This window comes from Hirundo rustica, chromosome 11, assembly GCF_015227805.2.
Source record: "Hirundo rustica isolate bHirRus1 chromosome 11, bHirRus1.pri.v3, whole genome shotgun sequence".
Classification (NCBI taxonomy): domain Eukaryota; kingdom Metazoa; phylum Chordata; class Aves; order Passeriformes; family Hirundinidae; genus Hirundo; species Hirundo rustica.
In genome coordinates this window covers 9105745-9314367 of record NC_053460.1, presented here as the reverse complement: position 1 = coordinate 9314367, position 208623 = coordinate 9105745, and the positions used below count along the sequence as shown (strand labels likewise).

At 40.0% G+C, this 208623-nt stretch overlaps 5 protein-coding genes across 9 annotated transcripts; 3 read left to right on the top strand and 2 right to left on the bottom strand.

Annotated features, from left to right (window-relative positions):
- The first annotated feature begins 11146 nt into the window (after positions 1 to 11146).
- Positions 11147 to 24013, top strand: LOC120757791 (galanin receptor type 1-like). The gene is made up of 3 exons (XM_040075409.2): positions 11147 to 11858; positions 12696 to 12761; positions 22721 to 24013. Exons 1-3 carry the CDS (start codon positions 11151 to 11153, stop codon positions 23036 to 23038), a joined length of 1092 nt encoding a protein of 363 aa, XP_039931343.1. The 5' UTR covers positions 11147 to 11150; the 3' UTR covers positions 23039 to 24013.
- An 878-nt stretch (positions 24014 to 24891) lies between these two features.
- DDX28 (DEAD-box helicase 28) lies at positions 24892 to 27572 on the bottom strand. Its single transcript, XM_040075551.2, is given in 3 exon segments — positions 24892 to 27255; positions 27258 to 27540; positions 27543 to 27572. Coding segments are annotated over 3 exon segments (2028 nt in total). The 3' UTR covers positions 24892 to 25540.
- Positions 27154 to 41939, top strand: DUS2 (dihydrouridine synthase 2). Its single transcript, XM_040075552.1, has 16 exons — positions 27154 to 27276; positions 27602 to 27741; positions 28590 to 28635; positions 29326 to 29417; positions 30318 to 30361; positions 31046 to 31106; positions 31744 to 31791; positions 32371 to 32436; positions 34073 to 34143; positions 34545 to 34631; positions 34737 to 34905; positions 35654 to 35775; positions 38437 to 38580; positions 39743 to 39830; positions 40182 to 40255; positions 41445 to 41939. Exons 2-16 carry the CDS (start codon positions 27619 to 27621, stop codon positions 41680 to 41682), a joined length of 1473 nt encoding a protein of 490 aa, XP_039931486.1. The 5' UTR covers positions 27154 to 27276; positions 27602 to 27618; the 3' UTR covers positions 41683 to 41939.
- A 27897-nt stretch (positions 41940 to 69836) lies between these two features.
- Positions 69837 to 135301, top strand: NFATC3 (nuclear factor of activated T cells 3). Of its 2 annotated transcripts, XM_040075074.2 has the most exons (11): positions 69837 to 69999; positions 85353 to 86472; positions 95463 to 95625; positions 107664 to 107863; positions 108533 to 108705; positions 109446 to 109586; positions 110839 to 110894; positions 111530 to 111656; positions 113420 to 114466; positions 123159 to 123260; positions 131840 to 135301. In XM_040075074.2, exons 1-11 carry the CDS (start codon positions 69900 to 69902, stop codon positions 131962 to 131964), a joined length of 3354 nt encoding a protein of 1117 aa, XP_039931008.1. In that variant the 5' UTR covers positions 69837 to 69899; the 3' UTR covers positions 131965 to 135301. The 2 variants fall into 2 exon arrangements, with proteins under 2 accessions (XP_039931008.1, XP_039931009.1); XM_040075075.2 differs by lacking the exon at positions 123159 to 123260.
- A 17717-nt stretch (positions 135302 to 153018) lies between these two features.
- Positions 153019 to 195248, bottom strand: ESRP2 (epithelial splicing regulatory protein 2). 4 transcript variants are annotated; one of them, XM_040075148.2, is made up of 17 exons: positions 195026 to 195140; positions 194592 to 194744; positions 193609 to 193737; positions 175667 to 175780; positions 174480 to 174594; positions 173961 to 174059; positions 173785 to 173839; positions 172882 to 172992; positions 171941 to 172073; positions 171715 to 171757; positions 170899 to 171200; positions 168691 to 168912; positions 167222 to 167420; positions 165801 to 165996; positions 164609 to 164786; positions 157297 to 157408; positions 154275 to 154412 (listed from the first exon to the last, which is right to left on the bottom strand). In XM_040075148.2, exons 2-16 carry the CDS (start codon positions 194724 to 194726, stop codon positions 157319 to 157321), a joined length of 2121 nt encoding a protein of 706 aa, XP_039931082.1. In that variant the 5' UTR covers positions 194727 to 194744; positions 195026 to 195140; the 3' UTR covers positions 154275 to 154412; positions 157297 to 157318. The 4 variants fall into 4 exon arrangements, with proteins under 4 accessions (XP_039931081.1, XP_039931079.1, XP_039931080.1 ...); XM_040075147.2 differs by lacking the exon at positions 157297 to 157408 and having other exon boundaries at positions 153019 to 154412; positions 173967 to 174059; positions 195026 to 195248; XM_040075145.2 differs by lacking the exon at positions 157297 to 157408 and having other exon boundaries at positions 153019 to 154412; positions 195026 to 195145.
- Between the last annotated feature and the right edge of the window lie 13375 nt (positions 195249 to 208623).

Below are 208623 nucleotides of genomic sequence, written 5' to 3'. Positions count from 1 at the left end.
AACACAGACTTACCCTTTTACCACAAATGCAGACTTCGTTACCACAGGGGAAAAAAATCTTTGTGTCTCTTATCTAGAAAATGTTAAATTTGTTTGTGGCAGCTCAGCATGCAAAATGTTATAAAAGAAAAGGTCAAAAAACTGCCCAAGCAGAAGAATTCTGACAAGTTAGTACCACAAAGGCAAATTAGTTTCTGTAGGCATCTTTTGATTGTAAATTCCTCAAACGAAATACAGGACAGATCTGCAGCCTGAATCTCTAGAACTCTGGCAGATCCTGACAAAAGGACTTTAAAGGAAAAACTTAGATTTTATAGCTTATTATCTGCTCTGGCATCATATACATATAGAAGTTCATATAATGTGTCAGTTCAAAATGCTTAATGAGAAAGTAGAAACCTTGTTCACACAATAAAACTGTTCTGGGGCTATAAAAACTCATACACACAGTAGAAACCTTGTTCACACAATAAAACTGTTCTGGGGCTATAAAAACTCATACACACTGTAGATTTTGGTCTAAATATTTACAATTTTTTCCTGAATTCAACAGCAATTTTCAGGAAGATTTTTCAGCAGGAACTGTGTGTTCTTCCAGGGGGTTAACTGCTAAAATAAATTATCTTTATCTATAATTACCAAATCTCTTTTCTGAGTATGAGTACAAAAATGCAGTTCTTTGTAGCTACAAGAATTTTCTATAGATTTGCTATATCAAAGTATCTTCTCAGTTTCATGCAAAATATTCTTTATACTTCCACAGTAAGGCTCATTTGCCTTAAGTATAAAAAGAAGACTCATAATTAAATCATCGTTCAGATGATTTAGCGATCAGTACTTGAAAATTGAAGGAGCATTGTAAGCACTACACAAAATTAAGAACATGGCTTATTAGCATCCCTGTTAAAACAACATTTAAAGTACAAAACCCACACTGCTTTTTCCCATGCTGACTGAGCAGAGTTGAGAAGTGGAAGCAGAAATAAGATTTATAGCTTTTCTTTTGCTTATCTAGAGGCTCCTTAGAGCAGTTACCTTCTTCAGCTAATACAGCCGGGTTGAAATCCACATTCCACTGTGTTGGATACAACAGCTAAAGCCTGGCACTGGATCTGCTTGGCATCACAGCAGCAACCAAGAAACCTCCTCTGTTTCCTTAGCTCGTGTCACAGGCTGCACACACAGCAGGCATTTGGAAATTGCCACTTTCCCAGATGTGAGAGCGGAGCTTTCAGCTCAGCTACACCCACGTGGGAGCGCCACAAGGTTTTGCTGTGCCTTGTTAAAAACCCAGCATTTCCCCCCTCTCGTGGCAGCCTGGCTGTGCTGTCCACAGTGCCTCTGCTCCCTAGCAGATGATGTGTTAAAATCACCGCTGTATTGTTCAGAAATAGGTGCCTCTCACCACAGAATAACCTGGTCCCTGGTAACTCCAAAGTTAGATCAGGTTGCTCAGGACCTCACTCAGTGGGAGTTCTGATATCTTCAATGTAAAAGATCATACAACCTTTCCAGGCCCCTGTTCCAGTGCTTGCTTATTCACATTGACTACACTTAAGCCAGTAAATACCTACCTCTTGTCATTGTACCTCCTGTGTTTTATTCAGGACTTACAGTGCCATTGTATTATATTTGTAGAGGTCAAAATAGTCACAAGATACTATTCAAAAATATTTTTCTCTGAACCTACTGTGGCTTTTCACTCCCTTTCAACCATGAAAATTTGGAAACAAAAAAATATATGCAGAACCCTGATGCTAGAGTTTCATGGGAAGTAAGGTTTTCTTATCAGAATTTTTATTTCACATCATATTTTTCACTGGAAATGAAAAAAATCATGCTTTTGTTTATGATTCCATTGTGGAGAAACGACCAAATCTCATGATCAAATCAGCCACAGACCTGTTGTGCAAGTCATGTCTTAAGTGGAACACACTCATCATCGATCCTCTAATTCCAGCTAACTGGGAAACTTAAACAGAAACCCCCACATCCCTGGGAATTCTGAATCACGCTGCTGATTTGGTGAACTTCACTTATAAACATTTACAATCCGCTTCTCTGGACTAGAGAACCCTAAACAATGCAAATTAAATAACAAGAAAAAATACAAATTATATTCTCTTTCTAACCTGAAGTGTGATCTAGGCCAGAGCAATTATTATGCTTATGACAGGAAACTATCTTTCATATTGAAAGTAAAGCAGCAATTATCAGGTTCAGAGTCCTTTTCCATTTGTGGTCTAGTTCTAGCCCATATTTCACTGTTAATTTAAAACTTTTCAGATTCTCATCTCTATCTTCCAGAGTAATTAAGTATCACATACCTTGCAATTTATTTTTTCCATTTTCTGAATTTTCTCTCCTTGTAAAGTCAAGTTACATGTCTGATCTGATTCCTACCTAAAACCGTTTCCGCACGCTTGCAGAAAAGCTAAGCTCACCAGCTTCTTGTTCAACAACAGTTTTTGCTGAGCCATTAAGCACCTTCTTGAGCTTTTACCAGCTCACCTCTTTGAGGATTCAGAACATAACTGATTTTAAAAGCTGCTAAATGCCAAATGCTTCCTTTGGCTCATAGTGAGGCTTCTTCTATAATTCTATTCCAATAGCCCTGGATTAGTGTTAGCAGCTGTCCGTGTATTATAATTTTTACAATGTGGCATTTGTGATGTACATCCTTCCTGCAGAGTTCATCTGGCAGGACTGGTCTCTTAATAAATATCCCAAGAGCTATCTTTATTGTCCAGGATGTTGTTACACAGCTGTCTCTCCCTGATAATAGCTATCCCTGTGTTTATACCATGTTATATTCACCTCACACATATTTTGGAGCAAGCTGAGAAGCTATAAAATAACTGCAGCACTCACACTCAAATCAGCTGCTGTCAGGAGGCAGAGGGATAACATTATGTGTGGGAACTACTTTTCCCCCTAGGAAAGCTTGTTCCAGCCCAGAGCATCTTCATTCACTTCAGTACTTACCCATGCAAACCACTGATAGCTTCTCCTATCAGCACAGATTGGACTGTAGATGACTACAGCTGGGAAAGTCGGACTTTGTACATGCAGGTGCCTATTGCAGCAGTCATTTTTAACTGCAATTTGATTTTCTACCAAATTCTTCTCTCCTGCCAGCTCCTGGCATCAACTACACTACATAACAGCACTTCAGCATTTGGGATGGATGTGGTTTTGTGTGTGAATCAGTTTTAAACCCCGTTGCAATTGCTTAGGGACAAGCCACATTAACATAGTATTGTAAGTCCTGCTTATCAACTATTCAAGCTTGCTGCTTTACTGCTGTGTGAAGATTGAAATCTCCAGGGCAGTCAGTTTGGCATTTCTTGAGCACAGGTATCAAGTATTTTAATTAGAAACTGTTACAACATGTTAGGAAGAGGAAATCCTGTGTACCAGGATTTCAATTTGCATAAAAATAGCAATACAAGCAGACTTAACTACTGCAAACTGAGTTCCATCTGTTTCTTCTACTCATCTCAGCATTAGTTTCAGGTCCTAAAATGAAGTGAGTTCACACTCAGAGGGGGTGGTGATGGGAGGTCCTTTGGTAAATTAATCTGTTTAAATCATGAATTAAAGCATGGTTGCAACATATTTCTTAGATGACACCTTATGAGGAATATTAATCTTGGGAGATCAAACCAAGTCAGTAAAAAACTCCTTTTTGCCATGTTGCTCTGCTTTGGGGGTGCCTGAAGCTGCCCCAGTTTTATGACTGATTTGAGCAGCATCCTGAAGGCAGTTCAGAGGATGCCATGAACATACAGAACCACATCAACTGGCACCAGTTACCAAACACAAAAGAAACAGGAAGTACCAAGATAAGTTTTTCTCTTCACAGAGAAAAGTTTTCATGAAGCACATCAAGATATCACCAAAGCTCCTTAGAATCTATAGCTGAGCGTTGCCTATAGATGGAAACAAATAGTCCATAATGAATGCAGATACCTTTCAGGATGAACACAAATTAGTACTGCTCTGACACCCATCAGTGTGCCTTGTCAACAAGTTTTCCTAAAAATACCAAAGCTGCTGTGGATTCTCCTGGCTCAATACTCTGACAGAATTAATTTCTGTACTGTCTTGGAAAGAAAGATGGAGAAAAGAGCAGTGGGGAAAAAAATAGTTGCAATAAGCTTATCTAGTAATTTATATTATGTTTCTTTTTAAGTAGCATTAATATTTACAATTGATAATGCCCAAATAACAAAGCAAACCGAGCAAGGCCTCTGTTTGTTTAGCTATACATTTGTTCTACAAAGGTATCAGGTATCCAGTTTAACTCTTTTGATTCAAGCAAAGTGAACGTTCTTGCCACGAGGTGGCAGGAGCTTCGCCGTTAAAATAATACGTAATCTATGATCTGGTGACAGAGATGGAGATGACTCCTGAGAACCAGGGTGCAAAGTAGCTTGCTTCAGAAGGGTGGGCTCTTTTATTTGGAGGTTGTTCCCCCACCCAAGGAAATGAAAAGTCTTTTCTGAAAGGCAGTTGAAGCAGTCACAAAAGCCTCAAGGACAACAGAAGTTATTGCCTACTCAGTTTGAGAATTTCATCTGAAAAGACTTCCAGAAACATTTAAAAACAGGGGGGAAAAAAAAAAAAAAAAAAAAAAAAAAAATTTAAAAAAAAAAAACACCTTTCCTGTTTAAAAGCAGAATTTTCAAAGCTCTATTTCTGCCAATTCCCACTCCAATTTTTCAGGAAGAGCAAAGCCATTCATATGTATTTAAAGGAGCTGCTGCCCCTGTGGCATTAGGCACCCAGAGCCAGGCAGGGCAGCAAGCTCCACTGAATGCCACGTCTCCTGTTTAGCACAGGCTTCTGAGAAGAGCCAATCATTTTGGTATCAATGGGAAAATCCAATTTAGAGCAAGTCGACTTAGCTTTGTTTTTGCCACCTAATGGTCTATTTTTTTTCTTCCTGTTTCAAAGACTTTGCTTTGAGTTTTAGAGGGATGCCTAGAAATTGTCATCCTTGCTGCTCTGTGGATGGTATCCAGGAAATCTTTAAGCAAGCCTGGTTTCTTATTCATTCCTATGCTTGTGAGTAGAAGCTCTCAACCACCTTTGACTTTAAGTTTGTCAGCACACACTAGGATATTAGGAGAGTGTAGGTTCTTATACCAGCTTTCTAAATAATCAGTTGTATGACAGTCTCTTCATTCTGAAAAGCTTAAACAATGACTTCTCTTTTTGTGTACCTGCAAACAGCTGTGCTGGGCACATATACAGATAGTGTTTATTTTCCTACCTCAGAAGCATTATGAAGCTAAACAGAGCATGGAACTAGATTGACTGGTTATGTCTCTTGTTCAGACCACATTGAACAAACTGGAAATTAAGTAAAGTTGCTCATTCAGTCCGTCAGAGGTTTTCAGAAAAATCTAGAATTTGCTGCAATTATTATAAGTTAGCTGCCTCAGAATCTGACATGAAGCACAATCAGATGCTCTTAAACATTCAGAGCTGTGTGCAAATAAGAGATCCTATATATTTTTTTTTCTTTTCTTTTTTTTAACATCAGTGTTTTTTAACGTAAGTGTTAAGAAACTTCCAAGTACTTTTGTCTTGGGATGTTTTTGTTAGACCAGAAAATTTATCAACCTAGGATCCATTATTTCTAAGGTGTTTTTCACAACCTATTGTGATGCTTTAGAAGAGGTTTCTTTAATTGAGGAATCTGGCAGTAATTTCAATGAGGCAGTAGATAGAAATTTGCCATGGTTCTATTGGAAAGCGAGCTCCCTTGCAGCAATGAGAGCAGATCACCATGGAAACGTTTTGCTAAGATGGTATTAAAGGCAGCATGAACTCTTACATCTCTCCTTTTGTAATAGGCAGCATTTTGTGGTACAATCTGGAGTGAGTGAGTAAAAGGGTTATTTGCACAGCAAGACACCAGAACTTTCCCAGAACTGTTGCAGGATTTTGTTATGCTGCAGAGCTGGCCAGTTGACAGCACATCTTGTTACACATAGAAAAGTGTTAAGAGATGAGTGGACAAGTGATCTTACCCAAACAGTTTGGTAAAGTCAAGTCAATACGCACACAGGAAAAACAGATCTGTGAACTGGCCTTAAATCAGTTTTTCACCATGAGAAGCTAACTAAATGTTCTCATGTTATCATAAAATGATCTGGTTTTCAAATCAGAGTGGGCCAAGCTCACACACTCCACTGAAGTTGTAGTATCTCCTTACCTTGCTCACACAAACACCAGGTCTGGTACTGAACAGGGGAGCAGCACCTCTCCAGGGTGACATTGTGCTTTTGGCTTTCACAGCACAAGTATGTCTCAGACTCTGCCCTGGGATCTGATTGTCCTTTGTACAGAGGCACATCTGTATTTACAAATATATCACGTTAGGACCCAGATAAAGACATTCGGTTCTTCTGTGTTAAGGCCAAACTGTGAGAGATCACTCATATCACTTTGTCTCCTCTGACTTCACAGAAGAGCTGTGCACGAAACCACAGGAGCACACAGGAAGAGATACATTGTCTTGAATCTGTTGACATAAACCAGAATACGTTCCTTATTCCCGACAGAATACTAAACAAGCATTCTCTTTTGAGGTTTATTACAGTTTTGACATATTCCTGTCCTAGTTTTACATGTATCTGCCAACACTGTATGCCAAAAAATCTTCTCCTTTTGTAACTTTATTCCAATATAATTTCCGTTAGAACTAAAATCGTAATTTTTTTACTCAGTTGGTTGGTAATAAATGAATAACAAACTTCATTAAAAAATTTTACCTGCCTTATCAAAAATTATAGTGCAGAAGAAAGTTTGGAAACAGTGTGGATATAATGCTTTTGGCTATTTAAATGAAGTTGTTCTATTTTTATTATAAATTCTAGGTAAGGCAAAAGGAATTTGTAGGGTACTTGTACCCAGCTACCTGTCCAGTAAGGATGACCCAGGAAAGTTTTGTGAGGATTTAATGGCCAGAGTGAGATACATAAGTCCTGTTCTGATCCTTCACTGAAGAGAAGGTTACCTAACTCAAAGGTTACATCTCGCAGAAGGTGCAAGGATTTATTTACTCTGCCCTGGGAGTTTTGTACTTGCTGCAGCACTTCATCTTAGCTCCTCCATGAGCACTGCTACCCCATACAGCTTGCCTTGGGGCCTGGTGGACAAGTAACTCCTAGGGGGATGAAGGTTTCAGTTCCTTCAGGAGCTGTCTAGATGCAGCTCACAAAAAGGGATTATGTGGAGTTGGAAAGGAATTGAATCTGGGCTCTCATTTTGGGGGACAAATATGCAGAGCAGTCAAAAGGACCTCCTGGCTCTCACAGATCAAGAGGAATGGCCACTGCACCTTCTCTTTCCACTCAGGATCATAAGGGGTTGGTGTGAGCCAAGTGCAAAGATTTCTGACCTACCACTGCTTGTTGCATCCAGGTAACTCATTAGTCAGCCTAAAGGGCTCTTCAGCCTGAATCAGCCTTTCAAAAAGCACCAAGAGCTGCTGAACCTAAAGCCACAAACAGGCTTTTGATCTGGATGCTTGTTTTCTTTAAATGGATCAGAATCTGAGATGTAACCCACATTCTCCAGAGAGACAGAAAAGTGTGACAGGAAGGTTCTGGCTTGCTGTTATGCTTCAGTGCCCTCCTTCCACTCCAAGTCAAGAGGCTTAGGGAGCTAATGCACAGGTATCAAAAAGCTGAACCAAAACAGTAGGAGTGGTTTACAACATGCATGGTATTCAGTGCAATTAGGAGCTGAAGCACCCATTAGCAATCAGAAAATGGACAAATTAGTTTGTACCTACACAAGCTAAAAATGTTACCTTTTAAATACTAGTATTTAATGTTTTGGGTTTGGTTTTTTTTTTTTCCCCACCCTTCTTCTTAGGGTTGACATTCTCCCACTCTTCCCCTTACTCTGGGATTGCAAATTTGTTCATAGAGGTCCAGCACTGTTCTCTCTCAACAAGACACATCTGATACCTGTTTAGTCGGGGATAAAAATACAATGCTTTCAGCCCAAATCATCTGACAAAAACAACAGCATCTGGCTTCCAGTTCATTCTTGATCTTGATCTTAATCATCAGTGATGATGGTCAGATGTCTACTTTTTTTTTTCCTCTCACAGAGATTATTCAGTGTCCTTTTCCTTTGTCCTCCCACTCATGTTTAAATATTTGTTGTCCTCATCTAAGAGGCAACAGAATTTCTAAATAACAGCAGAATTTTTACAGCTGAGATATTTCATGCAGCTTCATCCAGAGGGCATTAATTGTTTCTGGTTTCCAGATGAAACACTGTGAATTTTAAAATACCACACGTAATGTGAGTGTTCCCAGAAAATCAGACATTACAGGTTCACTTGTTATTTATGCTTCTGTACTTTTTCAAGTGACTTGACCTTCTCCTGCTAGTCAGGCTAATGAACAGGTCTCATGGCAAGTCCTTTGTCTTGGCATGGTCAGTTCCCTTCTGACTGTATTTGGATTGGGAATTCTCAGGTCCAGGGGATTTCTCACCGACAAAGCCACATAATTTAAAGCGGTTAAGAAGTGGCACAGTGAAAGAAACTGAAGGAATCTTTACATTTGTGAAACTTTTGACTGCCATGGTAAACATACTTTCAGGATGAGTTTTCAGCAAGACACATAAATTAACACTGGAAATTACTTTCTCACAAGTAAGGCCAGCCAGGAATACTTCCACACCAGCCAAGCTCCATTTGAAATCAGATTTGCAGCATCTCAGTTCCCTGATGAAAACAAGCTGAGCTCCTGCTCATAGTTTTTTTTTTATTTTTACAAATCTAAACAATCCTATGATCAGTCCCTCCTCACTGCCAAACCTGTGCTATTCCCTGCCCATGTTCTGCTTAGTGTGCCATGAGATCTTTCCGATCTGCAAAGCCGTGTTTGTTCTGCAGGTGACACATACATGCAATTCTTAAATTACTGTGTGCATTCTGTCAAATCCCCTGCAGTAGAAACCACAGATGTTGCAGGTTTTATCACTTTGCCCAAACCCACTAAAAGGCTGAAATGCATGTTCTCATTTGCTGTGATTGTTACAGGTTCTTTTATAATCCTTTCTGGTATGACTGTCCACTAAAGAAATGAGGAAAAAAACAAAACCGCAAAAACCCCAAACATCAAAAATACAAAGATAGCCATTGAAATCATTTTCAATAGCTTTCTCTAAAATGTTGCATGTAGTTACATGAATAATATTACAAGAAGTAAACTTTCAGTGGTCACATTTTATCACAAAAAAAGAAAACATGTTTAAGTTTCATGATTTAAGGGGGGAGGTGTGGGGTATAAAGACGAGAGAGAAGCCCAGCAGACAGAGGTAAGTATGAACCGAGTGTGTGAGGGAAGGAGAGGCTGGGGGCGGCTCAGGAGCTGCCTGCAGGCGGAGAAGGAGGAGAAATGTCGGTAGATGGCACTCGGGCTGCAGCAGGGCCCCGCGGCTTGCACCGGCCCCGCAGAGATCCCCGCAAACACAAAACGTTCGGGAACGGGAGCTTCGAGGTGTCGGGGGCCTGCGCCCCTTGAGGCGGCCGGGCCTGGAGCTGCAGGAGGCCGCAGGTCCAGCCACGGTGACCTGCTCATGGCGGGGAGATCGTTTTCTCCATTTCTCCATCTTTCCCTCCCTGGCCTCACCCTGTAACCCTCCCGAGGCTGTGAGGGAAACAAGGGTTCAGATGCAGATCCGTTTTAAGCGAGGGTGTAAATCAGAGCAGGCTACAGGGCAGCACGGGCACCTCTCAACAAGAGCTTGGGGGGAAATCACAAGGCAGGGCGAGGCTCAGCTCCTGAACTTTGTTTCTCAAATTAAGGGGCTCTCCCCAGTCGAACCCTTCCACTCACAGCAGCCAGTGGTGCCCCACTCTGAGCCAGCACCTGGAGCTATAATCGCTGAAAACAGAGGTGTGTAGCCTCCTTTGCAGGCAGCGGTGCTGCATCCATAAATCACTGTCTGCAGGTACTGTTAATTTTGCCTAAACTTTGTTCCCTCCTCACTGCCTGCAGAATCCCTTAAGAAATGTGAGGAAACAAATCATTAGATCTAACCTACTTAATACTTTCTAAACCATATGTACTGTTTCTATAAGCAAGCATTAAAACCACAGTAACTGAGCCATTAATCTTTAATAGAACTTCTGTTAAAAACAAACAAACCACATACATCTCTGTTCCCTGGCAAAGAATATCACAGCTGCTCACAGCTACTAAGACTGAACCTTTCCTTTTCCAGTGCAGAAGCTGTTGGCACTACTGGGCTGAACCCCAAATGTCTTCAAGTTGGATCAAGATCCATGAATATTCAGGCACTAAGGAATTTGGGCAGATGTCCCAGAAGTGGCAGGACCCAGTGCTGAATCTAAAGCTCTCCCAGCTTTTTGTGTTGGAAACACAACTATTCAGGTGACTTTATGCTCTAATGAGAGCATTGAAGACTATGAAACAAATTAACAACTAAAATCATTCTCTGTTGATTAAAATAAAGTATTTTAGCTTTTTTCCTTCTTATCCAGCCAGCAACTGTGCTGCCCCTCACAGAACTGCACACACTATCGCTCAGCAGCTGCTGCTTATCCATCCCTTTGGATGAGAAGTGTTGTTTAGTTTTCCCCCTCGTGAGCAGTAATGCATGGGGACAAAGCTGGCCGGGGGTTGTTTCCTGAAGGGCTCAGGTCACAGACACATTTGTTCTCTCTGCCACAGCTCAGCGTGGAGCTGGGAAAGCAGGTATGACAGATCCATGGAGTGTGGGAGGGAAGCAGAAGAGGAGGGGCATGTGGAAGGCGAGCTGCTGCTGCTCTGCTGCTGCTCCAAGCTCCCAGGGCAGCCTCATCCTCTGCTCCTCTGGCACGGACTTTTTCTCTGCCACACCAGCACCGACTGCCAAACCCGGCTGTCACCTCTTGGGTGACACAGCTCCCTCAACTCCTTTTTTTGCCAGTCCCTGGAATAATCTGCACCAGAGACAGAGAGAACTCGGAAGGTTCATCTGAAGAAAATTACTCCTCAAAGGGAAATCAAGGCATTGGAAAAGGCAAAAGCTCACCTCTGGCCACCCCTAACAAACACAGACGAACCTGTCAGCAGTCAGGCTGCAGTGACTGTTCCTTGCCTGGCTCCATGGAGGAGCAGGAAAACAACTTTGTGCTTTCTCTTGGAGCCAACACCAGCAAGTGCAGCCTTGAGACCGGCCAAACAGAGGCCCCAACACACTGGGCAGGAGCAACCAGGGGTGGCCCAGAGGTGGTGATTGTACCGGTGCTTTTTGGGTTGATTTTTCTCCTGGGAATGGTGGGAAACACGTTAGTGTTGGTTGTTTTGGGGCGTCTCCGGCCTGGGGGCCGCCCATCGCGCAGTGCCACCAACATCTTCATCCTGAACTTAAGCATCGCAGACTTCTCCTTTCTGCTCTTCTGCGTTCCCTTCCAGGCCACCATCTACTCCCTTCCAGAGTGGATCTTCGGTGCCTTCTTTTGCAAGTGGGTGCACTACCTGGCCATGGCAACCATGCTGGTCAGCATCTTCACCCTGGTGGCCATGTCTGTGGACAGGTACATTGCCGTGGTCCACGCCAAACGCTCGCCCTGCATCCGCAGCAAGCGCAACGCTGCCCTCGGCGTGGCTGGCATCTGGCTGCTGTCTCTCCTCATTGCCATCCCCGTGGCCCAGCACCAGGCCCTCATGAGTGGCCACCAGCAGGCACCCAACAGCTCTTTCTGCTGGGAGCACTGGGCAAGCGGCTCCACAGCCAAGCAGATGTACAAGATCACCATCCTGCTGGTGGGATACCTCCTGCCCCTGCTGCTCATCACCTGCTGCTACGCCAAGGTGGGTGTCAGGGATGGGAATAACGTTTAAACGGAGGGAAAGACCCCAGACTCCTGGGGGCTTGTGTGTGTACGCAGCCAAATAATTGATCCAACCCTTTCTATATCTTCTCCTGGTACAGAGTACTTTTTTGAGGTTGGGGGAGGGAAGGAAAACAGAGAATGAAATTATACCAGCTCACAACTACCAAGATGACACCCAGCCTGATACCCTTAAAGACTCTTGCTGTTCTTCATAGTTTTCATTTTGTCCTTTCTAAATAACTAATGTTTGCTACTGGCAAGAAGGATAAACATTTCCAGGTTATTGCTGTGCTGTAATCAGGTTTCAAAAGATAGATCTAGGTGTTATTAATTGAGAATTGCCTAGAGTTCTCCAACATTCCTTATGACCCTCCCATGAGAGGGTGACCCACTCCTACCACTGCATTTCTTTGTGCTGCCTTCAGGAGTGGCAGGACAGTCCCATCAGGGTACAGGACTGGCAGCCTGCTCTCTGCCCATGTGTGTCATCAGCCTAGGGAATTAATGGAGACAGTCTGAGGCTCAATATGAAATCCAAAGTCCATCTGAAAACTCCTGTGGACTTCAACATAATGCCAGCTGAGCTCTTAATATATGCTGAACTACTGAAAGCTTAGTAGGTTTAATGTTCTTTCCAAACCTTGCTTCTTGAAAGTGGAAAGCTTAGAATTAAAAATCTGAAAGCATCGAATTCATCTTTGAAGTCATGTTAAAACAATTATTTTAAACTTTTGGTGTTTGTATGAAGAGTTCAAGTATCAATATACAAATTTCAATTTCCCATTCAATATATTGCTCCTTTTCCCCCCCCAAGGTTTTGTACCATCTCCATACGAAAGTAAAGAATATTTCCAAGAAGTCAGAGAGATCAAAGAAGAAGGTAAATATCTTTGATTTAATCTGTACATTGACTATAATACAATAGATATACCAGGTTTATAAAGTAGTCAGCCTGGTCTGTGCTGATTACAGTTAATTTAGGGCTGTTACAGTTTCTGCTAGTCCTTTTAGCCTATGAATCCTAGCCAGATTTAGCTGTAGATTATATGTAGTTTCTACTGGTTCATTACATTTTTAGCATACACTCAGTTTTGTTTGCAATATACTTATGAGGACCTATTCATAATTGGTCTTGCACCTACACTGTCTGTAAGGATAGAACTCAACTGGTATTTGCAATATTATCTCATAATACAATAACTGTAGAAGTTATAATACACCACAAACAATATTTACTTACATGGGGTTTACTTTCCCTTTCCCCTAGGAGTGTTTTTGAACAGGTTTTCTGTGTTTTCATCTAACTTCAAGTAGGTTCTGATAAACATTCTTTTAACCCCCTTTTCTAAGGCAACACATTATGCAGCAGTGAGCTGCTGTGTATTGCCTGCTGCAGGAACGCCACCAGACCTAGATGGAACAGACTGTGTTGAAGAACACCGTGTCTTTATTTTGCCTACTGACTTTCTGATAAATGCTGCTGCTGCTGCAGATAAACTGTGAATTAAAATGTCAAAACTAAGAGTCTAATTTCTGGATCAATAGTGCAGACTCCAAACAGAAAGCAGGGTCAGAGTTTCGTGTGTTTAACAGCTACCATGAGAAAAGGCAACCAAGGTGTGTTGACAATTTTGATAATGTAAAATGCAGCAAAGAAGGTGCTCAGAAGCAATGTCATTCCACATAGAATCATTTCACAATTTCACAAGTTTGAAAAATTGCTTTAGGTCTCAAAATCACCAACAAATCCCTAAGCTGGAGGTTTAAGTTTCTCTCCAGAATTTCCTTACCTAAGTCTGAATGGCACACTACCTATTTTGTTGCTAATTTTTAAGAGAATGCTACCAACAGTTGAAAATTACTGCTGTTACTTTTCTGGAAAGAAGTTAAGAATTTAATTTATTACCCTTTTTCAAATGTATCCACTGGTGTTGTTTTCAGATTTGCTCTGTGGAGCTGGATAAAAAAATAACTCTACAGCTTCTTCAGCCTTGAGTTTTGTTATTAGATATTGCCAAGAGGAACAACTTTAAAAAACACCTTTGATTTTACCTGTTCAAACAAGTTATTGGGACAACACTTCTTCCTCCATCCCTCCCCTTAAATTTTTTCCTGGCCATAACTATGAAATACCCAATAGCAATTCTTGTTCCATGTGGCACAGTTAGGCCTGGTTAAATAGGTGATCCCTTCAGAAAAAATAAAAATACATTCCTCTACACACACACATCATCTTCCACAATATGTCTTCTTCCAGCACTGTCTGTGTAGAAATTGTCCATCTAGCCTTCCTGCATGCCAAACATCTTCATTACTGTACTTGCTTCAAGAGTTTTTTGTTGCAAACACTACTCAGGATTTCTTAGGGAGACTTCCTTGGGTTGTTTGCAGACACTCAATTCCTGCATATGCTTTCAAAGCATGCTTGAAACACAAGAGTGAGAGTCAGTATTTTAAAGTATATCTTCTTAAGAACACTTCACATTAGAGCTTGATGGGAAACTCATAGATGCCTGTCAGTTCTGTTAATCTAGCTTCTTTCATATGTACATTGTCGGTCCATTTGTGAAAGTAGTTGTGTTTGGGTTTAATTCATAAACTTCATCAGGGATTAAGTGAACAGCTTTTGCTTATTTAACTGAAAGATGTTTGACAAATGAATCTTGATCCACGTTTGGAAGATTAATTTAGTATATAAAGAACAGCGAGTTTGTTCTGAAATATGTGTGACTTCAGTGGCTAAACCCTGATTGCCTTGAGATATGAGAGAAAGTGTAGCACAACAGCCAAGTCTTCCCACATGAGGTGATAAAATTGTCTGAGTCACATCTGTTAATTAACAGAGTGTGTCTTCACCAAACTGATACAGAAAACAAGGTGTCATATTCATTAAAAAGAGGATAGTCGGAAACTATGACCATGCAGTTCCTGCTTCATTCCTATAATTTCAAGAAAACAGGGCATTTGAGCTACTATCATCCTTCTACCCCCAAGAGAATGGGATTTAGGTTTGCTCTTTTTGGTTTTTTCCCTTTGGGTTTGGTTTGGGTTTTTTTCTATTTGTGGGTTTGTTGTTGCTTTGTTTTTAAACAGTTAAATAGCAAATTTTGCGAACAGCTTTATGTTCAAATCTCCCAATGCTTCTCTGGGCTCCATACATGAGTAAAGGTTTCAAAAGAATCAAATTGCAGACTCAGAGTCCTTGCTGAACAAGATTTTCCAGTGAAACAGTTGCCAACATTACCACTGCAAACATTTTGCTCTGTCACTCAGCATTTCAGAAGCTATAAGAACTTTCCTCAAGATTGAACACTTCAAGATAAAACATAGTTCAGAAAGAAAGTAAATGCCATAGAACTCAGGGAATGGTCTTGCCATAAGCAGTATTCCACATGCTGACTGGAATTGCTATTATTCTCCATTACAGGCTGCTTCTGAAAAAAATAGTGTTACCAGGTAAGAGTTTTTTTAAATGTCAAGGCTTATTTCTGGATCTTTAGCTTTCATTGACCTTGCTGGAGTCTTGGTGTAATACCAGTCCCTCCATCCCCAGATCCTGTAACACAGATAACAGCCAGAAAAGACATCATTCTTATTCACATAGTTTGAGCCATAGAACACAGAAATGCAGTAAGAAGCATTACTGGGACAAATCCAAATTAAAGCCACCTGAAAGGTCATAGAGGAACTGGTATTTTATCTGCTATTAGTACATCCTGGAAATCTGGAAACAGCATGTGAACCTCAATAAAACAAATATTTACAGAACAAGTAGGACACTGCTGAATCCAGACCTAAAGTGATTTCTAAAGCGATGATGATGGCACAGTCATATGAACAGTCACAGTGATGTGCAAGTACATGCACAACTTTCCTAGCTGCATTGCTGTAGCAAAAAAAAAGTGAAATAATCCTGGATTTAACTGATTCTAAGTATGTGAAGCATATTGCTGGAGCCCAGGTACTTGATACTGTAGGCCAACCTCCCCCTTCAAAGATCGTGCTGTATCAGTAATGTGTATCTATGCCTTTAAAATTAAAATAAATAAAACCTTTTTTTTTTTTTTTTTCTAAATAAATCAAAGCCATGGAAACAGGAAACAAAGTGTAATGAACTACGGTATTAGGAATTCATTTTTCCAAGAAGTCTCTTACTTGATTCTCTACCCCTTTCTGCCTTTTTGTGACACAGCGTGGTTCCCAGTGCCTGCTCCCTCCAGCTGTGCTCCCTTCCCTCCCTGGCGTGTGCTGCCTGCTCCCTGCTGCCCAGGGCCCCACAGAGCTGCACCAGCAGACAAGTGTGTGATAACTTTGTTGTCACAGAATGGAAACAAAACCCAGTTAAAAGTTAAATCAGTGCTAGGGGTTTGGTTTTCCACACAGTTAAGAAGAACTCTGACACATAGACCTACAGAGTGACACTGCCACCCCATTTCCTCTGAAGGGGGTCTTCTCAAAAAGTTCCCACTGCTATATGAAGTATTGTCTCTAAATAAACGTCTCCAACACCAGGATCACTTCAGCAGGATCTGAGGACCCAGGTGTTTTCTCCCAGACCACAGTGCCACAATATATATCTGGGGTTTCAGTGTGGATTTTATTCCCTGCACGATGTTTGCAAGGCCCTTTCCCCTTCTCTTCCATTACTGGTGATCTTTCTGCTGTCTGCCATTGTCCCATTTGCCACAACATTGTACTCAAAGTCTGTTATTTGAAGATATGTAGGGGCTAAAAGAGCAGCTTAAGAGGGCCCTGATTTTTAGGATAAACTGCTCATGGGCGATGTTTACACCCACTATTGTAAGGTCAGTTACAACCAGATTTTGTTTGAATGGGTCCAGTTTATGAATAATCCAGAGAACTCTAACAGCTGTCACCCTCTCCAAGTCAATGTTCATACACCTGCTGAAAAGAACAAGTTTTCCTTTAGCACAATCCTACAAATGACATACAGTCACATATCACAAATAAGGAAATTTAAAAAAATATATATATGTTTTGTGCTTGGGTTGTGATCTGTAAGCTCTTAAGTTACAGCATGGTTATGTTTGAACTACAGTAACCTTTCCAGTTTATGCACACATGAAACTTTGAAAAAATTTCCCTTGCACAAAGTTTGCATTCTGTTACCAAAAGAATTTGACCCTCAATTCAGATTCCCATTTTGAAATTTTTGGAGAACTTTGCCATGGACATGTCAAAGGTTGCACATGCTCAATTCAAAGTGCTTTTCCATTTATATATATCATCTGTGCATTAGAGCAAGGAAGATGTTTAGAACTTTTTGCATGCCTAGGCTGAAATTCTGCACGATGAACTAAAACTGTGCCTGCAGAAGAGATACGTGACTGGCTGTTTCCCCATTTAATGCCATACTAACTGTACAAGTTTGCCACCCTTGAAAATCAGATGGCGTGATGCTGCAGGGTTATACTTTGAAGTTTTGGAAAATCTTTTTTTGAGGCCAGCCAGCAAGACCACATGCTAAGAAATTCTGTGCACCCCTCTATGACAATTTAGTATGTTTCAGCTCTGTTACCTCTTTTCTGAACTCTGTAAAGTACAGCAAGTCTGTTATTTGGCTCCAAAGAAACTTAACGATTCCCTGCCTGACAGTGTTGCAAAATGTTTCCTAAGAGCCCCAGGAACTCTGATGGTACATCTGCCTTAAATAAGATGATTTAATGATGGAAATTAATGCAAACTAAGGTCTAGCATTGCCCTGTGGTGTTTTACTGGCCTCTGGAGCACACCAGGGTTCCTCAGTGTTTACTCAGTTCCATCTTGTGCATCTTTAAAGAACAAATAACAAGTCTTGCAAACTGAACAATCCGAAATGCTTTTTCAAGTTTAAGAATGTGTCTGGGGATGTGAATTTCCCAGCTATTTTGCAAGCTCTCTTGAAAGGATAGTAGGAGTTGTAGGACCTTGAGGCCAAATGCTTCAATTAACAGACCAAATGAGCCACTTAAAGATAACAAGTTAGTACCATGCTTTTCTATTGGTTAGCGACAACAGAAAGGTGAGCCGTGCTTACCTGGTGGGTAAGCAAATCAGCTGGTCATTGCTTCCAGAGCCAAGGAAGCACAAAGAATTTATTTGGGACACTCCCTGGAGTGCTGCGCTTTGAAGGTCATACAAGAGCCTCAGGTAAAAGATACAGAATTTCTTTAAGGCCCATGGGTATTCCTGAACATCTTGGCCAAGAGAGGCAGATAAGAGTTGCACCGTAACTGCTTTCCTGTACCTAAAATAATTATTTGGCTATCGTTTATGCAAACTGAATGAAAAATTTTCAGGTAAACATGTAAGTGATGTTCAAGGCCTTGGCATTGGAATAACAGTAATTACAGCAAAGGAACATGGAAGATCCTGGGATCCATTGAGCAAGAGAATAGAATTCAGAAGTGAAATCCTGCACATTGTTTGGTTAACAGGAGCCCAGGGCAGCAGGAATTAAGAGCTTTATTACCAATTAGGAGATAATAGAAATATCACAATGTTCCTAACGCATTTATGAATAGAAAGTGAATTAGTTTCAAGGACATCAACAGAGGAAATTAATGGCATAATCCCAGAATGAGAGATGTGCAGATGGGCAGTTGGAACAGTGCAAGCAAGCTGCTGGGAAATGAAGAGTCCCTCTTAGCACATAAAGCAAGTAATCAGAATGAACTGATAACATCTGAAAATATATTTACTTCAGTCCCTCCTCTTCTTCATGACATCCAACTGCCATTTCTGTCTCCAAGAAAGAACACGGAACAATGAAAAAGAATACTTTCAGTGTGGTTTTCAGATCACTGAAGAGTAGAATTAGACTCAAGCGTAATAAAAGGGAAAAAAAAAAAAAAAAAAAAAAAGAGCAATGAGAAGTGCTTCGATAGTAATTAAAAGCTGTGTGTGATCTGAAGGAAAGACAGCTGCTCTCCAACATTTAAATTCCTTAAAAATAAGTATGTCATTTTCTGGACATTTTGCATTTATCACTAAGTTATGGGCACGTTTCTGGAGATCAGATTGTGTTTGTGACCTTTATGTGCAAAAAGGAAAAGAATGTTTGTAAATCCATCAGGGGGAGTCAGATTTGCCAACAAAGCAAACAGGAATATGGCACCAGGAATGAAGAAACTGGCAGTTTTCTCTTTGCACGTTGGCTCACAGATGACTCTGAGCAAAGGGATCTTCTCGATTGGGTATCCCTGAATCTAAAGCCACAAAAATCGTCCTCCCCCAAGGCTGGTAAGTTCCCCCAGCAGTACAGTGGTACACTGCACTAAGTCTTTCCCAGGCACTGGCACAGGGCACCTGCAGTTTTTTCATTTAGAATTATGGGAGAAAAAAAGAGGAAAAATAATCTCACCATATTCAGGAAACAGCAGTTGTCTCACTAATGAAGCCCAGTTTATCTGCAAGCCAGTACTGTTTAATAAAAACCTAATTAAATGTTCTTTCCCATTTCTGTGTGGCTGAGGTACACAGTATGGATGGCCTGATCAGCTCTGAAAAAGGATGTGCAGCTGGGCTGTCTCCAACTGGGGCTAAATTAGGGAAGTGGCAAGTCATCTACCCCTCTAGACTGTTCTGTCCACTCTATATTTTAATCTTGGCAACGTTTATTAACCTAACATTCAGGTATTTCTTCCTAAATTATGTAAATCCATGGAATACTTGAAGCATTTGACTCGTTACAGGGCAATCTTAATTTTGCCCTCGACAAGATGCTGGACAAGTTGAAGCAACTTCATTAAAAGTCTGTCAAGGACAACAGCTCTAACACAATGAAATATTAAAAACTTAATCATCCTCCTGAATGAGGTATCTCCCCCAAAATGTTATTTAAACACATTTTCCAATGCTTGTTGAAGGATGGGGGAAGGCTAAAAGCATGAAATAGCTTGTCCAGGGCCAGGGGAAATAATAATCAAGGGACAAAACAGACAAAGAAAGGCTTGAAAGCATAAATGAGAGCCATATGATCTACAAAGATTACAAAAGAATAAGCAAGTAAATTCAACACAATCTGCACATGGCAGAAATATGGGGGGGGGGGGGGGCAGGGAATAACAGAAGTTTGCCTAGTACTCTGACAAACAAAAATATCTCGTTGTTGTTTGTCACCATGCTATTGATTCACTGTACAGCCTAAACACTCTTACTTTGCCTGTACAACAAATACACTGTAAGTTATTTCCTGGAGCTGCTTGAAAGACTTCTAGGAGTAGTAAGAGAGACTTAAGTGGCCAGTAGTGGCCATTGTACATGTCTATTATGGACCCACCAAAAATTTCAAAGTCAAACCAGACGGTTTGCATTACGTAGGGACAGCTTGATCAACAGTGATGCAGTAACTGTGTAAACTATCACAGCTCATGGAAGAAGCTCAAACAGTACACAAACTATTTGGATCAGTCCTCCACAGCTGGTCACAGTCTATAGTAACAGTAGTTTAAGCTATAGCAAAGTTATCACATTAAAAGCCAAACAGTGCTTTGTTTCAGTTTCCTCTGTCATAACTACGTGGTCCCTAACTTGAAAAAACAGACACAAGTCCCATTTCCAAAACCTGTTTCAGGAAGTCATGTCATGAATTATGTACATTAGTGCTCTAGTATTGTCTGTATTTTCCATCTGCAAAATCCCAAAAAGCTGCACCCCAGAAACAGCTCTGTGCTATTACACAGCAACTCGTTGTTGCTATTATATTGCAAACCCATTGTGTAATACTCCGCCCTACATTAAATGCAGTTTGTTATTTCACAACAAAAGGGGGGAAAAGCCAGGTATGAGCCTTATTCAAAAGAATATTTCAGTGCTTGTAGCCCCCTAATTTAAGCAGATGGATGCTATGAAAGGTTGCCTGGGTAACAAGCCTGAGCTACTTAACATTGCTAGAAGGTAAAGAAGTAGCACCATTATTGCTGGTGAAAGCTAATGATGAGACCAGTTTATTAATCATTTCTTTGGTACCCATCATACCACATTGGGTGAACTAGACCCCACAAGACCACTAGGTCTGTGTCTTTCAGTCTTGTCAACTTCGAATCCTTCCAGTCTATTTTTTAGGACATCATCTGGCTCCTAGCACGGTTGGTTTGAGGATGCTTGGCAGTGTAGTTTGTTCATTCTCAGGGGAATATCTTTGTTAGCTCAGCTGTCAGACAGCATTCTGGTAGGTGAAACAAGGAAGAACCTGGAGCATGCCAGGTACACAATGAACCTACAGGTTATTGCCTTTCAAAGTTAATAGAATCTTTTTAAGAGACCTATTTGACAGAAATCCCTTTTTTTTACTCGTATTGTAGTCTTGATCTAATGCAATAAAGTCTTCCTTAGAGAGGTTAACGGGTTTAACTAAATGTAGCCATGATAATCACTGACTAAATGAATTTCTGTTCACTAGAAAATTTATCCCTTTTCTAGAAAAGTAACTTTACACTATTCACTTGAAATCATGCAAGGGAATTATTGACAGAAACATTGACCTAGACTAGTAAAGCTGTAAATCTTGGGCTGAAATGAAAACAAAATTTTAATTTTTCTCCACTGCTTCTCTGCTACTTGTAAACAATTCTGCTTAGGAGAAGGATATCATCTGCATGTTTGCAAGTCGTTACATTTATTAAAATGACAAAATACAAATGAAAAAACAAGCAAACAAAAACCAAAAACCAAACCAAACCAAAACAAAAACAAACAAACAAACAAACAAACAAACAACGAAACACTAAATACCAAAGTTAAAAAGCAGAAATTATGCAGAGAACCAAGTGGAGCAAGAGGAGAGAAGCCACCAGCTGTGCATCTGCTACAGAACCCCAAAACTGAGGGATTAAATACAGAAAAAATGCTCATCTTGCACTGCCACTTGTAATTTTGAAAATTCATGAAGTCAGGTGGAATTAGCCCTACAAAAACATCAGGAAAGGATCTTAGGGCCCCCAAGTCAGTAATTTCAGAGCCTTGCTAGGCATTCACTGAGTGTTCTCCAAGCAGAAAGTGAGAGAAAAGCAACACTTCCAGCTTTCCTAAACTTGAAAAATGTGGTTCTGCTCCCACAGGCCTCAAAGCCTTACAGAAAGAAAGCTGAAGTGAGTTACAGCTTATTTTTATTTACTGTCACTGTTAACCTTCATTTTGTATGGAGATTTCAAAGAACACTGTTTTCAGGAAAATTTTGCCTCGGGTCAAGCTTTGGGACTTAGAAATGACAGACTGTGCCAGAGGCTGGCCAGCTGACTGGGGCGCAAGCACTGCTGGGGCACACCTCAGGCAGCACAGGCTGGGATCCCACCGGCACAGGTCCTGATCCCTCAGGTCAGCATCCAGCTAGGAATGTGTCTAACCAATGAGCACTGTGTATTTAAAAATAAAAAATCCTCTATGCATTGGTTTTCTGGGTTTCTCCCATAATAGGGAAGATACTGGAAAAACCTTTCTCCTCTTTGTTACTCCTCTCAGTGGCGTGCTTCCTTGCGAGTTGTTTCCTCCTGCAATTGTTTTCAAAAGTCTTGATGTTCCTCACCCTCCACACGTTAGGGAATATTATTTCCACTCTTCCTCGTAACACAGTTAGCATTATTGCAGCCTTTGAACTCTGAAGTTTTACAGGCATTACCTAAATTGTCTATAATTATTTGCTCGAGTCAAAACCAGTCAATCCAAGTTTTACCAGGGTTTTTAGCATCCTTTTTCATATTGTCATAATTTGCCCACCTGGCAGTTTTAAGTGTTGCCTGCATTATGCTGCCTTCACTACTCACAGGGGAAAGCAAACTCACTCAATCCAGACTCGCTTGGTCACTGTGACCATTTAATACACGATCTTTTCTTTTCCAGACAGCACAGACAGTGCTTCTCGTGGTTGCTGTGTTCCTGCTCTCCTGGCTGCCACACCACATCATCACCATGTGGGCAGAGTTTGGGCACTTTCCCCTGAACAACATCTCCTTCACCTTTCGCATCATCTCCCACTGCTTGGCCTACGGGAACTCTTGCATCAACCCCATCCTTTACGCTTTCCTCTCGGAGAATTTCCGCAAGGCCTGCCGGCAAGCCTTCACCTGCAAGCTCTTCCTGCGGCCGCTTTCCGCTGAGAAACTGGCCAGAGTGCGCATGGAGAACTTCTCTACCACACACTCCACCACAAACTTGTAAGCTGGGCTCACAAATATGTTTCAGGAGGAAGAGGAGGGAAGAAGGTTCTGTCTGGGGAGAACATGCGTGCAAGTGCATTCCAGGGAGAGGCAGAGTCTGCAGAAGTGTGGATTTTGCCAGGTTACTGGAGTGGTAGGAGACATATTTCCCTCACTGTGCTGATATGTGACAGAGCCTGTCCTAGGGTACGTTGCTAGACACTGGGCTATGTGCAACAGAATTACCTGAATGCCCATAAGAGAGAGCCCAAACGAAGTTGTGGTTATGACCATAGGATCTAAAATAGGATTTACACAGAAGGTAGAATATGTACAGGCAAGAAGACAGCAGCTAACTATGTCTGTAGTCAGAGATGTGAATGAGTAATGCAACATTCAGAGAGCAGTTTGGGAGAAGTCAAACTAAAGTCTTTGGTTGTTCTTTGTCTCTTCAACGGATTTGACCATGTGTGAGCTGCATACACATTTAGCTCACTGCTGGTGGTAGGGTCTCTAAATCTCCTTGAAGGCTTTGCTGTAGCATTTACTTATTGGGCAATTACACCTTTCACATGATGTGTCAGTGGTGTGGCTGTCTGCATTTGGTGGCTCTGTATCAGCTTACACATCCCAGAGTTTGACTGTCCGTGTGCTCCTGTGTGTAATTACTGCTGTTAATCACCGGCTCCAGCAACTGTCCCTTGGTGAGCAACAATAGGAAAATGGTATTTCTCAATATATGCTTAAAAAACTGTGATTTTGTTTGAAAGTACCGTCTACAAAAGGTTTTGTTGGTAAATACAATGTTCTCTTGAGTCTCTCTACCCAAGGCTTTTTATTAGCCACTTTAGTATATAAATGCCTGAAATTTGTAGTGACAGGCTTTTTGTTTGAGGTTTTTTTGACAGACTGCTTTGATCAACAGTGCTCTAGCAACAAACAGGTAAGGGCATTTGTAACAAGTTCAAGATTACTTCTTGTAACTATATAAACTGCATATTAGTTCAAAAGTAGGAAGTAAATGGCTGCAAGAATTTCATTATTTCACTGTGTTGTCTAATTCAGTATTTCTGTGTGCTGCAATCCAGACTGACCTGTTCATAGACTGTAAAAATGTGAGTTACAGAAGTTAAACTGCAAATCACTTGCTGTTCATGCAATGAAAGGGTTTCCAGTCTCCAAATGGATCACTCTTTCACTATATTTCTAAAACTTGGGAGCTATTGTATCAAATAGTTTTACTGCAGTTTGTAACTTCCTTTAAGAGCTCCTTAAGTGTGCAATATGAACAGAGCACATGTACAACAGGATAAGGTCATTGCCTTTGGGTGACTATCTGTGCAAGCTTCCTCTTTGTTTAACTTTTACTCTCAGTATACTAGGAGTAGATCCACTGAATTACTTCCTTTGGAACTAGATTTAGATCCAATGCTGTGATCTTCTCATTCAACATAATGTAGAAATCTATATTCTATATATTTCTCTATTATATTTCTATGTGAGTGATTGCACAGCCTAAAGTAGATAGCATGGGAAAAACAGCCACTAAAGGAAAGGGTTGTGGCAAATCACTGCAACAGAAATCAGAGCTAAAATGCTTATTTGTGTGATTATTTACCATGGATACACACTAGCAGCTAGATAAGAACTAACCTCAGCCTCATTTCAACTCTCTTGGTTTGAAGAAAAATAGAACAAAGGCACAACATTCAAAAGAAATCCTACACTCACTCTGTTACATGAGAGTCACTAGAACCTGTGAGTCAACACACTTCTTTCATTTAACAGAAGACATCTTTCAGTGTCTTGGGGTTTTTTGGTTTTTTTTCAGTCAGTTCAGAAACTGGATATATCACTACAGTATGCAGAAGAAAATGTGCAGGAAACACTTTAGGACTTTTTAATTTTATTTACTATAACATGAAGGAGCAAGATCCCATTTCTCAGTGAAAGGTAACCATAAAATAACAAAAAAAGGCCTTGAAAGAGCCTCAAGCTTTATTGTGCCTTCTCATTCCCACTGTACTTTACAGGTACCCAGTCTAGAATTCTCTGAATGAACTGCTACATCACAAGAACATCAAGTCTCCTTTGTCCTTTAGTCCTTTGTGTCTGTAACTGGTCAGGTTTTTTCTCCTGCCACTGTAGCATTTTTTAAGCTTTAACAACAAACGTTAGCTGACGGTGGTGGGCAGTAATAAAATGCAACAGAGCTATAAATCATACATACTCTCATTTGGATTTGAATTGAAATTATGTATCAAAGTAAATAAACCAAGTAATTCTTCAATATTCTCCAAAACCATTCTGTTATCACTTACTAGTTTCCTTTGGGAAAGCCACATGTTATGATGGCTGTGCAAATGAACATTGCAGCTTCCAGAACCGTGCACAAAGCTAACCTGATCACCTGGTTCTGAAACTCAACTCCATTCTTTCAATCTGCCCTAAACACAGCAGCTCATCCACTCTGCCTGAATGACCTCAAGGTAAGCCCCTACCAGGGAATGCCTGGCAACCCGAGTCAACCTCCTTTAGGTGCAGGTTTACTAATAGCGTCCATGCCTGGGAGACCTGTCCTCTTCCGGGCTGCAGTCTCTATCTTCCGTACCAGGTCCACATCCCACCGATGGGTGACAAAACTAACCACGGTTCCAGGTGCCTTGCTCCCAACCCGGCCAACTCTCCCGGCACGGTGCAGGTAGTCCTGCAGGGTGTCTGGGAAGTCATAGTTGACCACTAGCTGCACACTGCTGGTGTCCAGCCCCCGCGAAGCAAGGTCAGTGCAGATGAGGACAGACACGTCACCCTTCTGGAAAGAGGCAAAGATGCTAGCTCTAGCAGCTGCCGACATCTGCCCCTGCAGCCTCAGGTGCTTGATTTTGTGGTCGTCCAGGATATAGCCCAGCCAGTTGACAGTGCTGGCAGTGTTGCAGAAGATGAGAACGGCCCCGCCAGATGACGGGCGCTCCTTGAGCAGCTGCAGCAGTTCGGGCAGCTTGTCCCGGCCTTTGAGGCGGACAAACTTCTGCTGGACGTGAGGCGGCAGGCGGTGCAGGCTCTGGGTGCTGAGGTTGACAAACCGGCCCACGTCAGTGAACTTCGCCAGCGTCTCGCTGAGCCCCGCGGGGAAGGTGGCTCCGACCACCACCACCTGCGTCCTCTCCTCGTCGGGACCGGCCGGCCCGGGAGCGCCGGCGGCCAGGGGCGCGTGTGCCAGGATCTCCTCCAGCAGCTCCGCGAAGGACTCGTCCATCAGCGAGTCCGCCTCGTCCAGCACCATCCAGCGCAGCCTCTCCAGGGCCAGGAAGCGCCGGCGCAGCGCCTCCCGCAGCGCGCCGGGGGTGCCCAGCAGCACGGCGGGGCCCGGCGGCGGCGCCCGCAGCTGCCTCCGCAGCCCGCCCGCGGCCCCGCCGCCCGTGAGGCCGCGCACCGCCAGCCCCGCGGGCGCGCACAGCGCCGCCGCCACCGCGCCCACCTGCGCCGTCAGCTCCCGCGACGGCAGCACCACCAGCCCGCGGGGCGCCGCCGGCCCCGCCGCCTCCGCCGGCGCCTCGGGGCTGCCGAGCAGGCGCTCCAGCAGCGGCAGCAGGTACGCCAGCGTCTTCCCGCTGCCCGTCTCGGCGGCGCACAGCGCGCTGCGGCCGCGGCGCAGCGCGGGGATGGCGAGGCGCTGCACGGCCGTGGGCCGGCCGATGGAGAGCCGCTCCAGGCCGGCTAGCAGCGCCGGCCGCAGCCCCAGCTCGGCGAAGGTCGGGCCCCGTCCCGCCTCAGCCGGCGGCGCCTGCAGGGCGGGAGCCGCCTCCTGCGAGGGCTCCAGCTGGAAGTAATCCCCGTACGCCTTCCGGTGCTTCCAGCCCGCCGACACCAGCGGCGGCTGCTCCCAGCGCCCCACGGTCTGCCAGCGGGGCTGGTTCAGCTCCGGCCGCCGGCTCCGCAGCAGCAGCTTCCCGGGACGCTGCGCCGCCGCCTCCCCCTGCTCGCGCCGCCGGCGCTGCGCTCCCCGCTGCAGGCGCTGCCGCAGGGCCCAGGGGACGCGCACCACGGCCCCGGGGGGCTGCGGGCTCCCCGCCGCCGCCGCTGTCCCGCTGCCCGCCGGCCGCCGCGGCAGCAGCAGCGGGAGAGCCAGGGCCGGCCCGGCCCGGCCCAGCGCCATCGCGGCCCCCACGTGGGGCGGCGGCGCTGCCCGATGACGCCTGCAAGAGGCGCCGGCCCCGGGTCTCCCCGCCCCGCGGAGAGCGGCAGAGCCACGCGAGGAGGGTGAGTGCGGCGGGCGGTGCCGCTCCCTTCTTTCGGCTTTTTCCGCTGCCGGCTGGGAGCCTTCCCTGCGCCGGCACCGCGGGAGCAGACGCGGCCCTGGGGGGCTCTGGCAGGGGCGGCGCGGGGCCCCTCGCCCGGGGAGGAGCCCGTGTGGCGGGGAGCATCCCCCGGCTCCCTCACGCTTCGTGAGCCCGGTCCCCGCTGCCCGGCGAGCCCTGTCACACCTGGCGGGGCACCCACCGCCCATACCCGGCAGGGGACACATCTGCGTTTGCGGGTAGGAAATGACACTCCATGGCAGTCCCCCTGGGCTCTCTCTTTTCAGGTGGTACAGCGACGGGAATGACGGTGAACACACCGCTGTGCTTTAGAGGAAAGAAGATCCTGGCTCCAATGGTGCGAGTGGGCACCCTGCCAATGCGTCTGCTTGCTCTGGACTATGGTGCCGATATCGTGTACTGCGAGGTATGGAGAAAGGAGCAGATGAGGCGGTTTTATCTGATAGCATTGTTATTAAGGAAGGTACAAATGGACTTTTTTCATTGTATGACTTGTTCTTTTTACACAAAGTTTTCCATTAAAAATGAGGAAAAATGGATCTCTATGTCTTGAGGCATTTCTCATGTTATTGCAAATCCATATTTTAAAGTTGTTCAGTAATTTCAAGTAATTTAGAAACAATTCCCTCAAGTTGTACTTTTAGTTGTGTGCAGAGGTAGTTTTGGGGTTTTTTTGGTGGAGTCAGATCTTTGAAGATTGACTTCATGTCTTATCTGGTTAGTTTTGCTGTGCACCTCTGTATTTCAGTCATAGCATTGCTCTCCTTGTTTCTTAAACACTTTTTTTAAAGCTGGCTGAAATTGAGGTCTGGAGTCCTCAGCACAAGAACTGTGTGGACCTGTTAGAGTGGATCCAGAGGAGGCCGCAGTGATGATCAGACTGCTGGAGCACCTCTCCTACAAACGTGGGCTGAGAGAGTTGGGATTGCTCTCTCTGGAGAAGAAAAGGCTCTGAGGAGGGTCCTCACTGAGTGCTTCCAGTAGTTAAAGAGGTTTTTTAAAAAAGAGGCAAAGGAACATTTTACAAGGACAGATAGTGATAGGACAACGGGGAACAATTTTAAGCTAAAGAGAGGAGAGCTTTCCATTAGAATTTGTAAGAAGTTCTTTAACCAGAGGGTGCTGTGGTACTGGGACAGGTTGCTCAGAGAAGTTGGTCTCTCTAGATCATTATTTAATAAAATGGGCAACTGTTTAGAGCTGACTGGTTGAAACAATTCAACTCACTGAGATTTTTTTATCCTTTCTACTCAGGAGCTGATTGACATAAAGATGCTGCAGTGTAAGAGGGTTATAAATGGTAAGTTTGGCATTTCTTTTGATAATACATGTGAGAAGTCACTTTTCTAATTAAGAGAAAGGGTAATTTTTTTTCTCTGAAGCATTTTTTAGTGATTATAGTGATGTATCAGTACATATAATCCCACTGAATTGTGTCTAGGGGCTTAGAGTAAGCTTTTGAGGTGCTACCTTAGACTTGTCTGCTGCTCTATAGTTTCAGACTTCCAGTTTCTTTGGACTGGAGTAGAGACAGTTTCCAATCATTCGTCTTTTTAAATGTTAGCTGTTTGTGACATGATAATATACGCACCTTTTAGTCTACTACAATAAGGAAGCAACACATACAAGATCTCACTGTTTATCATTCATTTATTAACTTTAAATCCATAGGCTGAACTTGGAATAACATGATTGTCACTGCAAGTTTTTAAAAATGGATCTTTGAAACCTGGCCCTGTTTGAGTGGCATAGAAACAGTTGTTTGCAGTGTCCCTGCTGGAAAACAGAAGTTCACTACAATCTCCTCTCTCCTCCTGCCCCTTCCCAAAAATAGTACTGTTCATTCTGGCTGACTCATCATCTTTCCAAAGAACATCAAATGACTTTGATGGCATTTCATTTATATACAAATGACAGGGTCATATGACTTTTTAATATTTTTAAATCTATATAGAATTTTTCTTTTTTATCTGTTTCTCATTTCATACAGAAGTACTTGAAACAGTGGATTTTGTGGCACCTAATGAGAGAATTGTTTTCAGAACTTGTGAAAGGGAGAGAGAACATGTTGTCTTCCAAATGGTAAGAAACCAGATACTCTTTTAACAACTTAGGTAAACGAGGTAGTGCTGGTGACATGTTGGTATCTGTCTAAACCAGCTCTCCCTGATGCAGACGGTCAATTTCTTGGTGTTTCAGGGGCAGGTAAAGTTTCACAAGAATGTGTTGCAGAATTTCTGAGCTGTTGGTACATATCAAGATTCTACATTGTAAGCTTTCCTTGCAGCAGTTTTCAGAAGAGGTGATTAAGATAACCTTTTAAGATAACCTCTGTGCTCTCCAGCAGCTAGTTTTTGTAACAGGTATCTTAGATATGTTTCCAAACTTGTCTTGTAAACAGTCTCACTGGAAAGACTGAAAGAAATGGCGTTGTTTAGTATAGGTAAGAGAGGATTAATTTGTGCATTAGCATTGCACAAATGATTGCACAAAGATTCTCTCTGCTGAAGAGGAACAGTAATTTGCTCTTAGAGACCACTCTGTGTAGGACAAGAGATGGTGGACTTGGAGGGAGGGAGAAGCATGAGTGGACTGCATTAGATACTGAAAAGACCTTTTAATGTAATGTAGCCTTGAAATAGGTTGCTTGTAGAGTCTGTAGAATTGTTATGAGTGGAGCTTCTTAAGAACATTAAAACAGGTATCTATTGCTGAGGGGCTGAGAACATTTGATATTGCTGTAGGTGGAGTGGGCAGACAGATCTCTTGATCCTTTTTTGTCTCACCTTTTATCACCCAGTGGCTGACTCCAGTACATGCTGTAGGTAAATGTTTTAACTATCCAGTGTGCCTCTGGATGGGTCTCTGTCTGTACTAAATGCTCAGAACAAATATAGTTGTACACATGTGTCAGTAAACACCTTGGTTTTTTATTAATTTGATAATATTTTGTAATTATAAATCCTCTTCTTTTACCAACAGGGTTCAGCAGATGCTGAAAGAGCCTTGGCAGTAGCTAAGCTTGTGTAAGTCATCTTCTCTCACCTCCTTCCCACCATGGGTTTGTCTGGGATTTTTTTTACAGAGGAATTATTGTAGAAGACAATTTTTTATGATTTAGAGAATCAAGTTAGCTCTTGATAGAACAAAGAAAAGTGCAGCTGAATGAATTCTGTCCCGGGATGGCTTTTTGCTAGTGCAAGTGTGTCCTTGATCTGTCCAGTTTGAATTTCCCTGGGTATTGCACAGCTGCAAGACCAATATACCTGAAAATGTCCCTTACTGTTTGTGGTTTAAAGCCTCCAGTAATGTATTGTGCAGAAATGAAAGTGGTTCTCAAAAAGGTGGTTTTAAGCCTCCATTTAAATAGATGGAAGTTTCAATAGGAGTTGCTGTAGTGACAGTGGTGAATTTAGTGGTCGATGTCTTTTATATAGGATTAAGTGTATAGAAGGTATTTAAGATGAGTATTTACAGCTTCTGCACAGCACTGGTTATTGAAACCTGTGGACAATCTGATCTTCAGACTATCATTAAAATTTATATATTTAACTAAGTGAGAAGCTAAAACTTCAGAATTTCAAATAAACTTTACCTTAAGTTCTCATTTAAGCCTTAATGATGATGGAACAAATTACCTGGAAAGATATCTGTTTCTTGATTCTTGTTCTGATATGCTAAAAATGTTTTATTTTTTCCTTCTCTTTCAGAGAGAGTGATGTGGCTGGTATTGATATCAACATGGGATGCCCAAAAGAGTATTCTACTAAGGCAAGTGGATTTTGATTACCCTTAAATTATCATTTTCTGTCTTGTACTAGGGTAAAAGACCAGAAGTTCAACTGCTAATGAATGGTTATTCTCCAACAATAGTTGTTTGGGTCCAGAAAAGTTGTTGGTCTCTGCATCTATGTATGCAGACGAAACAGGGTGGGAAGAACAGCTAAAATATTAAATTGTTCATAATTATGTTAATTTTTCATTATTTCTGTTCAATAAAGGCACTTAATTTGTCTTAGTCTCTTTTTTAAAATGTTGTGTGTAGACAAAAAGTACTGACTTAAAGACCTCTCAACTGTACTATGTAATGTTAAAACAGTAAATCTGTTCAGCTGTCACTTAATGAGGGGAAAATGGATGATTATATTTGCTAAAAATAGCTTTTGAAATCCTGTCTGCTCCCTAAAGTGATGAGAGCAAGCTGATGCCCTGAATTACTGCTTAATTATTCTCATGTGGGTCTAAGAAATGTTGCCCCAAGGTGTTCACTGACGCTCCTGTATTTTAAATTTTGCCATTTTTTCCTTAATATAACATTGTGCCTTTGTTGTGGCCTGCTGTTAGGCAAAACAATTGAGTTGAAAAATGTGTTTGCCTAGTGGGTAACAGCTTCTGCCTATTTTCCCAGGGAGGTATGGGAGCAGCGCTGCTGTCTGATCCTGACAAAATAGAGTCTGTAAGTATCACCTGGTGGGGTTGGAAAGAATTGTGCTCTACTGGCAGCAGGAATGAGTTGCATAGACAACAAATTTGTGATCTAAACTAAGTGGAATACTCAGTTTAGGACACTGGAGTTAAGGTTATAGATAAATATTCCTGATTTAGTTCTCCTTATCATTGTCTGGATTATAAAATTGCTACTTTTTTTTTTTTTTCAGTTTAAAAACTTTCAATGGGGTGCAGTGTTTGTAAGTTTCATGTGTCTATGCATGTAATCTGAAATTTTCAGGGTTCACTGGTCACATCATATTAAAAGCAGTGTTGAAACTCCAGCAACAGTTAATTGCTCTCTAAAAATCCACTTGTAATCAACAAAGTGGAAGTAAAAATGTGTTAGACTAGAAGTAGGCTTGTGTATCTACTGAATGAAATTGTGTGTTCAGTTATGGATTGTGAATGTCTGTCAAGCACGTAAGATTCTTTATAGAGGAATAGCAAACAGTGTTAGATTATTCTAACTTATTTTCAAGAGAGAAAGGAGGAGAGTTTAAGTAATGCCACTCTTGTGATCAAGTTTTTGTCTTCTTTTTTTTAGATATTGACCACCCTTGTTAAAGGAATTTGTAAACCAGTAACCTGCAAAATCCGCATTTTGCCCTCAGTAAGAACGTAAATCATTGTGTTGAAGTGTCAGCTGTTATTTCTCTGATTTACTATCAGTTGTTCTATTTCTAGCTCTATAGTTCTAGTTCTATAGTTTGTGTAGTTGTTCTATATGTTGTTCTAGTATGTTTCACTGTACTCCTGTTGCTGTGAAATAGCACTTGGAATTACAATTTCTGCTTGGGCTGCTGTCCCAGCCTAAATGGTGATCTGACCTGCAGGTGCACAGAGACTGTGAAGCTGGGCTTGTCAGATTCCATGGTATGCAAGGGCACAGAGGCTTTCGTCCTCTAAATTTCTCAACTAAGTCATTTTTATGTCATAGAGGTACAGAAGGGTGTACCCTCGAGCAGCCAGTAGATGCTGTTAATTCCTGGTTTTCATATGGGGTAGCCAATAGATGATTGTTTTCTGTTCTTTCAGACTAATTTTTCTTCCATACCCTTCCCCTGTTCTTGCAATTAGAACAGCCAGTGAAGTTACCAGTCTGTCTTTTTCAGGATCTTTTTCCAGACTTTTTTACAGCTGATGTAGCTTCTTTACTGTATTTTTTATTTTTGCATATGAATTCTCTACATACTTTTAAATCTCAAAAGATGATGGGTCTTCTCTTTTAAAGACTGATTATTTTGCAATTGAGTATTTAATTACCTGCCTAGATACTATGATTGCATATGACCTAAATAGATATTTCAGTAGGTGGATGAACTGTACCTAAGCCAGCTTTGTTCAGAAGGCAATTATGTGTTTGGATAAACAAACAAAGCTTGTGTGAAAAGAATCAGTAACTGAGTCTAAGATCATTTTGGTTCTGATGTATTAAATCAGAGAACTGGCACCTTTATCCTAGAGTTTCTTTTTGTTTCAAGCTGGTTTTGCATAATGCCATCCGTCAGAACAGCAGGTGAGCTTCTGGCTCTGCATCCCTGCCAGCTGGGACGTGTTGCAGTTTCCAAAGACTCAATCTGATGCATTTGAGATGAGGCTCCAGCTTTTGAAAGGAAAATTCACCTTACCTTTTTTTCTTTCTCCCTTTCCCTAAAGATGCATAAGACAGGCTAATGCAGCACAGTGTCAATTTTATTTCTGCTTATTAAGAGGATTTTACCTCTTTGAAGATATACTGGGCCTTTTGATTTACTGGGCATGTATGAATATCCTTAGAATTTTGGAGATGCTGGTTAACATTTTTAAGAGACATCTGAGAGGACTATTTGTAGTTGAGTGATTGCATGTTGGGTTGATTTCAGAAGACATCCTCTTTCTGAAAAGCATTTTAATCACAATTTACAGAGTAGTCATTAGAGAGGACTTGCTAATCAAGTGTTCTAATCATTTTCAATGGACAATCTGAAAACCTGTTGGAAAATATTCTCCTGTTACAGAGGATTACGTTAACTGGTTTGAGAAAGTTTGTAATCTATAGGTTCGAGGAAGCATTGAAAATAGGTTCTTATTTTTTCCATGTAGTTCTTTAATTGAAGCATGTATTAAATGGTTGTACATGTGTTTTTGATGAAAGACAGGACTCACATCCCTCTTGATAAAAGACTTGCAGCATTTGTTTGTACAAGGGTCACGTGATAGCTATTCCTTTTGCTTTGAATTAAAATCATGTCTCTCTTATCCCTCAGGTTGAGGATACTGTGAATCTGGTGAAGAGAATAGAGAAAACTGGCATTGCTGCCATTGCAGTCCATGGAAGGTAAATTGATCTTAGGCAAGAAAGACTTAGATTTTTTTAGTCTGTTGATGACTGTAGCACAGTATGTATGATATGGCTGATGTGAGTATACTCTATACTCTAAATGCAATATGTGGTTCTGATTTCAACTGTTAACTGAATTGGTGTTCTAGGAAATCAAGTCAGTAATTAAGGAATTGAACTGCTTGCTGCTCTTTTCCTAAAAACTTTTTCTCAAAGACCAAATAAAACTAAAATTATCTTGCATACTTTGTATCTAAAAAAATCAAATATATAAAATAAATAAGCTGAAACAAGTATATCCCAATAATCCTTGTGTCATGTCTGCTGTAGTTTAGAGATCTCTAAATTCCACAGGAAATCTTTGGTCTTGTCTTTTTTTTTTTTTGTTTGTTGGAAAGGAAGAAGGAGGAGAGGCCGCAGCACCCTGTCCACTGTGATGTGATCAAGGCCATATCTGAAGCTGTCTCCATTCCAGTAATAGCAAAGTAAGTTGAACTAATTAGCTCATTAATAGCAGAAGCCTGTACTTAAGATTTCCAAGTGCAGGAAAAAGAGCCATGATTAATTATATTAGTGTTGTTAATTTTTAGTGGAGGATCTCATGACTTCATCAAAGAATATGCAGACATTGAGACCTTCCAGAAAGCAACAGCTGCCTCATCAGTCATGATTGCTCGTGCTGCCATGTGGAACCCCTCTATCTTCAGAAAAGAGGGGTTTTGCCCTTTGAAGGATGTCATGCAAGATTACATCAAATATGTATGTTTTTTTAAAGAACTTACTTGTAATTAACATTGTCTAGAATTTTTAATCCAAATCTTACTGCCGTGTCTTAACTCCTCTTCATTTCAAAGACTTGATTCTGGGGGTATATTAACGTAGTGCATGTGACATGAGCCCTGCAATCAACCCCTGCTTCCTCTGTTGGATTTTGTTCAGAAAAAAAAATTAAATCAGAAAACATGTCTTTTACCCCTAGTTTCTTTGAGACTTTATGAGACTTACCAGGCTATCAAAAATGTCAAGAAATTTAAAAATATGTAGTCCAACTCTTTCAAAGTTGCCAATAAAGTAATGCTGTATTGTAGTACTGTAGCTCTATTAGCCAAGTCATCTAATAAATAGTTTTATCCATTATTCAGAAGACAAAATTTTAATGATGTAATAGGAAATTATTCAGAAATCTGTTACTTTGATCATGTCATCAATTCAAATTATTTTTTATATTAGAGCTTGCTACTAACCAGTTACTTGCTAAAATATCAGTGCATTGCTAGTCAATGATGTTAACAGGTCAACTCTTTCTTCAGAAGTATGTGAGTCAGTTGAACTTTAGTTGGTGAAGTCATGCCAAAATAATCAGATTATAGTCACATTCATGAATACGTTATTGAGGAGACTGCCCTGTGGTTTGCCTTTCAAAAATTATTGTCATCAAGAAACCATGTGCAGTATAGAGGATAAATTTGTTTGGTGTGTTTTTAAATTCTTTGTCTCTTTCCATCAGGCAGTGAGATATGAGAATCACTACACCAACACTAAATACTGCTTGTGTCAGATGTTAAGAGAGCAGCTGGAAACTACTCAGGGTAAGAAGCTGCACGCTGCACAGACAACACAGGAGATCTGGTAAGCACGGACTTCAGAAAAGGGGTTGTGCTCTGTCAGACTTGCACACCACTTCTCTGTCTAGCACTGCCTGGCATTTCACACTGTCAGGAGACGTTGCAAAAACCCTAAAAATCCACATGGGAGACGTGAAATAACAGAGTAAACTTTTCCAGGTTTCCTCCATGCTCAGATGTTAAATCTTTAACCCTAAAACTCTCTCTATTCAGCACACTAATTTGAGGGACATTCCACTGATAACAAGCATTTATCCAGTATTTTCCTTAAGTGATTAAGACAAATTTCAGCTTGTCTGAAATTCTGTGAAACTTGTCATCTTCCAAGGATATTTATTTGATGTAGCTCTCCCTCTTGCAGGTGGGATTTTTAATGTTACTGGAATATTTATAACATTTGTTTTAAGATGAACATTTAGAAACTCAAAACCATGTATCAAGGTTGTCTGGTACTTAAATGTGATTTTCTGTGCTGCTTTTCATGCCTGGAATATCCTAATGGATGATGCCAGTCTTTTTGAGGAAATATAGTAGCTTTAAAAAATCTTGTCATCCTGCATATCTGAAACGGACTGGATGAAAATTCTCAGTGGGGGAGACAGAAGTGAAAGAACAAAAATTTTGAGAGAAACCATAAAAGAAGCAGGTGAATAGAGATTTTGCACAGAATTAGGGGAATTCAGGTTTGGACACATCCCAAATTGAACGAAATAAAGCTCTGAGCTTGCACATGTCGTATCCATGTTGTGTCTTATAATTACCCTTCTGATGGAAGGGAGGGGAAGAGTCTCCTTGTTGTTTATAAAGTGAGCAGTCTGAAACTGTTTGATCTCTAATGTGCATGAAAATGGATGGAAATGTTGAAATCTGGAAATATTTTGAAAAATAATTATTGGTTTCTAGTAAGCCGTAATCAGCATTCTGTTCATGTTCAAAATGCATGGAAATGCCTGCAATCCTTTTGCCATTTTATTGCCTTTTACCAATTTTGTCTTTCTATAAATAATTCTGCCCATAATTATTACATTACAGTACAATGAAGGGAATTTGTATTGTATATATAAAGGGAAATAGACTTCATTGTTCTTAAAGGAGCAGTGGAATCCATGAACAACATTTAAACTTTGAAAACTACTTTTCACTTTGGCAACTTAAAGAATTTAAGACATTTTAGTATGCCATCAGACTATCTGTTTTGATTATAGATTTTGAGATTAGGAAAAAAAAATGTAGTATAGATTGGAACTCAAATCTTAAGTTTGTAAAATTCAGTAAAGTCTTAGCCCCAAGGGTGGTGGTGTTTTCTGCTGCATGGATAGCAATGCATGGTATGTAAAATAAATACTGTATGTTTATGTAAAGTAACAGTTTTACACAGGTAATTCAAGGTGTCACAGTTCATGGACACTGGGTAGAGATCTAGTGTAAAACTATGGGGTTTATGTGCTATGCCTAACAATTCTTTTAGGGGCTTCCAAAATCAAACTCTCAGTTGTTGTACATGTGATGCACCAACTTCAAAATGGGCTAAAGCAATGTGTGTGCAGGAGAGGGGGTCAGAGAGAACCATTTGAAAATTTATGGAACTGCTTTCTGCCAGCAAACTTGGTCCTTTAACCCCTGTTCTGAACAACCTGTTTCATGTCCAGATAACTGAGGAACATTAAGGTTTTTTAAAATCTTCTGACGAAAGTAGTGCATAATTCTGCTGTCTCCTGGTGGTGAGGATAGGTTACAGCCATTTGAGCTTTAACCTCGGTGCTGAATGCAAGAGAACAGCCTGCTGCTCTGCCCACAAAACATTTACATAGCAGTATGTAATAAACTGCCTTCCCTTAGAAGCATAAGTCAGTATTGTTCAGCTTCATTGCTTTTTTGCTTGGAGCATTGGAGATGGCTTTGTGGGCAGAATTCATTTTGTCATTGAACAGCCCCATATCAACCAGCATCATCTTAAAGGAAAGTAAAAGTTTCTTTTATGCTGCAGCTTTTATTGCCATTATCATCTGCAGAAAATCAATATTCTCATGTTTTCAAAGTAGATCCAGCCTGCCATGAATTTGAAATTTAAAAGGGTTTGAGGCTTTTGCCTTTGACTAAAATCCTGATTGCTCCTTCTCTTTATTTGGGCTTATGAATAGTACTCTGAAGTCAGAATATCTGAGATTTTGAGGGGTTTGGATGCTGTAGGGTTTATTGTTTATAGTATTTTCATTCACTATAATTAGAAGAAGAATATTTTTCCTACTTTTTGCTCATATTGCCCTTGTGGAGCTGATGCACCAGGAGTCACTCTTGAGATGTTTCTTTGCTGATTTATCCAACTGCAAGTTATTAAATGAGCTAATAACTTGAACATTGCAGGATCTGTATTTCTGACTGATTTCTGCCTACACTTTCAGGCTACAAATTACATATGTAGTGCTGGAAATCAGAACATTCTTTTTCTACTTGTAGGTCAACAATGTCTGGTAAGAATTGAAAGAGAAACAGTGTAATGTCACTGTGCAGAATATAGCCACAATTCCACTTCATTCTCTGTACTCTTAATATATGCTATAAACACAATTGATTTCTACATTTTCTTTTTCTGTCATAAATGTGATATAACTGTGATACAAAAATATAAACTGATCTCTAATATAAAGGAATTCTGTTTGAATAGTGAAGTCTTTGAAATGGGTGACTTCTATGAAGAAACCACAGCTATTTTTGAAGCAAAGAAAACATCTTTAGAAACCAAGATGCAGGATGAAGATGACCAAATGGAAGATCCAGATGTAATAAAAATGGCTGTTAGATTTGACAAGTAAGTATGCAAATCAAGTTTTTTCACTCTCTTGCATCTCTGAATAATAACTGTGAGGTTGGCAGTCTCTTAACATTTTTTTGAAAATGATGATTTGCAAAACAGCACTTATTGAGTGAATTCCTATGAAGCAGTAAGTGAACATCATTGTGTAATCACCACTCTTTGAGTGCCATTTGGATGTTGTAGGATGTTCTTTAGTTCCAGGCTTCCTGAGACTGCTTAATTCTCTCAGTTAACTTATTGAAAGTGCTGAGTGCTCTAAAAGAAAAAAAAATAACGTGGCTATGTAGAAAAGTGCATTACAAAAATGTAGAGTTCAGTTATTTTTAGTGAAACTAAAGCATAATAATTTTTCTGTAAGAAGTCCTGAACAAATTTCTTAATACTCTTCTAAGCAGCTAACATGCTCATCTGAAGTCTTCTAAATGTGTTCCACTCATAAGCTATTCCTCAAAAAATGAATTCATGGAGTTGAATTCTATTTTATGTAATTTTTTAATTGTAATCTGTGAAGCCTATAGAATTGCTGTTACTTTCAATGTTAAACTCCTGTTTGCTGGTTTTGCTAATAGGCCTATCAACCAGCTCAAGAAGAGTGTGATATGTAAAATGCTCCACAAATCCAGTCATAATGCTTTAATATTAGAAGTTATATTATCTGACTCCTTGAGAACTGAATAGAGATTTTATGGTTTTTTTGTTCTGCCATGTGCAAGGGGCTGTAGTTCTGTGTCAGTAACTGAATAAATTCCTACATTTCCTACCCTTTTTTCATTTGATTACTACTTCTTAACAGAAGGATCTTCTCCTTTCTTCTACTGATATTTAATTGGTGCTTATAATAATAATAACTACCGAACTGTATCTCTCTTCTGTGTCACATATTTAGTTAGAATCTCCTTTCTGGTATCTCATCTCTATCTGTATTACTACAGGAGTTAAATGTCCGGGAAGAATTAATAGTAAACTTTAGATTTTATTTTAGATGTTTGGCCACACCTATTACTTGAGTTATCTAATGAGGAAGAAGCATCTTTTTCATAATCTGAGCTGTAAAATTAAACCTCAAATAACTGGTAGAAGTAATACAATAAGCAGTACTGTCTGCTGTAAAATAGAACTTTGTGTACAGTTGTTGACGACAAATTTTTCTGTCTAGGCGAGAATATCCACCACAGATCACTCCCAAAATGTATCTTCTGGAATGGTGTAGGAAAGAAAAGCATCCTCAGCCTGTTTATGAAACTGTGAGTCAATGAAAAACTCTTTCAAACCTCTTCTGCTGCCTTGTATATGAAATTAAATAGTTTAGGACTCAAGGTAGTGAGAAATTCTGCTTGCCAGTCTTTCAGAATTATTTGATTACTTTTTACTTTTGTAAACAAAAATATTTGCAGTTTGGACAATTTCCTATTTTTTTTTAATGTTGAATATATATGGTGAAATTTGTGGTGTGAATTAGAGTAATTTTAAAGTTATATCACTTGTTATTCTTGTCTTTATATGACTGTTAAGGAATGTTGATGATGTTATGTCTTCTGTAACTTACATGACTGGCTTTTGACAGCCCCTTCCCTTTTAATTCTCTTTTTGTACAGGTTCAAAGACCACTGGATAGATTATTCTGTTCAGTAGTGACAGTAGCTGAGCAAAAATACAGATCAACTCTGTGGTAAGCCATCCTTAATGGATTTTTCAGCTGGATTTTTGTTTCTGAATTGTTACTTAAGAGCTTGCATTAATAGGGTATTCCAGCTTATTTTGATAAAGATCAATGATAAGCTGACTCCAGGAGGGAGAAAGGATTAAAAACTTCTGAGAATTGAATGTGACAAGAGGAAATAAGCACCGGCATAATCAAGTAAATGGTTACAGATTTTAATTCACTTTGTGTTAGTGCACAGGTTGTGTTGGAAGGGGAACGAATAGGTGACCCAGTTCCATTGTGTATTGATGAGTTCAGAAAGAAGCCAAGGGAGGCAGAGGGGAGTGTTGCAGGAGGTTATGTCTTCAGCCACTACAGCAGATCCATTCCCAATAAGAAGTCAGGACTAAGTGTCTATATCCAGTGAAGTCCAGGACAGTACACTGAGTTCTTGGAGATCACAGTTAATTAGCAGCTACATCCAGAGCTCCTCTAAAGTTTCATGATGGTATTTTATACAATCATCTATTAATACCGGAGTTGACTTGAGGCATTTGCACCAAAGGTGATCTTGATTTAACTGCAAAGCTAGAGCTCAGCATTGAACATTTTAAACAAGACAAGTGCACACAACTGCTTGGCAGCCTTCCTGTTCAGACACTTTTGGAAGTAATGCTCAGCTGATACAAAATTTTGAGAAGAAAATGTTTTCAAAGACTGACGTCCACAAATGTGTGATGTGCAATCTTTCTCAGAAATCACAGATTTTTTTATTATTATCGAATAGTTCCTGCTTTTGTCAGCATCAATGAACTTGTACATCTGCCAGAGAGTATACTTATGCCTGAGCCATTTTCAAGAAAAGCGATCCTTCATAAGTCAGTTTTGTTTAGTGATCAGATTTGTGAAAGTTTCCTGTCTGAGGATTGTGTGGGCCAACACACATTGACTGTGTACCTTTGAAATGGAGCTTGAGAGACAAGACCTGATAGAGAGAGATTTTCTAGGAATATTGCATCAGGAGTGATGCATCAACACTTGACACCTAGCGGGATTGAAATAATTTCTGGAACTGGCCAGTTTTGTTCCTCTGCTGTGAGATGGCTACAAATGCTGTTTGTTTCATGATGTTGCATCAGAGACAGGAAATTGTCTCTTGGCAGTGTAGAGACCTCAGTTTCTACTTTTACGTGTGCTCTGTGTGCTTGCTCTTCAGGGACAAGTCCAAGAAACTGGCAGAACAGGCTGCAGCTATTGTCTGTCTGAGAACACTGGGTGTCCCAGAGGGAAAACTCTCAGAGGGAGAAAATCACCTGATTAACAAACGCAAGAGGGGAGACCAGGAGCGCTTGATTAGCAGAGACCATGGAGAGGATCTTGCTGAGCCTTCCCATAAAAAAGCTAATTTTATTGAAGAAACTTCTGATATGAATGTGCCGAAGATGCCACGATAGCATGGAAAGTCGAGGTTCCATACCCATGCAGCTACCAATGAGCTCCTGTTTGTATATCTTGCTGTTCACATTTCATTTGGATTCTCTCAGAGACAGATAAATTTCCCAGTTGTGAAAAATGCCACTGAGATGTTTACTGTTCACCACTCACCGTCCCTATGGTGCCTTTCAGATGATAATTAGGAACTTGATTTTAAAGAACATGGAGAAGTTAATCCCAATAATAAACTTTTTTAAAATATCAGGTATTTTCAAAGAAAATTTGTCATTGGTTTCATTACTTGTTTTTTATTTTTAATAAGTCTACAGTGTGCTGGTAAAAGATGTATTAATGCATCATCCACAAGCAGAGGAATGGAACTGTGTATTGGAACTGTGTAGTTAATCAGAAAAATCAACATAGGAAAATAATAGGAAAGTAGACAGTTGTGTCAACTGAGTTTTATGCATGTTTTTTGCAAGCTTTGTTTACACCCCTCATGTATCAAGAGTTTTTTTGCAGAGAGAAGGACTTAAAGATTGTAAGAGAAGCATTAAAATAATGTTCATCTGTGATAATTCCTACTACATTTTACCCTTCAGAAATAGGACAGTAGAATTAACCATCCTTTCGTGGTCTTGGGTGCTAACAATTGGGTCTTTCCAGTAAGGAACTGGAGACAAGCCTTGTAGCAATGCCTTTTTTTGAATGAAGGCCCTTTGAGTTTTTTGTCTTTTGAACTTGAAAGTCCTTGCAAATGTCTCCAAGTAGATTACTTGCAGTAATGGCCATCCAAATATGGCCTTTGTGTTCTTGAAATGTGACCTCATAATCAGCTGTTGGAGATACAGGGATCTTGATCAAAGGCCCATGTTCATTTTCCATCATCACAACTTCCTATTAAAGTAAACTGTAAATAAATGCTGGATGTCAAGAGAGGATACAGACCCTGTCTGCTTCATGGCAATTCAGCTGAACTTGTCTGATTTAAATTAGAGTTCTGATTCCTCACAAGAATGCCAGAAGAATTCAGAGATTTGTTACTAACAGTTTATTGGAGTGGTGGTTTAGTTTCCCTCAACAGTGCTAGGGATCTTGAGATTATCAGCTCTGGTGTAAAAACAAAATGATGGCGATATATCATGCCATGATCTCTAAAGTACTTTGTATAAAGAATGTTTAAGATATAATTAATTTGGTTGTAATTCATAAAGTATCTTTCTATTTAAAAAACTTGATTCTTTTCCTCAAGTGATAGTGCCAAATTAAACCCTTATTTTTAAAAGGAAGAACAATATCTCATCAGATAATATTTGGGGTTGTGAAGTTAAAATGTCTGCTGTTTGGATTAGAGTAATTTAAAGTAAATTTATACAGTTTAGGAAGAAGGAAGTTTTTCTTGTTTAATTTGTACATTGCAGTAAACGCACTTAAATATGTTTGCATTTGATATCATTTTAGTGCTACAGTTTTACTCCGAAGCACTAAAAAAATTTGCAGTATTAATCAGAAATTTCAGAAGCAGTCCTTTTCCTGTTACAAGTTCTATCTGGATATCTTACTTTTGTCAGAAGTATTGGGGCCATAATAATAAAGAAAAAGTCAATTTTCGGATCCTGCTACCAGTGTGGTTTGCAAGGTCTAATGTAATAGAATCATGGAATGTTTGAGTATCTCTGGAGATTGTGTGGTCCAAACCCCATGCTCAAAGCAGGATGAACTAGGGCAGGTTTCCCAGGACCGTGTCTAGCTTGGTTTTGCACATCTTCAAGGACTGAGACTCTACAACCAACCTTTCTTGGCAACCCGTTCCAGTGTTTGAGCACCTTTAAGGTAAGTAAAAGTTGTTTGTTTTTCCTTCTTCTACATGGAATATCCTGTATTTCAATTTGTGCCCATTGCCTCTTGTCCTGTCACACAGAAGGATCTGGCTTAGTCTCGTAATCATTGTCTATCTAAGAGGAAAATTGAATCTTTGGGTAATACAAGTAGTGCTGCCTAAATACAGTGTGGACTTGTATGGCAGCAATTACTGTGGATCAGTGGAAGTTACAGTGGATTGGGATGAGTTTATGGTTAAGTCAGTCATAAGAAGCATTATGTTTCTCTTTGGACTCAGGAAAAAAACCAAAAAAATTACTCAGGAGAAAGTGTGCCACTGCTAACTTGAACTTTTTACAGAAGTGACATAGGATTATTCAGTTTAGGAGCCAAGGCCTTCATAACAATATTTGTACCTTGGGAGTTTTTATTTCTGGTATTTTGTCATGTGATGTGAATATGCATCCTCCTGCCTCCTTAGTGAGGTACAGCCTGTGCAAGCTTTTCACATTGCTTCCTTCCAGCCAGTGACTCCATGCAATTCAGAACACGTGGTGAGAGGTGGGTGTTCTAGTGCTGCTTGAGAAAGTGTAAATCTTGGGTTCATTTGAACAGCTGAGCAGATTTCTGCAGGATGCCATCAAAAATTCACATGTAGTTGTAGTTGAAGATAAGATACCTTAAGACAGGTTGTATGAGTACCAGCCTGGAGGTGCTTTACTACTCATATTACAGGGTGTGTGCCTTGGCTTGGTTGATGGAGACAGCTGGATAAAACTGGCTGCATGGTTTGGGAAGAGGGAAACAAATTCTATGTTAACACTAGTCTGCAAAATGTGTGTATTAAATCAGATAGGTGCTAAACGTTGGGGGAGGGGGGGAATGTTTCTGTTTTCTAATAATTGCATGTTTTCAAATCCCTCCTGAAGTTATTACATGGTTGCCAGTGTCACACTTACTCCTCTTAGCTCTCTGCGCTGGTTGTATGCATTATCGGGGGTTTCTGTGCTGTAGTTATGGATAGGCCAAACAGAGCCTATAAAAATGAGAGTGAGGAGTCACTTTGTTGGAATGACCTTTTAATGCTGATTATAGAAGGGCTGTGATTCTGGCAAATGGCTAGAAAGTGTAACATTTGACACCTTTGATCAGTTTCAGGAAGAACCAAAGAAAAGTTGCACATATATATATGTATGTATGTGCTTGTCAGAATGTTGTGATTTAATGTATTTCTGTTACATACTTTGATTCCTTGTAGCTGCTACAACTAATGTATGATGACTTACCCTACTTTGATCATTCAGTTCATCCTAACCAGTTCAACAGATAGGATAATTGTATTTATCGTGTGTGTTTCCTTCTCCGCACTGGTGCCAAAGTAATTACTTCAGTCACCAGCGCTTTCCTCCTAGATATCGTTACATTCGCATTGCTTTTAAAGAGCATGTGGTTACGCCGAGTTTCTGCCGTGTTTCTCTCTCTGCTGTACCTTCCAGAAACAGAAGGTGGCAGGGTTTTTTATTGTTTTCAGAAAAATATGCTGACTTCTGCAGTATTTACCAATCCAGCCTTTACACTTCAGCATTCTTGCATAGTGTGTCAAGTGAGACCACAGCAGGGTTGGAGGATATTTAATTTTACTTTTCAGAAACCCTTTTTTTTTTTTTTTTTTTTTTTTTTTTTTTTTTTTTTTTTTTTTTTTTAATGTTAATGTGGTATGAATATGATACTTGGTCAATACTGATGAAAACTGTGCTCTATTTTAAGTATTTGCTTAGTGAAAATGTTTCACTATTAATCCTGTGGAACTCTGTGAAGCAACTGGAGGGCTTTTTTGTCCCAAGGGTACCAATAGCCAACAAAAAAAGCAGTTGTATTTATTTTTTGGTAGTGATGCTGCAGAGAGTATTTGTAATGATCCCTGCCAAAGTGTGGTCCATGGGAATGAGGAGAACTGTAACTTGTACTCCCTGTATTTTGCTTACTAGAAATGTGAATGGGAATGCAGAGATATTTTTACCAGCCTTTAGTGTGGATGCACTCACTGTGGGTTTACCTCCAGGGCCTTGCTGGCTGGAATGCTTTTTGGAATGTCCCGGGCTCTGAGCCCAACCCCGCCCTGGAATGTGAGGTTAAATGTTGGCGGTACAAATACAGAGTTTGAATATCAAATCCTAGAGTTCCCCAGCACAGTTTCAGAAACTGGCGAGTGAGCCACATGTCAGCCCAGCTGCTCTCCAATTCAAAGAATAAGCATACTTCGGGTTGCTGGGGAAGGAGAGGGAGGTGGGGTGGTTTTTGTTTTCGTTTGGTTTTCATTTACCCGTTATGACACGCAGAAGAATGTGCTTTTTCAAACACGTCAACTGGCAAGATTGTCAGGTCCCAGACAGGTGTTAGCTGGAAAGAGTCTTCATTCACACAATCATTTTATTGCCATTCTTTAATCAAACCTAGGAGCTCAACATAATGAGAACTACTGCCTTTTTAACCAGGAGCCTGCTTTTATTTGGACTCCTAGTCAAGGAGTGATGAGATGGTCTGTAAGGCTTAAGTTCCATCTGTGCCCCAGTGCAGGAGGCTGACGCTTGAGGCTTTGAGTCAGAGGTGCTGATGACAAAGCTGATGAAAAACATTAAAAGCTAAACATGGAAAACAAGCCTTTGCTGAGGAGGGAGTGCATCATGTATTGTTAAAAAACAGTTGCCTAGGTCAGTTAAGGAGAAGAACTGCTGAGCTCCAGGGGGAGTCTGGTTCAGTCACCCGTATTCCAAGGAGCTCTAACCTCAGTGGGCTTTGTGAGAAGAGGCTTAAAATATGCCTCACTTGTGGTGTTCACTTAGCTCCCAAATGAAACTGTGTTGCAGGAGCTAATGCAAATCAGCTGTTATACATCTATCAGTTAAACAAATAAATACTTCTTCCTTGCCCTGGTATGGTGGGAGAGTCTCTGTTTTCTGTTTTCAGAAAATTATTGTCTGTGAGATATCCTCTTGTGAGAGCTTACAGAGCACTGTACTACAAATCTGATACTTTACTCATTTTAAGCTAATTTTCCTTGATAAACTCTGTACATTTGTTAATGCTTCAGTATGTCATTGTGTTCGTGTTCAACTACCTTCAAAAACTATTGCTAGGTGATTGGAACCAATGGATATAATCTATGTATAGTTGTGAACATGCATTTTTTGATTAGTATTCTGTTGCATAGAGCTGGCAGAACTGGATTTGAATACAGATCTTCAACTTACTTTTTAGCTGGTTTAAAACTGTATAAACACACTCCCTTTTCTAATACTTTTTTGTTGCTTTGCAAACTTCTCTAAGCAGTGTTAGGTTGTCCATGCCTGTGCACAGGTGTTAGCATGGATTGTCAGCAGCTGGTCATGGGCCTTCATGTTAAACTTCTTAAACAGAAACTGCTAAAGTGGTTTCCCTCGTTGTGGTCAAAGAAAAGTGAGTATTATGAAGATATTTAACTAAAGCTAGTACATTTTTACCTTTTCTAGTTCAAGTGTTGGAAAAGATTATCTTTTTGAGTAAAAAAAAAAAAATCAGGCTGTAATTGAACTTCATTGGGAAGCTTCTCAGTGACTTATGTGTTTTGGTTCAGTGTATGCTTATTTACTTAAGGAATGAACTATTGCAGTTTTCTTTTAAGTGTTTCAGGCAGAAAAACTTTTTTTTTTTTTTTTTAATGGCAGTTTACTGTTTCATTAGCTCTCTGAATTGCTATAAAATTGAAAGCAAACTTTCTGGCCATCTGTGTATCCATTCTAGTTACATACTCATACTAAATCCCGGGCAACTAGAAGTTTAAAAGCTGAAACCATTGTTTTCTCTTGCGCTGAAATAGAGCCAAATCCAGGACAGCAGACAGAACACAAGTAAACATGTGTGGGTAGAGGCACCTATATGAGCCACAAAACCCGTGAGGTCTGAAGGGTGTTAAAAACAATATGGGGCAGTTTCACTTGAGCAGAACTGTGCATTAATTTCCACTCTATGGCATACAAAAGGGATGTTTGTAAGGTGTGGTTTTTTAAGAAGCTAATTTAACATTGTGTATTCATATCTGTAGGCAGAAGGGAGTGAAAGGTGGAGTGTTCACAAGGGCTTCAGAATGATATGATTTCAGAGAGGTGCAATATTGGGACTGCAGGATTCAGGCAGTAAATCACTGCACAGTTAGACCATGATGCCTACCTGTCACATCAGTGGCGTGGTAATTATGTTGTGCTGCCCTGTGACATTCTCTTATTACAGCTAATAGCAGCTTTCATATTTTGCTATGCTTGAGCATGGAAAACAGTTGTAGTTCTTAGAAAGTTTATAGCCGGTAGGCTATAGAAATACTGCATTATGAATGCTGAATTAATAGGGATTTAATAAGTTACCTTCTCTCCCATTAACTTTTATCAGCTAGCCAAGTGTTGCAGTGTGGACTGTAAAATCAGTGGTAGTTTGCTCACTGGTGTGGGTAACTGTGGGCACTGCAGGACTGTGCAGCATGACCTGAGAGTGCACATCCCATAATGGCAGTAATGCTGGGTGAAGGGATAGAGAGAGAAAAAATAAATAAGATTAGTCACTGCTGTCTTTCTATACAGTAGTACTGGTACAGCACTTACCCACAGATTAAACATTTACCCCTTTTTCTTGTGTTCATTTTTAGTATTTAAATTCACACCTGTAGTAAGATTCTCCATTCTTTGTTAGAGGCAAAATGTGTAACGCAGCATTTATTGAAAGTGATGCCTTATGCCACACAAGTAAACACAGCTCATAGAAGGATGGAGGAAAGAGTTTCCATTTAACTTTGTAGAGAAACACACTGAAGACAAACAGATTTGATCCACCCACACTTTATTTTCTTCATACTTCTTCATTTAAAAAAAAAAATCTATTTAGATGAAGAGAAGATTTTACAGAAAAGTTTGATATATTTTCATGAGAGGAAGAGCTAACCTCATCCTGTTAGAAAACAGCTTGCATCTTCAACTATCACTGCCTGACTATTGTGTACTGTTTTCCTCTCAGCCCAGCCTGTGAATTCACCGGATCACCTGGTCGGAGAGAACATTTCACCCACACAGCTCACTCCTCTCAATTCCCCTGTGCTTTAGAACCCCCCATGTCACTGTACTGACAGTGCAGGCTCACATTGTATTCCTTCTTGCATTCGGAATTTTTGTTGGCTGTTCTAGGACTGTGACTTCAATTGATTTTCACTAAATACAACCCTGCCCTTAGAGAAGAAGCTGTCTACAACTTTTTAGCAGGTTTTGGGATATTGACAAAAGCTAATCTTAGCATATTGATGATACTCTTCACTCAGGTCTGCGTGGGTCAGAAAGAGGGTTTTCAAATGGCAATTCAAGATAGCTTCTGCTCAGTTGTTTTCTTAGCCTCACTAAGCTAAAGTTAGCTTTTGTAAACACCTTTCTTTTCTTCCACTTGAGTATTTAGAGTAGGCATGTCAAGCTGACCAGTCTTTTTAGCTGAACGTAAATAGTCACTTCGTTAATCCTGGAATTTCTACTGCAAGCCTTTCTTGCATCCCTGGGTGAACTAAAATTAATTTGGGACACAGCTGTTACACCTGACCATTATTGTTGCAGGTATTGACTTGCATTCAAGAAGGTTTTTAGCTGGGGTGACAAAACAAGTACATCGGTAGTTTTCCAGTCCGATATGCAAAGATTGTTTCTGTAGTAGTCATTACACAGCTTCTTCCTTGACATTTGTAGGGCACACTTGGCAGCATCCAACTGCTGCCAGTGTTGGTTTTCCTTACATTGCTTACTCACACTGCACCTGGGATCCTCAAGACCATGTCTGTACGAAACATCCTGTTGACAACGTCAGCACAAACATCAGTGGCAGAAAAAGAAAAGGGCAATTAAAATACTTCTTTTCAAGTATCTCTATCTTTACAGTATCTCCAGATCAGAACTCAGGTCAGTGATAAGGGCATCTGTGGAGTTTGTACAGTTACTGTCTGTAATGTAGCTGATATCCTAAAAGAATGTAATAATTTTCACTCTTTGGCACTTCTATGCAAATTAGCAGAGAAATGAATGCCATCAGAAGATACAGACCAACAGATGCACTTTTCTGTTTTGTTTCCTTGTGATTAAACAAACTGAACTGGGAAAGGTCTGGAAAAATTCTACCCAGTATACTTCACATTTACTGACTGATCAATATTGTGCAGACAAGTTCATAAGCTTCGCGTAGGTATTAAATTGATTCTGTCCATCTCTATGAATTAATCAATTAATGAACTGTGTACAATATTGAGTTCTGTCAATAACTTGTGTCTCTATAACAGTGCACCCCCAGTGCATGGTGAACTACTGTAATTTAACACAAAACTTGCATCAAGAGGATCTTCCTTGATAAGTGAGGAAGTGGCATGATCTGTCATTAGCTTCCTTCTAACGAGAAACAGGTATCTGCAACCACATCTTTAGACTCCCACGCCACTGTGGATATCAAGATGTTAAACTTGGTTTATTTTAAAGGTCATCATGTGAGATCTCATGCGCAATTTCTAAGCTATAAACAAAACATAGCTCCATAAAAGGAAAATGCAGATTATCAAAAGTGAGTAAAACTTAACACAGTATCTAAAAATAGACTCCAACATTACTTTCCTGACTCAAAAACATTAGCAATTGTGCACAGGGTATTTTGGTTGATATGAGAAAAAGTTCAAGTCTGTGTGGAATATAGTTTTATCCTCTAAATAATCACAAACAGGCCAAGTGTTAAGACTATATGGAGCGTCTGCTGTGAAGTATTTACCATCTAGGAGTACAAAGCTGAACAATAGAGCAGACAGGATAGAACTACAAAAGGTGAGAGGTAGGGAGGAGCACAAAGCTGACTGACCCATTTTTCACAAGGGTAAAGGAGAAGCTGCAGTACATATTTCTGCACTTTTTGTGCTCTCTGTGACAAGGATGGATGTGGTGAAGGAGGAGGAAGCTGAGGGACCCAGACTCATGGTATCATCAAGACAAAGCAGAAATAAAACCATTATACAAAGCAGCTTAAAGAATATGTTGTGTATGAACTGGTGAGCAGAAAGTTAAAATAGTCAGGGATCTGGAACTGGCGTTACATGAAGCATATTGATGTCAGGGGAAAATTATTTGCCATCTCCATGAGTGCTTTTTTCTGTAATTTAGGTATGACTCCAAGATCCTGGGTGATGTCCTGAATTCAGATCTACCCACTATGTACATGAGAAGTATTGATCTACTTTCTTATGTATGATTGTTGACAGTAGATTGTTTAAAATGGAAATCAGCATTTTTTCAAGTTTCCACTAGTTGAGTAGAAAGCTTTAGACTGAATTACTTATAAAGGATGAAATGCTGGTTGAATTAGATGGATTACAGTAACATACTTTGGATCTAAGTTCTCACAAACTTAAAAGCTATTTAGCCAAGGAATTTTGCTCCAAGCTCTTTTCTGTTTGAAATTTTTTAGTTGTGCACTCAAGAAGAAGGAACTGATATGCAATAATTCATGGGGACTGCATGAGATTTTTTGTGAAATGTATTATATTTAACTGAGGAGGTGAACTGAAGAATGCCAAAAAGGGGCCTTGAATGACCATCAGTTAGGGAAGCTGCTACCTGTCCTTGAGTCTGGTAAGTGTATTGGAAGGACACTGTATTTGAGCTATGTTGCCATTATATTCTTTGACTAGTTATTCTTGAAACAACACACATTTCTCAGAAACACTCAAAGCTACTAAATAAACTATTGTAGCATTGAATTCAAACCCATTAAACTCTTTCTTTCTTGAAAGGAAAAGTGGAGCTATAACTAAGGCAAGGGACTCTGAGGGCTGACTTGACATCTGTTCTGAGCTCTTTAATTGACCTTTTCACACTTGGCAGTAATTTCATCCCTTTAGAGTTCCAGATCCTCTGTTAGAACAGACACATTATGTTATCAAGGCTCACATGATAGGCTGTGATTCAAACCAAGGTATTAAGTCCTTGCCTTCTGCTTCTTATTTCAGCCTCTTTTGCTTCTTACCTCCTCCCTTTTGCCAACACAGACACTTGCTTGTGGTTGCTTTTATTTTTCAGCTGCATCAGTTCCTTGATTTGATTCACTCTGGCACCATACAAGTCTTAGTAGTGGCACAACAGCAAGGATGGCACCTCAGTGAGGAAGGGTACTTAGGAATGGAGAGTGCCTAAAGAGGGAAAATGGGGACTGTTGGCCAGTATTAGTCACCTAGGAAAGGCCAGTACAGCCAAAGCCTCAATAGCTTCAGGCCCAGAGAAATAACCTCCCAGCAGGGAGGTATTTATGGGCAGCATTCATATTAGTCAAATGAGACCTGTAACTTTTTTGCATGAAATTATCCCTACAGATGATGAGAGTCATAGCAAAAGAGCCCTCCTGAACAAGGATGTGGTACATTGGGAGACAGTTTGCTTTGTAAGTTCAGTGATTTCTGGGAGCAGTTATGACAAATGTTATTTCCATGTAATTGAAGTTGTATTGTTAAAATACCAGTTAAAATGACTGGCTACTGGCAGAAGAGCTAGACTGAAACAGATCTCTGAGCTGGCTAAAGTTATGAAGTATTTATTCAGTTTTGTAGAACAGCATGCACCTCTGCAATGAAATCTGTGCTTCAAGAGTTCTCCTAACAACAACTGCTCTAGACCCAGGCTGGCTGTGCTTTCATGAGCTGTAGCTCTAAAAATGCCTACAGTGTCCATACACCCTCAGACACAATGGGGAGTTGTTGGGCCAGTATCTGCATTATTGAATGGTTAAATAGTTGTAGTTCAGGTGGACTAGCCATTGATTTTGATGCATATGACAGCAGTGCAAGTTTGTGATGGAAATCTGCATTTCTGAGCCTAGATAGCAATTTTAGGGAAGACTGTATCTTTTAAGCCCTAGACATTTTATTACTTCTTGGTAGCTCTCAATAGGGATCATGGCAGCTGACAAACAATTCACTTAAGTGTAGAATCTAAAATTAAATATCTTGTTCTACCTCCTTTATCCTCCCACTCTTGTTTCCTGAAAACAAACAATTTGAAACCATTACTGAATCCACAGCCTACTTGTGTTTGTCTGGGGAATTAGTGCTATGGAAAGAGGTTTTGGTTAGTGTCTGTGTAGGCTGAAGTCCTCTGTCTATGATTTGGATGCACTGTGGTCAAGTCAGTTTTACAAATGTTACTTGTGAAATTCTAGAAAAGTACAGTGGAAATCTCCTCCTGCCCCTGCATCACACTCTCAGTTCTGCAAGTGAAACGGTGTACAACTCTCTGGCCAACTTGACTGGGGAACTCATGCAGGGTAAAAGCAAGCCTGCAAAAGAAAGAGGGTTTGCTAGGTGGAATTTTTGATAACAAAGGGCCACTGCTGCCAGAAGAACCACTCAGGAACCTCCTTCATTCCCCTCTAGGATGCCTTTGAACCAGGTTATAAAGTTCCTGGGTTACCCAGGGCCCCACAGTTCACATTACCAGATGCTTTGGACAATATCTCAGTCCTAAATGAAAGATGAAAACAGATACATTTTCAACACAGAAGTGGCAGCTGGAAGTATTTAAAGGGTAGATATTGGCAACTACAAATGAGCTGAAATGGAAGCTAAGTGGATTCTTGTATGTCTAACAGACAAATAGCATTCTTGTACAGAGTTGTCTTTCCTGGCAGTAAGGCACTCACACTTGTTTCTTGACTGGGTAACAGATGCTGTGCCTCTTCTCTATGTATGTAAGGTAGCAGCATTTAATATTAAGAGGGGAGTTAGTCTGCAGCAAAGAAAAGTTGTGCCAATTCAAAGTGTGGACAAGAGAACAAATATATTTTGTCTTGCAGCAGTTTTTGAGTTAATTTGTTTTAATTGTAAGAGATTATTTTTAAAATAGAACAGCCAGAGGCTAAACTTTGCAGATCATTAAATATAAATAATTTTTTCCAAATGGCCATCAGTTCCTCCCTTTAAAGGAACTGCTATACAGTTGCTTATGCCTATGATATTACCAGGGTTTCCTAGTGAGATTTCACTCTTCTCTTCTAAATCATGCAATTCATTCACTTTCTATCAAGGTATTAATAGCCATGGTAACCAACTGTCAGTGAGAACCTTGTCCAGTCCCTGGAGTAACAGGAGCCAACAAAAAGGAGCATTTTTCTTTCATTCCTTTCCTATGGTTCTCTGATATTTTGCAACAAAAAGCAGATTATTTTGACAGAACCAGATTAGGGAGTGGGTCCATGTGTAGTCAGACTGGCAGATCTGAGAGAACTGGCAGCTATTGGTGGTGTGAAGGAGTTCATCTCTTAATACAGACCATCTGCACAACTCTGACCATGTCCTTAAATTCAGTAATGCTCCTTCTCAGATCAAGGCAAGGAAGACAGAAACTCCATTCTTGAAGTCCTTGTGATACAGAGGCCAAATAAATGTTCAGCTTATGGTCTGTATGGTTTCTGAATGATAAACTTGAAGTTCTGATTGCTCTAGACAGGCAGATGAGTCTGATCCTTTGCTTTACTTGGCTGTGAATGCAGCCAAGATTTGCAGAGCAATCCTCCGTACTGGACTGGTCCCAAAGAGCATAAGGGATGGAAAAAGGCAAAGGAAAGGGATGAGTCCAGGGGAAAGAACTGTGAAAGAAAAGTTGTTCCAGGATCCACACTAACCTTTTTTCACTACTCTTTGATGCTGCTCCTGAGAATTTATTATTTTCTGAATTAACAAGGTGGTGACATCTTGAACAATATGTCTTCCTGAGGAGTCCAGGTATTTCTTACAGCTGCTAGGATAGGTGACAGACAAACTACACGTTGTTATCTGTGAGCCATGTAACATATATCTAGGAAAACATGTAAACTTTTGGGACATTATTCACACTTGAAGGCAGATTGGCAAAAATAATACAGTTGGCTCCAGTCTCCACGTTCCTACCACATCTATTTAAGCCTAGATAAGATAGAAGCTCTTTTAAAAGGATTTATGCATTTGAGTTTTCTTCTGACTTCTGGCTCCATATTTTTGTCTATAGATTAAAAAAACACAAGCATGAAGGATTACCAAGGGTTGTTTCTGAAGGAAAAGGTTTGGGAGGGGAGGAGCAAAACAAAAATGTGCCTCTGTTCCCTAAAACAAAAGCATATTCTTTGGAATCTCTTCATAGAGGTTCTTAAGAGGGAGCATATACCCTGGTCAGTATGTTAAAGGTACTTAGTCTAGTCCTACTGCCCTTCAGAAAATATTCCAGGCCCTGGAAGTGTCACTGGGGAGGCAGATATGACCTGTAAACAGACTAAGTGTTAGGGATTACCTCCTACCTCATGGAAAAACAAGTACTCTATTATATGGAGTAATAACTCAGCCCTCTATTCATAAAAGTGGGTAATGAGCAGCTGCTTAACAGCTCTTTTTCTTGTGTTATAGAGCCTTTAAAATTCTGTCTATGAATTTTTACATACAAATAGTTATATTGTGTGTCTGGTTTGGGGGCAGCAAACATACTGAATCTTGGAAGTTTGTACATTCATGTGGGGTTATAAAATAGTCTGCATATTTCAGTTTTTAATTTTGCAATAAACTGCAAGAGTCAGTAACAACAAACTTGTTTCATACAAAAGTGGTGTGAAATTGCAACCTTATCCGGGGTGGGAGATAGAAGGAGAGACCATGGAGGGTTGTGTGTGACCCTTTTTAAGTAGGTGTCTCCTTGGTCCTAATAGTGCAAGTCTGATTTTTAGGTGGATCAGGGAGCTTTTGCAGGTTAAAACCTGTATTCTCCTCATCACTGCCACCCCCCTCCAAACAGTTGAGGGCAGCAAGGCAGAAAGAAAAGGAAGCGACAAGGATGGTTTGAGACAGAACTGCTGGCAAAAGCGGCATTTATCAGACTGTGTCCTGTAGGTATTGGCTACCTTTGTTGTTGTGGATGTCTGTGACGTTAGAAATATTAAAGGCTTCCCAGCAGAGCTAGTCCAAGGAAATAGAAACCAAACCCACTTGTTTCAGGATTAAAAAAACCCCATAATCTATTGAAAGGGAGAATTGCCATTATGAAAGAGATGTGATTTCTTCAGCTGCCCCTGGTGAGGCAGAGCACTCAAAATTTACACGTACACCATGGCCCTTCCCTGCACATATGTGTATTTATCACATAAAACTGTTGGTAGAAAAATTTCAACAAGTCAAAGTAATTTAAAATTTCAAGTTTAATTTTCATGACTAATATTAGAGGCTACATCCAAATGACTTAATATAAAAAAATCATAAATTTCTAAGGCAATTTGGAAATGTAGTTTTTGGAGGTAATTTATTGATGGTAGACTACTTACTCCATTTGTTCCTAAGACCCAGTCCTCCTGCTGCGTATGGTCAAGCTTCATCTCTAGGCACTGTCGTAAGAACTTGGTGGGTGTCAGAGTTACAATTCAAGTCAACTGAGAGGCATTTTTGATTTTGTGCCATGTAACTGAAAATCAGAACACAAGTTGTCTTTCAAGTTGAATTTATGGGGACTTTTTTATCTTGTAAAATGAGAACAATTCTCTCTTCTTTAATTGCGTGCAGCTTTTCAGTTTTCAGCAAAATTTTACATTACTATCCCATTGTCTCTTTTAGTAACAAGAGGCGAAGTGAGTTTACGTAGGATAAAAGTCTCACCATAATCTTCTATTTTTAGAACTGAACTTTTTCCCCACAACTCCTGAAGACAAAACACCATGTGCGAGGTTGACTACTCTCATCGTCATCCAGCTGAGAACAGAAATAAAAGTGCCAACATCACAAATAAGCCTTTTTCTCACAAGACTTACAGCACATTCTTTTCTGACAGAAAGCATTCAGATGAATTTCCAAATTCTTAGATGTTTATCTAAACTATACCCACATTTTTTGACCTTTTGTAGCTTTCCTTATATCTGAGACTGAAAAATGCATTCATCAGGGCCATGGCTTAGAACAACAGTAGTCCCTAGCGGATAAATTGTTTGTTTTCAGAGTTACTGCTATGAATTGTGGGGAGGGGAAAAATTGATGAATTGTTGTCTTGATGTTTTAGATTGTCCCTTGTTTGAAGTAAGCTTTAGCCTGTTTTTCCTGATTTACTATTTCATATACATCTTTCTGACAATGATCCTTTGAAGTGATTATCCTTCTCTTCACTGAATGCAAAATGTCTTTAAAACAAAGGTTAACACGAGGAAATTCTATAGCGAACAATTCAATAGCCCTGTATTTATCGCTTGCTATAAGCCTCAATATTTACTGTTCAGATTCCCTTTCTCCAAGTTTCCCTACTGATCAGCCTCATTGCAGCTTTTCCTCTAAAGTCACTGTGCAGCACTGCATTCACGGCATTTATCCTGGAGATGGATCTGTTCATCGTCCGTATGCTGTTCACAGGGGTTTTAGCGCTCGTGGGGAGCGTGGATGCGGCTCGGTGCTGGCGCGTTTCTCTGGGGCTGCTGCCCGCCGTGGGCATGGCCGGTGACCGGGGCTGCTGCTGTGGTTTTGTCTCATGACACGCAGGCTTGGCAGCAGGGCTAACTTTAGCCATCCTTGGTCTGTGCTCGTACTGCGGCCTCTGCACCGTCCCTGCGTGGCCGTGCTGACCCAGCTCTTGGGGGCCACGCTGCGGGTCACATCGGGGGGCGCTTGCCCCACCTGAGCAATCCTCCCCTCTCCCCCCACATAAAGCCCGGAGCTGGGTCGCTTCCCCCGGTCTGGCTCACGGGGTGGTCTCACATATGGTTCTGCTGAGGCAGCTGAGCAGATGGGATGCTTGCAGGGCGCAGAGGGAAGGAGCAAACCATTACACTGGCATTGCCTAACTGTATTCTTACAAGCTTCAGAGTACAGATGCAAATATTATTTTTTTTTCCTAATACTTGTAGTTATAACTGCAGTTTACTTTAATGGCTAGGTTGCTGATTTTAAGGGAGGAGGTTTTGAGACTTAGGTGTTATAACTTATCACGTAGCCTAAATTAATTTATTTATTCAAATTGATTAATACGTTGTTAGAGAAAAATTTGTACTTAATACACCCCAGCTGGCATTAATGGCAGTCTAAGTAACTGGTACAGATCAAAGCATTGCTTCTTTTGCTAATTATTCTTTAATTGCTAGGTTAATACCATCTTTGGTTTGTTATCTGGCACAGTAAAGATACATGTTTAAAACAGCAACAAAGGTCCTGCAAATGGGGTCAGGTCTGGCTTTGTTCCCTGGATTAGAGTGTGCTCTGGCATTTAGTCAAATTGAACCAATTCCAGTGGTTTCTGTACTGTACCTGACTTAGGCTGGCTTTTCCTGCAAGTCTTGTAGGTCAGAAACCTGTGATTATGCCTTTGCTGCCTTGCATTCATTCTCCATATATTGTTCTTTGATCAAACCTTCAGATATCCCATGGTCTAAAAGCTTTTTTTTTTTTTTTTTCCTCCCCCCGCTCTGCAGTTTGGCACGAGGCAAGAAATTGACAATTTCTGTTCATCTTTATTAGAACCTTATTTTTGAAACTGGATGTGTTCAGTTGATACGAATTGCTCTTTTTATTTTAATTTTATTGAGAAGGTGTGGAGGTACAATAGAGAAACAGGAAAAGGTTACATGCAAAGCCTTGTCTTTTGCATGTTTGTTGTGGCCTCATTGCAAAATTGGTGCACAAGGAGAGAGCTCTGGTACACACCCATCAAATACCTCAGAGAATTGGCTTTGAGGCATAGGCAGGTGGGCTCTTGGTGAAGAAAACTAAGGTGATAAAGTTATGACTGAGATACAGGTTCCATCCTGATTTTCACAGGGAAGGAGCTGCAGTTTAAGCTGTGTGGGTAATGTGGATTATTTTAATTGTGACTGCAAGGGAGTGTCACTGAGTGAGTTGTGGGTGCCTGGGAGAGGTCACCCCTTCCCTGAGCCATCCCACCAGGACAGGCACCCCCAGCCCCAGGCTGAGCTGAGGTGAGCTGAAAAACCTGCATCCCACAGAAAATGACTCCGTTCTCACCTTGTTCTGCCGCAGGCAGAAAATTAACACAGCAAGAGTGAGTGAGACATTTCCATCCGGTTTAGTGAGTTTCGGCAGTTCTCATACAAGGGGGTCACAGGGAAGAAAGTGTGTGGAACCCCCTCTTTCCCCACAGGGAAATGTCCAACGGGAGCAGCGATCCCACTGCGCCTTTACTGTGCTGGTTCTAGCAAACCACTTAGGGCAAGTCATGCTGGGCCACTTGTGACTTTCCTGCTGAAAGATGTTACTGTTCCCATCTTGGAAGTATCAGGTTTGGTGAAGTTTCATCTGTTTAATTTACTACCTGCCTCCAGCTAATTATAGTTCCCGTCACTCTTCAGGCTGTGGACGCTGGGGCTCCCAGGGGGGCGGCTAACCACGGAACGCTGAGGGTCCCAGGGCTTCTCTAGGCCCTGCTATCAAACAAGGCCCAAGCTGAGCTGGCTGAGGTCCCTCCCTTGTGCCACTCACGCTACCGTGTAATGAGCAGTTCAGGGAACTGAGACAAAAAGTTGCTTTCTTTGGAGCACGAGCCTTTAACTGGCTGAGGTCCCTGAGCTGCCTTAGCGCAGTGCTCGCATCAGCACAAATCACCGGCGGCCCAGGGGAGGGTGAAGGGCCGGGCCGTGGCAACTGTAAATTAGCTTGGCTTAAGGTGTTGGAGAAATACGCCCCGAGTGGAAGCAGAAAAAATATAAGAACTTCCCTTCCAGAATACTGTTTTTCTTGAGCAATTGAGCCACTACCGAGAAATGTGAGGATATTAAGTACAAAGGAATTTAAATCCTACATGATTCTAATTTAATTTTTAATTTTGAGTCATATTTGGGCCAGTCAAGTTATAAATATTGAAGCAGATTTTCCAAAAAAGGAATTATTTCCACCCTTTCCCTTTTGTTTAAATACCTGTCATTCTGGTGATATTATGGGTTAATTAGTTTATTTTCTGAAATGTATTTCTGGGATATTTTCCCTTTAACTACTTCAACCCATAACCTCGTGTTCTGAGAGTTACTTAACCTTTGGTCTTGTACAGTTTACTGGCAACCATTCCTTTCCTTTTAGGATTTCTTATTTGTGATTCCCTTAGCAATATAAACCACATATAGCTACCATTTCCTAACATGAAGCCTCACACAGTCAATTGACGTTGCAGTTAATTAACAGCAGAGTTTTAGATATTTCATGAGGTTATTGACATGAGAAATGCTGTACATTAATACCAAATGCTTGACATCATTTACTTTAAGAAGAGATTGTAATCTCAGATTAAAAACATATTAAAAGGTAGCTCAAATTTATTTTCCAACTAAAGGACTACTATAGGAAAGAGTTAACACTGCTTGGGTATCCTACATGTAGTTCTATGCCTTAAAAAGTTTGGATTTCTTTCAAGTTCTGCTCTAACGTTTCTTGGCTTACAAATGTTTTCTAAACATTTAAAATTAATTTTAAAGCTTAATCTTAAACTCTTACAATCAATTTTATTATAGCCTCAATACTATTTGCCAGGGAATCCCCAATGAGAAAGAGTCCAAGAAATCCAGTAAGACTATTCTTAATACTCTGAAGATATATAAATACCAGTGTTGAAACTATTTTTAGTTTGATCTTTTGTCTGATTCACTGGTCCATACCAATTGTTTTGTACCAAGCACAGTCAGAGCCTGGTAGCCAGTTGAACTGGGTTTGCAACTTTGGAAGCTGCTTAGACAAATAACTTTCATGTACTGTCTTGACTGGAAAAGATTCATTTTCAGTTTATGGTCATACTGTAGCAGACACACCCCTCCCTTTGTGATAATAAACACAAAACTGCATTCTGTGATATGGATCTCTAATACATTTTTGGACTGTTTTTGGAAGGTGCTACTGTGAAAATTTTAAAGCATAAAATGCACTTTTTCCTATCACAGATAAAACTTGGAGCAAGCACTGTCCCATTTGGTGCCTCTGGTGCTTTAGAAGGCTTTTCCTTTTAATGTTTCTTGAACAACTGTATAAACCCAGAGGATTAGAGTCTGCTGCAGGAGAGAGCACCAAGAAGGACAGCTGTTGTTCTGTCCAGCATTTTTTTGCTGATCCATCAGGACAGCTTAAAGCTACTACATGCTAAAAAAGTCATGCATTATAGTGATTGCGGGTATATACAGTCCTGCTGAGTCCCTGCCCAGCTGAAACCACTCCATGGCTGAGTGATTGTTTCTTCTTTTTCAGTTGTGCAAAACTGGAGAAGATGTGTGTGTTTTAATTCAAATGGAAAACTAAGTAGCGGATTTCAGAGACCTTCTCTTATCTGAGTATATTTAGTTCAGCAAAATGGTTTATTAAGTTAAAGCAAAAATCGCCATGAAACTACTTACTAGCACCTACTCCCTGTCTGTATTTTACCCATCATGGTGGAGGTGACCAGTTTCCATTAGCTTATATTCTTTGCCTCCCAAATGTTACTACCTGGATGTAACTACTGTTATGATATTTTAGCCTAACAATTATAGAAACCAGAAGTAAGTGACAAAATTAGAGAGTAGTCTGAACACTGAGAAATTTTCTAATGATACATTTTGCAATTGTTGTCTGCCTTCTGATTAATCAATCACAATCTAATTAAGAATGTGAACCTCTGTGTCAAAAATGCTTTATAAAAAAAGTCAGACTGAGTAAAAATGCTGAGTAAAAAAACTGTATCATTAATTGTTTCTCCCAGGAGCCAGTTTAGCCTTGAACACTTTAAATGTTAACTAGCCAACATTTTAAATGATAAAGGTGCATGACATTTTGTACAGATAATCATATTTTCAGTCTGTCAAAGTCAAGCAATTATAATGCCTCAAAAAAAATTATGCCATGAAATACACGAGAAAAAAAAAACCAAACAATTGAGCACTCTAAAGTATGTATCGTGTTTTAGAATGGATGTATTCTATATTTTAACATGAATCACTCTTAATGTCATGGATTATAGAATTGTTTTAGACAAATTCCATTTTTTAACGGGAAGGTAATCTGTTTAAGTTTGGTACAGACCTCATAGAATTATTTACGGATCGAATAATATCATAATGTTGAATTTAACAAGTTTAACCTTTTCTCTTGCTGGTTTTCTTAATGGGAAAATATTTGTAGCTTCTTGGTGTTATTTCTTCTTAACATATGGAAGCTCCAGACCTTGGTCCCCAAAGGAGTAAGCAGCAGGTCAAACATTTTATTTTGTATTTGTAGACAGGTGATTTGTGCATATTCAGGCATCTGTGGCCTTTTTGATAATGAAAGCAAAAAGACTGATCGTGTGATTTGGTTTTGCTCGATGATTAAGTGACATGAGCCCTTTCAATAAGATTTCTAGTTTGAATACATGTTAAAAATCCATTTTATGTGAGCACTCATTTAAACTCTGTTGTTTTGTTTAATATAAATTACCAGCCAAACCATATGTATATCTGATGAATAAATATATAGGATCTGCAAATACAGCAAAACTAAATTAATTTTAAATGGGTGAACCTTTACTGAGCAATATTCTTCCAGAGCTGACTGGCATCACTTTATTAATTGAATAGCTCATTCTCCAGCTAGGAAAAATACTGAGATAGTATTTAATCAGTTATTCCTTTCCGTGTTTTGTCTTTTCTACTTTCCATAAATTTTTAATATACAGCAGTACCTTTATCCCAATCTACACTGCCAATATACAAGGAGCTAGAGGATGCAGCTAAGCCTATTCTTGGGAAGGGGTTAGGGTAGAGAGATAAGGATCAGGACCAGCAGCATATCAGATGACTGACTGTAATGAGGATTGATTCTGTGACCAAATTGAATAGTTAAAGCTCCCAGCCCTTGCTCTGTCAAAGAAGAATCAACCCCCTTACATGCTGCAATCTGGACATCAAGCCAGGCGGAAACTCAATCAACGAAAAAATGGAGATGCAAGAGCAGCTAATGAAAACCACCACCTCTACTCCAATGCAAAGGCAAAATAAACGTAAGCCACCTGGCTGGCCTGTTTGACTTTGTTCTGGGATGGATTACAGCAAAAAGGACACATAAGCACCTCCAACAGCTGGGGTATGGCAGTCATGTTCCACATGTTACATCTCAGCTGAAACCTGTTGTGGCCGAATTAGGATGTTGAGTCAGAAAGCTCATTAGGCACAGACTAAGCAAGGGGTGTGAGCATATGTGTTCTAAGGACTGCACAATGGATCCACAGAGGAAAGGTGGAAGTCCAAGATCCAAACTGCCAGGGAGCCTTTAAAGTTCTCCGCACCACTGGAACCTATTGTTTCGTGTTGGCTTAGCCTGTGCTGAGTCAAGGACACGAGCGTGGTTTGCACAAGGCTGACAGTCCTGCTAGCTCAAGAGTGAGCCCATTAGGCTTTCTGTGGAAACCTGGGAATAGGCACATCAAGAAAAGTTTAGTAATACATTTATTCTAGTTGCTTATTCTGAATTATGGTGAAAAGCTGTAATGAGGGGAAATACTCTTTTTCTACCCCTGAAGATAACTGAAGTACGGATGAAGAAACATTAATTAATGGATAAGCAAAGTCTACATATTGTTTATTAATTTACAGTATATAAGGAGGGACGACTTGTACAACAAGATTGTGGTTATACCTAAGCTAATCAAAGGATATCAAATGTAAATATGAAATACTGAAAAATCATTGCACCTTCAACTGCACATGCATTACACTTCAACAAAACAGAACCACTTCATAGGAGGACCATAGTATTTATAGATCATAGAATAGCTCAAGAAAGGCTCAGGGATTCGGGTTCCATTTTGCTACAAGTTGTGTGATGCTTCTCCTTGTCCAGTACAAAGAGACATACCAGCCCAAATCATCTGGCCAAGCTGCTTAAATGTTCAAATGGGAGTGAATAAGAAGTATTCCAGAATTTAGAGTCCTTACTCAGATGCATTTGCAATCTATGTGAAAAGAGGAACAGGAGCTGTATTACCCTCACCTTAGATGGAAACTAAGGCAATGTTTTGTGTTTATATAAATAGCAAGTTACTTGTGCCCCTCTGAAGTCTGAAAATTAGACTGCACGAAAGGGGAAGCTTGGAACACAGCCCATATTTTCTATACTCCAGTACTGTTCAAGAGGACTGTCTGCTGGCTAGTGAACAGTCAGAAGTGAAAGTTAAAATATGGAAAAGTAAGTAAAATGCCATCTTAGTTTCTTTTTCAAGCCTAAGAGTTTTTATGAAACCTCATTTGAGTTTCCACAAATATTTATCTTATGCAAACATCACTGTGCATTAAAGGAGTTTGTTCTTGTTCTGGTAGCAATCTCGGTTGTCATCTGATTTCACTCACAAACCACTTTAGGCTTTGTAATAAGACTCTAAGGTATCTGTAAAAGCAATCATTTCAGAAGCAAGTACTTGTGCCTGGAGTGTCCTTATATACTTGTATCAGTAATAATGCAGCTGATAATTTTACTTTGCTTTCACCTGATGATCTGAAGGCAAAATACTATGAATGTAAAGTCTGTGAGGAGAGCCATGCAATTCAGTGCCACATTTCTAGACCCTCTAGTCTTTTCAACATGTGTGATGGTAACCTCCAAATGGGAGGATTGCAACCTGCTCTGTAAAACTCAGAAATATAAAGCAGCAGCAAACTTTATGAAGTAATGTCTGCTTTACATGGCATGTTAAACAAACAATAAAGCAAAGCAATCATTGTTTAATGTAAAAGTATATTGAAGAGAAATATATTAAAGTACCTTTAATATGACTGCAGTAGGTTTAGGAGAGCGATGAAATTTCTTGGGGAAAACTGTAAAATGGTTAAATGAGACTGTGACCTCATGAAGTTTTTTTATGTGGGAATGTTTTTGTCAACACACACCTTGTAGGCAATCTTTTTTTTTTTTTTTTTTTTTTTTTTTTTTTTTTTTAACTTTGTAATCTTGCTATTAAAAATGCCCCATTGATCAAACAGCAAGCTCAAGATCTAGATAGGAGTGTTGTAACTAATCATGACATAGGGAATCTTAAAAGGATGATTATAGATTTTCACTGAAAATTTATCAGGGTTCAGTCAAATTACTGTCTTGTACTCTATTTTTTTGCTACTGTGTATCCTAATGCCTGAATTAGCACAACTCCTAATTTTACTAGAAAACTTTCCAGTGCTATGCAATCTACTTTTGTTTTTGTTTTGCTTTTAATTCCCCAATGGCAGAAGGTTCATATTTCACCCAGGCACTGGTAATTAGCCAAGGAAATTATTTAAAATGCCAGATGTCACATATTAAATATAAATAACCTATGACCTTGTGTGCAGAATGCAATTCTCTTTCCTATATGACTGCTGAATTTAACCTTCTTCAACGTAAGCTCTGTACTGAAATATTATCTTTCTCCTACAGAACACCATTCTGCTTGCTTAAACAATGGATGTGCCTTTTTAGCTGGAAGAGACATGAAGGCTGTGATAATTTTGTTTGTATGCCATTTGCAAATGAGTTTTAAGTATACACATTGATCAAAAAATGTCCCTTGTTGTACCCGTGCTTTCTTCAATAGCAGCTGTAAAAGGCATAACCACTGCTGCAGCCAAGAACACTATCTGCTCAATCCAGGACTCTTTCTCTCTGCTTTCTCATCTGCCCTTTCTGTGCCACGCTGGTGTGTGTGGCTTTTAAACAGGTCCAGACTCAACCACACACGGGAATGAGATCAAGCACATGAAATGCAACCTTCTGTGTTATATTCCTAATTCGAGGCTGTTTGGTTGATTGAATCATGCAGAACAAATGCCTGACCGTGCATCTTCCAAAGCCTATTCTGGCTACAATTGCACAGCTGGCTTTGATTTGCTGCCCAGAGGAAGGGGGGAGGACTCCCTATTACTCCAACACAAATACAGCTCTGGGATGTGGCTGCAAATCCAGAATTCCTAGCTATCCAGCATCGGATGATGTGTGGAAAATAAAACACAGCACAATGTAGCCCTCAGGTTTTTGGAGCCGAAAGTCACAACACGCCTAAAAAATAGCCACAGTTTGGAAAGGATTCAAATACCACAGGAAGCACGTTCCTTCCTTCTCAAATCACATGCAATAACTCCAACTCCTGACCAGATCAAGGTGTATCCCCATCTGGATTCAATAACACAGCCTAGAAGCAACAAGGACAGAAACCACCTATGCATATTAAATAAATGAATAAATAAAGGAAACTTCTCCTCACAAAACCACAAGTGAAATAAAGTTGCCCTTGTTACTGCCACCGTTTCACTTCTCAGTGGCCAGCAAAAGCCAACTCAGCCATCCATGCCCTGGACCTCAAGCACAGAGGCTGACATAATTCCCTGGAAATTGATGTGAGCTCACTCACGTCAGTTGTTTTACCAACTCACACCCAGTCACACCTCAATTACTCTTTAGCTGTGTACAAGAGGTTTGAAGGTGTATTTCTCTTTACAGTTTCAAATGCAGAAAGGATGTGCTTCTTGGTGCAGTACAACAGAGTCAGCAAAATGGAAGCTCTGGTGAAGACAAGATAAAAGGAAGAGGTGATGTTGGCAATAGAAGTACTGAACTCAAAGACGTACATCTGCTTTTGAAGTAAAAAGCTTTATAAAGTTCACTGTAAATAACTTACAATACCACCTTACCTTTTACATAGTCTCTAAATTCTTACTAGCTCTGTGGTGATGTCATAACCAATTACTCTGTTTATTTTAGGGCATATAGTCCATTTTCTTTTTCAATTGACAGCAGTAGGTAGGACTAAAAGCAACACCTAATATCCTGCTTATATCATAGCTTTCTGAATGAATAGTGGAGACAAGAAAAAGGGGAGACAAGATTTATTTTACAGTTAAGGGAACTGAACAAGTCATTAATATTAAAAAGTTTAATTTAGCGCATTCATTAGAAATATATTCTGAGCATCTTATCAAAGAACATGGATCAAATACTAGTGTTCAAAATCCCCCTTATGAAGAGAACAAGTGTGATTGTATTTTTTACCAGGGACATGCATAATGAATAATCTACTGGTATAACAGAACAGGAAACTGCTGTGGTTGCTCCATTTGCTGTAATCTGACACAACAATTATTTAACAATAAGACAAAGTCTAATCCAGCTTCTTTGAAAAGCAAAAGATTACCCAAAAGTTTTCAGGCAAAAAATAGCTGTTAAAAGTAATTTTATGTATAGTGTGTTTTACTGACTCGTTCATCGTAGATCTGTTTTCATTCAAGAATGTATGAGGGTTTTTCTTAACCACAGTTAATCCAATTACACATACTTCTCCAGCTTGTCTTGCTATGTGACCTTGGATTTAGAGATAAAAAGAGGCTGCAGGCCAACAAGATGTGAGCTCCTTATAAACCTTAGGGCTTTCTTCAGGAGAGGGAATTGTCTTCCCTAAGAAGAGCATGAATCTTTGGTTTAAGTGTTGTAAGAACAGTAGCTGTAACTGCTCATGTATTTTCAGTAAAGAAATAGCTTGTGGTGTGTGGGAAGTGATAATGGCAAGGACAGTGCTTTACAAGATAAGTAAAAAACATATGGCTGCTTTTGCACTAGAAGCAACTTCCCATTTTGGGCAAACTTGGGCAAACTCCTGCTGCCCCAAGTTCTGCAAAGTTGTTTTTTTGGTTTTTTTTTGTTTTTTTTTTTTAATATTATGCCTTCTGTTTCCAATAGAATTGCAATGTCACAAAGTAGCTTTTCATTTAGGCTTGCTTTCTTCAGCACAGATTCCTGACCTTCCTTAGAAGTGCACAGAGAGAGAGAATTCACAGAGAATTCACTGCACTCTCTTAAGAGCCTCTGGATTGAGGATTATTCACTGTACCTAATTCCTCTCCACGTGAGCCTTCTTTTCTCACTTTCATTCACAGGCTCTAACGAGAACATCCAAGTACAAATGCATGCCCAGGATTATGACATGCCTGTTTAGATCTGTCTAAACAGCAACAAACATGGAAAGGCACTCTACATAGAAACAATGAGAATTATTTTGGAATCAAAGAATATTGATGTCCAGATGGCCATAGAGTCACAATACACTAACTAGTTCAGCTGATTTTTCAACTGAGTAATGGAAGCTTAGAGATAGGAATGATATTTCTGGTTAATTTGTGTTTCACATTCCATAACAAATTAAACTGTGAATATTACATAATTGTCTATGAGCAAATTCGACTATTTGTGAGTAGTAGTTTAAATCCAATCAATGCCCAAGTTTCAGCACAAACTTAAAATCTTCCTAGATCATATGTATTAAGGATTAATATTTTATTAATTCCACAGCAGACAGTGACTGTTTCATTAAGTTAGAACTGGACAATAGAATCATAGAATCATTTAGGTTTGAAAAGACCTCCAAGATGACTGAGTCCAACCTTTGACTGACCACCACTTTGTCAGCCAGACCAGAGCACTGAGCACCATGTCCAGTCATTCTCTGGACACCTCCAGGAATGGTGATTCCGCTGTTTCCCTGGGCAGCATCTTCCAATGCCTGACAACCCTTTCCATGAAGAAATTCTTCCTGATGTCCAGCCTGAACCTCTCCTGGCACTGATGAAGACCATGTCCTCCCATGCTGATTGCCTGCAGGAAGAGGCTGACCCCCACCTTGCTACACCTTCCTTTCTGGGAGTTATGGAAAAGGGATAAAGTCCCCCTGAGCCTCCTCCTCTCCAGGCTAAACACCCCCAGCTCCCTCAGCCACTCCTCACAGGACCTGTGCTCCAGACCTTTCACCAGTTCTGTTGCCGTTCTCTGGACATGCTCCACCAGTTCAATGTCTTTCTTGAAGTGAGGAACCCAGAACTGGACACAGGACTCAAGTATTAAGCCCCCCTCAAGTTGCTGTATGATTTCTTACAGTGCAAATTCCAGACACATCAGGACAGTTACAGTTTCTATACTGCCATCTCCTGCAGGGAACAGATGCTCATGCTGCAAGAACAACTTAAATTCTGTAAATAAATAAAATCGTTTTATTTTGCCCTTCTTTCTGTCTTTCCACCTTAGTGGAAGGCAAAACTACAGATTATGGTGTGTTATCGTGCAGGCAGAGCATCCTGAAGCTTCTGTGATCTTCCTGCTGACTGCTGGCCTCCCTCCATTGATGACATACATTGTTAATTAGTTTCCTTATAGTTAAAAACTTTTAGATACAGATCTCACAAAATTCAAGACTGGGAAGACGCTATTCCATGTTTTAAAATTCTTTTTGGGGTTGGTTTTGGAGGAGAATTCTTCACAGTTCTACAGCCTTGGTGCAGCAGCTGTGGTGACCAGAAAGTGAAGTGCATGAGGAAGTGTCACGGCGCAAGTCAGGGTGGCTGGGCACTGAACAGGCTCCCGAAGGAAGTGGTCACAGCACCAAACCTGCCAGAGTTCGAGGAGCGTTTGGACAAGGTTCTCAGGCACATGGTGGGATTCTTGGAGTGTCCTCTGCAGGTGCAGGAGCTGGGGGATCCTTGTGGGTCCCTTCCAGCTCAATATTCTGTGCTTCCATGTTTGCTTGATTGCCACTGTTCCCACTGAGACGGAAGGCAAGTAGCTAACAGCTTTAGAGTCCTGGAGCCCAGCATTTGTTAGCCAAGCGACATTCCTCAGCTTACGCCATCCTACCTAATTATTCGAGTCATTAGTTGGTGCCAAGAGCACCACCTATTTCCATGAGGTGTTTTAGAAAGTAACGCTGCGCACGCCGCAAGGGAATTTGCTCCTCTGCTCTGCCGTGGGGCCGTCCCCGCTTTGCAGGAGGGGTCACACGGCGGGCCCGGGAGCGGGAGCGGGCCCGGGAGCGGGAGCGGGCCCGGGAGCGGGCCCGGCGCGGATCGGGGCGGGGCGGGGCGGGCGCTGCTCGGCGGCGGCGGGGCCGACACGTGGCACCGCGCCCCGCGCGCGGCCCCGCCCCCCGCGCGCCGCTGGCCGGGCTCCATTGGGCGCCGACCGCCGACTACAACTCCCGGCAGGCCCCGCGGCGCGGGGGGCGGGGCGAGGCGGCCTTTCTCTCAGTCTCTCGGTGGGACGGGCGGCGGTCACGGGGGTACCGTCGATGCCGTGACGTCGCACGGGAGGGACGGGCGGACGGGGGGAGGGCTCGGCGGGGCGGGCCGGGGCGGGGGGCGCTGCCCGGGGCGCGGCGCGGGGGCGGGTCCAGCCGCAGCCCGGAGTAGGCGCCCGCCCCCCCCCGAGTGACAGAAGCGCTCAGGCACCGGAGCTCGCGCCGGGGCCGCAGCCGCCGCTCGCGCCGCCGCCCCGCCTCCGGCCCCTCCGCCGCCCGGTGTTATGCGGCGGCCCTGAGGGGCGAGCGCAGCCCGGCAGGACCCGGCGCGGCCCTGAGGGGCGACGGGGTCTCGGTGCGCCTCGCCGGCCAAACCCATGACTACGGCAAACTGCGGCGCCACCGACGAGTTCGACTTCAGGCTGATCTTCGGCGAGGACGGGCAGCCCGGCCCCGGGCCGCCGCTGGGGCCCGCAGGTGCGCCCCGAGGCCGGGGGGGTGTCGGTCGGGTTCCTGTTTTCCTTCGAACGAGGCGGGGAGGGCAGCGGGGGCTGCGCCGGCCCCGCCGCTGCGGGAGGCGGCAGCCCGGGGGGAGCGGCGCCGTCCGTCCGTCCCTCAGGCCGCGGCCGCTTCCCGGCGCCGCTCCCGTTCCTCCCGCGGGACGCGGGGGCTCGGGGAGCGATGAGCCGGCCCGACCGGGCCTCTCCTCGCTGTAACAACTTTCTTTGGGACAAGAAACCCGAGACCTCTCATCGTGCGGGAGGAGCCGCCCCGGGCGCCGTGGCTCCGGCGGGGAAAAGGCCCCGGTTGGATCTGGTTGCCCCACGCCCCCCGAGCCCAGAGAGCGCCGTGGGGCCGGTGAGGGACAGGGCAGAGAGCAGCAAAGTGTTAACGGGGCCGGACCAGAGCAGTGTGCGGGCACTGGCGATGAAAAGTTTCAGCCGAAGTGTTCCCCGTATATAGAACATCCCAGTTACTCCGGCGTGTTCTGCAGACTTTGTGTACGTGTGGGTGGGCGAGTACCGCGTGTCGAGATGTGATGGCTCTTTGGGTCCGTGTGTACAGATGCATGCATACCTATGAGTGCTACCGTTTTACTTTCCTTCGTAATATTAGAGCCTGAAAATCCTGGTTTAAAATGCTCCTATTTCTTGAAACTGCAGAAAACAAAGTATTCGCTGTGAATTGTGGTGTGAAGAATCAATAAGGAACAGCTGTGCCTTGTTTAGCTGTACCAGAGTTTGATGGCTGCGTGGTTTATTTTCTAACCTACTTGAAATAAGTTTTAATTGGTAATGGGCTGTCTTATGTCTAAGTGTTAGATGATAAGATAGCTCTGAAACACGACTGTATCCAGGCTAAATGATGCAGCCATGTTGTTTAGTTCTCTGACTCGGTTGTCTGCCTAAGTTAATTAGAAAAAAAATTGTTTGATACAGTCTGTGTGCAAGCACTCAGAATTAACTTCTTAGAAAAACCCTGACTTTCTTGATGCTCTGATTTAATTTTCAGATTCGTTCAGATAAGGGAAGACTTTCTTTCCCTATTTTTCCATCTCAGTGCAATAGCAGATGGTGTGTTTTGTGAAGGGGGCCTGAGTTTTGCAAGCTAGATAAATGCATTACAGTACCGTATGAAAACAATGGAAAATGTGAACAAATGACAACAAAAAGAATTTTGACACCCCCATTTCTATTATTTTGACATAAAACTGGTTGTCTAAACGATGTTCCTTTGTCGATGATAGATGAGAATGAGAGAACAAGTTTCTGAGAAAAATGGAAATAGTAGTGTGGTATCAACTTGCTGTTACGATATTTGTATTTGGGTAGCATTCCTTAACAAGCACTTCAGATGTTACTCTGAATACAGAGAATTTTCTGTGCTTGATAAGTCAAAACTATTCTTATGTCAAATTTAAAAATGTGGTATTTGGACCATGGAGCAGTTTGTTTGCCATAGCTCTCAGTAAGAAATCCTGCATCTGAAACTCAATTACTTAAGTAGTTTTACTGTTTTGTAGAATTCTGGAGATGATCTCGCCTGCTGTGCACAGATGTGGCCTTCAGGGAAAAGGGTTAGAGTAGGACTCTGCCTTCATGTATTCCCTTAAAAGTATTGCCAGAGCTCATAAGTTAATTCTGCTCATGTATTTTACACATGAAAAATTAGAATTTATATGAGAGGTCTCATACTGGAAATCTATTTTTTCCCTTACCCTTCTTCCAAGTATATTAGATGAACAAATAAAAAAGTTCTTAGGCCTCCTGAAGCATCTATTTCATAATCCCATATCACTTCCTTCAATGGTGGTGTCCGTTGTGCTGCAAAGTAAGCATAAGGGGTTTTATTTCAAATGTATGCTAATAATAAAACATGTAGGTCACAGGGAAAGTTGCTTAATTTGAAATAAATAATACTAAAATCACTTAAGTTTTCCATGATCATGGAGAACACCTAAAAACACATTCTCTTCCTTCATGCTTTGTCTCTAGAAGTTTGAGACTTCTGATGAAAGAAGTGTCTGGTAGTAGGTTCTTGTGCAAATAACATGGAAATCTATGTTAATGTTGTCTTTTATACTGAGACTACTCTAGTGTTGTGAGGATTTTATTCTTTTATATATGTACACACATAAGTATATACAGTTACATGTTTATATTTAACTGTGATCAAAAAGCAAGGAAAAATGAGCTTTTCTTTCATTTCCTTGAAATACTTTTGGTATCTGAACTACTAAGAAAGTACTAGTGCCAGGCAGTAGATTACACTTTTTATGGTATTAAAAGAACAGTAAGAGAAATCAAATCAGCTGGGATCCTAGCTATTACACTGAACAATTTCAGTGGGTTGCAGGATAGCAGGACTAACATTTGTAGTTCTGTGCTAAGTGACAGTACTTGAGACCTCTGTTCTGCTTTAGTGCTTATTTGCTTGATCTGAAAGTTGCAGTTCCTGCAGCAGGGGAGAATGCATGAAAGATGATGTGAAGATGCTTGAAGTCCCTAGTGTGATACTGCAATCTTTGCAGCATACTTGGATTGAAATTAAAGGGGTAGCCCATTTCCAGTAGTTTTTGAGTGGAGGTAAAAATTTGCTCAGGTGATTGCAAAATTAAAGATTCTTAAAAGCTCTTCAGCTGCTTTCAAGTGGATATTAGGTACTGAGCACCTTCTGAAAACTCCTGCCTTCTGTTTCTCTGATTGTTCGGTGTCCTTGTCCCAAAGAACAAAGAAATCGTCATTTTGGTTTTGTAGTGTTAAACACTTAAATTGTTTGGTACAGTTCTGGGTACTGATGAGCTTCATTTTTTTATGACCAAGAAATTCAAGCCTCCAGTGCCCAAAGGTGATTCTATAGATCACTCTGAAGTGAACCAAATCTCTTTGGTGTGCTCTTTGTTGTAAAATTTTGGGTAGCTGCAGTAGCATCCGATTGCATCGTGCCAGCTTATATCAGTTGCATTTGAAGTGTCTAAGTCAGCATGTGCATTACAGTACGTTCAGATCCTCCAGAGTCTGCTAAAAGAAACTGGCATGCAACTGTCAGTGGCAGTGTTTGATGTGCCACCTGGTTTGGTCTTTTTGGTGAAGAGACCTGTGGAATGTAATATGTGACACTTGAGTAATTGAATTAGCTTGGATGCTTTTGTGATGATGCCCTGATTCCCTTCACCACCACCAGTTTTGCAATACTATTCAGTATCATTTTGGGGAATTTGTCTAGAATTTATTAAGCAATTAAACTGCATTGAGTTTTTCACACTTCTGTGAACGTTATAAAATGCCAAATTTCTCAGAATGGGAGCAAATACGTAGAGTTGCTATGATATTTTCTGAAATTTTATTTTAGGGATTCATCTTCCCTTTTAAGTAATGAGTTTTTACAAGGTAAAAGCTGTGCTTGGAGTATATAGTACTAAGCTGGGAATTTGGGATCTTGTAAGGTTCTGTGTCATGCAAAACTATTTCTTATTGGTATGTGAGATCCGGACTGACTTAAAATTAGAGGCTGCAAACTGTTCAGTATTCAGAAGATGAATTACAGATGAGTTATTGACGCTGCTGTTCAGCATCCTGTCTAAAATGTTCCTATTATTTCTGATGAAGTATTCCAAGAGCTAAAGAGGGGCTAATGTTTTGTTACCCAGTGAACAGAGTAATATGTGAGTTTCACCCTAACTTCCACCTTTTGTTCTTTGGTTATAAAGCAGAGAAGAAGAAATTATTATTTCCATGTAAGTAATCTTCCCTGGTTGATTTTATTTGCTTTCCCACAATATGAGTGCCTTAAAAGAACTGATCAAACTACCCTGCTTGAACTTCAGGTTCACAGTATTTATTTTATTTTCTTGGAAACCGTGAAACAAGCTGAAAGGGGTTCTTCATATTTCCTGTGACTGAACATTTGGTTAAGTAATACTATTTAATAATCTTGTTACAAATTAATCTTACAGTATCTCTTACTTTTCTTTTGAAAAGTACAAAAAACATCCCAGTTCTATGATGAATTTAGTGACAGTTCAAAACATCTTTGTGAGCTGCAGCCTCGTTCTGCATAAGGACAGTATGTCTGGATTTGGCTCTTTCATTGATTTGCAAATTTCGACTCCTGTTCTCTGAGATTTTTTTTTTTTCCTTTAGCTTAGAGCTGGTAGGTTATTGGTTTGTTACTGGATATCATGACTGAAATACATGTTTTGCCATAGTAGCTGTCAGAGTAATACCTGATCTTTTCTTTTGAAGGTTTTTGTGTCAGACCTTTGTCTGTGAGCATCCATGAGCTGCTTGGGCTGCTCAGCAGCTGCTCTGCCCACATACCAAGTGCTCTGAAGGGATGATGGGTGCTGGATTTTCCCTCAGCTAGGCAGAGTTTTGTAGCAAAAACCGGCACTAAGTATGTGTTCTTTCATTTGGGTATGTCGTAGAAGTCTTAAAACCACTGATTTGTACTGAAATACACCACCACAGTACTAGACTTTATAGCTTTGCCTTCATTAATAAAATGTACAGTATCCTTTTTCCCTTCCTAAATGTGTATTCATGATTGGTATTGCTGTCAGGGATTGTTGGTAGAGAGTAGAAAACAACCAAAGCTGTTGACTTTGAATTTGCAGCATGGTTGCACACTTTTTGTTCTTTTCCCCAAGGTCGTGGTTAAGGTAAATAACCTTAGGAAGGTCAAGTCATGGTGGAAAAGAGAGAGCAGTCTTATAATCAGATTGAGCGGGAAATTAACAGCTGGATGCTGGCAGTAGGTCTGAACTTGAGGTGTGAGTTGACTGAGGATTGCTCTTGGTGGAATTTGGCTTTGTGTTCAAAAGAGCTGGTCCAGAACTGTTGCAAAGTTTGCTTTCCTTAGCTGAGTAAGAGGAGGTTGTGAGACGCCTTTTGAAGTCTTTTTACCAGGCTACCTTGCACACCTGTATAGTTCACTTGAAGTTTTATTAATTCTTTCAAATATTTTGATTCTGTTTAGATATGGTTTTCTATATAAATGTGTAGGAAAGAAAGTCTTTGCACAAAATGGTTACTGTGGTTAATATGTATAATTTGAGCCATCCATATAAATACAGCTGTCTGTGCTGATCTGTTAACATTTGCTGTACAAAAGAGTGCTCATGTGGGTTAAGAATAGGATCAGCTGGTGCAACTTTAACAAAGGAACGAATGGATAAGTTACTTGAATTCTTTTTTTTTTTCCTCTCTTAGACCTAAATGACACTTTCTAAGAGAAATATTTGTTTATTTATTAGATAACTGAGTATTAAATACAATTTGATAAACCACCACTTGCAGGAAATTGAGCTACTATCACTTTATTTTACAAGCCGTTATCTGCATGTAAAAGATTGACACACAGGGACACAATGCAAATCAGTCATATAGGCTGTGGTTATATAATCTGCTGATAGGGGGGAGGAGGGAAAACCAAACAGCTGCATCTGACCAAAAACAGAGGGTCTTGTGACTTCAAGATAGCTTAGAGAAACACTGAGGAAGAACCAAAGGAGAATGTGTACTAAAGTGGTATCAATGGAGTCAAGAAATGCCTGGCAATTAGGAGTAAGAGATTAAGATGGCAGTCCTAGCAAGCTGACATGTTTGAGTATGTTGTGATTTTTTGCAGTGTTCTGGATAAATGAAATCTTGTCTATTTGAATGAAGCTTGACCAAGATGAGACTATACAGGGAAAATACCAAAATCTTTTTTGTGGTGTTCCAAAGTAGTTGTAGTTGCAGCTAATCTAATTTAATAACTTTTCTGTTTTGGCAGTATGGTTCTTTGATCACTACGTAGTGCATTGAGAGTCACTAGGTAGTGAGTCACTATGTATTGCAGGGATTTGAAAAAGGTCCCTGGTTTGACAAAATGTCACTTATTTTGTTTGCACATTCATAGTTTCACATCACTCTCTGTCCCCTTTCCTCCCAACTGAATTGTGGGCAGAGTGTAAATGAAAACAAATCCTGAGATTTGGGATGTGGGCGATGGTCAGGGTCCAAAAGCATTTGGTATAGTGCTTTTATCTTACATATCTCTGAAAATCAGAAGTAAGCTCACTCTCTCTCAAAGTAAAAAGTAGCCCTTTGCTTAAAACATGATGGTCCCATTCCTTTGGTCTGTGTTGTTCAGCTGGAAGCAGTTTGTCAGATGCCACCTGAAGTTTAGCCAGCTCAGTAATGTTGCTGTGAATGAGAGAGAATAAATTCGAGTAGATGGGGCCTGGGTCAATAGTAAGCAGCAGTTTGGCTGTTCACAGCAATAGCGTAAATATGGGAGTTGTTGCCTCAAGCTGCCCTGGTGGGCCAGGGAAGTACGTGGAGCAGACTTGGCAGTGAGCCCAGCCAGTAAAACAACATCCAAGTCCTTGCATTTGTCCAGGCATGCCATGTGGGTTCGAATGACAGTGGAATTTAAGATGAGTGAAATGATCAGTAAGGCTAAGTAAAACTGCAAGGCAGCAGCAAGCTTATTAAGAAGCCAGCATTCTCTTCTACCCTTTAGAATACCCATCTGCGAGTGTTCTTGTGAAATACTGGCAAAAGAGAATGTTAAAAAATTGTAGAACTGTTCAAAGTCATTCAGGAAAGATGAATTTGAATCTGAAACACTGCAGGTCTGGTGGAAGGAGAAAAGAATTAACTTTTTGGGGATCTGACTACAAGCCCATGATCTTTCAGTAGCACAGTCATGAAAATAGAATTCTGTGTGGTTCAATTTGGTGTTGTGTGGTGATTTTGGTGGGATTTTTTCTAAAGCAGAAACAAAATCTTCATTTGAGGTTGTGTGAAAGATGTTTGTAGGTAAAAACATGAGCAAGTACTTACAGCTAATTTATTAATACCAGAAATGTAGTATCATATTATTTAGATTAATAGGAATTGCATGCTTAAAAATGGCTTCTCAGGCTGCACTCTGAAGATTAGTCATCACTTCTAAAAATGAGAAATATTTTTAATATAAAAAAATTCTTGAATGGAGTTGAATATTTGTGGTGTCTTGGAGTTTTTTAGCGGGTTGGTGGAGAGGGTTAACAAGAGCCTTCATGTTTTGGTGGCTGCTAATATTGCTTTTTTGAGAGCAAATGCTTTGAGAAATGTTTTTTTTTAAATCCCCTATTTTATTTTTTTAATGGTTTTGGGAAAAAATGGAAGGACAACTTACACATCCTTTCAGAGAAGCAGTGTTTGCTCTGTACTAGAGAAGGAATGAAATTGTGACCAGTTGTAGTTGGGCCAGGGCAGAAACTGTCACCTTTTAACTAAGGTTGTTTTACAGAGTAGCCCTTTGTATCTTCATAGCCGAAATGAAAGTGTGACAGAATGACAAACTGCTAACCCAGTCATGTTGCATTTATTAACTGTTAGTGACAATGATTCATTGCTTTGATGGCTGCATAATGGGCTATAATAATATCTGCAGTGATGTATAGCTACTCATGTGTACCTTTAGGTGCTTTCTAGAAGTTGTTCCTTAAGTCAAGGACACAAAGGAGATGAGGAGATTCAGTAACTGATTACAAAAGGCTTTAACAGTGTCATTTGGGATAACTGTGCTCAAACTACAAGGCCATAAGGAAATACATGGGTTAATCCAAAGATCTACTAAGAAAATCTGTCAACATTTTGTATTTTACATAGCTACTTTAAATTACTTAAGTCTCTGTATTTCATCAGTGTAATTTGTTGAGTTTAGTCTTTTGAGAGCAAATGCTGCTGTCCTTCAAATTTCCAAGCTTTTTGTGTTGGGGGCAGGAGGTTGGGCTGATGTACAGTATGTGGTGATACCCCCACTCCTGCTGGAATAAACACGAGACATTTAGGACTCTGGGAAGAGCTGCAGAGTTACACGTGGCACAGTCATAAGGCATGCTAATATCACCATCTCTGTATTTTGGGGTGTCATTCTGAACCTTGCGGAAAAAATGGTATTTGTGCTCAGCTTCAACCTCCTCTTTCTCATTTGGCTGATTTGTGTTTCTGCCTTTTACTGTATCGATCTAGCAAAGATAATTCAAGGTGTTTCTGATTCTACATTCATGTGAGCAGATGGGAAAACAAAGTGATTTCAGATTGTCATTCTGGCTTATTACAGTTCTTTGACGTACACAGCCTTTGAGTTTAATGTACTTGAAGTCCACATTTAAGCTGCATTATAAAATGTTGGTGAAAAAGCTGCAATAATTGATGGTTTGGAATATCGAGTTAACTATGTGGTAGGACTGCCTGCTGTGGAATGGTTTGCTCTCTGTCATGCAGGCCAGCTGCAGAAGTACCGTGTAATTTGGCTAAGGTGTGAAGAGTTCCCAGATGAGTTTGTTCAGATATTATCGATACCAGTTCTCAATCTCTGTGTTGTGCTCTGATAATCAGGAAGGGGGTGCCCCCATTTCGGTCTCTCCTCCACTGTGTAACTGCTCCCCACTCAGAGATCTTGCTGTGGCTTACTGCTCTCCTTTTCTACCAGTGTTCACAAAGACCCTGGTCTGTGTCACCATACTCTCATGTAAATAAAATAGACATTTTCTCGCACACTAGTGTCTGCTTTCTTTGATATGGCCTTACTTACACCTTCTGATCTTGGAAGCTTGGCTTCTACTCAGTGCTTGCTTCGGGACTGGAGCAGTGAACTGGCAGTGTCTCTGTATAGAGCAACAGGTTGCTGTGAGCAAGGTCGTGTTAGAAGTCAATTGTGGTAAAGGCATCTGGGTAGGAGTGAGGTAAATTAGGTGAGGATTTCAGTTCATTCTGTTTGAATAACTGGAGAGACTTTTCATGGAGTTTGTTGGTTTTGCCCCCACAAAGGAAGAGCTGTGCATGGTAAACTGGCCCACAATAGCAAGAATCTAGGAAAACCTGGCCTGCTGGCAATTACAGCATGTGATTAATTCCCTTGTTCCTTTCACTCAGTATTTGCCTTATCTTCTCACTTAACTTTATGTTCAGTCTGCTTCCAGTGGGTCAGGCACAGCACACCAGTTTGGGAGTGATCAGGCTTCTCTGAGTTCCCATGTCTACACGTCTGAGATGCTCTGGGGTTGCAGGGCTGCAGTCCCTTTTCAGACTCTAGCACCGGATCATATAGAATAGTTCATCTTCAGAACAGCAGTGTCAAAAGGCTGCTCATACTGTGTGATAGTACCTGCTGTGCCCATGTACTGTGCTGTTTCCAAAAGGCTGTACACTAATAACTCTGAACTACTGGGTCATGTTAAGATGACTTTAGATCTGACAGTGGATGACAAATGAGGCTTCATGAAACTGGAGGGCAGCAGCTTCTGTTTTGTCTACAAGGTTATTATGCAGTGAAATACTGTGTCTTCGTGAACCATTTGGCCACAATTAAGAAAAAAGGAACCAAAGAGGAGCCCATAGAACTTGTAGGCTTTTAAAGCAAGGAGCAGATTTTTTTAACCTGTTATGAGTATTAATTAATAATCCTTAAATACTGAACCAAAGGCTTTATAAAGTTATCATTTAAAGACATGCTTCATATCAACCAGAAATAGCAGGAGAGCTGGAGAAGGCACAGATATAAACACTGCTTCCGGTTGTTATTTTCTGTTTTGTAACTGAACTTAGAATGACTAATTCTTGTTGAATCTTACAGTTACAAGTTGAATTCTTAACCTGCCTTGTACATAACTTTTTATCAATGTATCTCCAAGCTATTCTTTCCATATCTGAGATTTAATTTCATAACTTCAGTGTGAAGCTGGATGTACACTAAGACAAGGGTTGTTGTTCAAATGTGTACCAGGCTGTGGCCTAAGGGTTTATTTAATTTCATGTTATGTTTTTATTTGATAGTGAACACCTGCAGTTCCTGTCCTGGTTGCTTGTTTCTTCCCATGTCCTAAAGCTTGCCATTCTGTCAGTTATGTATATACAGGTGTTAGTGCACTGTAAATATGATTGCCAAAATCATCTGTGTTAACCTCTCTTCTTGTTTCCCCTCCCCCTTTGTGTGGGAAGGTGTGTGGGAAGGTGGTTGCTGCTCGAAAAACCTTAGTGTAGTTACACCCCAAGAGCCAGTATGTTTTTATTTTAGTCAGTGTCAGTTGTAAATATTTGATATGCTGGATTATTCTCTTGTTTAAACTGTTTAACTAGTGCAGCTTTTTTATTCTTCTGTATTTCTACGAAGGATAATGAATTCTAATCCAGACTAGAATTTGGAAAAGACTCATTGATGAGCTCCCACTGTTGAGGAGATTATTTTTCTTCTACATTTCCAGTATTCTTGCTTAACAAAAGAAAATGAGTAAAATTGTGACTGGCACGACAGAACAGCCTCTGGCATACATGGTTGACAAAACTAAAATTTATTTTTATCCTTTTTTGCATAATCTAATATGACCATGAAACAGAGCACAAAACCATCGAAGAGAGTGAACTGCTTCATAAAATGAGAGTTGTAAATCACCCCTTTCTGAAAACTTAAACCTGCAGTACTGCTTCACGTGTTGCTAACTTTTGTCTAGAAGGATGTTTTCCCCTACTCCATCCTGCTACCTTAATTTTTTCACAATTAATTCTTTTTCAGTACCATATTTGGCTTGCTAGTCAGTTGTACTCCATATAGACTAATACATTGCTGTGTTTAGGTTTGAGGTTGTGGGGTTTTTTAAGTTTAAGCTTCTAGGAAGTGTTTTTGGAGAACCGATTGCTTGTAATGGAAAACTAGAGTTAAATATCCAGTTATAGAGCTTTAGTGCAATAGTGTACCAAGAAGAACTCTGATCAGTCATGTTTTTAAGTGCACAAAAGAAAAACTATTGATTATTGGCTATTTTAGGTTCCCTGTGAAGATTAAGGCTCCTCTTTCATCCCAAGAAATAAAGTGCTGCAAACCTGCAAAATAATGAAATTTTAAAAAACAGCTACCTAAGCTTTTTGTCCCTTTCTACAAATATTTTAGTAACCATCGTGTTCAGAAAGAAATAGTAGTAACTGTCACGACAATAGTGGAAAACAGAAGAGTTGGTCATTCTTTTTAAAGCTTGTGAGACAGGCTTGCCTGAGAACACACATGATGTCTGTATCAATGTTCAGGTCTTTCCTCATGCTATTTAAAGGACTTGATTACTGATCCTGTTTTCACAGTAGTAGTTTTATAAGACCTAGGTCATGTTGCACTTTCTTCATACCTTACAGCAACTCCTATTGTTTGAAAATGTTTGTTTATGGGCTCGTAAACTTAGAATCATAAAACAGTTTGGGTAATTCTGGCACAGGACTGGTGTTCAGACATTTGATAGTAATTGACCTTCCTTCGCTGGAGAAATGTGGCTGAGTGCACAGCTGCACATGTGCATGTGCCAGTACATCATTGGGGAGTGAACAACTGGTGGGCAAGCATTACTAGTCCTAAATGTGCAGTCTGCTACAGCAAGGAGCAAGCAAAATGTACTTTAGAAGCAGTTGTTCTGGATATTATTTAATTATATTCCCCGGTTAGACAGCTTATGTTGAAGTGTAGTTAGCAGCTTACTAAGGGATGAGCCAGCATTGTTTTAATACTGAACAGGAGCTTCTGTACACGAGGCTGTTTCCAGACAGTAGCAAATGTACATTCAAATGAGCAACCTTCTGGTTCTCATTGACAGTGGATGACACAGACGCCTGATGTAAGATTGCAGTGAAAGTCTGCAGCTTTATTTGGCTTATACACTGTGAATTTAGAGCATCTGCTCATTTTTTATGATCCCTCAGTAGTGAACCTGGTCTTAGCAGGATGGGGAAGAAGGCTTCAGTAAATTTCTAAAGACTCATGGCTTCTCTGTGCATGGCAGTGTTAAAAGTCAGTAAAAACAAAACTGAGTTTCTTTCTATGCCATTTGTCCAGAAGATCTCCTTTGATTGTAAAAGAAAATTTGTTTGACGTGGTTTGTTCTTAGGAAACAGTGACTTTTTTTTTGTTTCTTTGTCTCCTTTAAAATGCTTACTGGAACAAATAAACTATTAATACTACTTCTAAAACTGAAGTTGAACTTATTGGCCCATAATTCTTCAGTATTTTTTAACCTTTTATTTAGTCCAGTTTTCTTTACTTTGTATTGCTGTTATCTTTATTAGCAGTTTATTCTGTTGTCCTTACTAAAGCAAAAGCATTTAGCACACCTGCCTTTTCAGTGGCATGAAGGGCTTTTGATGTGAATGGCACTACTTCTCTTGGTCTGTGTGTTTTGCTGTGTCTGTCTTGTCTAGCATCTTGCCCCCATGTGCTTGTGGTAGTTTTTGCGTTCTACCTTTGTAGTCTGTCCTAGTTTCTGTGTCTTGAGTGCTTTCTTATATTTTATGGTCAGTGAAGGCCTCATGACTTGGCCAACTTCTTTATTCTTTCCTCCCCCAATAGGATTGTTTGGATGTAATAGCTGTGCTATTAAGTAAGCAGATTTCCATAACTCCATTTTTTTCCCTTGGGCTTCTCCATAACTCTTCTTTTCCTTACACTTGCCTATTGTGAGACTTCCCTTTGTTTGTTTACCCTCTGCTTCTTGCAGCCCCGTGTTGGATTTGTTTTGTACTATTCTCATTGCTTTCTCTTTTAAGGGTTATCACCTAAGTTTTTTTCATTCTTTCTTTTTTCCCCCCCAAGTTGTATCTGTTTGTATGTTCCTTAAGATAGGTTAGAGGGCTCCTCCGGATTGGATTCTCTGCAGTCTTTATTAGGACATAAATAATTAGTAGAATTAGTGATAGAATTTGTAAAGGTCTAGTTTTTTGTGAGCAGCTTACAGGTTATTTTAACACATGAACTATAAGGGGGAGGATTTGTGTGTGCAGACTGAAATAAATCTACGTGTTTATCGTGTCTGAAAATGATTTGGGTGATTTAGACTTCAAACCGTGTTGTGTTCAGTGTTAAGCATGCTTTTGGGACTGGATAGATTAGAAATCATTAGATTTCTAACTTCCTGTTTTGTGTGTGTGCAGCTGGGGAGGGGTAAGGGGACAGCACAGTGCCAAACTCAGGAGAGGCTGTTTGGCAGGAGAGGGACCACAGAAGCCTGAGTCGGAAAAGTTCTGTCTCCTCTCTGCTCCATCTCTTCTTCCAAGCTGGTGTTGGTAATTCTGTGCTGGTCTGATCTCTCCATCTCAGCCTTGTGAAAATTAATTCCTGAATGTACATCTGCTTTTTGTAAATCCCTGTAACACCGAAAGAGAAATTGTCTTAAATATTTTAAGATTTCTTGATTATTGGTGCAGGAGTAATGAGGCTCTTTGCAGTGGTGAGGGATTTAGTGCAATGTGCTGCTACTGCTCATAAAACCATTAATGACAGTAAATGGTTACACACAGGGCTTGAAGACTTCCAACTGCTGTTTTCCTAAAACATTCTTACTATTATTTAAAAAGTTCTGTAGCTGTAACTGTTTTATTTCTAAGTTTTGATAAGCTGGATAATAGCCTTTATTAGGATTGCCTTTTTCTTCCCTTGATCTATGCTTTTATTAATACTGAGATAGGAAACAGACATCTATGGTCTTGCACATTAATGCACCAATAGATGTGGAAAACCTATAACCTATTTCTGTCTGCATTTCATGTTTTGTTATGGAAAACAACGAAAAGAGTGACCCACAACTAATGTTTTTAAAAATGTTTGTTACTCTAGTGAAAGGACAGGGAAATGCAGTTCTGGTAGTGCTCAACATAGTGAGCTTGTGTTAACTGTGTGTGTGATACGTGCAATAGTCCTTCCTGAGAACCCTGATCCTTTCAGCATATGCATATTTAGAAATCAACCTATGCTGATTTTTCTGTGCTCTTAATGCATATAATAGTAGTTAATTGTATATAATTTGAATAATTGTCATACATAACCATAATATATATAAAATCATACAGTGTTTATGATATTCCTCGGTACTCCTTAAATGCAATGTATGCCTCCTCTAATAGATTTCTTATAGAATTTTTCCCTGCACATGAAGCTTCAGCCTTTTCCTTGTTGTTTGTTTTATGAGGTCTGAGGAATGTAGTCCATTCCTTGATAACAATGTGCTTTCTCTTAATTTGAAAATGCTGTCTCTGAGAAGCTGATGTTTTGTTTCTGTTTTAGTTAATTTTAAGCTGATTGCTCTTAGTTAAACTGGTAATAGACTGATTTCATTAACAAACTAATTTTTTCACCATGGGAAGGTCTAAAATACATAGCTTCCTGTCTGGATATTCTAACTGATTGTGAGAGAGACTACATTTATTTTAAAACAAATATTAATAGTCTGCTGGTACTTGGGATAAAAATAATTTTTAAAAAAGAGCTAATACCTGGAGATGCAATTAATGTCATCCATTTCATTTTTATGGAAAATAGACAGTGAAGACCCTATTTACAAGTGTAAAGGAACAAGAGTGGAACCACAGTGGCTATAAAATATGAAAAAAAGTTGTGTTTTCTACTTTTGTTTCAGACAAATGTCGCATATTGGAAGTTAATTCAATATTGAGAAGTGGAGCAAGAAAATCTACTTCAGTTCTGTGAGACAAAGTTGCTGATTTTGTTAACAGGACTTGTATTCCCTCTCAATTGCTTGTTTTTCTTTGGAATATTTCCTGTGTTTTGGATAAGTTAGTGAGATCTGAGAATATTTTGTTTTGCCTTATTTTGCTGAACAACTTGTGCTCAAACTTCATGCGACTGCACTGAAAAATGCTGTTTAGCATAGGTACTTGAGTTTTCTACGCTACAAAAAATATATCTTAGGAATACAATTCTTAATAGTATCTCTAATGCAATTCCTTGTTGGGCCTCCTTTGGTTGAATGTTTTCAGTAGTTCATAATCTTCATTCAAGTTTCAGTCACTGTAAGATGCTTTCTATTGTTAAAATAGATCAGTATTATGTATGTGATGTTCTGGTGTTTGTAAGTATTGACTGGGCTTGTAGAAAGTACCTTAGTCCTCTTTGTCGAAAAGACGAACCTTTAATGATTTTTTGATTAAAAATGTTTAATTATAAGTGGAATACAGTTATGACAGATGAAATTTGAGTTGAGTGTTTCAGCTTAAATCCTTTCAGGATTTCAATCCATTTTTCTGTTTGTATTATCTTTTCAATGATTGAAGATGTGTATAAACTGTGAAATCTGATTGAAAACAGGATTTATGATAGGAAACCATACTGTGGTCATATTTAGTTATAAAATAGACCTGGGAAAGTGTAAGAATTGGCTTTATTTTGTGTAACTAGTGTAACGGGAAATGTCTAAGATGTTGATAATAGTCCATATCTGGTAAGCAAAGGATTTTGTTTATGGCGTTTATCCAAGTATTGCATTCTGACTCTTACTACTTTATCTTTTTAAATTTTGTTTTCAGATCTTGAGTCAGATGACTGTGCGTCCATATACATCTTTAATGTAGACCAGCCATCATCCTCTGTCAATCAGCCAATTTGTATTCCTCGCCATGGACTGCAGTCTCACTCCTCTCCTACAAGATTTCAGAGTCACAAGAACTATGAGGGCACTTGCGAGGTACCAGAATCCAAGTACAGTCCACTAGGTGGACCCAAACCCTTCGAGTGCCCCAGCATTCAAATCACATCGATTTCACCCAACTGTCACCAGGGGATTGAGGCCAGTGAAGATGAATTACACACAAATGGCACAGAAAATGAGTATATGGAAAGGCCTTCCCGGGACCATCTCTATCTTCCTCTTGAGCCATCCTATAGGGAATCATCCCTTAGTCCGAGCCCTGCCAGCAGCATTTCGTCCAGGAGTTGGTTTTCAGATGCTTCCTCTTGTGAATCCATTTCCCATGTTTATGATGACGTAGACTCAGAGCTAAATGAAGCAGCTGCTCGATTTACTCTTGGCTCTCCTTTGGCATCACCTGGCGGTTCTCCGAGAGGTCCCGGTGATGAATCGTGGCAGCAGCCTTATGGATTTGGGCACGCCTTGTCGCCTAGACAGTCTCCCTGTCATTCTCCTAGAACTAGTATTACCGATGAAAACTGGCTGAGCCCTCGACCAACGTCAAGGCCCTCGTCAAGACCTACATCCCCCTGTGGGAAACGCCGACACTCCAGTGCTGAGATTTGCTATGCTGGTTCTCTCTCTCCTCACCATTCTCCAACTCCATCACCCGGCCATTCTCCCAGAGGAAGCATAACAGAAGACACGTGGCTGAACACTTCCATTCATAACGTACAAGGTCTCAACTCTGGCCTTTCACCATTTCAGTGTTGTACAGAGACTGATATTCCTCTAAAAACCAGAAAGACCTCAGAGGATCAGACTGCCACTTTATCTGGAAAAATAGATGTCTGTCCTGAAGAGCAGGGTAACTTGTCATCATCCCTTGAAACTGCAGTAGATGATTGCTCTGGATCTCAGCATACCTTGAAAAAAGACTTGCCTGGAGACCAATTTCTTTCTGTTCCTTCGCACTTTACTTGGAACAAACCGAAGCCTGGTCACACTCCCATATTCCGGTAAGTGATTAGAAAGTAACTCCTTCCTGTTTTATCCCTCCTGTGCATCTTAAAGAGACATATGAATGTCCTTGTATTTCAGTGATGCATTAAGACTTCTTAAAGAAAACTTATTGAAGGCAGATAGATGTTATAATTAGGAAAAAAAAAGTTGAGATACCAAATACCCTTCATCTTTTAAAAATACAGTAGATGCATTGTAAATAGGATTTGTTTTATTTAAGTAAAGTTTGTGTATATGCACAGAGCCCAGCTGAATTAAATGTCTCTGGATTTTGTACATGCTTTGCATTTCCATCTAATCTGAACACTTAACATTTTAATATAGCTAAGGAATCCTGACTTACATGATTTTACAAAACTGGGAGACCACAAAAGACGCGGGGAGTTTATTTACCTTTGTGTCTATTTGCTTCCTTGGGCTCATATAATTCTAGAAATAAAGAAAAGAATTTGTATGCCATGCTGAAAATCATCCGGAAAGAATATATGTCTGGGCTGAAGTTCCAAGGTATTTCCACCATCCATGACAGAATTAAATAGGTCTTTTCCTTTTGCAGTCCTGTCGTGTGCTAGCAGGATGATTTCTGGAGACTCAGAAGAGGGAACTGGTTCAACTGAGGGAAGAAGTCCCCCTCCTTTCCAGTCTGTTACTTTTTAGATGGATCAGTTCTGTGGTCTTTCAAGTTTGTCTAAATTCTTCAGAAGTTATCACCTAGCTTGACTTATTAAATATATTTAAACAATATTTACTCAGCCATTTGGTTATTTTTTTTGCCTAATTTTATAACCACAGATTTTAATTTCTCTCCACAGAATTTTACTGATTTTAGTAAACAGGAAGTGATTTTTTTTCTTCTCCTTTAGTGTTCTTCCACATAACTGTTTATGGATGTAGAATTTAACAGTAAAGATGCAAAGCTGCTGGCTGGAACAATCTGTTTTTACCAGGTCTGAAACTACTGTGTTAACAGATCAGTTAAGTGTCCTCAAGTCTGGGGGTTTTTAAAATTCCATTGCCATCTGTTAGTAATAGGTGTTCAGTCTGTTACTAGAATCTTTTCATTCAAACCAAAACAGTGGTGACTGTTTTAACTTAATTGAGTATTTTGGAATTATAATATATTTATATAGGATACTATGCGGTCCTAACTTGGCATTTTTGTTAGCTTGCAGGCTAACATTGTTCATAAAAGGTGATCACTACTGTAGGATTAGAGGTCATGAACATACAGGCATGGGATGTGCATCTGTGGTTCTTCTGTGGGATGAACAAAGTGGTTTAAAACACAGATGGCTCATACCTGCTTCTTCTTGTACTGCAGAGAACTGAGCACAACTGAATAAAAAGGAATTTTAATGTTTTCATTAAAAAGTAGGGTTTTTTTAAATGTCAGACTTTATTTACAAGCTGGCACTTAAGAATTTCTGTAAATATAAGGTGGGCAAACAGCAGAAGACAATGAAGACTACACCTGTACACAAGGAAACTACATAAATCTATTAAGCTGTGTACATTTGCTGCCAAAAATGTCAGCTGACTATTGAATTAGTGGAAATGGCTGCACTGGCAGCTGTATCCTCGGTGAAATGTTGAATTACTGGGAAGTTGTAGCCTGTTCCACAGGGGCTATAGCAGTGTGCATCTTCAGTATGTAAGCCATTCTATTCTGTCATAAAATACTTTGTAATTTTGATTCTTACAAATCAGGGTAACTAAGTGACCCTTACATTTTATGGATAAAAATTAAATTCAAGAAGACCCACTGTTTCTAAGTAGTTGATGATGGTGAGTGTATTAGTTGTCATAAAAGTGAGCATACTAGTTGTCATATAATTGCTATTTATGTATTTATTCCATACTGTATGTTTAACTGTAGTATAAATTACAATATATAGTAAAACTAGTACACTTTTTGATGTCTGGATTGTATTGTCAAGGACAAAGTAGTATTGATTCCAAGCAGATGAGGTGCACACCCAGCTGCAATAACTGGCCCCTGGTAGAAGTGGGGGTAATTTGCCTCACGTGTTCTGTGGTGTGAAATGTGTAGGTAGCACCTTCTGCTCTGAATGCTCTCTGAAGTTTTGTAAATCTGTTATCTACTTTATCTGCCAAGCCCTGACCGTGTTTTCCTTCATTCATCTGTTTTCAGTAAGTGTGCAATGCATAACAACATCATAAAATGTATAAGATGCTTTTGAGCATCTTAGTCATATTTCACATGCCATCCAAACTGTTTTGTTAGGTGACAGCTTGTTATTTGGTCACAGAAACCCATCATCTGCCAGTCAGTGGCATATGAGAAATGTCTGTGTATTACGTGCCCTGAGTCCCATTTCTGCTCCCTTGTCAAAGGTAAGTGTAGGCGAAGGCCTGGGCAGGAGCACTGCAGCAATTCCTTCCTACGAGCGAAAGAACTGGGCAGCAGCTTCTGTCCAGGGAGTAGTGCAGGTGTCTGCCAGTGGTGTCACTCACCAGGTGTGATGGCAGATTCAGCTGGTCATTTTACAGAATACTCAGCAGTGAACTTGGTAATTTTATTTATTACATCGTTAATCTTGTTCCTGTTTAAGGCACCTGTTTCTTTCACCCCCGGTCTCCCCACAGGGTGATGGATAAGACATGGTTTTATCTGTGTCACATGTTTTCCTTCCCCTCCACTTGAAAAAACCCTTTCTTTGGGGGATCTTAATGCAGTGATAGTAGATCCAACCTCCCTGCTTGCATTTTATCCCAACATTCCACAAAAGTGCTGATTTTTATGACTTTCTTGCACACTTGCTGTTAGAGTTTGAGTTGTAAGAGTTCCAGAAAGTGCAAAAAAAAATCAGAAAGTCTGTTTTACAATACTTTTTTTACTTGAACAAGGGCAATAAAACGAATCTAGATGTGACCTAGGAATCTCTACTGTGTGGGTGATACAATACCTTTGATGAGGACTTCACTCTACAAGTACAGTTCATAAGAGATGAGCAGCGTTGCTGCTGCTAACCTTGGGTATGATATTATGGAGTTAAGGACCATCACAGACATGGTCAGCACTGGTGTAGGTAACGTGGGGCTATATTTTAGAAAAGTGGTCGCTGATGATGCAATTGAAAATCATGGGAGTTCTGTTATTTTTGCTTTTAGGCTTGATTATCTTTTGCTTTAAACTGAAAATTTTAACATGAATGACTAGTGAAACAGTAGACTTTAGGTTTGGTAAAGTGGATCTTGAGAACCTAATTTGTGTCTCAAGCAAACATGCACTTTGCTGGGTAGTAACCTTAATGAGTCATTGGTTTTTTCTTTCTTTCTTTGGCTCCGCAGTATTTGATGGCAACAAATGGTGCTTTTGTGCCTGGAAGATAACCAGGCAATATTCATTAATGATCAAAAATCTCAAAACAAAACCTAGTTTCCTTTACTTCCCACATGGAATTCATAGAGACTTACACATTGATTTTAAAAATGACTGCATAAATTGGTGTTTGTCTCCAGACTGTTGTGTCATGAATTTAATCTGACACTGAGAAGTAATGGGACATCAAATAGCTTCTTTGTTCCAGTTGTGATGAATAAACAGTCTTTGAAAGATGTATTTACAGCTCAGAAATAATTTTAATGGTGGATATGTAATGGAACTTGAGAGTATTTTGCTGCTGAAAACTAGGGTGGCTGACAATGTAATTAATTTGTTCAAGAAAAAAAATAGTTTAAATAAAGTAGTAGATAGTGGCATACTTGGGAAAATTGTTTCTTTTGTCTGAATCCTTCTCTTGGAAGTCCAAAGAACAGAGAGGAACAGAATTATGTCCTATTTTTACCATAACTGTATTGGACCTTTGGTTTTAATTTTAAGAACTCTACTCACATTGAAAGATTTCTATAGACAAAGTTAGTCTGCCAAGTATTTATCACCTTATTCTGATAAATAGAAATAACCCCAGCTATTCTACTAGCAAAACTGTAGAATGAAAATGTTTGCAAATTACTGACTTTGAAGATAAGAACCCATTTAAGTGAGACAAGCAAAGGAACTTTGAACCTCTTAGGTTTTTAATAAGCAAGGCTATCGCTGTAGTGTTTGCACACCATTAATGAATCCAGGGAAATTCAGGTAGTGTTTAATACCGGACCTTTGTGCTCTACCTGTTATTCATCTCTCCGCTTTGCTCTGGGATGATGGAACAGAGATTTCCATGTGGTGGTTCACTGTACTCTGACAGCATTGTGATCTGTGGCTCTGCCAGGAGCAGAATGGTGGTATTTTGAATGTAAACAGTATTAATAAAGTCTATTGATAGGCCATTGTGACAGCTGGAATGGCCCCAAACTTCTTAACTTCAGAATTCTCCATCAGGGAGAATATGGCTTTGTTCTAGGCAGTGGAGAGCAGCCACAGCAGTATTTTGGCTCTACAAGAGTTTGTGAAAACCATGGTATTGGATCATAGTTATGATTTGAGATTCTCAGGGGGTTGTTGTGTTGCAACATTGACTTATCACTGAATACACCATGGGTTCATCTCTGCAAAAACTTAAGATGAGGAAAAAAATGTGGAATTGTATGGTCAGTGAGCCTTTTTTCTTTTGAAATGTTGGGAGGAGCTGTAAGTGGAAAATTATTTTTGCTGCAACTAAAAATTGATAAAAGCATCTCTCTAGAAGATCTGGGAATCTCAACCAGTGAAGGAAACAGGAACTTTCACAACTATCTGGAGATACTATGAGGTATCTCTGAAAGGTTGCTACTAGAATTAGTGGCTACAAAGAGATAGGAACATTGTCAAACAGAGTGGCTGAAATGAATCTTTTTATCAGTTGCACCTGCATTCAAAAACAATGCTACAACTGGAAGGTAATTGTTTTTTAGCTGGATTGTGTTAAAGTCCCACAAGCTTTGTGCTTCCTTCTGTCCCATGCACGCTGCTCTGGGGCCACAGTCAAACAAGCAGTCCTGTTTCTGCCCTGAGCTTCTTCCTATGGGAGAGGGGCAGAGTCAGCCCATGAGCTGTGCCCTGACTCTTACAGATCTGAGTGCTGAAGTCCTTCAAATGTGGATGTGTTTGGCTGTTCTTACACTGAGCATCAGTTGTTTCCTCATCAATCAGTTCTGTTTTGGAGATAATGGTTGCAGAGAAGGAGGTATCTGTTAAATTACTATTGCTAAAATTAATTAAGTGATTAGCATTAAATGCAGTTGCTTCTGCTGAGAATGCTGCTGAGGGGTTCTTTCTTAACCTCTGAGTTCCCTTTAATAGCTGCTGTTCTCTAAAGTCTTTAGTCTTGATGTGATATGAGTTTTGGGAGGCTTGCATTAATCTGTTTTACAAAGTCCCTTGGTATTTCCAGAAGAACATTTGTAGGTTTACAGATTGGTGCTGTTTCAACAATGTGGAAAGATTTGATTTAATGAAAGCTTTAGAATGACTGTCACTCATTACTTCCTAGTTTCATATCCTGACATGATTTGGTCCTTTACTAGTAGGTTACTGCATTGCTAATCAGGTTCTTACTTGAAAAAATAAAAAAAAAAGAAAGGAAACTTCCATGAAAGGCTAAGTTCCAAGCTATTCTAACAGTAATTTGGCACTGAACTGGGTGGAACTTACTAATGAACATGTGAAAATATCTACAAACGTGTTCCTTCCCCATCAAAACTGAAAAGTGAAGGGTTTTAAAACATAAGTTCTTATTTTTCTTAATCTTTTATTCTAAAATAACTTGATAAACCACTCATGGTCAGCAGCTCATCTGGGTTCTGAATGCAAAGTTAGATGTCTTTATCAATAACACGAAGTTGTTATGCTGTGTATGCTGGGGAGAGACAGAAAAAATACTTGTTCATTTCTGAAGCAGCTGAGCTGCTTATTCTTAAACATGTTCCAGAAATTTTAAGAGTAATGCACCACTAAATTTTGGATCTTAGTTCTGCACTATCAGAGATTGTGCAAAACTTCAGTGAAGTTCAGTGCACAGATTACAGCTGATAGCTGTGGTGAGTTGAATCTAGCAGTTTTACTGCTGATCCTCACCTAACAGTGTAGACTGAATAATATTTTCTTAAAAGCAGATCCTTAAATGTAGTGAAGGTGGCAGTTTCACACCTACTTTCCAATATTCAGCGTCTGCTAGAAAATAGCATCGCTTCATTTCAAAAAGTCTTCTAAACATCTGCAAATTTGTTACTTCTTGCACTCCAAAGCCTGACATGATTTTTCTCATTTGATACTGAATTGTACATAGAATTAAAAAAACCCAAAACAACAAACCAAAATACCAAGCATTTGTAGACTGTATTCTGTTGGGTTTTTAATTAATTAATGTGCAGTCTTGTAGGTTCATGTGACTTTAAGAAGATGACAGTGCTGTCTAGGAAGTTCCCACTCTGCTTCCCACCCCTTAGTTCTGCTTGAAGGTGTACAGGCAACTAGGACACTGTTAAATTAATAGGATTAAAGAATTTACATTTCAAAATGAACCGAAGTTAGATCACTGATTTGGTTCAATGTGTACCTCCATAGTATTTGTCTGAAAAATATGTAAGGATGATGTGGAAGCAAAAATACATAAAACTGATACCCCTACAAGGCAGAAAGGTGCATGAGAGAGTACCCTAAAATCTGTAAAGAATCTACTGCTGCTGAGAAGTTCAGGGTAATAGAGACACCAAGAAAAATATTCAGAGAGAAACAACAGTTTGGATATCCAGCATCAAAAGGGAAGCAGCTGTAACTGTCAGACCAGCTACATCTAGAAAACATGTTTGATGCAGTACAGCCTCAAAAGCTGTGTCATTTACTATGTTTTGGAAGCTTTGCAATTTTTTTAACGTTTTAGGCATCTGCACGTGCACAGTGCACTTCCTTGCTCTCATGCTGTTATTTTCTACTTGTTTTCAAAGAATGACAAAATCTTGAGACTCGGTTATTTTTTTGTCTCCATGTTTGTTCTAGTATGCCAAATATTTTTTCAAAAGATAATGTGAGTCTGATACAACTTGTGCCACATTATTGTTAGTTAATTGCGGGAGGAGTTAATCTCTCTGAGATGCTGTATGGAGAGTGGTCATGAGCAACAAATACTTTTCTCTTGACTGAACTGATCATTCAACTTTCAGTAATACTTCCCAATAACTGGTGTATAGCCTGTGGTGGATTAACAGAATTCTCCCTGGTACCATATCTGTTCAATGTATACCAATTATTTTGGCACAGAAATTTGGGTATATAGGGGATAAAATTTTTTTCAGCAACAGTTAAAGAATTCTCACTTGAGAATTTTTTAAGCCCTTTCCAGTATCTTCTAATCTTGATCTTTTCTTTTCCGACTGAAGGCTTGAATCCTTCTCCCTCGGTAGCTGTAATAGTGAATGGCAAGGTGGAGTTGATAGCCAGTGGTAGCATTTAGGCAGTACATCTTGGCCTGTGGTGAGTACCTGGAAGGATTGGGCTTATACTACATTCCTGACAGTTCTCTTTTATTGTTGGCATCACCATCCTCTCCTACCCAGTTAAATGCTGTTGCTGTGGAAGGAGCACTCATGAGACCTCCTCTTTGCTGTGCATTGAATGCTTGTGGAGATGATTTATTTCTCACATTTCTGCCTTTCAGTAAGAAGAAAGGGAAATATTCACATTCTTCCTCTCATTGCTCCTAAAAAGGTGCTTCAGGAGAGAATGTTTTTGTTGGAATGCCAGCTCTCTCCTGAAGTGTACATTGCAGGTATCCATGAAACAGCAGACCAACAGCTTGGAGGTTGTTCTCCTGAAGAGGAGGCCAGCAAGCAGTGTGGTGCCATTTCTTCTCCCTCTTTCCCATTCTTAATAACAGACATTTCTGTGGTAAAAGGTAGATCTGTGGTGCTGCAGGCTGAGCCCAAGTCCCTCCAGATACTCCCTAAAGACAGAGATTTCTTTCTTTTTTTACTTCATTCCAAACATTCATCTTGTTTCTCAACTATGGATATGTTTTTATACGTATTAACTAAACTCCCTGGACCTGTGACTATTCATGTTTGTACATATTTGCATTGGTTGGTGGTGGGGTTTTACCTAACTTCCTGTAAAGTGGAAAGAAATGAAACTGAGCTTTCCCAGGTCATACAAACCAGTATTTGTTCATCACTTTAAAACCTAATCTGCTTTCCCTGGTGGTCAGAGCAAGGTAGTACAAAATTATTTTAAAGGAAGGTTATTTTTATTACAAATGTTTTTGTTTGATCAACAATGCTATAAATGTTCACTTTTAAATGTTCGTAATTTAATTTACTCTACCATGTAATTACTGGCTTGAATCTGACTGTTCATCTTACTAGAATCTTGAGTCTATAAAATCTCTGCAGGTAGAAGGGTAGGTATGCAAACATTGATTTTAAAGTCCTCCTCTGTTATTTTTGTTACTGTATTTTGTTCTTCCCTGGAGTGACTTTGCTTCTGTGTGTAAGGATGTGTCTGTGGACAAGATGAACACACCTTTAGGTGTCTTTGTTGCCTGTTGCAGTCTTTATGCTTAGATAGAACAAGTAGCTTTTTAAACTTCGGGTGATCACAGTGTTCATTTTAACCATAGTTAACAGAATGCAGTGCTTGCCAAAGGAAAAGAAAAACAGCAAGCTGGAAGATAATGCAGAGTTAAAACTTAATGACAGGCAGATTGAGTTTAGACTGTTCCCTCTAAAGCACATTTGAATTTGATTGCTGATATACTTAAGGTTAAAAAGTGAATATAAAGGCGTTATAGAGTAGCACTGGTAGTGTGGGGCTGAGGGTCACAGAGAACCTTCCTTTTGCTTGGGTGTCAGAAAGAAGAAATTCAATTCTATTTGAAGATTTTAATGTACTGGCAAAACTGGAATTTTCAAATAACGATTTTAGCCTGATAAAATTTGATTATCATTTGTTAGGGAAGTGGCATCATTGTCTATATTTTACAGTGAAGGCTTTGTGCCGTAGACCGATGGCACAGTTCATGTAACCACCGTGTGCTTATCTTGATTGCAGCACATCTTCGTTGCCACCTCTTGACTGGCCTTTACCAAGCCATTATGGGCAGTGTGAACTGAAAATAGAAGTCCAGCCTAAAACTCATCACAGAGCTCACTATGAAACAGAAGGAAGCAGAGGAGCAGTGAAAGCATCTACTGGAGGACACCCTGTAGTAAAGGTAGGAAGTCTGACTTTCTTGAATAGAAGGTAATTTTTTAACTAGTTATTGGTATTTACAATGCTGTAAATTGTTACGTTTTGTTAAGCTTACAGCCTTTCCTGGGCAAGATTTCTCCCTTAAATGTTACGATAACTCTTTTGAAAACACTGACCAATAAAACCAATTATTGTTGAACTCAGAATCAGATGTAAGGTCCTGGTAAATTTGTCTTGGGTTTGGCATCATAGTCTTTGAAGAGAAGGATATGTGGGTTTGGTCTTGCTGGAATAACTGTGCAGGAGATGGGATGTGCTCCTCTCTGACTTGGAGAGTTCAGGTGTGTACACATACATCTTGCTCTATGCTGGGCAGACCTCTGGATTGGTCAGGGATAGTCACTGGTGTCTCCTTTAATATCCATGGCGTCAGCTGGCTCACACAGTTTGGAAGGGAGCTCACCCTCGTTCACTGAACATGGGGCAAATAATGCTGAGAAACTGTGGGGCTCAAGATGCCTTGGTTTATGTTTGCACATCCTTAGGTGTGAAAGCAGTGTCTCTTTACTTACCTCTGCATTGCTTAATGGTCTTTATCTTACTTCCAAGTCAGGATAAGACAAAATTTAATGGCTTGTTTATAAGTCAAATCAGACAACAGTTGCAAAATCTTTATAAAACAAAGAGGGGAGAAGAATCTGATTATTTGAAAGTTACAGCAGGCTTTGTCTTTTCTTCCAAATCCAGGATAGTTCACGTTCTTTTCCAATAAAATTACAGTCCGTGTTTCAGTCCTAAATCTTTTGCTACAGTCTATACATTAAAAATGTATTTTACTTATTTATCCACTTCCAGTAGTCGAAAGGAACTCATTGCTGTTGGAGACCAGATGCAAAGTGCTGATAGGATTGGTATAATCAGTCTCCATTCTTTCTCCTTCTCTTACTGTAGTACAAATATGTTACTACTTTTCCTCCTTACAGTTTATTCCTCCTCTTTGGCAAGTGAATTGTGTCACACTCTGTATTTACATCATTACATTTCAACTATGTAGATGAAGATATACTAGCAAAATTCAAGTGTTTTGGACAATCTGCTGTTCTTAATTTGTCAAAGCAACCTCTGCTTTCCAGGCTTTTCATCTGATGAATTTCTTCCATCAACCTGACTCCTAATCAATATTCTAATTCATTCCTAACATTCTTTGGGGTGTTTATCAAACTGTTTCTTCTCTGATAGCTTACCTTGAACTTTTTCATTGTGCCTTTTTTTCTCTTAAAGACTTTGTGTCTTTCCTTTCTCCCTCTCTAAAAAGGGTTCCTTATCTGCATCCCATCTTCTTTCTTCAATGTCTTTCCTTGTTTTTCCATTTCAATTCATAAGCTGATCTCTTCATCCAGCTTTCAGTTCCCTGCAAAGCTGCTCAGTGTTTTTCTTCTCACAATACTGTGGCCTAACCAGCTGCAACTCTCTCCTTTTGTCAGATCTTAGCACAGTGGAGGCAAGGGTCTGGTGCTTCTTAGGGAAGTGTATGCTGCAAACTGGAGAAAATTGAGGATGCCTGGACTAGGCTGGGATTGGAAAGCTGGCAAGACGCATTCCTTCATGTGGAGTATTGTGTTGCTTTAGTCAGTGGAGTACGAGTAGACACAACTTCCACATGCCAAGGTGCTTGCAGTGGAATTTAACACATCATTAATGAGGACAGAAATCTGAGGGATTTTAGCAGACAAAATAAATCTTTCCTGAACTGCTGTGAACTGCATTCAATATTGTTTAATTTTTTTTCCTCTGGGTGCTTATGGTCTGCACTGATATATGCATTAGGGGAATTTATGCTGATATTTGTAAGATTTCACTAATATGTAAGCTTTCTTTTGCTTACAGAACTAGCTGTAGTACTTGATGCTTCTAACTGCACTAATGCAAGTTAGTAGAAACAGATCTATAGTGGGTTAGTTACACCAATGATTTTAAAAGCCATTTATTTGCATTGAAATTGTGAAGTACTTTGCTGTACGAGAATGCTGTTTTAAAAATGAGGATGGCATTTATGTGTCTGACAGTCTCGTGCTTCAACTCATGCATTGTACTATGCCCCCCTAAATTAAAATGAATGCAAATGTAAATCAATATTCAACTTTGCAATTTGGTCTCTTGCAGCTGGATTGGAAATTAATTGTGTTTGATAGGAGATAAGAAGTTGTTACGAAACAAAGCATTGATTTGTATTTACTTTTTACTTACTGCTGGGGAAAAATTGTGTGGGAAAGGCCAAGTTTGGAAAAAGTAATATTAAATATCTGTAAGTAGGAGAATATTACTTTACTTTCATACAAACTGAAATTATTCCAGAAATCCACATCACAATATGGATTACTACTTCTTTCTGACTTTTCTTTTTGGTGCTCCTAGCGTTAGGGCAGTCACTTCATGTGTGTGATCATTGCAGTACTCAGTATTTTCCTGTGTAAAACAACCAGTGTCAGAGATGAGAAAGGAGGTGGCTAAATAGAATAGAATGTTTTAATTGGAACAGACCAACAGCAGTTGTCAAGTCCAACTGCCTCATCCTTGGGTGCCTGAAGGCCTCTGTGCTTTTGTTTCTTATACAACTTGTTTTGCTTTTGAACATTATTTTATAGAAAGCTGGAATATTTAATTTCCAAACTGTTAAGCAGTAGTTTTGCATGTGCACTTGATGTATTATTTAAAATAAAGATTTTTAAGATCGTACATGGCTTCAAGCCTTTAATGTATTAGTGCATGACATTAATCTATTACTAATACTGTACCACACCTGTTGCTAGGACACTAAGCTTCTGACAAATTTGGCATCATCTGTTGTTGAGTACATTTAATCAGCTTATTTCCAAATGGGAGGAAATTAAATAAGTGGAGCATCATGATTTGCTTTGTATATCTCTTAACTTTAAGAAAGCTAATTCTATAATGATGTTCCCTTGTTTTTAGTTTTTTTAAATGTTCTATAATTTTAAACTCTGCTTTCTTGGGAGTATGTTGCAGCTAATCCTTGTCATCTGGAACAGTTTCTTTTACCTTGATAGAGAATCTGCATGATAATGCTTTTCGCAGGGAAGGAATAAATAATACAGCAGAATGGTTTGCCAGGAGAAAGGTGGCATGTTGAGCTTTTGTCATCCAAATGATGTGGAAATTTTGTAGTGCATTGCCAGGAGACAGCCTCTGAGCACTCCCCACTTTTACCATTCTAATTCATAGGTTGGAGTCTACAATTCACCCATCTATGAAGCCTTTTAAACAAGTAGCTGTCACATTTTATCCAACTCTAAATGAACAGTCATCATTGCTTGAATTTCCACCCTTCCCATGGGTCCAATTGTACATAAAATAACGTTTGCACTTGAAATTTGCTAGAATGAGCTTTTACTTCTGTCTGAACTGGTAGGGTTCTTCATGAGACCTCACTTGGATAATGCTTATGATCAAAAACAGAAAAGCCTTTTAGAGCAGGTGGGCACCTGATAAGAATCTCTCTGGGATAGTTTTTTTTTTTTACTTTTGTATATTAGTTTTCTGATCTAAAATGAACTTTTCTTTTTAATATAAGCAAAGTTGTCTTATATATTGTGTTCCTGCTATTCATGTAATTTTCTGAGCTCCAGTATTTTAAATTTAATGACATCTTTTGGTAGTAAATTATAAAGGCTGTGTTGTGCACAAGAAGTAGTATTTCCTTTTCTCTTTTGTCCTGTTGCTAAGAAAGAAGGTGATGTCCATGCTGCTCATCTTGTAACCATGCAGAGTGGTGTACTCAGGGGCTGTGGGCTCACAGCTACTCCTCAGCACCATTCTGTGTGCAGGGAGGGTCTGTCCTGGGGCCACTGGACACTGTGGGAGGCAGGTGTAGGAATGAACTGTGATGGGGTAATTGGTTCTACAGCTGATGGTGTATCTGCAACAGACACTGTACAGAACCCACTTGCACCCTGTGTATGCAAGATCTGGAGTGGTGGTAGCTGGTAGGAATTTGCCTGGACCAGAAGTGTCTTTTTTCTGTACTTCAAAGGGTTTAAGGATAGAATCATTCCATTCCTCTGCCTTAAGCAAAATTATTCCTGTAGCAGATTCACAGTAACAGAGGAGGGGAAGCGTTGTGTAATCCATATGGACAACTCAGCAGTTCTGCAGCTGAAGAAAAGATGTAAGATGAAGAATCAAAGCACTATTAAATAAAAGCCAGTTTATACAGATGGCTACGCACTGCTACTCACTGACAAGCGGTGTTGTCTTCTGTGTGAGGCTTCATGGAGACTTGTAAAAGAGAGATTCAGTGTCAGCTCTGTTTAAAGTGATTGCAGAGCTTGAAGTCGTGACAAGTGCTGCAGTGGAAGAAAAAAGTAAACTAATTGAGCAAAAGTAAACTCACTTTGAACTGCTTTGAAAGTTCTGAGACAGGGATGTGGTCTCAAAAAGTCAAACTCTGCCTGAGTCCTGATGGAGGAAACTGCAACCAACAAGAGAGGATCTATCCAAGCAATGTCAGATGATCTGGTAAAAATAAAGTAACAACGGATTGTCTAAATGAGTGTATGTTTCCTGGCCTGTAATTCTGTGGCTGTCACATTTTCCCAGCTGTTCTCTGTGGCCAATGCATGTAACTACTTGAATATCAGGTATAATATTAGAATTTTCCCTCTTCTCCATGTCCAATAAACAGCGCACTTTTTCTTTGTTTTGCAATGCTGCCCAATCTTCCTGCCTTTCACTCTCTAATTTTAATTTTTGTCTTGAATTTTTTCCTGTTTTGTCCATCACCAGAAGGCAGGCTCTATCCCAGCTCTAGTTGCCTGCTGTTGATTTGTGACAGCAACCCGCCAGTAAATCTAAAAGGCAGAAGGTAAATCTCAGTCTGTGTGAACTGTGTAATGGGCTGTCCTGGCAAAAACATTGACCTTTGGATGAGATTCTAAAACTATGTATCTTTCAAGAACAGTTTGATCATTTAGGCATCTTCTGGTTCAGAATCCCACAAAGAGATAGCAAAAGTGATGCCTCTACTCCCTCTAGAAAATGCAGTAATTGATGTGAAAGCCAATAAAAACAGTCATCTGCTTTTTCTATCATAGGTTTACTTTTTTTTTTCTACGGGTTATGTGAGAATAACCTCTTCCTATCCCAGGAAGGCTTGTCCAAAAACTCTCCATAGCATAATTAGCATTTGGAGTTGGTATTTCAGGAATAGCACCTTTTTTTTCGAGAGTGTGGTAGGGCTAAGTGCAGGTGGTAGGTTTGATGGCTGGTTACATGGGACTGGCAATTCTGCACTATGTTAGCCTAATCCTATTTTAGCTATTAAATTATATCCTTTTTTGCGTAGTGTAAAATGGAACAGGACTAAAACACCTCAGAAAAGCCCCAAGTCAATATTTAAAGCACTTTCAATCCTGTCTGCAAGCAGTGAGTGTGTAAAAGTGTGAGATTTCAGAAGTAAAAATCCAAGTTCTTTAACCTTGAAGAATGTTCTGTACGTGTGTAAACACACGGTACCATGACCAATAATAAACTGATATTTGCCATTACTCTTTTGCTTTAGTCCTTTGCTGGATCTGTTTGGTTTTGTGACGACCTTTAAAATGTTTTTAATTGGACTTGTGCCCCTATCTAATGTTTTATTAATGTTTATTCCTTTTATCTGTCACTATTTTTTTTCACAATTACAAAGGTCTGTACTATTTTAAAGTCTTCAAGTCAGTCTACTCAGTAAGTTTATTTAAGAAAAGAAAAAGGAAGATACTTTACTGATGTGTATGCTTTTCCTTCTCTGTTGATGGAAAGGTGCATCAAATAATCAAGTGATAGAAAATAGTACAGTACTTCAGGAAGGGAATGAAATAGATGTTTTGGTTCAACATGCTGAACTTTAAAATCAGACATTTAGCTTTTTGTAACATTATGACCTCTGCAGAATCAGAATGAAATCATAAAAAAAACCCAAAACAATGTGTTGAGACTTTCTGAGCAAGTGGTTGGGATATTGCGTGATAGATCTGAATGGAGTTTCCTTCCATCAGTTTCTTCAGTCTCTTTTAAGCAGTCCACTGAAGATAACATGTCAGCACTCACTGCACCCTCTGCAAGGGGTGACTGGTCACTTTGACTTTTATAGCTTCCCTGAACTCTGCTTTCTTCATTTCATGCCCATGGTTTGCTTCAAGTTTTTCGAAACACAGCTGTTGATAAATTCACAATGAATTGTATCACTGGCATTAGTCTTGGTGTCTTTTGTTTTAAATTATGTTCATCTTCATGCCCTTGGATCCTTGTTATGCCTGACTTGTCATCCGAAGTCATGTTTGATAGATGTGCTGTTCTGCTTGGCAGATAGCCCTTCAGCTTTTAAACCCAGCAATCCTCACAGTTCTTGAGGAAAGTCACTGCACGCCACTCAGAAGGGAAATTCTTGTGGAGAAGTGTCTGTAGAAAAAAAGTTCAGTTGATCAAAGCCATGCACTGGTGCCTCTCTGATGCCACTGTCCAAAAGATTCCCGGCTTGTGGGTCATATCTCCCTTTTCTCAGTGGATAAAACACTTAGATGGTTCGGGTTTTTTTCTTTAAATCAAGTTTTTAAAAGAAATTGTGTTTTACTTTTGAAGTGGGCTGAAATTTAAGCAGTGAAGGTTCTTTGCCTTTAGGATTGTTTAGGTTTCGTAGTGAACTGTACCATATTTTGCTCAGTCTTCCAAAGCAAAAGGAAAAAGTACCTGATTCAAGAGAACAGTTTTCTTTTCACCCTCTACAACAGAGCCTGCATTCTTCACTTTTGCCCTCCTTACCTTGTCACTCTGGAGGATGTTCTAAGGAGTACAGAAGTCAGTGAAATACATCCAGCTGCTGTCAAGTCTATCAAGGAGGAAATAACTATTTACAACCTGCTTTTCATATCGAGGTGTTGAAAAGCCTTGGAAGTCTCTGTCTGAAATAAATGCTTAGTAAGTGCTTGTGGCTTTTTACATGGATCAGTTTCCTTCCCTGAGGATTGTATCCTCCTGAACTGAGGATTTTTGTATAGCTACTGGTGCATTTGGTGAAGATGGGTTGTTAAGTTTAGGGACTTGATTATGCCAAACTTGCCTTGTATTTCAAGACTATGCCCTATTTTTAGGGAGGCCTATTTGTATGTAAAAGCCTTCTTTCTAATCAGCCTACTTCACCAATCCAGTAATGCCATAAGCAGTGACTTAATTGCACAAAGGCAAAGGAGCACTGAAATCTTCATCTTCAATTAGCGAGCAAAAAAAAAAAAGGCAAATAAAAGATAAAACATGAACATAAAGCCCCAATGAAAGTTTGATTAAGCATGGCAGTTTCCTAATAAATGCTGGGAAATTTTGCATGAAAAATGCTTTAAAAATACAATCTAATAGGTTTTGACACCATCTGAATGTTGTTGGTCTCATTATATTACTTGATAGCTGAGCATAAAACCTAACTGATGAAATTATCTTTCCCCTATCACCACCACCCCACACACACATCCCCAGTTCCAGGTTCTCTCTTAAATTTTAAGACTGAAAGTGGAGGTGCATGGAATGCTGACATTATTTCTGGATTCAGTGACACTATTAGGTATTTGGGGTTTTGGATACTTTGTTTCAAAAACCCAGACTATTTCCAAGTATACTACTGTTGTCTCTAAGTACCTGGTTACTGTGAAGTGTGTATTTCCTCTTGGATATTTTTTCCAAGCTTTGTTGTATGTCGTAAGAAATGACACTTTTATACTTGAATAGAGATTGGTAACACTTGGCCTGCAACAATAAATGGTAAACGTGGACAGAACCTTCTTCATTTAAAAAAAAAGGTGGGATGAGGAGATAAAAATTTTAAGCATTAGAGACTAAAAGGAGTTTTCTCACAAGCTTGTCAAGTTACAAGGTTTTCTTTAGATTGGAGAATGGAACCAATGATATGTGAGCCAGCTATGCTCCAAATATAATCTGCATGAAATCTGGAAAAATGTTCATTTATTTTTTTCAGGTTGATGCCTCTTGATTAATGCGACCTCTTTGTTTTCCTCAGCAATGAAAGGTTCTCACCACTACCACAAAATTCTAAGTTTAAATAGTGCCTTCTTCAGTGATCAAACTAATCCATATACTCTAGCATGGCATGTTTTTAAAGGATTTTCCATGTGTGCATTAAGAACATAGGAGTGTTTTTGTTGCATAAAATACAACTTCTTGATGACCCAAAACTCTCTCACTAAGTTCCTGCCTTTGTAGTTGCTTGGTAAAAGCTGTGAACGCACAGTGCCATGCAGGGGTTTCCTGTGTGCAGCCGTAATAATACGGCTGGAACTGCTCTGGCACGAAGCCCTTGTGGCTTATCCTGTAGTGACCTTCAGTCTTTAGCCTTCCAGCTTTAGTTTAACTTACGCAGGCACTGACCTCTGCTATGGAAACGATATAGAAACACAAAAACAACTTGGCTGAGTTTCCTCGGCAGAGCAGTGGGTGGTGTATCAGGATTCTGTTACAGAGGAGGGTTTCTAGAGGTCAGTAGTGACACAGTGCAGTAACTTACTGCTTGTCTGCAGCATGCTGTTTGCTGCTCCTGGGAAAGTGCTGTATCTTATTTTAAAGTAAAGTTAGCAATTTTTTTGTTTTAGTGAGCAGCTCTAATACTGCACATTAGTGGAACAAGTGCTGGAAGGTGTACCTGAAAGCCTTCCTAGGGCTCAAGCAGTAGTTCAGGTTACTGTTCCTCTTTAAGTGACCCCTGACTGACAGCACACTGATATTGTGGTGCCTTACTGTAATGCTCCTTCATGGTGCTGATTCTGCAGCACTTGCCAGTAGGTTGTAAAATGCTATTTATTTAAATACCTATGGCCTGTAAAAAGACACTGTGTTCTTATATATTCTTTACTAGGGTGAACTAAAAATTCACTATGGCTTCATTATGTATTTGAACAAAATACAGTATTTTTTCTTTTGAGTTAATTAGGTACTTATTTTTGTTGAAAAACATATAGCAGGTTGGGAGGTTTTACTGATTTAAATGTTTGGGTTGTTCAACATACAGAATTGTGCATAAAGCAGACAAGGTGGTAAGAAAGTGTCACCTGTTGTCAATGAAATTAAGAACAATCAATATTTTTTTGAATGAGAACAAAACTGTATTTAAAGGGAATGCATTTTAAATGCCTAAATAAGTAATTTTTCCTGATTTGAAGTTGATTTGGGGTAGTAAGTCTTTGTTATTCACAAGGTAGGTATTGCATCAATAGTGGCAAGTCAGCCTGGAGTTGCCAGCTTGCTCATTGCACAAGATTTAAGGGGGAAATGTTCATTCTAAAGCACAGATTTGTGTAATAAAAGTTGGGTATTTTCTGTCCACAGTCTCTGCAGCTGCCTGAGTTTCACTAGCACGTCAGGCTCGTTACCATGCTCAGCCTGTTGAGCTTACTGGCTTTGGGCTGTGGCTGTAGGGAGCACAGGGACACTGCAGCCTCTCCACTGCTTGCTTAAGTCTGGGATGTTCCTTTAATGAGCCCCTGTTGGTGCAGTCAGGCCCAGAATTACACTCTGTGCTGTGGGACATGGGGGTTATTTTTCTTTCCCACTCCCTGGCTTACTTTATTGCCACAGGTGTTGCAACGTTGGTTATATTTATACCTTTACATTGGAGGGGGTGGGAAGGGGTTTGTATCTTTTTACTTTACCTTGAATAAAAGCAATAAACCATATTCAATACCAAATACGTATTTTTAAGTCACTACTACCTTGCCAATGTATATGGGCAGTCTCCTGGGCAATACCAGTGTGTGACTGCTGGCATGGGGGATGTTTTACTTCCCAAAACTGAGCTCCTGCTCTGTGTAGGCTCCTGTAGAAGGTGGTCTTCATGCACTGTAGACAGACCAGCTTGGTTTTACAAGTATCCCCTACCCTTCCTTATCTCTGGTATCACCACTATCTCCAGAACTGCTCTGTACATGTCCATTGTTCAGCATGGGGAAGATTAGCCTTAATTGGAAATTAGCTTTGTCACAGTGACCGCATTTGGAAGTCAGTCAAATTTTTGAATAGGTCTGGCTTGTAATTTTTATAATTCCCAGTATTAGAGTGAACACATTTAACTAACGTCACATTTAGGCTGGATTCCATTGTGTTAATATTTAATTTTAACTCTGAGGAAAATGGATGGTGGAGTCACAGTGTTGAGAACTTGTGACAAGATGGCTGCTGTAATGGCAAACTAACACATGTCCTAATTTTCTTTAAACTCCTAAAATAATTCAGACTAATAAAATTCAAATATTAATTTGATATTTAATGAAAAAGAAACTTATGGAAAGACACTGGAGTTTGCATCAGGCATAAAAAGGAATTTATGCATGTGTATATATTTAATAGGTGTAAGAGTCCATATGCTCCACTGTGATCACAGCACTGAGAGGAAAGTTCCTTGTGGTCATGATGTTCCTGTAGTTTGTAGTTGACTCCTGACACTGAAGGGAGAGAAACCTGTCAGTACACTGATCGTCATGGGAGGTTCTTTAATGTAACCTTTCTAAATGCTTGTTTATCATATTTATTTACATGGGAAGCAATTCTGACAATCTAGTTTCCAATCAGTGGCTGGAGGGATATTTTGGTTTGGTTTGGGTGTTTTTTTAGCTGGATTTAGCTCTTTCTGTACTGAGAACTCCAGGGAGAACATACTTGACAAAACAAAGACTTCCAGACTTCTGTTGGAACCTAAATTTCTATTCTTGACTGAGAAAGCTCTAATAAAAGTGACAGGCCTGGTAGATGCTGCCACTTGAATATAGAAACCAAGCTGTAACTTGAATACAGAAACCAGGCGTTCATTTGGTCCATAAAACTCCCTGCCAGGAGTGATGCACCAGCAGTGGGGCTTCTGACTGCTGGGTGTGGGTGTGCTTTGGGCTTTTGTGCCACTGACTACTGGCTTAAATTACTCCTCTAAGTAGGTTGAATTGACATGTTTTGTTTGGTTTTTAAGTGTTAGTTCTGTAAAGAGCTTGGATAATATTGTTGTGTGACCAAATAACTCTCCCTAGAGACAGAAATATTGACATGACAAAACCACGTTTAAAGAATGACTGTCTGGCCCTCCCTCCTGTTTGAACATAAGTTGATGTCAAAGTCAATGAAACGTAAATTTGCTCCAGTGCAGTTTAGCAATTATATAACTTGCAGCCTGCATCAATCTGCCAATTGCAGGAAGGTGAAGGAAAATGGATTTGTAAGAAATATTCTGTAGGCTTCAGATTTATAATAGCAGAGGTTGAAGGAAACTGGTGTTACTGTTGTTTACATTTCTTTCCTTAACAAATTACTCATGTACTATCATAAAATGGGCTTTTTCTTCTAGATTCAGTTTATTAATTTTTTCTGCTGTTTCAGTATTGTGCCAGAATTGCTTGAGTTAGCTCAAGCAACAGGTGGTTTTATGGCAACTGAGTGCATTGGTGGTTAGATGTGTATTTGAGAAATGGAAAGATGCAAATTAACATTTGCAACATTTGGGGGGTTAAAGTATTTTCTTTGGCAAAAATAAACCACACTTGATTTTCTAGATATGAATTGAATCTTCTTGTCCTATCTTGATACATTTGCATTCACAAAACTTCTTAAGTTTAATTGCTATCCCATTTCATAGTAGAAAAGCTAAAATATTTTCGTGTTTCTGGAATCTAGGTGCATCTTAGTAAAACTGATAATTGGCAAATAAAAACAGTACCAGAAACAGACCCATAGCATAGCTTTGATGTAGAAATTCTGTAGATAGAAAAGTTCTCTTTGAGAGATTCCAAAAAAATAATGATATTTTGATATCCATTTGTTCCAGTAATTGTTGCCAGTCCTGGTGTTTGGCGACAGATACCTCTACTCAGTTTTCCACTTGCTGAAGAGTTTGAAGAAGTTTGTGATGAAATACTCCCCACTCTTAACTCTTTGGGCTCGCTGTGTGTTTGTAGCGTGCACACACAGAGGCAGTGGGAGTCACCTAACCTGTTGCTGTTCCATGTGCCCTTCCCTCAGCTGCTGGGCTACAGCGAGAAGCCGGTGAACCTGCAGATGTTCATCGGCACGGCCGACGATCGCTACCTGCGGCCCCACGCCTTCTACCAGGTGCACCGCATCACCGGCAAGACCGTGGCCACCGCCAGCCAGGAGATCATCATTGCCAGCACCAAAGTGCTGGAAATTCCACTGCTTCCCGAAAATAATATGTCAGCCAGGTACATCACGGCATGAGTTAGCCATTTGGTTGCTATGTGGGGTTTTTATTTTCTTCGTTTCTGCAAAGGTGAAAGAAGAATCTTGTAAAATTAACGTATTTTCCACAAATCTGGGTCACAATGAGGAGACGCATCTCTTAAAGCAAGCCAATGTGAGAACAGTCAGAAGTAGAGGAGCAGAGAAGCAGGGAAGCTCTCATACAAGTGTGTTATATGATTGAGGTTGTGTGTCTCATACGAATAGTTGATCACTGTGTGGAATTAGCAGCTGGGATTTGATGGGTACACTTTGTCATTCTCCACTCCTTCCTAAGCTAGAACTAAATACTGGTCTCTTGCTCCTTGTAAATGACGTTTACTATGTTAAATAACTCACTTTGGAGGTTAAACAATGTGCAATAACAAATAATCTTTTAAAGGTTCAAAAAAGCAGCAGCTGGACATTTACAAGACAAAATGTTTCACCAGTCCTTGCTGCTGTTTCCACACTAAGCGTTCTTTCAATTGCAGACATTTAAAATAACCCTTAAAATACCATAAAGTGGGGGGAAATGGAACAGCTTCATTCTTTAACAAGAGAAAGGCTTACAGAGTGAACTTTGGCAGTAGTTTGATTGATTTTCTTCCATTTCTCTTGTGATCCATCTGTCCATCCTCTCCTATCTCCAGTATCGATTGTGCTGGTATTTTGAAACTGCGCAATTCAGACATAGAGCTCCGCAAAGGAGAGACAGATATTGGAAGAAAGAACACCAGAGTGCGCCTTGTGTTCCGTGTTCACATCCCACAGCCCAGTGGAAAAGTCTTATCTCTACAGACTGCTTCCATACCTGTTGAATGCTGTAAGATTACTCTAACTATGCATCTTTTATACTCATGGTCTCTGCATTTGTCAGTAACACTGTCATCCTGACAATATTTATTGCCTGAATTATATGTAACAGTTGTGTAAAGAGCTCAATTACCAAAAGTTAATGTGTCTTTAAATAAAGATGGTACTTGCCAAGTGGCAGCTTGGAGGTTTAGAGGAAAAAGAAGGGTTTGGGCTTTAACCTCAGTGCAGTCACACAGCAACTTCAGTAGTGCCTGTGTATGATCAGAGGCAGCTGATACATTTCAGTGAAAGTATTCATTCTAAAGCTGATACCATTTCATTGCCGAGAGTCTGTACCATGGCCTTCCCTATACAGTATTATCTAGTGAACAGCTGAACTTCTAGAGAGTTGATTTGTTGAATACTGGCACTAAGGAATCAAGGCATGACCTTTATCTAAATTTCCCCTAGAATTTATTTTGTCTAGAAACTACTGAAGTAATTTTTAATCCAGCACTTCTTAACTAAAATTGAATTTGCTGTAACTGTAGAGACTGTTGGCATTCATGTCTTCTTGGTGTTTCTTTTCTGTAATTACATAATTCCAAAATAATTTTAAAAGCTAAGATAAATCATACAAATATGATTTGTGTATGTAAACAGATGGTCATTTTAGTTTCATCCTCGATTCTTCAAGTTAGAATCATAAAATAAATGTCATTATGATTAAAATTGTGAATAATAATTATTCCCTTAATGTTTTTAAAGCTCAGCGATCTGCGCAAGAACTTCCTCAGATTGAGAAGTACAGCATCAACAGCTGCTCAGTAAATGGAGGCCATGAAATGGTGGTGACAGGATCCAACTTTCTTCCAGAATCCAAAATTATATTTTTTGAAAAAGGACAAGGTAAATATTGTCTTGCTGGGTTTTTTTTTTCAAACTAAGCTCAGTACCTGAGGTTCATTTTAAGAAATAAGAGTGTTTTAAAAGGAAAAAAAAAGTCCTGAGTAGTAATTGGGAAGTTCATTTGGGCACTGATCTATGTGCTGGTTGGCAATTATTAATGAAGCAGTACTTCTGATTCAGGAAGACAGAAGGTAACTAACTTGGAATTTGTGTATTTGAAAGATGCTGCCGACAGATTATACCGTCTATTTGCTCATTCTTATTATAAAAAAATTAAAAAGTAAAAATAATATCTAATTGAAATGTACTATATGGCATTGATGCCACGTTGCATCTGATTTAGTCAATGCATAGGAAGTGACTCCTTAGCTAATGAAATAAATGCTAGTTAGGAAACAATGAAGCACAAAATCTGAACAGCTTAAATTATCATTTTGGTGACTTAAGTGTCTGATTTGAACTTCCAGGAAAACGGTAGCAAAAGAAATTATTAAAAATAAAAAATTGCAAACCGAGTCCGAATCTTCTACATCTTTTTATTTCCTTACATATGTAAATAAGAGCGGTGTTACTTTTATTAGCAAGTGCAGTATGTTACGTAATCGTGGCGTTTGCCACACAAGCCAAACACCTTTGGAAGCAGCAGAGCTGCTGCTGTGGTTGCCTGGTTACCTGTAACAGCAGCCTGGGCAGAGAGAGCCCAGAGCTGGGTTCAGGTGTGGCTTATGGCGGGTCAGAGCACAGGAACCTGCCCAGGAGATCGCCCCTCTCAGCACAGGCACCTTGCCCAGCTCTGGGCCCGCGGGGTCGGTGGGTTCAGGGCAGGGAGGCCGCGGGCACCGTGACCTGGGGCGCGCAGGGAGGGGTGGCTGGGTTATCTCTGCTGCTGACTCAGCCTCCAAATCATCAGCAGTTTGTTGGAATAAGCACAAGTGGCAGCAGCAGTTCAGCCACCCTTCAGAAACACGAGGGGAGAACGCTTCTGTCCACTGCCAGCACTCAGAGCCTCCTCTGGGCTGGGATGAGCATGCGGGGTCCAGTGCAGAGCCCTGTACAAACAGTGGCTGGAGTGCTGAAACTCCTAAAGCATCTCTGGACTTGGTTTACAGTGTGTGTCTGTCAGTTTAACAGCCTCTGTATGACTGAAAATAAATCCAGTTTTATATTAAGTATGTAAATATTTTTAAGATGAATTATTAAAGTGTTAAGAAAATGCTTTTTGCTTGAATTATTTGTAAATTTCTCTCAACAGATGGACGACCTCAGTGGGAGGTAGAAGGGAAAATAATTAGGGAAAAGTGTCAAGGGGTGAGAAACAATTTTTCTTACTTCAGAAAGCTTATTTTCTTTAAAATGTGAAAATAGACATTGTCATTGTTGTTCTGAAATTTAGACATCATTTATTAAAGTAAATGGATCACTCGCTAACTCAGACAGACAATTGGAGAATTCTAAATTGACTTAACACTATAAAGTAGCCATTAAGAGGATGCTTTGAAGGAACTGGAAATAGCATGCTTGTTGTGAAAGCAATGAAAAAAGAACTTGAAAATTAAAAAGTGGAAATTTAGGATAATTTTGCTAACATGACAAGTTACTTCCAGTGCATTAAAATTCTTTTTAAATGCATAATGATCCAAAATACAATTCTTTAACTGCTAGGTTTTTTGTGCTCTGGCAGATAGGCAAAGCATCCTTTAGATGATATTTAATTAAAGCACTATCTTCAGAGCACTTGTGTTTAAAAGAAGATAAAATTCTCCAAATAAAAGTTTGCTTATAGTGCTGTTTTACTATGTATGCAATGTGCATAAACTTGAAGTCTGCCAGTTTCAAAATACTAGGGTGCTTTAGTTTTACCATAAGTGTTTCAGTTTTTCTGCAGTGAGTAGTTTCATTTGCATTAAACATGTAAAATTTTTTTTATTTCGACTTTGCTATAGGCAAACATCGTACTTGAAGTTCCTCCATACCATAACAAAACCATCACAGCTGCAGTCCAGGTGCAGTTTTATCTCTGCAATGGCAAGAGGAAAAAAAGCCAATCTCAACGTTTTACTTACACACCAGGTATCAAATGAAAAATGCAAAAGTGGCATTTTATTTTGTTTTTTAAAGTGGACATACAAAAATACTCCACACAGTCCTGTCCATTTGACACATGTACATAGATTAGCTTTGACCTGTTGGCAAAACAGTTACTAAAGTTGTGTAATTAAAAAGCTGAAATACAGAGTAATAAGCTCCTCTGCTGTGACTACAGCCAGTTATGTCTTCATTACACTTTCTACACAATAGTTTTTGCATTCTGCTTTTGTTTCATGATGAATCTCAGAAGCTGCTCTTTAAATAACCCTGGTGATGACACAGCGGATAGTGAGATCATACAAGAACAGATTAATGCTTTTTTCCCCACTCTCAAATGTCAAAAAAGGAAAAAAAGAAAAAAGGGTTTAGATACAAGGGAGGTCAAATTATTTTTTTCCCCACTCTGGACACGTTGCAGCTTACTGAGACAAATCAGCTTGTAACTTAGCCAGAAGTAAAACCAGGACATATTAATTGCAGGTGTAGTATAACAGCCTCGTCCCTCCCACTTGGTGTGAGGAAGAGCTTACACCAGACATGCAGTGCCTGCTCCTTTCCTGCCCCTTGCTTTGTGGGCCATCAGAATTCCCAAGGTACCCAAGGAGGTGGTGGGGACCCTTTGGTGCTGCTTGGAGCACTTGGTCAGATATCTGGAGTCTTTGAAGTCGGATATGGATATTAATATAAACTTCTTAAAACTTCTGTATATGCTGACAAAGCCAACTTCCATTAGTTAACACAATTTAAAATAAGCTGTGCTCACTTGTTGTGCTCTAAAATTACCTTCTTTTTAAATTCAGGCAATGTTATTGAGGTGTCTGGTAGGCCAAGTACACATTAACTGTGTTACCCGATTTCTGCAGTATTTGTCAACTGTTTTTCAAGAATATCAACTCCTTAGATAGTTATACATCTATATTTTTGTTTGAAATATCTCTATTTAAATTATTTAAATAGTGGAATGAAATTGTGACAGTTACTACTTAAACAAGAAGCAAGCTGAATTGTAACTGCAGCTGTTATTATACAAGCACTTAAAACACTCTATATGTATTACAGTTCATCCAACTGTAATACTTAGTTAACTATATTTTATAAAGTAGTAAATGAGCATTTAAGTGTTAGCATTTTTCTACTAGTACTTAAGACAAGTATCTTGTAGAGACCCGACCAGTAGTTTAAAAAAAATAGACCTGTAGTGAACCTATAACGGAAAGTGTATCAGTTTGTAACTCTTATAAGAACAGTTGTTGCCATCATTGAAATTGGGGGAGGTGCTTAAAGAGCTGCTGTAATTAAAACACAGTGCACTTCTCAAACTAGCGTGTGTTGCCAAAGTTAGCTGTCCTTGTGATCAGAAAGGAAAGCCTGAAGCCTGCTAAAAAATTCCTTCACCATTTCCTAGTGTGTGATACTGAACTCACATATGCCTATCTTCAGCTCCCCCCCTCTGGTGATGAGGACATCCTTTAGATGAACTGGACTTTCTCTGGCTGGGTTGCAAATGTCTTTATAAACATACATTGCATAGGAAGGTGTGCTGGGAGGGGAGATGCTTGCCCTTGAGTACCTGCTGGGAAAGTTGTTCTGGCTCTGCAGAGCTGATGTAGCAGGCACAGAAACAAAGCAAAAGAAGGGAAGCAATGACACGAGCAGTGCCGTTGTGGTAGTTAAACAGCAGTCGGTGTGTATTTGTTACAGGGTTCAGATGGGCTCGAATTGTAAAACTGTTTTACTTTTTCTAGTTATAATGAAGCAAGAGCACAGAGACGAGGTGGATTTGTCTGCTGTCCCATCCTTGGCCCTGCCCCACGCTGGCAGCGTCCAGGGCCTGCACTCGATGCGAACGCAGCTGCCTTCACCAGAGCAAGGGCACCCCCATGACAATCTGCTGTCCACGTCACCTAGGAGCCTCGTGTGTCCCGTTCAGCCGCCCTACACGGCCATGGTGACCTCGGCAGTGCCACACCTGCCACATATGCAGGGTAGAAACCTCAGTCCGAGTGAAGAGTGTCATGTTTTGCCTCCTGCTGTGGTTCAGTCTTTTCAGGTAACATCAGCACCTCCCGTGAGGCCTTCTTACCAGCCTATGCAGTCTAACGACGTGTACGACGGGCAGCCCGGTCTTCCTATGAACTCCGCCTCCGGCCAAGGATTCGACGCGATTTCATTTCCGCAAGACACGGCCGTACCTCATTTGATAAATCTCAGCTGCCAAGCTCTACCACCGATGCAGTTCCATTCTTCGGCTCCGGGTTCCATGTCGGCGTCGAGTCCAGCAGGGCACCCGCTGGCGCACGCAGCTCACTCGGGACAGTCGCCTGCTCACCTGCCGTCGATGGGATACCACTGCCCGGCCTCCGGGCAGGGCTCCATCCCCCCTGCGATGAGCCGCTCCCTCGGCCAGGCTTCTCCCCAGCTGCAGCAGGTCCCGTACCACTCTCCGAACCCGGCGTCCGCTTCCTCCCCGTCCCCGACGGCTTCCCACCCGCTGGGCCACTCGCCGCTGTCCGGCCCCTCTTCCCCCCAGCTGCAGCCGCTGCCTTACCAGTCTCCGAGCTCAGGACCCGCCCCGTCGCCGCCGCCCGCCAGCCGCTCGGGGCAGCACTCGCCGCAGGCCGCCAGCCCCGCGCTGGGAGCCCTGGGCGCGGTGTCGCCCCTGGGGCCCCACCCCGCGTGTGACTCGTCCCCCTTCGCACCCGAGGGGGCAGCTGTTCACATCAAACCAGAGCCTGAAGACCGGGAATTGAATTTTCAAACTATAGGACTGCAAGACATCACGCTAGATGATGGTAAGTGGATATAATATTGCGATACTGGGGTTATCATGGGCGTTAAACTACGAAGTGGGTGTGGGAAGGTTGTTTCGTTTAGAACACGCTGCTCTACACAGAAGGAAATTTACATCATCAGAATGGAATTATAATTTGTGTCCAAAAGCAACAACTTGTTTAAAACCAATTATATAGGCTGTTAATTTGTAGTTATACAATTCAAGCATTTTAGTCTGAGTTGCCCACAGATTTTGGTTTTGTCGTAAAACAAGGCTTGAGGATCGACTCCTACACATTGTGTTCAAGAAAGTCATTTGAAGTATTTTCTGATTGATACGTTTCAGTGAAAATCATAATACGATACCTAAGTTGCATAGATGTAGTTTGGAGTCTTGTTTCTTGGAGTTGTCCCAGTTTTGAAGGGCAGGCTGGTGTTTTGATAATCTATCACATGCATTTTGGCACTGTCTTGGTCTCCTCACGGACATTCTGTCATCATTCAGCAGGATACCTGTCATCATTCAGCACCTCTGCTCACAGTGGCTGTTTGCTTTCTCCACTCTGGCTACCTTTTTGAAAAGTTCACTTGTTTAACATAAACAGAACAAGGACATTATAATGCTATATATATATATACAGACTATAAAGGACTGTATTGTAAATATTTAGGCATTTTTAAAATTTAGTTATTAATTAAATAGTTCTTTATAATATTTCCCAACCAAGTGAAAAAAGAAAAATATCAGATCCTAAACATCATACTATTTGAGGTGTAGATGCAAAGCAATTTAAAGAATATGTCATGCTAATAAAAACTGGAGGAAAAGAAGGCCTGGCCTTAAAAGTTGTGTAAAATGTGTTTGGTTTTGATGAAGGGAGTCATGCCAGTGTCTCTTTTCTAAAGTAGCCTTAAATGTTGTGGTTTGGGGTTTTTTTAATCATCCCTGGTAATTACTTAATTGCATCAGCAGTAGAATAAAGAATTAAGTATAGGCCATCTGTTAAGTGTCTGTGTCAATCCCAGCTCCTTGCATAAATGGAGCCTTGCTATTGTTACCTCCAGACAGTAGTAATAAAATTTAGTAAGAAATGCCTTTAGGGAGGTGGCATAGGAGGAAGAAACGGAGAGAAAGCAATCTACTTGAGCTTTCTGTTCAATGGCCACCTTGATTAAACAAAGCTCTCTTTTTAGAAACACTGTTTATCAATCAACTTAAGTTTATTTAGAAAGGAAGGAAGAGACTGATTCTGTCAAGGACTTGCTAAGGGGAGAAAACAAGGCTTTATGAAACAGCATGCAGCAAAAAAAAGGCATTTTATACTTCTATATAGAGGAGTGAGAAAGAAATCTAATGTTTCGAGAAGTGTCAGGCTAGAACCTACCTTTTTCTCATCCCTCTTCTCTCCACACCCACAAAAAAAAGATCTAGAAATCAATCAAATATAACTAAATACTGTAGTTCGACTCTTCACAAAGTAAGCAGAAGTGTTTAGCACTTATGAGCATCTTGGCAGTTTGTTTATAATTGTTCAGAAATTAAAATGGACGCGCTGTAAAAAGAAAGGAGTTTTCTCTATGTCACAAATATTCGTTGCTTTTTGATACCGTTTCCTTTGCTTAGCACTGAAGTGCTGACAAAGCCATGGAATCACAGGAGAAGCTGTCAGAGCCCCACTGAAAGCGTGGCCACTTCCTGATGGTTTAGACTACAGTGAACATGGGACTCAAATGGCCACAGCTTAATTAACTTCTTTTATTAAATGATGGTTGTAGAAAATTAAAGAAGTTCTGATAACTGCTGATTAAACATACTTCATATATGGAAAATTGAACATGGATTTAAATGCTGAACTTGCCCTTGGCAGCAGCACTGGGTTTGTGAGCAGATTCCTGCCTTTCCCTTCCATGTTGCCACCATGCAATGATTTTCTGGAGGTTGGCTTTGGGGCTTGTTTGCATTTCCAATTTGCAAATACAAATCAGATGTCGAGCAAGAAACCTGCTGTTCCAAAAGTCTGGAAGGGCTCAGTGACAAGAAGCAAAGCTGCTCAGTTCTCTCAGTCTGAGTGAATACTTCCTCTGCTTAATCAGCTTTAAGGAAGAAAAAGACAAAACATGTTTAGACAAGAACACTTTTTTCCAATAATTTATCTAACATACTACTCTAGTTTAAAAAGTAATTCTAAAATTTCTTTTTCATGTATAATTGAATTTTAGTTTCTGTACAAATAGAGCCAGGCATAAATAGCAAATAGACTATTCTACAATAATGTTATAACAATTAAAGAAAAAAATCCAAACATAATTACATACATAAAATGAGTGTTGATACAATATGTTCCCCCAACTAATACATCAGACCTGAAAGCTCTACTTAATTGGAAAATTGGTTTTTGAGGGTTACCAATTAAGATAAATAAACCTCTCAAAATAAAACACTAAGGTAAAGCTGGTTGAAAATTCTTTAAATCATGTCTGAATTACCAGCCTTAAATATTTTAATTAGTAGTCTTAAAATAAAGAAAAAACTCTGAGAGCATAAATTATCTTCTTTCTTTTAAGTAATGTACACTGTTTCAGAATTAAAATAGTATCTATTTCTTTGTCAAGAAAATAAAATATTTCAAAAAATATTTTGTAAAATTTTAGTGTAGTATGAAAGTGCAACCCCATGATAAAGTTAATCCCAGAATTACTGTGTAGCTTGACAGAATCTGATTTAAGATTCTTAAAACCAAAATCCCAACAAAAAAACCCACAAAACTGGGAAACCCGCACCTCATCTCCAGATCTGGCAGGATGGATAATAGTTAAATACGTTCATTTAAGTAAGACCCCCTAAAAGTGACTCTTATTCCCTCTTTGGCCAACATTCAGGTGTTTTCTTAAAAACACACCAAAACCCCTTTGAAATCACTCCACAATACAGCACTACAAAGCTGCTTCATCCATCAGTGCTCAAGCCGAGAGCATCTGGATTAGCCTGGATCCAGCGTCTCCTGGAAAGTGTAACACATTTGCAGCTTCCCTGCAAAGTCCAAGGTGTTAGCCAGTGACCAGATGGGGAAGCTTTTTAAATGTTGTTGTATTCCTTTGCCCTTTGCCTGGGCTCTGTTCAGACTGTGATTGAACACAGGTTACACCATGGAAAGGCAGATCCTGCCCATGTCTCTGCAGAAAGGATGCTTCTTCCCTTTTTACTCCCCCATACTGAACTTCGTGTGACTCTTCATTGTCTTGGTTTTCAGGAGGACCTTGTTGATATCCTTAGAGTTTTCTAATCTCCACCTTGAATTTGCATTTATGTTTTGTTTCCACTCTTTCCATCCTCACATCCTACAGGGAACACCTTCTAATTCACTTGAAACAAGGGAATGAAATGCATGAGATCACGTACATATGAAATTCAAATTACGTTATAAAAAATACTTGAAACAGCGCAATTTCAAAGTAGTATTGTATTCACTACTTCAAAGGTATTCCGAAAAAGTTCTCTTTTCTGCTTAGGTTTTGGTAGTAGTCAGGCTGCACAAGCTTAGAAACTTTTGGGCTGGAATTAAGTAAAAGCAGCTTCGTCCCCTCTACTTTTTATATTGCCTGGTGTGTTGGAGTGTGTTGGAGCTTTTTTCCTGTAGCATCTTCCACCAAGTCAGCACTCTGGCCAACACCTCAGGTTAACATTTCCCTGGATAGACCGTGGAATGTTTAGGGCTGCAAATAGATGTAAACAAGGCAGCTGAAGTGACAGGAAACAGGCAGCTGCTCATTTCTGGCCTTTCCCATATCTGTCATCCATACTGGGCTCTGCTGCACACCCATCTGTTGGGGAGGAAGAACCCATCTAATAAAGTTTCTTCCCCACTTGAAAGAAAAGCTACTCAAAATTAGACTCAGTTTGGTTTTATGATGAGGCCTAATTAATTTCCACCCTGTTTTTAAAAAGTGCTCCTAATGTAGTGGTTTACCTATTCCCACTGTCAAGGTTTAGGTTTAAAACTGTTCCAATATTGTTGATCTCAAATTTAATCTTTTGTGGTTTGCAGTTTAGGAGGGAGTTTACCTTGGATTTCATGGCTTTCTACAGTGATGAGATTTCTAACATGTACACCTGCATTTAACCATTTTAAGGTATTGTTTGGCTGTATTTAGCAAATCAGGATGACGTTCTACTAATCCTCTTATATTTTGTTACTCATTGCATCTCCATTACATAAAGCACTGGAGATTAGAAAACCCGGTATATGCATTTACTATAAATCATAACTAAAAACCCCCTAAGCTCTTTGTGTATATAAAGCAATAGGGCTGCTTTGTCAGACACATTCCATATAGAACTCTAAGCCATTAGCATTCATTCATTTCAGTAGTTCTGTGATAACTCTCTAGCTGATGAATTCTCCTGCTGAGAAGCTCAGAATATTCTGATTTTGGCTAGAAGACTCGTACATCTTTGCAGGCAGCTTTTTTTACTGTAGCTTCAGCTTAATTTCTGGAGAATCAAAGTGGTGAGTAATAAGAAAATATTGGAGAAGGACTATACTTTATATATCTGACTATATTTAAAACTTACTCATTAACAGATCAGTGTTAATTAAGGCAGATCCTGCCATTGGAGGTCTGCAGAAGCACAGAAGGTACTGAATGCTGGAGTCTGGTGTAGTGTGGAGGAGAGCAGCTCAAACTTGAGATGTACATCTTAAATCCAAGGTGTGTTTATTGTCTCCTGAGACAGAGTGAAATGTTGCACCTTGCAGTGTGCCCAGCAAGGCCAAGGACTCTAACCTACACTGTGCCTGGAACTCTCAGAACAGTCCTGCACTAAAAGGCATTCTGAAAACTACACCAGTATAAACTGCTTAGTAAGGATGTGTTCAAACTCCTCCTTTCTTAATAATCCTTCTTATTATTAAATCTATGTTGTCAAGCAGTATGAGACAGCAGTAAAAAGTCCTGCAGTGGGATGTTGAGGTGATAAGGCAGCATTTGAAATGTATTGAAAGAGAATGGAAATCTGCTTTGAGAAATGTGTGTTTTGAGCAAAATAAAGATCCGGACTGAGCAGTAGTTTAAAAGCTGAAGGGTGGAGCAGTGAGCAAAGGTTAAATGTTTTGCATCAGGGGTTGTCAGCAGTTAAAGGATGTTTTGACTATATCTTCTAGGGGATTCACTCACTATGTCCATAAAATCTGTGTCAGCGAGGCATCCATGGAGAAGACCAGTTAGAGATTTCTAATGTGTAAAAATGTCAGCTAAAACCTCAGGTGTCTATGGCCAGCTCTCCCTGTGAGAGCTACAGAACATCTTGTAACTAATGCAAAGTAAACTCAACGGGCTCACCACTTCAAAAAGATTCCCATTGAAGACTGTAGTAGTTAGAAGAGGTTAGAGATCTCCATCAGTGCAGGTGGCACTTCTGCACCAAGGTGTGGTTGGTGGCAATTGCAGCAGAACTGGAAGGAGCTCAATGTACCTTGTGAGCCTGGAAAACATCCACACAGATCCTTCAGAACCGCTTTCCACTGCACAACCCACTTGTCCTCTAGAGCCAAGGCTTGTGCTGAATTCTGTGTCAGACAGCTCTCTTCTTGTGTGAGAGAAAAGGTAAACATGACTGCAATGAATTGGTTTCACCAGGATACAGAAATGCTGAGTGTGACAGCGTAGCCAAGCTATGAGCAGGGTATTTGTTACTGTAGCAGGTAATTGCAGAGCTGGTGCTGTGATTCTGCAGGCACATTAGTTTCTCTGTGCAGCTATAAACATCATGTGCACAGGAAAACTATACTCCAACATTCCATACAGTTAGTTGAAAAAAGAAATAGTACTGCTTAGTGGAGTTGGCATTAAACCTGAACTTACTAAAAGCAAGCCTGGCCTATGGCTTGGAGTGGTGGCTTGCAAGGCAACCCACCATGTCTGTGGTAGCTTGCCACAGCAGCCATGGCCCAGTGTGTGACTGCTTTGGTCTCAGAGCAGCACAATCAGCTGGCTGCTCCAGCACAGATGGCTGAGGGTTAATTAGAGCCTGGCAGCTTCTTCATTTTTGTTAGGGAAAGTTGACACTTGCTGGTCACGTGGAGTCAAAACCAGGCTAAATATACTGCAGTAAGCAGTGTGACGTATTTGCAGGGATTCTTCACATAAATTCAGCTGCTAGAGTTCTGTCTGGAGCTGACAGAAGAAGGTCTGTGCCCCAGGAAATATGTGCTGCAGTCTGTCCGTAGTTTTCCTTGAGGTTTGCTGATCCTTATTACCTGTCAGGAGAACAATTCCTTCATTCACTTGTCCTCTAAAACACACAACTTGTATCAAACTCCTTTTTGCGAAGCATATTAAAAAAAGTCCACTCTGTGCTACTCACTGAAGCAGCACTGCAGACAATCATGAATTCTAGAATATTTTGGGAGATTTACTTTTCTGAAACAAGTACAGCTTGCAGGTTATGTCCCACAGCCCACACATCCTGCTTCAGTTCAGCAGCAGTAAAGGATACACAGGCTAAACTTTTAATCAGATAGGGCTACAAAAACAGGCAGTTAATTGACTCCTGTAGGAAGATACCCTGAAAACCAAATGGGATGACTCCAGAAGCTCTTTGGTCTACCTGTATCCATAACAGAACTCTAATTTCAAGTTGACTTCCTGCTTTGACTCAAACCAGGTTCTGATAATTGACAGTTTAAAGCTTTCCTTAAACTTTCTTCACCTAAAGACTGAGTCAGGACAATGAGGTTGTTCAAAAAAGTATGAACTTTTGATCAGTTAGACAGATCTACCAGGTGTCATTTTTCTTGATTTTTGTTTCAACTTTCTAGTTTTCATTTTGGCTTTATATTCTTTGGTTACAGAATGTATTTTTAGTAGTGCTTAAGGTAGTAAAAGGCTTTCTCAAATGTTTAGGCTATTCCAAACTATAAAGGTATTTTTTACATCTATTTTTCTGGTATCTCAAGTTCTGTCTAATGTGTGTGTGTAGAACAAAATCTTCGTGCTGTATCACACAGTTGAAAAGGCTGTTGCTTTACGTCCCATGTTTCCCAACCAAGCAGCAGTGTGTGCTTGAGGACAGTGCATGCTCTGTTCCAGAAGGTGCTGGCTGGAGATGTGTGTGCTGTGCATGGCACAATTTGTCAGGGATTGATAAAAGCAAACACTCACCACTGTCAGCAGCTTTGGTGGTGCACGCAAGAGCCTCAGGATCTTGCTAAGTATGAAACCAATTAGAAAAATTGCTCAGAACTTATTTCCCTGCCAGAGTGACATATAATCCTTACTGTATGAGCTGTGTTGTCTTTATGGTGCAGAGGCTGTTGCTTTATGAGCTAATGAACTCCACTGTTCTCTCTGGAGGTTTTTTGTCAGTGTTTGTTGTCTGCTCTTTTGAAAGCTTCACCTTTCTGAAGAGGATTGTTGGTACAGTTAATTTATTTCATTGCAAGGCAGTTTCCTGCCCATCTCCCTGGTTTCATTAGATCTTTATTTATAAATAAATAACACTTTCTTGCTGTTTCTACCATAATTAATGGGGGAAATGATCTTTTCTTATCTCCTATTATTTGACAAGAATTTGTCCTTAATTTACTCCTTTCCTTCACAATGGCAGCGGGTATTTTCATTGAAACCCAGATAGTGCTTTCCACTTCCCATTTAAACACACGTAACTTTACACTTTGAACAATTAAGCGTAAGAAGTCACCCAAAGAGGTAATTTGAGCTGCTTGAATTTCAGAAGGAAGTAAGAGTAGATTCCATTGTTCTCTCAGGAGTCATCCCTAAGCAGGACTTAGAAACTGTGCTGGCAAAACAGGTGTGTGCCTCTATCCAGCAGGCGTAAATTAGCCAGGGTCCAGAGTAATTTTGTTAATTGTGTTAAAGCCTAGTTGACCAAAATTGCAGCCCTGTCTTGGGCAGGGAAAAAAAAACCAAATCCAACCCTGTTGTAAGCTCTGCATAGCCACTAATCACAATTGAATAAACACAGACTTGTTGGCTAAAATAATGAATACAGTATTTGACATTGATTTTTCCTCTAGGAACAGCAGTTCCATAAATGCAGCTCTGCACTACCTGCAGGGTTTCTCACGTGGCCCAGGTCTGAGGGGGCCACCTGTGCCAGGATAATTCTTGGTGTTCTGGCACTCAGGCTGTGGTGGGTGATGGCAGAGCCATGCCTTGGGCAGTGGGACAGCAAAGGGGAGCCGGCAGCTGTGAGCAGCAACAGCTCCCTGTGCCTGGGGGAGAGGGAAAATGGCACCAAAGCTTTTGTTTACTAGGACTCTGCCTGCCCTGGAGTTGCAGTCAAGGGCCACAAGTACTTCTAACTTGACCACAGTAAGTAAAGCAAGTTGAAAAAACTGAAGGAATAATGTTCTAAACACAAATACTAAAATCAAATTTAAATAGTATAAATTCATGATGATACAACTAGGCAGACATCCAGAAAATTAACCATTACCTTTATGGCTCTGGCTGCTAAATGAAAAGTAACTATACAAGTAAATATACAAGATAAGTGATGCTGTTTTTAATAGGCACTCTGATAACTTAAAAATAGTTACTTATGTCACATCCGCAGTGTTTGTGAATGAAACGGGTTATTTAAATTTAGTGCTATTAAAAGAAAAATGAAAATCACTTCCTGGTTGAGTGAACTGTAACTTCTTGGTTTAGTCCAGTCAGTAGTTATGTCTGTCTTCTTCTCTGACACAGACAGTTTTATCTCTGACCTGGAATACCAGCCATCAGGTTCAACAGAGAAATGGACTCAACATTCAGCACTCATGTCCAACTCCTATGTGGAAAATCTAGAGGGTGAGTCTGCTTACTGAAACGCTTCAATGTTTGAAATTGGAGCACAAAGGAAAGGGGAAAGCGTTTTAAGAGTTTTAAGAGCTGCAAGTGAAAAGCACTGTGTACTACTGAAGTATTGCTGTAACTGGACACCTGTGTATTCTGAAATAGGTGGAAATGTAGCATTTGTGAACCAGGTGTACACTCACTCAGTAAAAACCTCCACTCCACAGAGCTGCCACAGAACTTCCTGAGTGCTGTAGGATCTAGTAAAACAGCAGAAGAGGATATGCAAATCTTAAGCCAAATATGGGCAAGGTAGAAGAGTGGCCAGATCAGAGAAATTTGGAATGTTTCTCTTTTTCAAGAAGATGAAGCAATGTCAATTTAAATAAATGGAATACAGTGGCATGCACCACCAGTCAGAGTATTAGGAATACAAGTTCATAACTAGATTTAGAGTTGAAATGTGCACTATAATTGGGTAAGAATATCTGGATTTATTATTTCAGCTTCTTTATTTCACATTTAAGCAAGATAACTATGCACTGTGACTCTTCTAAAGGCTAACAATATTAGAAATTGTTGCATGGTATATTGGTCTTGTTTGTGTTTAGGCTTTAGTGGTTTTCACTTTATTACAAACGTGTCCCTTTTTTGCTATACATATAAATGCATTATAAACACTTACAACACATTGTGTTTTCTCCGTAGATTTTTAAAGGTTAATAACTGTAAATGTACAGTAGATGGGGTAACAGTAAAATAACCAAGTTTTCATATAACTTTCACACAATCACCCTGTAGACTGATCCTAAGTTTGCTTGTGAAACTGAAATAAACCACACTGGTCTTTTGCCAGCTTTCAAGAAACTAATTCTGCTTTCCTTACCTGTCAAAATGTTATTATTAGTAAGGTAAGTAGCTCCTATTTGGAATGGCAAAGCCAGGGAAAGGACTGTACACCAAGCTGACATTCCTATGTCTTGAAACAGCAAATCAATTAGTAAAATACAAGTTATAACATAGATTATTTCAGTGTTCTACACCATATCCTGTGTGCAGGTCAGAATCTGGTAGGTTCAGAATAATTGCTGAAGAGCAGGAGTTCTTGAAAAATGGAACTTCGGGCTAATAATAAAATAACCCTCAAATACCAGTATCCCAAGCTTAAAAATAACATATTGGGTGGCAAACCCCAAATTTAGGCCTGAGATATATACACTGACAGGTCCCTTTTTAAAAGGGAAACAAAGAGAAACCCGGAGAGAAACATGTTTACACACAAGTGTTGCATTTCACAAATGCAATCGAGAAACATGGCATTTTTTAAAATTAAAATAATGGGTATTTTATGTATTTGGCATAATGTAGTGTGATATTAATACAAGAGACAGGATTACAGAGGAAAGTAGGATAGTTTTGTACCTTGAAGAATGCTCAGTGTCAAATCAGACAAGTTAATTGTACCCACTGCCAGTAGGGAATTCTTACAGAGCCAACTTTCAGGCTTAAATTAGGAAGAGCACAGCTTCTAAATTACACTGCTGGAGAGGAGAGCAACTGTGACTGTAGTGTGCTGCAGGAGATCAGAGCATCTACAAAGGCAGGAAATAACTAATGGAATTCTTGAGTCATCCTTTATAGAAGGGGTAGGTGAGATGTCTGCTTCAGGGAGTACCAAAGCATGAGGAGAACCCACATGAGGAAATATCTCTTTATTTGGTAGAAAGGAGTGTACAAAAACTCTTGAAAAAATTAAATCTTGTTTTGGAGCAGTTTTAGCATCACAGGCTCTGACAAACTTGAAAAGACAAACTGTAGAAAACAATCAAGCTTATGAAGATATAATAGATGGTCAAAAGGGTCGAATAGTTGCAGGCTGTCTGCAGATTATTATGAAGGTTCATATTACGTGTGCAATTACTCTGCTGTGAGAGAGACTACAAGCTGCTTCCACATGCAGAAATCAGAAAAGAACATAAAAGTTATGAAGTTAAATGGGAAATGTGACTAACAGGCGTCTAAGATAAATGATCTTAGAAAGTTTTGTGTATTGATGCTGACAGTGGAGGAACTAGAGGTCCTCATGCCCAGAGTCCTTTGAAAAAGAGACATGTTGCAGGACCTGTCTCAAGGTAAGGTGTCAGTGAAAAGGTTTCAGAGCAGTGACAGTGACAATTGTCCTCAAGTAGATGACATGCCAGACAGCAGCTCTGGAAGAGTAAGCAACAGTTAACTATCAACTGTAATGTAGAACCTGATGTAGAGCCTGGGTAAATGTGACACTGTGGCTGCTCAGCTGTTCAGAAGGGTGAAAACCAAAAACTGTCTACAGGAAGATTTTGTGATTAAAGAAAACCAGGTAGTTAAGAGAAAAAGTGAAAATTAGAGTAAGGGAAAGAACAAAACCTGCACTCATCAGTACAGTGTTAACTAAGCTATTCTCATTTAAAGCTGTCTTGAGTTTAAAATGGACAGTTCTATGAAAACTTGCTCAGTAGTGTTAAAAGTAGTCTTGAAAGGGTGAATAAATGCTAGGATTGTCTAAGGAACAGCAGAGAATAAGAAAATGCTATTCCTTAGATCTATTTTGTGGCCACATTTTGTCTCTGATGCCACAAAGGAATTAGATGAATGCCTTTTGTTGGATCTTTTTCTGCAGCCAGAAAAAGAAATGCGGAGAAAATGCCAAATATAATAAAATGAGTGGGGGCACAGAAGAGGTAATGGAAGATAATTCCTGGGAAAGAAACCAGTAATTGACCACCAGGTAATCCTGGGGCAAGTTCAGCACATCTGAAAGACATTGCTACTGCTATAGGGAGTTAAGTTTTGGAATCTGCTGACACAGAATGTTGCAGTTGACAGAATTTTGCAGAGACCTTAAAAGAGAGAAAAATCCAAATGGGACCATTTGGCATGAAAGATACTGTCTATAACTCAGGAGTTCCCTGGGAAAAACTCATTTTGGAGGCTGGTGGAACACTCTGGGGAAGCATTGTTGTACTCTGCTCTTGCCCAGTGCAGCCCTAGTGGTCTGTAATCTGAACTGGTTTGCCTGAAGTTCTCCATGGAGGTTTTTAGGCAGTAGTTTTGACTTAAAAAACCCTAAATGCTGGGTAACTGCCAATAAAGAGATTTGCTTGTCCTATAGAAAGTAGATTAGTGGCTTCCTGCAAGGAAAGAAAGGTTACTTGCATTATTCCCTGAAAGGCCTGTAGGTTCAGGAATTTCCTTCTTATATAATATATATATACTTAGACTTCTGTTTTCCTTTGTGCTCCAGTACAAAATATTTGTCTTCTAGCACAATGAGAGGGGAAATTAGATACAGAGCAATTCAGAAGCATATTGGTTTTGCTTAGCATTTGATTAAAAAATATAGTGCCTTTACTTTTGATATTAGAACTTCAAATACCATAAAAACACCTTAAGATAACTAGTCTAAATTCATAGTTGGGGAGGGGGGTGGGTTAATTTACCCAAAACATTCAGGAATTTACTATTAGAAGCACCAGCTTTCATGATGATGTCATTCTTCATAACACAAGAGCCTTGTTCTGTTCGAATCAGTGGACATGGATCACTCTCTGTAGGTGGGAATTTCTCCAGAGAGGTTGGTCAGTGCTGGAACAGCTGATAAGATCAGCACCCATAGCTGTGGGTGTCACTCACTGCACAAATGGCTGAGCTCTTCAGCCTAACTTTAGGTCTTAAAACTCTGGATTGCAAATGGCCAAGTTTGAAGCGCTCGTGCTGAGCAGCCTGGCAGTCAGGCCGTGCCTTTGTCAGCTGTGCAGTGTGAGCCTTCAGTGAGCCGAGGCAAAGCCCTCGGTGCTCCAGCTGCTTCCACTTGTGCATTGAGCAGGGACTGGAAACAGGCAAACACAGCACAATGGGAAATGAAAACCATGGGAAGAACCCAGTAAAACAGAGTAAGTGGTTGCTCTTATTTTACAGCTTATTTTACAGCAGATCAAAAAGTCAGTGCTACTTCTACTCTGTTCTACCCATATTGATGTTAGGATGCTGCTTCATATTTTGTAATTTCTAATTTTGCAGGCTGGAGCCTCTATCTGACATTTAGTGCTTTCTCAATGCAGTGTGTTGCTCCTTTTTCAATGCAGCACAGAGAGGGAGAAGTTTTGCAATGCAATATTGCAGTATCACCGGTATTGACCAGGCCAATCTAATCTGCCTGTAGCAGATTTTCTCCTCACCAACCTAACTTCTCTTTTGCACAATCTATTTTTAACTGTTAGTATAAATTTGCCAGCCAGCTCACATTCTAGATAAATACTAAGGGAGGACAAGGTGAAACTATTGCAAATAAAGTAACAGCTGAAATTCTGAAATCTGGGAAAACTGCCAAAGAGGTCAATTACATAGACAGAGAAAAGTTGTTGAAATCATTTCCATTTCACAGCCCAATATTTAAAAAAAAAAAAAAGAAGAAGAAAAAATATTTTAAAAAACCCCACTGTATCACAGTTTGACCTGTGCCATATGTGACAAGTTTTCAAAGTGCAGTTATCACTGTTGTGTGGAGGAATATGCCACGTGTACACAGTGTAGTGTATGCACCCCTCTCTCTTTTCACCCACTCCAGTCATTATTTCAGGATTAGTGCCTGGACTGTTTGCACAGAAAAGAGATCGTAACATTTTTGATGTCATCCACTCAGAATAATTTTAGGTATCCGTAGATACCAAATGATTACTAAATATTAGCAAGGGCTCTGTAATGATTTAGTGTGTAAGACATTTCTGGTTCCTCTTGACTTGAGGCGTGAGCAGAGGTCCAGGCTGTGGGATCAGAAGTCAACACCTGGCACCAGAGGTACCAAACAGGCAGGGATGTAACTGCAGGGGGCAGTGGACTGAAAAGTCAAGGTCCTACTTGCACAACTGTTCATCTAAAGTCTGATGAAATTGGCTCTCTCCAAAGAGGCAGCAAAAGTATGAACTACAAAACACACATGAACCTGGCAGACAAAGCAGTGTTACTGAATCCCAAACAAGCTCTGCAGCCTTCCCCTGCAAACTTGTGCTGAAGAAACGAAATGGTATCAACACAAGAAGGCTCAACAAAATGCTGCTTTCCCAGTGTCTAGTTGCTAATGGTATGGCTCTTAAGGTTAAGCAAAAAGGGAGTATGAAATCTTTCTAGCTATATTTTTAGGGCAGAGTAGCCCCTACAGCCCATAGTCAAAACTAGGAAAGGTGGGATAAAGTGGTTTTTTAAAAGTAAAGAAATTTTCTTTTGTTTTTAACGCATCAGCAGTAGAGCCTGAGTTTGTCCTTTGTCAGAATTGTTGAAATTTTTTCTTCTCCTAATTTGTCACCTGAAGAACTTGAGTTTTGCTAGACAATGTTGTAGAAAACCTGTATTTATGCACATGAATTAAGTTTTCAGTTTTAATCACTGGTTAAAGCAGGTGCTGCGTGCTTGCCCCTCACTGGAAGAAGGTGACATGTCATCCATTCAAATACTGACCTTTGGTTTTTTCTTTTGGTCTTTAATACAAAAGGAAAATGCTGTATGATTTTGCCTTCAACCTTGTACATTTTTGTGCAGGATTTTCTCTCTTCTTGCTGACATATGATTTACATTTTAAACTGCTTTAATTTATACTGTTCCCCATCAGAAAGACAAGTTCCAATTATGCTGGTATTTTATGAATATTATATATGCCATGAAATATTAGAGACTGATCTGAGCTGCTGTCTTCTGTAAGTTCTGCTTTCCTTGAAGCCTTTATTTTTACCCTCATCTGTACCTCATCTAATCAATGGAGAGTCTTCTGCAGTCTGCAGGCTTCCCTCAGTCCATTTGTTGGGTACAGAGTTCCAGACAGCTGAAATGGACATTCCTGGGAAGTGTAAAATAGGAAGGTGTGTTAGGTGGAAGGCCAAGGTCTCTGAAAAAACACCATGGCCAGACACAGCAGGAAAAGCATTTTGGCCTTTTCTTGAGGCCTGCAAGGTGCTCTGGCAGAACGCTGATTTACATACTTACTTTGAAAAAAGCACACTTAAATACTGGTTGGTTTTATAAATTAGCAATTCTTACAAAGTCACTGGGATAAGTAAGATTTCTCCACTAGAATTCTCTGTTGGAATGAAGACATTGTCCTGCATTTGCCTAAGAAATGGGAGATGTTTCTAATGGCAATCCATGTAAACTAGATAAATCTGTATTCACCACGTGCTAAAAGTGTTGCAAAAAACCCCACTGAGCTACAAAACAGCTTCTTATAAACAAATCAGTGATTAGTTAGAACAAAGCAACACAAACTAACCTGTAGCTTTAATATTCTACATAATGACTTCTGCAGGAGTTTGGCAAATAAAACCCCATGTGACCAGCTATTGTCTTCAGTGTAATGTGTTTTAAGGAGAACGCAGTGCCAATGGCTACGTGCTGTTCACTTAAACACCTCTACCTGTGGGAACTACAAAACATTGCAGGACAGATCCGTTTGTGCTGATGGTGCTAGTACAGATACAGATCAGCCATCAAAACTTAAGGGAAGTAACTCATAATTTCAAAATACTGAACTTCAAAATGTTATTTTAACGGTTTTAGTAGTAGCACTCATGAAAGTTTTAGCAGTACTGAACAGCTGGGACACTTGATTTGTACAAAGCTACTGTTCTGTAGATAGGAGCTGTTGGAGGTCCTTAGAGCAAGGTAATTTATGCCCTGACAGAAGCTGGTGGAGCACAGTTCTTATGAATGAACATCAATAATTTGTTTAAAAAATAAAAAGTCACGGGTTTGTTTTTTTCTTAACAGATGTTTACTTATGCATTGCTTTGGCCTAATGAAAATACTTGGGAAAGTGCCCTACCTGCAGTCACACAATTTCCAGTGTCATAGTGCAGTGAAGTTCAGGTTGCTTTGAAGCCAGATAAATTACAAATCTTGGAATGTTTGAGGGAATTGGCTTTTCCATAGCGTGTGTGACCTGTTAGAACCTTCGGGTTCAGCACCATGTGTGTAACAAGTTGTCCTTGCACTTCTGAGGAGAAAACCGTTGCAGTGATGGAGTTGTAGATCACAAACACCTCCTCCCTTACACACAGGGCTGTGACAGGAGGTGGTTTTAATGCTTTCTGAGCAGCTTTAAAGAATATAGACACAACCTCTTTCCAAAGCTGGATTTTCTATGTTACATGGACTCCAGTGCGTTCACAATACTAATACATTTTCTTTCAGAACCACTTACGATCCTGCTGCCACAAAGGACAATGCTCAGGCTGTTCAGTGCTATAAACACAATGAGCAATTTACACCATCAGTAGATTGATTTTGTTATGCTTCTACCAGACAGGAATGGTTAGTAGGAAACTAAATCCTGATATGAAAAATTAAGGAAGCATTAGGAAAGGTGGTGAAGTGCATCAACACTGTTCTGTAAAGTTACCCAATGGAGAACGAAGTAGCAAAAAGCCTGGCTTCCAGCTCTGTTAAGATGTTCAATAGAAGCAGCTTATTAACAGAACAAAACGTTTCAAACATAAGAATGGTCCTTAGTCAACAAAAGGATCCATTAAATACCTGTCTATAGAAGGTCCAAGCAAACTCATGTCAATGATTAAGGAAAAGCCTCTATTCAAAGTCTTGCTGAGAAAGAGATACTATAACCTGCTGCCCTCTCAGTAATGGGAATCAACAGGACTCATTGCCTCTAACAGTGAAACAGTAATTTAGATTGTGGTTATAGTCTAATATTTTTCTAAAAATTGTCATTATTATTTAATGTGATATTTGTCATGTCCATGTAGAATGTTACTCAATTTTCTTTGATAACATTACCAAGGTCCATTTTTGTAAAATAGAGATTTCTATCACTACTTTTACACTTAGCCTTTAAAATGATAATTTTTATCATCTTCCAACCTCAATTGTCCTTCAATCAGTTGTATAAGATTTAGAGTAATATTCCAAGATCGTAATTTCTTAATAACCTCGGTTAACTTTGTCACATTCATGGAGGTGCCCCTCACTTTTAAATAGTACAAGTTGCTCAAACCTTGCCAAAGTTGATACACATGGATATGCAAACTGGCCTGCATATTAGTCTGTCCTAAATCTTTCAGGAGAGAAATTTACTGATAAAATTTAGTTACTGTGGTTTCAGAAATGCAAGTATTCAGAAAACTGGCCCAATTTAAAAAGAGTATTCTATTAACCTGAATCCAAGTTCTGAGGAAGTTCTGTTAGTAGCCTGAAAGAGTTTAACGTCAGAGTTATTTGTTATGCTTGCCACACTCTTGAACTGAAGGAGTTCTGTGGGGAAATCTCAATAAACCTGACCTGTGCTTTGCCTTTCAGTTACCTGTGTGTCATGAATACTCATGCTTATTTTCTTCAAGGGGCTTAGGGAGTCTCCAGCATGGATTATGGCAGGACTTTCTTTCCCCCCTTACTTAACTGTTGCTGAAGCCAGGCTCCTCATTCATCTCCTGTTATGTAACAGCATCAAGGCTTAGCACTGAAAGTATTTCTTTTTAAAAGGGTTGTACTGATGAGTTCTGCCTTTTAGAAAGCATAAAAACTGTCACTTTTTAATATTTCTTCTTTTTTTGTAGTGAATGAGATCATAGGAAGAGATATGTCACAGATCTCAGTGTCACATGGAACAACAGCAGCCAGCCAGCCTGCACGTACGTGTTCTGGATCTCTGGAGACAAGAATATCTGATGGAATCCAGTAATGGATAAGCTAACGACTCAACATCCATGAAAACTTCACGGTTTCTCTGAATATTTCTTCATCCTCTTCCTCTTTAGACTTGCTGTGCTTCCAACTCTGTGGCCTTTATGAACTGGAACAGTGGATCCTTGCAAAGCCCTTTTAGTGGGTTACATTTTTAATGTAGAGACAGAGCATTTTTAGTTCCTCAGATGCTGTAAAGAGACTTAAAATGGACACACAGAATCTACACCAGATATTTTAACTGTTTTAAAGTTACAAACAAGCTTTGCTTTTTGCATTTAAATAGAATACTTTTATATTTTAAGTGCTTCAGATGTGTGGAGATGTTAGTTTGCTCTTATAATATTCACAGTCCTGAACGTGGAAGATTTAATGCACATCTTCAGTGTGCTGCTTGCCCTTAGTGGTAGTATAGTTTGTAACGGATGATTTGTAACACCTTTTGGTCATTTTGGAAAGCCTTTAAAGCTTCTGTTGTTTAATTTTTTTCTTAATAAGATCTTCCAGTGGCAAATCATACCTGTCATCTGAAGCCAATGCCACGGAAGCCATTGTGTATATGAATACTGTAGTGTTTTCTTTTCTTAGATTCATAGGAAGCAAAGCCAAATGTAGATCTGCACTTGTTTATAAACTGAAGATGTTACTTGATAGGCTGCAAAAGGACCATTCCATCATGAAAGTGTTGGGATAGAAATTACATTCCAAAATTTAACTTTTATAACTTTGTGGATAATCTTCCTGATCTTTATTAGCACAGGCTCCTTCTTGAAATAGCTTTTTCTTAGAAAGTTACATTTGTAATCAAATTTGAGCAGTAGGATTTTAGATTAAAGAACAACATCAAAGCCATGTTAGACACAGGAGAAAATTTAATGTTTGCTGAGGATCTAAATGTTCCCATTATCCCTGCCGAATATGGTTTTGAAATCACCAATTCAGTGGCATTTAAGTTTTCAATGCAATAAATCATTTGATCACATCTGTATCTTTTATATGCTGTATGCCCGACCATGCCACTTGGAAGTCCTAAGGAGATGACAGTTACAGCTCCTTAAATTCAGGCTGTTTGTAAATGTCACTTTGCTAAAAAGTAATTTACTGCGAATTAGTGGTTAGGCAGTAGGATGTGTCCATGTTTAATTTTAAAGGTGTGAAGCAGGAGCTACCAAAGAAATACACAAGATTCATCACAGCAGCAGTAAACTCCGTGCTGTGCTCTGAGGATGCGTCTCCCTTATCCCCATAAGCTGATGAATTTGAAACAATCTGTTTACATCATTATTTAAAAATCTCTGGCCTTTCCCATTAGACCCTGCGGAGAGGATCTGCCACTGCCTGTGGAGGCCGCACACATTTCCCTCCCCCAGGAGTCGCTCCTTTACAGAGCTTCCCTCCATGGAACACACAGGGAGCACCCGCCATGGCAAAGCAAGGTCAGCACTACATGGAACCTCAGAACAACTGAGGTGTTCCTTCTGGTTGCTCACTTGGGTGAGCCATGACAATCTAACAAAAATTGAGAGTGCATTGACACAAAGAGTTAGAAAATTGGCAAGTATATTTGCATTGGATCGAGTTCAGACAAGTGTGACCATTTTAGCAGTTGGCACATGGGGAGTACACGCTCTTTGTAGCCTTCCCATGAATGAAAGGGTCTGACAGGAGAGCAGTGCTGAGTTAGAACACCTGGGAGAGTAAACACAGCTTCCACTGCTGTTGCGTTCTGGCAAACAGTGGTGGGGAAACCTTCCACTGAGCTGTTTGCACACAGAACCTTACATCTAGGGTGAGGTCAGTGCCCAAGCAATACCCTTACAGTAGCTGTAATCGCATCTCTGTAATAGCTGAATCATGAACATTTAAAGACCATATATCAAGTGGGTAAAATTGTAATTTTATCATGTACTTATTTTAAGAGTGCAGCCTGAGGCTACTAACTTGATGTTTCATAATTATTTCAAACAACTTTATGCAAGGCCACTATGTACCTGCTGGGAATCTTAAGCATCCTTTTTGTGAATGTACTGTTCAGTGGTGCAAATCTTGACATTTGCAGGAAATAATTGGCAGGGCTGGAATCTGAAAAGTGTGATATTGTAATTGTCCCTCAGCAATGGTGCTTTACTCTGTCCTCTACTCATGTACGTTAAAGATCCTAGAAAGAACTCACATGCTCAGAAATACATCTTATATTTTAACACCTTCAAAACAAACCAAACCACACAATGCAGTAAGTATGTAATTGTCTCAGAGCGTGTGCTGGTGGCAAGGCATGTTCCAGTTTTCATTCATGTATTGGGTCTTTTGCATTAACCATTGTTTGTAGGAGAATTCTGACTGAAAGCTTTTCATACTGTATGGGATTTATGCTCCTTTATCCTGCTGGTACAGACTCTCCTTGCAAGTTCTCCAAGTAGCTGGAATTCACACTGTACCTAAAATATAGGAGCCCAAACAATCCGGAGTTGCTATGCACTAAATTTTCTGATGCCTTTAAATACCTTGATGCCTGTAGACATAGAAATGCTTTCCTATTTAAAAATGAAATTTAAAAAAATATAGCTTTGGATACTAAAGCAGTTTTGTATTTGCCTTGTAAAAGCTTCAATACAAGGGTCTTAATTTTATTTTAGCTTGTGTGATAACGTAGATAAAGACTGTTAATCTTGTATAATTTTAGTGGTATAAAAAGCACACGATCTCTATTGGACTATGCAAATTTAATTAAACAACAGAACCTGGCAACTGTTAATATTTTGTTGGCATCCACTTCCTTGCCCTTAAGTCCTGTCTTCTCCCTGAGTACTTTTCCAAAAATTTTTAATAACTTAGATTATCCTGAAGGAAAGCCTTAATGATGAGGTAGCTTTTCTATAAGGAGGGTCAAAGATCAATGTTCAGGAAAAGAAAATAAAGGGGTAGCATATTAATCCAGGGGGACAGGGGTGAGTTCTGAAATTACCATAAACTAGCAATCTGAATTTCTGTAGTAAAACTTACCTGTTATCAGGGGAACTGCCACCCTTTTTAAACCAAAGAATAAAAAACCCCAGTTTTGTTCTGATACAAAGCTTTGAAACTCTATTTTTGATACTCATAATGGATGTCATTCCTTGAGGTTCGGAAATCATTCAAATTGAAGTTTTATATTTAAAAATGTGGGACAATAAAGATTAAGTTCTAGATGTTTACAGAGCCTTGTATTGTAATTTCATGTACATTTTGTATTTTAAACATTTTTGTAAGTTATGATTGCAGTGCTACTTGCAGAAATAAAGGGAAAAACTTGCATTTAGGCTCTTAAATCATAGTGTTCAAATAAATAAAAATAATGCAAATGCATTGTCATTTATTTAAAATGCGGAGCCAAACACAGTGGGAAGAAACTCTTTTTGGGATGCAGTGGTTACCAGCTGTGCCAGGCTGGGACAGAGGAAGTGAGGGACACTGGATATTCCCCCGGAAGAGTGGTGATTTTGAACAATCTGACAGAGAGTTTGGGGCTCACATTAGAGGCAGCAACAGTGAACCTCCGCCTGTGTAAGAACTGATCAGAGTGCTGGCAGAGTATCAGTCTGCTCACTACTGCTGCTTCCTTCTCTGCAAGTGTTATTGTTTCAATTAGACAATCACAAAATTCTTTTGAAAGATTTTTCCAGAAATAATTATTCAGGGGAGTTCATCATAAACAGTATTTTCCATTCCTGAAAGGACACTGTCATAGCCAAGATGTAGTTAAACTGTTTCTGAAATGAGTGTGAAATTCCAACAAAGTTTAATTTGCCAAATCCTGGCCAATCAGGCAGTACCGAGGGAAGTCCCTGTGGGCAAAGTCAGGCCTTACAACGTGTATCTCATTTCAGTGATCTTGGTGCTACTGAAAAGGGGTTTATCTCCCCTGCAGTCTCTTGCCGGGCCCTTTCCTTCCCCGTGGAATCCCAGTGACGTGTGGGACTGTTCCAGAGCGAGCACGGACCAAAGCTCCGGCCTTTGGCTGCCCATGCTCACCTGGCCGGGGCAGGAGCAGGATCTCGGCTCGCCTTCCCAGGGAGGCACGGCCAGGCTGGGATGGATTAGCGTCCCTCGAAGCGCCTGTCCCGGCCCGTTACCTTCAGTGCTGCTTTGAGCTATAAATACACCAGAAAGGGGATGCTCAAGTGCCACCAACCAAATGCAGGGTAAATATAGCCGAGGTTTAGTAAAAATAGCCCCGGCAGTTTGAAAGCTGTTCACGTGTTCTGTAGGGTGATTACCCAGGGTATAATTAGCACACACCGACACCAGCAATAAGCCATTGACTGCGTCTCCTTTGCCGTCAATTCACGTCGCCTTTCGGATGCAAGTGGGCTGGACGGGGTGGGACAGGAGAGGCTCTGCAGTCCCCAGGGCGGATAGAGCTCTGCGCTGACACGCTGTTGTTGAACAGACGAGACTTTATTCCAGGCAGGGAGGAAATGTCCTGCTAAAGTCAGTTCCTTTAGAAGAGTAGCCAGAAGTTTACCAGGACCAAAACCCAAAGGAAATGCTGGCAGAAATCAAGGCCTTTTAATTCTCATATTGTAGCCAGTATTTTGTCACAATATTCCACAGCATTACTTGTGCTGTCTTCTTCCTGCTGTTGGTTTCTGGACCTCTCTCTTTCCCTGCCTAACTCAAAATACCACTGCATGCCCTGAGTCTACCATGTGCTCCACTGGACTGAATAAGGTGAGGACTGAGCTGTTTTCTCCCCACATTCTTTCTTTGCCCCTTGGCTTCAGTTAATTTACAATAATAGTATTCAGGAACTAGCCCCTGCTGTAGTGAGTGAAGTATGTAAAAGGCCACGGAAAAGAAAAAAGGATTTTCAATATACTCAAATTCATGCATAGTTTTGCATACAGACTTCTCTGGTAAAGAAGTTAATACTGAACTTTATTCTGCCTGCTAAAAGTATAATTTTTATCAGTCATACTTAATGCACATAAAGCATTGTCATTTGCAGAGATCCTCTGAAGAAATTATTTACAATAACCTACTGTTACCTTTGTTAACATCTGCTACCTGCAAAAGAAAACAGAAGGAAAAAAAACAGAGTAAGATACAGAAGCAATAGAAAAAGAATATTTATGTTGCAAAGACATGGATGCTCCATGGATCTTGTTTTTGAAAAGATTGATCCACTAGAAAAGTCAGGCTATAGAATTTCTCAAGCTGTTTCTACAAGTATGAAGTTTTCAATTCATTGGTGGTTTCTATTACTAGGAACTGAAAAAAACAAAAACAAACAAACAAACACTTATCTCTTCCTTCCTGTCATTGCTGTGACACCTGCTGGTAAGAGCTGGAAGAATGCTTTTTCTTTTCTGTAAATTTTGATCAAAGAAAAGTAATGTACCTAAAGAGGGCTCAATATGAAAATATTGTTTGGGAATGCAGTGCCGGATAATCAGTGGTATCATATGAAGTTGGAGGAAAAAGGAAAAAACTACTCTTCCAGGTTCTTGTGACAGTGGAATGATAAATGACTGATGACTTAGAAAGGTCCTTCTTATAATAAAAGCGGGAAAGACCAAGGAAGCAGCATGCTGAAAATCCTGATGGTTGGGAAGGCAAACATTTTCTAGCAAACAGGCAATTATAAAAAACAGTAACCACCCTACACATTAACAAGTGCAGCACCTCTCAGTAAACACCTCCACGCATTAATGACTGCAGATTCTGGAATCAAAGACAAAAGTTCCTAAGCCCAACTTCACATACTCAAGGTTCTGGCTGTAACACTAACATCAAGGATTTAGGCTGGCACAGAGCATTTTTTAGGACACGGCATGAAAGGTCAGGGTTACATTCCTAAATTTACTACAGCTTGGTACAAAAGGTGTGATGGATTACTCTCTGCCAAGGTGGCACAACTACTGCAACAAACACGCAGCATAGAATAGCTGAGTGTTGTCCTACATTCATCATAATTTTTTTCTCACAGCAATAGAAGGATCTGTTTGTAAATATCCCAAGAACTCCCTGGTGTATCCACCAGCCAAGTCCTTCTTGCAATGTATTGGAAAAGGACAAGAGGAACTTTTAGCAGTCAGTATGTCACTGTTTTCAAATAGGAAGTTCTCTAATTATGATGCAAGAACAGATTTTTCCAGTCTTCCGTCATTTGAACAAATGCCTCCAGAGCTACTGCACAGCCTGCCCAAAGCACTGGTTTTCTATGATTTAATGAATTAAGATTTACTTTCAAGGTTTGCCATTTTAAGAATTGCATCATAACAAAGGTGCAACAACCATTTAGAGGTCAGGAATAGCTGCAGTTGACAGCAGAAGTGCAGATTTCCAGTTTAACTGCCATTGGTTCAACTTTACCCTGTGTGTTTTCTAGGCAGGGTGTCCAGGTGGAAAGGTTGCTCATAGGACATTAATCCTCACACCTGCCTGTCACAGCAGCTCCTGCTCAGGTCCCAGCTGTGTGAGCAGTTCTGCTGCAAATGTTTCTGTCTCCAGCTGCACTGATCAGCACACGCTCTTTTGCCAGTACATGCATTTCTGCATTTCCATGTTCCCACCATTTCTTCCCTTACCAGGAATAAAAATTTGCTAATAAAATCTTCAACAGAAAGCAAATATGAGAGGTCAAGGATAACTTTATTCAAATAACAGCAAATAGCACCCTGTGACATTTGCCTGGCTGTAGTCACAGTAGCTGGAGGAGGGGTATAAGCCATCAAGCCAATAGGACAAATAAGGCAATACTGAAACTGAACTAAGTGCTACTATGGGATTATTTTTTTCTAAGGATATGAAAAAAGAAGCTATGCCAAGAATGTCATCATTGCCATCTGACCTCACCACTGACAGAAGTTATAATGGAAAAGTTGCACAAACAATGGAGGAGAAGAAGCGATCCAACACTGGCCAGATCCCAAGCTGAATGACATCGTGGCTTGGAGAGGCACAGCCATACATTTTGTGGCTGTCAGCAGAGTTTGCTGAGAGACTCAAATGCTGCTTGCCCAAGCCTAAACGCTTTGGGAACTAATCCAGCTGCTAAAATGACACTGGAGACCCATATGGTTTCCTTAGCTAGAAAGAGGAATACAAAACACACAAAAGACAGAAAAAAAGGAAAAAAAATAAAAAGAGAAAATATTTTGGTTACAGAGCAGGTCTGTCTTCAATTACAGGCTTCCACTCCCAAAAAAAGGCTGACCTCATCTACTTCATAGCAAAGAGCAGGAAAATCTCTCACAAAATTCTTCTTAGATATACTTTTTAGACAGCAGTAATGCAACAAAAATCATCTTTTAGATAAGCAACAGTTAAACATACCACTGGCTAAGCAGGGTATGTTCTAATGTAAATTGTTCAGTTTTTCTGGGCTATTTGTGCCTTCCTGCCCGGACACCTACCCCACAGAGACTCTGCCTTCATGACTTTGTATCATTTTCACATATAGTACGCTAAGCTCAATATTTTTTCCAACAGCACATGAACTCTTTGCAGGTCAAACACCATCTGGACCAGATGAGTGAAATGGAATTCTATCACCTAACGACAAAAAATATATTCCTGTTTGGTTGGAAGGATGTGACTTAAAACAACAATTCTGAGTGACATTAAATATTATATTTAGACAGTGACTCGGTCTTTCACAATCAAAGTAGAAAAAATTTAGAAAGCAGTTCAATGTTGTCTTCACACTCAGCTTGTAAGACAGCTTTCAAGCTACCTAGTGTTTCTTTCATTCGAATACACTCGGGTGGCTTCACTGAAGGCCATTTTGCAGACAGTAGAGATTAGAGATGTGCTGCAGATGGGCTCAGCAGCAGAATCAGCACTGGCTCCATGCAACATAAAATATCCACAGGGGTGGAGTTAACAAAAAAGAAATCACATTATTGAGATTCAAGGAGCTCAGTTGTTCAGCTGTTCTGGAAATGTCTCCCAAGCTCTCAAATTTGTTAAAACAAGCGTCAAACCTTCTTTCGGTGTCACTGCCACTCACTCTCAGTCACATAGGTACCATCAGGATCCTGCTCTCAACAGCAAAAGGACTTTCTTTTAAGATTTTTTTTTTTTTTTTTTTTTTTTTTAAAGACAAATTGCAGCTTGGGGTGTGAGGCCAGGGGTGTTATAAAGTTTAATTCACATAGAGATCCAATGCAGTTCTAATTCCCCCCAAGAAAAGTCAGGGTGAGAAAAAAGCTGACAAAGGACAGTTCTCTGGGGTCTTTTTCTGGCAAACGATGTGTGAGTGCTCCTGAAACACACACCTGAATCCAGGTTAGACTTTGTGAGCTCCCCAAAGGTACAGACATTCAGCTTAAAGCAAGAAGTTAATGGCAAACCAGTTTTAGTTTTATATTTGCAATTTAGAAGGAGGTTTAAGATCACATGCAGTTTGAATTATTTCTCTCCTTTTGTGTATTTTGAGTCACTTTACTCTCAGTAGGACTCCCACAAAACAAACAGAACAAGCAGGAATAGGAGATGAAATCTCACATGCAGAAAGGTCACTGATGGAAACAGCTTTGGTTTGCCTGCACTGAACCAGCCAGGGCTCATCAGGAGGTTCACAGCCTCTACAGTGTCCCCCGTACGAACTCCAGAGAAGTCCCTGCTGCTTCTGTCTCCAGGTACTGACGGGACTATCTCACAGCCAGAAGGGGAGAACTGCCAGCTAACCGAGATACAATCAATCCCACTGAAAAGCACAGCCTGAACCTCTGGTAGCACGGCCAATTGTTCATCCCAGGGCTGACCACAGATGAGTTCAGGAGAGATTTTCTTCTAGAACAAGAAAATGCTGGGAAGACTATGAAGGAGAAAAGGTTGGAAATCTGCTCCCCTGAGTGGTACTCGGTAGTGTCTGGTGTCTCCCAAGAGCCAGCAATAAGGTGATAGAACCACAGCTCTGCTTTCAGCACTCAGACTGACACACGGCCTTGGTGGAACGCAAGAGAAGGGAGAGAATTCCACACCTCAGGCAAAACACTTAAGCAATTTAGTAAAAGAACTGATGCTCAATGTCTGGAAACGTTTACATACATATGGAAGGGAAACAGCCTTTATTGTAAGTAAAAGGGTGGCCAACTCTCCTACCCAAAAAATGAGTAGGATTTGGAAGAAAGAGGGGATATCAGGTGAGATTAATGGCTGTAAAAGCTAAACACACCCCACCAAAAACGTGGAAAACACAAAGGTTAAACCCTTTAGTAAGGTTATCAGAAAGGGAAAGAGCAAAGCTGATTACTGCACTAAGACAGATTTCTCACACAGTATAAACGCAAGTAGACTAAACACAGGATTGGTTGTTTATCTATTTCTACTCCTATGTCGTTTTTAAAAAATAAAACAACAACTAACCTGATTGCTCTGAGCATTATGATTAAACACTGATACATAGCCTAAATCACACTTAACTCCCGCTAGTTACAGTAATCAGGGTAACTGCAAGGCATTCCTTATCCTCACACACGGTGAATGTAAAAACTGAGACCTCAGGACATTTTAGCAAGTGACCCAGCCACCCAGGACTTCTTCCACTCAATTGAAATACCAACAGAGCAGGTTCCCCATTCAAAAGGCACAGCTCCAGGAAGAGTTGCAGCACATGTGCCAGACAAGCACAAATAATTCCTAGTAGCTGTTGGCCATACTGGAGGCTCCCTGCTGGCCATTCAGGTTTTGAAAATACACTAGAACTGCAAGGCTCACAAAGGGCAGAACATCACAGCACTGAACAGCCTTTGGTAACATACACAGATACCTTAGGATGTACTAATAATTCAGTATCATTGTATCATAGACAATTTGTGCTATAATTTTGCTTTAACCAACTTTCTATCATGGGGTACTTCAAATAAATGCAAAACAAAATCAAGTTAGTCACCAAGAAGACAGCCTCCGCTCAGTTGGAATGCAGCGTTTAATATTTATAATAAAAAGTCAAGATTTAAGAAGTATCATGGCCAGCTGAAATAAAGCTGAGTTTCAAGTAGGCATTACGTAATTACCTGGGTTTGTGCAGGCTAAGGTAAATGTTTTCTTAAGCAATTATCATTTGAATTCCGATTTATTTTCCATTCTGTCCCACAGAGATAACATAAAATCTCTGTTAAGTACTGTGATCTCCAGTTCCCAGAACCCATATATGTTTTGGTTGACATTTCAGGTCACATATAGAAAGCATTTTAGAGTTTTATAGGTTACAAAGTGCACCTTTTAGTCCCAGTCTTTGCAAACATATTGATCATGAGCTGTTCCATCACTGATCTTTCCCGTAACTCAAACTTTCAACAATTCACAGCTTTATCAGCAATTTCCCTCCCTACTCCCAGAAAAAATCACTATCTAAAGTCGGCCCCAAACCAAGGGAACTTTAAGCTGCATTGGCTCTTTTCCCCTCCCCTCATGCTACTTGATGAGTCCATATCAGATTCCCCTCGGGAGGAGAAGAGAAGGGCCAGTTCCCAGTTAAGATCAGGTGGGCTTGGGTGGTGCACTCACACCCAGCCCCCTGCCCCCCTTGTACTCAGAGGAAGAAAACGTGGGGAGGGGGCAGGACAGAGCTCTTCAGGGGCTTTTCGTATCTGCAGTGGCAGCAATGCCTCATGCCAACTCCTGGTTAGAGAAAGTTATCTCACTCCATTCTGTTCCTACTATTTAATATTTAAAGTTCCACCCAGCTCCAATATTCTGCTGTTATGAAAAGATATTTGAGTTCACCTAATGCCTTATTTATGCCCCAACATCACATTCACTTAGCTAACAGATGGTGGTGGATGAACCCTAGAAATTTTTAACACAGGCTTCTAGTTTTATTAATTTTAAAGTAATGAAAAATTTATATATATACAATTAATATGACGTCCCTCTTTTGTTCCAACAGAAGTAGAGAAGCATCCAAACCACATGAAACAATTGCTTCGAACACCAGCCATGCACAACTGCTCAGGAAGTCTTCCATCTACCCCTGCCACTAAAAGCACTACCTGAAAGGCAGTATTGCACAACTGATGGTTTCCACAAAAGAAAATGCAAAACTAAAGAAAACTAAAGAAAAGGACACATAAAGGTATATTCAAGAAAGGCAGCATCAATTCCTACAGAACAGATTCCTGTATCCCACACCGGATGTCTCAAAAAATTAAGTGAGAAGAATCAAAACAAATCAACCCTCTACAAACTAATTTTCTAAAAAAGCAGCGCAGAATTTTGCACAGAAAAATCTCCTTTGTAAGAAAGAAGAAACCTGGCAAAAGAGGCTGGATTCAGAGGCATGGCCAGAGAGGACTGATGATTCAGTGAAGGTTTTCAGGCAGAGGAGCCATTTCAGAAATAAAAAAAGGTGTGCTCCAGAAAAAAGGTGTTCCTTCTATAGTAGGGTTAAGAGGAAATCTTTGTTGTTTGCTCAGTGTTGGGAACATTCAAATTATTTTCTCTTTTTTGTCTGCATAATTAAGGCTGGCCTTGGTTGGCCTTCCAGCAACTACTGCAGTCACTCCAGTGGCTTCACACAGCTGGAGCAATGTTTACAAGGGTTGCAGAGCAGAGCTGTTCTCAGAACAGGCTGGGTGGGCTGGGAGCAGGAGGCACAGAGTGTGCTCACCCCGCACAGCAGAGCCCTCGCTTCACCAGCGTCCACACCGAGCTTCACTCCCAGCTCTCGCTGAAAGCCAAACCATCCACCTCACTTGTCAGGCACCCCTTGATACTTCCTATAAATACCTTCCCATCGGCCTGTCCTCCCAGAAATGCCCATTAAATTACTTTTACGGCAGTGCAGAAAGGATTATTTATAAAGCTCCACATTAGCAATCTTTTAGGGAACGCTGCAGTAAGATAAATGCAAAGGCATTTTTGAAAGAGAGGAATGCTTTCCCATCATGAAGCATTATCAAGAGAACATTATCTTTAATACTTTAATAGAGTTGAGACAAAAGGCTGTATGTGTGGTTTGATTATTGGTCTGAAGTGAACTGCATTTACTGTGTTCACAAAAATTACTTCAAAAAAACAACTTTCTTTGTGCCTCAGAGTGAAAGTCTGAACAATTTATGGGGGGGAGGGGATGAGTTAAAAAAAAAAATCACAAACTGCTGATCTTATTCACTGTTCAGATACCACATAGAAAACAAAGATAATTTTAGACTAAATATTAACATCATGCTTCATATGCTCCAATGTGGCCAAAACCAGATGAGCTCATTCCACAAACAAAATCTCTACTTGGGGCATATCAGAGCAAACCTGAGCTGTTGCTCCGGGCACATTGCTGATCCAGCCTGTGTGTGCAGGCCATGCAGGGAGAGGTTCAAGAGAACCCCACAGCAGATACCCCCTATGCAGAGCTTACACAGTGCCCTCCCCCCTGACCAGGGCATATTCTGAAGAGGGAATGAGTACACAAAAACCAGACCAGTGTGAGACCCTTGAGAGTGGAACACAGCCTAGGCCATGCCAGAGGTGTTCTGGAAGCACAATCCGAGCAGCTGCTCGTCAGCATCACAAGGCAGGACAAAAGCTTTCCTTTCACACCTACATTACGATGTCATCCTTACTATAAATTGTCACTTTCATTTTCATATCTAAAAGCCCCAAACAAGCCTGCCACGCTTTACTGCTTTTGGCACTACAGAGCCATCACAGTGACAGGTACTAGTTTGGGTTGTTTTCCATATTCCTGATGGTTATCTATCTACAAACCTCACCGCTGGTGGAGGAGTGAGGTTGAGACCTTAGGTTTTCTTTGCCATTCCTGAAAAACATCTATCAAGTTTGGGGTGATTGAAGGGCAGCAAGCATGAAATGTCTTTATGTAATTCCTAAAGCACAACAGCAAAACCCATTTAGGAGAGAAGAGAGGGTCACTGGTATTCTCTCAACATCTCCCAGTGATGGGGATTGTCACAGCAGTTACCATTCTGCACAGCTGCTGTCTCACAACACCATCTAAACAGGGACCTGCAAAGCACTGTGCATTCCAAAAGTACTCAGAAAGAAAGGTACTGAGAAACTCATCTCTTGGCTTTCAGTGTTCCACTGCTGATTTGGGGAACAGATGATGGAGTGTTTTTAATAGGAAATTTCAAAAAATACCCTATGGTTTATGTGGGTAAAAAATAAAAATGAATTATAAACCACAGAATCTTATTTTTTCCTGGGTACACTGAACAATAGAGAAAACCATTCATGTGGGGGTGGAGATGGCAGTGGTTTTGAGTATTCAGAAAAAATGTACAAGTCCTCTTACACAAAGAGTTTGCAGAGTTCTATTTTCAGTGGCATAATCTGCTGAAAAGCAACCATTTTTTTCCCTGTATACTTCAAAAAAATTTATATCTGAAGCAAATATGAAAGTGAATATTTCTGGAACCAACAACAATATATAGGAATGAGAAGAATTTCTGAAGAGCAATTATGTACTTGCTAAATAGAATTCAGAAGTTACTCTAATTCTGTAATAGCTCTTCTAAAGGATTTCTGACTCAAATGCCAGAGTTATAAATTTATGGGCTCCAAGAGCCAGGGGTGTCTGCTTCATTAGTAGCTCCATAATTATTCCTCAAAGTTATGTACTTTTTTCAGTGACATTCACACAAATATTGCACATTCCCCCTTACTAAGCCTTTTTTAAAGGGATGAAAACTGAGGTGCTGGCATAAGAAAAATTGCTCCTTGGCTCTTCCTTCTGATTTCAAATCCAATTTCTTATTCTTTATCTAGAGGTTAAACCTTAATTTATGCTCAATTACAGACATGCAATGAAGAAACTGCAATTGTATCCAGAACCCCTCCTTTTCCCCACTTTGGTTTATCCTAATTGTCTCAAAATATTCTAGAATCCATAACTTACAACTGTAGTTGAGACTACAGTTCATGAGACGAGCAACATGAGCAGAGCTGTGCTCATTCCTCATTCCTGCTCACTCGATGGAGCTGCCCTCAGCTGAGCCTGTGCTGCCAGCACTTCTGAACCTGCCCAGCCCAAAGCTGCTTTAGTTCGATCTACAACACACTCTGAGTGATTTTTACATTTGTGGCTTCCCAGAGTTACCCCAAAGCAGTCTGCCAGCAGTGCCGTCCTTTGCCACCGGCTCATCGCAGCCTGCTGACAGCATGGGCTGATGTTGCCTCCTCAGCACATCTGCAACCTGCTTTTCCTGTTCAAAAAAGGTGAGAGAATCATCTCACCTCCTAAACCATTATGAGAGTCATTATCCTGGTCATTGCAAACCCTCTGGAAATTATAATATCCAACACTGGACTTGCTCTGCAGCTGGAAGATCTCCAGGCTCTGCAGCGAGTTCCCACACTGCAGCAGCACGGTGCTGTTTTGCCAGAGCAGCTGCATCTGAGAGGGAAACACAGGTGGAACCTGGTGTCAGTGAACAGAACAGAAAACAAATAACCCACAAACCCAAAATGCTGCCTTCACTGCATGCACAATCTCCCCTGTTGCTGGCACGCTCTCTGGGCTGTATCATTGGTGTCTAGGTGCATGGCCTGACTGTCGTGAGCACTACCAGCTGTAACTCCAGCTCTGACCCTAGGTGTATCTCCTTATTACCTGCATCACCCAGCCTGTGCTCCAGATCCCATCAGGAATATGATGCACTTGACTTCTGAGAAAACATTTTAGGACAATTTTAAAGGTAAATACCACACATACGCAAAATACACCGCATTGTAAGCAACCTGACAGTTCATGTTCCCATACATTGATTTCTTGTCAGTAAAAACTAAGCAAAATTGATTTGGTTTCTAAGTTTTCACACTGTTTTTCAAAAAAAACCAAAACCAAAACCAAATAACTGACCAACCCCCCTTCCACACCACTCCCCCGCCCCCCAAAAAAAAAAAAAAAAAAGTCCTGACATTTTCAAGGACATTTTAATTTAATGCTATTACTACAGTTAATATTCAACGTAGGCTTGTGTGGATTTTCACAGTAAAGTTCACAGTTGCACAAGGACTGCATTGCATCAAACAAAAGAAAGACACACCTAATCCAATGGGAATGATACCCATATTTTCAGGGCATGTTTAACCAATAATTCTTTGGACTAAGTCATAGTGACAAATGTTACACTCCAGATAAGGCTCAGACTGTCCTTTCCTCACTTTAACCTCTCATGCCCTGACCAGAGAGGAGGAGGCACCTGTTCCTTGCCAGCCTTTGCACCGTGCAGCTCCACCACACCTTTGCATTTCTCCAACAACAGAACTTCATGTGCCTTCCATCCCTACTGAAGGCAGTCCCTAAATTAGTTCAGAAAACAGCAGGAAAAGATCTTACGCTTCATGACAAACCCCAAAGTTTTTATTCAATGCAGCAAAGACAGCTAAATTCTAATGTTATTCCATTGCACACAAGAGAGATTTTTCCAATAAACCATCCCTTTTTTGGAGCTTCTCACAGAAAATTCCAGTAAGACTCCCCCTCCCCAAAATACACCTTCTTTCCTCTCCTCAGGTTTTCTGTTGTTTCCTTCCATCTCTCACCCATTCCTGTGGAAAGCAGTAAGAAGAAATAGAAGAGTATTTCCTTCATTTTGCTCTTGCATATGTGTAAGTATTATTGTTTTAAGTGTATGCAGGGTAAAGATTCTGAACATTTTTATACAAATTTTAAAAGTTACATTTGCATGAAATTCAAACATCTCAAGCTATTTTAGAAGCATATATACACACACAAGTGATCCGTAGCAGTAGCACATTAGCTTTTCCCCTACCTCCAGCAAGCAGAAGATAAAGTGCTGATAACAAGGAGTGATTAAAACCAAATAGCAACAACAAAAAAAACCTTTCAAAAGTTACAATGTCGTAACAGCCAGGCTGGAATAGGGACCAGTACAGGACGTTGGTATAAACCAGAACAACTGCACCTTCATCAGGTCTATTGTAAAAGTTGCTTTCTCAATGAAACACAACATGTTCTTATTTTCACGTATTGCTCAACAAGGGAAGAATGTCCTGGAAGATCTGGGAGCAGTAGAAGGCCCTGTTTAATGTTCCCAGACTTCAAAGCAACAGAAATTTACAAAGACAACTCCCGAGTTTGAGGGTTAAGGGCTGTGGGTGAGAGTTTGTTCCTTTTTCTAAGCAGTGGAACTATTGATATGCAGCCCCCCGGCCCTTTTCAATTTCTCTTGAAAAATTAGGCAGTCCCAAAATGCGGCAAATGCTGGAGCAATTCAGGATTTAATACTGAACATTAAAAACCTCTCCCCATTTCTACACTTCTTTCTGCATGATCTGCACACTACAGCGTGAGTATCTCACGGGATCCTCCACAAGGAGAATTCCCAAAGACTCTCAGTTTATGGCGCTAAACACAACCAGAAGAAATGCCCTGAGCGATGAGGATTAAACCCAACAAGAACAACAAACTCGCTCTCTTGCCAGCAGTATTTTACAACCCCCAGCAGCGAGGAGCCGAACAAAGAGCCTGAGAAAGTCAGCGCCTCTCTGAGAGGAGCCGTGCCAACCCCGAGGCCGTTTCACGGCACCAGGACCGGCCAGAGGCCAGGAGCAGCTGAACCCAGCAGAGCCGAGCCCGCCCTGGGCTCTGCCCGCCGGGAGCCGCCGCCGCAGGCTGCTGCAGCTGCAACCGTGCCGCTTGCTACGAAATTTCACCGGCTGTGAAGCCTTGGCATTATGATGCTGATCTACGGCTTTCTTCCTTAAAGCCAGAAGTCTAAAGAGTAATTTTTCTTTCATTTTTGGTCTAATACAGTACGTTTACATCGGGGTGACGCTTAAAGCCTTCCTTTTGTCCAATCGTAGCCACTGGATTTCTAGCAAACATTTTTATGGGTTTCTTTTTCTAGAGCGGTTTTTAAAAGTTAAAATTTTTTTCCGACTAAATGTAGATACAACTGTGATTTTCACAATTTGAAATCAGTTTGTACATACATTTCAAAGTGACCGTATTGAATGTCAATGAACACGTAGAAAACATTTCAAATAGAAAAACAAGGACAAATCTGAAGAAAATAAAGAGGGGGAAAAAAAAAAAAAAAAAAACACACCGCAGCCAACTTAGGTCAACATTTTTATGAGCAGCAAAACGACCTCCGATTTTAAGGCTATCAGACACCAGAGTAGTCCCGGACACCGAAGCTCCTGCTGCAGCTGCTAAAAGGGAACTCCCGGCTCCGAAGCTGTTTTGTTCCCAGCGCTTTACTCGCGAACCCTGATGGAAAGGGGACATCTACTGGCAGCAAAAAATATTCCCTCAAAGACACAGCTAACATTAAATGGGAAAAGTCAGAGAAGTGCCTTAGTAATGTCTACAGAAGGGAAGGCATTTTATTTAAGGTCAACACTATATTATCAGCAAACACACAGAAAGCAACAAATAATAGCTATCTTTTTTAAAAAATAATGAATTTAAAGTAAAACCATTCTAGTAACACAGCAATAAAAGAAATGGCAATTAGCAAGTCTAAATTAACATGCTGTCATCTTTATTTGAATATTTACATTTCAGCTGCATAGCCAGCTAAATAATACAGTATTACCTGATTAAATAAAAATAAAAAAAAAAAAAAACAAAACAAAAAAACAAAACGGGGGGGACGGGGGGGGGGGGGGACGGAATCAGGTTTAGTTTACATTTTCCTTTAAAAAAACCCCTTTATAACTAGTAGATCTAAAAAGATGAAATTTTGATTTGACTACAGACAAACCTTGGCACATCAGGAATTTTCTTTAGAATATTTCAAGTTTTCCTTAGATACAACCAGCTTTTAGAAAACACTTCTAGTAGTAGACTCAAAATATATTATAACAGATTTTGCCAAACACAGTTCTATATAAGACAGGACCCAAGAGGTTAAACCACCAGCCTCTATCAGCAGTTTATTTTAACTGACTGAAACATAACAAATACTATTTCAAAGATTAAGGCACTGGAAAGATTTTTTTTCTTAAAAAAAAAAAAAAGAATCGAATTTCACTAATATAATATTTGTTGAAAATATATTCATTTACTTAAGCAAGCAAAACTTATAAGCTTGTCTTGGGCAAGTCTGCTCTTGCAAATGAAGAAATCCCAAGAAGAAACACCTGATCTGGAGGCACAGCTGCAGCTATTAAAATAGAGAATGGCCATTTCAAACTCTTCAGTCTCATCTCCAACAAATACAATAAGAACAAGCTATCTTCTCTCTAAGCTGGGCAGGAACATCCCATGGGATGGACCAGCATAGAAATCACTTCTAGGTTTAATTATCAGTATCAGGAGAATGGCAGAAGAAATGACTAAATGAATTATCTCCAAACCAGCACCATCAGAAGTGTAAAACTAGGAGAAGAAATACAAACAATGGTAATTCTGTTCCTCAGTTACACACTGTGGCAACACAAATGCGGGTGAGGGAGTTTGCTGATTGGAAGCGCAGAAGATTCTTCCTGAGAATCAAGTTTTGTGGCTGAGTATGATGACCCTTTCTTTAAAAACAGCAAAAGTCAAATCAGAGTTCTTTACCAAACTTCACTTCTTCTTTGGTGAAACAGTAAAAGCTTAATGCTTTTTAAATTTTTCTATTAAGCTGCATCCATTTAAGGACAGCGATTATTCTGATAAAACTTTGCAACACAGCATAGTCTAAAACTTCAATCACAAAGAGTAAATGCATTCATCAAAGAACAGAAAACACTTAGGCCTTACCCCAAGTTCCCAGCCTTCTCCAGTGATGGAAGCCATCATCCAACCATGTGTGATGCAAGTATTTATCTTCCATTTGTGAAGGAGAGCTCTAGGACTTGAAGCCAGCCCATCAGCTATAAAGAGTCTGCAGTAAAATTCCAGGTGAGCAGCGTTAAGGGCTCCTGCTGCTGGTAGAGATGAAGCTGAGGGATCAGTGTGGACACACCTGAACTGCCACGAGTTCCCTGCCTCACCTGAGGGCCCGGCGCAGCCCCCAGAGCCGAGGCACGGACCCTGCGGGCAGCCCCGGTGTGGGGCACGGACCCTGCGGGCAGTCCCGCTGTGGGGCACGGACCCTGCGGGCAGCCCCGGTGTGGGGCACGGACCCTGCGGGCAATCCCGCTGTGGGGCACGGACCCTGCGGGCAGCCCCGGTGTGGGGCACGGACCCTGCGGGCAGCCCCGGTGTGGGGCACGGACCCTGCGGGCAGCCCCGGTGTGGGGCACGGACCCTGCGGGCAGTCCCAGTGTGGGGCACGGACCCTGCGGGCAGTCCCGCTGTGGGGCACGGACCCTGCGGGCAGCCCCGGCCCGAAGAACAGACCCTGCGGGCAGCCCCGGCCGGGCCCAGTGCCGGGCAGTGCCGGGCAACTTCAAACGCCGAGCACGGGCCCAGCCCGGCCTCTCTGGGCCTGGAGCCGAAGCCCCGGGAGAACCGGGCCGCTCCGGCTCGGCCGTGCCGCTTTTACTGAGCCAAAGGGCAGAACGAGAGGCGGCTGGAGGAGTTTGGTCCCCGCTGCCCACGGGGGCCCGGCCGGGACCGTGCCCTCACGGGATCAGCCCCCGGGCAGAGCGTGGTGCCCATAGCGCCGAGGTCGCGGCTTCGACCGCCGGCTGCGCCATTAATGATTTTGATGGTCCCCCTGGCTCCTTCCCGACACGGAATATTCTGTGACCCTGATGGATTCCTGTCCCAGCCACTGCCCTATGCCAGCAGCACTTTGTTTTTTAACATTCTCCTTATTTTTTTTCCTCTTTTATTCTTTAACCCACAGAGTTTTCAATACAAGCAAGAAAGTTAAAATTCAGAGGAAGAGCATCCCCAGGTCTGGTCTCTTGTCAGACCCACACCCAGAGGGCTCTGGTCTACCCAAAATGCTGCCACTGCCCTTGCAGTCATTTTACACAGATAAATGCTAAAAACTATACACTGGTCCCATGTCCCGCACGTTAGGCTTCACACACAAAACCACACAGCGTGAAACATGCCCAAGTTCACTTTCAGAACTGGTTTCCACCATCTCATACAGAACAGGGGATAACACAGCAGTGGGTGATAAGTAGGTACAGATTCTGCACATGGCAGAGCCTGTTTGCAGCTGGTGATGTGGGCGTGGGACTGCGCTCCAAAGCAAACTGTGATTATTGCCAACTAAGCCATAAAGGTGTTAAATGAGTGTTTAAATGTAAATCAACGCTTATGTGACTGAGGTTCTCCATTCCAGCCCTGCCTTAGCCTGCCAAGGAAGCAGAAAACCACAAGTTACATACAGGTCTTATAAGAGGAAGAACGAGAATGTTTAAACAGCCTGCAAAGCTGTGACCAGCTGGACAATGGCAGACAGTAAGTGTGTAATAAATGGACTACACTGCTAACAAATTTTCCTCCAAGGCACAATGACAGTGTTAACTGCCATTGTGCAATCCTTTATATTATTCAAATTACTTTATAAGTAAGATTTTTGCTAGACTTTGACCAAGATGAATAATGGAAAGACTACTGCAAACACTCCCACTTGAAAAAAATGAAAAATCTTTCCCTCCAGTCCCACCTGATTGTGCTGAAGCTTAGTTCGGGAGGTTTTGGCGATGAAATGGTAACTGGCATGAGATGTGTCTGACTAGAGAGAAACAGACCTTCTTATCTTGATATGATTTCCTCCTCTTCCTCCATTTTCACTACAAAAAGGCTGACTGTCTCTGTCTTGAGTTAAACGTAGTATTTTGGGTTGTGCAGAAAAGCTAGTGACCCATTAGGTCAATTAAATGCAAACACAAGCACAATTTCAAGTTCAATACTTTGTTTCCTCTGGCAACAGAAAGAGAACACTAAGCCTGTAAACAGTTATATCATGTTGCCTAAAATGTGTTGCACTGTGAGAGGAATACGCATCATACAGATTTCTGGCTTATTAGAACATGAAAAAAGACATTAAAAAAAAAATAAAAAAGCAACATCCCAAACAACAACAACAAAAAAACCACCACAACCCCAAAAAACCAGAACTGTCACACTGCTGGCACAAATGCTCATCTAAATCTAGGAGAAAAATGTGTAAGGCTATTTATCAAAGGCTGATGCTCTGCTAAAATATATTAAGCTTAAGTTACTTTCAAAAAGGCAATGCACATTGTAAGCATCTCTTTTATTTATTGTAATATAAAGAAGCATACATCATTCAGTTCTTTTAAGTACAACTCAAATTGTACACTAACAAAAAAAGATCAATTCAGACATCCATGAACATGTCAGCAACAGAATTCATTACATTTTGCTCTGCTGGTATTGCACTTGGAATGGTTTAGAAGTAAGGCACAGTAAAAACAAAGTAATTTAGTGCTTCTACAGCAGATGTCTTTTTTTTTTTTTTTTAACACATGCTACATGACGTAAAAGTACTTCTAGCTTATATATATACACACATGAGAAAAAGAAAAAAGCATGCACTAGAGAATTCAGATTTCAACATATCCTGCTGTTTCATAATATACAAATAAAGTAGTTTAAAGATGTAAACAAATTGCATGCACATAAACTAGAGCAAAATCTTTAATACAGTATCTGAAAGCTATTATGCTTAAATAAAAAAATATAACTTATTAGTACTCAGGTTTATGTGCCATTTTTGTCCTGTAGAGATTAAAAATTTGGGGCTGGGGGGCAGGGAGTTATGGGTGGGAAGAGAGGATTTTTCTGGTTTTGCTGTTGGTTTTATATTTTTGTTTTACACATTGGCAGCAATACACTGGTAAGAAGGTCAAATATGGCTTTTGCAAAACAACGTCTAATGAAAACAGGAAAAATCACAATTGCATTCGGGATCCAGCATCCTGATCTTTTCCAGTCGAGAACAAAACAAAACAAAAATCAATATGATCTACGCTTTGAACTGGGTAAGCCATGCATTCCAAAAGACCTTTCTAAAGACATTTAAACTCTACAAGAACGAGACACTTTGTCAAGTGTAAACTCTTAAAAACTAAACACAGAAGAATCTGAATGACTCAAGCCTCGCTTTCCACTTCAAATACTACTGAGTAAGTTTCGCCCATGGCTGCGGTAGCTGAAGTGCTATTGGACTGTCTTCAGAATTAGCGACATGCCAGGAGCGGCTTTGCTTCTTTTTACACTTGTACATTAGAAATTAACTAAATTAACTGCATAATTTTTGGCTTCACTTTATCTTTGGCATAGGAGGTGCCATTTTTCAAATTAAAAAGGACATGCACCATGCTGCACTCCAACAGGTTATGCTGAAAAGGCACATTTGTTGCTGCCTGGGTGGCAAGGGAAGACTTCTTATTTTGCAAAAGGCACGGTGTTGAGTGCAACACCCTTTCCTCATCCTCCAGAGTGTTCAGTTAGACCAGGAACAATTGTACGCAGCGGCTCCCCAGGAGCTGTCCGTTTCTCTCAGCCACTGCTTTCTTAGCTAGATCCAGGCTTGGAAAAGTCACCAACGCCTCGCCACTGGGCTGGCCACTAAAGTTGTAAAGCATGAGGATGGAATCTGCTTGGAGCTGCAACGGTACAAGAAGAGAAAAGAAAAGACTATTAAGATCAGAGACAATACCTGGAAATGCAGTTTTCAATGCTGATGCATTTTTAGTGCATCTGGTCATGCCACTCATGTGCCCATGGTGAAAATATTCTGGATGTTAAGATTGGGAAGGAGAAGGAATCAAAGATTAAAGGAAATTTGGATTTTAGCTTGGGAAACAGCAGCAGCTCTTATTCTGCTGCTGAATACAGTGATGTAGACATAATTCTGTGCAAAAATTTTGCTAGAGAAGTGAATGAGATTAGAGATTGATAAAAAGAGAGTGTTAGATGTTAATAGGAGCTGAATGGGGCAAGAAATCCAGGCATGAATAATTGTTCTGTTATGTGGACTACTGGCCAAGCGACAAAGGCTATTAAGGCATGTCAATACTCACACACAAAGTTAAAAAAAAGAAACAAAACCAACAAACATGCAAGAAATGAAAGAGCTGTATGAGTTCTGTGTTGGGAGAATGAACTGAACTCAACACAGGTATACACTGCAAGGAAGATTTTTCAGAAAAATTAAGTAAAACATTGTGTGGTCCAACTGAATTAAATAAATATTTATTGTAATTTTAACAGGGTTAAGAAAAAGCACGTTAGCAGATGAGATTATTTAGTCATTGGATATGATTTACTTTGGAGGATGTTTGCCCTCATAAAGTCTTAAGAGACACTTCCAAATTGCTGAGTTCAAAGCAGACAGCATTGTCAGCCCTATTATAGCCCAACCGTTTTCCATAAGATGCAGGAAATTCTTTCAAGGTATGTTTGGAACTCCTGGTTGTTGGATAGAAATGAATCTCAGTGAAGTTTCGAAACCAGAGACTGAAGGATCAAAAGCTCAGCATACCAGGTTAATTTTAGACAAAGCTATGCTGGAAAACCAACCAGTTTAATGAATATTAACCCAATTCAAGTTAAGTTTGTGTGACATATGTCTTCTTGAGTTTAAAAAAGGTTAAAATACTTAAGTGTTTCATTTCTGTAGAATTTATGTGTGTCTGGTATACTACAAGAAATAGCAACATTCTCAGTTATAACCAATAGCATTTAATTCACATATCATATCATATATCAGCGTTACATTCAAACATATGAAAATAAAGCAAGTGCATGCCAGAGCTTCACTCACCCAAACACTGAGCAGGTAGTAAAAATATTCTTAAAATATAAGCAACAGTACACTTTAGAAACCAAAAGCATGCATAAGACAGTTAGCACAAACTTTCTATCATTTCTTTTCAGAGAACTAAAGTTAGTTAAGAAATAACATGCAGAAAGAAATCCAAAATCAGATAAAAACCATCATGTCTAAAGCCCACTTCTTGTTCAAAAGCAATCTTGGTTTATTTCAGAGTAACCCTCTCTCAAGGAGAAAGCTGTACACACTTGGGTTCAGCTGGAAATCTGAGCTAAAAGATGCTCTGCTCTTAACCACCTTTTTGCTGTTAATCCATATGGGATCAACTCATTTACCACCAGTCTGGAATAGAATTTTAATATTTCAGCCCAGAGACAGCTGAAAACATGCATGGAACTGTTAGACCTCTGAGCACAGAGGAGAGCTTTAAAAACATCATTTAAATAGCAGTATTGGTGTAATACCAGTGTGGGGAACTGGAAATTCATGTTATAAAAATTGCACAGAAAGTCAGCAGAGAAGTCTACACATTCTGCAAGCTACATAATTAAGAACTAAATGAACCCCTTCAGTTTCATTTTAACACATACTGGATTTAAGTTCTTATTTATAGGTATTCCTAGAGCAATTGATTTTCTGTATGTAAATGTCTGTTTTAAAATTAGATTCAGATTCACACAAATCTTTTCCTGGATTTTTTTTTTTTTTTTTTTTTTACTGTAAGTGTGGTACCTATATTATACTACTTTGTACCACTTAGAATTCAGACTGAGCTACTCCATGAATTAGTCAAAGACTGTTTCCATGTCATACTTAGTGGAAACCAATTGCTGATCTGGTTTTCCAGTTAATCGCCAGACCATGCAGTCCATCTGCTCCCTACAGATCCAATACAAGAAAACAACTGATTTGAAAGCAACTGAGTTGCTAATTGTTAGTGAAAGTACATTTGTCTGTGAAAGTAATTCTCTCAAGGTACAGTATGTGATTGCCATTTTTAAACTGAAAAGTTGTTCTGGTTTTATCTTAAGGAAAAAAAATGTACTAACTAATCTGTAGTGTTTTGAATGGAATACAGTAGTACTGTGGCATCATGTACTCCACACAGGCCATAACAAAATGTCTCTAAGAATTGTGTATGTGCCAAAAATGCAGGCAAGTTCACTGTTAGCAAATCTAGTTAGTTGCATTAGAAAGTCACTATACCCAAAAAACTTCTTCTGAAAAAATGAATGTAGTAGTTCACATTGCATTAGGGAGACCAAGAGAGATATTAATCTCTAACCAGTTATATGGTACAGAAAAGACACAGCCAGAGGTCTGGGGGTTTTTGCACATGTATTTGTGTGTGCTTTCTAGCAATATCAGGGAGAAAAAAAACATCATCAGCCACTCTACTGAAAGGAAAATATTGGACTGAAAAGTTCACAGGAGATACAAGCATTAACAAAGCCTTCTGGAAGTTGAACACACCATCTGAGCAGATCCAGGCAATCACACAACCTCCACCGCTGCCGCCCCATCACTACAGCTACAGATCACAGCCGGGCCATTTTCTTAGGTTAGTTGATTTTTGAAGCAGAAAGACTAACACCAGGATCCCAATGCAAGCTACTAAGGGGGAAAAGCCACAAGCAAAGATGTCTGTAGCACCAAGCCCTTCTTTCCCTTCCCATTCACCTCTGGAGACCCAGGCTCTGCCAGTCACATCTTACCTTCTTCAGAAGTTACAAAGAGTTACAAACAGACCCACTCTTTCGGTGCTTGTAACACACTCCTGGCTTGATCGCTCAGCTGAATTAGGCCATTGTAGTCATCAGGTGCATACTACAGTACAAGTGTGACATGGGACAATCAGCAAGAGAAGGAACAGTCCGGCACAGCAAGCCACACAGACCATCATTTGCAACCACAATTTTAAGAGCATCAGCTGTAACAACTGGCAGGAGACACTGAATTGGACAGAAACTACTTTTATGTAAGATAAAAAATACATTAATTGTACTACTGGTTGTAGAAATAAAGTAAATGTTTGTGGGGAATGTTCTAAACTATGTATTTGAACTGCTCCTTATCAAGGGAGGGAAATAGCTCAGACTATGAAAGTGCTCCTTTTTTCTTCTACTCATGAGATGGCAGCACTAGGTAACCAAACTCTTACATCTCCCTAAGCACAATCATGAACCCAGTAATGGCTCTCACTGGGACAGATGAGCATCTTCCAGCCTGCACACTGAAGTGGGGGAATCAGAATAATTGTATAGATCTCACTCAGATCTTTTATGCACTCATGGAAATAAAGTGCAGCTTCTCTAGGACAGAGTGACAAACTTGAGCTGCATATGATTCTTATACTCCATGGACTACACCAATGTAATGAAAGAAAATCAACGTCCCAGCATGAATGCATTCACAAGGTAAAATAGCATTTATGCTAGTGTAGTGTATTTCTACACTGGAAAATGAAATAAACTACAGCATAACTGCATCATGATAGATTTGTAGAAGCAATAAATTAAAATAAAAATAGTCACTGTAAGGAACAGTCACACCATCTGAACAGGAATCACTCATACTATTGGCCTGGTACAAATATGACATACAGAGTCAGAAAATATATCTTGGAGAATATGAAACATTCTTCTTAGCACGTAATCTTTCCAAATCACATATCCTGGAAAGGGACTGGGCATTCCTACGCATGCTGCAAAGACTACTTGAGTGGCTCCTATAACCCAGAAAACAAGAGTGTTTAACGTAACCTGAGCTGTAGAATAATTTTCAGTGGCAAGAAGAGTTTCCTCTCTCCCCCAGATGGACTAACACTAATGGTTTTGCACTAACGCTTCAGATGATTGCCAAATGCACACAATGTAGATGCACTATGCTGCCTTTCCTTTGATGTTTCTATAATACAAAAAGTCTCCTGCCAGCTTAGGGAGAAAATGATATTATATCTGGGCATACAGGATGCATATCCATCCAAAGGGAAGTTGAAAAGAAAAACACCAACCATCAGAGTATACACCTTTCACAGAAAACAATAACCAAGAGCCCAGAGAATATAAAAGAAAAGGACCCCCCAGAATTTTACTACTGAATTCTAGCCACCTTCACATCTAAACACATGCCATTAAGTAAAAGACAAACATAAGAAGTATTTTCTAGATAGTCTCTGCCAGGGCAACCAGACCGTGCAAATATTAGATTTATCAGTTCCCAGACCTGCCCTTGAAACAAATCTACAAAATGTAAGTTTACTCTTTGGAAAGAATGTCTCAAGATAGTACATACTTTAGATTATCAGTAGATGTACAGTAGGCAAAGTTCTACAGTCTTGCTCTTGTAAGGGACAGAGTATTTCATAAGTTACACTTGAAATGGAATAAACAATGTGGAGAATATGAAACCTGGAAAAATATCCTGTACAGAAATGTCAAAGTTGTCAAAGCTTAGGCAAAGACCTAAAGAAAGCGAGAAAGAAAGAAGAAAAATAATTTCATCAAAAGACCCAGAAATAGAAGTAGCTTCCAAACACAAGGATAGGTAAGAGACTGCAGTCAATTAAAACAGAAGCTGTAGAACACTAAGTTCTCTGAATGAAATGAAAACTACCCTAACTTGCCTGAGTAAGCATGTGATTATGAATCTTTCTGCTTCTGTCTGTATTTCAGAGCCCATAAGAACAAAACAAGAGCATCCAACCACACAGGACCAAACCAATGATAAACTGGTTAATAAAGATGTAATACACTAAACTTTCTCCTTGAATTTTCTTTTTCTTCAACTGTTTTATTTCTTTGTTCTTCTCTTGCTGAGAGAAATATGGAACTGTCTTCCCCTCACAGACTGTGCACAGATTTAACCAGGTCACTAACCAGTTAGTCATTGATTTCCATTTCATTTTTGCAGTTCCTACAGTGAATATTCAAAGCTCAGTCTAAAAACAGCACATACAAAGCAATCTAAAGAAAATAACCCACTGCTAAAAAAAACCTCCAGCACTGAAACTGGAAAGTATGTTTAGACACACTCCAACTGGGAAAAAACAGGAGCAAATAATAGAAAAGGAAAACATCATAGGCAAAATGGCCACTTGAGGAAGGCAGTTGCAATTCTCACCTAAAGTACCCATAAACTGACTAATCCTGGAATATAGAACCAGATTTGATGGTAGGTAACTGTAACCTTTAGCACAAGAGTCAGGAGAAATACTCTGAACTGGCTTTGCCCCTAGAAGTACATTGATTGTACCATAGGATTGCCAATACAAACAGCCACAAATACCTGAATGCTCTATGAAAGAGATACCACCTGGGAACGTTCTGTGTATCAGAGGCTGAAACAGGTAATGCCTGCTCCAAAAATACAGAGCCTGCCACTTCAGTCTCTTGCTTCAGGCGTGGGAGGCAACAGACAGGAGCTGTAACCATTCATTTACTCATCCCAGTCTCACAGATGCTTTCTCCACACAGGCAACATTTCCAGGTGGGAGATAAATTTAGGAATAAAGCAAACCAAGCAGTGTGCTCTGTTCTGAGAGTGTGGAAGTGAGCATGGAATAGTGGCTGTATTGCCAGATGACTTCCAATCCCAGTAAGTGGGAATTCGTCCTCTACCATTTCCCCTTTCCCTTCCGTTGTCAGAGGGTGCTGTGCCTAGGACTGGCACACAGATGATGGAGTACCCCCCTCTTAGACTACAGAGAATCAGGTTTCAAAAGGAACCCAAAGGAAATAGAGAATACTTCTTTGTTTAAGCACACATTTCTGAGAAGAAAACTCCTAATCCCTAAAAAGTCAGTAACAATGAAGTCTGTTTTCCTGATACAGCGGAGAAGTGTCGTTAGTGCCCTTGGAACTTAGCCATCCATCCACTTCCCTTCGCTTCCTTATTACTGTTTTAACCACAAGTCACCCTCCTCCACTCTGCCAGCAAGCCTTAAATTCTGGGTTTCTGAAGCCTTGGAGGATTAATATACTGAGAAAACTCTATATAGCTACAGACAAAAGTACAAGTTTAAAGAACACTTTCTATCTTAAGCTTTTCTTATGTAGAAATGTGTAGACAAATAAGTTCTTACATTTCCATCCCAGCCTTTTTCAGCAAATTCAGGGGGTTTAAAAAAAGTTCAGATGATAACCATGGGCCCTAAATCTTAGTCATCTTCTAGTTTGTTTGGGTTTTTTTTACTAGTATACTTACAACCTACCTACCTAAATAGCAAGTCTGCTTTCTAAGAACTAATCCACAGGGTCTTTTTCAGGCAGGCGTGAGTTCACTTCACATTCGTGCCAACCTCCAAGAAACTGGGCAAGTACTACTGAAAGGAGGCTGAATCCTTGCCAAGACAACAGCTGTGAACTAGTTTTTGGTCAGCTAAGACTATGGGCACAGCAGAACTGCACCTATTTTTACATTAAGCTAACAGCTCTTGTGATGATACCAACCCTTCACTATTTGCATTCTCATTAAAAAAAAAAGAAAACCAAAACAAAAAAAACCAAAAACATACACACACAAAACCCAAACCAAACAAACAACCAAACCGAACAACAACAAAAAAGAAAACTGAAAGAAAACCTCAATCCCAGAAGAGACACTATTTGGAGAATAAAATACTTTTACATTGATTCATTTAGTGGCTAAATAGTAAAATTCATGAAGTATTTAGCCACTAAATAAAGAAAAGTAAGACTTCAGTGAAAAATTTTGTTCTGCTGTGCAACTTTGCATAAATCCGTCACAACTACTACCCCGTTCATCCATTGTTTACTAGAGTTCTCTCATTGTTTCTACAGCTCTACAGAGAGATGGCCTAACCTAACACTGCGGATTTTTGCTATAGGTTATTACCATACTTGTACCACTTCTTCCTCAAACTTTACCCCAAAATATGAAATATGAGTTGTTGTTCTTCTGAATTCCTGAAGAGTCCCCTCAAAATCCCATCCATGGATCCCTTACTTCAACACAATGCCCAGAGCCCAGGGTCTGCTGAGCAGCAGGTGAATGGGGAGGGATTCAACAATTTGTTGTTGTTTTGGTTATTTGGGGGTTTGTTGTTTTTTCAATGTGGTTCTAGTTGGCTTGGGTTTTGTGGGGTTTTTTTTTAGCTACCCTTTAGCTACATACCCAGTATATAACTGGACATAAATCAATGGCCCTATTTGCTTTACAGTACAACTAAAAAGCAGTTTAATGTGAATTACTGAATCAGAGAGTACTAATATTAACTCTTTTGAGGATTACAGTACACTACAATATTATACAGAAAGATGATGGGGGAAATTACCATCTCCCTGATTTACTATTAAAATTCTTCCCGAGTTTTTCAATTGCTCAATCCAAGTTACAATAAGTACATGCAAGCTGGAAGGAATTTTCACCAATAAAAACAAGAAAACAGAATTACAAGAAAAAATTGAGCTGCTGAAACACTAAACACTAATGCTAATAAAATTAAATGAAAATTAAAATGCTGATCTGCAGACTTTTAAATTATTTGTTTGTAGAAGCATGTACTGATGTTGAGACCAGCTTGTTGGAGCCCACGATAGGCAAAGTTTATCTCTTAAGAGGCAGGTCTGGTATGAAAAGTGCTTTCACTTAAGTAGCAACATGTGCACACATGCAATATACAGAGCCCATGAAGCCTGAAGGAAAAATCCAGAGGAGAATAAAGCAAGAAGTAAAACTTCAACCCTGCTCCTTGCAGACAAGGACACACAAAGACTAAAATCACCCTTCAATCTCAGCATCTCCGATCTGGTTCCCACAATACCAACACTGAAGTCCATTGAATACCAACATCAATTAGTTGTACATAGATTAAAACCATGCCCAAACCACTGATGATTATTAAGGGCTCACTTTATGAACGAGCAGAAGCATCGTGCAATAAATCCTTGGGCAGCAACAGAAAATGAAAAAACATTGTGAAGAAAGGGGAGGAGAAAAGAAAAAAAAAAGATCAGTTAATGCTCCAGAGATGTAATATTGTCCCATTACAGTAAGTCACCATCTGTTTTGCCCCTGAAGGAAAGAATGAGTATAAAACTAGCATTACCACATGTGGGATTCCAAGAACTATTCAAAAGAATTCCTGGTTCCTTTATAAGATTTTGAACCTGATCTCATTTGGACAACATCTTCTAAAGAAATTAAAGAGATGAGCTATTTAATAACAATAACTAATGATCACACGAGGTTGGAGCAGCAGAATATAGGCACACTTCACCATGTGGCAAAAAATGTGTTCATCTAACCATTTAATTGTGCAATACAAACACCAGGAACTGCCCTCCATGCAGAAGGGCAGAAAGGAGGAGAAGAGCAAACTGAGCACGAGACACAAAGTCCAGATTCACTAAAATAAAGATTTAGTGAAACGTAGAGATGCTAGAGGTGGTCACTGACCTGATCTATGCATGGACAGGTTCAGACCACATTTTTCAAAGGTGCAGTTACACTTCCAGCTGAATTTCAATTTAGCAAATAAGCTTTCACACTTAAGGTTTTAATACATCCACCATCTACCCACCAAAACCCCCAGCCAGTAGAAAACAACTAAAAGGCAAAATATCAATGGCTAAACAATAGGATGGATGATTATTACTTGTCTGGGCATCATGAAAGCCACAAATAACTGAATTTGGTTTGAACTCTGGAAATAGCTGTGGAAGAAAAAGCTGTAAAATATAACAATATTCAGTTTCTTCTTACCGTTTATCAAAATTCACCACACTTTTTATGTGACAATCTTTTTCCACTGAAAAACTGATTATGCAAAACTCTTTCAAAACATAAATGTAACGTTCAAAAAAGAAGACTCAACGGGTAGAGCACTGCATCTTCCAAATACCCAAAACTTGGAGCATACACATTTAAGCATCTGTTCTCAGTCTACCTTCATTTGCATACCAGACATCTGGCTCAACAAATTAAAGCTCATTGTCTTCTAAGAATCTTAAGGTTAAAAACAAGAAATAAAAAATCATACCATGCCTGAATGTTTCCTATTAACTCTAGCAATATCAGTGTTATTTCAGAATGCTGAAGAACAAACATGCAAAAATTGTTGCCTTTTGACTCAAATCCCATGTTCACTTGCAGTGGTTTTAGAGCCACAGATGATTTTAGGTCAGGGCTTCCAAGTAGTACTCCAAAGGGCAGAGTTGGTAGCTGTGTATGTGCTGTTCCCCACAGGAGTTAAATACTCACCAAAAGATACCATATTCAATTACCTTTCCTTTTAGCAAACATGTCATGACAAATCACGGGTATAGATACAGTATTCTGTGAGACAAAAGGCAGAAGACTTGGAAAGAGCCATTCCATGGATTCAAATTAGAGCTGCTGGAAAACTGTTCATAGCTGGTGCTTTTTTTTTTTTTAACTTATCAAGAAGATAACGTTCTGTTTGTTCACCTGAGAGCATTCCATCAGTCCATAAGACTGACATTACCTATAGTATATTTGCTGTCAATATGGACAGCGTGGATAATACAGATTTCTTTTAGTTTGCAATGTAATACAGCTTTAATTAAAGATGTTCCTGCCTGAAACCAAAATAACTAGCACTTGAAACAGTGTTTGACCAAGACACCTGTGTCTCCCCTTTTGCAAGTCACCACACCCAGCTCACAGCTCTGTGTATTAGAAATCTGCAAACTTTAAATGTTAAAGGTCAAACACTGACCCACCCTAACAAAAGGCTCCCACCACCGAGTGGCCAGGACTGAAAACATGTGCCAGCCCCCCCTTTCCTGAGGCAGCCCCATTCACAGCGGGGCTCGGAGGTCTTCAAAGTGAAACCCCAAACCCAGATGCCGAATCACTGCTTCCAAATCAGGATTTGTTCATTTAATAAGAAGTGAGGCAAATCTTGTGTTACACTTCAGTCTGCCAGTACACGCAGCTTGCGCACTTGTTTGGCAATTTCCAAAAGCACTTGCTCAGTTTGACCTCCACTGATCAGTGCTCAGAGGTCCAAATCTGATCTCAAGGAGAGAGCTGCATACTCACCTGGTACCCCTGGAAGAAACTGAGTATCTCCTTCATTCCTGTGTTATATGGCAAGCCCTGCATCCGGACTAAGGCTCCAGGCTGGGGCAGGATTGGAGTGTGGGTGGCAGTGGCAGCAGCTGCCACAGCTCCCGGAGGAGCTGCAATGTACCCCACCGTGGTAGGAGATACTGGAGGACTGGAGGAGAGAGAGGGAGCAAAGTTGTTACAAAAAGCAATAACTGGTTCTACTACTCATAACAGACGAAGGTGAAGCTGAAAATTTAGATTTGAATATAATCCAAATACCGCAGAAAAACAAACAGTCCTGATGTGGATTGTTTTGTGGACTTAATTTCTCTTCAGCATCTCATAATCTATTTTTAGAGAAGGGAGGGAAGGGAAAATAGCTAACATTTGTAGTTAAAGACATAAGGAGGGGCATTTGTTATTTCACAGGGGAGTAAAAAGAAAAAAGTAGCTGCAGATGACTTGTTTTAAGATCATTAATAAAAACACATAGAAAGAAAGGGGAGGAGGGTGCCATAGTATGAAAAGGAGGAAAACGCCCAAATCTGGCATTTCTGAGCCACAAAATAATGAGTAATTAGCATCTCCATCTCTGGTCAGAGCCCACCTAGCAAATTACCAGATACTCAAGCTAGCAAGTGTCACAAGTCTAGGAGCTATCAGTGAATAAGCTATTTCCCCATAACCCATGTACCAGACTTCAGTGACTCACACTGATACCATCTGTGGGGAGGGAAAAGGTGGAGATCTGCTCTGCTTTCACATGTAAAAATGTTCTTTGGTCTCACTGATATACAAAATCAAACCTAGTACACACCTAGGATGAGTCTTTCAGCACAGTATGGTAAGTAAAAGAACAAAGAGGTAAGGGTAGAGGTGGTATTGACACAGCTTCTCTTTTGGCCATGAAATAGAGCTGCCTTGACATTGACCCAGTGCCAAAAAAACTTGTTAAATAATAGGCCAACATTATCATGAGATTCAAGCAGAACCTACAAAGGAGATGAACGCCCTTACAAGGTCACAAAGAGTTAAAATGGTTTCTGCCTCTGTTGCTGAACATTAGGTACCCAGGATTACCTACACTAGAAGTACGAATTTAAGAGCTGCTCACTGTTGTCCACAGAGTTGCCTGCTGCACTGGGACGAAAGGCCAAGAGAAGCAGTGAAATCTCAGTGTTACCTGGGATAGTAAGCTGTGTAGTTCATGTAAAGCTGAGCAGCCTGGGCTGGGTAGTAGGTAACAGTTGGAGGAGCAGCTGCCGAGGCCTGGGGCGTCCTGGTGGTTGGCAAGAGGGCTTGTGGCTGGTAAAGGGCTGCTGCCTCCGCTGGGATCACAGCTGCTGTTTGGAAAGCAGCATAAGCTGGTGGAGAAAGACCTAAAACCAAACCAGGACACAGCAACAAAAAGCAATCAGAATGGAGAACTCTCAGATGAGTAATTCCTCTCCTACAGCAATGTGATTAAAACCATCTGGGCATGATTGATGAACGCTTGAGCAAAGACCGCTCTCTAGCCTCTCCCCTGGAGACCTTTGCTACATTGCCAGGAATAACAACAGGGGCATTTGGAATGAGTAATTCCTAAGAGTTCACAACTCCTAGAGCTGAGCAGCCTTGTCTATATGTAAATGGAAAGTAGGGAACTTCAGAGTTATTAAAAGAAAGCATAAAGCCATGTGCATAGAGAAAGCAGGCGTGCACACCAACACACCCTGGTGTTTTCTAACAGAAGTTGTACTCTGTGGGACAAAAGCACCGTAATAGTAACTACACATGGGCACCCGTAACTGCTGACCGTGAGACTTCATGTACAAGCTTCCTGCGACTTCCAAGAGTATTTTTAGGATATAGCAAATGGAAGGGAGAATACTCCGCTACACCACTACTCTGATGCATTTTGATGACCAAACACCTAATTTGTACAGGAATAACAGGAATAACTTGGTGTGCAGTCAAATTGGGTTTATATACTATATTTGGCAGCTTTTTACTATTTTGCAAATACACATCCATATCTGCTTTGTGATTTGTAATTAGTGAGACTAATTAAAAGAGTACAGTAAAATTCCATTATAATTCCTCAGTAAGGTTCACTGTAATCTTAAAATAAAAAAATTAAAATCCATCCAACTTCACCACTCTGTGGTTGGTTAGTATATTATCTAGTGGGTATTTTCCTTCAAAAATAAGCCCAAAGAGTACCTTCTCAATGCTCTGAGGCAAGACGGCAAGAGCACTCATTGGCAGCTGGAGTATAGAACTTTTCCCCATTTTAAAAATCCCTCTCATTCCAAGTAGGTTTCACTACAGGCAAGTCTACTGCGGAGCTCAGAAGAACAGTACACCCATAAAAAGCAAAGTGTGCAAACAATTTCACTGGCAAGGCCTTGCTGCCCTCTACTCATCACCGAAAATACGATAAAAATGCCTCTGATCAGTCCCATTATTGCCCAAAGGGAACAATTCCAATCTTAGCATGTACACAGATGGATGATTATTGATCATGGCAAAACCCGAGTCAAAAGATGAAAGGCCACAAAGCTTCAGCACCTACCACATATCAGCCTTTAGCAGCAGAGAGCAGAAGAATTGGAGACTTACATGGTAACTTACATGGCGGTGGGGACAAGCCACTACGATTTAAAGTGCCACCCATTAAAACAAAGTTCATCTCCTCTCCAGAACACTGGAATACTTCCACATAACGGTCCTTCATCATTTTTTTGTGACATTTTTGAGCCACCATAAAGGCTTTGTCAGCAGATTTCATTTGGATAAAAGCATCACCTGACGGTCGTCCCTAGGGGAAGCAGAGAAATAATTGTAGATAGCAATCTGTTATTAAATCACCCAGATCACAAGAAACGCAGAGACCTTAGTCAAACATCTACTGAAAGCATGTATCGTTATTTCTTCTCTGGCACGAATAACTTACAACTCAACAATTCTATTTAGGAGCAGAAAAATCAAGACTCATGCAACAAGTGCCCAGTTTACACAATGCTACTTCAGTCCTCAGCAGAAAGAAACAGAATCACGTAGCATGGAAAAAAAGAATTAAAGGTCTCTTATCCAAGAGCTGTTCAAAGCAGGACTAACTTTCAATTTACATCAGGCCACTCATGGCCTTCTCCAATTGAAATATGAGCATGTCCAGGGGTGGAGATTCCATATCTCCTCTGGGAAACTGTTCAGGTGCTTAGCTAATTTCTCATTGTGAATTGACTTTTTCCCTTTTCACCCAACTGGATTGTTTTGGGGGTTTTTTGGATGTAGTTTATTCACACTGTCTCTTATTCTTTTGCTGTGAAGTTCTAGGAAGAGCCTGGCTTTGCCTTTCCTACAACTACTTCTGAGGTAACAGTACAACAGCATAAAGTTTCAGATTCTTAATAAAGTCCATAGCTATGCTGGAAGTTGATTTCCAGGTCTGATTTTCTGCAGTCTGACAGATATGCCCGTCTGTATAAAATACAAAAACTTCCTTAACCAAAAAAAAAATACACACACAAAAACCCCCCTTAAACAAATATAGTATATCTCTCATTTGTTTTCTTTAATACCTCAGTGTTTCTGTCATTCAAAACTGATTTTTAACACAGACAATAGGGAAAATAAGTCTCTACTATCATATCATTAAAATATACCCAAACCACAATTTTTTATTATCAACTTTCTTTAGAGCCTGAGCAACTGCTAATCAAGTTAGAAGTCATTCTGACCCAAAGACCACTCAAACAATGCAGCAGGAACCCTGCAGCTGACAGAGCAGCTATGCCATCTAAAGGAGACATTTCTGTCATGTACCTCCAGCCTCTGGCTGAAAACAGCCTCCAGGATAAGGTTATCATTCAAAGAACAAGCTTCATCTTCCCCAGGCCGATGCATATGTACATACAGAGAGAGAAAAGCAAGGGTGTATGTAAAAGGGGAAGAGAAATAAATGAGGCAAAGACAGACAGAACGTTGTACTTTCCCAAGGTTGGAGAAGACTTGAAGCCAAGATCAGGAAAGCTGCTCTGACTTCTAACCTGTTCAAAGGTTACTCCTCCCATGCAAAATGCTGTTACCTGCTGGTTAAGGACCATGTGAACTCCGTGGGGCTTGATATCCCCTGTGGCATCTCCCATAAATTCCAAGATGTCATCAATGCCAGCAGTGTAAGGAAGACCTCGGAGCCGGACACAGTCACGGATGCTGCCCGTGGCGATGGTGTATGGTGGGGGTATGACTGGAATGATGGGAGTTGGAAGAGTTGGAATCAGAGGTGTTGACATGTATCGATTAAGTACCTGTTGGCAAAAAACCCAAAGCAATGCAGATTTACAATCATCTGTCTGAGACAGAGCAGTTCTCACTATACTATTTCCAACATAAGAGAAAAAAGCCCTTCTTACACCAAATTACTGCAGTTAAGTTTCCTGTTGGGCATTTGAAAGTTTCAAACTCAGAAAAGGAGAAGGGAAAGCTAACAAATTCAATTTGCTAGACCCCAATAACAGACTTTTCTCATGTCAGTATAAAAGAAGTTAAAAGACAATTACTGTTTGTAGTACCTCGAAAAGGAACCTCTGAAATCACATCTGTGCTAATAAAGCAGTATTGCCTCATACAGTTCTTAGTTAAGCCAGGGTAAATTAAAAACAGTCATTTTTAAAAGAACTGAGACCTGAAATAACTAGTAAGTAAAAGCACTAATTCTAATTTGTTCTAAAACTTGATTGGTCAAGTGAGGGTGCTTATTTGTTTAACCCCGGTGCTCATCTCCAAGTGCAGAGTTTCTGAGGAAAAAATAAAAATTAAAGATAAGAATACAGGAGACTTTGATCTCAACATTTTCTCTTGACTCGTTTCCAAACAACAAAGGGAACATATGTCACATATTGGGGCTTACTGCCGAAATTTTTTTTAGTGATGATTATCACAAACAAACACATTCTACCTAAAGAGGTACCCAAAAACAGGTTACAAAGCTATAGCTTTGTTAAAAGTGATTCAGCTTAGGGAGTTTGTTTCAAGAATCTCCTTGCAATACATTTCAGGCCAGAAATCTCTCAGTTGTATGGAGACTATTGCAATTACTTTCTACTAAGCAAATGCGAGCTGGCTTTACTTCTTGTAATTATTCGATCAAGTACCTTGTCATTTCCTAAGAAATAATCTCTTGCCCAAAAAAGCAAAAAAGTTTGGGTGTCAGTCTAGACAGCTGTCACAGAGAAAGAAGTAATGACATATTAATAGAATATAAGTTATATCCAGGTCCCCCTAAAAAAAGTGGAAGTAGAGACTTGGTCACTGTGACAGAGTGATTTTGTTCCTTAGAGGATTTTGCTTCATTCTCTCTCAGGGGAGAATGGGGGAAGAGGGGGAACTGCCATTTCTAATCTTCACAGCACACAGATTCTTGGCTGTTGGAATATCCATATCACAGGAGTAGTAATGGGTCTACAAGTGTGTATATGCTTTCCCTTGCCCAATCCCTTCTACAGAAAGGCTTCACCTGTCACACAGGCTGCACAGGAACTGTATTACATTTTTATAGCCAAGGATTATGCAAAGACCAGGCCAAATCTAAGAGTGGTTCCCTCTGGAGCCACCAGTCTAGAAATCCTCTGTCAGGAAGAAAAATACAATATGTGATGTTTTTCTGAGGGACAAGCTGCTGGTGACAAAATAAAATGCTTTTACCAGTTTAAGAAGGTAATGACAGGAACTGGTAAAGGATAGGGAAAAAAGGAAATATATTACCTCAGGAAAAAGAAAATTAACTTCTTTTCACCAAAAAAAAATCAAACACATCCTCTTAATTCATAGCTTCCAAAAAAGCAGTTGCTCATTTCATGCATCCCGATTTGGATTTAATATTAGAAATTCTGTACATGGAGACTAGCATTAAAAGACAATACTGCAGATTTTAAAGAAACATTATTACAATGCTATCAATCTACTATATTTTTAGAATTACTTTTGTGATTTCAATCAACATACGAGGAGAAGAAAATTACGCACTGATTTTTACTTCAAGGCCTGAGGGATGGTAAAAAAACTGACACAAACAGTGGCAGCATAAAAAGAAATCCCAAAACTAAAAACCCCAAACAAATAAAGCAAAAACAGTGCTGCACTATTTTCCATGCCCATTAGGAAACATGTATTGGCCTTTCTTGACGTTTTTCATATAATAAACGTTCATGGTTGTCTACAACCTATTTGTGTGCAAGTGTTAGAAGAAATGTTTCAACTGCTCAGTTTTGAGTCTCACAACCAATTGTTACAACCTGTTGGACCTCTGCTGCTGTGCTCCTGAAGAGTTCAATGTAACGTTTTCCAAGTATTTCTTTGTGCTTTTTAAGTGCATTCTGTGCAAATTCTTCACAGGAAAATAACACAAATGCATCTCCCGTGGGCCTGCCATCTGGGTACTTGACAAAGAGAAGTCCCTCTTTCCCTCCTGTGACTGGGCACTCCGGGCCCAGGAACCCCAAGACATCCTCCTGAGTAGCAGTGAATGGAAGGCCTCTCATCCGGATGATAACTTGATTCTCCTTGGATAAGAACTGGGCCACTTCATTGGAGGTGCCTGGGGGAGAGAGAGCAGCGCCCGGTCAGCCAAGAACATAAGGTCAGTGCTGGGCACTCAGCTCCTGGGGATGCGGCAGCAGCAAAGCATTAAGGAGGAACACAGGAGGTGAATAGCCAGCAAAACACACAGACAAGACCCAAGACACTACTAACGCTCAGCAATCTTTTGTGAGGGGAAAACCTCTTAATCTGCAAGTGTTTCGTACTGTAATGAAACTGGAGATCAATGTAAATTGACACAAGACACATGGATGCTTCCACTGCAGAGGCTGGTCTTCCTCCCAAGACCTGGCTGTGACCATCACAGCTCCAATGCTCACAGCTCAGTTTCAACCATGTGAAAACAGAACTTGACAGGGTCAAATATTCTTGGAAGGCAAAACAGGAAAAGCTGCTTCATTATCCATTTGCATCCCCAGTCAAGGAAGAAAAAAAAAAAAAAAAAAAAAAAAGGAACTAGAAGAACATTCCTATGAACTTAAGTAATCACACTGAACTCCAGCATCACTCACCTCCTGCAATTTTTAAGAATTCTTCCCCAGTGGCTTTGTAAACCTTGAAAAGAAAGAACAAAGAAAACCCACATGAAAATCATGATGTTCAGCTTTAAACAACACACGCTTTCACATGCAAGAGAATTGTGTTTTGGTACTTTGAGCAAAAGAAAAGTGCAGTTTGGTTTTAAATGAGAACATAGTCTAAAATACTCAAGTTTCTTTCCAAAGATAACTTTTTTACCTCAATATATCTGCTACCCATGTGATGCTTATGCCTTTCCAGGGCAAGGTCTCTCTGTTCAGAATTGACAAACCGGACCAAAGCCTCCCCATTTCTTCTTCCTTGAGAATTCAGACAAAGAGCCACACCACCTCTGGAAGGTAAAGCCAACAAATATAAGCTTCGTCTGAATCTTTAATACATTTAATAAATAATTGTGTAAGAATAGTAAAGGTATCAGACTTTAACATGAAGATTACAGATTGAAAAAGAAATTGCTACTATCCACAATTTAATTTTTATTGTAATACAATGATACTTTCAAATCTGCTTCATTGAGGTCATGGATCTCGTGTTGTTCACCAACATGGGAATTGAGTTTCTCCACTCCCTTAAAGATGCAAGTTTATCCTTACTGTTATCTCAGAGATGCACATTTGAATTTCCTCATCACTCTAAATTAAAAAAATAACATTTTCTCACTGTTTGAGTTCTGGAATATATATTAAGTGGCAGGTATGCTAATTAAACTCACACGTATGCACACAAGTCATATGAAAATTTATTCTAAACAGTACTTGGAAGTTTCTGAATCTGGCCTGTCTAGGAGGTATAGAAGAATAATAAGTTGGCACAAAATTAAAGGTTTTTTCATGTCTTGGCCTCTGCTTTGATTAATGCAATAGGAGTTTCTCCCTTTTTCATAGGGAGCAATAAATGAATGTATATTGATTTTCAATTAATAAATGTCTTTTCTTCTCCACACATTTCAAAACTTTCTCTTGCACACCGAAGGCTGGTAAACCTGTTCAGCTGTCATGGCCACAGCATGGGAAGGGGTCAAGTGGGGAAAGACTGGAGGACTCCAGTGGGGAAAGTGGGGGATGTGTGTTCAACAAATATTAAAGGAACTCGTTATTAAAGGCAAAGTGATAAAGCAAGGCAAATTCTCCTTATCTTACTTGGCAATGTTGAGTCCTTTGAAAAATCGAGCAATATCCTGGTCTGAAGACTGCCAAGGCAAACCTCTGGCACGTATTACAGTCTCACTGTCCACAGTTTCAGATTTACTACTGCACAGAAAGAAAAAAGAAGACAAAGTAAACTTTAATCCTTTAATCCAGGTGTTCCAAAATTTTACCAAATTTCAGATTGCAACAAATTGAATTATAAATTGGGAACATATTTTCTGTTGAGACTCTCCTATCTCCATTATTCCTTTCAATAAAGAAATGGAAGATAACTTGGATAATTCCTTTATATCTACAACACTGAAGATGCACAATGTTGTCACCACATTGCAGTTCCTTAAATAAAAAGATGGGAAAACTGCCTCAATGTAAAGTAATAAGGAACTGAATTAATTTTATTTGAAAGATCCAAGCAACACCAATTACTTATGCCTAAGATATTTCAGTCTGGTCACTGAAATGCATTTGTAAAGAACGAGCCATCCTGTTCCTTCGTCCCTAAACCCACCGCCCAATCCAGCATGTGAAACCACCCTGGGAAGCATCACACAGCTCAGTTCATGTAGGCTGCACTGGCCATCAGCCCTGTTGACTTAGGGAAAGTTCACAAATATTTCTTCACCCTGGGTAAGATAAACCAGCCTCGCTGCCATGCAAAACAGGAGCAAGAGAACAAAGAGCATTTAACTTGCAGTGACTTTAAAGAGGTGGACTAAAGTACAGCATCCAGCATGCCAGCCACAGTCTGTCTGCACTGGAGTGACTGCTGAGTACACTGTGCTCTTCTCAGGAGCCAGCCTGCTTTCACATGACCATGGGGAAATATTCACAAGCTTTCCTTGCTGCACACAAGATTCATCTTTGCTTGTAAACAACCGTGACAAGGGCACTTACCAAGGACCTGTTTCGTACTTGTATTTCACAGTTTCAGGCTCAGTAAATGCATGATCTGTGACAAAACAGGAAGTTTAAATATAACCAGGGTCAGAGATTACTTAAGAATGACAGCACCACTGCCAATTCTTTCAGAAAAGAAGGATTTCAACATTCAGTATAAATAATTAACTTACTACAACCTTCTGAGAGCATGCTGAAAATGATAGCCACCATGGTCTTCACTTGCCACACGCCAAAGTCCTCCTCTGCTTCATCTGTCCCTAAGCCTAGATCTAAACAGGTAATTATAGAAAATAACAGACTTCCACAATCCTTTGTAAACAAGTAATAAGGCTTTCCTGATATTAACACAGAACTAGTAATCAAATGTACTGCTCTTAGTGGGGACCTGGCTATTAGACGTGTTACTCTGCTCATAAACTGGTTAATACTCACTTTAACAGACAACAGCTTGAAAACTATTGAGAGCTTACATAATTTCAGTGTTAACACTCAGAAAATAAAAATTCAGGGAATACATTCTTATCACTTTAAATATAACTGAATTTTAATCCCATTCACATAGGCCACAATGGTCCTTCTAATCTGAATTTAGATGTATTGTTTGGGTTTTGTTTTTGCTTTTTTTAAACTCCCTTCAATCAGGATCATGCAAGATAACTAGTGGTATATAAACTGCAGCAAAAGGATACATTCTGCCATGGTCTTGATAGTCTGATCTTTCACGGCGGCCGAACTAGGGTAGCAAGTGTGGAATTCTTTGCGCAGATCATAAAAGGAATAGAAGCAATCTGACAACGAGTAGTTCTACAAGGAAGGCAAAAATGTTTGTTTTGTACACACTATCCCTTTAAATTTCAATTAACACTTTTGAACTGAATGAGACACTCTCAAAAATCACATAGTTCCATGTCATCAGCTTGTCGATGACAGAACCGTTTGGTTCCTTGTAACACAGTTCAAATTCCATAACTCTGCAGAACTGGATCTCTATATGAACAAAATCAAATAGCCTCTAGGAGTCATGGGACCCATGCAAAACAGCTGGAGAGGATGGCTGGGAAAAAAAAAAAATATTTAAAAATATCTAGGTTTTGCTGTTTGATTCCCATTTTGGACACTATTTTATCTTTTGTAGCTACACTGAAAATCAGATTTGTACCAAATCATGATCACAAATTTTAAATAAATATTGTCACAATATTTGTCACAGAATACAAAATCTCTTTCAGCAGCTTTCAGGAAAAAACTCTGCAAATGGCCAGCTCTTTCCACGTCAGCAGCTCTTGTTCTCGTGGGGCTCCTGCGGACCCTGCTAAACCAGCAAACTCGAGAGCCACCACCCAGCACAAAGGCAAGCTTCTCCTCCCTGTGCATGGCAGGGTGCTCTAAACCCCCCAGGAACTTGGAGTAGAAACTGCTGCTTCATGTGGGAGTAGCAAACAAGCTGCAGCTCTGCTTCCCACTGAATAAATGCAGATGGAGAGAGAGCCACTGCCAGGCCACATCACCACCTGTGTGCTTACCCTCCCCAGGACCCTGGTTTAACACAAGCCTAAGCAAAGCAACAGTTCTCCATCACTTCTGCTGAGGTTTGGGCTGTACCTCTGTTTTCACTCCACACAGAGAATTCAAAGTACTTGTATTACTTCTATCTCTATCTTGTTTTTCCTAATTTTCCTCTTTCTTGTGCTCATTTGGGAGTCCAAGAAGTGTGGCTGAACTTCAAGAGCAAGTGCTTAAAATAACTACTCAGCTACTCAGGGCTCAGGCAGGGTGGGGATCACTTTCAGTAGTCTTGGGACACTCTAGTTCCCAGGATGGAATTGTATCACTCCCCTCCCAGTGCTGCCTCTCTGTGCCAGTTCTGAGCTCGTACCTTCTTGGATGCTTCCGGGTGGAGAACTTGTCGAATGAGTAACTGGCCATCACTGCAGAGTGTGTAAGAGCTCCTTCCAAGTACTTTCAAATCACTGGATACCAGCTGACTAAACTAGAAAATAAAGTGAAAAATTTCATTGTACTGACTGATAATTTCGTGCACTTGCCATTACTTCAGAAGTTTTGTTTTAAGGAGAGAAAGTAATTCAATATTTTGTAAAAGTTTTTGGAAAAACATGATGGAGAACAGATGTGGGCTCCTGATAAAAGTAAGGAAATAAACTGTATGCATTTGTGGAACAGAAAATAGAAGAACACCCAGAATATAGAAAAAATATTAAATAGGAAGATATGCTAGAATTATGAGTTTACATGAAAAGTGATCATATTATACTGGTAGTATACAAAATCTGGACTAACTATAAGTTATTAAATATTTGAAAGAACTTTGAAGATAAATCACAATACTGATTTTGCAATACCCTTTCTTCACCTATAGCACCTTTGATTATGTCGTTAATAATTTTTTTTAACTTCAAAAACAACAACAACAACAACAAAACTCCACTACCCATCAGGATTTACTAATGTTTCAAAAGTAATGCATTAAGAAAAGCCAAACAAATAGTAATCTAATTACCTTCAAATGTGAAATTAAAATCAAGTCATATCCAAGCTAATGAAGTTTTTGGTAAAGTGTTACAAATACTAGAATAAAAAGAATTATTCCCAGCTCTAGGATGGCTAAACCCCAGCAGATTAATTCTCAAGAGGAAAGGGCTCCAGCTGTCTTGCTCAATGTTATTTTCCATCCTTAGATAACAGTTTCCAGCCTTTTATTACTCTATACCAGTGTTAAATTCCTAGCTCCTAATAAGTCAACTAGCATATTATAGTACCTACATGTATCATATCAGTAAGCAGTAGCTTGTTAACTAACTTTCAAGGGGACAAATATAATTATTCTAAGGTTCCCTCTTGATGCTACTCCCTCCCAGGAAAGCATCACCTCACAAACAAAGCAATAATTACAATCACCATGCATAGCCACCCACTGCTCTCAGCAACAGCCTACAACTCCAAAACAACCACCCCCAAAAGCAAATTACAAGTTGACTTGAGAGTCAGACAATATCTTTGTGTTGCCTTTTAAGCTGTGTATGGGGAGGAAAGCGAGCTGGTTTGTTTTATCACAACACATGTGACACTTTACATCATTACAGTCTGTGCTCAGGAAAGATGATGTCCTAATGACCTGATCCCACAGCTGCACCGAACTCACAGTGTGAACAAGTGTTGCAGCACCTGCAGCCCAAAGGAAAGGCTCCACAAGGGAAAAATCATGTATTGAACATGATTTAGAGGGAGCAAAGACATGATTACAGAGGCTTTGTTTCAAAATAACTGCTCAAACCAATCCAGGCCCTTTTCTAGGCTTGGGCAGCTGACCAGAGTTCCACTACCATTTTGAGTTCAGAATCCTGTAGCAGGGGGTACTACACATCAAAACAGGGAACTGAGGGGCAGAGCTGGGTAAGGAGAGGCACTCAGCTCAGAATCTTGTGTTAAATTGCTTCATTTGCAGATATATTTACAGATATAGATATGAACATATCTACAAGGTGAAGTTATTTAATAGCAGGGAACATATATGAAACCATAAGATGGGTGAATATCTCCCCAAAACAAAAACCTTTATAATGCAATTCTCTGCACACTACCAAAACACACAAAACACACCACACACAGACAAAATAACTAACTAAAAATCAACCAACCCAAACTTGCAGAATCACAAAGCCTGTTTCCTCCCAATTGCTAGTACAGGTTGTATTCCTACCACAAGTTAAAGTCTTGAAGAACCTGAGGCTTTAAATTGTCTTTAAGACAGTTATTGTTCAAAGTGTTCAAAATACCTCAGTTGATGTGTAAACATCAGAAAAAGAAGAAAATTCCAGTGGACTCCAGAGGAACCACTTCACAAAAGTAGTTCTGTGGATGGCCACAGTCACAGACCAACAACAAATATTCTTACCACAATAACACATAGGAAGAGAATTCCCTTCTTATTAAAAGTAGCAACTTATTAGCTTCTTTTTAAACTAATGGGCAGAGTAAAGAGCAAATATTTGTAAAAAGGGATTGGAAATGGTGATAGAAATCAGTCTCCAGAGGGTGCACAGGGATTTTTGCTGAAAGGAAGAAGAATCTTACTGATGAACAGCAATAAAACACTCCCCAAGCCTTCAACTTTGTACCCTGTGTTACTGAAGATGCTCAAGAGTCAATACAGAGTGCAGTTAGGGACCTATTTTGATCAGATATAAGAAATCCAACCCACACAATTTGAAGAAAGAAGCAAATGTAAGCAGCCTCCTGCTGTACACATAAAACATAAGAAATGTAGATAAAAAAGACTTCATCACGTTAGAAAACAAAAGGAGAATAATGTTTGTACGAGGGAGGAAATGCTCAGGTCAAGTGGTGTAAATCAAGTCAGTAAAAATCAAGACTGCTGCACTGAAACACTCACATTTTTTTTCAGGTGGTGTTTCCCACAGAACTTACAGCTGAGAAGACAACACAGATATTTTCAGAAGCCAGTACTGAGAAGATGCCAGAGTAGTAAAATATTGCATAAGGACACTGATAAGCCCAGAATTCCAAGTGTACTAAGGTTTTAAGAACTCCCAAGGACCAGCATTTGTTTTTATTTTTACCAAGTGTAAGTATTTGCACTGCGTATTTATTAAATGCCAGTGACAATATTCAACATTGCGAACTCCTTTCCAATGGGACAATCAACATGTCAAAATAATTGTTTTCTTACCAGATGCCAGCAGCTTAAAGTGCCTTAGATAAACTGCCACAAGACTGGCAGGCCTTGCTGGGAGCTTATTTAGAAACTTCTATTTTAGAAACAGTCTGTTTCAAACTTTGGGGTGTACTGGACTCTGGAAGAGGGTGAAAAGACTGTGGGAACAATAGTCAAGACACATAAGCAGTCCTTCCTTAGCCAAACCTGCTTAACTATGGCATGGGTTAACTGAAGAGAGGAGGGGGTAGCAGAGTGAATGCATGGGGCAAAATTGCCCCAGAGGAACAACAGATAGTTGAGATTAGCCTGAAGTATCTTCTTTCATCCACAGGAGATGTCTCCTAATTCTGCAGAGGTTGAGCATGAAAGGCAAAGCTGTGGACCAGCTCCGGCTACTATAGATTACACTGGACCCTCAAGCCTTTCAGGCAATAGATACACGTAACACGTGTGTCAAAGGAGTTAAAGCAGCTAGAGCAGATGTGTTTGTAAAGCCACATTGTTCAGCACAAGTCATGTCAGTTAAGCAATCCAGCATTGCCCAGGAAAAGCCATCTTTGGCCTCCTTTCTTGCACCACAGATTTCAGGCAGCATTTCAAAAGACAGCCTTGAACCGGCATCCACCCAAATGTAGCAAGCTAAGGACAAGTTAAGACCAGCACCAGATTTCCATTTGTCTGTCTCACATGTTGAACAACCCGTCCACAACTCTGTCATTTCATAGATTCCATCCCCATCTCCTTCACTCCACTAATAAAACCCATCTCAGCTATTTGCCTGCTGTCATTGCCTTCGTGCTGCCCTCCAAGCACGCCCCCACTCCAGCAGGCGAAGCTGCCCCACCTTAACACTGCCCCCACCAAGCTCACACACCCTGCCTGCCCTGCTCCTCTCCTTCCACAGCAGTTACACACTGTTAATTACCTGTTTGCATCTTGCAACCAGCCCTCATTTCGACTGCAAGAACCAGTCTGTTAGCATCACCCTCCACCTTTGTTGCTTATTCCACTAGATCAGTGTCTCCAGCAAAGCTCTGATCAGTCATTCCATATTTAAAGGAATATGTTCAATAATTCCACACCAAGACTAAAAACAGGACAGAGCGAAGAGGAAGAATCAAACAAGCTGCTCTGTATATTTGCCTCCACGAAACCTAAAACAGTTCTTAGAAAAAAGGTGGTGAGAGGGAAGGACAGACTTTGAACACCAGTTTGAAAAACTGGCTAAACAGGATTTTGGTCATGTAGCTGAGAGTACAAAGAGATTGAAGAGACATGTTTTGCCAGCAGCAAAGCTGGATGAAAGCCAGCACAAGCTGCCGTGTTTTTTGCAGATGAATCCCAAGGGACTAAAATAACAGCCTGCTTAGCGTTGCCTTAAATAAAGCTGAACTAAGATGTGGATCTTAGAGAAACAAGAAGATTCTTCATTAAGATTTTTCTACAGTTATGATGCATGAAACACTAAAATAAACATCTGTCTATTTGGATATTCTCATTTCCCTTACTAAAAATAGCCCTCATCCTTGAGAAAGGCCACTGCATCTGCGCTGTATCTGTGCCTGGCAAGGTAATGAAATACTGAGAAAATTCAGCCACAGAATGCACCCATGCTGTCAAACAGAACTATTTCTAAAACACCATGGTGCTCTGAGGGATTCTTTCTTTAAATCACCTCTGAGAAATAAAAGTAAATTCAGCTGCCTCTTACACATCAGATTTCCAGTAGCTCCTAGTGGGTCTTTAAAACAAGATCCTTTCCTTTAGTCATGCACAGAACTTCCCTGTTTTGCTTCTTTTAGCCCTACTGACCCACCACAGCCAAGACAAAATCATTCACAGAGCTTCAGAATTAAAGGCATCCTTGCAGTTTAAGGAGGTCTGGAACACCAGGCTAAACATAACATAAAAATCCAGGAAACAGCTTAGCTTGTAGTCCACACTTAAGCTAGATTTGAACTCATTTTAAAGTAGAAAGATGAGTTACATTTATCAGTATCTGCACAAAGAATGGGCCTCACGGAGTAGGGATCTGGTTTCGAATCTGTAGTATCAACAGGATGCTACTAAATTGCCCAGAGTTTACAATTTGGTGATTGCAGATGAATACATGGTCTACTTTCTGCCAGACCAGCATATCAAAAAAGTGCTCATTTTTTCATCCATACCATCTTTAGACCTGGGAGGGTGAACAGATCCTATCTTGTCCAGTCAAAATTGGAGACACAAGACAGAGAGATGAAATTTGATTGGCTTAAAGCCAAAGACTTTGAACAGGTTTAGCATTCTAGACTAATGTTTTGAAAAAAAAAAAAAAAAAAAAAAAAAGTGACCAAAGCAAACAAGGACCCCCATACTAAAACCTTTTCAGGAATTATAGCTTTTGGTCATTATTGAAAAGAAAACTCTTCAGGAAAAACTTAGAAGAAAAGTTATTTTGTCTCACTTAGGCCCTACATTCTGATACATTCCCTTGAGCTTAAAACCCCCTTATATTACTAAAATGAAACTGATCTAGAGAAAGTGAAAATAAGAATCCACAGATCTGTAAAGTACCCTGAGATGAAAAAAATGCTGTCTGACGCACATAAATGTGCACTTCTTACATCTCCTTTGCACAAACCTATGACTAAAGCCATACTGTTTATAACCATGGAAGTTTTCCAGTCTAACTTGTCTTTTAAAACAACCATCATCACTTATTAGACATTACTGCAATTCACAACATTAGAGCTCTAGACTTTCTTTCAGGCCTTTGGTTGAGTCATTCTTTGCTTGTAGCATTGAGCACATAAAAATGATCAGTCTTCTTTCAGTTAACAGCAGCATGGAAAACAAAGGACAATCTTCAAAAAGGTTTCTCTGAAGATTTTCTATTCTCAGTTCTGTTTCAACAGGCAAAAGGCACTGCAGTTGTTGCCTCAAAACCTGATTTTATGCTAAGTCCTCTACAATTTATTCCAGAGAACACCCAACCCCAATTATACAGTTGCAGGTATGGTTCCTAAAAGATCTCCAGCAGCTGAACAATGAAAGAGGCTGCTGAGAGAACCTGCAGATTGCTCATCCTTGAAGATACTAATGATCCAAATGGCCGTGGTCTTTGGCAGCCTGCTCAAGTATCCCTGCTTTTTCCCTGTTGTCCAGGTCTTGGGCTGGACAACATCGATAGGTGCCTTCCAGCCTCAGCCGTTGTGTGACTCCCACCACTTTGGACTCTGTTTTGCCACTCTGCAGCTCCACCAAAGGTCAGGACACCAATGCCACCACAGTGTGTACCTGAGGCGCTGGGGGTAATTGGGAAAGGACATGCTTTCTGGGATGGGGGAAGTGAAGGAGATCAAGAGTTCAGATACAGCCAAATCTCATTAACAGAACCTGTCTGCCACTAAAACATAAGCAAGATTGGAGCAACACTAAAAAACAACATCCAGCAATCCTGAAGTCTGTCCAAAGGCTTAAAGGGTCTAATACAGCATGAGAAAACTCAGGAGTAACAAGCCATGGCTTTGGTACACAGAGTTTGCACACACAAAACATACCATGACATGCCAGCTTAGGGAAATATTTTCACTTGGACTTTGTGCCTCAGTTCCTATACCCATGAGAGTTTCACATCTATTTACAATACTCTCCATGGGCAGTTTTCTGCTCCTTCATTCTTCCAATCCTGGTGATAAAGTCAGCCTTATCCATGCAATGGAGGAATTTAAAGCATGTCAATACTACTGGGAGGTGTACAGACTGCATTTCAGCACTATTTACAAGTATGATAACCCTTTATTGTGCTGGGTAACATTTTAAACAGAGAATCCTATAGTAAGCCCTTGCCTTTGTTCATCTGTTAACTGATATTCCACATGGCTGATAATGGATACATGGTGACCTTGTACTGAAATTGCTGTATGGAAAAAAGAGAAAAGTGTAAGCCCCAGTGTAGCCACACGCTACAAATAACTTCTTTTCCCCTTCTAGTTAGACGGCGGGGGTGGGGGGGAACTACATTTAGATACCATTCAGACATAAATATAAAAAAGAAATTGCCCCTTGGTTTTGTTTCTTTGCAGGGCAAACATGCAGGAGATGACACAGGCAGTCCAGATCCATTCACTAGAAATGTTCAAAAATAATATATCGCCAGTTGATTTCTTCTATTAGAAGGAAGACAATTATTTGCTCTACTGAACACTAATGCCTGAGATTATTTAGTGACTGCAGACTAGTTTGGACAAAAGCATGGGGTCCATTTCCAGCTTGCCAGAGAATCTAATTTTGCTCAATATGACCAGTCAAGTTACATATCACCTTATGCCTCTTGATGGCCTAGAAAGTGCTTTAAATAACAGAATGAGTAATCAGTCACAAAGGCCACCATACATGTACTCAGGAGAGACATAACATAGTAGCCAAAACCACTCAAGAGTCCAGATCCATCTTTGGAATTTGCCAGTGTAAGAGTGAGTTTGCCCTACTAAGTCCCAAGGACCGGCAGGATGTGGCACTGAGCTGCAAGCACTGGAGATTGTCTTCTCCTCGGTGCATTTTGCTGCTTCTCACTACTGATAATCTGCTGTCCCTCTGTCTTCTTTCCTGAGTAGAGGTCCAGACTGGGTGCTGCACATCCTGCTGCTTCTCTAGCTGTTCCAAAGCCGTTTCCTCCACACCAGCTGCTTATATAGACAAACTTCTGTTGTTGTCCCTCTCACAAAAGGAAACTAATCCTTTTCCACTCATGCCATGAACCAAAGGCCTCAGGGTCTCAGCTATCTTAGGCTTGGGGTTCTGCCATGAAATTCCAATCACAAATCTTCAAAAGAAGTAGTAGTTGAAAAACACTGAATTATGTTTTTAAATATGTTTATGACAGTCCCTGTTATTTTTTACTTTGCTGGGAAGCTGAAGTTACAGGAAATAATACCACCTTGTCCTCCTCCTAGTAGTCACCTCACAGGTCACAAGTCTTTCAAGAGAGAAAGGCCTACAGACACAGGCCTTATAATTACTGCAAGACTTCAAGGGGGGAAATGGAAGGTATTCTTCAAGTATATTGCATCCTAGCACTCAATAAAACAGAGCAAATTCCTTTAAAATTCATTATACTCCTTCAGAATTAATAGAGGGACTGGAAATTTTAAACTTAGCTCATGAGGGTAGCCTACAGCTAATTTCCTGTGTAAAAAATGTTTGTTTAGCATTGTTCAGCAACAGGTAGAACATGAAATACAGAAAGAGAGCAACCATTGTCATGGTTTGTCTGTCCAGTGACATTCTGTGGAGCATAGGAAACAGACCATCATGGCGCAGGGCTGTGGTAAACTGTCTTAAAGATGAAACTTCCACATTATTTCTTTCTGTGGTTCATTTTAATTGGGACTGGGTCTTCGTGCAACAAAGTAAACAATAGCTAACTAAATGCTTTAATTCTTCCTAGCAAAGAACACAAACATCTAACCTTCTGCCATGACAAAGATCTGTCCAAGCCACACCACTTGAGCATTTTATGACCATTTTTGATTAATTATTTCTTAGATGGAAGTTTGCAACACCAGATTATTTGCATGCTTTCCAGCTATGGTATCTACAGCATCTAATTCAGGTAATGCATTAAGCATAAAAGGCAAGACCATGGCTCAGGCCATCTGAATGTCACAGCAATCAGGTCACAGGCTTTTATCTTCAAAAGCACAACCTGTTTTAATAAGAGAGTGTTGAAATATGCAGAGTACTCCACAAATAAGCTACTTGAAGTTAGCATTGTGGAAGATAAAACACCCCAGTCCAGCAACATAAGAATTTCAGAGTTTGTGGACTTAGTTTACTACTGCATTATGTGTCAGGAAACTGCTAAATAAAGAAACACTTACTGAGATAAACTACGTTTTCACTTTAAATTATTCTGTGTGAAAGAGGCCATAGCTCTCAAAATCAACCAAATAACACAAAAATATGCATATCTTGCAAAATACTCTATCATTTGTTAGCACAGATTATTCATAAATCTGATTTTAAGCAAAGAGAAAATTCTGAATACTACGGATTAAAAAAAAAAAAAAAAATCCTTACTCTGTCAACCTTTTACCCACATTTCAAGCAGGTTTACAATGGTGCCTCACACTCCTCACAGGCTGCTTGCTATCAGCTCAACTCACAGAGCGAGTCATTACAGCCTGAAAGACAAGGCTGAACATACTTTCCAAACTCTAGGTTTTAATTAATGCCATGACTGCAACATTTCCCAAAGTCTTGATATAAGCACAAGCTCTCTCTCAGTACTCCATACCTCCCCCACGCCCACTCACCTCTGTTTCAAGGACAAACTTTCATTAGCAATGTGATCTTTAGCACTGGCTCTATTGACTGTAATGCTTGGTACTGCTCTATTTACTCAACACTACCTCATTGTTTGTAGTGCAAGCTTAACCAGTTGTAGAATAGCCAATGCCTGCAAAATTAAAGCATATTTTTCTAGTAGGTTTTTTCCTAAATTGTTTTTGTAGTAATATGCAGGGAAAGTAAAAAGATGAGGCAACACCAAAAGAATGAAGAGACACTTATCACTCACAACCCAGTTTCCTGCATGATTTTCTCATACTCCTGCTTCTCCATTAAACCTACACCGTAAGAGTATCATAAGCATGGACTTTCCTGAATAACAGCCTTGAGATCTAAGAAGTATCCTTCCTTATATAAGAATCCAAGTGATTCTTGACCAAACCCCTACAAATATCAGCAAAAGAAAGTCAAGCTTTCTTAAATTTACTCTCTTTTGCTTTGTAAATGAGGGAGCGTTCCCTTTCTTGTACAAATATGCTTTCAACAAATACATAAAGGACAAGTGGAATTAGATCCCTAAATCAGTTTGCCATCAATCTCTCAAACTTTCTAGTCACAGATTAGAGCAAGCATCAAGAATTACTTATGACTCATAAGGAAAAATGAGAGTAAGAAATTATAAAAATATGACTTCAGCAGTTCACAGCTGAGTAAGATCAAAATTTACACTTGGCCTTCCAAGGGATTCAGATCTGCCCAGCACAGAACAAGGGCATTAATGGTTATTGATTGGATGTTGTTTCCTCTTATAGAACTATGTCCTCCCTTTCAGGTAACTTACTGTTTCCAGAGCAAGTTCCTTGTGACTGAAAAGACCTGACATGAGTTTATCTGAATGTAAGCAAGTCACAGCACTGTGTGATCAAATCTTAGCATCTGAGACTTATAGAGAAAGGCTGTTGATTTGTATTTTCTTTTATTTCTTTAAGCATAACCACAAGAACAGCAGTTTTCTCCTGCACTTCATATTATCAAGGTGCCATTTCACATGCTTTACAATAAGCTGAAGTCCATCCCATGTAAGTTGAATTCTATTGTAAGAAATAACACTGAGTCACTCAAGTTATCAATTAAGCAAACTGCAAAACACTTTCACAGTCATATTCTTGTGACAACTATGTATCTCTCACAATCCCCCTCCAATCCAATGGTATTTGATTCAAGAGGATTGGTGTGTTATACAATGTCTTGTGTATTTCTTAAGCTGCAAAGTTAACTTAAATCAACTCTCAGCTACAATAAGGTCTGGTTACACAGCAAAACTATCATAGGTGTTTTTTTCACTTTTATTTTTCAAGTTGCATTACTATAGTTCTACTTTCCTTTTAGTGCAATTCACTGCAACAGACTTACTTACCAGAAAAGTAAACATCTTTACAGAAGTTACAGCAGAATTAATTTCATGCACTGCCAATGTCAATACAGCTCATGGTAATGTTAAAGCACGTGCTTACATTTCTCTAGAATAAGAGTTAGAGGATGGAAACCCCATTAATTAAGTTTTGATTTGAATTCAATAAGAATGATAACACAATTCAGAGACTGTCCTAGAGCTCTAGTAACAGAACCCTTCATTTTAAGCTAGCAGGTGTCCAAAATCATCAAAGGGGCCAAGTTTTTGCAAAAAGGGATACAACTCTTTCTTATCCTTAAGTTTCCAACCAATATTCACTGTTAACAAAATATCCCTTTCTCAAGCCTTTTTGCCACACTCTGCCCACTGCAGGTCTACAAAGAAAGGCAGCAGGAGGAAAAAGAAAGGAAAATATTTTGAAATGGAAGTTTGGGGGAAGTGGAAGAGTTTGTTTTAGTTGTTTTGTCACTCATTGAAAGGGGTGATTATTTGAATTTCAATTCCCAACACCTTTTGCTAAATATTTATCCAATAACTCACATCTACCTTCACAGCATGTGGGTTTAATGAATGAGGGACAAATAAGCAAAGCAGCTATTCGTGAGCAAAGCAAGAACAGAGGCTACTGTATAGCTATTGGAGCAAGTTGTGAACAGTTTAAAGAACATCACTGCAGATTTAGCAGAGAAAAGCACTGAAACATGGCTTGTAGAACAAACATGACTTCTGACTCAAGACTCTCTTAGAACACATGTCAAGGTGTCTTTCAGAGCATCAGTATCGCTCCCCTTTTATTGGAATAAGGCTGTAGCTAACAGAAAACAACATGATATCTCAGCAGGAAAGAAGAAAGCTTTTCCAGAGCAGATAGGAGATGGCAAAGACATAAACAGGAGGGAGAATTACTGCTTATGTTTCTAATTGAGAGATCTAAAATTTCCACTTTTAAGCACAGAAATTATAAAATGAGACAGGATTGACATTATGTTGCTAAAAAATTAATCTTTATTCAGCATTTTTAATTCTGGCCACAACACTGCTTTGTTAGCAGTATCAACTCTAGCATCTGTGCATCAGTCTGAAACCCAGCTGCTCAGCAAAGAGGTGCTGCAACAGATTGGCAGAGATGTTTGGCATCACTCAGCTACCCAAGAACTTTATATATAACTTAAAAGCCTTGGTTTATGAAAAAGGGAGGAAAAAATCAAGTAAAACAACATACAGATTGAGGAAGTGTGCAACCCTTTCAAAATTCTACCAGAGGAAGAGAGAAACAGCATGGGTTTGCAGAAATGCAGAGTATCCATACAAAGTTTTCTAAGCTGCTTCCATGTTAACAGCGAGAACAGGCAGAAGCACTGCACATATAATTACTGACAAAATAGTAGAATACAAATCACAGAATCATTTAGGTTGGAAAAGATCTCCAAGATCATTGAGTCCTACCATTGACCTAACAGTGCCAAGTTGATCACTAAACCGTGTAGCTAAATACCACATCTACACGTTAAAATCCTTTATGCTTCATTTATTCCTCAGCCACTTTTGAAAGCCCTGACAATAATTCATTAACACATTTCCAGTGATTTTTTCAGTAGCTACTGAGAGCAAGTAAGAGGAAAGAAGTTCAAAGTCTCTGAGGATCATGCAATCCAGCAGTCTTTGTACTAAAATGCTTCTATTTTGCTGTCTTTCAATAACTTAAAACAAACAAACAAACAAAAACCCCACCCTACAAGAACAATTTCAAGAGAAATCCAAGTATTCAGACATAATATTAGAGCTGTGGAAACATCCAAATGTACTAGTGACAGAGTTTTCAAACACAGCACAACACCACTCCCTGTGAGGACAGGCACAGGCACCTGAAGCTATTCTGGAAGGTCATAGTAGAGTTTATTTGTCCATGTATGCTAATCCCAGACTTGGTAATTAATTGTTACTGTTCAACTTCACCAGAAAAAGTAGCAACATCTGCTATCAGACGTACCTAAATACAGGAACAAAGCAAGGGAACCTTCCTATTTCCTACAGGGAATACTTGAGGAATTCAGATAGAAATATTGCAGCCTTTGGAAAATGTAAGGTCACTGCTTTTCCACATGGCCTAACAGAACATAAGTACTGCCAATAACAAATAAATTCACATGATCTAGATATGTATGTTTCTGTATACATATATTTCTATTTAACATACATAACAGAGGAACTGTTTATGCTATCAAGTCTTTTCTGGTCTTTTTGAGGGAACAGGTTTGAGCATTTCAATAATAATGTAATGGAATACAGAGCTGGATAGCACTGAGGATATGTGAAGGGAAAAATAGCTTATGCCATCAACAACAGAAACTAAGGCTCCAAAAAAAAAGTAAGCCAGAGCTAAAAAAGAAAATAAAAATCCACACTGTAACATCCTACAGCTACAGGAAGCATTAGCATATCCTTAAATACTGATGATATTCCAATAATACGTATGCAATGTAATTTAACCAATCCTCATCTACATTTATCAATGAAAACAGGGAGCTATTGGATGTTAACAAATGTGAAAACTCTACATGAGGCTGCCTGCACACAGGACACTCAGCCCTCCTGTAAGAGCAGAAATCTCCCTGGCAATCTGAAGTCCCTTGTGTCTATCAGGAAATCCTCATCACTCACTGCTGATACCAAACCAAGGCCACAGTTTCACATCAATTGCTCAGTGCCTGTCTCAAAATGTTACCCTCCTTTCACCCACGCCTCTGTGCTACGGCTGCCCTTGGGAAAACTTCCTAATCTGCCACAAGTGCATCAGACAGAACCACTCCAAGCCGGAGCTGCCTTCAACTCAGAACAGTGCCCTGCTCCAGGTTCAGTGTGCAGCCCCAAAGCCTTGTACTGGCAGAGTGCAGGTGAGGGAGAGCCATGTAGGGGGTCACCTGCCTAAGTGAAAGGCGCCACTGAAATGTTCAACAGCAGCAGCTTGAGCACACAATGCAGGGGCAGAAATAGCTTCAGCTGCTATAGCCATCAAACGTGTTGGGTCATGAAAACACAACCAAAGGGTGTAGTTTCACAGGACGTGAGATTGGACAGCAAAGAAGTTTAAAGTTCCCACCCCACCTGCTCATTTCAGTGATCCTGTTTACAGCACAGCTTCACAAAGGGTTTTACTGACACAACAAAATGATGGCAAAGTCTGGCATAGGGGCAGGGGAGAAGCTGGCTTCACAGCTGAAGCCAAATCTTGTGAAACGACACCCTAAGTATTTGTTGTGGAAAGAACAGCCTGGCTAGTAACACTTGCCAAATGTTTGCCAAACACCTGCTTCAAACCATCAGAACTCAGACCCAGCAAAAACTCCAAATGCTGCTAGAAGTTTTATTGAGGTGATGCAGTCACCAAATAATCTGAAGTTGGAAGACCAACTGTAAGATTCAAAAAAATTTCACCCTGCATTTTCAGATTTTTTTTTTCAGTATGAAGACTGAGAAATGTATTAAAATAAATTCAAAAAATCATTTATCCAAAAAGAAGGTGTGACAGCTGGCAAGGGAGCCAAGAAAACTTTCTGCTAGCACTTTGTGAAGAAGAAGTTGCAGAACAAGTTTCTCTTAAAAAAAGGGTTGTAACCGGTTTATCAGGTTAGAGGAATTCAAGAGTTCTTCCACCTCTCCCCCCATCCCATTTGTTTCAAATGCTCATTTAACCAGCTTGTTTCTTGCTGAATTTGCTGAAAATAAATTGCACCTGCAGCTCAGCTGGATGATCAATAGGCATCCAAACATGCATGAGGGAACCTGCAACTTGCTATCACCTGATGAAGTAGCCACCACTCAGTATTTTTAATGTGAGCATTATTTAGGGGAATGTGCAAGGGGGAAAGGCCCAGTTTTGTCTTTCTCTGTTTAAGAATATGAATCAAAATATTCACTGATGCATTGGATTCAATATACTCAATCAACGAGACCAGGAGACTCTTTTAAACAATTTAAAAATATTTAAATGTCAATCCATAGATTAAAATGGAATGATTTCAGTAGGTCCAAAAGCAAAGCCAGGTCTCACATGAGAATGCCTCCCTTTTTATGTATGTCATTCAAAGAAAGATGGTAATTGCAGCTAAATACTGCAGACAGTTCTCCAAAATTATTAGCTCTTCTTAAACTTACCCTTTGTCAGGAAGACATGCAAATACTGCCTTGCAAAAGGAAAGTAACATGTCTTAAGGCAAGTCACACTGATGCAGCCAGGTTTTCTGCATGAGAGGGATTAAGTAATCCACCACACTTTCAACTTCATATGGGATCTTTAACTTAGAACCCCCGTGGCTACAATCTGAGAAGCACATGAAGATGTCAGCTTTTTGATGACAGAGTAATGGGGCTGAGAGAAAGGCAAAGTTCATTTTGGTTTTGCTCTTTAAAAACAAGGTTCCATTCCTGCGAAGTTTCAGAAAGCAACCTGAGAATAATCGCTCTCCCTTAAAAGTCTGCAAAGTGGGAAACTATAAATCTACAGCAGTTAAGTAAAAAAATATAAAAAACATGCTAAATAAGCCCGTTCTGGGATTTGAGGATCTGAACAATGAAGCTTGGCAACAATGTCCCAGTCACGCAGGAAGAGAACTATTCCCCTTGGTAAGTAGTGTAGCTGATGCATGTTTAGAGGCTTAGATCACAGGCTCAAGACAGTTCCAAATGCACACTTGACCAAGAGATCTCCCACTTACTTTGTTAAATAAAAATCCTCACTGTTTTCTACTCAGTAGCATTCTGCAACATCTCAGCAGCTGCGAGTTCACCATTACCGCTCTCCCATCAGAGGTAAGTTATTAATGCAATTTTGAACTAAATACATCAAGCAAGGTGCTGCCAAAGGGCACACATCTTATGACTTCAGGTAACTACTTCCCTGACATTTGTACATACCCCACCCCCAGAAAGGAAAGCTATCACAACATTGCACGCCAGCTATGAGAAAATACAGATGGATCCCATAACTGCAGTAGTACCTATGGAATCAAATGCTTGTTACCCTGGACAGGTACAGAATTTAAAACCTTGCAACAAAACATACAGAGCATACTCTGCAGCAAAGAGCTTGGTTATTTGGGGGCACTGTGCTTCAGAACCCAATCTTGTAAAATTACAGCAACAAAAACTTATTGATAAGGAACCCTATTTCAGAATATTTCTTAAGACAAACTCTTGTAAGCCATGCAAGACGTAACATTTTAAGAATATGAAGCAAAATTGAAATAATGCCTCATTTGATGAAGTGCCTGGTTAAAAGCAGAGTAAAGACCACAGATTACAGGCCTTTGGTAGACTCCATCATTGCTGGAAAGTGAACTACACAGCAATAGAAGGAGACTTTCTGTGGTCAGGGGAATAACTCCAGACCCACAGAAGCTGATCTGCTGTTTACCAGCTACAAATCACTGATTCACAACCACAGAATGTTTGAAGTTGAAACAGGCCTCTGAAGCATGGATAAAAGTTACAATAAATTTGTGCTCAGTGATTCTCACTTCCCTCTAGGTGTAGAGACTGAGAACCCTAGGCAAAAACAGAAGCAGGCACCAAAACTTTCATTTACATGATTGAGATATGTGTTAAAGTGAGCAATTTTCAGCTGCATCATCAATTTTCTACCACAATCCAGGCAGGGTGTGGAAAGGTAATTTCACATACTCTATAACATTATCTCAAATCAAGGTACAAGTCTACTTCCTTTTCCTCCTTTTCAAATAACCACTTCAACTACCTGTTGCTTTTGCTAATCAAAATGCCTAACTGAGAAAGAAAGAAAAAAAAAAGCATGTGTTGTCACCTGACTCATCTTTAAAACACATGATGCAATTAAAATATCCCACAAACTTGTCTTCAAAAATGCAGAAAAGGATCTACTATTAAAGAATATGGAGTTTTGCATTTTGCCACCATTGCAAGTGGGAAGTTGAATTAATTATCTCCTAATTCCCACAGGAGTCAGAACACAGAGGGGAAGGGAGAAGAGTTTAGGTAAGGTGTGCTCCAGAAGACTTATGATGGAACTGGCCACATCACAACTGGCATCCAACAATTAACAGCAAAATCATTATTTAGTTGCATAGATATGCAAACAAAAAGGAAAAAAAAAAAAATGTTGTTTTTCAAGAGTCTCTACCCACCTACACACAAGGGTAGTATTTCCTTTTATTTGCTAAAGCAGACCCACCTACAGTGCAATTTACAGCAATAAGATACAATCTCTCATAAAGTATTGAGTATAATTAAAGTGTGTCTGTTATAAAGGTAAACAGAGTGTACTAGGCTAAGCTGTTCCAGATGTCTTTAGTGCAAGATCTGGGACAAGATCAAACCTGCAGCTGCACATTTTCTCAGGGGTTATTATGGAGCTTTAAAAAAAAAAAAAAAATCACCTCTTGGTGTTGGACTCCAGCAAAACAAATGCAAGTAGAACAAATGCCACTGCAGCCAATGCTGACAGACTTTAAGCCACACAGAAGTTAGATTTTCAAAGACACTCTAGAGTGTAGTGAAAACCATGCAGTACTAAAGAGGGTTAGGACCGAGTCTGCCAAGTTATCTGTGTCACCAGAAGTTACAGCAACATGAACCTGTTCTACTGCCTAAGCAAGTTTCTTGCTGAAACACACCTATGGATGATTCAGACAAGGTGTGGAAAGCCAGGTTTATATGTTACACAAAAATGCACTATTGTATTTTTCCATTCAAGCACATTTCATGCATAAAAAGGACAGTCAAAGCAAGAAAATTCTCAGGAACTGCATTATGTATACGCTATTTGCACTAATTTTTTTGAAGTAGCTTAAGTCCTCTTGAGCTGTAAGTATCATACAAATTTTAGACTTACTGTCTCAGTGTGATACTAAATGAGCCAAAGAGCAAAACTACAGAAATCATTACAAAATCAAACCAAATCACTTTATAATCCACTCATTAGGCTCCTCTAGAAAAAAAAAAAAATTATGCACAACAACATATCTGTTGTTATATGAAAGATTTTGTAGATTTCAACTGATCTTAAGAACAACAAATGAGGAAAAGTTTTTAAATACACATTAGAGCAGTGAACCTAAAGTACTACTTTATTAAGCAGTACTCTTACTGGCCTACTCTTTTAAGGCTTAAGAGAAACTTGGAATAAAAGCAGACCCATCAAAACAACCAGAAGTCAGATTTTCCAAGGACTTACAGCATCAGGTCAGATACTCTGGTACCATACATAACCGTTTCAGAAATATGGAGTTCCAATTTCAAATGGCTCAGGTCTCTTTTGGGTTAGCTTAAAACAGGCATGAAAACTTGCCAGTGAATTCAAAGTGAGAGACAAAACTAAAATCTCTTTCCTTTTTCAAATCCACTAAACCTCGTTCCCAGGCTTCACCCTGAGGAGCCCCTGCTCCCAAAAGCAGCACCTCACCTGCTGAAGAACCCGGTCCAGTGGTTCAGCTTTGCCCAGTCCCTCTGGTGTTAAGCCACTGACTTCGCGACACTGGTCACTTAAGTCCAAGTTGTCTGCTTTCACCAGGGATTTGTGTAGTGTCCCTACCTAAAAACATTGAAGAAAATATGGACAAGAGTGAGGAACAATCGAATTAGCTCTTTTTAGCAATGTGTTGAGACGGCAGAAAAATCAGAAAGGTGCAGTATCACCTCCGGATAACCGCGAGGAGAAAACACATTTGTCTATTTCACAAATCGAAACCTTTGGCCGCGGTTTCTCTCCCTCCCACCCCGGAGAGCCACGCTCTCTGCTTCGGAGTATCCGAGTCCATTTTCATGGGAGGCCTTTTGCAGTCAGCACCGACTTTTGCCGGAGTTGTTAAGTGCAAAGGGGAGATCACTTTAATATTAAGGCAGTTTCATGAATCCACTAATGAAATTAATGGTCCCGTTTGTTTTATCAAAGCCCTTCATCTCTAGGGGCTTATTTATGATAGGGCTTTTGGGGAGGAAAAAAAAAAAAAAAAAGATTAGAGATGACTTTTAGGTCGGCCTAAAAATTAAAAGAAGTCAATATTCTCTTAAAGGTTATCCAAACATTGGTTAAACAAACAAAAAGCAGGCCCAAAGGGTGACCGTGAGCAGGCTCCCAGGGAAGCGAGCACGCTCGGAGCCACCCGGGGCAGCTTTTTGTTTTAAAGCTTCAACAGTCCGTAGACATCCTCGAAGCTTACACACGGTTTAAAGGCGGACGGGGCAGCGAGGTGCGGAAGAGGCCAAACTTTCTTTAAAAGTTCCTTCTTCCCTCAAGAGGGAACAAAAAGGCCCGAGCGAGCGGCCCGGGCAGGGAACGCGCCCTCCCCTCCCGGGGTGCATTTGTGAAATGAACAAACGGCTCCGGGCGCAGCCCGCTCGCCCCGCGCCGGGAACGCGCCCTCGCCCCGGATACCGAAGCCATACCTTCTTGCTGTGTAGATCCACAACTTGCCACACCAAGAGAATTAGTTCCCTCTCATCCGAACCCAGTTTAGCCCCATATGCACCAGCTGTTGCCCCAAACAACACCACCAAAGAGTCACTGTGCGAAGCCGTCATGACCACAGGGGGAAACAACTACAATCAAAAGCAGAGGTCAAAAAAAAAAAAAAAAAAAAAGAAAAAAGAAACAAAAAAAAGAGAGAGAGAGAGAAAGGCAAAAGAAAGACACACTAACAAACAAGAAAAAAAAAAAAACCAAAAATATCCCACAAGGCTCACCCCCTACCTCCAAGTAATCAAAAGGGAAAAGGAGCGAACGAGGAGTCACAACATAAAGAGGAGAGAAAGAGCTGTTTAGGAAGTTGGGTGTTTGAGAAAAAAAAAGAAACATGGAGAAAGAAAGCTCCCATCTCTACCTGTTCCCGGTGATCTCCTTCCCGGGGCTGATTGGGAGGTGAAATTAGCAAGCTGTGGGTTTCTTTCCCTCTGACATCATGGCAGAAGCTCAGTCTGGGCTTGGGCTTTTTTTTTTTTTTTGCCCCCTCTCTCTTTATTTTTTTTTTTTTTTTTTTTTTTTTCCCTTCCCTCTTCCCCTCTCCTGAGTTACCTGCCCTTGGTGCAGCTCATGTGACTCTAGTCAATCTCCCAAAGGGACAAGGCCATTGGGCCTCTGGAAAAGGTGTAGGAGGGACGGAGGGAGAATCAACGCCTGGCTGATCTGGCCTGATTGGTTTTTGCAGGAGATCAGAGGCAAACTCCCTTTCTCTCTTTAATTCAGCCTGCAGGAAGTGCCTCTACCTGCTTTCAGTTCAGCGGGATCGCGCCCGGCGTGCGCGGCGCTGGGCTCTGCGCGCTCGGGCCCGCGCCCGTTTCGGGGGAAATCCGAACCGTACACGAGTACGGCTGCTAAAACACCATCTATGACTTAGCATTGATTTCCACCAAAGAAAGGTCTTTACGTGCTTCTAAGTAATTGCCTTTTGTGCACGTTGCTGTGTGTATCCAGCCACCGACGCCAGCGTTAATGTGTAATCAAAGTGTAGTATTCCACAGGGATTTTTAAGGGGTATCACAGGTAGAGAGAACTTTGCAATTTAGGTTCTATCCTCCGCATAGCTTTTAAGGATATGTCTTAGTAATTTTTTTTTTTTTTCTTTTTGAGAAAGGATATCTATAGGAAGTTTTGCAAAAACACAGTATAAAGACCTGCATTTTCTACCCTACAGCTGTTCAGTAAGGAGCTGTCTCCTAGGCATTAACTGCAGCCCAAGACGGGCAGCTTTTCTCCACTCCTCTCTTCTGTTTCACTGGTGAGCTGCTATGAAAACACTCCTGCTCAACAGCAGCACCAGCAGCAATATTTGTAACATCCGGGACTGAACAAAATTCAGATATGTTGTCAAACTCAAATTTATTTTAAAGCAGAAAAAAAAGATCAAAAGGCTTCTAAACTCTTTTGAAAGTTGTTATTCCTGTTGCCACCACTGATGAGTTGCTAATGATTTTTAAAGGCCAAATTCTACAAGATAGACTAGTCATAATTTTTCTTTTGTTTAATTAAATCTTCAGCTTATACTTCAATATTAGTGTTGTGATGAAATAAAGTTTTACTGAATGAAAACTGGTGCTGCTGTTTAGCTACCAATATCTACCCTGGGGAAATGAAGACCTGGGCATTTAACTGTGACTATCTGATTATTGAATTATCAAATCATATTTTCTCATCTTCTTTTAACATTCCAATTTTATAATTGATTAATTACAGCAGTTATTGTGGACCTCCTGGCAAACACTGATTCCCCATGCTAACACCACCAGCAAGACTAATTCCATTTATTTCAGCGAAATTAACTACAGTTCAAGGATGCTGTCCAATGTGAAGGATCCTAGAACTCAGGTGTTACAAGATTTTACCTGACAGACGCCATGCAGGAAACCTTGAGGTGCATCTCACTGAACATCACAAGACATTTAAACACCTCTCAGCCGTTGTCTCTGCAGCTCATGCAGCTGCCTGAGAAGCAATCCTGAAAATACTTTGTTACAGAAAGGGCAAATTCCTGAACAGAGATGAAAACTTTAATCTGTAACATGTACATATTTATATATTCAAAATGTTATCAGCATTGCATTTTCTAACATTGCTGAATTTATGCCACAGCTATATTTTCCTCTGTCAATGCATTTCCAAAAGTGCCTGGTAGAATAAAACCCCATTTCATTTCCTTTTGTTATATCCTTTGGCTACAGTGGTAATGAAACAATGTAACAGACTGTTATTGAGTATGGGATGATTCTTATCCCTGAAGTCTGTAATAAGAACCATAAAAATGACTGCAAGTGTGAGAACCGTTCCTCTTTTCCCAACCTGTTCCTCACCTCCCAAACCCACACATATATATGGGAGAGAGGCAGTGTTTGCACAGATTAGTGTAAACACAGATTAAGTGTAAATACACATTTTAACTGTAGCTATGTTCCCAGAAAAAAATACCAGGCTGTTGCAATTTAGCCGCCTTCGTGGGGATGTCATTTTGTAACCCTAATACGTGAGTACTTCATACCTAATGGGATTTTAATTAGCAGATTTCTATAGAGATCATACACATGACAAATCCTTGGCCAGGCTGACACATATGCTCACAGGCTCCAGTGAATTGGCTCAGAGAATGCCGATACATATGCACTTGTCTTTAGTGGATCTAATGTGAAAAAAAATTATTGTAATTCACTTAGAGCAACGTGTCAAAGAAGTCCTTCTCAAATCAGTGCCAAAGACCCTTGAAAACTTATTTGAAATCTACACATGGTATTGAAGGCTGGTGAACCCAAAAGCTTCTAGGCTTTTTACATTTATATTAGGTCATAAAATGTAACCTCTCTTCACAGAAAGCCCATCTGGTTTATACTTTTATATTATCTTGACTCATATAATTCTACTGTTATTAATTTAGCTGAACTATTCTACCTAAATGGATTTAAAACATGTTCTAAAATGTTCAAAAAATCTTAAATAAATGCTGACCTTCCTGCAATATCACACATTTCAAGGTATAAAATTATGCAACTGGCTTTTCATTCATCTTCTATCCACAACACTCCCATCCTCTGCCCTGAATTACACTAGTGAATCATTGATCTAAAAAATATAAAGGAATGTCATTGTGTGTCTCAACAGAACACCAACAGGATCCAGTTCCTGAAAAACATATGGGACAAGCCCTTGTACACTGAGCACAGAAAAGTTAATTTGTAACTCAGATCTTGCTGAAATAAAGAGTTATTACTCACCTTTAGCTTTAATCCTGGCAGACATATTTACAGAGGTACTTGCTTGTAGGCTCTACATGAGGATAATATCTCATAAATGTAACTGGGTGGAGAAGAAAAAAATTTAAAGATGGACATTCATTGTTATGCAAGCTCAGTACTATAATTATTTTGTTTCTCATTAATCAAACAATTAAAACTGTAAAATAGATCAGTTTTACAGTTAGATCACATGAGAACACTGAAGAGACTCATCAAAAGCATTGTGCTTACAATAGATAAATTTGTAGTGACATTTTCATTCGGGAAGGGAAGGGAAGGGAAGGGAAGGGAAGGGAAGGGAAGGGAAGGGAAGGGAAGGGAAGGGAAGGGAAGGGAAGGGAAGGGAAGGGAAGGGAAGGGAAGGGAAGGGAAGGGAAGGGAAGGGAAGGGAAGGGAAGGGAAGGGAAGGGAAGGGAAAAAAGACATCTCTTATACTACATTATTAAAAATTCCTGTGAACTGAATGTCCTGATGACTGAAGACCTTTTGTTAAAGCCTAATAAAAGGAGTATGAAACTTTGAGACATGAGATCTGGGGTAATATCCTGGCTGCATTTAGATCTACAGAAATAACTCAATAACCTTTCAGGGAACATGGAAGTCAATCCTCTGCTCCAAACTAGTATGATATTGAGAAGTTGTCTGTCTTCATGAATATTTTACTCATCAGTTAAAAGGAGGAACATGATGATAATGATGATGAAATTTAACCCTGTAAAATGGCTTGAAATACCCTGGAAAAAAAAGTGAGTTAATGTTGAAGTTGGGTCTAATTTCAAAATTGGCCATGGTGGCAGGGCAAGGTGCACCAAAAGATGTCCAGAGGTCTCTTCTAGCTAATTTTTTTCCTATGATTTTGAGAAACAGAGATATTAAATTGAATAAGTATGGAGGAGGCTTGGTGTTTCTGTGCAATATATGGATAGTAGTAAATTCTCTGCGTGCCTCAGCATCTCCAAGCTGAACTGGCACTGGAAGTAAAAGATCTCTAAGTGATCTGTAAGCAAATGTGAGAAGACAATTAGATTTCATACCCCTTCAGTTCTTGGCTCCTGGATTCGATTATAAACTACTGCAGCAATATATGCAGAAGGAGGAGCTTACTGCAACTCCTGGAATATAAATCCATACGTAAAGAATTTTCTGGCATCCTTTCTTTAACAGCGTGAGTGGGAAAAGGCATGGGAACAAGTGCTTAGCAGTATTCTTTGATTGCTGTCCAGATGTTTGGAGAGATCTGTTTTTTTGGTCTGCCAGGTAGGTCTGCCATGACTACAAATGCACTGTAGAAGCCTTGAAATAATTTCCATTGAGATATCCACAAAAGCTCAGCAATCTGCACAAGAGCTTCGGAGCTGTGGTTCTGATGGATTTTTACACTGCAGATTCCAGCACCATCAAGCCACACTGGAAGCATCCCCTTAGAATCCTGTCTCTGTTGAAATTTATTTCTATTGACTTAAAGGTAAGTTAAAACATAAAATTGGTGACTAGGCAAGATAAATAAAAATGAAATTACCTCCCTTATTATTTTGCATACCTTCTCTTTATGGGATGACAATCAATCCAGTGGTTTAATCCTACAAAGATTTAACACGTGCTGGGTTCCCATTGGCGTATTTGTGTGAGCTGTTCAACCAAATTTCTCCAGATTACACTTGCCAGGCTTTTGAAAATCTAAGCACTTACTTTGCTACCAAATTTGTGGACAGAGCAAACCTTTATGCATACTAGTGCCTTCCACAAACATTATTATAGATTTATATCCAAGTTAACAATTTCTAACAAACTGAATATCTATTTTTTAAAAATTGGAAATAACGCAGTTAGTTAAATAATTTACTGAACACTTAGATTTAGAATCACTGAAATGATTGCTGCCAGGGACCTCTGCAAGCCCTCTTGTCCAACACTGCCTTACTGCCAGCACTACATCGAACCAGCCAGGATTTTGTGCAGCTGTCTTGGAAACCTCCATGGATGACCTGTTCCAGCGCTGCACTGCATTGCTGATGGGAAACTCTCTCCTGGTCGCCAATCTGATCTCACTGCTAAATTTTCAAATAATTCGCTGCAACTAGTTGAGACAGGATCCTGACGCTCTGGTAAGTCAGACAAGCCATGTGATACAATTCCTGTTACCTAATGAGATGAATATGCAAGTACTTCCTGAGCCTTTCAATCTACCTTACCTGAGATTGAAAATTGACTTTGTGTGAAGCTTATTGCACTTACAACCTGCCGAAACAAATTTTCATTGCAATTGCTCACTTTTTTTACTAGTCTCAGTTAGAGTATGAGAAAGAAAGTTGAAAGGAAAATATTCTTTTTGTGGCAGGTTTTTAAGCAAGACTAATGTTCAGTCTTAGATCAAAGCATTTCTATAGACTAACCCATTCTCTCTTTGTCAATTGAAAGGGTATAGCAGTTTATAAGCCTGTCAGTGTGGCAGAATATCCACCAGTAAAAAAAATTGCTTTTTAATGATAAAGTTAATATAGTGAGTTATTTGTTACATAATCTATAAAAGAAAGAAATTCCGTTACCAATATTCTTGCCACCATCCCTATCACCCAAGTGTTCGGTGTAAAAACACAATTTGATAACAATATCCATCGCAATAGCTAAAAGCCAAGATGCTCTCTGTTATTCACTAATATTTACATGCAATGGAATACAAAAATCCTCTTAATTTATAAACAATAAAATTTAAAATTATACATTTAAGGTTTAACAGGATAAACTTATATCCTCTTGGGAAAAGATCAAGAGTTTAGCTCTTTGTAGTGAGAATAACCTGATGTCTACATAAAGCATTTAATTTGAGCCATTTTGTACTTTATGTTTAACAGATCAACTCAGAGACTTCCAGTCATAGGAGTAGCAAGACAGGAAATTCAGTAGTCCTTTACCCTTATAGAAAACTTAAATAACACTCCTTCAATGATCCAATTATATTCAGCCTGTCATATTCTCACACATAAATGCATTCACACTATACAGCTAGAAAGTTCTCAGAAGTTCACTGAACCACAAAACCACTGATGTTTCTGAGTGAGAAGTGGCCATCTGGAACATTGGATTCCAGTCACCCAATTCCAGTCACCTTTGCATGTAAACATAAAAAACAAATAGACAACATAAGAAATGCAAAGGCCATTATCTGTATCAAAAGATCTGCATGCTCCCCACTGCTCTCACTTACTGAGAGCTGATAATCAGTGCTGCAATGTAGCAGTGATGAAAGAACTGATCATCAAATACAAAGGACTGTATACTGGAACTCCAGCTTCTTCAATGAAAAACAACTGTAAATTTTACACAATTAGTGATGAATTTATGCAGGCTATGCCTTCTCGAGCTTTACTGATAACTGGCTGATCCCGGCCTCATGAAATTTTCTTGGCAGAAATTACTAATCTCTGTTTGTTCAGATTGTACCACAAGCTCTCAGCTGACATAAAAACCTTGATAAAAAGGAAGGTGCGTTCCTATAATATTTAATTCCCATTTGATTTAACTGCTCTGATATTAAACCTGTTTCTTCATTAGAATTTAATTAAACTTATTCCACATACAGATATGTTAATACTTATTTTTCTCACCACTGTATAAACAGAAGAAAATGTAAATGCAAAATATAAGCAAAATCTAATGACCTGTTGAAGTACTTGGGTTTTAAAAACATCTCATCAAAGCATTTTGTATAATAAATTGATGAATGCAATTTTGTGCATCCAAAATAGACATGATAGGACCTATCATTCAATGATTTCCTGATCTTTCATCTTGATTATGGTTATTTTGCTCCACTTCACTTCTAGCAGCATGTTACATACCTAGGATCTGAGAAGGGGATTTCAGACACACCGTGTCCTATTCTCTCCAACAAAAGGATGGCATAATTTCCCAAAGAAGCAGCAGTCCTTTGATATTTCATTTTGTATTTCTGTTTTCAATGTCCTGAAAGTATGAGGTCTTTAAAATCTTGTCTGATGCATGACTCGAGCAGAACTAATGCCAATTTCTAGGAAGATTAGATGAGTTTATTTTCTACTCTACCATTTGTATCTTGATAAAACAAGGTTTTGCAGGTTTTGCAAAATAATCTGACTTTTTTCTACAGCACCTCTAAATGCAATTGAACTGTATTGTATAGCTGCAGTCATGTCAGTAGAGTCATCAGATCCTCACCAAAATAAATTTCCTTGTTCTACTCAAAAATGGTCTTTTCACTTTAACTTCTGAGCATGATTAAACAAGCACCTTTCTTCCTTTGGCCTGATGCTGGATCTTACACGCTGTGGAAGTAAGACAGAAGTTGTGTCCTTACAGATACATCTGGCTGATAGAGGAGTGATATGGTTTCCTGAGAAGAAATATTCTCAAAGAAACATATTGCACAGTCAGTAAATGTATTCAGACAGAAAGAAGACAGCTATGCCTAAATTATTCCTTTTGGCATACAGTAGAAATTTAAAATTTAAGATGCCATGTGATGCAATTCGGTGCATTTTATCACTCAACAGCTATAGAATTGCTTTATAAGCACAGATAATAACTAAGCACATGCAAGCAGGAGCAATTCCCTTCCCGGCAAGTTGGAGTTGTGATAATATACCCTGACAGAGCTGTTTCATAAGCGCCAGTACTACCTCACCTCCTTTCCACAATCCTCTGCTAATGTGGCACACCCTTGTTTGACAGGAAATGTCACCTTGTGTTCAGTCATTCCTGGTTTTCCTCAAGTAATCATTTCAATCACGGTGTGACACAGTTAACACACACTTAGATTTTGCCTTTTCTACACTGAAATACATGGTGGTGAGGAAAAGCAAAAGCGCCCTGGGGCACATGAGGGGCAGTTCCCTGGCACACTCCGGGAGTGGCTCTGCAGTCACCTGGGTGAGTGCACACATAACGCTCTGGCTCTGGGTGAAGCAGATGTCTAGGACTGAACTAACTTTCAACTCCTCCTCTCCAGACTCTAGTGCTCTGCTCTGCGTGAGGAGGGAGTCTGAGGAGTCCAATCTGCTCCTCTGTTCCCTAAAGTGGAGGCATCCCCTCCCTCGGTTCAGTTACCCTGACCAAAACGAGACAGTGACTCCTGAGAACGGGCAAACAAGGGGTACCCCTGCCCGAGAGCGTGAATCCATGGCTTTAGGGCACATCAAGCTTTCCTAGGGCCAGGTACCGCTGAACACCTGCAGCCTCACTAAGGGCAGTCAGGGCATCAGTCACTGTCACACTGAGTCACCATGGGCAGCATTTGACGCCTACTTTATATAGATACAAAATGTAAGACTGCTGTCTCTTGAAAACTCTGCATTACATTCTAGCTATGCAGGAACCCCTATCAGAGGATGTATAAAACATCAATTTCTTTATAAAGTAATGTGTAAATTTCTCCTTTTCTTACAACACATCTTGCAAAACTGACTTAAAAAAATATTTTATATTTTGCACTGTTATCAAAAGCGCAAGATTGATCTATCCAAACCTTGTGAATCTGCTCGGTTTAGGGGATAAAGGTGGAGCCCTCCACCTTCAATCAAAGATTGGCTGCTTTAATCAGAGATGTGAACAGCTTGGATTCTCAACTTTTGATTTCCACAGAGCTTGTTTGTTTTACTTAAGGCTAGCAGTCCCTGTTGCCAAGGAATTGCTAGGGAGCTAAGCCACACCTTTATGAATACACTTAGCACTTCCTGCTCTGTGCAGCCTTAAAAGCAGTCTCCTCTACTCCAGAGAGATAATTGGAGGTTAAAAAAACATAAACACCTACATCTTAAGATCTTGCCTAGCTGGCAAAGCCACCTGTCTTTGTGCTCTTGTTAAATAGTTCACACAAGGTCTTGGGGAAGTGTTTACCATGAGATGTATTTTTTCAAAAGAATTCAATGTTTGGGATGGTGATAATATGTTTCTTACCCTTTCATCTGTTTGAATCCAGAGCTTCCATTGGTGGCTGCTTTGTGACTAGAAGAAAATGAATTGGTGTGTTCCTCTGGAATCCCTCTGGGCTGGTGCAGATGCTGTAGGCTGACTGGTAGATCCAGCACACAGGGTAAGGGTTCATTATTTGTAATATATGTAAACAACCCTCTCTGAGTGCTCTGAGGCAGCACCATGGTGTAATTGCCAGATCGCTTGCATCCTCCTTTTTCTGCTTCATCTGTAATTTAAATTATTATAAAGAAGGGTTTGTCAGTCCTGTTGATGCTCAGTATTTACATCAATCTCAGGAAGTTGTGTTTGCAGTTTGTTTGGGGTTTTTAACATAGTTTACTTAAAGAAACGACTTTTAAACACACACACATTCAGTACTATAAAACAAATCTAAGCACAGAACTAATTGCTGAAACTTAAGCTGCCTAAAAATGCCTAAAGCACACAGAACATTCACATCAGAAACCTTCTTACTGATGAATCTGTCCCACAGTTTCATAGATTTCCCTCTTTATCCTTCCCTCTGAAGCAGAGTATAAAACTGTCTTTTGTTTTATTGTCACTGTATACTGCAAATGGGACTTCAGGTTCCCACTAAACATTTCTTGCAGTTTGCATGACATGTTAGAAATGATAGCAGCTTCTAAGGCTTGGGTGGATAGTGGGGATGATTAATAAAATACAGTTACTGGCACAGCAGTGAGGTGGAGTAGGTGTGAGTAATTGTATTCTGTGGGAACTTAATCAGAATCCTTTGGTTCATGGGCATGAAAGTATTTTGTATTCTCAGCATTTCTAAGTAAGGACGGAAAATCAACAGCTTCTTAGTGCAAGTTTCCTTAAGGATTTCTATGCAGAGGAAGATATAGGCAACAATAGAAAATTAGAAATTTGGAATCAGTTACTTTATTGTTGCCTTTTTTTTTTTTTTTTTTTTTTTTTTCCCCTGAGAATGAAATCTGCAGTGCACATTAGAATGATGTAGACCCAAATGCAATGGGAAAGGATTCTCACTTGAAGACTTAGAACTTGTTGCAAAGGCCTAAAAGCACTACAGAGAACAGACAATGCATTTGAGGATGCAGCTTCATTGCTTCAAAGGAACAGCAGCCTCCATAAGAGTACCAATAAATTATTGGGGGGGCAGGGAAGGAAGTTGTGAGCATACACCTAATGAAACAAAACTAGTGGGTGTAAAGTACCAGCCAGTTTCATTTATTTGCACAGTTTATCTGTAGTAGCAACCAAAGCCGCAGTAGGCAAACAGCCTGGGCAGCTGGTGTGGAGGAATGGGTTCCACAGCTCTGCAAGGATTTTGCATGAAGCAATAGCCACTTCTGGGATTAGTTGCCTTACTCAAGACCAGGCTCAAAGGGATTTACAAAACCACAGCATACCCTTATTCAGAATCATACAGTAACATCTTCATTGTTGTGTGGACAATATGCTGCATCAGAGAGACTTGGTTTTTTCATGGATGTAGAAGAGAAAACACCCCTTCCTTAGAAAAATCATAAGGGACTGGTAATATGGGAATTAAGCAGGCAGGATTACACAGACCCAGCTGCAAAAAAATAGTGTATGACAACTGACAAAAACTGTTACGTCACTTTCAGGAAAAGGGATTGCTGAGCCAACAGCTCTGCAAGTCAGGCTCACAGTTCCTGGCTCTTGGGAAACAAATATTCACTGTCAAATGCTGGTATTTAATATAAGATGCGCTCTCTTCAGTCTTCATGTGCCTCTCCGCAGCACGATGAAGGCTAGATGACAAAAAGCATTTGTCACATTTCAACAGGGATCTTGGTTTAGCATTGGCATGGTTTGTACTATGGTTTAGCAATACTGAGGGAAACGATGGGCTGGAATGCTCTTTGACTCATAAAACCACAGCTGGTACCTTTATTTTTAATAAGAAAAAAGAAAATTTATATATCAAGATGTTGCAATGCATCAAGAAAAATCAGTATGGGGATGAAACATTGAAGAGTTTATTTGATCTACTGTCCTTGACTGAGACAAAAGAGCAACTTCAGGAGAATTGTTTATACATGAAGGAAAATCAGAGTTCAGGGATCTATTTGTTTCCTTAGCACTTTAGAGAATAAAGACATAGACTGCTTGAACTGCTTGAACTGCTTCAACATCAAATTTCAAAGAATCAAAATATATAAGTTCAGTTTCCTAATCTATTTCCTAAATAAAAATCCATCTTTCAAACAAGACAACGTTAACATTTGGATAGCAAGCTCATCAAAACACATGATCCACGTTACAGACAAATATGGATGTATATCTACATGCACATATTCATAGCTCCTTTGTTACATATTCATTTTCATTCCTCACCTGTTCTTGTTTAGCATTTCTAACTTCTTTAATCTTCTTTTAGTCCATATTTTTCTATCCTTTCTCTCAAGCATCTGAAAATGCAGAACATTAGCTGAGTACATAGCAGCACAGAATAATCAAATGTCTGTAGAGATCACAGATTTTCCACAATAGTATAAGTATAAATTGCATACATATTTCACACATTATTCACAACATAGTTACTGTCTCCCCCTGCTCCCCAGAGAAAGGAAGCAACACTTCAAAGAAAAAACTGCCTTAGTAGTGTGAAATTTACATCTGCTATAAGGCCATTTATACTTAATTTCACATTTGATTTGAGTGTGACTCTATCATTTTCCTACCAGCAGTAGATATGACCTTTTTTAGGAATGACTGCATAGGAGAAACATGCTCCTTTCACATAAGTGATTCTTTATGATACTTTTCCTCCACCCCTCCCAGCAGTGCCTTCATGTTTAAGCAGTTTCACTCTGAAGTTAGTATAGCTATGCACCTCTTGCTCATTGTATAGCCCTTAATAATTGCTTTCCATCTGGATAATGCTGTTGCCATACTCTGCATAAGGCTACACCTTAAACACCTAATAAAATGAAGTTCATGTCAGAACAGCAAGGATTACTTCTGAATTGCTTGACTCAGCGGAATATTTTCATAAGTTGGATCTGAGTAACAAGTACTGCACGGGAAGGGTGTCGAAGTTCTTCTCTTTCTCTCCTCATTACTGCTTCCTCTGTGTACACACACACCGACATATGGCCACAGCTGCAGTCCATGTGCCTCAGTGTGCTATCCCTGTTATAACAAAAGGCATGACTGCCAGAAGACTCTCTGAAGATTCAGGACTCAGGATATCTGCTCCCACTTCACAATAGCATGAAATCATAGTTTAGCCATAATTCAGAAGACATCTTCTCAACAAGGCTTTTGGAAAAGGATGAGGATATACTACTATTGGTAAAGGACACACAAACCAGTTCTGTATGTATCAACTCCAGCATCAGGCTTTGGTCCAAAGCTAGATCATGACTGAATTTTTCCTAGGACATGCAAAAATTCTGAATGTGATGTAAAAACTATATCTCTGCAAAAGATTTGGCATTTCTTAGCATTTGCACAGTTTCTCAAGACATTTTGCTGGGACAGGACAGGTATCAGATGTGAAGGCAGCATTCAGCACAGAGCTAACTTGTTGCATCAAAGTTCAACAGTGCTTCCTATTAACCAGACTCAATAGAAATCAGCAAATATAAGATTCCCCTGGGTCTTGTAAAAATTCGTTTCCTAGCCATGAGTAGAACATGGGTGAATTCCTGTTGAAAGTTAAAGCAAAAGCTTTATTGTCACTACTTTTTATATCAATTAGCCATATTATACTTCCTGGAGTCTGGATCCATTCTGAATAAAGAATGCATCACTAGTGTCATATTCAATGTAACCTATTCCTTTGCAATATTGAGGTGAATTTTATTCCACCACAGAGAGCTATGCAGCGATTACAGGTTTTAAGGACATTTGTTATATTTGTCTTCATTTTAATTTTGAACTTTCCAAAACTGTGTCCTTTGCCCACTCACTGCTAAAGGGTAGAATTATATTAATGGAACATAAGTGTAATTTAGTCTCTGGCCACACATGGCTTAGGTATGCAGTCACATATTCTCTAGAGAGCTGCACTTCTATTCAGCCATGTGACTATGAGCCTCTTACATGAGATGCTCTAGAAGATGGGAGTAAGACAGTGACCCAGAGCAGTGCTCTGCAGTTACTGCCTTACCTTCAAATTAAATGCTGTTACCAACTGAATCAACATCTCATACTGAATTTTCTCTGTACTCATTCAAAAAATAATCCTAACTAGTAGGTTGTTCAAGAAACAGTAGAAGTAACATTAAGCTGTACCTTGACTACTGTTATGGTTGGACCACTGAGCTGATCAAACACCATTCAGACTTGCAAAGTCAATCTTACATGGCAAACTTCATGTGAAGAGATTCTAGCTTTTTTTTGTCTTACAAAGTATTATAATAGAAATCTCTGCTCAGAGTTGCACAACATTTTTTGCTCCTCTTTTTCTTTGCTTCCTTCAACTTAATTCTCATAATTCTCCTTAATGTCTTGGGAATATGACAGTCAAATTTTACTCAATGATTAGACTTTTCCCTTTCCCTCCAGATTTGTGTGTTCTCTGGGCCAATTTGAATTTTTTACCCCGGAGAGGAATATCAAAACAAGTAGATGTATCTGAAACTTACAGTAGGCATGTTCAAACAGTAATAAGTCTCACACTTCTTTTGCACTACAAAGAAAACCACAGGATAATAAACTAATCCAATTTTAAGTATAAAATATGTATGTTTATATACATATAATAATGACATGTGGGAATCTGATACAAGAC

Bases quoted from the DNA above. Each gene is read 5' to 3' on its own strand.
- LOC120757791 (XM_040075409.2), top strand. From the start codon at position 11,151: ATGGAGGAGCAGGAAAACAACTTTGTGCTTTCTCTTGGAGCCAACACC. The intron at 11,859-12,695 runs GTGGGTGTCAGG...TCCCCCCCCAAG, and splicing joins TCACCTGCTGCTACGCCAAG to GTTTTGTACCATCTCCATAC. The intron at 12,762-22,720 runs GTAAATATCTTT...TTTCTTTTCCAG, and splicing joins CAGAGAGATCAAAGAAGAAG to ACAGCACAGACAGTGCTTCT.
- DUS2 (XM_040075552.1), top strand. From the start codon at position 27,619: ATGACGGTGAACACACCGCTGTGCTTTAGAGGAAAGAAGATCCTGGCT. The intron at 27,742-28,589 runs GTATGGAGAAAG...CTTTCTACTCAG, and splicing joins CCGATATCGTGTACTGCGAG to GAGCTGATTGACATAAAGAT. The intron at 31,792-32,370 runs GTAAGTATCACC...TCTTTTTTTTAG, and splicing joins ATCCTGACAAAATAGAGTCT to ATATTGACCACCCTTGTTAA.
- NFATC3 (XM_040075074.2), top strand. From the start codon at position 69,900: ATGACTACGGCAAACTGCGGCGCCACCGACGAGTTCGACTTCAGGCTG. The intron at 70,000-85,352 runs GTGCGCCCCGAG...TTTTGTTTTCAG, and splicing joins GCCGCCGCTGGGGCCCGCAG to ATCTTGAGTCAGATGACTGT. The intron at 111,657-113,419 runs GTATCAAATGAA...TACTTTTTCTAG, and splicing joins ACGTTTTACTTACACACCAG to TTATAATGAAGCAAGAGCAC.
- ESRP2 (XM_040075145.2), bottom strand. From the start codon at position 194,726: ATGACGGCTTCGCACAGTGACTCTTTGGTGGTGTTGTTTGGGGCAACA. The intron at 174,595-175,666 runs GTACGAGCTCAG...CCTTCCTTGTAG, and splicing joins ACCCGGAAGCATCCAAGAAG to AACTACTCGTTGTCAGATTG. The intron at 174,060-174,479 runs GTATCCTTTTGC...TTACCTGTTTAG, and splicing joins TATCAAGACCATGGCAGAAT to ATCTAGGCTTAGGGACAGAT.